The sequence below is a fragment of the Schistocerca serialis genome, chromosome 10 (assembly GCF_023864345.2).
Source record: "Schistocerca serialis cubense isolate TAMUIC-IGC-003099 chromosome 10, iqSchSeri2.2, whole genome shotgun sequence".
Lineage (NCBI taxonomy): Eukaryota > Metazoa > Arthropoda > Insecta > Orthoptera > Acrididae > Schistocerca > Schistocerca serialis.
Window position 1 is genome coordinate 11,935,804 of NC_064647.1, and position 288,358 is coordinate 12,224,161.

Consider the following 288,358-nt stretch of genomic DNA (forward strand, 5'->3'; position numbering starts at 1 on the left):
CCATTCCTGTGACACTAGTTATAGATTCCGAAACTTCACTACTGGTTTACTGTATCCCTCTGACCGTCGTATTGATGATGAAACACAGAATTTGCGTCGGAATTAAATACAAAAGGCACAACGCCGACTTAAGTACAAGAAGACTAACTCTTCTTACTGTCTATGTTTTGAGCCATTCCTGTGACTCTAGTTATACATTCCGATGCTTCACTTCAGGTTTACTGTATCCGTCTGACCTTCTTATTGACGATGAAACACAGAAATTGCATCGGAATTAAATACAAAAGGCACAATGCCGACTCAAGTACAAGAAGACTGGCTCTTCTTACTGTCTATATTTTTAACCACTTCTGTGACACTAGTTATAGATTCCGATGCTTCACTTCAGGTTTACTGTATCCCTCTGACCTTCTTATTGAGGACGAAACACAGATATTGCATCGGAATTGTATAAAAAGGCACAATGCCAACTTAAGTACAAGAAGACTGTCTCTTGTTACTGGCAATGTTTGAAGATTCCTGTGACACTATTTATAGATTACGATGCATCACTTCGGGTTTACTGTATCCCTCTGACCTCCTTATTGACGATGAAACACAGAAATTGCATCGGAATTAAATACAAAAGCACAATGCCGACTTAAGTACAAGAAAACTGACTCTTCTTACTGTCTATGTTTTGAACCATTCCTGTGACACTAGTTATAGATTCCGATGCTTCACTTCAGGTTTACTGTATCCCTCTGACCTTCTTTTTGACGATGAAAGACAGAAATTGCTTCGGAATTAAATACAAAAGGCACAATGCCGACTTAAGTACAAGAAGACTGACTCTTCTTACTGTCTATGTTTTGAACCATTCCTGTGACACTAGTTATAGATTCCGATGCTTCACTTCACGTTTACTGTATCCCTCTGACCTTCTTATTGACGATGAAACACAGAAATTGCATCGCAATTAAATTCAAAATGCACAATGCCGACTGAAGTACAAGAAGACAGGGTCTTCTTACAGTCTATGTTTGAACAATTTCTGTGACACTAGTTATAGATTCCGATGCCTCACTTCTAGTTTACTGTATCCCTCTGACCTTCTTATTGACGAAGAAACACAGATATTGCTTCGGAATTAAATACAAAAGGCACAATGCCGACTCAACTACAAGAAGCCTGCTCTTCTTCCTGTCTATGTTTTGAACCATTTCTGTGACACTAGTTATAGATTCCGATGCTTCACTTCAGTTTTACTGTATCCCTCTGACCTTCTTATTGACGATGAAACACAGAAATTGCATCGGAATTAAATACAAAGGGCACAATGATGACTCAAGTACAAGAAGACTGACTCTTCTTACTGTCTATGTTTTGAACCATTCCTGTGACACTAGTTATAGATTCCGAAACTTCACTACAGGTTTACTGTATCCCTCTGACCATCGTATTGATGATGAAACACAGAATTTGCGTCGGAATTAAATACAAAAGGCACAATGCCGACTTAAGTACAAGAAGACTAACTCTTCTTACTGTCTATGTTTTGAGCCATTCCTGTGACTCTAGTTATACATTCCGATGCTTCACTTCAGGTTTACTGTATCCGTCTGACCTTCTTATTGACGATGAAACACAGAAATTGCATCGGAATTAAATACAAAAGGCACAATGCCGACTCAAGTACAAGAAGACTGGCTCTTCTTACTGTCTATATTTTGAACCACTTCTGTGACACTAGTTATAGATTCCGATGCTTCACTTCAGGTTTACTGTATCCCTCTGTCCTTCTTATTGAGGACGAAACACAGATATTGCATCGGAATTATATACAAAAGGCACAATGCCAACTTAAGTACAAGAAGACTGTCTCTTGTTACTGGCAATGTTTGAAGATTCCTGTGACACTATTTATAGATTACGATGCATCACTTCGGGTTTACTGTATCCCTCTGACCTCCTTATTGACGATGAAACACAGAAATTGCATCGGAATTAAATACAAAAGCACAATGCCGACTTAAGTACAAGAAAACTGACTCTTCTTACTGTCTATGTTTTGAACCATTCCTGTGACACTAGTTATAGATTCCGATGCTTCACTTCAGGTTTACTGTATCCCTCTGACCTTCTTATTGACGATGAAAGACAGAAATTGCATCGGAATTAAATACAAAAGGCACAATGCCGACTTAAGTACAAGAAGACTGACTCTTCTTACTGTCTATGTTTTGAACCATTCCTGTGACACTAGTTATAGATTCCGATGCTTCACTTCACGTTTACTGTATCCCTCTGACCTCCTTATTGACGATGAAACACAGAAATTGCATCGGAATTACATTCAAAATGCACAATGCCGACTGAAGTACAAGAAGACTGGGTCTTCTTACAGTCTATGTTTTGAACAATTTCTGTGACGCTAGTTATAGATTCCGATGCCTCACTGCAGGTTTACTGTATCCCTGTGACCCTCTTATTGACGATCAAACACATAAATTGCATCGGAATTAAATACAAAAGGCACAATGCCGACTCAAGTACAAGAAGACTGGCTCTTCTTACTGTCTATGTTTTGAACCATTCCTGTGACAGTTGATATAGATTCCGATGCTTCACTTCAGGTTTACTGTATACCTTGTCCTTCTCATTGACGATCTTCATCGGAACTAAATTCAAAATGCTCAATGCCGACTTAAGTACAAGAAGACTGACTGTTCTTACTGTCTATGTTTTGAACCATTCCTGTGACACTAGTTATAGCTTCCGATGCTTCACTTCAGGTTTACTGTATCCCTCTGACCTTCTTATTGTCGTGGAAACACAGACATTGCATCGGAATTAAATAAGAAAGGCACAATGCCGACTTAAGTACAAGAAGACTGACTCTTCCTACTGTCTATGTTTGGAACCATTCCTGTGACACTAGTTATAGTTTCCGATGGTTCACTTCAGGTTTACTGTATCCCTCTGACCGTCTTATTGACGATGAAACACAGAAATTGCATCGGAATTAAATACAGAAGGCACAATGCCGGCTCAGGTACAAGAACTCAGGCTCTTCTTACTGTCTATGTTTTGAACCATTCCTGTGACACTAGATATAGATTCCGAAGCTTCACTTCAGTTTTACTGTATCACTCTGACCGTCTTATTGTCGATGAAACACAGAAATTGCATCGGAATTAAATACAAAAGGCACAATGCCGACTCAAGTACAAGTAGTCTGGCTCCTCCTACTGTCTATGTTTTGAATCTTTCCTGTAAGACCGGTTTTAGATTGCGATGTTTCACTTCAGGTTTACTGTATCCCTTGGACCTTCTTATTGACGACGAACACAGAAATTGCATCGGAATTAAATACAAAAGGCACAATGCCGACTTAAGTACAAGAAGACTGACTCTTCCGACTTTCTATGATTTGAACCAATTTCTGTGACACTAGTTATAGATTCCGATGCTTCACGTAAGGTTTACTGTGTCCCTCTGACCGTCTTATTGACAATGAAACACAGAAATTGCATCGGAATTAAATAAGAAAGGCACAATGCCGACTTAATTACAAGAAGACTGACTCTTCCTACTGTCTATGTTTTGAACTGTTCCTGTGACACTAGTTACAGATTCCGATGCTTCACTTCAATTTTACTGTATCCCTTTGACCTTCTTATTGACGATCAAACACAGAAATTGCATCGGAATTAAATACAAAAGGCACAATGCCGACTCAAGAACAAGAAGCCGGACTCTTCTTACTGTCTATGTTTTGAATCATTCCTGTGACACTACTTAAAGATTCCGAAGCTTCACTTCAGGTTTACTGTATCCCTCTTACAGTCGTATTGACGATGAAACACAGAAAGTGCATTGGAATTAAATACAAAAGGCACAATGCCAACTCAAGTACAATAAGACTGGGTCTTCTTACTGTCTATGTTTTGAACCTTTCCTGTGAGACTGGTTTTAGATTCCGATGTTTCACTTCAGGTTTACTGTATCCCTTGGACCTTCTTATTGACGACGAAACACAGAAATTGTATCGGAAATAAATCGAAAAGGAACAATGCCGACTAAAGTACAAGAAAACAGACTCTTCTTAATATCTATTTTTTGAACCATTCCTGTGACACTAGTTACAGATTCCGATGCATCACTTCAGGTTTACTGTATCCCTCTGACCATCTCATTGACGACGAAACACAGAAAATGCATCGGAATTAAATACAAAAGGCACAATGCCGACTTAAGTACAAGAAAACAAACTCTTCTTACTGTCTATGATTTGAACCATTCCTGTGACACTAGTGATAGATTCCGATGCTTCACTTGAGGTTTACTGTATCCATCTGACCTCCTTATTGACGATGAAACACAGAAATTGCATCGGAATTAAATACAAAAGGCACAATGCCGACTTAAGTACAAGAAGACTGACTCTTCTTACTGTCTATGTTTTGAACCATTCCTGTGACACTAGTTATAGATTCCAATGCTTCACTTCAAGTTTACTGTATGTCTCTGACCTTCGTATTGACGATGAAACACAGAATCTGCATCGGAATTAAATACAAAAGGCACAATGCCGACTCAAGTACAAGAAGACTGGCTCTTCTTACTTTCTATGTTTTGAACCATTCCTGTGACACTAGTTATATATTCCGATGCTTCACTTCAGTTTTACTGTATCCCTCTGACCTTCTTATTGACGATGAAACACAGAAATTGCATCGGAGTTAAATACAAAGGGCACAATGATGACTCAAGTACAAGAAGACTGACTCTTCTTACTGTCTATGTTTTGAACCATTCCTGTGACACTAGTTATAGATTCCGAAACTTCACTACAGGTTTACTGTATCCCTCTGACCGTCGTATTGATGATGAAACACAGAATTTGCGTCGGAATTAAATACAAAAGGCACAATGCCGACTTAAGTACAAGAAGACTAACTCTTCTTACTGTCTATGTTTTGAGCCATTCCTGTGACTCTAGTTATACATTCCGATGCTTCACTTCAGGTTTACTGTATCCGTCTGACCTTCTTATTGACGATGAAACACAGAAATTGCATCGGAATTAAATACAAAAGGCACAATGCCGACTCAAGTACAAGAAGACTGGCTCTTCTTACTGTCTATATTTTGAACCACTTCTGTGACACTAGTTATAGATTCCGATGCTTCACTTCAGGTTTACTGTATCCCTCTGACCTTCTTATTGAGGACGAAACACAGATATTGCATCGGAATCATATATAAAAGGCACAATGCCAACTTAAGTACAAGAAGACTGTCTCTTGTTACTGGCAATGTTTGAAGATTCCTGTGACACTATTTATAGATTACGATGCATCACTTCGGGTTTACTGTATCCCTCTGACCTCCTTATTGACGATGAAACACAGAAATTGCATCGGAATCAAATACAAAAGCACAATGCCGACTTAAGTACAAGAAAACTGACTCTTCTTACTGTCTATGTTTTGAACCATTCCTGTGACACTAGTTATAGATTCCGATGCTTCACTTCAGGTTTACTGTATCCCTCTGACCTTCTTATTGACACTGAAAGACAGAAATTGCATCGGAATTAAATACAAAAGGCACAATGCCGACTTAAGTACAAGAAGACTGACTCTTCTTACTGTCTATGTTTTGAACCATTCCTGTGACACTAGTTATAGATTCCGATGCTTCACTTCACGTTTACTGTATCCCTCTGACCTTCTTATTGACGATGAAACACAGAAATTGCATCGGAATTAAATTCAAAATGCACAATGCCGATGAAGTACAAGAAGACTGGGTCTTCTTACAGTCTATGTTTTGAACAATTTCTGTGACACTAGTTATAGATTCCGATGCCTCACTTCAAGTTTACTGTATCCCTCTGACCTTCTTATTGACGAAGAAACACAGATATTGCTTCGGAATTAAATACAAAAGGCACAATGCCGACTCAACTACAAGAAGACTGGCTCTTCTTCCTGTCTATGTTTTGAACCATTTCTGTGACACTAGTTATAGATTCCGATGCTTCACTTCATGTTTACTGTATCCCTCTGACCTTCATATTGACGATGAAACACAGAAATTGCATCGGAATTAAGTATAAATGGCACAATGCCGACTTAAGTACAAGAAAACTGACCCTTCTTACTGTCTATGTTTTGAACCATTCCTGTGACACTAGTTATAGATTCCGATGCTTCACCTCAGGTTTACTGTATCCCTCTGACATTCGTATTGACGATGAAACACGTAAATTGCATCGGAATAAAATACAAAAGGCACAATGCCGACTTAAGTACAAGAAGACTGACTCTTCTTACTGTCTATGTTTTGAACCATTCCTGTGACACTGGTTATAGATTCCGATGCTTGACTTCAGGTTTACTGTATCCCTCTGACCTTCATATTGACGATGAAACACAGAAATTGCATCGGAATGAAATACAAAAGACACAATGCCGACTCAAGTACAAGAAGACTGGCTCTTCGTAGTGTCTATGTTTTGAACCATTTCTGTGACACTAGTTATAGATTCAAATGCTTCACATCAGGTTTACTGTATCCCTCTGACCTTCTTATTGACGAAGAAACACAGATATTGCATCGGAATTAAATACAAAAGGCACAATGCCGACTTAAGTACAAGAAGACTGACACTTCTTACTGTGTATGTTTCGAACCACTCCTGTGACACTAGTTATAGATTCCGATGCTTTACTTCAGTTTTACTGTATCCCTCTGACCTTCTTATTGACAATGAAACACAGAAATTGCATCGGAATTAATTGCAAAAGGCACAATGCCGACTCAAGTACAAGAAGACTGGCTCTTCTTACTGTCTATGTTTTAAACTATTTCTGTGACACTAGTTAAAGATTCAAATGCTTCACTTCAGGTTTACTGTATCCCTCTGACCTTCTTATTGACGAAGAAACACAGATATTGCATCGGCATTAAATAAAAAGGCACAATGCCGACTTAAGTACAAGAAGACTGACTCTTCTTACTGTCTATGTTTTGTACCATTCCTGTGACACTAGTTATACAATCTGATGCTTCACTTCAGATTTACTGTATCCCCCTGATCTTCGTATTGTCGATGAAACACAGAAACTGCATCGGAAATAAATACAAAAGGCACAATGCCGACTCAAGTACAAGAAGACTGGCTCTTCTTCCTGTCTATGTTTTGAACCATTCTTGTGACACTAGTTATGGATTCCGATGCTTCACTTCAGGTTTACTGTATCGAGTTAACCTTCTTATTGACGATGAAACACAGAAATTGCATCGCAATTAAATACAAAAGGCACAATGCCGACTTAAGTACAAGAAAACGGACTCTTCTTTCTGTCTATGTTTTGAACCAATCCTGTGACACTAGTTATAGATTCCGATGCTTCACTTCAGGTTTACTGTATCCCTCTGACCTTCTTATTGACGATGAAACACAGAAATTGCATCGGAATTAAATACAAAAGGCACAATGCCGACTTATGTACAAGAAAACTGACTCTTCTTACTGTCTATGTTTTGAACCATTCCTGTGAGACTAGTTATAAATTCCGATGCTTCAGTTCAGGTTTATTGTATACCTCTGACCTTGTATTAACGATGAAGCACAGAAATTGCATTGGAATTAAATACAAATGGCTCAATGCCGACTTAAGTACAAGAAGACTGTATCATCTTACTCTCTATGTTATGAACCATTCCTGTGACACTAGTCATAGATTGCGATGCTTCACTTCAGCTTTACTGTATCCCCCTGACCGTCTTATTCACTATGTAACACGGAAATTGCATCGGAATTAAATATACAAGGCACAATTCCGATTCAAGAACATGAAGACTGCCTCTTCTTACTGTCTATGTTTTGAACCATTCCTGTGACACTAGTTATAGATTCCGATGCTTCACTTCAGGTTTACTGTATCCCTCTGACCTCCTTATTCTCGATGAAACACAGAAATTGCATCGGAATTAAATACAAAAGGCACAATGCCGACTCAAGTACAAGAAGACTAGCACTTCTTACTGTCTATGTTTTGAACCATTCCTGTGTCACTAGTTATAGATTCCGATGCTTACCTTCAGGTTTACTGTATCCCTCTGACCTTCTAATTGACGATGAAACACAGAAATAGCATCGGAATTAAATACAAAAGGCACAATGCCGACTTAAGTACAAGGAAACTGACTCTTCTTACTGTCTATGTTTGAACCATTCCTGTGACGCTAGTTATATATTCCAATGCTTCACTTCAGGTTTACTGTATACCTCTGACCTTCTTATTGACGATGAAACACTGAAATTGCATCGGAATTAAAGACAAAAGGCAAAAAGCCGACTTAAGTACAAGATAACTGACTCTTCTTACTGTCTATGTTTTGAACCATTCCTGTGACACAAGTCATTGATTCCGATGCTTCACTTCAGCTGTACTGTACCCATTGAATTTCTTATTGACGATGAAACACAGAAATTGCATCGGAATTAAATACAAATGGCACAATGCCGACTGAAGTACAAGAAAACTGACTCTACAGACTGTCTATGATTTGAACCATTCCTGTGACACTAGTTATTGATTCCGATGCTTCACTTCAGCTTTATTGTATCCCTTTGAATTTCTTATTGACGATTAATCACAGAAATTGCATCGGAATTTAATACAAAATGCACAATGCCGACTTAAGTACAAGAAGACTGACTTTTCTTAATGTCTATGTTTTGAACCATTCCTGTGACACTAGTTATGGATCCCGATGCTTCACTTCAGGTTTACTGTATTCCTCTGACCTTGTTAATGACGATGAAACACAGAAATTGCATCTGAATTAAATACAAAAGGCACACTGCCGACTCAAGTACAAGAAGGCTGGCTCTTCCTACTGTCTATGTTTTCAACCATTCCTGTGACACTAGTTATAGATTCCGAAGCTTCACTTCAGGTTTACTGTATCACTCTGACCTTCGTATTGACGATGAAACACAGAAATTGCATCGGAATTATATACAAAAGGCGCAATGCCGACTTAAGTATAAGAAAACTGACTCTTCTTACTGCCTATGATTTTAACCATTCCTGTGACACTAGTTACAGATTCCGATGCTTCACTTCAGGTTTACTGTATCCCTCTGACCTTCTTATTGACGATGAAACACAGAAATTGCATCGGAATTAAATACAAAAGGCACAATGCCGACTTAAGTACAAGATAACTGACTCCCCTTACTGTCTATGTTTTGAACCAATCCTGTGACACTAGTTATATATTCCAATGCTTCACTTCCAGCTTACTGTGTCCCTCTGACCTTGTTATTGACGATGAAACACAGAAATTGAATCGGAATTAAATACAAAAGGCACAATGCCGACTCAAGTACAAGAATACTGGCTCTTCTTACTGTCTATGTTTTGAACCATTCCTGTGAGACAGGTTTTAGATTCCGTTGCTGCACTTCAGGATTACTGCAACCCATGGTCCTTCTTATTTACGACGTAACACAGACATTGCATCGGAATTAAATACAAAAGGCACAATACCGACTTAAGTACAAGAAAACAGACACTTCCTACTGTCTATGTTTTGAACCACTCCTGTGACACTAGTTATAGATTTCGATGCTTCACTTCAGGTTTACTGTATCCCTCTGACATTCTTATTGACGATGAAACACAGAAATTGCATCGGAATTAAATAAAAAAGGCACAATGCCGACCTAAGTACTAGAAAACTGACTCTTCTTACTGACTTTTTTTGAACCAATCCTGTAACACTAGTTATAGATTCCGTCGCTCCACTTCAGGTTTACTGTATCCCTCTGACCTTCTTATTGTCGATGAAACACAGAAATTGCATCGGAATTAAATACAAAATGCACAATGCTGCCTCAAGTAAAAGAAAACTGACTCTTCATACTGTCTATGCTTTGAACCATTCCTGTGACGCTAGTTATAGATTCCAATGCTTCACTTCAGATTTACTGTAACACTCTGACCTTCGTATTGATGATGAAACACAGAATTTAGATCGGAATTATATACAAAAGGCACAATGTCGACTTAAGTATAAGAAAACTGACTCTTCTTACTGCCTATGGTTTTAACCATTCCGGTGACACTAGTTACAGATTCCGATGCTTCACTTCAGGTTTACTGTATCCCTCTGACCTTCTTATTGACGAAGAAACACAGATATTGCATCGGCATTAAATAAAAAGGCACAATGCCGACTTAAGTACAAGAAGACTGACTCTTCTTACTGTCTATGTTTTGTACCATTCCTGTGACACTAGTTATACAATCTGATGCTTCACTTCAGATTTACTGTATCCCCCTGACCTTCGTATTGACGATGAAACACAGAAACTGCATCGGAAATAAATACCAAAGGCCCAATGCCGACTCAAGTACAAGAAGACTGGCTCTTCTTCCTGTCTATGTTTTGAACCATTCTTGTGACACTAGTTATGGATTCCGATGCTTCACTTCAGGTTTACTGTATCGAGTTGACCTTCTTATTGACGATGAAACACAGAAATTGCATCGCAATTAAATACAAAAGGCACAATGCCGACTTAAGTACAAGAAGACTGACTCTTCTTACTGTCTATGTTTTGAACAATTCCTGTGACACTAGTTATAGATTCCGGTGCTTCACTTCAGGTTTACTGTATCCCTCTGACCTTCTTATCGACGATGAAACACAGCAATTGCATCGGAATTAAATACAAAAGGCACAATGCCGACTTAAGTACAAGAAAACGGACTCTTCTTTCTGTCTAAGTTTTGAACCAATCCTGTGACACTAGTTATAGATTCCGATGCTTCACTTCAGGTTTACTGTATCCCTCTGACCTTCTTATTGACGATGAAACACAGAAATTGCATCGGAATTAAATACAAAAGGCACAATGCCGACTTATGTACAAGAAAACTGACTCTTCTTACTGTCTATGTTTTGAACCATCCCTGTGACACTAGTTATAAATTCCGATGCTTCAGTTCAGGTTTATTGTATACCTCTGACCTTGTATTAACGATGAAGCACAGAAATTGCATTGGAATTAATTACAAATGGCTCAATGCCGACTTAAGTACAAGAAGACTGTATCATCTTACTCTCTATGTTATGAACCATTCCTGTGACACTAGTCATAGATTGCGATGCTTCACTTCAGCTTTACTGTGTCCCCCTGACCTTCTTATTCACTATGTAACACGGAAATTGCATCGGAATTAAATATACAAGGCACAATTCCGATTCAAGAACATGAAGACTGCCTCTTCTTACTGTCTATGTTTTGAACCATTCCTGTGACACTAGTTATAGATTCCGATGCTTCACTTCAGGTTTACTGTATCCCTCTGACCTCCTTATTCTCGATGAAACACAGTAATTGCATCGGAATTAAATACAAAAGGCACAATGCCGACTCAAGTACAAGAAGACTAGCACTTCTTACTGTCTATGTTTTGAACCATTCCTGTGTCACTAGTTATAGATTCCGATGCTTACCTTCAGGTTTACTGTATCCCTCTGACCTTCTTATTGATGATGAAACACAGATATTGTATCGAAATAAAATACAAAAGGCACAATGCCGACTTAAGTACTAGAAAACTGACTCTTCTTACTGACTTTGTTTTGAACCATTCCTGTGACACTAGTTATAGATTTCGATGTTTCACTTCAGGTTTACTGTATCCCTCAGACATTCTTATTGACGATGAAACACAGAAATTGCATCGGAATTAAATAAAAAAGGCACAATGCCGACCTAAGTTCTAGAAAACTGACTCTTCTTACTGACTGTGTTTTGAACATTTCCTGTAACACTACTTATAGATTCCGATGCTCCACTTCAGGTTTACTGTATCCCTCTGACCTTCTTATTGTCGATGAAACACAGAAATTGCATCGGAATTAAATACAAATTGCACAATGCTGACTCAAGTACAAGAAAACTGACTCTTCTTACTGTCTATGTTTGAACCATTCCTGTGACACTAGTTATAGATTCCGATGCTTCACTTCAGGTTTACTGTATCCCTCTGACCTTCTAATTGACGACGAAACGCAGAAATCGCATCGGAATTGAATACAAAAGGCACAATGCCGACTTAAGTACAAGAAATCTGACACTTCTTACTGTCTATGTTTGAACCAATCCTGTGTCACTAGTTATATATTCCAATGCTTCACTTCCAGCTTACTGTATCCCTCTGACCTTCTTATTGACGATGAAACACAGAAATTGAATCGGAATTAAATACAAAAGGCACAATGCCGACTCAAGTACAAGAATACTGGCTCTTCTTACTGTCTATGCTTTGAACCATTCCTGTGACACTAGTTATAGATTCCGATTCTTCACTTCAGGTTTACTGAGTCCCGCTGACCTTCTTATTGACGATGAAACACAGAAATTGCATCGGAATTAAATACAAAAGGCACAATGCCGTCTTAAGTACAAGAAATCTGACTCCTCTTACCGTCTATGTTTTGAGCCATTCCTGTGTCACTAGTTATAGATTCCGATGCTTCACTTCAGGTTTACTGTATCCCTCTGACCTTCTTACTGACGATGAAACACAGAAATTGCATCGGAATTAAATACAAAAGGCACAATGCCGTCTCAAGTACAAGAAGACTGGCTCTTCTTACTGTCTATGTTTTGAACATTTCCTGTAAGACCGGTTTTAGATTCCGATGCTTCACTTCAGGTTTACCGTGTCCGGTGGACCTTCTTATTGACGACGAAACGCAGAAATCGCATCGGAATTGAATACAAAAGGCACAATGCCGATTTAAGTACAAGAAATCTGACACTTCTTACTGTCTATGTTTTGAACCATTCCTGTGAAACTAGTTACAGATTCCGATGCTTCACTTCAGGTTTACTGTATCCCTCTGACCTTCTAATTGACGATGAAACACAGAAATTGCATCGGAATTAAATACAAAAGGCACAATGCCGACTTAAGTACAAGGAAACTGACTCTTCTTACTGTCTATGTTTGAACCATTCCTGTGACGCTAGTTATATATTCCAATGCTTCACTTCAGGTTTACTGTATACCTCTGACCTTCTTATTGACGATGAAACACTGAAATTGCATCGCAATTAAAGACAAAAGGCAAAAAGCCGACTTAAGTACAACATAACTGACTCTTCTTACTGTCTATGTTTTGAACCATTCCTGTGACACTAGTTATTGATTCCGATGCTTCACTTCAGCATTACTGTACCCTTTGAATTTCTTATTGACGATGAAACACAGAAATTGCATCGGAATTAAATACAAATCGCACAATGCCGACTGAAGTACAAGAAAACTGACCCTACTGACTGTCTATGATTTGAACCATTCCTGTGACACTAGTTATGGATCCCGATGCTTCACTTCAGGTTTACTGTATCCCTCTGACCTTGTTATTGACGATGAAACACAGAAATTGCATCGGAATTAAATACAAAAGGCACACAGCCGACTCAAGTACAAGAAGGCTGGCTCTTCCTACTGTCTATGTTTTCAACCACTCCTGTGACACTAGTTATAGATTCCGATGCTTCACTTCAGGTTTACTGTATCCCTCTGACCTTCTTATTGACGATGAAACACAGAAATTGCATTGGAATTAAATACAAAAAGCTCAATGCCGGCTTAAGTACAAGAATACTTCCTCTTCTTACTGTTTATGTTTTGAACCATTCCTGTGACACTAGTTATAGATTCCGTTGCTTCATTTCAGGTTTACTGTATCCCTCTGACCTTCTTCTTGACGATGAAACACAGAAATTGCATCGGAAATATATACAAAAACCACAATGCCGACTCAAGTACAAGAAGACTGGCTCTTCTTACTGTCTACGTTTTGAACGTTTCCTGTGAGCCCAGTTATAGATTCCGATGCTTCATTTCAGGTTTACTGTATCCCTTAGACATTCTTATTGACAATGAAACACAGAAATAGCATCGGAATTAAATACAATAGGCACAATGACAGCTTAACCACAACAAAACTTACTCTTCTTACTGTCTATGTTTGAACCATTCCTGTGACACTAGTTATAGATTCAGATGCTGCACTTCAGGTATACTGTATCCAGCTGACCTTCTTATTGATGATGAAGCACAGAAATTGCAACGGAATTTCATACAAAAGGCACAATGCCGACTCAAGTTCAAGAAGACTGGCTCTTCTTACTGTCTATGTTTTGAACCTTTCCTGTGAGACCGGTTTTAGATTCCGATGCTTCACTTCAGGATTACTGTATCCCTCTGACCCTCTTAATGTCGCTGAGACATAGAAATTGCATCCGGATAAAATACAAAAGGCACAACGCCAACTTATGTACAAGAAAACGGACTCTTCTTACTGTCTATGTTTTGAACCATTCGTGTGACACTAGTTATAGATTCCGATGCGTCACTTCAGGTTTACTGTATCCCTCTGACCTTCTTATTGTCGGTGAAACACAGATATTGCATCGGAAATAAATACAAAAGTCACAATGAAGACTCAAGTATAAGTAGACTGGCTCTTCTTACTGTATATGATTTGAACCTTTCCTGTGAGACCGGTTATAGATTCCGATGCTTCACTTCAGGTTTACTGTATCCGGTGGACTTTCTTATTGACGACGAAACGCAGAAATTGCATCGGAATTAAATGCAAAATGCACAATGCCGACTTAAGTACAAGAAAACTGACTCTTCTTACTGTCTATGTTTGAACCATTCCTGTTACACTAGTTATAGATTCCGATGCTTCACTTCAGGTTTACTGTATCCCTCTGACCACCTTATTGACGATGAAACACAGAAATTGCATCGGAATTAAATACAAAAGGCACAATGCCGAATTAAGTACAAGAAAACTGACTCTTCTTACTGTCTATGTTTGAACCATTCCTGTTACACTAGTTATAGATTCCGATGCTTCACTTCAGGTTTTCTGTATCCCTCTGACCTTGTTATTGACGATGAAACACAGAAATTGCATCGAAATTAAATACAAAAGGCACAATGCCGACTCAAGTACAAGGAGACTGGCTCTTCTTACTGTCTATGCTTTGAACCATTCCTGTGAGACAGGTTTTAAATTCCGTTGCTGCACTTCAGGATTACTGCAACCCATGGACCTTCTTATTTACGACGAAACACAGAAATTGCATCGGAATTAAATACAAAAGGCACAGTACCTACTTAAGTACAAGAAAACAGACACTTCCTACTGTCTACGTTTTTGAACCACTCCTGTGACACTAGTTATAGATTTCGATGCTTCACTTCAGGTTTACTGTACCCCACTGACATTCTTATTGACGATGAAACACAGAAATTGCATCGGAATTGAATACAAAAGGCACAATGCCGATTTAAGTACAAGAAATCTGGCTCTTCTTACTGTCTATGCTTTGAACCATTCCTGTGACACTAGTTATAGATTTCGATTCTTCACTTCAGGTTTACTGAGTCCCGCTGACCTTCTTATTGACGATGAAACACAGAAATTGCATCGGAATTAAATACAAAAGGCACAATGCCGTCTTAAGTACAAGAAATCTGACTCCTCTTACCGTCAATGTTTTGAGCCATTCCTGTGTCACTAGTTATAGATTCCGATGCTTCACTTCAGGTTTACTGTATCCCTCTGACCTTCTTACTGACGATGAAACACAGAAATTGCATCGGAATTAAATACAAAAGGCACAATGCCGTCTCAAGTACAAGAAGACTGGCTCTTCTTACTGTCTATGTTTTGAACATTTCCTGTAAGACCGGTTTTAGATTCCGATGCTTCACTTCAGGTTTACCGTGTCCGGTGGACCTTCTTATTGACGACGAAACGCAGAAATCGCATCGGAATTGAATACAAAAGGCACAATGCCGATTTAAGTACAAGAAATCTGACACTTCTTACTGTCTATGTTTTGAACCATTCCTGTGAAACTAGTTACAGATTCCGATGCTTCACTTCAGGTTTACTGTATCCCTCTGACCTTCTAATTGACGATGAAACACAGAAATTGCATCGGAATTAAATACAAAAGGCACAATGCCGACTTAAGTACAAGGAAACTGACTCTTCTTACTGTCTATGTTTGAACCATTCCTGTGACGCTAGTTATATATTCCAATGCTTCACTTCAGGTTTACTGTATACCTCTGACCTTCTTATTGACGATGAAACACTGAAATTGCATCGGAATTAAAGACAAAAGGCAAAAAGCCGACTTAAGTACAACATAACTGACTCTTCTTACTGTCTATGTTTTGAACCATTCCTGTGACACTAGTTATTGATTCCGATGCTTCACTTCAGCATTACTGTACCCTTTGAATTTCTTATTGACGATGAAACACAGAAATTGCATCGGAATTAAATACAAATCGCACAATGCCGACTGAAGTACAAGAAAACTGACCCTACTGACTGTCTATGATTTGAACCATTCCTGTGACACTAGTTATGGATCCCGATGCTTCACTTCAGGTTTACTGTATCCCTCTGACCTTGTTATTGACGATGAAACACAGAAATTGCATCGGAATTAAATACAAAAGGCACACAGCCGACTCAAGTACAAGAAGGCTGGCTCTTCCTACTGTCTATGTTTTCAACCACTCCTGTGACACTAGTTATAGATTCCGATGCTTCACTTCAGGTTTACTGTATCCCTCTGACCTTCTTATTGACGATGAAACACAGAAATTGCATTGGAATTAAATACAAAAAGCTCAATGCCGGCTTAAGTACAAGAATACTTCCTCTTCTTACTGTTTATGTTTTGAACCATTCCTGTGACACTAGTTATAGATTCCGTTGCTTCATTTCAGGTTTACTGTATCCCTCTGACCTTCTTCTTGACGATGAAACACAGAAATTGCATCGGAAATATATACAAAAACCACAATGCCGACTCAAGTACAAGAAGACTGGCTCTTCTTACTGTCTACGTTTTGAACGTTTCCTGTGAGCCCAGTTATAGATTCCGATGCTTCATTTCAGGTTTACTGTATCCCTTAGACATTCTTATTGACAATGAAACACAGAAATAGCATCGGAATTAAATACAATAGGCACAATGACAGCTTAACCACAACAAAACTTACTCTTCTTACTGTCTATGTTTGAACCATTCCTGTGACACTAGTTATAGATTCAGATGCTGCACTTCAGGTATACTGTATCCAGCTGACCTTCTTATTGATGATGAAGCACAGAAATTGCAACGGAATTTCATACAAAAGGCACAATGCCGACTCAAGTTCAAGAAGACTGGCTCTTCTTACTGTCTATGTTTTGAACCTTTCCTGTGAGACCGGTTTTAGATTCCGATGCTTCACTTCAGGATTACTGTATCCCTCTGACCCTCTTAATGTCGCTGAGACATAGAAATTGCATCCGGATAAAATACAAAAGGCACAACGCCAACTTATGTACAAGAAAACGGACTCTTCTTACTGTCTATGTTTTGAACCATTCGTGTGACACTAGTTATAGATTCCGATGCGTCACTTCAGGTTTACTGTATCCCTCTGACCTTCTTATTGTCGGTGAAACACAGATATTGCATCGGAAATAAATACAAAAGTCACAATGAAGACTCAAGTATAAGTAGACTGGCTCTTCTTACTGTATATGATTTGAACCTTTCCTGTGAGACCGGTTATAGATTCCGATGCTTCACTTCAGGTTTACTGTATCCGGTGGACTTTCTTATTGACGACGAAACGCAGAAATTGCATCGGAATTAAATGCAAAATGCACAATGCCGACTTAAGTACAAGAAAACTGACTCTTCTTACTGTCTATGTTTGAACCATTCCTGTTACACTAGTTATAGATTCCGATGCTTCACTTCAGGTTTACTGTATCCCTCTGACCACCTTATTGACGATGAAACACAGAAATTGCATCGGAATTAAATACAAAAGGCACAATGCCGAATTAAGTACAAGAAAACTGACTCTTCTTACTGTCTATGTTTGAACCATTCCTGTTACACTAGTTATAGATTCCGATGCTTCACTTCAGGTTTTCTGTATCCCTCTGACCTTGTTATTGACGATGAAACACAGAAATTGCATCGAAATTAAATACAAAAGGCACAATGCCGACTCAAGTACAAGGAGACTGGCTCTTCTTACTGTCTATGCTTTGAACCATTCCTGTGAGACAGGTTTTAAATTCCGTTGCTGCACTTCAGGATTACTGCAACCCATGGACCTTCTTATTTACGACGAAACACAGAAATTGCATCGGAATTAAATACAAAAGGCACAGTACCTACTTAAGTACAAGAAAACAGACACTTCCTACTGTCTACGTTTTTGAACCACTCCTGTGACACTAGTTATAGATTTCGATGCTTCACTTCAGGTTTACTGTACCCCACTGACATTCTTATTGACGATGAAACACAGAAATTGCATCGGAATTAAATAAAAAAGGCACAATGCCGACCTAAGTAATAGAAAACTGACTCTTCTTACTGACTGTGTTTTGAACCAATCCTGTAACACTAGTTATAGTATCCGATGCTCCACTTCAGGTTTACTGTATCCCTCTGACCTTCTTATTGTCGATGAAACACAGAAATTGCATCGGAATTAAATACAAAATGCACAATGCTGCCGCAAGTACAAGAAAACTGACTCTTCTTACTGTCTATGTTTGAACCATTCCTGTGAAACTAGTTATAGATTCCGATGCTTCACTTCAGGTTTACTGTATCCCTCTGACCTTCTAATTGACGATGAAACACAGAAATTGCATCGGAATTAAATACAAAAGGCAAAATGCAGACTTAAGTACAAGGAAACTGACTCTTCTTACTGTCTATGCTTTGAACCATTCCTGTGACGCTAGTTATAGATTCCAATGCTTCACTTCAGGTTTACTGTATCACTCTTACATTCGTATTGACGATGTAACACAGAAATTGCATCGGAATTATATACAAAAGGCACAATGCCGACTTAAGTATAAGAAAACTGACTCTTCTTACTGCCTATGGTTTTAACCATTCCTGTGACACTAGTTACAGATTCCGATGCTTCACTTCAGGTTTACTGTATCCCTCTGATCTTCTTATTGACGATGAAACACAGAAATAGCATCGGAATTAAATACAAAAGGCACAATGCCGACATAAGTACAAGATAACTGACTCTCCTTACTGTCTATGTTTTGAACCAATCCTGTGACACTAGTTATATATTCCGATGCTTCACTTCCTGCTTACTGTATCCCTCTGACCTTCTTATTGACGATGAAACACAGAATTTGCATCGGAATTAAATACAAAAGGCACAATGCCGACTCAAGTACAAGAAGACTGGCTCTTCTTAATGTCTATGTTTTGAACCATTCCTGTGACACTAGTTATAGATTCCGATTCTTCACTTCAGGTTTACTGAGTCCCGCTGACCTTCTTATTGAAATGAAACACAGAAATTGCATCGGAATTAAATACTAAAGGCACAATGCCGTCTTAAGTACAAGAAATGTGACTCCTCTTACCGTCTATGATTTGAACCATTCCTGTGTCACTAGTTATAGATTCCGATGCTTCACTTCAGGTTTACTGTATCCCTCTGACCTTCTTATTGACGATGAAACACAGAAATTGCATTGGAATTAAATACAAAAGGCTCAATGCCGGCTTAAGTACAAGAATACTTACTCTTCTTAATGTTTATGGTTTGAACCATTCCTGTGACACTAGTTATCCATTCCGATGCTTCACTTAAGGTTTACTGTATCCCTCTGACCTTCTTATTGAAGATGAAACACAGAAATTGCATTGGAATTAAATACAAAAGGCTCAATGCCGGCTTAAGTACAAGAATACTTACTCTTCTTACTGTTTATGTTTTGAACCATTCCTATGACACTAGTTATAGATTCCGTTGCTTCATTTCAGGTTTACTGTATCCCTCTGACCTTCTTATTGACGATGAAACACAGAAATTGCATCGGAATTATATACAAAAAGCACAATGCCGACTCAAGCACAAGAAGACTGGCTCTTCTTACTGTCTACGTTTTGAACGTTTCCTGTGAGCCCGGTTTTAGATTCCGATGCTTCACTTCAGGTTTACTGTATCCCTTGGACATTCTTATTGACAACGAAACACAGAAATAGCATCGGAATTAAATACAATAGGCACAATGACGGCTTAACCACAACAAAACTGACTCTTCTTACTGTCTATGTTTGAACCATTCCTGTGACACTAGTTATAGATTCAGATGCTGCACTTCAGGTATACTGTATCCAGCTGACCTTCTTATTGATGATGAAGCACAGAAATTGCAACGGAATTTCATACAAAAGGCACAATGCCGACTCAAGTACAAGAAGACTGGCTCTTCTTACTGTCTATGTTTTGAACCTTTCCTGTGAGACCGGTTTTAGATTCCGATGCTTCACTTCAGGTTTACTGTATCCCTCTGACCCTCTTAATGACGATGAGACATAGAAATTGCATCCGGATAAAATACAAAAGGCACAATGCCGACTTAAGTACAAGAAAACGGACTCTTCTTACCGTCTATGTTTTGAACCTTTCCTGTGACACTAGTTAGAGATAACGATGCTTCACTTCAGGTTTACTGTATCACTCTGACCTTCTTATTGACGATGAAACACAGAAAGTGCATCGGAATTAAACTCAAAAGGCACAATGCCGACATAAGTACAAGATAACGGACTCTTCTTACTGTCTATGTTTTGAACCATTTGTGTGACACTATTTATAGATTCCGATGCTTCACTTCAGGTTTACTGTATCCCTCTGACCTTCTTATTGACGATGAAACACAGAATTTGCATCGGAATTAAATACAAAAGGCACAATGCCGACTCAAGTACAAGAAGACTGGCTCTTCTTAATGTCTATGTTTTGAACCATTCCTGTGACACTAGTTATAGATTCCGAGGCATCACTTCAGGTTTACTGTATCCCTCTGACCCTCTTAATGACGATGAGACATAGAAATTGCATCCGGATAAAATACAAAAGGCACAATGCCGACTTAAGTACAAGAAAACGGACTCTTCTTACCGTCTATGTTTTGAACCTTTCCTGTGACACTAGTTAGAGATAACGATGCTTCACTTCAGGTTTACTGTATCCCTCTGACCTTCTTATTGACAATGAAACACAGAAAGTGCATCGGAATTAAACTACAAATGCACATTGCCGACTTAAGTAGAAGAAAACGGAATCTTCTTACTGTCTATGTTTTGAACCATTCCTGTGACACTAGTTACAGATTCAGATGCTGCACTTCAGGTATACTGTATCCAGCTGACCTTCTTATTGATGATGAAGCACAGAATTTGCATCGGAGTTAAATACAAAAGGCACAATGCCGACATTAGTCCAAGAAGACGGACTCTTCTTACTGTCAATGCTTTGAACCATACCTGTGACACTAGCTATGGATTCCGATGCTTCATTTCAGGTTTACTGTATCCCTCTGACTTTCTTATAGGCGATGAAACACAGAAATTGCATCGGAATTATATAAAAAGGCACAATGCCGATATAAGTACAAGAAGACTGACTCTTCTTACTGTCTATGTTTTGAACCATTCTTGTGACACTAGTTATAGATTCCGATGCTTCACTTCAGGTTTACTGAATCCCTCTGACCTTATTGGCGATGAAATATAGAAATTGCATCTTAATTAAATACAAAAGGCACAAAGCTGACTTAAGTACAAGAAGACTGACTTTTCTTACTGTCGATGGTTTGAACCATTCCTGTGGCACTAGTTATAGATTCAGATGCTGCACTTCTGGTATACTGCATCCAGCTGACCTTCTTATTGACGATGAAACACAGAAATTGCATCGGAACTAAGTACAAATGGCACAATGCCAACTCAAGTACAAGAAGCCCGGCTCTTCTTGCTGTCTATGTTTTGAACCATTCCTGTGACACTAGTTATAGATTCCGATGCTTCACTTCAGTTTTACTGTATCCCTCTGAGCTTCTTATTGACGATGAAACACAGAAATTGCATCGGAATTAAATACAAAAGGCACATTGCCGACTTAAGTACAAGAAAACTGACTCTTCTTACTTTCTATGTTTTGAACCATTTCTATGACACTAGTTATAGATTCCGATGCTTCACTTCAGGTTTACTGTATCCCTCTGACCTCCTTATTGACGACGAAACACAGAAATTGCATCGGAATTAAATACAAAAGCACAATGCCGACTCAAGTACAAGATGATTGGCTCTTCTTACTGTCTATGTTTTAAACCATTCCTGTGACACTAGTTATAGATTCCGATGCTTCAATTCAGATTTACTGTATCCCTCTGACCTTCTTATTGACGATGGAACATAGAACTTGCATCGGAATTAAATACAAAAGGCACAATGTCGTCATAAGTACAGGAAAACTGACTCTTCTAGCTGTCTACGTTTTGAACCATTCTTGTGACAGTAGTTATAGATTCCGATGCTTCACTTCAGGTTTACTGTAAACCCTCGGACTTTCTTAATGACGATGAAACACAGAAATTGCATCGGAATTAAATACAAAAGGCACAATGCCGACTTAAGTACAAGAAAACATACTTTTCTTACTGTCTTTGTTGTGAATCATTCCTGTGACACTAGTTATAGATTCCGATCCTTCCCTTCGAGCTTACTGTATCCCTCTGACCCTGTTATTGACGATGAAACACAGAAATTGCATCGGAATGAAATACAAAAGGCACAATGCCGACTTAAGTACAACAAGACTGACTCTTCTTACTGTCTATGTTTTGAACCATTCCTGTGTCACTAGTTATAGATTCCGATTCTTCACTTCAGGTTTACTGAATCCCGCAGACAATTTTATTGACAATGAAACACAGAAATTGCATCGGAATTTAATACAAAACGCACAACGCCGACTCAAATACAAGAAGACTGGCTCTTCTTACTGTCTCTGGTATGAACCTTTCCTGTGAGACAGGTTTAAGATTCCGATGCTTCACTTCAGGTTTACTGTATCCGGTGGACTTTCTTATTGACGATGAAACGCAGAAATTGCATCGGAATTGAATACAAAAGGCACAATGCCGACTTAAGTACAAGAAATATGACACTTCTTACTGTCCATGCTTTGAACCATTCTTGTGACCCTAGATATACATTCCGATGCTTCACTTCAGGTTTACTGTATCCCTCTGACCTTTTTATTGACGATGAAACACAGAAATTGCATCGGCATTAAATACAAAAGGCACAATGCCGACTTAAGTACAAGGAAACTGACTCTTCTTACTGTCTATGTTTGAACCATTTCTGTGACACTAGTTATAGATTCCGATGCTTCACATCAGATTTACTGTATCCCTCTGACCTTCTTATTGACGATGAAACACAGAAATAGAATCGGAATTATATACCAAAGGCACAATGCCGACTCAAGTACAAGAAGACTGGCTCTTTTTGCTGTCTATGTTTGAACCTTTCCTGTGAGACCGGTTTTAGATTCCGATGCTTCACTTCAGGTATACTGTATCCCTTGGACCTTCTTATCGACGCCGAAACACAGAAATTGCATCGGAATTAAATAGAATAGGCACAATGCCGACTTAATTAGAAGAAAACTGACTCTTCTTACTGTCTATGATTTGAACCATTCCTGTGACACTGGTTATTGATTCCGATGCTTCTCTTCAGGTTTACTGAATCCCTCTGTCCTTCTTATTGACGATGAAACATAGAAATTGCATGTTAATTAAATACAAAAGGCACAAAGCTGACTTAAGTACAAGAAGACTGACTTTTCTTACTGTCTATGGTTTGAACCATTCCTGTGACACTCGTTATATATTCCAATGCTTTACTTCAAGCTTACTGTATCCCTCTGAGATTCTTATTGACGATGAAACACAGAAATTGCATCGGAATTAAATACAAAAGGCACATTGCCGACTTAAGTACAAGAAAACTGACTCTTCTTACTTTCTATGTTTTGAACCATTTCTATGACACTAGTTATAGATTCCGATGCTACACTTCAGGTTTACTGTATCCCTCTGACCTACTTATTGACGATGAAACACAGAAATTGCATCGGAATTAAATACAAAAGCACAATGCCGACTCAAGTACAAGAAGACTGGCTCTTCTTACTCTCTATGTTTTAAACCATTCCTGTGACACTAGTTATAGATTCCGATGCTTCAATTCAGATTTACTGTATAGCTCTGACCTTCTTATTGACGATGAAACACAGAAATTGCATCGGAATTAAATACAAAAGGCACAATGCCGACTTAAGTACAAGGAAACTGACTCTTCTTACTATCTATGTTTGAACCATTTCTGTGACACTAGCTATAGATTCCGATGCTTCACTTCAGGTTAACTGTATCCCTCTGACCTTCTTATTGACGATGATACACAGAAATTGCTTCTTAATTAAATACAAAAGGCACAATGCCGACTTAGGCACAAGAAGACTGACTCTTCTTACTGTCTATGGTTTGAACCGTTCCTGTGACACTAGTTATAGATTCAGATGCTGCACTTCAGGTATACTGTATCCCTCTGACCTTTTTATTGACGATGAAACACTGAAATTGCGCCGGAATTAAATACAAAAGGCACAATGCCGACTTAAGTACAAGGAAACTGACTCTTCTTATTTTCTATGTTTTGAACCATTTCATTGACACTAATTATAGATTCCGATGCTTCACTTCAGGTTTACTGTATCCCTTGTACCTTCTTATGGACGCCGAAACACAGAAATTGCATCGGAATTAAATAGAATAGGCACAATGCCGACTTAAGTACAAGAAAACTGATTCTTCTTACTGTCTATGATTTGAACCATTCCTGTGTCACTAGTTATAGATTCCGATGCTTCTCTTCAGGATTATTGTATCCCTCTGACATTTTATTATTGACGATGTAACACAGAAATTACATCGGTATTAAATACAAAAGGCACAATGCCAACTCAAGTACAAGAAGACTGGCTCTTCTTACTGTCTATGTTTTGAAACATTCCTGTGACACTATCTATAGATTCCGATGCTTCACTTCAGGTTTACTGTATCACTCTGACCTTCTTATTGACTATGAAACACAGAAATTGCTTCTTAATTAAATACAAAAGGCACAATGCTGACTTGAGTACAAGAAGACTGACTCTTCTTACTGTCTATGGTTTGAACCATTCTTGTGACACTAGTTATAGATTCAGATGCTGCACTTCACGTATACTGTATTCAGCTGACCTTCTTATTGATGATGAAGCACAGAATTTATATCGGAGTTAAATACAAAAGGCACAATGCCGACATAAGTCAAGAAGACTGACTCTTCTTACTGCCTATGTTTTGAACCGTTCCTGTGACACTAGTTATAGATTCCGATGCTTCACTTCAGTTTTACTGTTTCCCTCTGACATTCTTATTGACGATGAAACACAGAAATTGCATCGGAATTAAATACAAAAGGCACAATGCCAACTCATGTACAAGAAGACTGGCTCTTCTTATTGTCTATGTTTTGAACCATTCCTGTGACACTAGTTATAGATTCCGATGCTTCACTTTAGGTTTACTGTATCCCTCAGACCTTCTTATTGACGATGATACACAGAAATTGCATCGGAATTAAATACAAAAGACACAATGCCCACTTAAGTACAAGAAAACTGACTCTTCTTACTATCTATATTTCGAACCATTCCTGTGACACTAGTTAAATATTCCAATGCTTCACTTCAAGCTTACTGTATCCCTCTGACCTTCTTATTGACGATGAAACACAGAAATTGCATCGGAATTAAATACAAAAGGCACATTGCCGACCTAAGTACAAGAAAACTGACTCTTCTTACTTTCTATGTTTTGAACCATTTCTATGACACTAGTTATAGATTCCGATGCTTCACTTCAGGTTTACTGTATCCCTCTGACCTCCTTATTGACGATGAAACACAGAAATTGCATCGGAATTAAATACAAAAGGCACAATGCCGACTCAAGTACAAGAAGACTGGCTCTTCTTACTGTCTATGTTTTAAACCATTCCTGTGACACTAGTTATAGATTCCGATGCTTCAATTCAGATTCACTGTATCCCTCTCACCTTCTTATTGACGAAGAAACATAGAAATTGCATCGGATTAAATGCAAAAGGCACAATGCCGTCGTAAGTACAGGAAAACTGACTCTTCTTACAGTCTATGTTTTGAACCATTCTTGTGACACTAGTTATAGATTCTGATGCTTCACTTCAGGTTTACTGTATCCCTCTGACTTTCTTATTAACGATGAAACTCAGAAATTGCATCGGAATTAAATACAAAAGGCACAATGCCGACTTAAGTACAAGAAAACTTACTTTTCTTACTGTCTTTGCTGTGAACCATTCCTGTGACACTAGTTATAGATTCCGATGCTTCCCTTCAAGCTTACTGTATCCCTCTGACCTTCTTATTGACGATGAAACACAGAAATTACGTCGGAATTAAATACAAAAGGCACAATGCCGACTTAAGTACAAGAAGACTGACTCTTCTTACTGTCTATGTTTTGAACCATTCCTGTGACACTAGTTATAGATTCCGATTCTTCACGTCAAGTTTACTGAATCCCGCTGACATTCTTATTGACGACGAAACGCAGAAATAGCATCGGAATTGAATACAAAAGGCACAATACCGACTTAAGTACAAGACGTATAACACTTCTTACTGTCCATGTTTTGAACCATTCCTGTGACCCTAGTTATACATTCCGATGCTTCAGTTCAGGTTTGCTGTATCCCTCTGACCTTTTTATTGTCGATGAAACACAGAAATTGCATCGGAATTAAATGGAAAAGACACAATGCCGAACTAAGTACAAGAAAACTGACTCTTCTTACTGTCTATGTTTTGCACCTTTCCTGTGAAACCGGTTTTAGATTCCGATGCTTCACTTCAGGTTCACTGTACCCTCTGACCTTCTTATTGACGATGAAACATAGAAATTGCATCGGGATTAAATACAAATGACACAATGCCGACTTAAGTACAAGAAAACGGACTCTTCTTTCTGTCTATTTATTGAACCATTCCTGTGACACTAGTTATAGATTCCGATGCTTCAATTCAGATTTACTGTATCCCTCTGACCTTATTGACGATGAAACACAGAAAGTGCGTCGGAATTAAACTCAAAAGGCACAATGCCGACTTAAGTGCAAGAAATCGGACTCTTCTTACTGTCAATGTTTTGAACCATTCCTGTGACAACAGTTATAGATACCGATGCTTCACTTCAAGTTTACTGTATCCCTCTGACCTTCTTATTGACGATGAAACACAAAAATTGCATCTTAATTAAATACAAAAGGCACAATGCCAACTTAAGTACAAGAAGACTGACTCTTCTTACTGTCTATGGTTTGAACCATTCCTGTGACACTAGTTCTAGATTCAGATGCTGCACTTCAGGTATAGTGTATCCAAATGACCTTCTTATTGATGATGAAGCACAGAAATTGCATCGGAGTTAAATACAAAAGGCACATTTCCGACTTTAGTACAAGAAGATTGACTCTTCTTACTGTCTGTGTTTTGACCATTCCTGTGACACTAGTTATAGATTCCGATGCGTCACTACAGTTTTACTGTATCCCTCTGACCTTCTTATTGACGATGAAACACAGAAATTGCATCGGAATTAAATAAAGAAGGCACAATACCGACTGAAGTACAAGAAGACTGCCTCTTCCTACTGTCTATGTTTTGAACCATTCCTGTGACACTAGTTTTAGATTCCGATGCTTCACTTCAGGTTTACTGTACCCCTCTGACCTCCTTATTGACGATGAAACTCAGAAATTGCTTCTTAATTAAATACAAAAGGCACAATGCCGACTTAAGTACAGGAAGACTGACTCTGCTAATTGGCTATGTTTTGAACCATTTCTGTGACACTAGTTTTAGATTCCGATGCTTCACTTCAGGTTTACTGTATCCCTTTGACCTTCTTATTGACGATCAAACACAGAAATTTCATCGGAATTAAATACAAAAGGCACAATGCAGACTCAAGTACAAGAAGACCGGCTCTTCTTACTGCCAATGTTTCGAACCATTCCTGTGACACTAGTTATAGATTCCGATGCTTCACTTCAGGTTTACTGTATCCAGCTGGCTTTCTTATTGACGATGAAACACAGAAATTGCATCGGAATTATATACAAAAGGCACAATGCCGACTTAAGTACAAGAAGACTGACTCTTCTTACTGTCTATATTTTGAACCATTCCTGTGACACTAGTTATAGATTCCGATGCTTCACTTCAGGTTTACTGTATCCCTTTGACCTTCTTATTGACGATGAAACACAGAAATTGCATCGGAATTAAATACAAAAGGCACAATGACGACTTAAGTACAAGAAGACTGACTCTTCCTACTGTCTATGATTTGAACCACTCCTGTGACACTAGTGTTAGATTCCGATGCTTCACTTCAGGTTTACTGTATCCTTCTGACCGTCTTATTGACGATGAAACACATAAATTGCATCTGAATTAAATAGAAATGGCACAATGCCGACTTAAGTACAAGAAGACTGACTCTACCTACTGTCTATGCTTTGAACCAATCCTGTGACACTAGTTATAGATTCCGATGCTTCACTTCAGGTTTACTGTATCCCTCAGAACTTCTTATTGACGATGAAACACAGAAATTGAATCGGAATTAAATACAAATGACACAATGCCCACTTATGTACAAGAAAACTGACTCTTCCTACTGTCTATGTTTCGAACCATTCCTGTGACACTATTTATATATTCCAATGCTTCACTTCAAGCTTACTGTATCCCTCTGACCTTCTTATTGACGATGAAACACAGAAATTGCATCGGAATTAAATACAAAAGGCACAATGCCGACTCAAGTACAAGAAGACTAGCTCTTCTTACTGTCTATGTTTTAAACCATTCCTGTCACACTAGTTATAGATTCCGATGCTTCAATTCAGATTTACTGTATCCCTCTGACCTTCTTATTGACGATGAAACATAGAAATTGCATCGGAATTAAATGCAAAATGTACAATGCCGTCTTAAGTACAGGAAAACTGACTCTTCTTACTGTTTATGTTTTGAACCATTCCTGTGACAACAGTTATAGATACCGATGCTTCACTTCAAGTTTACTGTATCCCTCTGACCTTCTTATTGACGATGAAACACAAAAATTGCATCTTAATTAAATACAAAAGGCACAATGCCAACTTAAGTACAAGAAGACTGACTCTTCTTACTGTCTATGGTTTGAACCATTCCTGTGACACTAGTTCTAGATTCAGATGCTGCACTTCAGGTATAGTGTATCCAAATGACCTTCTTATTGATGATGAAGCACAGAAATTGCATCGGAGTTAAATACAAAAGGCACATTTCCGACTTTAGTACAAGAAGATTGACTCTTCTTACTGTCTGTGTTTTGACCATTCCTGTGACACTAGTTATAGATTCCGATGCGTCACTACAGTTTTACTGTATCCCTCTGACCTTCTTATTGACGATGAAACACAGAAATTGCATCGGAATTAAATAAAGAAGGCACAATACCGACTGAAGTACAAGAAGACTGCCTCTTCCTACTGTCTATGTTTTGAACCATTCCAGTGACACTAGTTTTAGATTCCGATGCTTCACTTCAGGTTTACTGTACCCCTCTGACCTCCTTATTGACGATGAAACTCAGAAATTGCTTCTTAATTAAATACAAAAGGCACAATGCCGACTTAAGTACAGGAAGACTGACTCTGCTAATTGGCTATGTTTTGAACCATTTCTGTGACACTAGTTTTAGATTCCGATGCTTCACTTCAGGTTTACTGTATCCCTTTGACCTTCTTATTGACGATCAAACACAGAAATTTCATCGGAATTAAATACAAAAGGCACAATGCAGACTCAAGTACAAGAAGACCGGCTCTTCTTACTGCCAATGTTTCGAACCATTCCTGTGACACTAGTTATAGATTCCGATGCTTCACTTCAGGTTTACTGTATCCAGCTGGCTTTCTTATTGACGATGAAACACAGAAATTGCATCGGAATTATATACAAAAGGCACAATGCCGACTTAAGTACAAGAAGACTGACTCTTCTTACTGTCTATATTTTGAACCATTCCTGTGACACTAGTTATAGATTCCGATGCTTCACTTCAGGTTTACTGTATCCCTTTGACCTTCTTATTGACGATGAAACACAGAAATTGCATCGGAATTAAATACAAAAGGCACAATGACGACTTAAGTACAAGAAGACTGACTCTTCCTACTGTCTATGATTTGAACCACTCCTGTGACACTAGTGTTAGATTCCGATGCTTCACTTCAGGTTTACTGTATCCTTCTGACCGTCGTATTGACGATGAAACACATAAATTGCATCTGAATTAAATAGAAATGGCACAATGCCGACTTAAGTACAAGAAGACTGACTCTACCTACTGTCTATGCTTTGAACCATTCCTGTGACACTAGTTATAGATTCCGATGCTTCACTTCAGGTTTACTGTATCCCTCAGAACTTCTTATTGACGATGAAACACAGAAATTGAATCGGAATTAAATACAAATGACACAATGCCCACTTATGTACAAGAAAACTGACTCTTCCTACTGTCTATGTTTCGAACCATTCCTGTGACACTATTTATATATTCCAATGCTTCACTTCAAGCTTACTGTATCCCTCTGACCTTCTTATTGACGATGAAACACAGAAATTGCATCGGAATTAAATACAAAAGGCACAATGCCGACTCAAGTACAAGAAGACTAGCTCTTCTTACTGTCTATGTTTTAAACCATTCCTGTCACACTAGTTATAGATTCCGATGCTTCAATTCAGATTTACTGTATCCCTCTGACCTTCTTATTGACGATGAAACATAGAAATTGCATCGGAATTAAATGCAAAATGTACAATGCCGTCTTAAGTACAGGAAAACTGACTCTTCTTACTGTTTATGTTTTGAACCATTCCTGTGACACTAGTTATAGATTCCGATGCTTCACTTCAGGTTTACTCTATCCCTCTGACCTTCTTACTGACGATGAAACACAGATATTGCATCGGCATTAAATACAAAAGGCACAATGCCGACTTAAGTACAAGAAAACTGACTCTTTTCACTGTCTATGTTTTGAACCATTCCTGTGACACTAGTTATAGATTCCGATGCTTCACTTCAGGTTTACTGTATCACTCTGATCTTCTTATTGACGATGAAACACAGAAATTGCATCGGAATTAAATACAAAAGGCACAATGCCGACTTAAGTACAAGCAAACTGACTCATCTTACTGTCTATGTTTGACCCATTCCTGTGACACTAGTTATAGATTCCGATGCTTCACTTCAGGTTTACTGCATCCCTCTGACCTTCTTATTGACGATGAAACACAGAAATAGCATCGGAATTATATACCAAAGGCACAATGCCGACTCAAGTACAAGAAGACTGCCTCTTTCTACTGTCTATGTTTGAACCTTTAATGTGAGACCGTTTTTAGATTCCGATGCTTCACTTCAGGTTTACTGTAACCCTTGCACCTTCTTATGGACGCCGAAACACAGAAATTGCATCGGAATTAAATAGAATAGGCACAATGCCCCATGAACCATGGACCTTGCCGTTGGTGGGGAGGCTTGCGTGCCTCAGCGATACAGATAGCCGTACCGTAGGTGCAACCACAACGGAGGGGTATCTGTTGAGAGGCCAGACAAACGTGTGGTTCCTGAAGAGGGGCAGCAGCCTTTTCAGTAGTTGCAAGGGCAACAGTCTGGATGATTGACTGATCTGGCCTTGTAACAATAACCAAAACGGCCTTGCTGCGCTGGTACTGCGAACGGCTGAAAGCAAGGGGAAACTACAGCCGTAATTTTTCCCGAGGGCATGCAGCTTTACTGTATGATTACATGATGATGGCGTCCTCTTGGGTAAAATATTCCGGAGGTAAAATAGTCCCCCATTCGGATCTCCGGGCGGGGACTACTCAAGAGGATGTCGTTATCAGGAGAAAGAAAACTGGCGTTCTACGGATCGGAGCGTGGAATGTCAGATCCCTTAATCGGGCAGGTAGGTTAGAAAATTTAAAAAGGGAAATGGATAGGTTGAAGTTAGATATAGTGGGAATTAGTGAAGTTCGGTGGCAGGAGGAACAAGACTTCTGGTCAGGTGACTACAGGGTTATAAACACAAAATCAAATAGGGGTAATGCAGGAGTAGGTTTAATAATGAATAGGAAAATAGGAATGCGGGTAAGCTACTACAAACAGCATAGTGAACGCATTATTGTGGCCAAGATAGATACGAAGCCCACGCCTACTACAGTAGTACAAGTTTATATGCCAACTAGCTCTGCAGATGACGAAGAAATTGAAGAAATGTATGATGAAATAAAAGAAATTATTCAGATTGTGAAGGGAGACGAAAATTTAATAGTCATGGGTGACTGGAATTCGAGTGTAGGAAAAGGGAGAGAAGGAAACATAGTAGGTGAATATGGATTGGGGGACAGAAATGAAAGAGGAAGCCGCCTGGTCGAATTTTGCACAGAGCACAACATAATCATAACTAACACTTGGTTTAAGAATCATGAAAGAAGGTTGTATACATGGAAGAACCCTGGAGATACTAAAAGGTATCAGATAGATTATATAATGGTAAGACAGAGATTTAGGAACCAGGTTTTAAATTGTAAGACATTTCCAGGGGCAGATGTGGACTCTGACCACAATCTATTGGTTATGACCTGTAGATTAAAACTGAAGAAACTGCAAAAAGGTGGAAATTTAAGGAGATGGGACCTGGATAAACTAAAAGAACCAGAGTTGGTACAGAGATTCAGGGAGAGCATAAGGGAGCAATTGACAGGAATGGGGGAAATAAATACAGTAGAAGAAGAATGGGTAGCTTTGAGGGATGAAGTAGTGAAGGCAGCAGATGATCAAGTAGGTAAAAAGACGAGGGCTAGTAGAAATCCTTGGGTAACAGAAGAAATATTGAATTTAATTGATGAAAGGAGAAAATATAAAAATGCAGTAAGTGAAACAGGCAAAAAGGAATACAAACGTCTCAAAAATGAGATCGACAGGAAGTGCAAAATGGCTAAGCAGGGATGGCTAGAGGACAAATGTAAGGATGTAGAGGCCTATCTCACTAGGGGTAAGATAGATACCGCCTACAGGAAAATTAAAGAGACCTTTGGAGATAAGAGAACGACTGGTATGAATATCAAGAGCTCTGATGGAAACCCAGTTCTAAGCAAAGAAGGGAAAGCAGAAAGGTGGAAGGAGTATATAGAGGGTCTATACAAGGGCGATGTACTTGAGGACAATATTATGGAAATGGAAGAGGATGTAGATGAAGATGAAATGGGAGATATGATACTGCGTGAAGAGTTTGACAGAGCACTGAAAGACCTGAGTCGAAACAAGGCCCCCGGAGTAGACAATATTCCATTGGAACTACTGATGGCCGTGGGAGAGCCAGTCCTGACAAAACTCTACCATCTGGTGAGCAAGATGTATGAAACAGGCGAAATACCCTCAGACTTCAAGAAGAATATAATAATTGCAATCCCAAAGAAAGCAGGTGTTGACAGATGTGAAAATTACCGAACTATCAGCTTAATAAGTCACAGCTGCAAAATACTAACACGAATTCTTTACAGACGAATGGAAAAACTAGTAGAAGCCAACCTCGGGGAAGATCAGTTTGGATTCCGTAGAAACACTGGAACACGTGAGGCAATACTGACCTTACGACTTATCTTAGAAGAAAGATTAAGGAAAGGCAAACCTACGTTTCTAGCATTTGTAGACTTAGAGAAAGCTTTTGACAATGTTGACTGGAATACTCTCTTTCAAATTCTAAACGTGGCAGGGGTAAAATACAGGGAGCGAAAGGCTATTTACAATTTGTACAGAAACCAGATGGCAGTTATAAGAGTCGAGGGACATGAAAGGGAAGCAGTGGTTGGGAAGGGAGTAAGACAGGGTTGTAGCCTCTCCCCGATGTTGTTCAATCTGTATATTGAGCAAGCAGTAAAGGAAACAAAAGAAAAATTCGGAGTAGGTATTAAAATTCATGGAGAAAAAATAAAAACTTTGAGGTTCGCCGATGACATTGTAATTCTGTCAGAGACAGCAAAGGACTTGGAAGAGCAGTTGAATGGAATGGACAGTGTCTTGAAAGGAGGATATAAGATGAACATCAACAAAAGCAAAACAAGGATAATGGAATGTAGTCTAATTAAGTCGGGTGATGCTGAGGGAATTAGATTAGGAAATGAGGCACTTAAAGAAGTAAAGGAGTTTTGCTATTTGGGGAGCAAAATAACTGATGATGGTCGAAGTAGAGAGGATATAAAATGTAGGCTGGCAATGGCAAGGAAAGCGTTTCTGAAGAAGAGAAATTTGTTAACATCCAGTATTGATTTAAGTGTCAGGAAGTCATTTCTGAAGGTATTCGTATGGAGTGTAGCCATGTATGGAAGTGAAACATGGACGATAAATAGTTTGGACAAGAAGAGAATAGAAGCTTTCGAAATGTGGTGCTACAGAAAAATGCTGAAGATTAGATGGGTAGATCACATAACTAATGAGGAAGTATTGAATAGGATTGGGGAGAAGAGAAGTTTGTGGCACAACTTGACCAGAAGAAGGGATCGGTTGGTAGGACATGTTCTGAGGCATCAAGGGATCACCAATTTAGTATTGGAGGGCAGCGTGGAGGGTAAAAATCGTAGAGGGAGACCAAGAGATGAATACACTAAGCAGATTCAGAAGGATGTGGGTTGCAGTAGGTACTGGGAGATGAAAAGGCTTGCACAGGATAGGGTAGCATGGAGAGCTGCATCAAACCAGTCTCAGGACTGAAGACCACAACAACAACAACAGGCACAATGCCGACTTAAGTACAAGAAAACTGACTCTTCTTACTGTCTATGATTTGAACCATTCCTGTGTCACTAGGTATAGATTCCGATGCTTCTCTTCAGGATTATTGTATCGCTCTGACATTTTCTTATTGACGATGAAACACAGAAATTGCATCGGCATTAAATACAAAAGGCACAATGCCGACTCAAGTACAAGAAGACTGGCTCTTCTTACTGTCTATGTTTTGAACCATTCCTGTGACACTGTCTATAGATTCCGATGCTTCACTTCAGGTTTACTGTATCACTCTGACCTTCTTATTGACGATGAAACACAGAAATTGCTTCTTAATTAAATACAAAAGGCACAATGCTGACTTGAGTACAAGAAGACTGACTCTTCTTACTGTCTATGGTTTGAACCATTCGTGTGACACTAGTTATAGCTTCAGATGCTACACTTCAGGTATACTGTATCCAGCTGACCTTCTTATTGATGATGAAGCACAGAAATTGCATCGGAGTTAAATACAAAAGGCACAATGCCGACATAAGTCAAGAAGACTGACTCTTCTTACTGCCTATGTTTTGAACCGTTCCTGTGACACTAGTTATAGATTCCGATGCTTCACTTCAGTTTTACTGTTTCCCTCTGACCTTCTTATTGACGATGAAACACAGAAATTGCATCGGAATTAAATACAAAAGGCACAATGCCAACTCAAGTACAAGAAAATGGACTCTTCTTACTGTCTATTTATTGAACCATTCCTGTGACACTAGTTATAGATTCCGATGCTTCACTTCAGGTTTACTGTATCCCTCTGACCTTCTTATTGACGATCAAACACAGAAATTTCATCGGAATTAAATACAAAAGGCACAATGCAGACTCAAGTACAAGAAGACCGGCTCTTCTTACTGCCAATGTTTCGAACCATTCCTGTGACACTAGTTATAGATTCCGATGCTTCACTTCAGGTTTACTGTATCCAGCTGGCTTTCTTATTGACGATGAAACACAGAAATTGCATCGGAATTATATACAAAAGGCACAATGCCGACTTAAGTACAAGAAGACTGACTCTTCTTACTGTCTATATTTTGAACCATTCCTGTGACACTAGTTATAGATTCCGATGCTTCACTTCAGATTTACTGTATCCCTTTGACCTTCTTATTGACGATGAAACACAGAATTTGCATCGGAATTAAATACAAAAGGCACAATGACGACTTAAGTACAAGAAGACTGACTCTTCCTACTGTCTATGATTTGAACCACTCCTGTGACACTAGTGTTAGATTCCGATGCTTCACTTCAGGTTTACTGTATCCTTCTGACCGTCTTATTGACGATGAAACACAGAAATTGCATCTGAATTAAATAGAAATGGCACAATGCCGACTTAAGTACAAGAAGACTGACTCTACCTACTGTCTATGCTTTGAACCATTCCTGTGACACTAGTTATAGATTCCGATGCTTCACTTCAGGTTTACTGTATCCCTCAGAACTTCTTATTGACGATGAAACACAGAAATTGCATCGGAATTAAATACAAATGACACAATGCCCACTTATGTACAAGAAAACTGACTCTTCTTACTGTCTATGTTTCGAACCATTCCTGTGACACTAGTTATATATTCCAATGCTTCACTTCAAGCTTACTGTATCCCTCTGACCTTCTTATTGACGATGAAACACAGAAATTGCATCGGAATTAAATACAAAAGGCACATTGCCGACTAAAGTACAAGAAAACTGACTCTTCTTACTTTCTATGTTTTGAACCATTTCTTTGACACTAGTTATAGATTCCGATGCTTCACTTCAGGTTTACTGTATCCCTCTGACCTTCTTATTGACGATGAAACATAGAAATTGCATCGGAATTAAATGCAAAATGTACAATGCCGTCTTAAGTACAGGAAAACTGACTCTTCTTACTGTTTATGTTTTGAACCATTCCTGTGACACTAGTTATAGATTCCGATGCTTCACTTCAGGTTTACTCTATCCCTCTGACCTTCTTACTGACGATGAAACACAGATATTGCATCGGCATTAAATACAAAAGGCACAATGCCGACTTAAGTACAAGAAAACTGACTCTTTTCACTGTCTATGTTTTGAACCATTCCTGTGACACTAGTTATAGATTCCGATGCTTCACTTCAGGTTTACTGTATCCCTCTGATCTTCTTATTGACGATGAAACACAGAAATTGCATCGGAATTAAATACAAAAGGCACAATGCCCACTTAAGTACAAGCAAACTGACTCATCTTACTGTCTATGTTTGACCCATTCCTGTGACACTAGTTATAGATTCCGATGCTTCACTTCAGGTTTACTGCATCCCTCTGACCTTCTTATTGACGATGAAACACAGAAATAGCATCGGAATTATATACCAAAGGCACAATGCCGACTCAAGTACAAGAAGACTGGCTCTTTTTACTGTCTATGTTTGAACCTTTAATGTGAGACCGTTTTTAGATTCCGATGCTTCACTTCAGGTTTACTGTATCCCTTGCACCTTCTTATGGACGCCGAAACACAGAAATTGCATCGGAATTAAATAGAATAGGCACAATGCCGACTTACGTACAAGAAAACTGACTCTTCTTACTGTCTATGATTTGAACCATTCCTGTGTCACTAGTTATAGATTCCGATGCTTCTCTTCAGGATTATTGTATCCCTCTGACATTTTCTTATTGACGATGAAACACAGAAATTACATCGGTATTAAATACAAAAGGCACAATGCCAACTCAAGTACAAGAAGACTGGCTCTTCTTACTGTCTATGTTTTGAACCATTCCTGTGACACTACTTATAGATTCCGATGCTTCACTTCAGTTTTACTGTTTCCCTCTGACCTTCTTATTGACGATGATACACAGAAATTGCATCGGAATTAAATACAAAAGACACAATGCCCACTTAAGTACAAGAAAACTGACTCTTCTTACTGTCTATGTTTTAAACCATTCCTGTGACACTAGTTATACATTCCGATGCTTCAATTCAGATTTACTGTATCCCTCTGACCTTCTTATTGACGATGAAACATAGAAATTGCATCGGATTAAATGCAAAAGGCACAATGCCGTCGTAAGTACAGGAAAACTGACTCTTCTTACATTATATGTTTTGAACCATTCTTGTGACACTAGTTATAGATTCTGATGCTTCACTTCAGGTTTACTGTATCCCTCTGACTTTCTTAATAACGATGAAACTCAGAAATTGCATCGGAATTAAATACAAAAGCACAATGCCGACTTAAGTACAAGAAAACTTAATTTTCTTACTGTCTTTGCTGTGAACCATTCCTGTGACACTAGTTATAGATTCCGATGCTTCCCTTCAAGCTTACTGTATCCCTCTGACCTTCTTATTGACGATGAAACACAGAAATTACATCGGTATTAAATACAAAAGGCACAATGCTGACTTGAGTACAAGAGGACTGACTCTTCTTACTGTCTATGGTTTGAACCATTCGTGTGACACTAGTTATAGATTCCGATGCTTCACTTCAGGTTTACTGTATCCCTCTGACCACCTTATTGACGATGAAACTCGGAAATAGCATCGGAATTAAATACAAAAGGCACAATGCCGACTCAAGTACAAGAAGACTGGCTCTTCTTACTGTCTTTGTTTTAAACCATTCCTGTGACACTAGTTATAGATTCCGATGCTTCAATTCAGATTTACTGTATCCCTCTGACCTTCTTATTGACGATGAAACATAGAAATTGCATCGGATTAAATGCAAAAGGCACAATGCCGACTTAAGTACGAGAAGACTGACACTTCTTACTGTCTATGTTTTGAACCATTCCTGTGACACTAGTTATAGATTCCGATTCCTCACGTCAAGTTTACTGAATGCCGCTGACATTCTTATTGACGACGAAACGCAGAAATAGCATCGGAATTGAATACAAAAGGCACAATACCGACTTAAGTACAAGACGTATAACACTTCTTACTGTCCATGTTTTGAACCATTCCTGTGGCCCTAGTTATACATTCCGATGCTTCAGTTCAGGTTTGCTGTATCCCTCTGACCTTTTTATTGTCGATGAAACACAGAAATTGCATCGGAATTAAATGGAAAAGGCACAATGCCGAACTAAGTACAAGAAAACTGACTCTTCTTACTGTCTATGTTTTGAACCTTTCCTGTGAAACCGGTTTTAGATTCCGATGCTTCACTTCAGGTTCACTGTATCCCTCTGACCTTCTTATTGACGATGAAACATAGAAATTGCATCGGGATTAAATACAAATGGCACAATGCCGACTTAAGTACAAGAAAATGGACTCTTCTTACTGTCTATTTATTGAACCATTCCTGTGACACTAGTTATAGATTCCGATGCTTCACCTCAGGTTTACTGTATCCCTCTGACCTTCTTATTGACGATGAAACACAGAAAGTGCGTCGGAATTAAACTCAAAAGGCACAATGCCGACTTAAGTGCAAGAAATCGGACTCTTCTTACTGTCAATGTTTTGAACCATTCCTGTGACACTAGTTAAGATTCCGATGCTTCACTTCAGGTTCACTGTATCCCTCTGACCTTCTTATTGGCGATGAATCACAGAAATTGCATCGGAATTAAACGCAAAAGGTACAATGCCGACTCAAGTACAAGAAGTCTGGCTCTTCTTACTGTCCATGTTTTGAACCTTTTCTGTGAGCCCGGTTTTAGATTCAGATGCTTCACTCCAGGTTTACTGTATCCCTTGGGCATTCCTATTGACGACGAAACACAGAATTTGCCTCGGAATTAAATACAAAAGGCACAATGACCCCCTAAGTACAAGAAATTTGACACTTCTTACTGTCTATGTTTGAACCATTCCTGTGACCCTAGTTATATATTCCGATGCTTCACTTCAGGTTGACTGTATCCCTCTGACTTCCTTATTGACGATGAAACACAAAAATTGCATAGGAATTACATAAAAAAGGCACAATGCCGACTCAAGTACAAGAAGACTGGCTCTTCTTAATGTCTATGATTTGAACCATTCCTGTGACACTAGTTTTAGATTCCGATGCTTCACTTCAGGTTTACTGTATCCCTCTGACCTTCTTATTGACGATGAAACACAAAAATTGCATCGTAATTAAATACAAAAGGCACAATGCCAACTTAAGTACAAGAAGACTGACTCTTCTTACTGTCTATGGTTTGAACCATTCCTGTGACACTAATTATAGATTCAGATGCTGCACTTCAGGTATAGTGTATCCAAATGACCTTCTTATTGATGATGAAGCACAGAAATTGCATCGGAGTTAAATACAAAAGGCACAATTCCGACTTTAGTACAAGAAGACTGACTCTTCTTACTGTCTGTGTTTTGACCATTCCTGTGACACTAGTTATAGATTCCGATGCGTCACTACAGTTTTACTGTATTCCTCTGACCTTCTTATTGACGATGAAACACAGAAATTGCATCGGAATTAAATAAAGAAGGCACAATGCCGACTGAAGTACAAGAAGACTGCCTCTTCCTACTGTCTATGTTTTGAACCATTCCTGTGACACTACTTTTAGATTCCGATGCTTCACTTCAGGTTTACTGTATCCCTCTGACCTCCTTATTGACGACGAAACACAGAAATTGCATCATAATTAAATACAAAAGGCACAATGCCGACTTAAGTACAGGAGGACTGACTCTGCTAATTGTCTATGTTTTGAACCATTTCTGTGACACTAGTTTTAGATTCCGATGCTTCACTTCAGGTTTACTGTATCCCTCTGACCTTCTTATTGACGATCAAACACAGAAATTTCATCTGAATTAAATACAAAAGGCACAATGCAGACTCAAGTACAAGAAGACTGGGTCTTCTTACTGCCAATGTTTCGAACCATTCCTGTGACACTAGTTATAGATTCCGATGCTTCACTTCAGGTTTACTGTATCCAGCTGGCATTCTTATTGACGATGAAACACAGAAATTGCATCGGAATTATATACAAAAGGCACAATGCCGACTTAAGTACAAGAAGACTGATTCTTCTTACTGTCTATGTTTTGAACCATCCCTGTGACACTATTTATAGATTCCGATGCTTCACTTCAGTTTTACTGTATCCCTCTGACCTTCTTATTGACGATGAAACACAGAAATTGCATCGGAATTAAATACAAAAGGCACAATGCCGACTTGAGTACAAGAAGACTGACTTTTCTTACTGTCTATGGTTTGAACCATTCCTGTGACACTAGTTATTGATTCAGATGCTGCACTTCAGGTATACTGTATCCAGCTGACCTTCTTATTGATGATGAAGCACAGAAATTGCATCGGAGTTAAATACAAAAGGCACAATACCGACATAAGTCAAGAAGACTGACTCTTCTTACTGCCTATGTTTTGAACCGTTCCTGTGACACTAGTTATAGATTCCGATGCTTCACTTCAGTTTTACTGTTTCCATCTGACCTTCTTATTGACGATGAAACACAGAAATTGCATCGGAATTAACTACAAAAGGCACAATGCTAACTCAAGTACAAGAAGACTGGCTCTTCTTATTGTCTATGTTTTGAACCATTCCTGTGACACTAGTTATAGATTCCGATGCTTCACTTCAGGTTTACTGTATCCCTCTGACATTCTTGTGGACGATGAAAAACAGAAATTGCATCGGAATTATATACAAAAGGCACAATGCCGACTTAAGTACAAGAAGACTGACTCTTCTTACTGTCTACGTTTTGAACCATTCCTGTGACACTAGTTATAGATTCCGATGCTTCACTTTAGGTTTACTGTATCCCTCAGACCTTCTTATTGACGATGATACACAGAAATTGCTTCGGAATTAAATACAAATCACAATGCCCACTAAAGTACAAGAAAACTGACTCTTCTTACTGTCTATATTTCGAACCATTCCTGTGACACTAGTTATATATTCCAATGCTTCACTTCAAGCTTTCTGTATCCCTCTGACCTTCTTATTGACGATGAAACACAGAAATTGCATCGGAATTAAATACAAAAGGCACATTGCCGACCTAAGTACAAGAAAACTGACTCTTCTTACTTTCTATGTTTTGAACCATTTCTATGACACTAGTTATAGATTTCGATGCTTCACTTCAGGTTTACTGTATCGCTTGGACCTCCTTATTGACGACGAACACAGAAATTGCATCGGAATTAAATACAAAAGGCACAATGCCAACTTAAGTACAAAAAGACTGACTCTTCTTACTGTCTATGTTTTGAACCATTCCTGTGACACAAGTTATAGATTCCGATGCTTCACTTCAAGTTTACTGTATCCCTCTGACCGTCGTATTGAAGATGAAACGCAGAAATTGCATAGGAATTAAATACAAAAGGCACAATGCCGACTCAAGTACAAGAAGACTGGCTCTTCTACTGTCTATGTTTTGAACTATTTCTGTGACACTAATTATAGATTCCGATGCTTCACTTCAGGTTTACTGTATCCCTCTGACCTTCTTATTGACGAAGAAACACAGATATTGCATCGGAATTACATACAAAAGTCACAATGCCGACTTCAGTACAAGATGACTGACCCATCTTACTGTCTATGTTTTGAACCTTTCCTGTGACACTTGTTATAGATTCCGATGTTTAACTTCAGGTTTACTGTATCCCTCTGACCTTCGTATTGACGATGAAACACAGAAATTGCATCGGAATTAAATACAAAAGGCCCAACGCCGACTTAAGTACAAAAAGACTGACTCTTCTTACTGTCTATGTTTTGAACCATTCCTGTGACACTAGTTATAGATTCCGATGTTTCACTTCATGTTTACTGTATCCCTCTGACCGTCGTATTGAAGATGAAACGCAGAAATTGCATAGGAATTAAATACAAAAGGCACAATGCCGACTCAAGTACAAGAAGACTGGCTCTTCTACTGTCTATGTTTTGAACCATTTCTGTGACACTAATTATAGATTCCGATGTTTCACTTCAGGTTTACTGTATACCTCTGACTGTCTTATTGACGATGAAACACAGAATTTGCATCGGAATTAAATACAAAAGTCTCAGTGCCGACTGAAGTACAAGAAGAATGGATCTTCTTACTGTCTATGTTTTGAACCATTTCTGTGACACTAGTTATAGATTCCGATGCTTCACTTCAGGTTTAACGTATCCCTCTGACCTTCTTATTGACGAAGAAACACAGATATTGCATCGGAATTAAATACAAAAGGCACAATGCCGACTTAAGTACAAGAAGACTGACCCTTCTTACTGTCTATGCTTTTAACCATTCCTGTGACACTAGTTATAAATTCCGATGCTTCAATTCAGGTTTACTGTATGCCTCTGACCTTCGTATTGCCGATGAAACACAGAAATTGCATCGGAATTAAATACAAAAGGCACAATGCCGACTTAAGTACAAAAAGACTGACTCTTCTTACTGTCTATGTTTTGAACCATTCCTGTGACACAAGTTATAGATTCCGATGATTCACTTAAGGTTCACTGTATCCCTCTGACCTTCTAATTGACGATGAAACACAGAAATAGCATCGGAATTAAATACAAAAGGAAAAATTCCGACTCAAGTACAAGAAGACTGGCTCTTCATACTGTCTATGTTTTGAACCATTCCTGTGACACAAGTTATAGATTCCAATGCTTCACTTCTGGTTTACTGTATCCCTCTGACCGTCGTATTGAAGCTGAAACACAGAAATTGCATAGGAATTAAATACAAAAGGCACAATGCCGACTGAAGTACAAGATGACTGGCTCTTCTTACTGTCTATGTTTTGAACCATTTCTGTGACACTAATTATAGATTCCGATGCTTCACTTCAGGTTTACTGTATCCCTCTGACCTTCTTATTGACGAAGAAACACAGATATTGCATCGGAATTACATACAAAAGTCACAAGGCCGACTTAAGTACAAGAAGACTGACCCTTCTTACTGTCTACGTTTTGAACCATTCCTGTGACACTTGTTATAGATTCCGATGTTTCACTTCAGGTTTACTGTATCCCTTTGAGCTTCTTATTGACGATGAAACACAGAAATTGCATCGGAATTATATACTTAAGTACAAGAAGACTGACCCTTCTTACTGTCTACGATTTGAAGCATTCCTGTGACACTAGTAATAGATTCCGATGCTTCACTTCAGGTTTACTGTATCCCTCTGACCGTCATACTGACGATGAAACACAGAAATTGCATCAGAATTATATACAAAAGTCACAATGCCGAATTAAGTACAAGAAAACTGACTCTTCTTACTGTTTATGTTTTGAACCACTCCTGTGACACTAGTTATAGATTCCGATGCTTCACTACAGGTTTACTGTATCCCTCTGACCTTCTTATTGACGATGAAACGCAGAAATTGCATCGGAATTAAATACAAAAGGCACAATGCCGACTTAAGTACAAGAAAACTGACTCCTCTTTCTGTCTCTGTTTTGAACCATTCCTGTGACACTAGTTATAGATTCCGATGCTTCACTTCAGTTTTACTGTATCCCTCTGACCGTCTTATTGACGATGAAACACAGAAATTGCATAGGAATTAAATACAAAAGGCATAATGCCGACTTAAGTAGAAGTAGTCTGGCTCTTCTTACTGTCTATGTTTTGAACCTTTCCTGTGAGACCGGTTTTAATATTCCGATGCTTCACTTCAGGTTTACTGTATCCCTTGGACCTTCTTATTGACGACGAACACAGAAATTGCATCGGAATTAAATAGAAAATGCACAATGCAGACTTCAGTACAGGATAACCTACTCTTATTCCTGTCTATGTTTTGAACCATTCCTGTGACACTAGTTATAGATTCCGATGCATCACTTCAGGTTTGCTATATCCCACTGACCTTCTTATTGACGATGAAACACAGAAAATGCATCGGAATTAAATACAAAAGGCACCATGCCGACTTAAGTACAAGAAGACTGACCCTTCTTACTGTCTATGTTTTGAACCATTCCTGTGACACATGTTATAGATTCCGATGCTTCACTTCAGGTTTACTGTATCCCTCTGATCGTCGTATTGACGATGAAACACAGAAATTGCATCGGAATTAAATACAAAAGGCACAATGCCAACTTAAGTACAAGAAGACTGACCCTTCTTACTGTCTATGTTTTGAACCATTCCTGTGACACTAGTTATAGATTCCGATGCTTCACTTCAGATTTACTGTATCCCTCTGATCGTCGTATTGACGATGAAACACAGAAATTGCATCGGAATTAAATACAAAAGGCACAATGCCAACTTAAGTACAAAAAGACTGACTCTTCTTACTGTCTACGTTTTGAACCATTCCTGTGACACAAGTTATAGATTCCGATGCTTCACTTCAAGTTTACTGTATCCCTCTGACCGTCGTATTGAAGATGAAACACAGAAATTGCATAGGAATTAAATACAAAACGCACAATGCCGACTCAAGTACAAGAAGACTGGCTCTTCTTACTGTCTATGTTTTGAACCATTTCTGTGACACTAATTATGGATTCCGATGCTTCACTTCAGGTTTACTGTATCCCTTTGACCTTCTTATTGACGAAGAAACACAGATATTGCATCGGAATTACATACAAAAGTCACAATGCCGACTAAAGTACAAGAAGACTGACCCTTCTTACTGTCGATGTTTTGAACCTTTCCTGTGACACTTGTTATAGATTCCGATGTTTCACTTCAGGTTTACTGTATCCCTCTCACCTTCGTATTGACGATGAAATACAGAAATTGCATCGGAATTAAATACAAAAGGCACAACGCCGACTTAAGTACAAAAAGACTGACTCTTCTTACTGTCTATGTTTTGAACCATTCCTGTGACCCTAGTTATAGATTCCGATGCTTCACTTCAGGTTTACTGTATCCCTCTGACCTTCTTATTGACGATGAAACACAGAAATTGCATCGGAATTAAATACAAAAGGCGCAATGCCGACTTAAGTACAAGAAGAGTGACTCTCCTTACTGTCTATGATTTGAACCATTCCTGTGACACTAGTTACAGATTCCGATGTTTCACTTCAGGTTTATTGTATACCTCTGACCTTCTTATTGACGATGAAACACAGAATTTGCATCGGAATTAAATACAAAAGGCTCAGTGCCGACTGAAGTACAAGAAGAATGGATCTTCTTACTGTCTATGTTTTGAACAATTTCTGTGACACTAGTTATAGATTCCGATGATTCACTTCAGGTTTACTGTATCCCACTGACCTTCTTATTGACGATGCAACACAGAAAATGTATCGGAATTAAATACAAAAGGCACAATGCCGGCTTAAGTACAAGAAGACTGACCCTTCTTACTGTCTATGTTTTGAACCATTCCTGTGACACTAGTTATAGATTCCGATGCTTCACTTCAGGTTTACTATATCCCTCTGACCGTCGTATTGACGATGAAACACAGAAATTGCATCGGAATTTAATACAAAAGGCACAATGCCAACTTAAGTACAAAAAGACTGACTCTTCTTACTGTCTAAGTTTTGAACCATTCCTGTGACACAAGTTATAGATTCCAATGCTTCACTTCTGGTTTACTGTATCCCTCTGACCGTCGTATTGAAAATGAAACACAGAAATTGCATAGGAATTAAATACAAAAGGCACAATGCCGACTGAAGTACAAGAAGACTGGCACATCTTACTGTCTATGTTTTGAACCATTTCTGTGACACTAATTATAGATTCCGATGCTTCACTTCAGGTTTACTGTATCCCTCTGACCTTCTTATTGACGAAGAAACACAGATATTGCATCGGAATTACATACAAAAGTCACAAGGCCGACTTAAGTGCAAGAAGACTGACCCTTCTTACTGTCTACGTTTTGAACCATTCCTGTGACACTTGTTATAGATTCCGATGTTTCACTTCAGGTTTACTGTATCCCTCTGAGCTTCTTATTGGCGATGAAACACAGAAATTGCATCGGAATTATATACTTAAGTACAAGAAGACTGACCCTTCTTACTGTCTACGATTTGAACCATTCCTGTGACACTAGTAATAGATTCCGATGCTTCACTTCAGGTTTACTGTATCCCTCTGACCGTCTTATTGACGATGAAACACAGAAATAGCATAGGAATTAAATACAAAAGGCATAATGCCGACTCAAGTAGAAGTAGTCTGGCTCTTCTTACTGTCTATGTTTTGAACCTTTCCTGTGAGACCGGTTTTAATATTCCGATGCTTCACTTCAGGTTTACTGTATCCCTTGGACCTTCTTATTGACGACGAACACAGAAATTGCATCGGAATTAAATAGAAAATGCACAATGCAGACTTCAGTACAGGATAACTGACTCTTATTCCTGTCTATGTTTGGACCATTCGTGTGACACTAGTTACGGATTCCGAAGCTTCACTTCAGGTTTACTGTATCCAGCTGACCTTCTTATTGACGACGAAACACAGGAATTGCATCGGAATAAATACAAAAGGCACATTGCCGACTTAGGAACAAGAAGACTGACTCTTGCGACAGTCTATGTTTTGAACCATTCCTGTGACACAAGTTATAGATTCCGATGCTTCACTTCAAGTTTACTGTATCCCTCTGACCGTCGTATTGACGATGAAACACAGAAATTGCATAGGAATTAAATACAAAACGCACAATGCCGACTCAAGTACAAGAAGACTGGCTCTTCTTACTGTCTATGTTTTGAACCATTTCTGTGACACTAATTATAGATTCCGATGCTTCACTTCAGGTTTACTGTATCCCATTGACCTTCTTATTGACGAAGAAACACAGATATTGCATCGGAATTACATACAAAAGTCACAATGCCGACTTAAGTACAAGAAGACTGACCCTTCTTACTGTCTATGTTTTGAACCTTTCCTGTGACACTTGTTATAGATTCCGATGTTTCACTTCAGGTTTACTGTATCCCTCTCACCTTCGTATTGACGATGAAATACAGAAATTGCATCGGAATTAAATACAAAAGGTACAACGCCGACTTAGGTACAAAAAGACTGACTCTTCTTACTGTCTATGTTTTGAACCATTCCTGTGACACTAGTTATAGATTCCGATGCTTCACTTCAGGTTTACTGTATCCCTCTGACCTTCTTATTGACGATGAAACACAGAAATTGCATCGAAATTAAATACAAAAGGCGCAATGCCGACTTAAGTACAAGAAGAGTGACTCTCCTTACTGTCTATGATTTGAACCATTCCTGTGAGACTAGTTACAGATTCCGATGTTTCACTTCAGGTTTACTGTATACCTCTGACCTTCTTATTGACAATGAAACACAGAATTTGCATCGGAATTAAATACAAAAGGCACAGTGCCGACTGAAGTACAAGAAGACTGGCTCTTCTTACTGTCTATGTTTTGAACCATTTCTGTGACACTAGTTATAGATTCCGATGCTTCACTTCAGGTTTGCTGTATCCCTCTGACCTTCTTATTGACGAAGAAACACAGATATTGCATCGGAATTAAATACATAAGGCACAATGCCGACTTAAGTACAAGAAGACTGACCCTTCTTACTGTCTATGTTTTTAACCATTCGTGTGACACTAGTTATAGATTCCGATGCTTCACTTCAGGTTTACTGTATGCCTCTGACCTTCGTATTGCCGATGAAGCACAGAAATAGCATCGGAATTAAATACAAAATGCACAATGCCGACTTAAGTACAAAAAGACTGACTCTTCTTACTGTCTATGTTTTGAACCATTCCTGTGACACAAGTTATAGATTCTGATGGTTCACGTAAGGTTTACTGTATCCCTCTGACATTCTTATTGACGATAAAACACAGAAATTGCATCGGAATTACATACAAAAGTCACAATGCCGACTTAAGTACAAGAAGACTGACCCTTCTTACTGTCTATGTTTTGAACCATTCCTGTGACACTTGTTATAGATCCCGATGTTTCACTTCAGGTTTACTGTATCCCTCTGAGCTTCTTATTGACGATGAAACACAGAAATTGCATCGGAATTATATACTTAAGTACAAGAAGACTGACTCTTCTTACTGTCTATGTTTTGAACCATTCCTGTGACACTAGTAATAGATTCCGATGCTTCACTTCAGTTTTACTGTACCCTCTGACCGTCTTATTGACGATGAAACACAGAAATTGCATCGGAATTAAATACAAAAAGCATAATGCCGACTCAAGTACAAGGAGTCTGACTCTTCTTACTGTATATGTTTTGAACCTTTCCTGTGAGACCGGTTTTAGATTCCGATGCTTCACTTCAGGTTTACTGTATCCCTTGGACCTTCTTATTGACGACGAACACAGAAATTGCATCGGAATTAAATAGAAAATGCACAATGCCGACTTCAGTACGAGATAACTGACTCTTTTTCCTTTCTATGTTTTGAACCATTCCTGTGACACTAGTTATGGATTCCAAAGCTTCACTTCTGGTTTACTGTATCCCTCTGACCGTCGTATTGACGATGAAACACAGAAATGGCATAGGAATTAAATACAAAAGGCACAATGCCGACTCAAGTACAAGAAGACTGGCCCTTCTTACTGTCTATGTTTTGAACCATTCCTGTGACACTTAGTTATAGATTCCGATGCTTCACTTCAGGTTTACTGTATCCCTCTGACCTTCTTATTGACGATGAAACACAGAAATTTCATCGGAATTAAATACAAAAGGCACAATGCAGACTTAAGTACAAGTAAACTGACCCTTCTTAGGGTCTATGTTTTGAACCATTCCTGTGACACTAGTTATAGATTCCGATGCTTCACTTCAGGTTTACTGTATCCCTCTGAGCTATGAAACACAGAAATTGCATCGTAATTATATACAAAAAGCACAATGCCGACATAAGTACAAGAAGACTGACTCTTCTTACTGTCTATGTTTTGAACCATTCCTGTGACACTAGTTATAGATTCAGATGCTTCACTTCAGGTTTACTGTATCCCTCTGACCTTCTTATTGACGATGAAACACAGAAATTGCATCGGAATTAAATACAAAAGGCACAATGCCGACTTAAGTACAAGAAGAGTGACTCCTCTTACTGTCTATGATTTGAACCATTCGTGTGACACTAGTTACAGATTCCGATGTTTCACGTCAGGTTTACTGTATCCCTCTGACCTTCTTATTGACGATGAAACACAGAAATTGCATCGGAATTAAATACAAAAAGCATAATGCCGACTCAAGTACAAGGAGTCTGGCTCTTCTTACTGTATATGTTTTGAACCTTTCCTGTGAGACCGGTTTTAGATTCCGATGCTTCACTTCAGGTTTACTGTATCCCTTGGACCTTCTTATTGACGACGAACACAGAAATTGCATCGGAATTAAATAGAAAATGCACAATGCCGACTTCAGTACGAGATAACTGACTCTTTTTCCTATCTATGTTTTGAACCATTCCTGTGACACTAGTTATGGATTCCAAAGCTTCACTTCTGGTTTACTGTATCCCTCTGACCGTCGTATTGACGATGAAACACAGAAATGGCATAGGAATTAAATACAAAAGGCACAATGCCGACTCAAGTACAAGAAGACTGGCCCTTCTTACTGTCTATGTTTTGAACCATTCCTGTGACACTTAGTTATAGATTCCGATGCTTCACTTCAGGTTTACTGTATCCCTCTGACCTTCTTATTGACGATGAAACACAGAAATTTCATCGGAATTAAATACAAAAGGCACAATGCAGACTTAAGTACAAGTAAACTGACCCTTCTTAGGGTCTATGTTTTGAACCATTCCTGTGACACTAGTTATAGATTCCGATGCTTCACTTCAGGTTTACTGTATCCCTCTGAGCTATGAAACACAGAAATTGCATCGTAATTATATACAAAAAGCACAATGCCGACATAAGTACAAGAAGACTGACTCTTCTTACTGTCTATGTTTTGAACCATTCCTGTGACACTAGTTATAGATTCAGATGCTTCACTTCAGGTTTACTGTATCCCTCTGACCTTCTTATTGACGATGAAACACAGAAATTGCATCGGAATTAAATACAAAAGGCACAATGCCGACTTAAGTACAAGAAGAGTGACTCCTCTTACTGTCTATGATTTGAACCATTCCTGTGACACTAGTTACAGATTCCGATGTTTCACGTCAGGTTTACTGTATCCCTCTGACCTTCTTATTGACGATGAAACACAGAATTTGCATCGGAATTAAATACAAAAAGCACAATGCCGACTGAAGTACAAGAAGACTGGCTCTTCTTACTGTCTATGTTTTGAACCATTTTTGTGACACTAGTTATAGATTCCGATGCTTCACTTCAGGTTTACTGTATCCCTCTGAGCTTCTTATTGACGATGAAACACAGAAATTGCATCGGAATTATATACTTAAGTACAAGAAGACAGACCCTTCTTACTGTCTATGTTTTTAACCATTCCTAAGACACTAGTTATAGATTCCGAAGCTTCACTTCAGGTTTACTGTATGCCTCTGACCTTCGTGTTGCCGATGAAACACAGAAATTGCATCGGAATTAAATACAAAAGGCACAATGCCGACTTAAGTACAAAAAGACTGACTCTTCTTACTGTCTATGTTTTGAAACATTCCTGTGACACAAGTTATAGATTCCGATGCTTCACTTCAGGTTTACTGTATGCCTCTGACCTTCGTATTGCCGATGAAACACAGAAATTGCATCGGAATTAAATAGAAAATGCACAATGCCGACTTCAGTACAAGATAACTGACTCTTTTTCCTGTCTATGTTTTGAACCATTCCTGTGACACTAGTTATGGATTCCGATACTTCACTTCAGGTTTACTGTATCCCTCTGACCGTCTTATTGACGATGAAACACAGAAACTGGATCGGAATTAAATACAAAAGGCACAATGCTGACTCAAGTACAAGAAGACTGACTCTTCTTACTGTCTATGTTTTGAACCGTTCCTGTGACACTAGTTATAGATTCCGATGCTACACTTCAGGTTTACTGTATCCCTCTCAGCTTCTTATTGACTATGAAACACAGAAATTGCATCGAAATTATATACAAAAGGCACAGTGCCGACATAAGTACAAGAAGACTCACTCTTCTTACCGTCTATGTTTTGAACCGTTCCTGTGACACTAGTTATAGATTCCGATGCTACACTTCAGGTTTACTGTATCCCTCTCAGCTTCTTATTGACTATGAAACACAGAAATTGCATCGAAATTATATACAAAAGGCACAGTGCCGACATAAGTACAAGAAGACTCACTCTTCTTACCGTCTATGTTTTGAACCGTTCCTGTGACACTAGTTATAGATTCCGATGCTACACTTCAGGTTTACTGTATCCCTCTCAGCTTCTTATTGACTATGAAACACAGAAATTGCATCGAAATTATATACAAAAGGCACAGTGCCGACATAAGTACAAGAAGACTCACTCTTCTTACCGTCTATGTTTTGAACCATTCCTGTGACACTAGTTATAGATTCCGATGCTTCACTTCAGGTTTACTGTATCCCTTTGACCTTCTTATTGACGATGAAACACAGAAATTGCATCTTATTTAAATACAAAAGGCACAATGCCGACTTAAGTTCAAGATGAGTGACTCTTCTTACTGTCTATGATTTGAACCATTCCTAAGACACTAGTTATAGATTCCGATGCTTCACTTCAGGTTTACTGTATCCCTCTGACCTTCTTATTGACGAAGAAACACAGATATTGCATCGGAATTACATACAAAAGTCACAATGCCGACTTAAGTATAAGAAGACTGACCCTTCTTACTGTCTATGTTTTGAACCATTCCTGTGACACTTGTTATAGATCCCGATGTTTCACTTCAGGTTTACTGTATCCCTCTGAGCTTCTTATTGACGATGAAACACAGAAATTGCATCGGAATTATATACTTAAGTACAAGAAGACTGACTCTTCTTACTGTCTATGTTTTGAACCATTCCTGTGACACTAGTAATAGATTCCGATGCTTCACTTCAGTTTTACTGTACCCTCTGACCGTCTTATTGACGATGAAACACAGAAATTGCATCGGAATTAAATACAAAAAGCATAATGCCGACTCAAGTACAAGTAGTCTGGCTCTTCTTACTATATATGTTTTGAACCTTTCCTGTGAGACCGGTTTTAGATTCCGATGCTTCACTTCAGGTTTACTGTATCCCTTGGTCCTTCTTATTGACGACGAACACAGAAATTGCATCGTAATTAAATAGAAAATGCACAATGCCGACTTCAGTACAAGATAACTGACTCTTTTTCATATCTATGTTTTGAACCATTCCTGTGACACTAGTTATGGATTCCAAAGCTTCACTTCTGGTTTACTGTATCCCTCTGACCGTCGTATTGACGATGAAACACAGAAATGGCATAGGAATTAAATACAAAAGGCACAATGCCGACTCAAGTACAAGAAGACTGGCTCTTCTTACTGTCTATGTTTTGAACCATTCCTGTGACAGTAGTTATAGATTCCGATTCTTCACGTCAGGTTTACTGTAGTCCTCTGATCTTCTTATTGACGAAGAAACACAGAAATTGCATCGGAATTAAATACAAAAGGCACAATGCCGACTTAAGTACAAGAAAACTGACTTTTCTTACTGTCTGTGTTTTGAACCATTCCTGTGACACTAGTTATAGATTCCGATGCTTCACTTCAGGTTTACTATATCCGTCTGACCTTCTTAATGACGATGAAACACAGATATTGCATCGGAATTAAATACAAAATGCACAATGCTGACTGAAGTACAAAAAGACTGACTCATCTTACAGTCTGTTTTGAACCATTCCTGTGACAGTAGTTATAGATTCCGATTCTTCACGTCAGGATTACTGTATCCCTCTGACCTTCTTATTGATGAAGAAACACAGAAATTGAATCGGAATTAAATACAAAAGGCACAATGCCGACTTAAGTACAAGAAAACGGACTCTTCTTACTGTCTATGTTTTGAACCATTCATGTGACACTAGTTATAGATTCCGATGCTTCACTTCAGGTTTACTGTATCCCTCTGAGCTTCTTATTGTCGATGAAACACAGAGATTGCATCGGAATTAAATACAAAAGGCACAATGCCGACTAAAGTACAAGAAGACTGACTCTTCTTACTGTCTATGTTTTAAACCATTCCTGTGACACAAGTTATAGATTCCGATGCTTCACTTCAGGTTTACTGTATCGCTGTGATCTTCTTATTGACGATGAAACACAGAAATTGCATCGGACTTAAATACAAAAGGAACAATGCCGACTTAAGTACAAGAAAACTGACTCTTCCTACTGTCTATGTTTTGAACCATTCCTCTGACACTAGTTATAGATTCCGATGTTTCACTTCAGGTTTACTGTATCCCTCTGAGCTTCTTATTATCGATGAAACATAGAAATTGCATAGGAATTATATACAAAAGCACAATGCCAACTTAAGTATAAGAAGACTGACTCTTCTTATTGTCTATGTTTTGAACCATTCCTGTGACACTAGTAATAGATTCCGATGCTACACTTCAGGTTTACTGTATCCCTCTCAGCTTCTTATTGACTATGAAACACAGAAATTGCATCGAAATTATATACAAAAGGCACAGTGCCGACATAAGTACAAGAAGACTCACTCTTCTTACCGTCTATGTTTTGAACCGTTCCTGTGACACTAGTTATAGATTCCGATGCTACACTTCAGGTTTACTGTATCCCTCTCAGCTTCTTATTGACTATGAAACACAGAAATTGCATCGAAATTATATACAAAAGGCACAGTGCCGACATAAGTACAAGAAGACTCACTCTTCTTACCGTCTATGTTTTGAACCATTCCTGTGACACTAGTTATAGATTCCGATGCTTCACTTCAGGTTTACTGTATCCCTTTGACCTTCTTATTGACGATGAAACACAGAAATTGCATCTTATTTAAATACAAAAGGCACAATGCCGACTTAAGTTCAAGATGAGTGACTCTTCTTACTGTCTATGATTTGAACCATTCCTAAGACACTAGTTATAGATTCCGATGCTTCACTTCAGGTTTACTGTATCCCTCTGACCTTCTTATTGACGAAGAAACACAGATATTGCATCGGAATTACATACAAAAGTCACAATGCCGACTTAAGTATAAGAAGACTGACCCTTCTTACTGTCTATGTTTTGAACCATTCCTGTGACACTTGTTATAGATCCCGATGTTTCACTTCAGGTTTACTGTATCCCTCTGAGCTTCATATTGACGATGAAACACAGAAATTGCATCGGAATTATATACTTAAGTACAAGAAGACTGACTCTTCTTACTGTCTATGTTTTGAACCATTCCTGTGACACTAGTAATAGATTCCGATGCTTCACTTCAGTTTTACTGTACCCTCTGACCGTCTTATTGACGATGAAACACAGAAATTGCATCGGAATTAAATACAAAAAGCATAATGCCGACTCAAGTACAAGTAGTCTGGCTCTTCTTACTATATATGTTTTGAACCTTTCCTGTGAGACCGGTTTTAGATTCCGATGCTTCACTTCAGGTTTACTGTATCCCTTGGTCCTTCTTATTGACGACGAACACAGAAATTGCATCGTAATTAAATAGAAAATGCACAATGCCGACTTCAGTACATGATAACTGACTCTTTTTCATATCTATGTTTTGAACCATTCCTGTGACACTAGTTATGGATTCCAAAGCTTCACTTCTGGTTTACTGTATCCCTCTGACCGTCGTATTGACGATGAAACACAGAAATGGCATAGGAATTAAATACAAAAGGCACAATGCCGACTCAAGTACAAGAAGACTGGCTCTTCTTACTGTCTATGTTTTGAACCATTCCTGTGACAGTAGTTATAGATTCCGATTCTTCACGTCAGGTTTACTGTAGTCCTCTGACCTTCTTATTGACGAAGAAACACAGAAATTGCATCGGAATTAAATACAAAAGGCACAATGCCGACTTAAGTACAAGAAAACTGACTTTTCTTACTGTCTGTGTTTTGAACCATTCCTGTGACACTAGTTATAGATTCCGATGCTTCACTTCAGGTTTACTATATCCGTCTGACCTTCTTAATGACGATGAAACACAGATATTGCATCGGAATTAAATACAAAATGCACAATGCTGACTGAAGTACAAAAAGACTGACTCATCTTACAGTCTGTTTTGAACCATTCCTGTGACAGTAGTTATAGATTCCGATTCTTCACGTCAGGATTACTGTATCCCTCTGACCTTCTTATTGATGAAGAAGCACAGAAATTGAATCGGAATTAAATACAAAAGGCACAATGCCGACTTAAGTACAAGAAAACGGACTCTTCTTACTGTCTATGTTTTGAACCATTCATGTGACACTAGTTATAGATTCCGATGCTTCACTTCAGGTTTACTGTATCCCTCTGAGCTTCTTATTGTCGATTTTACACAGAGATTGCATCGGAATTAAATACAAAAGGCACAATGCCGACTAAAGTACAAGAAGACTGACTCTTCTTACTGTCTATGTTTTAAACCATTCCTGTGACACAAGTTATAGATTCCGATGCTTCACTTCAGGTTTACTGTATCGCTGTGATCTTCTTATTGACGATGAAACACAGAAATTGCATCGGACTTAAATACAAAAGGAACAATGCCGACTTAAGTACAAGAAAACTGACTCTTCCTACTGTCTATGTTTTGAACCATTCCTCTGACACTAGTTATAGATTCCGATGTTTCACTTCAGGTTTACTGTATCCCTCTGAGCTTCTTATTATCGATGAAACATAGAAATTGCATAGGAATTATATACAAAAGCACAATGCCGACTTAAGAATAAGAAGACTGACTCTTCTTATTGTCTATGTTTTGAACCATTCCTGTGACACTAGTTATAGATTCCGATGCTTCACTTCAGGTTTACTGTATCCCTCTGACCGTCGTACTGACGATGAAGCACAGAAATTGCATCGGAAATATATACAAAAGGCACAATGCCGACTCAAGTACAAGAAGACTCGCTATACTTCCTGTCTATGTTTTGAACCTTTCCTGTGACACTAGTTATAGATTCCGATGCTTCACCTCAGGTTTACTGTATCCAGTTGACCATCTTATTGACGATGAAACACAGAAATTGCATCGGAATTAAATACAAAAGGCACAATGCCGACTTAAGTACACAAAGGCTGGCTCTTCTTACTGTCTATGTTTTGAACCATTCCTGTGACACTAGTTATAGATTCCGATGCTTCACTTCAGGTTTACTGTATCCCTGTGACCTTCTTATTGACGATGAAACTCGGAAATTGCATCGGAATTAAATACAAAAGGCACAATGCCGACTTAAGTACAAGAAAACTGACTCTTCCTACTGCCTATGTTTTGAACCATTCCTGTGACACTAGTTATAGATGCCGATGCCTCACTTCATGTTTACTGTATCCCTCTGACCTTCTTATTGACGATGAAACACGTAAATTGCATTGGAATTAAATACAAAAGGCACAATGCCGACTTAAGTACAAGAAGACTGACTTTTCTTACTGTCTATGTTTTGAACCATTCCTGTGACACTAGTTATAGTTTCCGAAGCTTCACTTCAGGTTTACTGTATTCCTCTGACCTTCTTAATGACGATGAATCACAGAAATTGCATCGGAATTAAATACAAAATGCACAATGCCGACTTAAGTACAAAAAGACTGACTCTTCTTACTGTCTGTTTTGAACCATTTCTGTGACACTAGTTATAGATTCCGATGCTTCACTTGAGGTTTACTGTATCCCTCTGACCTTCTTTTTGACGATGAAACACAGAAATTGCATCAGAATTACATACAAAAGACACAATGCCGAATTAAGTACAAGAAAACTGACTCTTCTTACTGTCTATGTTTGAACCATTCCTGTGACACTAGTTATAGATTCCGATGCTTCACTTCGGGTTTACTGTAACCCTCTGACCTTCTTATTGACGATGAAACACAGAAATTGCATCGGAATTAAATACAACAGGCACAATGCCGACCTAAGTACAAGAAAACTGACTCTTCTTACTGTTTATGTTTTGAACCACTCCTGTGACACTAGTTATAGATTCCGATGCTTCACTTCAGGTTTACTGTATCCCTCTGAGCTTCTTATTGTCGATGAAACACAGAGATTGCATCGGAATTATATACAAAAGGCACAATGCCGACTAAAGTACAAGAAGACTGACTCTTCTTACTGTCTATGTTTTAAACCATTCCTGTGACACAAGTTATAGATTCCGATGCTTCACTTCAGGTTTACTGTATCGCTGTGATCTTCTTATTGACGATGAAACACAGAAATTGCATCGGACTTAAATACAAAAGGAACAATGCTGACTTAAGTACAAGAAAACTGACTCTTCCTACTGTCTATGTTTTGAACCAATCCTCTGACACTAGTTATAGATTCCGATGCTTCACCTCAGGTTTACTGTATCCAGTTGACCATCTTATTGACGATGAAACCCAGAAATTGCATCGGAATTAAATACAAAAGGCACAATGCCGACTTAAGTACACAAAGACTGGCTCTTCCTACTGTCTATGTTTTGAACCATTCCTGTGACACTAGTTATAGATTCCGATGCTTCACATCAGGTTTACTGTATCCCTGTGACCTTCTTATTGACGATGAAACTCGGAAATTGCATCGGAATTAAATACAAAAGGCACAATGCCGACTTAAGTACAAGAAAACTGACTCTTCCTACTGCCTATGTTTTGAACCATTCCTGTGACACTAGTTAAAGATGCCGATGCTTCACTTCATGTTTACTGTATCCCTCTGACCTTCTTATTGACGATGAAACACGTAAATTGCATTGGAATTAAATACAAAAGGCACAATGCCGACTTAAGTACAAGAAGACTGACTTTTCTTACTGTCTATGTTTTGAACCATTCCTGTGACACTAGTTATAGTTTCCGAAGCTTCACTTCAGGTTTACTGTATCCCTCTGACCTTCTTAATGACGATGAATCAGAGAAATTGCATCGGAATTAAATACAAAATGCACAATGCCGACTTAAGTACAAAAAGACTGACTCTTCTTACTGTCTGTTTTGAACCATTTCTGTGACACTAGTTATAGATTCCGATGCTTCACTTGAGGTTTACTGTATCCCTCTGACCTTCTTTTTGACGATGAAACACAGAAATTGCATCAGAATTACATACAAAAGACACAATGCCGAATTAAGTACAAGAAAACTGACTCTTCTTACTGTCTATGTTTGAACCATTCCTGTGACACTAGTTATAGATTCCGATGCTTCACTTCGGGTGTACTGTAACCCTCTGACCTTCTTATTGACGATGAAACACAGAAATTGCATCGGAATTAAATACAACAGGCACAATGCCGACCTAAGTACAAGAAAACTGACTCTTCTTACTGTTTATGTTTTGAACCACTCCTGTGACACTAGTTATAGATTCCGATGTTTCACTTCAGGTTTACTGTATCCCTCTGACCTTCTTATTGACGATGAAACACAGAAATTGCATCGGAATTAAATACAAAAGGCACAATGCCGACTTAAGTACAAGAAAACTGACTTTTCTTACTGTCTATGTTTTGAACCATTCCTGTGACACTAGTTATAGATTCCGATGCTTCACTTCAGGTTTACTGTATCCCTGTGACCTTCTTAATGACGATGAAACACAGAAATTGCATCGGAATTAAATACAAAATGCACAATGCCGACTTAAGTACAAAAAGACTGACTCTTCTTACAGTCTGTTTTGAACCATTCCTGAGACAGTAGTTATAGATTCCGATTCTTCACGTCAGGTTTACTGTATCCCCCTGACATTCATATTGACGAAGAAACACAGAAATTGCATCGAAATTAAATACAAAAGGCACAATGCCGACTTAAGTACAAGAAAACTGACTCTTCTTACTGTCTATGTTTTGAACCATTCCTGTGACACTAGTTATAGATTCCGATGCTTCACTTCATGTTTACTGTATCCCTCTGAGCTTCTTATTGTCGATGAAACACAGAGATTGCATCGGAAATATATACAAAAGGCACAATGCCGACTAAAGTAAAAGAAGGCTGTCTCTTCTTACTGTCTATGTTTTAAACAATTCCTGTGACACAAGTTATAGATTCCGATGCTTCACTTTAGGTTTACTGTATCCCTCAGATCTTCTTATTGACGATGAAACACAGAAATTGCATCGGAATTAAATACAAAAGGCACAATGCCGACTCAAGTACAAGAAGACTGGCTCTTCTTACTGTCTATGTTTTGAACCTTTCCTGTGAGACCGGTTTTAGATTCCGATGCTTCACTTCCAGTTTTCTGTACCCCTTGGACCTTCTTATTGACGCCGAAACAAAGATATTGCATCGGAATTAAATAGAAAAAGCACAATGCCTACGTAAGTACAAGATATTTGACTCTTCTTACTGTCTATGTTTTGAACCAATCCTGTGACTCTAGTTATAGATACAGATGCTTCACTTCAGGTTTACTGTATCCCTCTGACCTTCTTATTGACGATGAAACACAGAAATTGCATCGGAATTACATACAAAAGGCACAATGCCGACTTAAGTACAAGAAAACTGACTCTTCTTACTGTCTATGTTTTGAACCATTCCTGTGACACTAGTTATAGATTCCGATGCTTCACTTCAGGTTCACTGTATCCCTCTAAACTTCTTATTGACGATGAAACACAGAAATTGCATCGGAATTAAATACAAAAGGCACAATGCCGACTTAAGTACAAGAAAACTGATTTTTCTTACTGTCTATGTTTTGAACCATTCCTGTGACACTAGTTATAGTTTCCGATGCTTCACTTCAGGTTTACTGTATCCCTCTGACCTTCTTAATGACGATGAAACACAGAAATTGCATCGGAATTAAATACTAAATGCACAATGCCGACTTAAGTACAAGAAGGCTGGCTCTTCTTACTGTCTATGTTTTGAACCAATCCTGTGACACTAGTTATAGATACAGATGCTTCACTTCAGGTATACTGTATCCCTCTGACCTTCTTATTGACGATGAAACACAGAAATTGCATCGGAATTACATACAAAAGGCAAAATGCCGACTTAAGTACAAGAAAACGGACTCTTCTTACTGTCTATGTTTTGAACCATTCCTGTTACACTAGTTATAGATTCCGATGATTCACTTCAGGTTTACTGTATCCCTCTGACCTTCTTATTGACGATGAAACACAGAAATTGCATCGGAATTAAATACAAAAGGCACAATGCCGACTTAAGTACAAGAAAACTGACTTTTCTTACTGTCTATGTTTTGAACCATTCCTGTGACACTAGTTATAGTTTCCGATGCTTCAATTCAGGTTTACTGTATCCCTCTGACTGTCGTACTGACGATGAAGCACAGAAATTGCATCGGAAGTATATACAAAAGGCACAATGCCGACTCAAGTACAAGAAGACTTGCTATACTTCCTGTCTATGTTTTGAACCATTCCTGTGACACTAGTTATAGATTCCGATGCTTCACTTCAGGTTTACTGTATCCCTCTGACCTTCTTATTGACGATGAAACACAGAAATTGCATCGGAATTAAATACAAAAGGCACAATGCCGACTTAAGTACAAGAAAACTGACTTTTCTTACTGTCTATGTTTTGAACCATTCCTGTGACACTAGTTATAGATTCTGATGCTTCACTTCAGGTTTACTGTATCCCTGTGACCTTCTTAATGACGATGAAACACAGAAATTGCATCGGAATTAAATACAAAATGCACAATGCCGACTTAAGTACAAAAAGACTGACTCTTCTTACAGTCTGTTTTGAACCATTCCTGTGACAGTAGTTATAGATTCCGATTCTTCACGTCAGGTTTACTGTATCCCCCTGACATTCTTATTGACGAAGAAACACAGAAATTGCATCGAAATTAAATACAAAAGGCACAATGCCGACTTAAGTACAAGAAAACTGACTCTTCTTACTGTCTATGTTTTGAACCATTCCTGTGACACTAGTTATAGATTCCGATGCTTCACTTCATGTTTACTGTATCCCTCTGAGCTTCTTATTGTCGATGAAACACAGAGATTGCATCGGAATTATATACAAAAGGCACAATGCCGACTAAAGTACAAGAAGGCTGTCTCTTCTTACTGTCTATGTTTTAAACAATTCCTGTGACACAAGTTATAGATTCCGATGCTTCACTTTAGGTTTACTGTATCCCTCTGATCTTCTTATTGACGATGAAACACAGAAATTGCATCGGAATTAAATACAAAAGGCACAATGCCGACTCAAGTACAAGAAGACTGGCTCTTCTTACTGTCTATGTTTTGAACCTTTCCTGTGAGACCGGTTTTAGATTCCGATGCTTCACTTCCAGTTTTCTGTACCCCTTGGACCTTCTTATTGACGCCGAAACAAAGATATTGCATCGGAATTAAATAGAAAAAGCACAATGCCTACGTAAGTACAAGATATTTGACTCTTCTTACTGTCTATGTTTTGAACCAATCCTGTGACTCTAGTTATAGATACAGATGCTTCACTTCAGGTTTACTGTATCCCTCTGACCTTCTTATTGACGATGAAACACAGAAATTGCATCGGAATTACATACAAAAGGCACAATGCCGACTTAAGTACAAGAAAACTGACTCTTCTTACTGTCTATGTTTTGAACCATTCCTGTGACACTAGTTATAGATTCCGATGCTTCACATCAGGTTCACTGTATCCCTCTAAACTTCTTATTGACGATGAAACACAGAAATTGCATCGGAATTAAATACAAAAGGCACAGTGCCGACTTAAGTACAAGAAAACTGATTTTTCTTACTGTCTATGTTTTGAACCATTCCTGTGACACTAGTTATAGTTTCCGATGCTTCACTTCAGGTTTACTGTATCCCTCTGACCTTCTTAATGACGATGAAACACAGAAATTGCATCGGAATTAAATACTAAATGCACAATGCCGACTTAAGTACAAGAAGGCTGGCTCTTCTTACTGTCTATGTTTTGAACCATTCCTGTGACACTAGTTATAGAATCCGATGCTTCACTTCAGGTTTACTGTATCCCTCTGACCTTCTTATTGAAGATGAAACACAGAAATTCCATCGGAATTAAATAGAAAAGGCACAATTCCGACTTAAGTACAAGAAAACTGACTCTTCTTACTGTCTATGCTTTGAACCATTCCTGTGACACTAGTTATAGTTTCCGATGCTTCACTTCAGGTTTACTGTATCCCTCTGACTGTCGTACTGACGATGAAGCACAGAAATTGCATCGGAATTACATACAAAAGGCAAAATGCCGACTTAAGTACAAGAAAACGGACTCTTCTTACTGTCTATGTTTTGAACCATTCCTGTTACACTAGTTATAGATTCCGATGATTCACTTCAGGTTTACTGTATCCCTCTGACCTTCTTATTGACGATGAAACACAGAAATTGCATCGGAATTAAATACAAAAGGCACAATGCCGACTTAAGTACAAGAAAACTGACTTTTCTTACTGTCTATGTTTTGAACCATTCCTGTGACACTAGTTATAGTTTCCGATGCTTCACTTCAGGTTTACTGTATCCCTCTGACTGTCGTACTGACGATGAAGCACAGAAATTGCATCGGAAGTATATACAAAAGGCACAATGCCGACTCAAGTACAAGTAGACTTGCTATACTTCCTGTCTATGTTTTGAACCATTCCTGTGACACTAGTTATAGATTCCGATGCTTCACTTCAGGTTTACTGTATCCCTCTAAGCTTCTTATTGACGATGAAACACAGAAATTGCATAGCAATTATATACAAAAGGCACAATGCCGACTCAAGTACAAGAAGACTGGCTCTTCTTACTGCCTATGATTTGAACCTTTCCTGTGAGACCGGTTTTAGATTCCGATGCTTCACTTCAAGTTTACTGTACCCCTTGGACCTTCTTATTGACGCCGAAACAAATATACTGCATCGGAATTAAATAGAAAAGGCACAATGCCGACGTAAGTACAAGAAAATTGACTCTTCTTACTGTCTATGTTTGAACCATTCCTGTGGCACTAGTTATAGATTCCGATGCTTCACTTCAGGTTTACTGTATCCCTCTGACCTTCGTATTGACGATGAAACACAGAAATTGAATCGAAATTAAATACAAAAGGCACAATGCCGACTTAAGTACACAAAGACTGGCTCTTCTTACTGTCTATGTTTGAACCATTCCAGTGACACTAGTTAAAGATTCCGATGCTTCACTTCAGGTTTACTGTATCCCTGTGACCTACTTATTGACGATGAAACTCAGAAATTACATCGGAATTAAATACAAAAGGCACAATGCCGACTTAAGTACAAGATAACTGACTCTTCCTACTGTCTATGTTTTGAACCATTCCTGTGACACTAGTTATAGATTCCGATGCTTCACTTCATGTTTACTGTATCCCTCTGACCTTCTTATTGACGATGAAACACGAAAATTGCATTGGAATTAAATACAAAAGGCACAATGCCGACTTACGTACAAGAAGACTGACTTTTCTTACTGTCTATGTTTTGAACCATTCCTGTGACACTAGTTATAGTTTCCGATGCTTCTCTTCAGGTTAACTGTATCCCTCTGACCTTCTTAATGACGATGAAACACAGAAATTGCATCGGAATTAAATACAAAATACACAATGCCGACTTAAGTACAAAAAGACTGACTCTTCTTACTGTCTGTTTTGAACCATTCCTGTGACTGTAGGTATAGATTCCGTTGCTTCACGTCAGGTTTACTGTATCCCTCTGACCCTCCTATTGACGAAGAAACACAGAAATTGCATCGGAATTAAATACAAAATGCACAATGCCGACTTAAGTACAAGAAGGCTGGCTCTTCTTACTGTCTATGTTTTAAACCATTCCTGTGACACAAGTTATAGATTCCGATGCTTCACTTCAGGTTTACTGTATCCCTCTGTTCTTCTTATTGACGATAAAACACAGAAATTGCATCGGACTTAAATACAAAAGGAGCAATGCCGACTTAAGTACAAGGAAACTGACTCTTCCTACTGTCTATGTTTTAAACCAATCCTGTGACACTAGTTATGGATTCCTATGCTTCACTTCAGGTTTACTGTATCCAGCTGACCGTCTTAATGACGACGAAACACAGAAATTGCATCGGAATTAAATACAAAAGGCACAATGCCAACTCAAGTACAAGAAGACTGGCTCTTCTTACTGTCTATGTTTTGAACCTTTCCTGTGAGACCGGTTTTGGATTCCGATGCTTCACTTCAAGTTTACTGTACCCCTTGGACCTTCTTATTGACGCCGAAACAAAGATATTGCATCGGAATTAAATAGAAAAGGCACAATGCCGACCTAAGTACGAGAAAATTGACTCTTCTTACTGTCTATGTATTGAACCATTCCTGTGACACTAGTTATAGATACCGATGCTTCACTTCAGGTTTACTGTATCCCTCTGACGTTCTTAATGACGATGAAACACAGAAATTGCATCGGAATTACATACAAAAGGCACAATGCCGACTTAAGTACAAGAAAACTGACTCTTCTTACTGTCTATGTTTTGAACCATTCCTGTGACACTAGCTATAGATTCCGATGCTTCACTTCAGGTTTACTGTATCCCTCGGACCTTCTTATTGACGATGAAGCACAGAAATTGCATCGGAATTAATTACAAAAGGCAGAATGCCGACGCAAGTACAAGAAGACTGGCTCTTCTTACTGTCTATGTTTTGAACCATTTCTGTGACACTAGTTATAGATTCCGATGCTTCACTTCAGGTTTACTGTATCCCTCTGACTTTCTTATTGACGAAGAAACACAGATATTGCATCGGAATTAAATACAAATGTCACAATCCCCACTTAAGTTCAAGAAAACTGACCCTTCTTTCTGTTTATGTTTTGAACCACTCCTGTGACACTAGTTGTAGATTCCGATGCTTCACTTCAGGTTAACTGTATCCCTCTGACCTTCTTATTGACGATGAAAGACAGAAATTGCATCGGAATTAAATACAAAAGGCACAATGCCGACTCAAGTACAAGAAGACTGGCTCTTCTTACTGTCTATGTTTTGAACCTTTCCTGTGAGACCGGTTTTAGATTCCGATGCTTCACTTCAAGTTTACTGTACCGCTTGGACCTTCTTATTGACGCCGAAACAAAGATATTGCATCGGAATTAAATAGAAAAGGCACAATGCTGACGTAAGTACAATAAAATTGACTCTTCTTACTGTCTATGTTTTGAACCAATCCTGTGACACTAGTTATAGATACAGATGCTTCACTTCAGGTTTACTGTATCCCTCTGACCTTCTTATTGACGATGAAACACAGAAATTGCATAGGAATTACATACAAAAGGCACAATGCCGACTTAAGTACAAGAAAACTGACTCTTCTTACTGTCTATGTTTTGAACCATTCCTGTGACACTAGTTATAGATTCCGATGCTTCATTTCAGGTTACTGTATCCCTCTGACCTTCTTATTGACGATGAAACACAGAAATTGCATCGGAATTAAATACAAAAGGCACAATGCCGACTTAAGTACAAGAAAACTGACTTTTCTTACTGTCTATGTTTTGAACCATTCCTGTGACACTAGTTATAGTTTCCGATGCTTCACTTCAGGTTTACTGTATCCCTCTGACCTGCTGAAAGTCGATGAATAACAGAAATTGCATCGGAATTAAATACAAAATGCACAATGCCGATTTAAGTACAAGAAGGCTGGCTCTTCTTACTGTCTATGTTTTAAACCATTACTGTGACATAAGTTATAGATTCCTATGCTTCACTTCAGGTTTACTGTATCCCTCTGATCTTCTTATTTACGATGAAACACAGAAATTGCATCGGACTTAAATACAAAAGGAGCAATGCTGACTTAAGTACAAGGAAACTGACTCTTCCTACTGTCTATGTTTGAACCATTCCTGTGACATTAGTTATAGATTCCGATGCTTAACTTCAGGTTTACTGTATCCCTCTAAGCTTCTTATTGACGATGAAACACAGAAATTGCATAGGAATTTTATACAAAAGCACAAAGCCAACTTCAGTATAAGTAGACTGACTCTTCTTATTGTCTATGTTTTGGACCATTCCTGTGACACTAGTTATAGATTCCGATGCTTCACTTCAGGTTTACTGTATCCCTCTGACTGTCGTACTGACGATGAAGCACAGAAATTGCATCGGAAGTATATACAAAAGGCACAATGCCGACTCAAGTACAAGAAGACTGGCTATACTTCCTGTCTATGTTTTGAACCATTCCTGTGACACTAGTTATAGATTCCGATGCTTCACTTCAGGTTTACTGTATCCAGCTGACTGTCTTATTGACGATGAAACACAGAAATTGCATCGGAATTAAATACAAAAGGCACAAGGCCGACTCAAGTACAAGAAGACTGGCTCTTCTTACTGTCTATGTTTTGAACCTTTCCTGTGAGACCGGTTTTAGATTCCGATGCTTCACTTCAAGTTTACTGTACCCCTTGGACCTTCTTATTGACGCCGAAACAAATATATTGCATCGGAATTAAATAGAAAAGGCACAATGCCGACGTAAGTACAAGAAAATTGACTCTTCTTACTGTATATGTTTTGAACCATTCCTGTGACACTAGTTATAGATACCGATGCTTCACTTCAGGTTTACTGAATCCCTCTGACCTTCGTATTGACGATGAAACACAGAAATTGCATCGGAATTACATACAAAAGACACAATGCTGACTTAAGTACAAGAAAATTGACTCTTCTTACTGTCTATGTTTTGAACCATTCCTGTGACACTAGTTATAGATTCCGATGCTTCACTTCAGGTTTACTGTATCCCTGTGACCTTCTTATTGACGAAGAATCACAGAAATTGCATCGGAATTAAGTACAAGAGGCACAATGCAGACTTAAGTACAAGAAAACTGACTCTTCTTACTGTCTATGCTTTGAACCATTCCTGTGAAACTAGTTATAGATTCCGATGCTTCACTTCAGGTTTACTGTATCCCTCTGACCTTCTTATTGACGAAGAAAGACAGATATTCCTTCGGAATTAAATACAAAAGTCACAATCCCCACTTAAGTACAAGAAGACTGACACTGCTTACTGTCTATGTTTTGAACCATACCTGTAACACTAGTTATAGATTCCGATGCTTTACTTCAGATTTACTGTATCCCTCTGACCTTCGTATTGACGATGAAACACAGAAATTGCATCGGAATTAAATACAAAACTCACAATGCCGACTTAAGTACACAAAGACTGGCTCTTTTTACTGTCTATGTTTGAACCATTCCTGTGACACTAGTTATAGATTCCGATGCTTCACTTCAGGTTTACTGTATCCCTGTGACCTTCTTATTGACGATGAGACTCAGAAATTGCATCTGAATTAAATACAAAAGGCACAATGCCGACTTAAGTACAAGAAAACTGACTCTTCCTACTGTCTATGTTTTGAATCATTCCTGTGACACTAGTTATTGATTCCGATGCTTCACTTCATGTTTACTGTATCCCTCTGACCTTCTTATTGACGATGAAACCCGTAAATTGCATTGGAATTAAATACAAAAGGAACAATGCCGACTTAAGTACAAGAAGACTGACTTTTCTTACTGTCTATGTTTTGAACCATTCCTGTGACACTAGTTATAGTTTCCGATGCTTCTCTTCAGGTTTACTGTATCCCTCTGACCTTCTAAATGATGATGAAACACAGAAATTGCATTTGAATTAAATACAAAATGCACAATGCCGACTTAAGTACAAAAAGACTGACTCTTCTTACTGTCTGTTTTGAACCATTCCTGTGACAGTAGTTATAGATTCCGATGCTTCACGTCAGGTTTACTGTATCCCTCTGACCCTCCTATTGACGAAGAAACACAGAAATTGCATCGGAATTAAATACAAAATGCACAATGCCGACTTAAGTACAAGAAGACTGGCTCTTCTTACTGTCTATGTTTTAAACCATTCCTGTGACACAAGTTATAGATTCCGATGCTCACTTCAGGTTTACTGTATCCCTCTGATCTTCTTATTGACGATGAAACACAGAAATTGCATCGGACTTAAATACAATAGGAGCAATGCCGACTTAAGTACAAGAAACTGACTCTTCCTACTGTCTATGTTTTGAACCATTCCTGTGACACTAGTTATAGATTCCGATGCTTCACTTCAGGTTTACTGTATCCCTCTGAGCTTCTTATTGACGATGAAACACAGAAATTGCATAGAAATTATATACAAAAGCACAATGCCGACTTAAGTATAAGTAGACTGACTCTTCTTATTGTCTTTGTTTTGAACCATTCCTGTGACACTAGTTATAGATTCCGATGCTTCACTTCAGGTTTACAGTATCCCTCTGACCGTCGTACTGACGATGAAGCACAGAAATTGCATCGGAAGTATGTACAAAAGGCACAATTCCGACTCAAGTACAAGAAGACTGGCTATAGTTCCTGTCTATGTTTTGAACCATTCCTGTGACACTAGTTATAGATTCCGATGCTTCACTTCAGGTTTACTGTATCCAGCTGACCGTCTTATTGACGATGAAACACAGAAATCTCATCGGAATTAAATACAAATGGCACAATGCCGACTCAAGTACAAGATGACTGGCTCTTCTTACTGTCTATGTTTTGAACCTTTCCTGTGAGACCGGTTTTAGATTCCGATGCTTCACTTCAAGTTTACTGTACCCCTTGGACCTTCTTATTGACGCCGAAACAAAGATATTGCATCGGAATTATAGAGAAAAGGCACAATGCCGACGTAAGTACAAGAAAATTGACTCTTCTTACTGTCAATGTTTTGAACCATTCCTGTGACACTAGGTATAGATACCGATGCTTCACTTCAGGTTTACTGTATCCCTGTGAACTTCTTATTGACGATGAAACTCAGAAATTGCATCGGAATTAAATACAAAAGGCACAATGCCGACTTAAGTACAAGAAAACTGACTCTTCCAACTGCCTATGTTTTGAACCATTCCGGTGACACTAGTTATAGATTCCGATGCTTCACTTCATGTTTACTGTATCCCTCTGACCTTCTTATTGACGATAAAACACGTAAATTGCATTGGAATCAAATACAAAAGGCACAATGCCGACTTAAGTACAAGAAGACTGACTTTTCTTACTGTCTATGTTTTGAACCATTCCAGTGACACTAGTTATAATTTCCGATGCTTCACTTCAGGCTTACTGTATCCCTCTCACCTTCTTAATGACGATGAAACACAGAAATTGCATCGGAATTAAATAAAAAATGCACAATGCCGACTTAGGTACAAAAAGACTGACACTTCTTACTGTCTGTTTTGAACCATTCCTGTGACAGTAGTTATAGATTCCGATGCTTCACGTCAGGTTTACTGTATCCCTCTGACCCTCCTATTGACGAAGAAACACAGAAATTGCATCGGAATTAAATACAAATGCACAATGCCGACTTAAGTACAAGAAAACTGACTCTTCTTACTGTCTATGATTTGAACCATTCCTGTGACACTAGTTATACATTCCGATGCTTCACTTCAGGTTTACTGTATCCCTCTGAGCTTCTTATCGTCGATGAAACACAGAGATTGCATCGGAATTATATACAAAAGGCACAATGTCGACTAAAGTACAAGAAAGCTGGCTCTTCTTACTGTCTATGATTTAAACCATTCCTGTGACACAAGTTACAGATTCCGATGCTTCACTTCAGGTTTACTGTATCCCTCTGATCTTCTTATTGACGATGAAGCACAGAAATTGCATCGGAATTAAATACAAAAGGCACAATGCCGACTCAATTACAAGAGGACTGGCTCTTCTTACTGTCTATGTTTTGAACCAATTCTGTGACACTAGTTATAGATTCCGATGCTTCACTTCAGGTTTACTGTATCCCTCTGACCTTCTTATTGACGAAGAAACGCAGATATTGCATCGCAATTAAATACAAAAGGCACAGTGCCGACTCAAGTACAAGAAGACTGGCTCTTTTTAGTGTCTATGCTGAACCTTTCCTGTGAGACCGGTTTTAGATTCCGATGCTTCACTTCAAGTTTACTGTATGCCTTGGACCTTCGTATTGACGCCGAAACAAAGATATTGCATCGGAATTAAGTAGAAAAGGCACAATGCTGACGTAAGTAAAAGAAAATTGACTCTTCTTACTGTCTATGTTTTGAACCATTCCTGTGACACTAGTTATAGATTCCGATGCTTCACTTCAGGTTTACTGTATCCCTCTGACCTTCTTTTTGACGATGAAACACAGAAATTGCATCGGAATTACATACAAAAGGCACAATGCCGAATTAAGTACAAGAAAACTGACTTTTCTTACTGTCCATGATTGAACCATTCCTGTGACTCTAGTTATAGATTCCGATGCTTCACTTCGGGTTTACTGTAACCCTCTGACCTTCTTATTGACGATGAAACACAGAAATTGCATCGGAATTAAATTCAAAATGCACAATGCCGACTTAAGTACAAGAAAACTGACTTTTCTTACTGTCTATGTTTTGAACCATTCTTGTGACACTAGTTATAGGTTCCGATGCTTCACTTCAGGTTTACTGTATCCCTCTGACCTTCTTAATGACGATGAAACACAGAAATTGCATCGGAATTAAATACAAAATGCACATTGCCGACTTAAGTACAAAAAGACTGACTCTTCTTACAGTCTGTTTTGAACCATTCCAGTGACAGTAGTTATAGATTCCGATTATTCACGTCAGGTTTACTGTATCCCTGTGACCTTCTTATTGACGATGAAGCACATAAATTGCATCGGAATTAAATACAAAAGGCACAATGCCGACTTAAGTACAAGAAAACTGACTCTTCTTACTGTCTATGTTTTGAACCATTCCTGTGACACTAGTTATAGATTCCGATGCTTCACTTCAGGTTTACTGTATCCCTCTGAGCTTCTTATTGTCGATGAAACACAGAGATTGCATCGGAATTATATACAAAAGGCACAATGCCGACTAAAGTACAAGAAGGCTGGCTCTTCTTACTGTCTATGTTTTAAACCATTCCTGTGACACTTGTTATAGATTCCGATGCTTCACTTCAGGTTTACTGTATCCCTCTGATCTTCTTGTCGACGATGAAACACAGAAATTGCATCGCACTTTAATACAAAAGGAACAATGCCGACTTAAGTACAAGAAGGCTGGCTCTTATTACTGTCTATGTTTTAAACCATTCCTGTGACACAAGTTATAGTTTCCGATGCTTCACTTCAGGTTTATTGTATACCTCTGATCTTCTTATTGACGATGAAACACAGAAATTGCATCGGAATTAAATACAAAAGGCACAATGCCGACTCAAGTACAAGAAGACTGGCTCTTCTTACTGCCTATGTTTTGAACCTTTCCTGTGAGACCGGTTTTAGATTCCGATGCTTCACTTCAAGTTTACTGTACCCCTTGGATCTTCTTATTGACGCCGAAACAAAGATATTGCATCGGAATCAAATAGAAAAGGCACAATGCCGACGTAAGTACAAGAAAATTGACTCTTCTTACTGTCTATGTTTTAAACCATTCCTGTGACACAAGTTATAGATTCCGATGCTTCACTTCAAGTTTACTGTATCCCTCTGATCTTCTTATTGACGATGAAACACAGAAATTGCATCGGACTTAAATACAAAAGGAACAATGCCGACATAAGTACAAGAAGGCTGGCTCTTATTACTGTCTATGATTTAAACCATTCCTGTGACACTAGTTATAGATTCCGATGCTTCACTTCCGGTTTACTGTATCCCTCTGACCTTCTTATTGACGATGAAACACAGAAATTGCATCGGAATTAAATACAAAATGCACAATGCCGACTTAAGTTCAAGAAAACTGACTCTTCTTACTGTCTATTTATTGAACCATTCCTGTGACACTAGTTATAGATTCCGATGCTTCACTTCAGGTTTACTGAATCCCTCTGACCTTCTTATTGACGATGAAACACAGATATAATATCGGAATGAAATACAAAAGGCACAATGCCGACTCAAGTACAAGAAGACTGGCTCTTCTTACTGTCTATGTTTTAAACCATTCCTGTGACACTAGTTATAGATTCCGATGGTTCACTTCAGGTTTACTGTATCCCTCTGACCTTCTTATTGACGATCAAACACAGAAAATTCATCGGAATTAAATAGAAAAGGCACAATACCGACTCAAGTACAAGAAGACTGACTCTTCTTACTGTCTATATTTTGAACCATTCCTGTGACTCTAGTTATAAATTCCGATGCTTCACTTCAGGTTTACTGTATCCAGCTGACTTTCTTATTGACGATGAAGCACATAAATTGCATCGGAATTAAATACAAAAGGCACAATGCCGACTTAAGTACAAGAAGACTGACTCTATTTACTGTTTAGGTTTTGAACCATTCCTGTGACACTAGTTATAGATTCCGATGCTTCACTTCAGGTTTACTGTATCCAACTGCCTTCTTATTGACGATGAAACACAGAAATTGTATCGGATTTAAATACATAAGGCACAATGCCGACTTAAGTAAAAGGAAACAGACTCTTCTTACTGTCTATGTTTTGAACCATTCCTGTGACACTAGTTATTGATTCCGATGCTTCACTTCAGGTTTACTGAATCCCTCTGACCTTCTTATTGACGATGAAACACAGATATAATATCGGAATGAAATACAAAAGGCACAATGCCGACTCAAGTACAAGAAGACTGGCTCATCTTACTGTCTATGTTTTGTTTCATTCCTCTGACACTAGTTATAGATTCCGATGCTTCACTTCAGGTTTACTGTATCACTCTGACCTTCTTATTGACGAAGAAACACAGATATTGCATCGGAATTAAATACAAAAGGCAATATGCCGACTTAAGTACAAGGAGACTGATCCTTATTACTGTCTATGCTTTGAACCATTCCTGTGACACTAGTTATAGATTCCGATGCTTCACTTCAGGTTTACTGTATCCCTTCGACCTTCGTATTGACGATGAAACACAGAAATTGCATCGGAAATTAAATACATAAGGCACAATGCCGACTTAAGTACTAAAAGACTGACTCTTCTTACTGTCTATGTTTTGAACCATTCCTGTGACACTAGTTAATATTCCGATGCTTTACTTCAGGTTTACGTATCCCTCTGACCTTCTTATTGACGTTGAAACACAGAAATTGCATTGGAATTAAATACAAAAGGCACAATGCCGACTTGAGTACAAAAAAACTGATTCTTCTTACTGTCAATGTTTTGAACCTTTCCTGTGACACTAGTTATAGATTCCTATGATTCACTTCAGGTTTACTGTATCCCTCTGACCCTCTTATTGACGTTGAAACACGTAAATTGCATCGGAATTAATACAAAAGGCACAATGTCGACATAAGTACAAGAAGACTGACTCTTCTTACTGTCTACGTTTTGAACCATTCCTGTGACACTTGTTATAGATTCCGATGCTTCACTTCAGGTTTACTGAATCCCTCTGACCTACTTATTGACGATGAAACACAGAAATAACATCGGAATTAAATACAAAGGGCACAATGCCGACTCAAGTACAAGAAGACTGGCTCTTCTTACTGTCTATGTTTAGAACCATTCCTGTGACACTAGTTATAGATTCCGATGCTTCGCTTCAGGTTTACTGTATGTTTCTGACCTTCTTATTGAGGCAGGAACACAGATATTGCATTGGAATTAAATACAAAAGGCAATATGCCGACTTAAGTACAAGAAGACTGACCCTTCTTACTGTCTATGTTTTGAACCATTCCTGTCACACTAGTTATGGATTCCGATGCTTCACTTCAGGTTTACTGTATCCCTCTGACGTTCTTATTGACGATGAAACACAGAAATTGCATCGGAATTAAATACAAAAGGCACAATGCCGACTTAAGTACCAGAAAACTGACTGTTCTTACTCTCTATGTTATGAACCATTCCTGTAACACCAGTTATAGATTCCGATGCTTCACTTCAGGTTTACTGAATCCCTCTGACCTTCTTATTGACGATGAAACACAGAAATTGCATCGGAATTAAATACAAAATGCACAATGCCGTCTTAAGTTCAAGAAAACTGACTCTTCTTACTGTCTATGTATTGAACCATTCCTGTGACACTAGTTATAGATTCCGATGCTTCACTTCAGGTTTACTGAATCCCTCTGACTTTCTAATTTACGATGAAACACAGATATAATATCGGAATGAAATACAAAAGGCACAATGCCGACTCAAGTACAAGAAGACTGGCTCTTCTTACTGTCTATGCTTTGAACCATTCCTGTGACACTAGTTATAGATTCCGATGCTTCACTTCAGGTTTACTGTATCCCTCTGACCTTCTTATTGACGATCAAACACAGAAAATTCATCGGAATTAAATAGAAAAGGCACAATGCCGACTCAAGTACAAGAAGACTGACTCTTCTTACTGTCTATATTTTGAACCATTCCTGTGACTCTAGTCATAAATTCCGATGCTTCACTTCAGGTTTACTGTATCCAGCTGACTTTCTTATTGACGATGAAGCACATAAATTGCATCGGAATTAAATACAAAAGGCACAATGCCGACTTAAGTACAAGAAGACTGACTCTACTTACTGTTTAGGTTTTTAACCATTCCTGTGACACTAGTTATAGATTCCGATGCTTCACATCAGGTTTACTGTATCCAGCTGCCTTCTTATTGACGATGAAACACAGAAATTGTATCGGATTTAAATACATAAGGCACAATGCCGACTTAAGTAAAAGGAAACAGACTCTTCTTACTGTCTATGTTTTGTACCATTCCTGTGACACTAGTTATAGATTCCGATGCTTCACTTCAGGTTTACTGAATCCCTCTGACCTTCTTATTGACGATGAAACACAGATATAATATCGGAATGAAATACAAAAGGCACAATGCCGACTCAAGTACAAGAAGACTGGCTCATCTTACTGTCTATGTTTTGATTCATTCCTCTGACACTAGTTATAGATTCCGATGCTTCACTTCAGGATTACTGTATCCCTCTGACCTTCGTATTGACGATGAAACACAGAAATTGCATCGGAAATTAAATACAAAAGGCACAATGCTGACTTAAGTACTAGAAGACTGACTCTTCTTACTGTCTATGTTTTGAACCATTCCTGTGTCACTAGTTAGAGATTCCGATGCTTTACTTCAGGTTTACGTATCCCTCTGATCTTCTTATTGACGATGAAACACAGAAATTGCATTGGAATTAAATACAAAAGCCACAATGCCGAATTAAGTACCAGAAAACTGACTGTTCATACTCTCTATGTTATGAACCATTCCTGTGACACTAGTTACAGATTCCGATGCTTCACTTCAGGTTTACTGTATCCCTCTGTCTTCTTATTTGACGATAAAACACAGAAATTGCATCGAAATTATATACAAAAGGCTCAATGCCCACCTAAGTACAAGAGGACTTACTCTTCTTACTTTCTATGTTTTGAACCATTCCTGTGATACTAGTTATAGATTCCGATGCTTCACTTCAGGTTTACTGTATCCCTTTGACCTTCTTATTGACGATGAAACACAGAAATAGCATCTTAATTAAATACAAATGGCACAATGACGACTCCAGTACAAGACGAGTGACTCTTCTTACTGTCTACGATTTGAACCATTCCGGTGACACTAGTTATAGATTCCGATGCTTCACTTCAGGTTTACTGTATCCCTCTGACCTTCTTATTGACGATGAAACACAAAATTTCATCAGAATTAAATACAAAAGGCACAATGGCGACTCAAGTACAAGAAGACGGGCTCTTCTTACTGCCTATGTTTTAATCCATTCCTGTGTCACTACTTATAGATTCCAATGCTTCACTTCAGGTTTACTGTATCCGGCTGACCTTCTTATTGACGATGAAACACAGAAATTGCATCGGAAGTATATACAAAATGCACAATGCTGACTTAAGTACAAGAAGACTGACTCTTCTTACTGACTATGTTTCGAACCATTCCTATGACACTAGTTATAGATTCCGATACTTCACTTCAGGTATACTGTATCCCTCTGACCTTATTATTGACGATGAAACACAGAAATTGCATCTTAATTAAATACAAAAGGTACAATGCCGACTTCAGTACAAAAACACTGAGACGTCTTACTGTCTATCGTTTGAACCATTCCTGTGTCACTAGTTATAGATTCCGATGCTTCACTTCAGGTTTACTGTATCCCTCTGACCTTCTTATTGACGTTAAACACAGAAAATTCATCGGAATTAAATACAAATGGCACAATGCCGACTCAAGAACAAGAAGACTAACTCTTCTTACTGTCTATATTTTGAACCATTCCTGTGACACTAGTTATAGATTCCGATGCTTCACTTCAGGTTTACTTTATCCCTCTGAGTTTCTTATTGACGATGAAACACAGAAATTGCATCGGAATTATATACAAAAGGCACAATGCCGACTTAAGTACAAGAAGAGTGACTCTTCTTACTGTCTATGTTTTGAACCATTCCTGTGACACTAGTTATAGATTCCGATGCTTCACTTCAGGTTTACTGCATCCCTGTGACCTTCTTATTGACGATGAAATACAGAAAGAGCATCGGAATTAAACTCAAAAGGCACAATGCCGACTTAATTACAAGAAAACTGACTCTTCTTACTGTCTATGTTTTGAACCATTCCTGTGACACTAGTTATAGATTCCGATGCTTCACTTCAGGTTTACTGTATCCCTCTGACGTTCTTATTGACGATGAAACACAGAAATTGCATCGGAATTAAATACAAAATGGACAATGCCGACTTAAGTTCAAGAAAACTGACTCTTCTTACTGTCTATGTATTGAACCATTCCTGTGACACTGGTAATAGATTCCGATGCTTCACTTCAGGTTTACTGAATCCCTCTGACCTTCTTATTGACGATGAAACACAGATATAACAAAGGAATGAAATGCAAAAGGCACAATGCCGACTCAAGTACAAGAAGACTGGCTCTTCTTACTGTCTATATTTTGAACCATTTCTGTGACACTAGTTATAGATTCCGATGCTTCACTTCAGGTTTACTGTATCACTCTGACCTTCTTATTGACGAAGAAACACACATATTGGATCGGAATTAAATACAATAGGCAATATGCCGACTTAAGTACAAGAGCACTGACCCTTCTTACTGTCTATCCTTTGATCCATTCCTGTGACACATGTTATAGATTCCGATGCTTCACTTCAGGTTTAATGTATCCCTCTGACCTTCTTATTGACGATGAAACACAGAAATTGCATCGGAATTAAATACAATAGTCACAATGCCGACATAAGTACAAGAGATCTCATTCTTCTTACTTTCTATGGTTTGAACCATTCCTGTGACACTAGTTATAAATTCCTATGCATCACTTCAGGTTTACTGTATCCCTCTGACCTTCTTATTGACGATGAAACACGTAAATTGCATCGGAAATAAATACAAAAGGCACAATGCCGACCCAAGTAAAAGAAGACTGGCTCTTCTTACAGTCTATGTTTTGAACCATTTCTGTGACACTAGTTATAGATTCCGATGCTTCACTTCAGGTTTAGTGTATCACTCTGACCTTCTTACTGACGAAGATACACAGATATTGCATCGGAATTAAATACAAAAGGCACAATGCCGACTTAAGTACAAGAAAACTGACTCTTCTTACTGTCTATTTTTGAACCATTCCTGTGACACGAGTTATAGATTCCGATGCTTCACTTCAGGTTTACTGTATCCCTCTGACCTTCTTATTGACGATGAAACACAGAAATTGCATCGGAATTAAATACAAAAGGCACAATGCCGACTTATGTACAAGAAAACTGACTCTTCTTACTGTCTATGTTTGAACCATTCGTGTGACACTAGTTACAGATTCCGATGCTTCACTTCAGGTTTACGGTATCCCTCTGACCTTCTTAATGACGATGAAACACAGAAATTGCATCGGAGTTAAATCCTAAAGGCACAATGCCGACTTAAGTACAAGAAAACTGACTCTTCTTACTGTCTATGTTTGAACTATTCCTGTGACACTAGTTATAGATTCCGAAGTTACACATCAGGTTTACTGTACCCCTCTGACCTTATTATTGACGATGAAACACAGAAATTGCATCTTAATTAAATACAAAAGGCACAATGCCGACTTATGTACAAGAAAACTGACTCTTCTTACTGTCTATGTTTGAACCATTCGTGTGACACTAGTTACAGATTCCGATGCTTCACTTCAGGTTTACGGTATCCCTCTGACCTTCTTATTGACGATAAAACACAGAAATTGCATCGGAATTATATACAAAAGGCTCAATGCCCACTTAAGTACAAGAGGACTTACTCTTCTTACTGTCTATGCTTTGAACCATTCCTGTGACACTAGTTATAGATTCCGATGTTTCACTTCAGGTTTACTGTATCCCTCTGACCTTCTTATTGACGATGAAACACAGAAATTGCATCTTAATTAAATACAAAAGGCACAATGCCGACTCCAGTTCGAGAAGAGTGACTCTTCTTACTGTCTATGATTTGAACCATTCCTGTGACACTATTTATAGATTCCGATGCTTCACTTCAGGGTTACTGTATCCCTCTTACCTTCTTATTGACGATCAAACACAGAAATTTCATCAGAATGAAATACAAAAGGCACAATGGCGACTCAAGTACAAGACGACGGGCTCTTCTTTCTGTCTATGTTTTGAACTATTCCTGTGACACTAGTTATAGATTCCGAAGTTTCACATCAGGTTTACTGTATCCCTCTGACCTTATTATTGACGAAGAAACACAGAAATTGCATCTTAATTAATTTCAAAAGGCACAATGCCGACTTAAGTACAAGAACACTGAGTCGTCTTACTGTCTATGGTTTGAACCATTCCTGTGACACTAGTTATAGATTCCGATGCTTCACTTCAGGTTTACTGTATCCCTCTGACCTTCTTATTGACGATCAAACACAGAAAATTCATCGGAATTAAATACAAAAGGCACAATGCCGACTCAAGTACAAGAAAACTGGCTCTTCTTACTGTCTATGTTTTGAACCATTCCTGTGACACTAGTTATAGATTCCTATACTTCACTTCAGGTTTACTATATCCCTCCGAGCTTCTTATTGACGATGAAACACAGTAATTACATCGGAAGTATATACAAAAGGCACATTGCCGACTTAAGTGCAAGAAGACTGACTCTTCTTACTGTCTATATTTTGAACAATTGGTGTGACACTAGTTACAAATTCCGATGCTTCACCTCAGGTTTACTGTATCCCTCTGACATTTTTATTGACGATGAAACACAGAAATTGCAACGGACTTAAATACAAAAGGCACAATGCCGACTTATGTACAAGAAAACTGACTCTTCTTACTGTCTATGTTTGAACCATTCATGTGACACTAGTTATAGATTCCGATGCTTCACTTCAGTTTTACTGTATCCCTCTGACCTTCTTATTGACGATGAAACACAGAAATTGCATCGGAATTATATACAAAAGGCACAATGCCGACTTAAGTGCAAGAAAACTGACTCTTCTTACTGTCTGTGTTTGAACCATTCCTGTGACACTAGTTATAGATTCCGATGCTTCACTTCAGGTTTACTGTATCCCTCTGACCATCTTATTGACGATGAAACACAGAAATTGCATCGGAATTGAATACAAAAGGCACAATGCCGACTTAAGTAGAAGAAAACTGACTCTTCTTACTGTCTATGTTTTGAACCATTCCTGTGACACTAGTTATAGATTCCGATGCTTCACTTCAAGTTTACTGTATCCCTCCGACCTTCTTATAGACGATGAAACACAGAAATTGCATCGGAAATAAATACAAAACGCACAATGTCGACTTAAGTACAAGAAAACTGACTCTTCTTACTCTCTATGTTTTGAACCATTCATGTGACACTAATTATAGATTCCGATGCTTCACTTCAGGATTACTGTGTCCCTCTGACCTTCTTATTGACGATGAAACATAGAAATTGCAACGGACTTAAATACAAAAGGCAATATGCCGACTTAAGTACAAGAAGACTGACCCTTCTTACTGTCTATGTTTTGATCGATTCCTGTGACACATGTTATAGATTCCGATGCTTCACTTCAGGTTTACTGTATTCCCCTGACCTTCTTATTGACGATGAAACACAGAAATTGCATCGGAATTAAATACAAAAGTCACAATGCCGACCTAAGTATAAGAGATGTCATTCTTCTTACTGTCTATGATTTGAACCATTCCTGTGACACTAGTTATAAATTCCTATGCATCACTTCAGGTTTACTGTATCCCTCTGACCTTCTTATTGACGATGAAACACGTAAATTGCATCGGAATTAAATACAAAAGGCACAATGCCGACTCAAGTGCAAGAAATCTGACTCTTCTTACTGTCTATGTTTTGAACCATTCCTGTGACACTAGTTATAGATTCCTATACTTCACTTAGGGGTTACTATATCCCTCCGAGCTTCTTATTGACGATGAAACACAGTAATTACATCGGAAGTATATACAAAAGGCACATTGCCGACTTAACTGCAAGAAGACTGACTCTTCTTACTGTCTATATTTTGAACAAATGATGTGACACTAGTTACAGATTCCGATGCTTCACCTCAGGTTTACTGTATGCGTCTGACATTTTTATTGACGCTGAAACACAGAAATTGCATCGGAATTAAATACAAAAGGCACAATGCAGACTTAAGTACAAGAAAACTGACTCTTCTTACTGTCTATGCTTTGATCCGCTCCTGTGCCACTAGTTATAGATTCTGATGCTTCACTTCAGGTTTACTGTATCCCTCTGACGTTCTTATCGACGATGAAACATAGAAATTGCATCGGAATTAAATAGAAAAGTAACAATGCCGACTTAAGTACAAGAAAACTGACTCTTCTTACTGTCTATGTTTTGAACTATTCCTGTGACACTAGTTATAGATTCCGATGCTTCACTTCAGGTTTACTGTATGCCTCTGACCTTCTTATTGACGATGAATCACATAAACTGCATCGGAATTAAATACAAAAGGCACAATGCCGACTTAAGTACAAGATAACTGACTCTTCTTACTGTCTATGTTTTGAACTATTCCTGTGACACTAGTTATAGATTCCGAAGTTTTAATTCAGGTTTACTGTATCCCTCTGACCTTCTTATTGACGATAAAACACAGAAATTGCATCGGAATTATATACAAAAGGCTCAATGCCCACTTAAGTACAAGAGGACTTACTCTTCTTACTGTCTATGCTTTGAACCATTCCTGTGACACTAGTTATAGATTCCAATGCTTCGCTTCAGGGTTACTGTATCCCTCTTACCTTCTTATTGACGATCAAACACAGAAAATTCATCGGAATTAAATACAAAAGGCACAATACCGACTCAAGTACAAGAAGACTGACTCTTCTTACTGTCTATATTTTGAACCATTTCTGTGACACTAGGTATAGATTCCGATGCTTCACTACAGGTTTACTGTATCCAGCTGACTTTCTTATTGACGATGAAGCACATAAATTGCATCGGAATTAAATACAAAAGGCACAATGCCGACTTAAGTACAAGAAGACTGACTCTACTTACTGTTTATGTTTGAACTATTCCTGTGACAATAGTTATAGATTCCTATGCATCACTTTAGGTTTACTGTATCCCTCTGACCTTCTTATTGACGGTGAAACACGTAAATTGCATCGGAATTAAATACAAAAGGCACAATGCCGACTCAAGTACAAGAAGACTGGCTCTTCTTACTCTCTATGTTTTGAACCATTTCAGTGACACTAGTTATAGATTCCGACGCTTCACTTCAGGTTTACTGTATCACTCTGACCATCTAATTGACGAAGAAACACAGATATTGGATCGGAATTAAATACTAAAGCCAATATGCCGACTTAAGTACAAGAAGACTGACCCTTCTTACTGTCTATGTTTTGATCCATTCCTGTGACACATGTTATAGATTCCGATGCTTCACTTCAGGTCTACTGTATTCCTCTGACCTTCTTATTGACGATGAAACACAGAAATTGCATCGGAATTAAATACAAAAGTCACAATGCCGACTTAAGTACAAGAGATCTCATACTTCTTACTGTCTATGTTTTGAACCATTCCTGTGACACTAGTTATAAATTCCTATGCATCACTTCAGGTTTACTGTATCCCTCTGACCTTCTTATTGACGATGAAACACGTAAATTGCATCGGAATTAAATACAAAAGGCACAATGCCGACTCAAGTACAAGAAATCTGACTCTTCTTACTGTCTATGTTTTGAACCATTCCTGTGACACTAGTTATAGATTCCTATACTTCACTTCAGGTTTACTATATCCCTCCGAGCTTCTTATTGACGAGGAAACACAGTAATTACATCGGAAGTATATACAAAAGGCACATTGCCGACTTAAGTGCAAGAAGACTGACTCTTCTTACCATCTATATTTTGAACAATTGATGTGACACTAGTTACAGATTCCGATGATTCACCTCAGGTTTACTGTTTCCCTCTGACATTTTTATTGACGATGAAACACAGAAATTGCATCGGAATTAAATACAAAAGGCACAATGCAGACTTAAGTACAAGAAAACTGACTCTTCTTACTGTCTATGTTTTGAACCATTCCTGTGACACTAGTTATAGATTCCGATGCTTCACTTCAGGTTCACTATATCCCTCTCACCTTCTTATTGACGATGAAACACAGAAATTGCATCGGAATTAAATACAAAACGCACAATGTCGACTTAAGTACAAGAAGACTGACTCTTCTTACTCTCTATGTTTTGAACCATTCATGTGACACTAATTATAGATTCCGATGCTTCACTTCAGAATTACTGTATCCCTCTGACCTTCTTATTGACGATGAAACACAGAAATTGCAACGGAATGAAATACAAAAGGCACAATGCCGACTTATGTACAAGAAAACTGACTCTTCTTACTGTCTATGTTTGAACCATTCATGTGACACTGGTTATAGATTCCGATGCTTCACTTCAGTTTTACTGTATCCCTCTGACCTTCTTATTGACGATGAAACACAGAAATTGCATCGGAATTATATACAAAAGGCACAATGCCGACTTAAGTACAAGAAAACTGACTCTTCTTACTGTCTATGTTTGAACCATTCCTGTGACAATAGTTATAGATTCCGATGCTTCACTTTAGGTTTACTGTATCCCTCTGACCTTCTTATTGACGATGAAACACAGAAATTGCATCGGAATTGAATACAAAAGTCACAATGCCGACTTAAGTAGAAGAAAACTGACTCTTCTTAGTGTCTATGTTTGAACCATTCATGTGACACTAGTTATAGATTCCGATGCTTCACTTCAGGTTTACTGTATCCCTCTGACCATCTTAATGACGATGAAACACAGAAATTGCATCGGAGTTAAATCCAAAAGGCACAATGCCGACTTAAGTACAAGAAAGCTGACTCTTCTTACTGTCTATACTTTGATCCGCTCCTGTGCCACTAGTTATAGATTCTGATGCTTCACTTCAGGTTTACTGTATCCCTCTGACGTTCGTATTGACGATGAAACATAGAAATTGCATCGGAATTAAATAGAAAAGTAACAATGTCGACTTAAGTACAAGAAAACTGACACTTCTTACTGTCTATGTTTTGAACTGTTCCTGTGACACTAGTTATAGATTCCGATGCTTCACTTCAGGTTTACTGTATCCCTCTGACCTTCTTATTGACGATGAAACACAGAAATTGCATCGGAACTAAATACAAAAGGCACAATGCCGACTTAAGTACAAGAAAACTGACTCTTCTTACTGTCTATGTTTGAACCATTCATGTGACACTAGTTATAGATTCCGATGCTTCACTTCAGGTTTACTGTGTCCGGCTGACCTTCTTATTGACGATGAAACACAGAAATTACATCGGAAGTATATACAAAATGCACAATGCGGACTTAAGTAAAAGAAGACTGAATCTACTTACTGTTTATGTTTGAACCATTCCTGTGACACTAGTTATAGATTCCGATGCTTCACTTCAGGTTTACTGTATCCAGCTGACCTTCTTATTGACGATGAAACACAGAAATTGTATCGGAATTAAATACATAAGGCACAATGCCGACTTAAGTAAAAGAAAACTAACTCTTCTTACTGTCTATGTTTTGAACCATTCCTGTGACACTAGTTATAGATTCCGATGCTTCACTTCAGGTTTACTGTATCCCTCTGACCTTCTTATTGACGATGAAACACAGAAATTGCATCGGAATTAAATATAAAAGGCACAATGCCGACTTAAGTACAAGATGACTGACTCTTCCTACTGTCTATGTTTTGAACCATTCCTGTGACACTAGTTATAGATTCCGATGCTTCACTTCAGGTTTACTGTATCCCTCTGACCTTCTTATTGACGATGAAACATAGAAATTGAATCCGAATTAAATACAAAAGGCACAATGCCGACTCAGGTACAAGAAGACTGGCTCTTCTTACTGTCTATGTTTTGAACCATTCCAGCGACACTAGTTATAGATTCCGATGCTTCACATCAGCTATACTGTATCGCTCTGACCTTCTTATTGACGAAGAAACACAGAAATTGCATCGGAATTAAATACAAAAGGCAAATGCCGACTCAAGTACAAGAAGACTGGCTCTTCTTACTGTCTATGTTTTGAACCATCTCTGTGACACTAGTTATAGATTCCGATGCTTCACTTCAGGTTTACTGTATCCCTCTGACCTTCCTATTGACGATGAAACACAGAAATTGCATCGGAATTAAATATAAAATGCACAATGCCGACTTAAGTACAAGAAGACTGACCCTTCTTACCGTCTATGTTTTGAACCATTCCTCTGACACTAGCTATAGATTCCGATGCTTCACTTCGGGTTTACTGTATCCCTCTGAGTTTGTTATTGACGATGAAACACAGAAATTGCATCGGAATTATATACAAAAGGCACAATGCCGACTTAAGTACAAGAAGAGTGACTCTTCTTACTGTCTATGTTTTGAACCATTCCTGTGACACTAGTTATAGATTCCGATGCTTCACTTCAGCTTTACTGCATCCCTCTGACCTTCGTATTGTCGATGAAACACGTAAATTGCAACGGAATTAAATACAAAAGGCACAATGCCGACTTAAGTACAGGAAGACTGACTCTTCTTACTGTCTATGTTTTGCACCATTCCTGTGACACTAGTTATAGATTCAGATGCTTCCCTTTAGGTTTACTGAATCCCTCTGACCTTCTTATTGTCGATGAAACACAGATATAACATCGGAATTCAATACAAAAGGCACAATGCAGACTCAAGTGCAAGACGACTGGCTCTTCTTACTGTCTATGTTTTGAACCATTTCTGTGACACTAGTTATAGATTCCGATGCTTCACTTCAGGTTTAGTGTAGCACTCTGACCTTCTTATTGACGAAGAAGCACAAATATTGCATCGGAATTAAATACAAAAGGCACAATGCCGACTTAAGTACAAGATAACTGACTCTTCTTACTGTCTATGTTTGAACCATTCCTGTGACACTAGTTATAGATTCCTATACTTCACTTCAGGTTTACTGTATCCCTCCGAGCTTCTTATTGACGATGAAACACAGTAATTACATCGGAAGTATATACAAAAGGCACATTGCCGACTTAAGTGCAAGAAGACTGACTCTTCTTACTGTCTATATTTTGAACAATTGATGTGACACTAGTTATAGATTCCGATGCTTCACCTCAGGTTTACTGTATCCCTCTGACATTTTTATTGACGATGAAACACAGAAATTGCATCGGAATTAAATACAAAAGGCGCAATGCAGACTTAAGTACAAGAAAACTGACTCTTCTTACTGTCATTGATTTGAACCAATCCTGTGACACTAGTTATAGATTCCGATGCTTCACTTCAGGTTTACTGTATCCCTCTGACCTTCTTATTGACGATGAAACACAGAAATTACATCGGAATTAAATACAAAACGCACAATGTCGACTTAAGTACAAGAAAACTGACTCTTATTACTCTCTATGTTTTGAACCATTCATGTGACACTAATTATAGATTCCGATGCTTCACTTAAGGATTACTGTATCCCTCTGACATTTTTATTGACGATGAAACACAGAAATTGCATCGGAATTAAATACAAAAGGCGCAATGCAGACTTAAGTACAAGAAAACTGACTCTTCTTACTGTCATTGTTTTGAACCATTCCTGTGACACTAGTTATAGATTCCGATGCTTCACTTCAGGTTTAGTGTAGCACTCTGACCTTCTTATTGACGAAGAAGCACAGATATTGCATCGGAATTAAATACAAAAGGCACAATTCCGACTTAAGTACAAGATAACTGACTCTTCTTACTGTCTATGTTTTGAACCATTCCTGTGACACTAGTTATAGATTCTTATACTTCACTTCAGGTTTACTGTATTCCTCCGAGCTTCTTACTGACGATGAAACACAGTAATTACATCGGAAGTATATACAAAAGGCACATTGCCGACTTAAGTGCAAGAAGACTGACTCTTCTTACTGTCTAAATTTTGAACAATTGATGTGACACTAGTTATAGATTCCGATGCTTCACTTCAGTTTTACTGTATCCCTCTGACCTTCTTATTGACGATGAAACACAGAAATTGCATCGGAATTAAATACAACAGGCAAATTGCCGACTTAAGTAAAAGAAAACCCATTCTTCTTACTGTCTATGTTTTGAACCATTCCTGTGACACTAGTTATAAATTCCTATGCATCACCTCAGGTTTACTGTATCCCTCTGACCTTCTAATAGACGATGAAACACGTAAATTGCATCGGAATTAAATACAAAAGGCACAATGCCGACTTAAGTACAGGAAGACTGACTCTTCTTACTGTCTATGTTTTGCACCATTCCTGTGACACTAGTTATAGATTCAGATGCTTCCCTTCAGGTTTACTGAATCCCTCTGACCTTCTTATTGACGATGAAACACAGATATAACATCGGAATTAAATACAAAAGGCACAATGCCGACTCAAGTACAAGAAGACTGGCTCTTCTTACTGTCTATGTATTGAACCATTTCTGTGACACTAGTTATAGATTCCGATGCTTCACTTCAGGTTTAGTGTATCACTCTGACCCTCTTATTGCCGAAGAAGTACAGATATTGCATCGGAATTAAATACAAAAGGCACAATGCCGACTTAAGTACAAGATAACTGACTCTTCTTAATGTCTATGTTTTGAACCATTCCTGTAACACTAGTTATAGATTCCTATACTTCACTTCAGGTTTGCTGTATCCCTCCGAGCTTCTTATTGACGATGAAACACAGTAATTACATCGGAAGTATATACAAAAGGCACATTGCCGACTTAAGTGCAAGAAGACTGACTCTTCTTACTGTCTATATTTTGAACAATTGATGTGACACTAGTTATAGAATCCGATGCTTCACCTCAGGTTTACTGTATCCCTCTGACATTTTTATTGACGATGAAAGACAGAAATTGCATCGGAATTAAATACAAAAGGCGCAATGCAGACTTAAGTACAAGAAAACTGACTCTTCTTACTGTCATTGCTTTGAACCATTCCTGTGACACTAGTTATAGATACCGATGCTTCACTTCAGGTTTACTGTATCCCTCTGACCTTCTTATTGACGATGAAACACAGAAATTGCATCGGAATTAAATACGAAACGCACAATGTCGACTTAAGTACAAGAAAACTGACTCTTCTTACTCTCTATGTTTTGAACCATTCATGTGACACTAGTTTTAGATACCGATGCTTCACTTCAGGATTACTGTATCCCTCTGACCTTCTTATTGACGATGAAACACAGAAAGTGCAACGGAATTAAATACAAAAGGCACAATGCCGACTTATGTACAAGAAAACTGACTCTTCTTACTGTCTATGTTTGAACCATTCATGTGACACTAGTTATGGATTCCGATGCTTCACTTCAGTTTTACTGTATCCCTCTGACCTTCTTATTGACGATGAAACACAGAAATTGCATCGGAATTAAATACAAAAGGCACAATGCCGACTTAAGTAAAAGAAAACCCATTCTTCTTAAGTCTATGTTTTGAACCATTCCTGTGACACTAGTTATAAATTCCTATGCATCACCTCAGGTTTACTGTATTCCTCTGTCCTTCTTATTGACGATGAAACACGTAAAATGCATCGGAATTAAATACAAAAGGCACAATGCCGACTTAAGTACAGGAAGACTGACTCTTCTTACTGTCTATGCTTTGCACCGTTCCTGTGACACTAGTTATAGATTCAGATGCTTCCCTTCAGGTTTACTGAATCCCTCTGACCTTCTTATTGACGATGAAACACAGATATAACATCGGAATTAAATACAAAAGGCACAATGCCGACTCAAGTACAAGAAGACTGGCTCTTCTTACTGTCTATGTATAGAACCATTTCTGTGACACTAGTTATAGACTCCGATGCTTCACTTCAGGTTTAGTGTATCACTCTGATCTTCTTATTGACGAAGAAGTACAGATATTGCATCGGAATTAAATACAAAAGGCACAATGCCCACTTAAGTACAAGATAACGGACTCTTCTTACTGTCTATGTTTTGAACCATTCCTGTGACACTAGTTATAGATTCCTATACTTCACTTCAGGTTTACGGTATCCCTCCGAGCTTCTTATTGACGATGAAACACAGTAATTACATCGGAAGTATATACAAAAGGCACATTGCCGACCTAATTGCAAGAAGACTGACTCTTCTTACTGTCTATATTTTGAACAATTGATGTGACACTAGTTATAGATTCCGATGCTTCACCTCAGGTTTACTGTATCCCTCTGACATTTTTATTGACGATGAAACACAGAAATTGCATCGGAATTAAATACACAAGGCGCAATGCAGACTTAAGTACAAGAAAACTGACTCTTCTTACTGTCATTGTTTTGATCCATTCCTGTGACACTAGTTATAGATTCCGATGCTTCACTTCAGGTTTACTGTATCCCTCTGACCTTCTTATTGACGATGAAACACAGAAATTGCATCGGAATTAAATACAAAACGCACAATGTCGACTTAAGTACAAGAAAACTGACTCTTCTTACTCTCTATGCTTTGAACCATTCATGTGACACTAATTATAGATTCCGATGCTTCACTTCAGCATTACTGTATCCCTCTGACCTTCTTATTGCCGATGAAACACAGAAATTGCAACGGAATTAAAAACAAAAGGCACAATGCCGACTTATGTACAAGAAAACTGACTCTTCGTACTGTCTATGTTTGAACCATTCATGTGACACTAGTTATAGATTCCGATGCTTCACTTCAGTTTTACTGTATCCCTCTGACTTTATTGTTGACGATGAAACACAGAAATTGCATCTTAATTAAATACAAATGGCACAATGCCGACTCAAGTACAAGAAGACTGAGTCTTCTTACTGTCTACATTTTGAACCATTTCTGTGACACTAGTTATAGATTCCGATGCTTCACTACAAGTTTACTGTATCCAGCTGACTTTCTTATTGACGATGAAGCACATAAATTGCATCGGAATTAAATACAAAAGGCACAATGCCGACTTAAGTACAAGAAGAATGACTCTCCTTACTGTTTATGTTTGAACCATTCCTGTGACACTAGTTATAGATTCCGATGCTTCACTTCAGGTTTACTGTATCCAGCCGACCTTCTTATTGACGATGAAACACAGAAATTGTATCGGAATTAAATACATAAGGCACAATGCCGACTTAAGTAAAAGAAAACTGACTCCTCTTACTGTCTATGTTTTGAACCATTCCTGTGACACTAGTTATAGATTCCGATGCTTCACTTCAGGTTTACTGTATCCCTCTGATCTTCTTATTGACGATGAAACACAGAAATTGCATCGGAATTAAATATAAAAGGCACAATGCCGACTTAAGTACAAGATGACTAACTCTTTCTACTGTCTATGTTTGAACCATTCCTGTGACACTGGTTATAGATTCCGATGCTTCACTTCAGGTTTACTGTATCCCTCTGACCTTCTTATTGACGATGAAACACAGAAATTGAATCCGAATTAAATACAAAAGGCACAATGCCGACTCAGGTACAAGAGGACTGGCTCTTCTTACTGTCTATGTTTTGAACCATTCCTGCGACACTAGTTATAGATTCCGATGCTTCACATCAGGTATACTGTATCCCTCTGACCTTCTTATTGACGAAGAAACACAGAAATTGCATCGGAATGAAATACAAAAGGCAAATGCCGACTCAAGTACAAGAAGACTGGCTCTTCTTACTGTCTATGTTTTGAACCATCTCTGTGACACTAGTTATAGATTCCGATGCTTCACTTCAGGTTTACTGTATCCCTCTGACCTTCCTATTGACGATGAAACACAGAAATTGCATCGGAATTAAATACAAATTGCAAAATGCCGACTTAAGTACAAGAAGACTGACCCTTCTTACTGTCTATGTTTTGAACCATTCCTGTGACACTAGCTATAGATTCCGATGCTTCACTTCGGGTTTACTGTATCCCTCTGAGTTTCTTATTGACGATGAAATACAGAAATTGCATCGGAATTATATACAAAAGGCACAATGCCGACTTAAGTACAAGAAGAGTGACTCTTCTTACTGTCTATGTTTTGAACCATTCCTGTGACACTAGTTATGGATTCCGATGCTTCACTTCAGGTTTACTGCATCTCTCTGACCTTCGTATTGACGATGAAACACAGAAATTGCATCGGAATTAAATACAAAAGGCACAATGCCGACTTAAGTAAAAGAAAACCCATTCTTCTTACTGTCTATGTTTTGAACCATTCCTGTGACACTAGTTATAAATTCCTTTGCATCACCTCAGGTTTACTGTATCCCTCTGACCTTCTTATTGACGATGAAACACGTAAATTGCATCGGAATTAAATACAAAAGGCACAATGCCGACTTAAGTACAGGAAGACTGACTCTTCTTACTGTCTATGTTTTGCACCATTCCTGTGACACTAGTTATAGATTCAGATGCTTCCCTTCAGGTTTACTGAATCCCTCTGACCTTCTTATTGACGATGAAACACAGATATAACATCGGAATTAAATACAAAAGGCACAATGCCGACTCAAGTACAAGAAGACTGGCTCTTCTTACTCTCTATGTTTTGAACCATTTCTGTGACACTAGTTATAGATTCCGATGCTTCACTTCAGGTTTAATGTATCACTCTGACCTACTTATTTACGAAGAAACACAGATATTGCATCGGAATTAAATACAAAAGGCACAATGCCGACTTAAGTACAAGATAACTGACTCTTCTTACTGGCTATGTTTTGAACCATTCCTGTGACACTAGTAATAGATTCCTATACTTCACTTCAGGTTTACTGTATCCCTCCGAGCTTCGTATTGACTATGAAACACAGTAATTACATCGGAAGTATATACAAAAGGCACATTGCCGACTTAAGTGCAAGATGACTGACTCTTCTTACTGTCTATTTTTTGAACAATTGATCTGACACTAGTTATACATTCCGATGCTTCACCTCAGGTTTACTGTATCCCTCTGACATTTTTATTGACGATGAAACACAGAAATTGCATCGGAATTAAATACACAAGGCGCAATGCAGACTTAAGTACAAGAAAACTGACTCTTCTTACTGTCATTGTTTTGATCCATTCCTGTGACACTAGTTATAGATTCCGATGCTTCACTTCAGGTTTACTGTATCCCTCTGACCTTCTTATTGACGATGAAACACAGAAATTGCATCGGAATTAAATACAAAACGCACAATGTCGACTTAAGTACAAGAAAACTGACTCTTCTTACTCTCTATGTTTTGAACCTTTCATGTGACACTAATTATAGATTCCGATGCTTCACTTCAGGATTACTGTATTCCTCTGACCTTCTTATTGACGATGAAACACAGAAATTGCAACGGAATTAAATACAAAAGGCACAATGCCGACTTATGTACAAGAAAACTGACTCTTCGTACTGTCTATGTTTGAACCATTCATGTGACACTAGTTATAGATTCCGATGCTTCACTTCAGTTTTACTGTATCCCTCTGACCTTCTTATTGACGATGAAACGCAGAAATTGCATCGGAATTATATACAAAAGGCTCAATGCCCACTTAAGTACAAGAGGACTTACTCTACTCACTGTCTATGCTTTGAACAATTCCTGTGACACTAGTTATAGATTCCGATGCTTCACTTCAGGGTTACTGTATCCCTCTGACTTTATTATTGACGATGAAACGCAGACATTGCATCTTAATTAAATACAAATGGCACAATGCCGACTTAAGTACAAGAACACTGAGTCGTCTTACTGTCTATGGTTTGAACCACTCCTGTGACACTAGTTATAGATTCCGATGCTTCACTTCAGGTTTACTGTATCCCTCTGACCTTCTTATTGACGATCAAACACAGAAAATTCATCGGAATTAACTACAAAAGGCACAATGCCGACTCAAGTACAAGAAGACTGACTCTTCTTACTGTCTACATTTTGAACCATTTCTGTGACACTAGTTATAGATTCCGATGCTTCACTACAAGTTTACTGTATCCAGCTGACTTTCTTATTGACGATGAAGCACATAAATTGCATCGGAATTAAATACAAAAGGCACAATGCCGACTTAAGTACAAGAAGACTGACTCTACTTACTGTTTATGTTTGAACCATTCCTGTGACACTAGTTATAGATTCCGATGCTTCACTTCAGGTTTACTGTATCCAGCCGACCTTCTTATTGACGATGAAACACAGAAATTGTATCGGAATTAAATACATAAGGCACAATGCCGACTTAAGTAAAAGAAAACTGACTCCTCTTACTGTCTATGTTTTGAACCATTCCTGTGACACTAGTTATAGATTCCGATGCTTCACTTCAGGTTTACTGTATCCCTCTGATCTTCTTATTGACGATGAAACACAGAAATTGCATCGGAATTAAATATAAAAGGCACAATGCCGACTTAAGTACAAGATGACTAACTCTTTCTACTGTCTATGTTTTGAACCATTCCTGTGACACTAGCTATAGATTCCGATGCTTCACTTCAGGTTTACTGTATCCCTCTGACCTTCTTATTGACGATGAAACACAGAAATTGAATCCGAATTAAATACAAAAGGCACAATGCCGACTCAGGTACAAGAGGACTGGCTCTTCTTACTGTCTATGTTTTGAACCATTCCTGCGACACTAGTTATAGATTCCGATGCTTCACATCAGGTATACTGTATCCCTCTGACCTTCTTATTGACGAAGAAACACAGAAATTGCATCGGAATTAAATACAAAAGGCAAATGCCGACTCAAGTACAAGAAGACTGGCTCTTCTTACTGTCTATGTTTTGAACCATCTCTGTGACACAAGTTATAGATTCCGATGCTTCACTTCAGGTTTACTGTATCCCTCTGACCTTCCTATTGACGATGAAACACAGAAATTGCATCGGAATTAAATACAAATTACAAAATGCCGACTTAAGTACAAGAAGACTGACCCTTCTTACTGTCTATGTTTTGAACCATTCCTGTGACACTAGCTATAGATTCCGATGCTTCACTTCGGGTTTCCTGTATCCCTCTGAGTTTCTTATTGACGATGAAATACAGAAATTGCATCGGAATTATATACAAAAATCACAATGCCGACTTAAGTACAAGAAGAGTGACTCTTCTTACTGTCTATGTTTTGAACCATTCCTGTGACACTACTTATAGATTCCGATGCTTCACTTCAGGTTTACTGCATCTCTCTGACCTTCGTATTGACGATGAAACACAGAAATTGCATCGGAATTAAATACAAAAGGCACAATGCCGACTTAAGTAAAAGAAAACCCATTCTACTTACTGTCTATGTTTTGAACCATTCCTGTGACACTAGTTATAAATTTCTTTGCATCACCTCAGGTTTACTGTATCCCTCTGACCTTCTTATTGACGATGAAACACGTAAATTGCATCGGAATTAAATACAAAAGGCACAATGCCGACTTAAGTACAGGAAGACTGACTCTTCTTACTGTCTATGTTTTGCACCATTCCTGTGACACTAGTTATAGGTTCCGATGCTTCACTTCAGGTTTACTGTATCCCTCTGACCTTCTTAATGACGATGAAACACAGAAATTGCATCGGAATTAAATACAACATGCACATTGCCGACTTAAGTACAAAAAGACTGACTCTTCTTACAGTCTGTTTTGAACCATTCCAGTGACGGTACTTATAGATTCCGATTATTCACGTCAGGTTTACTGTATCCCTCTGACCTTCTTATTGACGAAGAAACACAGAAATTGCATCGGAATGAAATACAAAAGGCGCAATGCCGACTTAAGTACAAGATAACTGACTCTTCTTACTGTCTATGTTTTGAACCATTCCTGTGACACTAGTTATAGATTCCTGTACTTCACTTCAGGTTTACTGTATCCCTCCGAGCTTCGTATTGACTATGAAACACAGTAATTACATCGGAAGTATATACAAAAGGCACATTGCCGACTTAAGTGCAAGAAGACTGACTCTTCTTACTGTCTATATTTTGAACAATTGATGTGACACTAGTTATAGATTCCGATGCTTCACCTCAGGTTTACTGTATCCCTCTGACATTTTCATTGACGATGAAACACTGAAATTGCTTCGAAAATGAAATACAAAAGGCGCAATGCAGACTTAAGTACAAGAAAACTGACTCTTCTTACTGTCATTGTTTTGAACCATTCCTGTGACACTAGTTATAGATTCCGATGCTTCACTTCAGGTTTACTGTATCCCTCTGACCTTCTTATTGACGATGAAACACTGAAATTGCATCGGAATTAAATACAAAACGCACAATGTCGACTTAAGTACAAGAAAACTGACTCGTCTTACTCTCTATGTTTTGAACCATTCATGTGACCCTAATTATAGATTCCGATGCTTCACTTCAGGATTACTGTATCCCTCTGACCTTCTTATTGACGATGAAACACAGAAATTGCAACGGAATTAAATACAAAAGGCACAATGCCGACTTATGTACAAGAAAACTGACTCTTCTTACTGTCTATGCTTTGATCCGCTCCTGTGCCACTAGTTATAGATTCCGATGCTTCACTTCAGGTTTACTATATCCCTCTGACGTTCTTATTGACGATGAAACATAGAAATTGCATCGGAATTAAATAGAAAAGTATCAATGCCGACTTAAGTACAAGAAAACTGACTGTTCTTACTGTCTATGTTTTGAACTATTCCTGTGACACTAGCTATAGATTCCGATGCCTCACTTCAGGTTTACTGTATCCCTCTGACCTTCTTATTGACGATGAAACACAGAAATTGTATCGGAATTAAATACATAAGGCACAATGCCGACTTAAGTAAAAGAAAACTGACTCCTCTTACTGTCTATGTTTTGAACCATTCCTGTGACACTAGTTATAGATTCCGATGCTTCACTTCAGGTTTACTGTATCCCTCTGATCTTCTTATTGACGATGAAACACAGAAATTGCATCGGAATTAAATATAAAAGGCACAATGCCGACTTAAGTACAAGATGACTAACTCTTTCTACTGTCTATGTTTGAACAATTCCTGTGACACTAGTTATAGATTCCGATGCTTCACTTCAGGTTTACTGTATCCCTCTGACCTTCGTATTGACGATGAAACACAGAAATTGCATCGGAATTAAATACAAAACGCACAATGCCGACTTAAGTAGAAGAAAACTGACTCTTCTTACTGTCTATGTTTGAACCATTCATGTGACACTAGTTATAGATTCCGATGCTTCACTTCTGGTTTTCTGTATCCCTCTGACCATCTTATTGACGATGAAACACAGAAATTGCATCGGAGTTAAATCCAAAAGGCACAATGCCGACATAAGTACAAGAAAACTGACTCTTCTTACTGTCTATGCTTTGATCCGCTCCTGTGCCACTAGTTATAGATTCCGATGCTTCACTTCAGGTTTACTATATCCCTCTGACGTTCTTATTGACGATGAAACATAGAAATTGCATCGGAATTAAATAGAAAAGTATCAATGCCGACTTAAGTACAAGAAAACTGACTGTTCTTACTGTCTATGTTTTGAACTATTCCTGTGACACTAGCTATAGATTCCGATGCCTCACTTCAGGTTTACTGTATCCCTCTGACCTTCTTATTGACGATGAAACACAGAAATTGTATCGGAATTAAATACATAAGGCACAATGCCGACTTAAGTAAAAGAAAACTGACTCCTCTTACTGTCTATGTTTTGAACCATTCCTGTGACACTAGTTATAGATTCCGATGCTTCACTTCAGGTTTACTGTATCCCTCTGATCTTCTTATTGACGATGAAACACAGAAATTGCATCGGAATTAAATATAAAAGGCACAATGCCGACTTAAGTACAAGATGACTAACTCTTTCTACTGTCTATGTTTTGAACCATTCCTGTGACACTAGTTATAGATTCCGATGCTTCACTTCAGGTTTACTGTATCCCTCTGACCTTCTTATTGACGATGAAACACAGAAATTGAATCCGAATTAAATACAAAAGGCACAATGCCGACTCAGGTACAAGAGGACTGGCTCTTCTTACTGTCTATGTTTTGAACCATTCCTGCGACACTAGTTATAGATTCCGATGCTTCACATCAGGTATACTGTATCCCTCTGACCTTCTTATTGACGAAGAAACACAGAAATTGCATCGGAATTAAATACAAAAGGCAAATGCCGACTCAAGTACAAGAAGACTGGCTCTTCTTACTGTCTATGTTTTGAACCATCTCTGTGACACTAGTTATAGATTCCGATGCTTCACTTCAGGTTTACTGTATCCCTCTGACCTTCCTATTGACGATGAAACACAGAAATTGCATCGGAATTAAATACAATATGCAAAATGCCGACTTAGGTACAAGAAGACTGACCCTTCTTACTGTCTATGTTTTGAACCATTCCTGTGACACTAGCTATAGATTCCGATGCTTCACTTCGGGTTTCCTGTATCCCTCTGAGTTTCTTATTGACGATGAAATACAGAAATTGCATCGGAATTATATACAAAAGGCACAATGCCGACTTAAGTACAAGAAGAGTGACTCTTCTTACTGTCTATGTTTTGAACCATTCCTGTGACACTAGTTATAGATTCCGATGCTTCACTTCAGGTTTACTGCATCTCTCTGACCTTCGTATTGACGATGAAACACAGAAATTGCATCGGAATTAAATACAAAAGGCACAATGCCGACTTAAGTAAAAGAAAACCCATTCTACTTACTGTCTATGTTTTGAACCATTCCTGTGACACTAGTTATAAATTCGTTTGCATCACCTCAGGTTTACTGTATCCCTCTGACCTTCTTATTGACGATGAAACACGTAAATTGCATCGGAATTAAATACAAAAGGCACAATGCCGACTTAAGTACAGGAAGACTGACTCTTCTAACTGTCTATGTTTTGCACCATTCCTGTGACACTAGTTATAGGTTCCGATGCTTCACTTCAGGTTTACTGTATCCCTTTGACCTTCTTAATGACGATGAAACACAGAAATTGCATCGGAATTAAATACAAAATGCACATTGCCGACTTAAGTACAAAAAGACTGACTCTTCTTACAGTCTGTTTTGAACCATTCCAGTGACGGTAGTTATAGATTCCGATTATTCACGTCAGGTTTACTGTATCCCTCTGACCTTCTTATTGACGAAGAAACACAGAAGGCGCAATGCCGACTTAAGTACAAGATAACTGACTCTTCTTACTGTCTATGTTTTGAACCATTCCTGTGACACTAGTTATAGATTCCTATACTTCACTTCAGGTTTACTGTATCCCTCCGAGCTTCGTATTGACTATGAAACACAGTAATTACATCGGAAGTATATACAAAAGGCACATTGCCGACTTAAGTGCAAGAAGACTGACTCTTCTTACTGTCTATATTTTGAACAATTGATGTGACACTAGTTATAGATTCCGATGCTTCACCTCAGGTTTACTGTATCCCTCTGACATTTTTATTGACGATGAAACACTGAAATTGCTTCGGAATTAAATACAAAAGGCGCAATGCAGACTTAAGTACAAGAAAACTGACTCTTCTTACTGTCATTGTTTTGAACCATTCCTGTGACACTAGTTATAGATTCCGATGCTTCACTTCAGGTTTACTGTATCCCTCTGACCTTCTTATTGACGATGAAACACTGAAATTGCATCGGAATTAAATACAAAACGCACAATGTCGACTTAAGTACAAGAAAACTGACTCGTCTTACTCTCTATGTTTTGAACCATTCATGTGACCCTAATTATAGATTCCGATGCTTCACTTCAGGATTACTGTATCCCTCTGACCTTCTTATTGACGATGAAACACAGAAATTGCAACGGAATTAAATACAAAAGGCACAATGCCGACTTATGTACAAGAAAACTGACTCTTCTTACTGTCTATGTTTGAACCATTCATGTGACACTAGTTATAGATTCCGATGCTTCACTTCAGTTTTACTGTATCTCTCTGACCTTCTTATTGACAATGAAATACAGAAATTGCATCGGAATTATATACAAAAGGCACAATGCCGACTTAAGTACAAGAAAACTGACTCTTCTTACTGTCTATGTTTGAACTATTCCTGTGACACTAGTTATAGATTCCGATGCTTCACTTCAGGTTTACTGTATCCCTCTGACCTTCGTATTGACGATGAAACACAGAAATTGCATCGGAATTAAATACAAAACGCACAATGCCGACTTAAGTAGAAGAAAACTGACTCTTCTTACTGTCTATATTTGAACCATTCATGTGACACTAGTTATAGATTCCGATGCTTCACTTCTGGTTTTCTGTATCCCTCTGACCATCTTATTGACGATGAAACACAGAAATTGCATCGGAGTTAAATCCAAAAGGCACAATGCCGACATAAGTACAAGAAAACTGACTCTTCTTACTGTCTATGCTTTGATCCGCTCCTGTGCCACTAGTTATAGATTCCGATGCTTCATTTCAGGTTTACTATATCCCTCTGACGTTATTATTGACGATGAAACATAGAAATTGCATCGGAATTAAATAGAAAAGTATCAATGCCGACTTAAGTACAAGAAAACTGACTGTTCTTACTGTCTATGTTTTGAACTATTCCTGTGACACTAGCTATAGATTCCGATGCCTCACTTCAGGTTTACTGTATCCCTCTGACCTTCTTATTGACGATGAAACATAGAAATTGCATCGGAATTAAATAGAAAAGGAACAATGCCGACTTAAGTACAAGAAGACTGACTCTTCTTACTGTCTATTTTTTGAACTATTCCTGTGACACTAGTTATAGATTCCGATGCTTCACTTCAGGTTTACTGTATGCCTCTGACCTTCTTATTGACGATGAATCACAGAAATTGCATCGGAATTAAATACAAAAGGCACAATGCCGACTTAAGTACAAGATAACTGACTCTTCTTACTGTCTATGTTTTGAACTATTCCTGTGACACTAGAAATAGATTCCGATGTTTCACTTCAGGTTTACTGTATTCCTCTGACCTTTTTATTGTCGATAAAACACAGAAATTGCATCGGAATTATATACAAAAAGCTCAATGCCCACTTAAGTACAAGAGGACTTACTCTTTTTACTGTCTATGTTTTGAACAATTCCTGTGACACTAGTTATAGATTCCGATGCTTCACTTCAGGTTTACTGTATCCCTTTAACCATCTTATTGACGATGAAACACAGAAATTGCATCTTAATTAAATACAAAAGGCACAATGCCGACTCCAGTACAAGAAGAGTGACTCTTCTTACTGTCTATGATTTGAACCATTCCTGTGACACAAGTTATAGATTCCGATGCTTCACTTCAGGGTTACTGTATCCCTCTGACCTTGTTATTGACGATGAAACACAGAAATTGCATCATAATTAAATACAAAAGGCACAATGCCGACTTAAGTACAAGAACACTGAGTCGTCTTACTGTCTATGGTTTGAACCATTCCTGTGACACTAGTTATAGATTCCGATGCTTCACTTCAGGTTTACTGTATCCCTCTGACCTTGTTATTGACGATCAAACACAGAAAATTCATCGGAATTAAATACAAAAGGCACAATGCCGACTTAAGTACAAGAAGACTGACTCTACTTACTGTTTATGTTTGAACCATTCCTGTGACACTAGTTATAGATTCCGATGCTTCACTTCAGGTTTACTGTATCCAGCTGACCTTCTTATTGACGATGAAACACAGAAATTGTATCGGAATTAAATACATAAGGCACAATGCCGACTTAAGTAAAAGAAAACGGACTCTTCTTACTGTCTATGTTTTGAACCATTCCTGTGACACTAGTTATAGATTCCGATGCTTCACTTCAGGATTACTGTATCCCTCTGACCTTCTTATTGACGATGAAACACAGAAATTGCATCGGAATTAAATATAAAAGGCACAATGCCGACCTAAGTACAAGATGACTGACTCTTCCTACTGTCTATGTTTTGAACCATTCCTGGGAGACTAGTTATAGATTCCGATGCTTCACTTCAGGTTTACTGTATCCCTCTTACCTTCTTATTGACGATGAAACACAGAAATTCAATCCGAATTAAATACAAAAGGCACAATGCCGACTCAGGTACAAGAAGACTGGCTCTTCTTTCTGTCTATGGTGTGAACCATTCCTGCGACACAACTTATAGACTCCGATGCTTCACATCAGGTATACTGTATCCCTCTGACGTTCTTATTGACGAAGAAACACAGAAATTGCATCGGAATTAAATACAAAAGGCACAATGCCGACTTAAGTACAAGAAGACTGACCCTTCTTACTGTCTATGTTTTGAACCATTCCTGTGACACTAGCTATAGATTCCGATGCTTCACTTCGGGTTTACTGTATCCCTCTGAGTTTCTTATTGACGATGAAATACAGAAATTGCATCGGAATTATATACAAAAGGCACAATGCCGACTTAAGTACAAGAAGAGTGACTCTTCTTACTGTCTATGTTTTGAACCATTCCTGTGACACTAGTTATAGATTCCGATGCTTCACTTCAGGTTTACTGCATCCCTCTGACCTTCGTATTGACGATGAAACACAGAAATTGAATCGGAATTAAATACAAAAGGCACATTGTCGACTTAAGTAAAAGATAACCCATTCTTCTTACTGTCTATGTTTTGAACCATTCCTGTGACACTAGTTATAAATTCCTTTGCATCACCTCAGGTTTACTGTATCCCTCTGACCTTCTTATTGACGATGAAACACGTAAATAGCATCGGAATTAAATACAAAAGTCACAATGCCGACTTAAGTACAGGAAGACTGACTCTTCCTACTGTCTATGTTTTGCACCATTCCTGTGACACTAGTTATAGATTCAGATGCTTCCCTTCAGGTTTACTGAATCCCTCTGACCTTCTTATTGACGATGAAACACAGATATAACATCGGAATTAAATACAAAAGGCACAATGCCGACTCAAGTACAAGAAGACTGGCTCTTCTTACTGTCTATGTTTTGAACCATTTCTGTGACACTAGTTATAGATTCCGATGCTTCACTTCAGGTTTAGTGTATCACTCTGACCTTCCTATTGACGAAGAAGCACAGATATTACATCGGAATTAAATACAAAAGGCACAATGCCGACTTAAGTACAAGATAACTGACTCTTCTTACTGTCTATGTTTTGAACCATACCTGTGACACAAGTTATAGATTCCTATACTTCATTTCAGGTTTACTGTATCCCTCCGAGCTTCGTATTGACGATGAAACACAGTAATTACATCGGAAGTATATACAAAAGGCACATTGCCGACTTAAGTGCAAGAAGACTGACTCTTCTTACTGTCTATATTTTGAACAATTGATGTGACACTAGTTATAGATTCCGATGCTTCACCTCAGGTTTACTGTATCCCTCTGACATTTTTATTGACGATGAAACACTGAAATTGCATCGGAATTAAATAGAAAAGGCACAATGCAGACTTAAGTACAAGAAAACTGACTCTTCTTATTGTCATTGTTTTGAACCATTCCTGTGACACTAGTTATAGATTCCGATGCTTCACTTCAGGTTTACTGTATCCCTCTGACCTTCTTATTGACGATGAAACACTGAAATTGCATCGGAAATAATTCAAAACGCACAATGTCGACTTAAGTACAAGCAAACTGACTCTTCTTACTCTCTATGTTTTGAACCATTCATGTGACACTAATTATAGATTCCGATGCTTCACTTCAGGATTACTGTATCTCTCTGACCTTCTTATTGACGATGAAACACAGAAATTGCAACGGAATTAAATACAAAAGGCACAATGCCGACTTATGTACAAGAAAACTGACTCTTCTTACTGTCTATGTTTGAACCATTCATGTGACACTAGTTATAGATTCCGATGCTTCACTTCAGTTTTACTGTATCTCTCTGACCTTCTGATTGACGATGAAATACAGAAATTGCATCGGAATTATATACAAAAGGCACAATGCCGACTTAAGTACAAGAAAACTGACTCTTCTTACTCTCTATGTATGAACCATTCCTGTGACACTAGTTACAGATTCCGATGCTTCACTTCAGGTTTAATGTATACCTCTGACCTTCTTATTGACGATGAAACACAGAAATTGCATCGGAGTTAAATCCAAAAGGCACAATGCCGACATAAGTACAAGAAAACTGACTCTTCTTAGTGTCTATGCTTTGATCCGCTCCTGTGCCACTAGTTATAGATTCCGATGCTTCACTTCAGGTTTACTGTATCCCTCTGACGTTCTTATTGACGATGAAACATAGAAATTGCATCGGAATTAAATAGAAAAGTATCAATGCCGACTTAAGTACAAGAAAACTGACTGTTCTTACTGTCTATGTTTTGAACTATTCCTGTGACAATAGCTATAGATTCCGATGCTTCACTTCAGGTTTACTGTATGCCTCTGACCTTCTTATTGACGATGAATCACAGAAATTGCATCGGAATTATATACAAAAGGCACAATGCCGACTTAAGTACAAGATAACTGACTCTTCTTACTATCTATGTTTTGAACTATTCCTGTGACACTAGTTATAGACTCCGATGTTTCACTTCAGGTTTACTGTATTGCTCTGACCTTCTTATTGACGAAAAAAAACACAGAAATTGCATCGGAATTATATACAAAAAGCTCAATGCGCACTTAAGTACAAGAGGACTTACTCTTCTTACTGTCTATGCTTTGAACAATTCCTGTGACACTAGTTATAGATTCCGATGCTTCACTTCACGTTTACTGTATCCCTTTGACCTTCTTATTGACAATGAAACACAGAAATTGCATCTTAATTAAATACAAAGGCACAATGCCGACTCCAGTACAAGAAGAATGACTCTTCTTACTGTCTATGATTTGAACCATTCCTGTGACACAAGTAATAGATTCCGATGCTTCACTTCAGGGTTACTGTATCCCTCTGACCTTCTTATTGACGATCAAACACAGAAATTTCATCAGAATTAAATACAAAAGGCACAATGGCGACTCAAGTACACGAAGACGGGCTCTTCTTACTGCCTATGTTTTGAACCATTCCTGTGACACTAGTTATGGATTCCGATACTTCACTTCAGGTCTACTGTATCCCTCTGACCTGACTATTGACGATGAAACACAGAAATTGCATCTTAATTAAATACAAAAGGCACAATGCCGACTTACGTACAAGAACACTGAGTCGACTTACTGACTATGGTTTGAACCATTCCTGTGACACTAGTTATAGATTCCGATGCTTCACTTCAGGTTTACTGTATCCCTCTGACCTTGTTATTGACGATCAAACACAGAAAATTCATCGGAATTAAATACAAAAGGCACAATGCCGACTCAAGTTCAAGAAGACTGACTCTTCTTACTGTCTATATTTTGAACCATTTCTGTGACACTAGTTATAGATTCCGATGCTTCACTACAGGTTTACTGTATCCAGCTGACTTTCTTATTGACGATGAAACACAGAAATTGCATCGGAAGTATATACAAAATGCACAATGCCGACTTAAGTACAAGAAGATTGACTCTTCTTACTGACTAAGTTTTGAACCATACCTATGACACTAGTTATAGATTCCGATACTTCACTTCAGGTTTACTGTATCCCTCTGACCTTCTTATTGACGATGAAACACATAAATTTTATCGGAATTAAATACATAAGGCACAATGCCGACTCAGGTACAAGAAGACTGGCTCTTCCTACTGTCTATGTTTTTAACCATTCCTGCGACACTAGTTATAGATTCCGATGCTTCACATCAGGTATACTGTATCCCTCTGACCTTCTTATTGACAAAGAAACACAGAAATTGCATCGGAATTATATACAAAAGGCAAATGCCGACTCAAGTACAAGAAGACTGGCGCTTCTTACTGTCTATGTTTTGAACCATTGCTGTGACACTAATAATAGATTCCGATGCTTCACTTCATTTTTACTGTATCCCTCTGAACTTCGTATTGACGATGAAACACAGAAATTGCATCGGAATTAAATACAAAATGCAAAATGCCGACTTAATTACAAGAAGACTGACCCTTCTAACTGTCTATGTTTGAACCATTCCTGTGTCAGTAGTTATAGATTCCGATGCTTCACTTCGGGTTTACTGTATCCCTCTGACCGTCTTATTGACGATGAAACACAGAAATTGCATCGGAATTAAATACAAAATGAACAATGCCGACTTAAGTTCAAGAAAACTGACTCTTCTTAGTGTCTATGTATTGAACCATTCCTGTGACACTAGTTATAGTTTCCGATGCTTCACTTCAGGTTTACTGAATCCCTCTGACCTTCTTATTGACGATGAAACACAGATATAACATCGGAATTAAATACAAAAGGCATAATGCCGACTCAAGTACAAGGAGACTGGCTCTTCTTACTGTCTATGTTTTGAACCATTTCTGTGACACTAGTTATAGATTCCGATGCTTCACTTCAGGTTTACTGTATCCCTCTGACCTTCGTGTTGACGATTATACACAGAAATTGCATAGGAATTTAATACAAAAGGCACAATGACGACTTAAGTACAAGAAAACTGTCTCTTCTTAATGTCTAAGATTTGAACCATTCATGTGACACTAGTTATAGATTCCGATGCTTCACTTCAGGTTTACTGTATCTCTCTGACCTTCTTATTGACAATGAAACACAGAAATTGCATCGGAATTAAATGCAAAACGCACAATGTCGACTTAAGTACAAGAAAACTGACTCTTCTTACTCTCTATGTTTTGAACCATTCATATGACACTAATTGCAGATTCCGATGCTTCACTTCAGGTTTACTGTAACTCTCTGACCTTCTTATTGACGATGAAAAACAGAAATTGCAACGGAATTAAATTCAAAAGGCACAATGCCGACTTATGTACAAGAAAACAGACTCTTCTTACTGTCTATGTTTGAACCATTCCTGTGACACTACTTATAGATTCCAATGCTTCACTTCAGGTTTACTGTATCCAGCTGACCTTCTTATTGACGAAGAAACACAGAAATGGCATCGAAATTAGATACAAAAGGCAAATGCCGACTCAAGTACAAGAAGACTGGGTCTTCTTACTGTCTATGTTTTGAACCATTTCTGTGACACTAGTTATAGATTCCGATGCTTCACTTCAGGTTTACTGTATTCCTCTGAACTTCGTATTGACGATGAAAAACAGAAACTGCATCGGAATTAAATACAAAATGCAAAATGCCGACTTAAGTACAAGAAGACTGACCTTTCTTACTGTCTATGATTTGAAGCATTCCTGTAACACTAGTTATAGATTCCGATGCTTCACTTCGGGTATACTGTATCCCTCTGAGCTTCTTATTGACGATGAAACACAGAAATTGCATCCGAATTATATACAAAAGGCACAATGCCGACTTAAGTACAAGAAGAGTGACTATTCTTACTGTCTATGTTTTGAACCATTCCTGTGACACTAGTTATAGATTCCGATGCTTCACTTCAGGTTTACTGTATTACTTTGACCTTCTTATTGTCGATGAAACACACAAATTGCGTCTTAATTAAATACAAAAGGCACAATGCCGACTTAAGTACAAGAAGACTGACTCTTCTTACTGTCTATGATTTGAACCATTCCTGTGACACTAGTTACAGATTCCGTTGCTTCACTTCAGGTTTTCTGTATCCCTCTGACCTTCTTATTGACGATGAAACACAGATATTGCATCGGAATTAAATACAAAATGAACAATGCCGACTTAAGTTCAAGAAAACTGACTCTTCTTACTGTCTATGTATTGAACCATTCCTGTGACACTAGTAATAGATTCCGAAGCTTCACTTCAGGTTTACTGAATCCCTCTCACCTTCTTATTGACGATGTAACACAGATATACCATCGGAATTAAATACAAAAGGCACAATGCCGACTCAAGTACAAGAAGACTGGGTCTTCTTACTGTCTATGTTTTGAACCATTTCTGTGACACTAGTTATAGATTCCGATGCTTCACTTCAGGTTTACTGTATCCCTCTGACCTTATTATTGTCGATGAAACACAGAAAATGCATCTTAATTAAATACAAAAGGCACAATGCCAACTTCAGTACAAGAACACGGAGTCTTCTTACTGTCTATGGGTTCAACCATTCCTGTGACATTAGTTATAGATTCCGATGCTTCACATCAGGTATACTGTATCCCTCTGACCTTCTTATTGACGAAGAAACACAGAAATTGCATTGGAATTAAATACAAAAGGCAAATGCCGACTCAAGTACAAGAACACTGGCGCTTCTTACTGTCTATGTTTTGAACCATTTCTGTGACACTAGTTATAGATTCCGATGCTTCACTTCGGGTTTACTGTATCCCTCTGAGCTTCTTATTGACGATGAAACACAGAAATTGCATCGGAATTATATACAAAAAGGACAATGCCGACTTATGTACAAGAAAACTGACTGTTCTTACTGTCTATGTTTAGAACCATTCCTGTGACACTAGTTATAGATTCCGATACTTCACTTCTGGTTTACTGTAAACCTCTGACCTTCTTATTGACGATGAAACACAGAAATTGCATCGGAGTTAAATCCAAAAGGCACAATGCCGACTTAAGTACAAGAAAACTGACTCTTCTTACGGTCTATGCATTGATCCGCTCCTGTGACACCAGTTATAGATTCCGATGCTTCTCCTCAGGTTTACTGTATCCCTCTGACCTTCTTATTGACGATGAAACACAGAAATTGCATCGGAATTAAATACTAAAGGCACAATGCCGACTTAAGTACAAGATAACTGACTCTTCTTACTGTCTATGTTTTGAACTATTCATGTGACAGTAGTTATAGATTCCGATGCTTCACTTCAGGTTTACTGTATCCCTCTGACCTTCGTATTGACGATGAAACACAGAAATTGCATCGGAATTAAATACAAAAGCAAAATGCCGACTTAAGTACAAGAAAACTCATTCTTCTTCCTGTCTATGTTTTACACCATTCATGTGACACTAGTTATAAATTCCTATGCATCACTTCAGGTTTACTGTATCCCTCTGACCTTCTTATTGACGATGAAACACGTAAATTGCATCGGAATTAAATACAAAAGGCACAATGCCGACTTAAGTACAGAGACTGACTCTTTTTACTGTCTATGTTTTGCACCATTCCTGTGACACTACTTATAGATTCAGATGCTTCACTTCAAGTTTACTGAATCCCTCCGACCTTCTTATTGACGATGAAACACAGATATAACATCGGAATTAAATACAAAAGGCACAATGCCGACTGAGGTACAAGAAGACTGGCTCTTCTTACTGTCTATGTTTTGAACCATTCCTGCGGCACTAGTTTTAGATTCCGATGCTTCACATCAGGTATACTGTATCCCTCTGACCTTCTTATTGACGAAGAAACACAGAAATTGCATCGGAATTAAATACATAAGGCAAATGCCGACTCAAGTACAAGAAGACTGGCTCTTCTTACTATCTATGTTTTGAACCATTCCTGTAACACTAGTTATAGATTCCGATGCTTCACCTCGGGTTTACTGTATCCCTCTGAGCTTCTTATTGACGATGAAACACAGAAATTGCATCGGAATTATATACAAAGGGCACAATGCCGACTTAAATACAAGAAGTGACTCTTCTTACAATCTATGTTTTGAACTATTCCTGAGACACTACTTATATATTCCAATGCTACACTTCAGGTTTACAGTATTCGGCTGACCTTCTTATTGACGATGAAACACAGAAATTGCATCTTAATTAAATACAAAAGGCACAATGCCGACTTAAGTACAAGAAGACTGACTCTTCTTACTGTCTATGTTTTGAACCATTCCTGTGACACTAGTTATAGATTCCGATGCTTCACTTCAGGTTTACTGTATCCCTCTGACCTTCTTATTGACGATGAAACACAGAAATTGCATCGGAATTAAATACAAAATGAACAATGCCGACTTAAGTTCAAGAAAACTGACTTTTCTTACTGTCTATGAATTGAACCATTCCTGTGACACTAGTAATAGATTTCGATGCTTCACTTCAGGTTTACTGAATCCCTCTCACCTTCTTATTGACGATGAAACACAGATATAACATCGGAATTAAATACAAAATGCACAATGCCGACTCAAGTACAAGAAGACTGGCTCTTCTTACTGTCTATGTTTTGAACCATTTCTGTGACACTAGTTATAGATTCCGATGCTTCACTTCAGGTTTACTGTATCCCTCTGACCTTCTTATTGACGATGAAACACAGAAATTGCATCGGAATTAAATACAAAACGCACAATGTCGACTTAAGTACAAGAAAACTAAGTCTTCTTACTCTCTATGTTTTGAACCATTCATGTGACACTAATTATAGATTCCGATGCTTCACTTCAGGTTTACTGTATCCCTCTGACCTTCTTATTGACGATGAAACACAGAAATTGCAACGGAATTAAATTCAAAAGGCACAATGCCGACTTAAGTACAACAAAACAGACTCTTCTTACTGTCTATGTTTTGAACCATTCCTGTGACACTACTTATATATTCCAATGCTTCACTTCAGGTTTACAGTATTCGGCTGACCTTCTTATTGACGATGAAACACAGAAATTGCATCGGAAGTATATACAAAATGCACAATGCCGACTTAAGTACAAGAAGACTGACTCTTCTTACTGACTAAGTTTTGAACCATTCCTATGACACTAGTTATAGATTCCGATACTTCACTTCAGGTTTACTGTATCCCTCTGACCTTATTATTGACGACGAAACACAGAAAATGCATCTTAATTAAATACAAAAGGCACAATGCCGACTTCAGTACAAGAACACTGCGTCTTCTTACTGTCTATGGTTTCAACCATTCCTGTGACACTAGTTATAGATTCCGATGCTTCACTTCTGGTTTACTGCATCCCTCTGACCTTCGTATTGACGATGAAACACAGAAATTGAATCCGAATTAAATAGAAAAGGCACAATGCCGACTCAGGTTCAAGAAGACTGGCTCTTCTTACTGTCTATGTTTTGAACCATTCCTGCGACACTAGTTATAGATTCCGATGCTTCACATCAGGTATACTTTATCCCTCTGACCTTCTTATTGACGAAGAAACACAGAAATTGCATCGGAATTAAATACAAAAGGCAAATGCCGACTCAAGTACAAGAAGACTGGCGCTTCTTACTGTCTATGTTTTGAACCATTTCTGTGACACTAGTTATAGATTCCGATGCTTCACTTCAGGTTTACTGTATCCCTTGAACTTCGTATTGACGATGAAACACAGAAATTGCATCGGAATTAAATACAAAATGCAAAATGCCGACTTAATTTCAAGAAGACTGACCCTTCTTACTGTCTATGTTTTGAACCATTCCTGTGTCACTAGTTATAGATTCCGATGCTTCACTTCAGGTTTACTGTATTACTTTGACCTTCATATTGACGATGAAACACAGAAATTGCATCTGAATAAAATACAAAATGAACAATGCCAACTTAAGTACATGAAAACTGACTCTTCTTACTGTCTATGTTTTGAACCATTCCTGTGACACTAGTTATAGATTCCGAAGCTTCACTTCAGGTTTACTGTATTACTTTGACCTTCATATTGACGATGAAACACAGAAATTGCATCTGAATTAAATACAGAATGAACAATGCCGACTTAAGTACAAGAAGACTGACTCTTCTTACTCTTTTTTTTTTGAACCATTCCTGAGACACTAGTTATAGATTCCGATGCTTCACTTCAGGTTTACTGTATCCCTCTGACCGTCTTATTGACGATGAAACACAGAAATTGCATCGGAATTAAATACAAAATGAACAATGCCGACTTAAGTTCAAGAAAACTGACTCTTCTTACTGTCTATGTATTGAACCATTCCTGTGACACTAGTTATGGATTCCGATGCTTCACTTCAGGTATACTGAATCCCTCTGGCCTTCTTATTGACGATGAAACACAGATATAACATCGGAATTAAATACAAAAGGCACAATGCCGACTCAAGGACAAGGAGACTGGCTCTTCTTACTGTCTATGTTTTGAACCATTTCTGTGACACTAGTTATAGATTCCGATGCTTCACTTCAGGTTTACTGTATCCCTCTGACCTTCGTATTGACGATTATACACAGAAATTGCATAGGAATTTAATACAAAAGGCACAATGCCGACTTAAGTACAAGAAAATTGTCTCTTCTTAATGTCTATGATTTGAACCATTCCTTTGACACTACTTATATATTCCAATGCTTCACTTCAGGTTTACAGTATCCATCTGACCTTCTAATTGACGATGAAATACAGAAATTGCATCGGAAGTATATACAAAATGCACAATGCCGGCTTAAGTACAAGAAGACTGACTCTTCTTACTGACTAAGTTTTGAACCATTCCTATGACACTAGTTATAGATTCCGATACTTCACTTCAGGCTTACTGTATCCCTCTGACCTTATTATTGACGATAAAACACAGAAAATGCATCTTAATTAAATACAAAAGGCACAATGCCAATATCAGTACAAGAACACTGAGTCTTCTTACTGTCTATGGGTTCAACCATTCCTGTGACACTAGTTATAGATTCCGATGCTTCACATCAGGTATACTGTATCCCTCTGACCTTCTTATTGACGAAGAAACACAGAAATTGCATCGGAAATAAATACAAAAGGCAAATGCCGCCTCAAGTACAAGAACACTGGCGCTTCTTACTGTCTATGTTTTGAACCATTTCTCCGACACTAGTTATAGATTCCGATGCTTCACTTCAGGTTTACTGTATCCCTCTGAACTTCGTATTGACGATGAAACACAGAAATTGCATCGGAATTAAATACAAAATACAAAATGCCGACTTAAGTACAAGAAGACTGACCCTTCTTACTGTCTATGTTTTGAACCATTCCTGTGACACTAGTTATAGATTCCGATGCTTCACTTCGGGTTTACTGTATCCCTCTGAGCTTCTTATTGAAGATGAAACACAGATATAACATCTGAATGATATACAAAAGGCACAATGCCGACTTAAGTACATGAAAACTGACTCTTCTTACTGTCTATGTTTTGAACCATTCCTGTGACACTAGTTATAGATTCCGATGCTTCACTTCAGGTTTACTGTATTACTTTGACCTTCATATTGACGATGAAACACAGAAATTGCATCTGAATTAAATACAAAATGAACAATGCCGACTTAAGTACAAGAAGACTGACTCTTCTTACTCTTTTTTTTTGAACCACTCCTGAGACACTAGTTATAGATTCCGATGCTTCACTTCAGGTTTACTGTATCCCTCTGACCTTATTATTGACGATGAAACACAGAAAATGCATCTTAATTAAATACAAAAGGCACAATGCCGACTTCAGTACAAGAACACTGAGTCTTCTTACTGTCTATGGTTTCAACCATTCCTGTGACACTAGTTATAGATTCCGATGCTTCACTTCAGGTTTACTGTATCCCTCTGACCTTCGTATTGACGATGAAACACAGAAATTGAATCCGAATTAAATAGAAAAGGAACAATGCTGACTCAGGTACAAGGAGACTGGCTCTTCTTACTGTCTATGTTTTGAACCATTCCTGCGACACTAGTTATAGTTTCCGATGCTTCACATCAGGTATACTGTATCCCTCTGACCTTCTTATTGACGTAGAAACTCAGAAATTGCATCGGAATCAAATACAAAAGGCAAATGCCGACTCAAGTACAAGAAGACTGGCGCTTCTTACTGTCTATGTTTTGAACCATTTCTGTGACACTAGTTATAGATTCCGATGCTTCACTTCAGGTTTACTGTATCCCTCTGAACTTCGTATTGACGATGAATCACAGAAATTGCATCGGAATTAAATACGAAATGCAAAATGCCGACTTAATTACAAGAAGACTGACCCTTCTTACTGTCTATGTTTTGAACCATTCCTGCGTCACTAGTTATAGATTCCGATGCTTCACTTCGGGTTTACTGTATCCCTCTGAGCTTCCTATTGACGATGAAACACAGATATTGCATCGGAATTATATACAAAAGGCACAATGCCGACTTAAGTACAAGAAAACTGACTATTCTTACTGTCTATGTTTTGAACCATTCCTGTGACACTAGTTATAGATTCCGATGCTTCACTTCAGGTTTACTGTATTACTTTGACCTTCATATTGACGATGAAACACAGAAATCGCATCTGAATTAAATACAAAATGAACAATGCCGACTTAAGTACAAGAAGACTGACTCTTCTTACTCTTTTTTTTTGAACCATTCCTGAGACACTAGTTATAGTTTCCGATGCTTCACTTCAGGTTTACTGTATCCCTCTGACCTTCGTATTGACGATTATACACAGAAATTGCATCGGAATTAAATACAAAAGGCAAATACCGCCTCAAGTACAAGAACACTGGCGCTTCTTACTGTCTATGTTTTGAACCATTTCTCTGACACTAGTTATAGATTCCGATGCTTCACTTCAGGTTTTCTGTATCCCTCTGAACTTCGTATTGACGATGGAACACAGAAATTGCATCGGAATTAAATACAAAATACAAAACGCCGACTTAAGTACAAGAAGACTGACCCCTCTTACTGTCTATGTTATGAACCATTCCTGTGACACTAGTTATAGATTCCGATGCTTCCCTTTGGGTTTACTGTATCCCTCTGAGCTTCTCATTGACGAAGAAACACAGAAATTGCATCGGAAGTATATACAAAATGCACAATGCCGACTTAAGTACAAGAAGACTGACTCCTCTTACTGTCTATGTTTTGCACCATTCCTGTGACACTACTTATAGATTCAGATGCTTCACTTCAGGTTTACTGAATCCCTCTGACCTTCTTATTGACGATGAAACACAGATATAACATCGGAATTAAATACAAAAGGCACAATGCCGACTGAGGCACAAGAAGACTGGCTCTTCTTACTTTCTATGCTTTGAACCATTCCTGCGGCACTAGTTTTAGATTCCGATGCTTCACATCAGGTATACTGTATCCCTCTGACCTTCTTATTGACGAAGAACCACAGAAATTGCATTGGAATTAAATACAAAAGGCTAATGCCGACTGAAGTACAAGAAGACTGGCACTTCTTACTGTCTATGTTATGAACCATTTCTGTGACACTAGTTATAGATTCCGATGCTTCACTTCAGGTTTACTGAATCCCTCTGACCTTCTTATTGACGATGAAACACAGATATAACATCGGAATTAAATACAAAAGGCACAATGCCGACTGAGGTACAAGAAGACTGGCTCTTCTTACTGTCTATGTTTTGAACCATTCCTGCGGCACTAGTTTTAGATTCCGATGCTTCACATCAGGTATACTGTATCCCTCTGACCTTCTTATTGACGAAGAAACACAGAAATTGCATCGGAATTAAATACATAAGGCAAATGCCGACTCAAGTACAAGAAGACTGGCTCTTCTTACTGTCTATGTTTTGAACCATTCCTGTAACACTAGTTATAGATTCCGATGCTTCATCTCGGGTTTACTGTATCCCTCTGAGCTTCTTATTGACGATGAAACACAGAAATTGCATCGGAATTATATACAAAGGGCACAATGCCGACTTAAATACAAGAAGTGACTCTTCTTACAATCTATGTTTTGAACTATTCCTGAGACACTACTTATATATTCCAATGCTACACTTCAGGTTTACAGTATTCGGCTGACCTTCTTATTGACGATGAAACACAGAAATTGCATCTTAATTAAATACAAAAGGCACAATGCCGACTTAAGTACAAGAAGACTGACTCTTCTTACTGTCTATGTTTTGAACCATTCCTGTGACACTAGTTATAGATTCCGATGCTTCACTTCAGGTTTACTGTATCCCTCTGACCTTCTTATTGACGATGAAACACAGAAATTGCATCGGAATTAAATACAAAATGAACAATGCCGACTTAAGTTCAAGAAAACTGACTTTTCTTACTGTCTATGAATTGAACCATTCCTGTGACACTAGTAATAGATTTCGATGCTTCACTTCAGGTTTACTGAATCCCTCTCACCTTCTTATTGACGATGAAACACAGATATAACATCGGAATTAAATACAAAATGCACAATGCCGACTCAAGTACAAGAAGACTGGCTCTTCTTACTGTCTATGTTTTGAACCATTTCTGTGACACTAGTTATAGATTCCGATGCTTCACTTCAGGTTTACTGTATCCCTCTGACCTTCTTATTGACGATGAAACACAGAAATTGCATCGGAATTAAATACAAAACGCACAATGTCGACTTAAGTACAAGAAAACTAAGTCTTCTTACTCTCTATGTTTTGAACCATTCATGTGACACTAATTATAGATTCCGATGCTTCACTTCAGGTTTACTGTATCCCTCTGACCTTCTTATTGACGATGAAACACAGAAATTGCAACGGAATTAAATTCAAAAGGCACAATGCCGACTTAAGTACAACAAAACAGACTCTTCTTACTGTCTATGTTTTGAACCATTCCTGTGACACTACTTATATATTCCAATGCTTCACTTCAGGTTTACAGTATTCGGCTGACCTTCTTATTGACGATGAAACACAGAAATTGCATCGGAAGTATATACAAAATGCACAATGCCGACTTAAGTACAAGAAGACTGACTCTTCTTACTGACTAAGTTTTGAACCATTCCTATGACACTAGTTATAGATTCCGATACTTCACTTCAGGTTTACTGTATCCCTCTGACCTTATTATTGACGATGAAACACAGAAAATGCATCTTAATTAAATACAAAAGGCACAATGCCGACTTCAGTACAAGAACACTGCGTCTTCTTACTGTCTATGGTTTCAACCATTCCTGTGACACTAGTTATAGATTCCGATGCTTCACTTCAGGTTTACTGCATCCCTCTGACCTTCGTATTGACGATGAAACACAGAAATTGAATCCGAATTAAATAGAAAAGGCACAATGCCGACTCAGGTTCAAGAAGACTGGCTCTTCTTACTGTCTATGTTTTGAACCATTCCTGCGACACTAGTTATAGATTCCGATGCTTCACATCAGGTATACTTTATCCCTCTGACCTTCTTATTGACGAAGAAACACAGAAATTGCATCGGAATTAAATACAAAAGGCAAATGCCGACTCAAGTACAAGAAGACTGGCGCTTCTTACTGTCTATGTTTTGAACCATTTCTGTGACACTAGTTATAGATTCCGATGCTTCACTTCAGGTTTACTGTATCCCTTGAACTTCGTATTGACGATGAAACACAGAAATTGCATCGGAATTAAATACAAAATGCAAAATGCCGACTTAATTTCAAGAAGACTGACCCTTCTTACTGTCTATGTTTTGAACCATTCCTGTGTCACTAGTTATAGATTCCGATGCTTCACTTCAGGTTTACTGTATTACTTTGACCTTCATATTGACGATGAAACACAGAAATTGCATCTGAATAAAATACAAAATGAACAATGCCAACTTAAGTACATGAAAACTGACTCTTCTTACTGTCTATGTTTTGAACCATTCCTGTGACACTAGTTATAGATTCCGAAGCTTCACTTCAGGTTTACTGTATTACTTTGACCTTCATATTGACGATGAAACACAGAAATTGCATCTGAATTAAATACAGAATGAACAATGCCGACTTAAGTACAAGAAGACTGACTCTTCTTACTCTTTTTTTTTTGAACCATTCCTGAGACACTAGTTATAGATTCCGATGCTTCACTTCAGGTTTACTGTATCCCTCTGACCGTCTTATTGACGATGAAACACAGAAATTGCATCGGAATTAAATACAAAATGAACAATGCCGACTTAAGTTCAAGAAAACTGACTCTTCTTACTGTCTATGTATTGAACCATTCCTGTGACACTAGTTATGGATTCCGATGCTTCACTTCAGGTATACTGAATCCCTCTGGCCTTCTTATTGACGATGAAACACAGATATAACATCGGAATTAAATACAAAAGGCACAATGCCGACTCAAGGACAAGGAGACTGGCTCTTCTTACTGTCTATGTTTTGAACCATTTCTGTGACACTAGTTATAGATTCCGATGCTTCACTTCAGGTTTACTGTATCCCTCTGACCTTCGTATTGACGATTATACACAGAAATTGCATAGGAATTTAATACAAAAGGCACAATGCCGACTTAAGTACAAGAAAATTGTCTCTTCTTAATGTCTATGATTTGAACCATTCCTTTGACACTACTTATATATTCCAATGCTTCACTTCAGGTTTACAGTATCCATCTGACCTTCTTATTGACGATGAAATACAGAAATTGCATCGGAAGTATATACAAAATGCACAATGCCGGCTTAAGTACAAGAAGACTGACTCTTCTTACTGACTAAGTTTTGAACCATTCCTATGACACTAGTTATAGATTCCGATACTTCACTTCAGGCTTACTGTATCCCTCTGACCTTATTATTGACGATAAAACACAGAAAATGCATCTTAATTAAATACAAAAGGCACAATGCCAATATCAGTACAAGAACACTGAGTCTTCTTACTGTCTATGGGTTCAACCATTCCTGTGACACTAGTTATAGATTTCGATGCTTCACATCAGGTATACTGTATCCCTCTGACCTTCTTATTGACGAAGAAACACAGAAATTGCATCGGAAATAAATACAAAAGGCAAATGCCGCCTCAAGTACAAGAACACTGGCGCTTCTTACTGTCTATGTTTTGAACCATTTCTCCGACACTAGTTATAGATTCCGATGCTTCACTTCAGGTTTACTGTATCCCTCTGAACTTCGTATTGACGATGAAACACAGAAATTGCATCGGAATTAAATACAAAATACAAAATGCCGACTTAAGTACAAGAAGACTGACCCTTCTTACTGTCTATGTTTTGAACCATTCCTGTGACACTAGTTATAGATTCCGATGCTTCACTTCGGGTTTACTGTATCCCTCTGAGCTTCTTATTGAAGATGAAACACAGATATAACATCTGAATGATATACAAAAGGCACAATGCCGACTTAAGTACATGAAAACTGACTCTTCTTACTGTCTATGTTTTGAACCATTCCTGTGACACTAGTTATAGATTCCGATGCTTCACTTCAGGTTTACTGTATTACTTTGACCTTCATATTGACGATGAAACACAGAAATTGCATCTGAATTAAATACAAAATGAACAATGCCGACTTAAGTACAAGAAGACTGACTCTTCTTACTCTTTTTTTTTGAACCACTCCTGAGACACTAGTTATAGATTCCGATGCTTCACTTCAGGTTTACTGTATCCCTCTGACCTTATTATTGACGATGAAACACAGAAAATGCATCTTAATTAAATACAAAAGGCACAATGCCGACTTCAGTACAAGAACACTGAGTCTTCTTACTGTCTATGGTTTCAACCATTCCTGTGACACTAGTTATAGATTCCGATGCTTCACTTCAGGTTTACTGTATCCCTCTGACCTTCGTATTGACGATGAAACACAGAAATTGAATCCGAATTAAATAGAAAAGGAACAATGCCGACTCAGGTACAAGGAGACTGGCTCTTCTTACTGTCTATGTTTTGAACCATTCCTGCGACACTAGTTATAGTTTCCGATGCTTCACATCAGGTATACTGTATCCCTCTGACCTTCTTATTGACGTAGAAACTCAGAAATTGCATCGGAATCAAATACAAAAGGCAAATGCCGACTCAAGTACAAGAAGACTGGCGCTTCTTACTGTCTATGTTTTGAACCATTTCTGTGACACTAGTTATAGATTCCGATGCTTCACTTCAGGTTTACTGTATCCCTCTGAACTTCGTATTGACGATGAATCACAGAAATTGCATCGGAATTAAATACGAAATGCAAAATGCCGACTTAATTACAAGAAGACTGACCCTTCTTACTGTCTATGTTTTGAACCATTCCTGCGTCACTAGTTATAGATTCCGATGCTTCACTTCGGGTTTACTGTATCCCTCTGAGCTTCCTATTGACGATGAAACACAGATATTGCATCGGAATTATATACAAAAGGCACAATGCCGACTTAAGTACAAGAAAACTGACTATTCTTACTGTCTATGTTTTGAACCATTCCTGTGACACTAGTTATAGATTCCGATGCTTCACTTCAGGTTTACTGTATTACTTTGACCTTCATATTGACGATGAAACACAGAAATCGCATCTGAATTAAATACAAAATGAACAATGCCGACTTAAGTACAAGAAGACTGACTCTTCTTACTCTTTTTTTTTGAACCATTCCTGAGACACTAGTTATAGTTTCCGATGCTTCACTTCAGGTTTACTGTATCCCTCTGACCTTCGTATTGACGATTATACACAGAAATTGCATCGGAATTAAATACAAAAGGCAAATACCGCCTCAAGTACAAGAACACTGGCGCTTCTTACTGTCTATGTTTTGAACCATTTCTCTGACACTAGTTATAGATTCCGATGCTTCACTTCAGGTTTTCTGTATCCCTCTGAACTTCGTATTGACGATGGAACACAGAAATTGCATCGGAATTAAATACAAAATACAAAACGCCGACTTAAGTACAAGAAGACTGACCCCTCTTACTGTCTATGTTATGAACCATTCCTGTGACACTAGTTATAGATTCCGATGCTTCACTTTGGGTTTACTGTATCCCTCTGAGCTTCTCATTGACGAAGAAACACAGAAATTGCATCTGAATTAAATACAGAATGAACAATGCCGACTTAAGTACAAGAAGACTGACTCTTCTTACTCTTTTTTTTTTGAACCATTCCTGAGACACTAGTTATAGATTCCGATGCTTCACTTCAGGTTTACTGTATCCCTCTGACCGTCTTATTGACGATGAAACACAGAAATTGCATCGGAATTAAATACAAAATGAACAATGCCGACTTAAGTTCAAGAAAACTGACTCTTCTTACTGTCTATGTATTGAACCATTCCTGTGACACTAGTTATGGATTCCGATGCTTCACTTCAGGTATACTGAATCCCTCTGGCCTTCTTATTGACGATGAAACACAGATATAACATCGGAATTAAATACAAAAGGCACAATGCCGACTCAAGGACAAGGAGACTGGCTCTTCTTACTGTCTATGTTTTGAACCATTTCTGTGACACTAGTTATAGATTCCGATGCTTCACTTCAGGTTTACTGTATCCCTCTGACCTTCGTATTGACGATTATACACAGAAATTGCATAGGAATTTAATACAAAAGCACAATGCCGACTTAAGTACAAGAAAATTGTCTCTTCTTAATGTCTATGATTTGAACCATTCCTTTGACACTACTTATATATTCCAATGCTTCACTTCAGGTTTACAGTATCCATCTGACCTTCTTATTGACGATGAAATACAGAAATTGCATCGGAAGTATATACAAAATGCACAATGCCGGCTTAAGTACAAGAAGACTGACTCTTCTTACTGACTAAGTTTTGAACCATTCCTATGACACTAGTTATAGATTCCGATACTTCACTTCAGGCTTACTGTATCCCTCTGACCTTATTATTGACGATAAAACACAGAAAATGCATCTTAATTAAATACAAAAGGCACAATGCCAATATCAGTACAAGAACACTGAGTCTTCTTACTGTCTATGGGTTCAACCATTCCTGTGACACTAGTTATAGATTTCGATGCTTCACATCAGGTATACTGTATCCCTCTGACCTTCTTATTGACGAAGAAACACAGAAATTGCATCGGAAATAAATACAAAAGGCAAATGCCGCCTCAAGTACAAGAACACTGGCGCTTCTTACTGTCTATGTTTTGAACCATTTCTCCGACACTAGTTATAGATTCCGATGCTTCACTTCAGGTTTACTGTATCCCTCTGAACTTCGTATTGACGATGAAACACAGAAATTGCATCGGAATTAAATACAAAATACAAAATGCCGACTTAAGTACAAGAAGACTGACCCTTCTTACTGTCTATGTTTTGAACCATTCCTGTGACACTAGTTATAGATTCCGATGCTTCACTTCGGGTTTACTGTATCCCTCTGAGCTTCTTATTGAAGATGAAACACAGATATAACATCTGAATGATATACAAAAGGCACAATGCCGACTTAAGTACATGAAAACTGACTCTTCTTACTGTCTATGTTTTGAACCATTCCTGTGACACTAGTTATAGATTCCGATGCTTCACTTCAGGTTTACTGTATTACTTTGACCTTCATATTGACGATGAAACACAGAAATTGCATCTGAATTAAATACAAAATGAACAATGCCGACTTAAGTACAAGAAGACTGACTCTTCTTACTCTTTTTTTTTGAACCACTCCTGAGACACTAGTTATAGATTCCGATGCTTCACTTCAGGTTTACTGTATCCCTCTGACCTTATTATTGACGATGAAACACAGAAAATGCATCTTAATTAAATACAAAAGGCACAATGCCGACTTCAGTACAAGAACACTGAGTCTTCTTACTGTCTATGGTTTCAACCATTCCTGTGACACTAGTTATAGATTCCGATGCTTCACTTCAGGTTTACTGTATCCCTCTGACCTTCGTATTGACGATGAAACACAGAAATTGAATCCGAATTAAATAGAAAAGGAACAATGCCGACTCAGGTACAAGGAGACTGGCTCTTCTTACTGTCTATGTTTTGAACCATTCCTGCGACACTAGTTATAGTTTCCGATGCTTCACATCAGGTATACTGTATCCCTCTGACCTTCTTATTGACGTAGAAACTCAGAAATTGCATCGGAATCAAATACAAAAGGCAAATGCCGACTCAAGTACAAGAAGACTGGCGCTTCTTACTGTCTATGTTTTGAACCATTTCTGTGACACTAGTTATAGATTCCGATGCTTCACTTCAGGTTTACTGTATCCCTCTGAACTTCGTATTGACGATGAATCACAGAAATTGCATCGGAATTAAATACGAAATGCAAAATGCCGACTTAATTACAAGAAGACTGACCCTTCTTACTGTCTATGTTTTGAACCATTCCTGCGTCACTAGTTATAGATTCCGATGCTTCACTTCGGGTTTACTGTATCCCTCTGAGCTTCCTATTGACGATGAAACACAGATATTGCATCGGAATTATATACAAAAGGCACAATGCCGACTTAAGTACAAGAAAACTGACTATTCTTACTGTCTATGTTTTGAACCATTCCTGTGACACTAGTTATAGATTCCGATGCTTCACTTCAGGTTTACTGTATTACTTTGACCTTCATATTGACGATGAAACACAGAAATCGCATCTGAATTAAATACAAAATGAACAATGCCGACTTAAGTACAAGAAGACTGACTCTTCTTACTCTTTTTTTTTGAACCATTCCTGAGACACTAGTTATAGTTTACGATGCTTCACTTCAGGTTTACTGTATCCCTCTGACCTTCGTATTGACGATTATACACAGAAATTGCATCGGAATTAAATACAAAAGGCAAATACCGCCTCAAGTACAAGAACACTGGCGCTTCTTACTGTCTATGTTTTGAACCATTTCTCTGACACTAGTTATAGATTCCGATGCTTCACTTCAGGTTTTCTGTATCCCTCTGAACTTCGTATTGACGATGGAACACAGAAATTGCATCGGAATTAAATACAAAATACAAAACGCCGACTTAAGTACAAGAAGACTGACCCCTCTTACTGTCTATGTTATGAACCATTCCTGTGACACTAGTTATAGATTCCGATGCTTCACTTTGGGTTTACTGTATCCCTCTGAGCTTCTCATTGACGAAGAAACACAGAAATTGCATCGGAAGTATATACAAAATGCACAATGCCGACTTAAGTACAAGAAGACTGACTCCTCTTACTGTCTATGTTTTGCACCATTCCTGTGACACTACTTATAGATTCAGATGCTTCACTTCAGGTTTACTGAATCCCTCTGACCTTCTTATTGACGATGAAACACAGATATAACATCGGAATTAAATACAAAAGGCACAATGCCGACTGAGGCACAAGAAGACTGGCTCTTCTTACTTTCTATGCTTTGAACCATTCCTGCGGCACTAGTTTTAGATTCCGATGCTTCACATCAGGTATACTGTATCCCTCTGACCTTCTTATTGACGAAGAACCACAGAAATTGCATTGGAATTAAATACAAAAGGCTAATGCCGACTGAAGTACAAGAAGACTGGCACTTCTTACTGTCTATGTTATGAACCATTTCTGTGACACTAGTTATAGATTCCGATGCTTCACTTCAGGTTTACTGAATCCCTCTGACCTTCTTATTGACGATGAAACACAGATATAACATCGGAATTAAATACAAAAGGCACAATGCCGACTGAGGTACAAGAAGACTGGCACTTCTTACTGTCTATGTTTTGAACCATTCCTGCGGCACTAGTATCAGATTCCGATGCATCACATCAGGTATACTGTATCCCTCTGACCTTCTTATTGACGAAGAAACACAGAAATTGCATCGGAATTAAATACAAAAGGCAAATGCCGACTCAAGTACAAGAAGACTGCCTCTTCTTACTGTCTATGTTTCGAACCATTTCTGTTACACTAGTTATAGATTCCGATGCTTCACTTCAGATTTACTGTATTCCTCTGAACTTTGTATTGACGATGAAAAACAGAAACTGCATCGGAATTAAATACAAAATGCAAAATGCCGACTTAAGTACAAGAAGACTGACCCTTCTTACTGTCTATGTTTTGAACCATTCCTGTAACACTAGTTATAGATTATGATGCTTCACCTCGGGTTTACTGTATCCCTCTGAGCTTCTTATTGACGATGAAACACAGAAATTGCATCGGAATTATATACAAAAGGCACAATGCCGACTTAAGTACAAGAAAAGTGAGTCTTCTTACTGTCTATGTTTTGAACCATTCCTGTGACACTAGTTATAGATTCCGATGCTTCACTTCAGGTTTACTGTATTACTTTGACCTTCTTATTGACGATGAAACACAGAAATTGCATCTTAATTAAATACAAAAGGCACAATGCCGACTTAAGTACAAGAAGACTGACTCTTCTCACTGTCTATGTTTTGAACCATTCCTGTGACACTAGTTATAGATTCCGAAGCTTCACTTCAGGTTTACAGTATCCCTCTGACCTTCTTATTGACGATGAAACACAGAAATTGCATCGGAATTAAATACAAAATTAACAATGCCGACTTAAGTTCAAGAAAACTGACTTTTCTTACTGTCTATGTATTGAACCATTCCTGTGACACTATTAATAGATTCCGATGCTTCACTTCAGGTTTACTGAATCCCTCTCACCTTCTTATTGACGATGAAACACAGATATAACATCGGAATTAAATACAAAAGGCACAATGCCGACTCAAGTACAAGAAGACTGGCTCTTCTTACTGTCTATGTTTTGAACCATTTCTGTGACACTAGTTATAGATTCCGATGCTTCACTTCAGGTTTACTGTATCCCTCTGACCTTCTTATTGACGATGAAACACAGAAATTGCAACGGAATTAAATACAAAAGGCACAATGCCGACTTATGTACAAGAAAACTGACTCTTCTTACTGTCTACGTTTGAACCATTCATGTGACACTAGTTATAGATTCCGATGCTTCACTTCAGTTTTACTGTATCTCTCTGACCTTCTGATTGACGATGAAATACAGAAATTGCATCGGAATTATATACAAAAGGCACAATGCCGACTTAAGTACAAGAAAACTGACTCTTCTTACTCTCTATGTTTGAACCATTCCTGTGACACTAGTTACAGATTCCGATGCTTCACTTCAGGTTTACTGTATCCCTCTGACCTTCTTATTGACGATGAAACATAGAAATTGCATCGGAATTAAATAGAAAAGTATCAATGCCGACTTAAGTACAAGAAAACTGACTGTTCTTACTGTCTATGTTTTGAACTATTCCTGTGACAATAGCTATAGATTCCGATGCTTCACTTCAGGTTTACTGTATGCCTCTGACCTTCTTATTGACGATGAATCACAGAAATTGCATCGGAATTAAATACAAAAGGCACAATGCCGACTTAAGTACAAGATAACTGACTCTTCTTACTGTCTATGTTTTGAACTATTCCTGTGACACTAGTTATAGATTCCGATGTTTCACTTCAGGTTTACTGTATTGCTCTGACCTTCTTATTGACGAAAAAAAACACAGAAATTGCATCGGAATTATATACAAAAAGCTCAATGCGCACTTAAGTACAAGAGGACTTACTCTTCTTACTGTCTATGCTTTGAACAATTCCTGTGACACTAGTTATAGATTCCGATGCTTCACTTCACGTTTACTGTATACCTTTGACCTTCTTATTGACAATGAAACACAGAAATTGCATCTTAATTAAATACAAAGGCACAATGCCGACTCCAGTACAAGAAGAGTGACTCTTCTTACTGTCTATGATTTGAACCATTCCTGTGACACAAGTAATAGATTCCGATGCTTCACTTCAGGGTTACTGTATCCCTCTGACCTTCTTATTGACGATCAAACACAGAAATTTCATCAGAATTAAATACAAAAGGCACAATGGCGACTCAAGTACACGAAGACGGGCTCTTCTTACTGCCTATGTTTTGAACCATTCCTGTGACACTAGTTATGGATTCCGATACTTCACTTCAGGTCTACTGTATCCCTCTGACCTTACTATTGACGATGAAACACAGAAATTGCATCTTAATTAAATACAAAATGCACAATGCCGACTTACGTACAAGAACACTGAGTCGACTTACTGACTATGGTTTGAACCATTCCTGTGACACTAGTTATAGATTCCGATGCTTCACTTCAGGTTTACTGTATCCCTCTGACCTTGTTATTGACGATCAAACACAGAAAATTCATCGGAATTAAATACAAAAGGCACAATGCCGACTCAAGTTCAAGAAGACTGACTCTTCTAACTGTCTATATTTTGAACCATTTCTGTGACACTAGTTATAGATTCCGATGCTTCACTACAGGTTTACTGTATCCAGCTGACTTTCTTATTGACGATGAAGCACATAAATTGCATCGGAATTAAATACAAAAGGCACAATGCCGACTTAAGTACAAGAAGACTGACTCTACTTACTGTTTATGTTTGAACCATTCCTGTGACACTAGTTATAGATTCCGATGCTTCACTTCAGGTTTACTGTATCCAGCTGACCTTCTTATTGACGATGAAACACAGAAATTTTATCGGAATTAAATACATAAGGCACAATGCCGACTTAAGTAAAAGAAAACGGACTCTTCTTACTGTCTATGTTTGAACCATTCCTGTTACACTAGTTATAGATTCCGATGCTTCACTTCAGGTTTACTGTATCCCTCTGACCTTCTTATTGACGATGAAACACAGAAATTGCATCGGAATTAAATATAAAAGGCACAATGCCGACTTAAGTACAAGATGACTGACTCTTCCTACTGTCTATGTTTTGAACCATTCCTGTGAGACTAGTTATAGATTCCGATGCTTCACTTCAGGTTTACTGTATCCCTCTGACCTTCTTATTGACGATGAAACACAGAAATTGAATCCGAATTAAATACAAAAGGCACTATGCCGACTCAGGTACAAGTAGACTGGGTCTTCTTACTGTCTATGTTTTGAACCATTCCTGCGACACTAGTTATAGATTCCGATGCTTCACTTCAGGTTTAGTGTATCCCTCTGACCTTCTTATTGACGATGAAACACAGAAATTGCAACGGAATTAAATACAAAATGAACAACGCCGACTTAAGTTCAAGAAAACTGACTTTTCTTACTGTCTATGTAATGAACCATTCCTGTGACACTAGTAATAGATTCCGATGCTTCACTTCAGGTTTACTGAATCCCTCTCACCTTCTTATTGACGATGAAACACAGATATAACATCGGAATTAAATACAAAAGGCACAATGCCGTCTCAAGTACAAGAAGACTGGCTCTTCTTACTGTCTATGTTTTGAACCGTTTCTGTGACACTAGTTATAGATTCCGACGCTTCACTTCAGGTTTACTGTATCCCTCTGACCTTCTTATTGACGATGAAACACAGAAATTGCATCGGAATTAAATACAAAACGCACAATGTCGACTTAAGTACAACAAAACTAAGTCTTCTTACTGTCTATGTTTTGAACCATTCATGTGACACGAATTATAGATTCCGATGCTTCACTTCAGGTTTAGTGTATCCCTCTGACCTTCTTATTGACGATGAAACACAGAAATTGCAACGGAATTAAATTCAAAAGGCACAATGCCGACTTATGTACAAGAAAACAGACTCTTCTTACTGTCTATGTTTGAACCATTCCTGTGACGCTACTTATATATTCCAATGCTTCACTTCAGGTTTACAGTATTCGGCTGACCTTCTTATTGACGATGAAACACAGAAATTGCATCGGAAGTATATACAAAATGCACAATGCCGACTTAAGTACAAGAAGATTGACTCTTCTTACTGACTAAGTTTTGAACCATACCTATGACACTAGTTATAGATTCCGAAACTTCACTTCAGGTTTACTGTATCCCTCTGACCTTCTTATTGACGATGAAACACAGAAAATGCGTCTTAATTAAATACAAAAGGCACAATGCCGACTTCAGTACAAGAACACTGAGTCCTCTTACTGTCTATGGTTTCAACCATTCCTGTGACACTAGTTATAGATTCCGATGCTTCACTCCAGGTTTACTGTATCCCTCTGACCTTCGTATTGACGATGAAACACAGAAATTGAATCCGAATTAAATAGAAAGGCACAATGCCGACTCAGGTACAAGAAGACTGGCTCTTCCTACTGTCTATGTTTTTAACCATTCCTGCGACACTAGTTATAGATTCCGATGCTTCACATCAGGTATACTGTATCCCTCTGACCTTCTTATTGACAAAGAAACACAGAAATTGCATCGGAATTATATACAAAAGGCAAATGCCGACTCAAGTACAAGAAGCCTGGCGCTTCTTACTGTCTATGTTTTGAACCATTGCTGTGACACTAGTAATAGATTCCGATGCTTCACTTCATTTTTACTGTATCCCTCTGAACTTCGTATTGACGATGAAACACAGAAATTGCATCGGAATTAAATACAAAATGCAAAATGCCGACTTAATTACAAGAAGACTGACCCTTCTAACTGTCTATGTTTGAACCATTCCTGTGTCAGTAGTTATAGATTCCGATGCTTCACTTCGTTTTTACTGTATCCCTCTGAGCTTCTTATTGACGATGAAACACAGAAATTGCTTCGGAATTATATACAAAAGGCACAATGTCGACTTAAGTACAAGAAGACTGACTCTTCTTACTCTCTATGTTTGAACCATTCCTGAGACACTAGTTATAGATTCCGATGCTTCACTTCAGGTTTACTGTATCCCTCTGACCGTCTTATTGACGATGAAACACAGAAATTGCATCGGAATTAAATACAAAATGAACAATGCCGACTTAAGTTCAAGAAAACTGACTCTTCTTACTGTCTATGTATTGAACCATTCCTGTGACACTAGTTATAGTTTCCGATGCTTCACTTCAGGTTTACTGAATCCCTCTGACCTTCTTATTGACGATGAAACACAGATATAACATCGGAATTAAATACAAAAGGCATAATGCCGACTCAAGTACAAGGAGACTGGCTCTTCTTACTGTCTATGTTTTGAACCATTTCTGTGACACTAGTTATGGATTCCGATGCTTCACTTCAGGTTTACTGTATCCCTCTGACCTTCGTGTTGACGATTATACACAGAAATTGCATAGGAATTTAATACAAAAGGCACAATGACGACTTAAGTACAAGAAAACTGTCTCTTCTTAATGTCTAAGATTTGAACCATTCATGTGACACTAGTTATAGATTCCGATGCTTCACTTCAGGTTTACTGTATCTCTCTGACCTTCCTATTGACAATGAAACACAGAAATTGCATCGGAATTAAATGCAAAACGCACAATGTCGACTTAAGTACAAGAAAACTGACTCTTCTTACTCTCTATGTTTTGAACCATTCATATGACACTAATTGCAGATTCCGATGCTTCACTTCAGGTTTACTGTATCCAGCTGACCTTCTTATTGACGAAGAAACACAGAAATGGCATCGAAATTAGATACAAAAGGCAAATGCCGACTCAAGTACAAGAAGACTGGCTCTTCTTACTGTCTATGTTTTGAACCATTTCTGTGACACTAGTTATAGATTCCGATGCTTCACTTCAGGTTTACTGTATTCCTCTGAACTTCGTATTGACGATGAAAAACAGAAACTGCATCGGAATTAAATACAAAATGCAAAATGCCGACTTAAGTACTGTCTATGATTTGAACCATTCCTGTAACACTAGTTATAGATTCCGATGCTTCACTTCGGGTATACTGTATCCCTCTGAGCTTCTTATTGACGATGAAACACAGAAATTGCATCCGAATTATATACAAAAGGCACAATGCCGACTTAAGTACAAGAAGAGTGACTCTTCTTACTGTCTATGTTTTGAACCATTCCTGTGACACTAGTTATAGATTCCGATGCTTCACTTCAGGTTTACTGTATTACTTTGACCTTCTTATTGTCGATGAAACACACAAATTGCATCTTAATTAAATACAAAAGGCACAATGCCGACTTAAGTACAAGAAGACTGACTCTTCTTACTGTCTATGATTTGAACCATTCCTGTGACACTAGTTACAGATTCCGATGCTTCACTTCAGGTTTTCTGTATCCCTCTGACCTTCTTATTGACGATGAAACACAGATATTGCATCGGAATTAAATACAAAATGAACAATGCCGACTTAAGTTCAAGAAAACTGACTCTTCTTACTGTCTATGTATTGAACCATTCCTGTGACACTAGTAATAGATTCCGAAGCTTCACTTCAGGTTTACTGAATCCCTCTCACCTTCTTATTGACGATGTAACACAGATATACCATCGGAATTAAATACAAAAGGCACAATGCCGACTCAAGTACAAGAAGACTGGGTTTTCTTACTGTCTATGTTTTGAACCATTTCTGTGACACTAGTTATAGATTCCGATGCTTCACTTCAGGTTTACTGTATCCCTCTGACCTTATTATTGTCGATGAAACACAGAAAATGCATCTTAATTAAATACAAAAGGCACAATGCCAACTTCAGTACAAGAACACGGAGTCTTCTTACTGTCTATGGGTTCAACCATTCCTGTGACATTAGTTATAGATTCCGATGCTTCACATCAGGTATACTGTATCCCTCTGACCTTCTTATTGACGAAGAAACACAGAAATTGCATTGGAATTAAATACAAAAGGCAAATGCCGACTCAAGTACAAGAACACTGGCGCTTCTTACTGTCTATGTTTTGAACCATTTCTGTGACACTAGTTATAGATTCCGATGCTTCACTTCGGGTTTACTGTATCCCTCTGAGCTTCTTATTGACGATGAAACACAGAAATTGCATCGGAATTATATACAAAAGGCACAATGCCGACATATGTACAAGAAAACTGACTGTTCTTACTGTCTATGTTTAGAACCATTCCTGTGACACTAGTTATAGATTCCGATACTTCACTTCTGGTTTACTGTAAACCTCTGACCTTCTTATTGACGATGAAACACAGAAATTGCATCGGAGTTAAATCCAAAAGGCACAATGCCGACTTAAGTACAAGAAAACTGACTCTTCTTACGGTCTATGCTTTGATCCGCTCCTGTGACACCAGTTATAGATTCCGATGCTTCTCCTCAGGTTTACTGTATCCCTCTGACCTTCTTATTGACGATGAAACACAGAAATTGCATCGGAATTAAATACAAAAGGCACAATGCCGACTTAAGTACAAGATAACTGACTCTTCTTACTGTCTATGTTTTGAACTATTCATGTGACACTAGTTATAGATTCCGATGCTTCACTTCAGGTTTACTGTATCCCTCTGACCTTCGTATTGACGATGATACATAGAAATTGCATAGGAATTTAATACAAAAGGCACAATGCCGACTTAAGTACAAGAAAACTGTCTCTTCTTACTGTCTATGATTTGAATCATTCATGTGACACTAGTTATAGATTCCGATGCTTCACTTCAGGTTTCCTGTATCCCTCTGACCTTCGTATTGACGATGAAACACAGAAATTGCATCGGAATTAAATACAAAAGCAAAATGCCGACTTAAGTACAAGAAAACTCATTCTTCTTCCTGTCTATGTTTTACACCATTCCTGTGACACTAGTTATAAATTCCTATGCATCACTTCAGGTTTACTGTATCCCTCTGACCTTCTTATTGACGATGAAACACGTAAATTGCATCGGAATTAAATACAAAAGGCACAATGCCGACTTAAGTACAGAGACTGACTCTTTTTACTGTCTATGTTTTGCACCATTCCTGTGACACTACTTATAGATTCAGATGCTTCACTTCAAGTTTACTGAATCCCTCCGACCTTCTTATTGACGATGAAACACAGATATAACATCGGAATTAAATACAAAAGGCACAATGCCGACTGAGGTACAAGAAGACTGGCTCTTCTTACTGTCTATGTTTTGAACCATTCCTGCGGCACTAGTTTTAGATTCCGATGCTTCACATCAGGTATACTGTATCCCTCTGACCTTCTTATTGACGAAGAAACACAGAAATTGCATCGGAATTAAATACATAAGGCAAATGCCGACTCAAGTCCAAGAAGACTGGCTCTTCTTACTGACTATGTTTTGAACCATTCCTGTAACACTAGTTATAGATTCCGATGCTTCACCTCGGGTTTACTGTATCCCTCTGAGCTTCTTATTGACGATGAAACACAGAAATTGCATCGGAATTATATACAAAGGGCACAATGCCGACTTAAATACAAGAAGTGACTCTTCTTACAATCTATGTTTTGAACTATTCCTGAGACACTACTTATATATTCCAATGCTTCACTTCAGGTTTACAGTATTCGGCTGACCTTCTTATTGACGATGAAACACAGAAATTGCATCTTAATTAAATACAAAAGGCACAATGCCGACTTAAGTACAAGAAGACTGACTCTTCTTACTGTCTATGTTTTGAACCATTCCTGTGACACTAGTTATGGATTCCGATGCTTCACTTCAGGTTTACTGTATCCCTCTGACCTTCTTATTGACGATGAAACACAGAAATTGCATCGGAATTAAATACAAAATGAACAATGCCGACTTAAGTTCAAGAAAACTGACTTTTCTTACTGTCTATGAATTGAACCATTCCTGTGACACTAGTAATAGATTTCGATGCTTCACTTCAGGTTTACTGAATCCCTCTCACCTTCTTATTGACGATGAAACACAGATATAACATCGGAATTAAATACAAAATGCACAATGCCGACTCAAGTACAAGAAGACTGGCTCTTCTTACTGTCTATGTTTTGAACCATTTCTGTGACACTAGTTATAGATTCCGATGCTTCACTTCAGGTTTACTGTATCCCTCTGACCTTCTTATTGACGATGAAACACAGAAATTGCAACGGAATTAAATTCAAAAGGCACAATGCCGACTTAAGTACAACAAAACAGACTCTTCTTACTGTCTATGTTTGAACCATTCCTGTGACACTACTTATATATTCCAATGCTTCACTTCAGGTTTACAGTATTCGGCTGACCTTCTTATTGACGATGAAACACAGAAATTGCATCGGAAGTATATACAAAATGCACAATGCCGACTTAAGTACAAGAAGACTGACTCTTCTTACTGACTAAGTTTTGAACCATTCCTATGACACTAGTTATAGATTCCGATACTTCACTTCAGGTTTACTGTATCCCTCTGACCTTATTATTGACGATGAAACACAGAAAATGCATCTTAATTAAATACAAAAGGCACAATGCCGACTTCAGTACAAGAACACTGCGTCTTCTTACTGTCTATGGTTTCAACCATTCCTGTGACACTAGTTATAGATTCCGATGCTTCACTTCAGGTTTACTGCATCCCTCTGACCTTCGTATTGACGATGAAACACAGAAATTGAATCCGAATTAAATAGAAAAGGCACAATGCCGACTCAGGTTCAAGAAGACTGGCTCTTCTTACTGTCTATGTTTTGAACCATTCCTGCGACACTAGTTATAGATTCCGATGCTTCACATCAGGTATACTTTATCCCTCTGACCTTCTTATTGACGAAGAAACACAGAAATTGCATCGGAATTAAATACAAAAGGCAAATGCCGACTCAAGTACGAGAAGACTGGCGCTTCTTACTGTCTATGTTTTGAACCATTTCTGTGACACTAGTTATAGATTCCGATGCTTCACTTCAGGTTTACTGTATCCCTCTGAACTTCGTATTGACGATGAAACACAGAAATTGCATCGGAATTAAATACAAAATGCAAAATGCCGACTTAATTTCAAGAAGACTGACCCTTCTTACTGTCTATGTTTTGAACCATTCCTGTGTCACTAGTTATAGATTCCGATGCTTCACTTCAGGTTTACTGTATTACTTTGACCTTCATATTGACGATGAAACACAGAAATTGCATCTGAATAAAATACAAAATGAACAATGCCGACTTAAGTACATGAAAACTGACTCTTCTTACTGTCTATGTTTTGAACCATTCCTGTGACACTAGTTATAGATTCCGAAGCTTCACTTCAGGTTTAATGTATTACTTTGACCTTTATATTGACGATGAAACACAGAAATTGCATCTGTATTAAATACAGAATGAACAATGCCGACTTAAGTACAAGAAGACTGACTCTTCTTACTCTTTTTTTTTGAACCATTCCTGAGACACTAGTTATAGATTCCGATGCTTCACTTCAGGTTTACTGTATCCCTCTGACCGTCTTATTGACGATGAAACACAGAAATTGCATCGGAATTAAATACAAAATGAACAATGCCGACTTAAGTTCAAGAAAACTGACTCTTCTTACTGTCTATGTATTGAACCATTCCTGTGACACTAGTTATGGATTCCGATGCTTCACTTCAGGTATACTGAATCCCTCTGGCCTTCTTATTGACGATGAAACACAGATATAACATCGGAATTAAATACAAAAGGCACAATGCCGACTCAAGTACAAGGAGACTGGCTCTTCTTACTGTCTATGTTTTGAACCATTTCTGTGACACTAGTTATAGATTCCGATGCTTCACTTCAGGTTTACTGTATCCCTCTGACCTTCGTATTGACGATTATACACAGAAATTGCATAGGAATTTAATACAAAAGGCACAATGCCGACTTAAGTACAAGAAAATTGTCTCTTCTTAATGTCTATGATTTGAACCATTCCTTTGACACTACTTATATATTCCAATGCTTCACTTCAGGTTTACAGTATCCATCTGACCTTCTTATTGACGATGAAATACAGAAATTGCATCGGAAGTATATACAAAATGCACAATGCCGGCTTAAGTACAAGAAGACTGACTCTTCTTACTGACTAAGTTTTGAACCATTCCTATGACACTAGTTATAGATTCCGATACTTCACTTCAGGTTTACTGTATCCCTCTGACCTTATTATTGACGATAAAACACAGAAAATGCATCTTAATTAAATACAAAAGGCACAATGCCAATTTCAGTACAAGAACACTGAGTCTTCTTACTGTCTATGGGTTCAACCATTCCTGTGACACTAGTTATAGATTCCGATGCTTCACATCAGGTATACTGTATCCCTCTGACCTTCTTATTGACGAAGAAACACAGAAATTGCATCGGAAATAAATACAAAAGGCAAATGCCGCCTCAAGTACAAGAACACTGGCGCTTCTTACTGTCTATGTTTTGAACCATTTCTCCGACACTAGTTATAGATTCCGATGCTTCACTTCAGGTTTACTGTATCCCTCTGAACTTCGTATTGACGATGAAACACAGAAATTGCATCGGAATTAAATACAAAATACAAAATGCCGACTTAAGTACAAGAAGACTGACCCTTCTTACTGTCTATGTTTTGAACCATTCCTGTGACACTAGTTATAGATTCCGATGCTTCACTTCGGGTTTACTGTATCCCTCTGAGCTTCTTATTGAAGATGAAACACATATATAACATCTGAATGATATACAAAAGGCACAATGCCGACTTAAGTACATGAAAACTGACTCTTCTTACTGTATATGTTTTGAACCATTCCTGTGACACTAGTTATAGATTCCGATGCTTCACTTCAGGTTTACTGTATTACTTTGACCTTCATATTCACGATGAAACACAGAAATTGCATCTGAATTAAATACAAAATGAACAATGCCGACTTAAGTACAAGAAGACTGACTCTTCTTACTCTTTTTTTTTTAACCACTCCTGAGACACTAGTTATAGATTCCGATGCTTCACTTCAGGTTTACTGTATCCCTCTGAAATTATTATTGACGATGAAACACAGAAAATGCATCTTAATTAAATACAAAAGGCACAATGCCGACTTCAGTACAAGAACACTGAGTCTTCTTACTGTCTATGGTTTCAACCATTCCTGTGACACTAGTTATAGATTCCGATGCTTCACTTCAGGTTTACTGTATCCCTCTGACCTTCGTATTGACGATGAAACACAGAAATTGAATCCGAATTAAATAGAAAAGGCACAATGCCGACTCAGGTACAAGGAGACTGGCTCTTCTTACTGTCTATGTTTTGAACCATTTCTGTGACACTAGTTATAGATTCCGATGCTTCACTTCAGGTTTACTGTATCCCTCTGACCTTCGTATTGACGATTATACACAGAAATTGCATAGGAATTTAATACAAAAGGCACAATGCCGACTTAAGTACAAGAAAATTGTCTCTTCTTAATGTCTATGATTTGAACCATTCCTTTGACACTACTTATATATTCCAATGCTTCACTTCAGGTTTACAGTATCCATCTGACCTTCTTATTGACGATGAAATACAGAAATTGCATCGGAAGTATATACAAAATGCACAATGCCGGCTTAAGTACAAGAAGACTGACTCTTCTTACTGACTAAGTTTTGAACCATTCCTATGACACTAGTTATAGATTCCGATACTTCACTTCAGGTTTACTGTATCCCTCTGACCTTATTATTGACGATAAAACACAGAAAATGCATCTTAATTAAATACAAAAGGCACAATGCCAATTTCAGTACAAGAACACTGAGTCTTCTTACTGTCTATGGGTTCAACCATTCCTGTGACACTAGTTATAGATTCCGATGCTTCACATCAGGTATACTGTATCCCTCTGACCTTCTTATTGACGAAGAAACACAGAAATTGCATCGGAAATAAATACAAAAGGCAAATGCCGCCTCAAGTACAAGAACACTGGCGCTTCTTACTGTCTATGTTTTGAACCATTTCTCCGACACTAGTTATAGATTCCGATGCTTCACTTCAGGTTTACTGTATCCCTCTGAACTTCGTATTGACGATGAAACACAGAAATTGCATCGGAATTAAATACAAAATACAAAATGCCGACTTAAGTACAAGAAGACTGACCCTTCTTACTGTCTATGTTTTGAACCATTCCTGTGACACTAGTTATAGATTCCGATGCTTCACTTCGGGTTTACTGTATCCCTCTGAGCTTCTTATTGAAGATGAAACACATATATAACATCTGAATGATATACAAAAGGCACAATGCCGACTTAAGTACATGAAAACTGACTCTTCTTACTGTATATGTTTTGAACCATTCCTGTGACACTAGTTATAGATTCCGATGCTTCACTTCAGGTTTACTGTATTACTTTGACCTTCATATTCACGATGAAACACAGAAATTGCATCTGAATTAAATACAAAATGAACAATGCCGACTTAAGTACAAGAAGACTGACTCTTCTTACTCTTTTTTTTTTAACCACTCCTGAGACACTAGTTATAGATTCCGATGCTTCACTTCAGGTTTACTGTATCCCTCTGAAATTATTATTGACGATGAAACACAGAAAATGCATCTTAATTAAATACAAAAGGCACAATGCCGACTTCAGTACAAGAACACTGAGTCTTCTTACTGTCTATGGTTTCAACCATTCCTGTGACACTAGTTATAGATTCCGATGCTTCACTTCAGGTTTACTGTATCCCTCTGACCTTCGTATTGACGATGAAACACAGAAATTGAATCCGAATTAAATAGAAAAGGCACAATGCCGACTCAGGTACAAGGAGACTGGCTCTTCTTACTGTCTATGTTTTGAACCATTCCTGCGACACTAGTTATAGTTTCCGATGCTTCACATCAGGTATACTGTATCCCTCTGACCTTCTTATTGACGTAGAAACTCAGAAATTGCATCGGAATCAAATACAAAAGGCAAATGCCGACTCAAGTACAAGAAGACTGGCGCTTCTTACTGTCTATGTTTTGAACCATTTCTGTGACACTAGTTATAGATTCCGATGCTTCACTTCAGGTTTACTGTATCCCTCTGAACTTCGTATTGACGATGAAACACAGAAATTGCATCGGAATTAAATACGAAATGCAAAATGCCGACTTAATTACAAGAAGACTGACCCTTTTTACTGTCTATGTTTTGAACCATTCCTGCGTCACTAGTTATAGATTCCGATGCTTCACTTCGGGTTTACTGTATCCCTCTGAGCTTCCTATTGACGATGAAACACAGATATTGCATCGGAATTATATACAAAAGGCACAATGCCGACTTAAGTACAAGAAAACTGACTATTCTTACTGTCTATGTTTTGAACCATTCCTGTGACACTAGTTATAGATTCCGATGCTTCACTTCAGGTTTACTGTATTACTTTGACCTTCATATTGACGATGAAACACAGAAATCGCATCTGAATTAAATACAAAATGAACAATGCCGACTTAAGTACAAGAAGACTGACTCTTCTTACTCTTTTTTTTTGAACCATTCCTGAGACACTAGTTATAGTTTCCGATGCTTCACTTCAGGTTTACTGTATCCCTCTGACCTTCGTATTGACGATTATACACAGAAATTGCATCGGAATTAAATACAAAAGGCAAATGCCGCCTCAAGTACAAGAACACTGGCGCTTCTTACTGTCTATGTTTTGAACCATTTCTCTGACACTAGTTATAGATTCCGATGCTTCACTTCAGGTTTTCTGTATCCCTCTGAACTTCGTATTGACGATGGAACACAGAAATTGCATCGGAATTAAATACAAAATACAAAACGCCGACTTAAGTACAAGTAGACTGACCCCTCTTACTGTCTATGTTTTGAACCATTCCTGTGACACTAGTTATAGATTCCGATGCTTCACTTTGGGTTTACTGTATCCCTCTGAGCTTCTCATTGACGAAGAAACACAGAAATTGCATCGGAAGTATATACAAACTGCACAATGCCGACTTAAGTACAAGAAGACTGACTCCTCTTACTGTCTATGTTTTGCACCATTCCTGTGACACTACTTATAGATTCAGATGCTTCACTTCAGGTTTACTGAATCCCTCTGACCTTCTTATTGACGATGAAACACAGATATAACATCGGAATTAAATACAAAAGGCACAATGCCGACTGAGGCACAAGAAGACTGGCTCTTCTTACTTTCTATGCTTTGAACCATTCCTGCGGCACTAGTTTTAGATTCCGATGCTTCACATCAGGTATACTGTATCCCTCTGACCTTCTTATTGACGAAGAACCACAGAAATTGCATTGGAATTAAATACAAAAGGCTAATGCCGACTGAAGTACAAGAAGACTGGCACTTCTTACTGTCTATGTTATGAACCATTTCTGTGACACTAGTTATAGATTCCGATGCTTCACTTCAGGTTTACTGAATCCCTCTGACCTTCTTATTGACGATGAAACACAGATATAACATCGGAATTAAATACAAAAGGCACAATGCCGACTGAGGTACAAGAAGACTGGCACTTCTTACTGTCTATGTTTTGAACCATTCCTGCGGCACTAGTATCAGATTCCGATGCATCACATCAGGTATACTGTATCCCTCTGACCTTCTTATTGACGAAGAAACACAGAAATTGCATCGGAATTAAATACAAAAGGCAAATGCCGACTCAAGTACAAGAAGACTGCCTCTTCTTACTGTCTATGTTTCGAACCATTTCTGTTACACTAGTTATAGATTCCGATGCTTCACTTCAGATTTACTGTATTCCTCTGAACTTTGTATTGACGATGAAAAACAGAAACTGCATCGGAATTAAATACAAAATGCAAAATGCCGACTTAAGTACAAGAAGACTGACCCTTCTTACTGTCTATGTTTTGAACCATTCCTGTAACACTAGTTATAGATTATGATGCTTCACCTCGGGTTTACTGTATCCCTCTGAGCTTCTTATTGACGATGAAACACAGAAATTGCATCGGAATTATATACAAAAGGCACAATGCCGACTTAAGTACAAGAAAAGTGAGTCTTCTTACTGTCTATGTTTTGAACCATTCCTGTGACACTAGTTATAGATTCCGATGCTTCACTTCAGGTTTACTGTATTACTTTGACCTTCTTATTGACGATGAAACACAGAAATTGCATCTTAATTAAATACAAAAGGCACAATGCCGACTTAAGTACAAGAAGACTGACTCCTCTCACTGTCTATGTTTTGAACCATTCCTGTGACACTAGTTATAGATTCCGATGCTTCACTTCAGGTTTACTGTATCCCTCTGACCTTCTTATTGACGATGAAGCACAGAAATTGTATCGGAATTAAATACAAAATTAACAATGCCGACTTAAGTTCAAGAAAACTGACTTTTCTTACTGTCTATGTATTGAACCATTCCTGTGACACTATTAATAGATTCCGATGCTTCACTTCAGGTTTACTGAATCCCTCTCAGCTTCTTATTGACGATGAAACACAGATATAACATCGGAATTAAATACAAAAGGCACAATGCCGACTCAAGTACAAGAAGACTGGCTCTTCTTACTGTCTATGTTTTGAACCATTTCTGTGACACTAGTTATAGATTCCGATGCTTCACTTCAGGTTTACTGTATCCCTCTGACCTTCTTATTGACGATGAAACACAGAAATTGCATCGGAATTAAATACAAAACGCACAATGTCGACTTAAGTACAGGAAAACTAAGTCTTCTTACTCTCTATGTTTTGAACCATTCATGTGACACTAATTATAGCTTCCGATGATTCACTTCAGGTTTACTGTATCCCTCTGACCTTCTTATTGACTATGTAACACAGAAATTGCAACGGAATTAAATTCAAAAGGCACAATGCCGACTTATGTACAAGAAAACAGACTCTTCTTACTGTCTATGTTTGAAACATTCCTGTGACACTACTTATATATTCCAATGCTTCACTTCAGGTGTACAGTATTCGGCTGACGTTCTTATTGACGATGAAACACAGAAATTGCATCGGAAGTATATACAAAATGCACAATGCCGACTTAAGTACAAGAAGACTGACTCTTCTTACTGACTAAGTTTTGAACCATTCCTATGACACTAGTTATAGATTCCGATACTTCACTTCAGGATTACTGTATCCCTCTGACCTTATTATTGACGATGAAACACAGAAAATGCATCTTAATTAAATACAAAAGGCACAATGCCGACTTCAGTACAAGGACACTGAGTCTTCTTACTGTCTATGGTTTCAGCCATTCCTGTGACACTAGTTATAGATTCAGATGCTTCACTTCAGGTTTACTGTATCCCTCTGACCTTCGTATTGACGATGAAACACAGAAATTGAATCCGAATTAAATAGAAAAGGCACAATGCCAACTCAGGTACAGGAAGACTGGCTCTTCTTACTGTCTATGTTTTGAACCATTCCTGCGACAACACTAGTTATAGATTCCGATGCTTCACATCAGGTATACTGTATCCCTCTGACCTTCTTATTGACGAAGAAACACAGAAATTGCATCGGAATTAAATACAAAAGGCAAATGGCGACTCAAGTACAAGAAGACTGGCGCTTCTTACTGTCTATGTTCTGAACCATTTCTGTGACACTAGTTATAGATTCCGATGCTTCACTTCAGGTTTACTGTATCCCTCTGAACTTCGTATTGACGATGAAACACAGAAATTGCATCGGAATTAAATACAAAATGCAAAATGGCGACTTAATTACAAGAAGGCTGACCCTACTTACTGTCTATGTTTTGAACCATTCCTGTGTCACTAGTTATAGATTCCGATGCTTCACTTCGGGTTTACTGTATCCCTCTCAGCTTCTTATTGACGATGAAACACAGAAATTGCATCTGAATTAAATACAAAATGAACAATGCCGACTTAAGTACAAGAAGACTGACTCTTCTTACTCTCTATGTTTGAACCATTCCTGAGACACTAGTTAAAGATTCCGATGCTTCACTTCAGGTTTACTGTATCCCTCTGGCCGTCTTATTGACGATGAAACACAGAAATTGCATCGGAATTAAATACAAAATGAACAATTCCGACTTAAGTTCAAGTAAACTGACTCTTCTTACTGTCTATGTATTGAACCACTCCTGTGACACTAGTTATAGATTACGATGCTTCACTTCAGGTTCACTGAATCCCTCTGACCTTCTTATTGACGATGAAACACAGATATAACATCGGAATCATATACAAAAGGCACAATGCCGACTCAGGTACAAGAAGACTGGCTCTTCTTACTGTCTATGTTTTGAACCATTCCTGCGACACTAGTTATAGATTCCGATGCTTCACATCAGGTATACTGTATCCCTCTGACCTTCTTATTGACGAAGAAACACAGAAATTGCATCGGAATTAAATACAAAAGGCAAATGGCGACTCAAGTAGAAGAAGACTGGCGCTTCTTACTGTCTATGTTCTGAACCATTTCTGTGTCACTAGTTATAGATTCCGATGCTTCACTTCAGGTATACTGTATCCCTCTGAACTTCGTATTGACGATGAAACACAGAAATTGCATCGGAATTAAATTCAAAATGCAAAATGCCGACTTAATTACAAGAAGGCTGACCCTTCTTACTGTCTATGTTTTGAACCATTCCTGTGTCACTAGTTATAGATTCCGATGCTTCACTTCGGGTTTACTGTATCCCTCTGAGCTTCTTATTGACGATGAAACACAGAAATAGCATCGGAATCATATACAAAAGGCACAATGCCGACTTAAGTACAAGAAAACTGACTCTTCTTACTGTCTATGTTTTGAACCATTCCTGTGACACTAGTTATAGATTCCGATGCTTCACTTCAGGTTTACTGTATTACTTTGACCTTCATATTGACGATGAAACACAGAAATTGCATCTGAATTAAATACAAAATGAACAATGCCGACTTAAGTACAAGAAGACTGACTCTTCCTACTCTCTATGTTTGAACCATTCCTGAGACACTAGTTAAAGATTCCGATGCTTCACTTCAGGTTTACTGTATCCCTCTGACCGTCTTATTAACGATGAATCACAGAAATTGCATCGGAATTAAATACAAAATGAACAATTCCGACTTAAGTTCAAGTAAACTGACTCTTCTTACTGTCTATGTATTGAACCACTCCCGTGACACTAGTTATAGATTGCGATGCTTCACTTCAGGTTCACTGAATCCCTCTGACCTTCTTATTGACGATGAAACACAGATATAACATCGGAATTAAATACAAAAGGCACAATACCGACTCAAGTACAAGGAGACTGGCTCTTCTTACTGTCTATGTTTTGAACCATTTCTGTGACACTAGTTATAGATTCCGATGCTTCACTTCAGGTTTACTGTATCCCTCTGACCTTCGTATTGACGATTATACACAGAAATTGCATTGGAATTTAATACAAAAGGCACAATGCCGACTTAAGTACAAGAAAACTGTCTCTTCTTAATGTCTATGATTTGAACCATTCCTGTAACACTACTTATATATTCCAATGCTTCACTTCAGGTTTACAGTATCCGGCTGACCTTCTTATTGACGATGAAACACAGAAATTGCATCGGAAGTATATACAAAATGCACAATGCCGACTTAAGTACAAGAAGACTGACTCTTCTTACTGACTAAGTTTTGAACCATTCCTATGACACTACTTATAGATTCCGATACCTCACTTCAGGTTTACTGTATCCCTCTGACCTTATTATTGACGATGAAACACAGAAAATGCATCTTAATTAAATACAAAAGGCACAATGCCAACTTCAGTACAAGAACACTGTGTCTTCTTACTGTCTATGGGTTCAAACATTCCTGTGACACTAGTTATAGATTCCGATGCTTCACATCAGGTATACTGTATCCCTCTGACCTTCTTATTGACGAAGAAACACAGAAATTGCATCGGAATTAAATACAAAAGGCACAATGCCGACTCAGGTACAAGAAGACTGGCTCTTCTTACTGTCTATGTTTTGAACCATTCCTGCGACACTAGTTATAGATTCCGATGCTTCACATCAGGTATACTGTATCCCTCTGACCTTCTTATTGACGAAGAAACACAGAAATTGCATCGGAATTAAATACAAAAGGCAAATGGCGACTCAAGTAGAAGAAGACTGGCGCTTCTTACTGTCTATGTTCTGAACCATTTCTGTGACACTAGTTATAGATTCCGATGCTTCACTTCAGGTATACTGTATCCCTCTGAACTTCGTATTGACGATGAAACACAGAAATTGCATCGGAATTAAATTCAAAATGCAAAATGCCGACTTAATTACAAGAAGGCTGACCCTTCTTACTGTCTATGTTTTGAACCATTCCTGTGTCACTAGTTATAGATTCCGATGCTTCACTTCGGGTTTACTGTATCCCTCTGAGCTTCTTATTGACGATGAAACACAGAAATAGCATCGGAATCATATACAAAAGGCACAATGCCGACTTAAGTACAAGAAAACTGACTCTTCTTACTGTCTATGTTTTGAACCATTCATGTGACACTAGTTATAGATTCCGATGCTTCACTTCAGGTTTACTGTATCCCTCTGAACTTCGTATTGACGATGATACACAGAAATTGAATAGGAATTTAATACAAAAGGCACAATGCCGACTTAAGTACAAGAAAACTGTCTCTTCTTACTGTCTATGATTTGAACCATTCATATGACACTAGTTATAGATTTCGATGCTTCACTTCAGGTTTACTGTATCCCTCTGACCTTCGTATTGACGATGAAACACAGAAATTGCATCGGAATTAAATACAAAAAGCACAATGCCGACTTAAGTACAAGAAAACTCATTCTTCTTACTGTCTATGTTTTGAACCATTCCTGTGACACTAATTATAAATTCCTATGCATCACTTCAGGTTTACTGTATCCCTCTGACCTTCTTATTGACGATGAAACACGTAAATTGCATCGGAATTAAATACAAAAGGCACAATGCCGACTTAAGTACAGGAAGACTGACTCTTCTTACTGTCTATGTTTTGCACCATTCCTGTGACACTACTTATAGATTCAGATGCTTCACTTCACGTTTACTGAATCCCTCTGACCTTCTTATTGACGATGAAACACAGATATAACATCGGAATTAAATACAAAAGGCACAATGCCGACTGAGGTACAAGAAGACTGGCTCTTCTTACTGTCTACGTTTTGAACCATTCCTGAGGCACTAGTTTTAGATTCCGATGCTTCACATCAGGTATACTGTATCCCTCTGACCTTCTTATTGACGAAGAAACACAGAAATTGCATCGGAATTAAATACAAAAGGCAAATGCCGACTCAAGTACAAGAAGACTGGCTCTTCTTACTGTCTATGTTTTGAACCATTTCTGTGACACTAGTTATAGATTCCGATGCTTCACTTCAGGTTTACTGTATTCCTCTGAACTTCGTATTGACGATGAAAAACAGAAACAGCATCGGAATTAAATACAAAATGCAAAATGCCGACTTAAGTACAAGAACACTGACCCTTCTTACTGTCTATGTTTTGAACCATTCCTGTAACACTAGTTATAGATTCCGAAGCTCCACCTCGGGTTTACTGCATCCCTCTGAGCTTCTTATTGACGATGAAACACAGAAATTGCATCGGAATTATATACAAAAGGCACAATGCCGACTTAAGTACAAGAAAAGTGACTCTTCTTTCTGTCTATGTTTTGAACCATTCCTGTGAGACTAGTTATAGATTCCGATGCTTCACTTCAGGTTTACTGTATTACTTTGACCTTCTTATTGACGATGAAACACAGAAATTGCATCTTAATTAAATACAAAAGGCACAATGCCGACTTAAGTACATGAAGACTGACTCTTCTTACTGTCTATGTTTTGAACCTTACCTGTGACACTAGTTATAGATTCCGATACTTCACTTCAGGTTTACTGTATCCCTCTGACCTTATTATTGACGATGAAACACAGAAAATGCATCTTCATTAAATACAAAAGGCACCATGCCGACTTCAGTACAAGAACACTGAGTCTTCTTACTGTCTATCGTTTCAACCATTCCTGTGACACTAGTTATAGATTCCGATGCTTCACTTCAGGTTTACTGTATCCCTCTGACCTTCGTATCGACGATGAAACACAGAAATTGAATCCGAATTAAATAGAAAAGGCACAATGCCGACTCAGGTACAAGAAGACTGGATCTTCTTACTGTCTATGTTTTGAACCATTCCTGCGACACTAGTTATAGATTCCGATGCTTCGCATCAGGTATACTGTATCCCTCTGACCTTCTTATTGACGAAGAAACACAGAAATTGCATCGGAATTAAATACAAAAGGCAAATGCCGACTCAAGTACAAGAAGACTGGCGCTTCTTACTGTCTATGTTTAGAACCATTTCTGTGACACTAGTTATAGATTCCGATGCCTCACTTCAGGTTTACTGTATCCCACTGAACTTCGTATTGACGATGAAACACAGAAATTGCATCGGAATTAAATTCAAAATGCAAAATGCCGACTTAATTACAAGAAGACTGACCCTTCTTACTGTCTATGTTTTGAACCATTCCTGTGTCACTAGTTATAGGTTCCGATGCTTCACTTCGGGTTTACTGTATCCCTCTGAGCTTCTTATTGACGATGAAACACAGAAATTGCATCGGAATTATATACAAAAGGCACAATGCCGACTTAATTACAAGAAAACTGACACTTCTTACTGTCTATGTTTTGAACCATTCCTGTGACACTAGTTATAGATTCCGATGCTTCACTTCAGGTTTACTGTATTACTTTGACCTTCATATTGACGATGAAACACAGAAATTGCATCTGAATTAAATACAAAAGGCACAATGCCGCTTAAGTACAAGAAGACTGACTCTTCTTTCTCTCTATGTTTGAACCATTCCTGAGACACTAGTTATAGATTCCGATGCTTCACTTCAGGTTTACTGTATCCCTCTGACCGTCTTATTGACGATGAAACACAGAAATTGCATCGGAATGAAATACAAAATGAACAATGCCGACTTAAGTTCAAGAAAACTGACTCTTCTTTCTGTCTATGTATTGAAGCATTCCTGTGACACTAGTTATAGATTCCGATGCTTCACTTCAGGTTTACTGAATCCCTCTGACCTTCTTATTGACGATGAAACACAGATATAACATCGGAATTAAATACAAAAGGCACAATGCCGACTCACGTACAAGGAGACTGGCTCCTCTTACTGTCTATGTTTTGAACCATTTCTGTGACACTAGTTATAGATTCCGATGCTTCACTTTAGGTTTACTGTATCCCTCTGACCTTCGTATTGACGATTTTACACAGAAATTGCATAGGAATTTAATACAAAAGTCACAATGCCGACTTAAGTACAAGAAAACTGTTTCTTCTTAATGTCTATGATTTGAACCATTCATGTGACACTAGTTATAGATTCCGATGCTTCACTTCAGGTTTACTGTATCCCTCTGACATTCTTATTGACGATGAAACACAGAAATTGCATCGGAATTAAATGCAAAACGCACAATGTCGACTTAAGTACAAGAAAACTGACTCTTCTTACTCTCTATGTTTTGAACCAGTCATGTGACACTAATTACAGATTCCGATGCTTCACTTCAGGTTTACTGTATCCCTCGGACCTTATTATTGACGATGAAACACAGAAAATGCATCTTAATTAAATACAAAAGGCACAATGCCAACTTCAGTACAAGAACACTGAGTCTTCTTACTGTCTATGGTTTCAACCATTCCTGTGACACTAGTTATAGATTCCGGTGCTTCACATCAGGTATACTGTATCCCTCTGACCTTCTTATTGACGAAGAAACACAGAAATTGCATCGGAATTAAATACAAAATGCAAATGCCGACTCAAGTACAAGAACACTGGCGCTTCTTACTGTCTATGTTTTGAACCATTCCTGTGACACTAGTTATAGATTCCGATGCTTCACTTCGGGTTTTCTGTATCCCTCTGAGCTTCTTATTGACGATGAAACACAGAAATTGCATCGGAATTATATACAAAATGCACAATGCCGACTTATGTACAAGAAAACTGACTCTTCTTACTGTCTATGTTTTGAACCATTTCTGTGACACTAGTTATAGATTCCGATGCTTCACTTCAGGTTTACTGTATCACTCTGACCTTCTTATTGACAAAGAAACACAGATATTGCATCGGAATTAAATACAAAAAGCACAATGCCGACTTAAGTTCAAGAAGACTGACCCTTCTTACTGTCTATGTTTTGATCCATTCCTGTGACACCTGATATAGATTCCGATGCTTCACTTCAGGTTTACTGTATCCCTCTAACCTTCTTATTGACGATGAAACACAGATATAACATCGGAATTAAATACAAAAGGCACAATTCCGACTTAAGTACAAGAAAACTTACTCTTCTTACTGTCTATGTTTTGAACAATTCCTGTGACACTAGTTATAGATTCCTATACCTCACTTCAGGTTTACTGTATCCCTCTGAGCTTCTTATTGACGATGAAACACAGTAATTACATCGGAAGCATATACAAAAGGCACATGGCCGACTTAAGTACAAGAAGACTGATTCTACTTACAGTCTATATTTTGAACAATTGATGTGACACTAGTTATAGATTCCGATGCTTCACCTCAGGTTTACTGTATCCCTCTGACCTTTGTATTGACGATGAAACACAGAAATTCCATCTGAATTAAATACAAAAGGCACAATGCAGACTGAAGTAAAAGAAAACTGACTCTTCTTACTGTCTATGATTTGAACCATTCCTGTGACACTAGTTATAGATTCCGATGCTTCACTTCAGGTTTACTGAATCCCTCTGACCTTCTTATTGACGATGAAACACAGATATAACATCGGAATTAAATACAAAAGCCACAATGCCGACTTAAGTACAAGAAAACCGACTCTTCTTACTCTCTATGCTTTAAACCATTCATGTGACACTAATTATAGATTCCGATGCTTCACTTCAGGTTTACTGTAATCCTCTGACCTTCGTATTGACGATGAAACAAAGAAATTGCATCGGAGTTAAATCCAAAAGGCACAATGCCGACTTAAGTACAAGAAAACTGATTCTTCTTACTGTCTATGTTTTGAACCATTCCTGTGACACTAGTTATAAATTCCTATGCATCACTTCAGGTTTAATGTATCCCTCTGACCTTCTTATTGACGATGAAACACAGAAATTGCATCGGAATTAAATACAAAAGGCACAATAAGGACTTAAGTAAAGGAAGACTGTCTATTCTTGCTTTCTATGTTTTGCACCATTCCTGTGACACTAGTTATAGATTCAGATGCTTCACTTCAGGTTTACTGAATCCCTCTGACCTTCTTATTGACGATGAAACACAGATATAACATCGGAATTAAATACAAAAGGCACAATGCCGACTTAAGTACAAGAAAACTGACTCTTCTTACTGTCTATGTTTTGAACAATTCCTGTGACACTAGTTATAGATTCCTATACTTCACTTCAGGTTTCCTGTATCCCTCTGAGCTTCTTATTGACGATGAAAAACAATAATTACATCGGAAGTATATACAAAAGGCACATTGCCGACTTAAGTACAAGATGACTGATTCTTCTTACCGTGTATATTTTGAACAATTGATGTGACACTAGTTATAGATTCCGATGCTTCACCTCAGGTTTACTGTATCCCTCTGACCTTTGTATTGACGATGAAACACAGAAATTGCGTCGGAATTAAATACAAAAGGCACAACGCCGACTTAAGTACAAGAAAACAGACTCTTCTTACTGTCTATGTTTTGAACCATTCCTGTGACACTAGTTATAGATTCCGATTCTTCACTTCAAGTTTACTGTATCCCTCTGACGTTCTTATTGACGATGAAATACAGAAATTGCATCGGTATTATATACAAAAGGCACAAGGCCGACTTAAGTACAAGAAAACTGACTCTTCTTACTGTCTTTGTTTTAAACCATTCATGTGACACTAGTTATAGATTCCGATGCTTTACTCCAGGTGTACTGTATCCCTCACACCTTGTTATTGACGATGAATCACAGAAATTGCTTCGGAGCGAAATACAAAAGGCACAATGCCGACTTAAGTACAAGATAACTCACTCTTCTTTCAGTCTATGCTTTGATCCATTCCTGTGACAGTAGTTATAGATTCCGATGCTTCACTCAGGTTTACTGTATCCCTCTGACCTTCTTATTGACGATGAAACACAGAAATTGCATCGTAATTAAATACAAAGGCACAATGCCGACTTAAGTACAAGATAACTGACACTTCTTACTGTCTATGCTTTGAACCATTCCTGTGACACTAGTTATAGATTCCGATGCTTCACTTCAGGTTTACTGTATCCCTCTGACCTTCTTAATGACGATGAAACATAGAAATTGCATCGGAATTAAATAGTAAAGGAACAATGCCGACTTAAGTACAAGAAAACTGACTCTTCTTACTGTCTATGTTTTGAACTATTCCTGTGACACTAGTTATAGATTCCGATGCTTCACTTCAGGTTTACTGTATCCCTCTTACCTTCTTATTGACGTTGAAACACAGAAATTGCATCGGAATTATATACAAAAGGCACAATACCGACTTCAGTACAAGATAACTGACTCTTCTTACTGTCTATGTTTTGAACCAGTCATGTGACACTAGTTATAGATTCCGATGCTTCACTTCAGGTTTACTGTATCCCTCTGACCTTCTTATTGACGATGAAACACAGAAATTGCATCGGAATTAAATACAAAAGGCAGAATGCCGACTTAAGTACAAGAATACTGACTCTTCTTACTGTCTATGTTTTGAACCATTCCTGTGACACTAGTTATAGATTTCGATGCTTCACTTCAGGTTTACTGTATCTCTCTGACCTTCATATTGACGATGAAACACAGGAATTGCATCTTAATTAAATACAAAAGGCACAATGCCGACTTAAGTACAAGTAGACTGACTCTTCTTACTGTCTATGTTTTGAACCATTCCTGTGACACTAGTTATAGATTCCGATGCTTCACTTCAGGTTTACTGTATCCCTCTGACCTTCTTATTGACCATGAAACACAGAAATTGCATCGGAATTAAATACAAAATGAACAATGCCGACTTAAGTTCCAGAAAACTGAATCTTCTTACTGTCTATGTATTGAACCATTCCTGTGACACTAGTTATAGATTCCGATGCTTCACTTCAGGTTTACTGAGTCCCTCTGACCTTCTTATTGACGATGAATCACAGATATAACATGTTAATTAAATACAAAAGGCACAATGCCGACTCAAGTACAAGAGGACTGGCTCTTCTTACTGTCTATGTTTTGAACCATTTCTGTGACACTAGTTATAGATTCCGATGCTTCACTTCAGGTTTACTGTATCACTCTGACCTTCGTATTGACGAAGAAACACAGATATTGCATCGGAATTAAATATAAAAGGCACAATGCCGACTTAAGTTCAAGAAGACTGCCCCTTCTTACTGTCTATGTTTTGATCCATACCTGTGACACCTGTTATAGATTCCGATGCTTCACTTCAGGTTTACTGTATCCCTCTGACCTTCTTGTTGACGATGAAACACAGAAATAGCATCGGAAGTAAATAGAAAAGGCACAATGCCTACTTAACTACAAGAAAACTGATTCTTCTTACGCTCCATGTTTTGAACCATTCCTGTGACACTAGTTATAAATTCCTATGCATCACTTCAGGTTTACTGTATCCCTCTGACCTTAGTATTGGTGATGAAACACAGATATTGCATCGGAATTAAATACAAAAGGCACAATGCCGACTTAAGTACAAAAAGACTGACTCTTCTTACTGTCTATGTTTTGAACCATTCCTGTGACAGTAGTTATGGTTTCCGATGCTTCACTTCAGGTTTACTGTATCCCTGTGACCTTCTTATTGACGATGAAACACAGAAATTGCATCGGAATTAAATACAAAACGCAGAATGTCGACTTAAGTACAAGAAAACTGACTCTTCTTACTCTCTATGTTTTGAACCATTCATGTGACACTAATTATAGATTCCGATGCTTCACTTCAGGTTTACTGTATCCCTCTGACCTTCTTATTGACGATGAAGCAAAGAAATTGCATCGGAGTTAAATCCAAAAGGCACAATGCCGACTTAAGTACAAGAAAACTGACTCTTCTTACTGTCTATGATTTAAACCATTCATGTGACACTAGTTATAGATTCCGATGCTTCACCTCAGGTTTACTGTATCCCTCTGACATTTGTATTGACGATGAATCACAGAGATTGTTTCGGAATTAAATACAAAAGGCACAATGCCGACTTAAGTACAAGAAAACTGACTCTTCTTACTGTCAATGCTTTGATCCGCTCCTGTGACACTAGTTATAGATTCCGATGATTCACTTCAGGTTTACAGTATCCCTCTGACCTTCGTATTGACGATGAAACATAGGAATTGCATCGGAATGAAATAGTAAAGGAACAATGCCGACTTAAGTACAAGAAAACTGACTCTTCTTACTGTCTATGTTTTGAACTATTCCTGTGACACTAGTTATAGATTCCGATGCTTCACTTCAGGTTTACTGTATCCCTCTGACCTTCTTATTGACAATGAAACACAGAAATTGCATCGGAATTATATACAAAAGGCACAATACCGACTTAAGTACAAGATAACTGACTCTTCTTACTGTCTATGTTTTGAACCATTCATGTGACACTAGTTATAGATTCCGATGCTTCACTTCAGGTTTACTGTATCCCTCTGACCTTCTTATTGACGATGAAACACAGAAATTGAATCGTAATTAAATACAAAAGGCACAATGCCGACTTAAGTACAAGAAATCTGACTCTTCTTACTGTCTATAATTTGAACCATTCATGTGACACTAGTTATAGATTCCGATGCTTCACTTCAGGTTTACTGTATCCCTCTGACCTTCTTATTGACGATGAAACACAGAAATTGCATCGGAATTAAATACAAAAGGCACAAAGCCGACTTAAGTGCAAGAAAACTGACTCTTCCTACTGCCTATGTTTTGAACCATTCCTGTGACACTAGTTATAGATTCCGATGCTACACTTCAGGTTTACTGTATCCCTCTGACGTTCTTATTGACGATGAAACACAGATATTACATCGGAATTAAATACAAAAGGCACAATGCCGACTGAAGTACTAGAGGACTGGCTCTTCTTACTGTCTATGTTTTGAACCATTTCTGTGACACTAGTTATAGATTCCGATGCTTCACTTCAGGTTAACTGTATCACTCTGACCGTCGTATTGACGAAGAAACACAGATATTGCATCGGAATTAAATATAAAAGGCACAATGCCGACTTAAGTTCAAGAAGACTGACCCTTCTTACTGTCTACGTTTTGAACCATTTCTGTGACACTAGTTATAGATTCCGATGCTTCACTTCAGGTTTACTGTATCCCTCTGACCTTCTTATTGACGATGAAACACAGAAATTGCATCGGAAGTAAATACAAAAGGCACAATGCCTACTTAAGTACAAGAAAACTGTTTCTTCTTACTGTCAATGTTTTGAACCATACCTGTGACACTAGTTATAAATTCCTATGCATCACTTCAGGTTTACTGTATCCCTCTGACCGTCTTATTGACGAAGAAACACAGATATTGCATCGGAATTAAATACAAAAGGCACAATGCCGACTTAAGTACAAGAAAACTGACTCTTCTAACTGTCTTTGTTTTAAACCATTCATGTGACACTAGTAATAGATTCCGATGCTTTACTCCAGGTGTACTGTATCCCTCTGACCTTCTTATTGACGATGAATCACAGAAATTGCTTCGGAACTAAATACAACAGGCACAATGCGGACTTAAGTACAAGATAACTCACTCTTCTTTCAGTCTATGCTTTGATCCATTCCTGTGACACTAGTTATAGATTCCGATGCTTCACTTAAGGTTTACTGTATCCCTCTGACCTTCTTATTGACGATGAAACACAGAAATTGCATCGTAATTAAATACAAAGGCACAATGCCGACTTAAGTACATGATAACTGACTCTTCTTACTGTCTATGCTTTGAACCAATCCTGTGACACTAGTTATAGATTCCGATGCTTCACTTCAGGTTTACTGTATGCCTCTGACCTTCTTATTGACGATGAAACACAGAAATTGCATCGGAATTAAATACAAAAGGCACAATGCCGACCTAAGTACAAGAAAACAGACTCTTCTTACTGTCTATGTTTTGAACCATTCCTGTGACACTAGTTATAGATTTCGATGCTTCACTTAAGGTTTACTGTATCCCTCTCACCTTCATATTGACGATGAAACACAGAAATTGCATCTTAATTAAATACAAAAGGCACAATGTCGTCTTAAGTACTAGTAGACTGACTCTTCTTACTGTCTATGTTTTGAACCATTCCTGTGACACTAGTTATAGATTCCGATGCTTCACTTCAGGTTTACTGTATCCCTCTGACCTTCTTATTGACGATGAAGCACAGAAATTGCATCGGAATTAAATACAAAATTAACAATGCCGACTTAATTTCAAGAAAACTGACTCTTCTTACTGTCTATGTATTGAACCATTCCTGTGACACTAGTTATAGATTCCGATGCTTCACTTCAGGTTTACTGAATCCCTCTGACCTTCTTATTGACAATGTAACACAGATATAACATCGGAATTAAATACAAAAGGCACAATGCCGACTCAAGTACAAGAGGACTGGCTCTTCTTACTGTCTATGTTTTGAACCATTTCTGTGACACTAGTTATAGATTCCGATGCTTCACTTCAGGTTTACTGTATCACTCTGACCTTCGTATTGACGAAGAAACACAGATATTGCATCGGAATTAAATATAAAAGGCACAATGCCGACTTAAGTTCAAGAAGACTGACCCTTCTTACTGTCTATGTTTTGAACCATTCCTGTGACACCTGTTATTGATTCCGATGCTTCACTTCAGGTTTACTGTATCCCTCTTACCTTCTTATTGACGATGAAACACAGAAATTGCATCGGAATTATATGCAAAAGGCACAATGCCGACTTAAGTACAAGAAAACTGACTCTTCATACTGTCTATGTTTGAACCATTCCTGTGACACTAGTTATAGATTCCGATGCTTCACTTCAGGTTTACTGTATCCCTCTGACCTTCTTATTGACGATGAAACAATGTAATTGCATCGCAATTAAATACAAAAGGCACAATGCGCACTTAAGTACAAGAAAACTGACTCTTCTTACGGTCTATGTCTTTGAACCATTCCTGTGACACTTATTATAGAGTCCTATACTTCACTTCAGGTTTACTGTATCCCTCTGAGCTTCTTATTGACGATGAAACACAGTAATTACATCGGAAGTATATACAAAAGGCACATTGCCGACTTAAGTACAAGAAGACTGACTCTTCTTACTGTCTATATTTTGAACAATTGATGTGACACTAGTTATAGATTCCGATGCTTCACCTCAGGTTCACTGTATCCCTCTGACCTTTGTATTGACGATGAAAGACAGAAATTGCATCGGAATTAAATACAAAAGGCACAATGCAGACTTTAGTACAAGAAAACTGACTCTTCTTACGGGCTATGATTTGAACCATTCCTGTGACACTAGTTATAGATTCCGATGCTTCACTTCAGGTTTACTGTATCCCTCTGTCCTTCTTATTGACGATGAAACACAGAAATTGCAACGGAATTAAATACAAAAGGCACAATGCCGACTTATGTACAAGAAAACTGACTCTTCTTACTGTCTACGTTTGAACCATTCATGTGACACTAGTTATAGATTCCGATGCTTCACTTCAGTTTTACTGTATCCTTCCTACCTTCTTATTGACGATGAAACACAGAAATTGCATCGGAATTATATACAAAAGGCACAATGCCGACTTAAGTACAAGAAAACTGACTCTTCTTACTGTCTATGTTTGAACCATTCCTGTGACACTAGTTATAGATTCCGATGCTTCACTTCAGGTTTACTGTATCCCTCTGACCTTCTTATTGACGATGAAACACAGAAATTGCATCGGAATTAAATCCAAAAGGCACAATGCCGACTTAAGTACAAGAAAACTGACTCTTCTTACTGTCTATGATTTAAACCATTCATCTGACACTAGTTATAGATTCCGATGCTTTACTTCAGGTTTACTGTATCCCTCTGACCTTCTTATTGACGATGAATCACAGAAATTGCTTCGGAATTAAATACAAAAGGCACAATGCCGACATAAGTACAAGAAATCTGACTCTTCTTACTGTCAATGCTTTGATCCGCTCCTGTGAAACTAGTTATAGATTCTGATGCTTCACTTCAGTTTACTGTATCCCTCTGACCTTCTTATTGACGATGAAACACAGAAATTTCATCGGTATTATATACAAAAGGCATAATGCCGACTTAAGTACAAGAAAACTGACTCTTCTTACTGTCTATGTTTTAGACCATTCATGTGACACTAGTTACAGATTCCGATGCTTTACTCCAGGTGTACTGTATCCCTCTGACCTTCTCATTGACGATGAATCACAGAAATTGCTTCGGAAATAAATACAAAAGGCACAATGCCGACTTAAGTACAAGATAACTCACTCTTCTTTCAGTCTATGCTTTGATCCATTCCTGTGACACTAGTTATAGATTCTGATGCTTCACTTCAGGTTTACTGTATCCCTCTGCCCTTGTTATTGACGATGAAACACAGAAATTCCATCGTAATTAAATACATAGGCACAATGCCGACTTAAGTACAAGAAGAGTGACTCTTCTCACTGTCTAAACTTTGAACCATTCATGTGACACTAGTTATAGATTCCGATGCTTCACTTCAGGTTTACTGAATCCCACTGACCTTCTTATTGACGATGAAACACAGAAATTGCATCGGAATTAAATACAAAAGGCACAATGCCGACTTAAGTACAAGAAAACTGACTCTTCTTACTGTCTATGATTTGAACCATTCATGTGACACTAGTTATAGATTCCGATGCTTCACCTCAGGTTTACTGTATCCCTCAGACTTTCTTATTGACGATGAAACACAGAAATTGCATGGGAATTAAATACAAAAGGCACATTGGCGACTTAAGTACAAGAAAACTAACTCTTCCTACTGTCTATGTTTTGAACCATTCCTGTGACACTAGTTATAGATTCCAATGCTTTACTTCAGGTTAACTGTATCCCTCTGACCTTCTTATTGACGATGAAACACAGAAATTGCATCGGAATTAAATACAAAACGCACAATGCCGACTTAAGTACCAGAAAACTGACACTTCTTACTCTCTATGTTTGAACCATTCATGTGACACTAATTACAGATTCCGATTCTTCACTTCAGGTTTACTGTTTCACTCTGACCTTCTTATTGACGATGAAACACAGAAATTGCAACGGAATAAAATACAAAAGTCACAATGCCGACTTATGTACAGGAAAACTGACTCTTCATACTGTCTATGTTTGAACCATTCATGTGACACTAGTTATAGATTCCGATGCTTTACTCCTGGTGTACTGTATCCCTCTGACCTTGCTCATTGACGATGAATCACAGAAATCGCTTCGGAACTAAATACAAAAGGCACAATGCCCACTTAAGTACAAGATAACTCACTCTTCTTTCAGTCTATGCTTTGATCCATTCCTGTGACACTAGTTATAGATTCCGATACTTCACTTCATTTTTACGGTATCCCTCTGACCTTCTTATTGATGATGAAACACAGAAATTGCATCGTAATTAAATACAAAGGCACAATGCCGACATAAGTACAAGTAGACTGACTCTTCTTACTGTCTATGATTTGAACCATTCCTGTGACACTAGTTATAGATTCCGATGGTTCACTTCGGGTTTACTGTATCCCTCTGACCTTCTTATTGACGATGAAACACAGAAATTGCATCGGAATTAAATACAAAATGAACAATGCCGACTTAAGTTCAAGAAAACTAACTCTTCTTACTGTCTATGTATTGAACCATTCCTGTGTCACTAGTTAAAGATTCCGATGCTTCGCTTGAGGTTTACTGAATCCCTCTGACCTTCTTATTGACGATGAAACACAGATATAATATCGGAATTAAATACAAAAGGCACAATGCCGACTCAAGTACAAGTGGACTGGCTCTTCTTACTGTCTATGTTTTGAACCATTTCTGTGTCACTAATTATAGATTCCAATGCTTCACTTCAGGTTTACTGTATCCCTCTGACCTTCTTATTGACGATGAAACACAGAAATTGCATCGGAAGTAAATACAAAAGGCACAATGCCTACTTAAGTACAAGAAAACTGATTCTTCTTACTGTCAATGTTTTGAACCATTCCTGTGACCCTAGTTATAGATTCCAATGCTTCACTTTAGGTTTAATGTATCCCTCTGACGTTCTTATTGACGATGAAACACAGAAATTGCATCGGTATTATATGCAAAAGGCACAATCCGACTTAAGTACAAGAAAACTGACTCTTATTACTGTCTATGTTTTAAACCATTCATGTGACACTAGTTATAGATTCCGATGCTTTACTCCAGGTGTACTGTATCCCTCTGACCTTCTTATTGACGATGAATCACAGAAATCGCTTCGGAACTAAATACAAAAGGCACAATGCCCACTTAAGTACAAGATAACTCACTCTTCTTTCAGTCTATGCTTTGATCCATTCCTGTGACACTAGTTATAGATTCCGATGCTTCACTTCAGGTTTACTGTATCCCTCTGACCTTCTTATTGACGATGAAACACAGAAATTGGATCGTAATTAAATACAAAGGCACAATGCCGACTTAAGTACAAGATAACTGACTCTTCTTACAGTCTATGTTTTGAACCATTCCTGTGACACTAGTTATAGATTCCGATGCTTCACTTCAGGTTTACTGTATGCCTCTGACCTTCTTATTGACGATGAAACACAGAATATGCATCGGAATTAAATACACAAGGCACAATGCCGACTTAAGTACAAGAAAACTGACTCTTCTTACTGTCTATGTTTTGAACCATTCCTGTGACACTAGTTATAGATTTCGATGCTTCACTTCAGGTTTACTGTATCCCTCTGACCTTCATATTGACGATGAAACACAGAAATTGCATCTTAATTAAATACAAAAGGCACAATGCCGACTTAAGTACAAGTAGAGTGACTCTTCTTACTGTCTATGTTTTGAACCATTCCTGTGACACTAGTTATAGATTCCGATGCTTCACTTCAGGTTTACGGTGTCCCTCTGACCTTCTTATTGACGATGAAACACAGAAATTGCATCGTAATTAAGTACAAAGGCACAATGCCGACTTAAGTACAAGATAACTGACTCTTCTTACTCTCTATGCTTTGAACCATTCATGTGACACTAGTTATAGATTCCGATGCTTTACTTCAGGTTACTGTATCCCTCTGACCTTCTTATTGACGATGAAACACAGAAATTGCATCGGAATTAAATACAAAAGGCACAATGCCGACTTAAGTACAAGTAGACTGACTCTTCTCACTGTCTATGATTTGAACCATTCCTGTGACACTAGTTATAGATTCCGATGGTTCACTTCGGGTTTACTGTATCCCTCTGACCTTCTTATTGACGATGAAACACAGAAATTGCATCGGAATTAAATACAAAATGAACAATGCCGACTTAAGTTCAAGAAAACTGACTCTTCTTACTGTCTATGTATTGAACCATTCCTGTGTCACTAGTTAAAGATTCCGATGCTTCGCTTGAGGTTTACTGAATCCCTCTGACCTTCTTATTGACGATGAAACACAGATATAACATCGGAATTAAATACAAAAGGCACAATGCCGACTCAAGTACAAGAGGACTGGCTCTTCTTACTGTCTATGTTTTGAACCATTTCTGTGACACTAATTATAGATTCCGATGCTTCACTTCAGGTTTACTGTATCACTCTGACCTTCGTGTTGACGAAGAAACACAGATATTGCATCGGAATTAAATACAAAAGGCACAATGCCGACTTAAGTACAAGAAAACTATCTCTTCTTACTGTCTTTGTTTTGAACCATTCCTGTGACACTAGTTATAGATTCCGATCCTTCACCTCAGGTTTACTGTATCCCTCTGACCTTCTTATTGAAGATGAAACACAGATATTGCATCGGAATTAAATACAAAGGGCACAATGCCGACTTAAGTTCAAGAAGACTGACCCTTCTTACTGTCTATATTTTGAACCATTCCTGTGACACCTGTTATAGATTCCGATGCTTCACTTCAGGTTTACTGTATCCCTCTGACCTTCTTATTGACGATGAAACACAGAAATTGCATCGGAAATAAATACAAAAGGCACAATGCCTACTTAAGTACAAGAAAACTGATTCTTCTTACTGTCAATGTTTTGAACCATTCCTGTGACACTAGTTATAAATTCCTATGCATCACTTCAGGTTTACTGTATCCCTCTGATCTTCTTATTGAAGAAGAAACACAGATATTGCATCGGAATTAAATGCAAAAGGCACAATGCCGACTTAAGTACAAGAAGACTGACCCTTCTTACTGTCTATGTTTTGAACTATTCCTGTGACACCAGTTATAGATTCCGATGCTTCACTTTAGGTTACTGTATCCCTGTGACCTTCGTATTGACGATGAAACACAGATATTGCATCGGAATTAAATACAAAAGACACAATGCCGACTTAAGTACAATAAGACTGACTCTTCTTACTGTCTATGTTTTGAACCATTCCTGTGACCCTAGTTATAGATTCCAATGCTTCACTTCAGGTTTAATGTATCCCTCTGACGTTCTTATTGACGATGAAACACAGAAATTGCATCGGTATTATATGCAAAAGGCACAATGCTGACTTAAGTACAAGAAAACTGACTCTTCTTACTGTCTTTGTTTTAAACCATTCATGTGACACTAGTTATAGATTCCGATGCTTTACTCCAGGTGTACTGTATCCCTCTGACCTTCTTATTGACGATGAATCACAGAAATCGCTTCGGAGCTAAATACAAAAGGCACAATGCCCACTTAAGTACAAGATAACTCACTCTTCTTTCAGTCTATGCTTTGATCCATTCCTGTGACACTAGTTATAGATTCCGATGCAACACTTCTGGTTTACTGTATCCCGCTGACCTTCTTATTGACGATGAAACACAGAAATTGGATCGTAATTAAATACAAAGGCACAATGCCGACTTAAGTACTAGATAACTGACTTTTCTTACTGTCTATGTATTGAACCATTCCTGTGACACTAGTTATAGATTCCGATGCTTCACTTCAGGTTTACTGAATCCCTCTGACCATCCTATTGACAATGAAACACAGATATAACATCGGAATTAAATACAAAAGGCACAATGCCGACTCAAGTACAAGAGGACTGGCTCTTCTTACTGTCTATGTTTTGAACCATTTCTGTGACACTAGTTATAGATTCCGATGCTTCACTTCAGGTTTACTGTATCACTGTGACCTTCGTATTGACGAAGAAACACAAATCTTGCATCGGAATTAAATATAAAACTCACAATGCAGACCTAAGTTCAAGAAGACTGACTCTTCTTACTGTCTATGATTTGAACCATTCCTGTGACACTAGTTATAGATCTCGATGCTTCACTTCAGGTTTACTGTATCCCTCTGACGTTCTTTTTGACGATGAAACACAGAAATTGCATCGGAATTAAATACAAAAGGCACAATGCCGAATTAAGTACAAGAAAACTGACTCTTCTTACTGTCTATGTTTCGAACCATTCCTGTGACCCTAATTATAGAGTCCTATACTTCACTTCAGGTTTACTGTATCCCTATGAGCTTCTTATTGACGATGAAACACAGTAATTACATCGGAAGTATATACAAAAGGCACATTGCCGACTTAAGTACAAGAAGACTGACTCTTCTTACTGTCTATATTTTGAACAATTGATGTGACACTAGTTATAGATTCCGATGCTTCACCTCAGGTTTACTGTACCCCTCTGACCTTTGTATTGACGATGAAAGACAGAAATGGCATCGGAATTAAATACAAAAGGCACAATGCAGACTTAAGTACAAGAAAACTGACTCTTCTTACTGTCTATGTTTGAACCATTCCTGTGACACTAGTTATAGATTCCGATGCTTCACTTCAGGTTTACTGTACCCCTCTGACCTTCTCATTGACGATGAAACAAAGAAATTGCATCGCAATTAAATACAAAAGGCACAATGCGCACTTAAGTACAAGAAAACTGACTCTTCTTACTGTCTATGTTTGAACCATTCATGTGACACTAGTTTTAGATTCCGATGCTTCACTTCAGGTTTACTGTAAACCTCTGACCTTCTTATTGACGATGAAACACAGAAATTGCATCGGTGTTAATTCCAAAATGCACAATGCCGACTTAAGTACAAGAAAACTGACTCTTCTTACTGTCTATGATTTAAACCATTCATGTGGCACTAGTTATAGATTCCGATGCTTTACTTCAGGTTTACTGTATCCCTCTGACCTTCTTATTGACGATGAATCACAGAAATTGCTTCGGAATTAAATACAAAAGGCACAATGCCAACTTAAGTACAAGAAAACTGACTCTTCTTACTGTCTATGCTTTGATCCGCTCCTGTGACACTAGCTATAGATTCCGATGCTTCACTTCAGTTTACTGTATCCCTCTGACCTTCTTATTGACGATGAAACACAGAAATTTCATCGGTATTATATACAAAAGGCATAATGCCGACTTAAGTACAAGAAAACTGACTCTTTTTACTGTCTATGTTTTAGACCATTCATGTGACACTAGTTATAGATTCCGATGCTTTACTCCAGGTTAACTGTATTCCTCTGACCTTCTTATATACGATGAAACACAGAAATTGCTTCGGAATTAAATACAAAAGGCACAATGCCGACTAAAGTACAAGATAACTCACCTCTTCTTTCAGTCTATGCTTTGATCCATTCCTGTGACACTAATTATAGATTCCGATCCTTCACTTGAGGTTTACTGTATCCCTTTGACCTTCTTATTGACGATGAAACACAGAAATAGCATCGTAAATAAATACAAAGGCACAATGCCGACTTAAGTACAAGATAACTGACTCATCTTACTGTCTATGCTTTGAACCATTCATGTGACACTAGTTATAGATTCCGATGCTTCACTTCAGGTTACTGTATCCCTCTGACCTCCTTATTGACGATGAAACACAGAAATTGCAACGGAATAAAATACAAAAGTCACAATGCCGACTTATGTACAAGAAAACTGACTCTTCTTACTGTCTATGTTTGAACCATTCATGTGACACTAGTTATAGATTCCGATGCTTCACGTCAGGTATACTGTATCCCTCTGACCTTCTTGTTGACGATGAATCACAGATATTGCATCGGAATTAAATACAAATGGCACAATGACGACTTAAGTACAAGAAAACGGACTCTTCTTATTGTCTATGTTTTGAACCATTCGTGTGACACTAGTTATAGATTACGATGCTTCACTTCAGGTTAACTGTATTCCTCTGACCTTCTTATTGACGATGAAACACAGAATTTGCGTCGGAATTAAATACAAAGGGCACAATGCCGACTTAAGTACAAGTAAACTGACTCTTCTTACTCTCTATGTTTTTAACCATTCATGTGACACTAATTATAGATTCCGATGCTTCACTTCAGGTTTACTGTATCACTCTGACCATCTTATTGACGATGAAACACAGAAATTGCAACGGAATAAAATACAAAAGTCACAATGCCGACCTATGTCCAAGAAAACTGACTCTTCTTACTGTCTATGTTTGAACCATTCATGTGACATTAGATATAGATTCCGATGCTTCACTTCAGGTTTACTGTTTCCCTCTGACCTTCGTATTGACGATGAAACACAGAAATTGCATCGGAACTAAATACAAAAGGCACAATGCCGACTTAAGGAGAAGGAAACTGACTCTTCTTACTGCTTATGCTTTGAACCATTCCTGTGACACTAGTTATAGATTCCGGTGCTTCACTTCAGGTTTACTGTATCCCTCTGACCTTCTTATTGACGATGAAACACAGAAATCGCATCGGAATTAAATACAAAAGGCACAATGCCGACATAAGTACAAGAAAACGGACTCGTCTTACTGTCTATGTTTGAACCATTCCTGTGACACTATTTATAGATTCCGATGCTTCACTTCAGGATTATTGTATCCCTCTGACCTTCTTATTGACAATGAAACACAAAAATTGCATCGGAATTAAATACAAAATGCACAATGACGAATTATGTACAAGAAAACTGACTCTTCTTACTGTCTATGTTTTGAACCATTCCTGTGACACTAGTTATAGATTCCGATGCTTCACTTCAGGTTTACTGTATCCCTCTGACCTTCTTAGTGACGTTGTAACACAGAAATTGCATCAGAGTTAAATACAAAAGGCACAATGCCGACTTAAGTACAAGAAAACTTACTCTTCTTACAGTCTATGTTTTGAACCATTCCTGTGACACTAGTTATAGATTCTGATGCTTCACTTCAGGTTTACTGTATCCCTCTGACCTTCTTATTGACGATGAAATACAGATATTGCATCGGAATGAAATACAAATGGAACAATGACGACTTAAGTACAAGAAAACTGACTCTTCTTACTGTCTATGTTTTGATCCATTGCTGTGACACTAGTTACAGATTCTGATGCTTCACTTCAGGTTCACTGTTTCCCTCTGACCTTCTTATTGACGCTGAAACACTGAAATTGCATCGGAATTAAATACAAGGGGCACAATGCCGACTTAAGTACAAGAAAACTGACTCTTATTACTGTCTATGTTTTGAACCATTCCTGTGACACTAGTTATAGATTCCGATGCTTCACTGCAGGTTTACTGTATCCCTCTGACCTTCCTATTGCCGATGAAACACAGAAATTGCATCGGAATTAAATACAAAAGGACAACGTCGTCTTAAGTACAAGAAAACTGACTCTTCTTACTGTCTATGATTTGAAAGATTCCTGTGACTCTAGTTATAGATTCCGATGCCTCACTGCAGGTTCACTGTTTCCCTCTGACCTTCTTATTGACGATGAAACACAGAAATTGCATCGGAATTAAATACAAAAGGCACAATGACGACTTAAGTACAAGATAACTCACTCTTCTTTCAGTCTATGCTTTGATCCATTCCTGTGACACTAGTTATAGATTCCGATGCTTCACTTCAGGTTTACTGTATCCCTCTGACCTTCTTGTTGACGATGAAACACAGATATTGCATCGGAATTAAATACAAATGGCACAATGACGACTTAAGTACAAGAAAACGGACTCTTCTTACTGTCTATGTTTTGAACCATTCGTGTGACACTAGTTATAGATTACGATGCTTCACTTCAGGTTAACTGTATTCCTCTGACCTTCTTATCGACGATGAAACACAGAAATTGCGTCGGAATTAAATACAAAAGGCACAATGCCGACTTATGTACAAGAAAACTGACTCCTCTTACTGTCTATGTTTGAACCATTCATGTGACACTAATTATTGATTCCGATGCTTTACTCCAGGTTTACTGTATGCCTCTGACCTTCTTTTTGACGATGAATGACAGAAATTGCTTCGGAATTAAATACAAAAGGCACAATGCCGACTTAAGTACAAGAAAACTGACTCTTCTTACTGTCTATGCTTTGATCCATTCCTGTGACACTCGTTATAGTTTCCGATACTTCACTTCAGGTTGTCTGTATCCCTCTGACCTTCTTATTGACGATGAAACATAGAAATTGCATCGGAATTAAATGGAAAAGATACAATGCCGACTTAAGTACAAGAAAACTGACTCTTCTTATTGTCTATGATTTGAACCATTCCTGTGACACTAGTTATAGATTCCGATGCTTCACTTATGGTTTTCTGTATCCATCTGACGGTCTTATTGACGATGAAACACAGAAATGGCATCGGAATTAAATAGAAAATGCACAATGCCAACTTAAGTACAAGAAAACTGACTCTTCTTACTGTCTATGAATTGAACCATTCCTGTGACACTAAATATAGATTCCGACGCTTCACTTCAGGTTTGCTGTATCCCTCTGACCTTCTTATTGATGATGAACCACAGAAATTGCATCGGAATTAAATACAAAAGGCACAATGACGACTTAAGTACAAGATAACTCACTCTTCTTTCAGTCTATGCTTTGATCCATTCCTGTGACACTAGTTATAGATTCCGATGCTTCACTTCAGTTTTACTGTATCCCTCTGACCTTCTTGTTGACGATGAAACACAGATATTGCATCGGAATTAAATACAAATGGCACAATGACGACTTAAGTACAAGAAAACGGACTCTTCTTACTGTCTATGTTTTGAACCATTCGTGTGACACTAGTTATAGATTACGATGCTTCACTTCAGGTTAACTGTATTCCTCTGACCTTCTTATCGACGATGAAACACAGAAATTGCATCGGAATTAAATACAAAAGGCACAATGACGACTTAAGTACAAGATAACTCACTCTTCTTTCAGTCTATGCTTTGATCCATTCCTGTGACACTAAATATAGATTCCGACGCTTCACTTCAGGTTTGCTGTATCCCTCTGACCTTCTTATTGATGATGAACCACAGAAATTGCATCGGAATTAAATACAAAAGGCACAATGACGACTTAAGTACAAGATAACTCACTCTTCTTTCAGTCTATGCTTTGATCCATTCCTGTGACACTAGTTATAGATTCCGATGCTTCACTTCAGGTTTACTGTATCCCTCTGACCTTCTTGTTGACGATGAAACACAGATATTGCATCGGAATTAAATACAAAAGGACAACGTCGTCTTAAGTACAAGAAAACTGACTCTTCTTACTGTCTATGATTTGAAAGATTCCTGTGACTCTAGTTATAGATTCCGATGCCTCACTGCAGGTTCACTGTTTCCCTCTGACCTTCTTATTGACGATGAAACACAGAAATTGCATCGGAATTAAATACAAAAGGCACAATGACGACTTAAGTACAAGATAACTCACTCTTCTTTCAGTCTATGCTTTGATCCATTCCTGTGACACTAGTTATAGATTCCGATGCTTCACTTCAGGTTTACTGTATCCCTCTGACCTTCTAGTTGACGATGAAACACAGATATTGCATCGGAATTAAATACAAATGGCACAATGACGACTTAAGTACAAGAAAACGGACTCTTCTTACTGTCTATGTTTTGAACCATTCGTGTGACACTAGTTATAGATTACGATGCTTCACTTCAGGTTAACTGTATTCCTCTGACCTTCTTATCGACGATGAAACACAGAAATTGCGTCGGAATTAAATACAAAAGGCACAATGCCGACTTATGTACAAGAAAACTGACTCCTCTTACTGTCTATGTTTGAACCATTCATGTGACACAAATTATTGATTCCGATGCTTTACTCCAGGTTTACTGTATGCCTCTGACCTTCTTTTTGACGATGAATGACAGAAATTGCTTCGGAATTAAATACAAAAGGCACAATGCCGACTTAAGTACAAGAAAACTGACTCTTCTTACTGTCTATGTTTTGAACCATTCGTGTGACACTAGTTATAGATTACGATGCTTCACTTCAGGTTAACTGTATTCCTCTGACCTTCTTATCGACGATGAAACACAGAAATTGCGTCGGAATTAAATACAAAAGGCACAATGCCGACTTATGTACAAGAAAACTGACTCCTCTTACTGTCTATGTTTGAACCATTCATGTGACACAAATTATTGATTCCGATGCTTTACTCCAGGTTTACTGTATGCCTCTGACCTTCTTTTTGACGATGAATGACAGAAATTGCTTCGGAATTAAATACAAAATGCACAATGCCAACTTAAGTACAAGAAAACTGACTCTTCTTACTGTCTATGAATTGAACCATTTCTGTGACACTAAACATAGATTCCGACGCTTCACTTCAGGTTTGCTGTATCCCTCTGACCTTCTTATTGACGATGGAACACAGAAATTGCATCGGAATCAAATACAAAAGGCACAATGCCGACTTAAGTACAAGAAAACTGACTCTTCTTACTGTCTAAGTTTTGACCCATTCCTGTGACACTAGTCATAGATTCCGTAGCTTCACTTCAGGTTTACTGTATCCCTCTGACCTTCTTATTGTTGATGAAACACAGAAATTGCTTCGGAATTAAATACAAAAGGCACAATACCGACTTAAGTACAGGAAAACTGACTCCTCTTACTGTCTATGATTTGAACCATTCCTGTGACACTTGTTATAGATTCCGATGCTTCCCTTCAGTTTTACTGTATCCCTGTAACCTTCTTATTGACGATGAAACATAGAAATTGCATCGGAATTAAATAGAAAAGGAACAATGCCGATTTAAGTACAAGAAAACTGACTCTTCTTACTGTCTATGTTTTGAACCACTCCTGTGACACTAGTTATAGATGCCGGTGCTTCACTTCAGGTTTACTGTATCCCTCTGACCTTCTTATTGACGAAGAAACACAAAAATTGCGTCGGAATTAAATAGAAAAGGCACAATGCCGAATTAAGTACAAGAAAACTGACTCTTCTTACTGTCTATATTTTGAACCATTCCTGTGACACTAAATATTGATTCCGATGCTTCACTTCAGGTTTATTGTATCCCTTTGACCTTATTATTGACGTTGTAACACAGAAATTGCATCGGAGTTAAATACAAAAGGCACAATGCCGACTTAAGTACAAGAAAACTTACTCTTCTTACAGTCTATGCTTTGAACCATTCCTGTGGCACTAGTTATAGATTCCGATGCTTCACTTCATGTTCACTGTTTCCCTCTGACCTCCTTATTGACGATGAAACACTGAAATTGCATCGGAATTAAATTCAAGAGGCACAATGCCGACTTAAGTACAAGAAAACTGACTCCTCTTACTGTCTTTGCTTTGAAACATTCCTGTGACATTAGTTATAGATTCCGATGCTTCACTTCAGGTTTACTGTATCCCTCTGACCTTCTTATTGACGATGAAACACAGAAATTGCATCGTAATTAAATACAAAAGGCAAAACGTCGTCTTAAGTACAAGAAAACTGACTCTTCTTACTGTCTATGTTTTGAAAGATTCCTGTGACTCTAGTTATAGATTCCGATGCTTCACTTCAGGTTTACTGTATTCCTCAGTCCTTCTTATTGGCGATGAAACACAGAAATTGCATTGGAATTAAAAACAAAAGGCACAATGCCGACTTAAGTACAAGTAAACTGACACTTACTACTGTCAATGTTTTAAACCATTCATGTGACACTAGTTATAGATTCCGATGCTTTACTGTAGGTTTACTGTATCCCTCTGACCTTCTTATTGACGATCAATCACAGAAATTGTTTCGGAATGAAATACAAAAGGAACAATGCCGACTTAAGTACAAGAAAACTGACTCTTTTTACTGTCTATGTTTTGATCCATTCCTGTGACACTAGTTATAGATTCCGATGCTTCACTTCAGATTTACTGTATCCCTCTGACCTTCTTAATGACGATGAATGACAGAAATTGCTTCGGAATTAAATACAAAAGGCACAATGCCGACTTAAGTACAAGAAAACTGACTCTTCTTACTGTCTATGCTTTGATCCATTCCTGTGACACTCGTTATAGTTTCCGATACTTCACTTCAGGTTGTCTGTATCCCTCTGACCTTCTTATTGACGATGAAACATAGAAATTGCATCGGAATTAAATGGAAAAGGAACAATGCCGACTTAAGTACAAGAAAACTGACTCTTCTTACTGTCTATGATTTGAACCATTCCTGTGACACTAGTTATAGATTCCGATGCTTCACTTATGGTTTTCTGTATCCATCTGACGGTCTTATTGACGATGAAACACAGAAATGGCATCGGAATTAAATAGAAAATGCACAATGCCGACTTAAGTACAAGAAAACTGACTCTTCTTACTGTCTATGAATTGAACCATTCCTGTGACACTAAATATAGATTCCGACGCTTCACTTCAGGTTTGCTTTATCCCTCTGACCTTCTTATTGATGATGAACCACAGAAATTGCATCGGAATTAAATACAAAAAGCACAATGCCGACTTAAGTACAAGAAAACTGACTCTTCTTACTGTCTAAGTTTTGAACCATTCATGTGACACTAGTTATTGATTCCGATGCTTCACTTCAGGTTTACTGTATCCCTCTGACCTTCTTATTGACGATGGGTCACTGATATTGCATCGGAATCAAATACAAAAGGCACAATGCCGACTTAAGTACAAGAAAACTGACTCTTCTTACTGTCTAAGTTTTGACCCATTCCTGTGACACTAGTTATAGATTCCGATGCTTCACTTCAGGTTTACTGTATCCCTCTGACCTTCTTATTGTTGATGAAACACAGAAATTGCTTCGGAATTAAATACAAAAGGCACAATACCAACTTAAGTACAAGAAAACTGACTCTTCTTACTGTCTATGTTTTGAACCATTCCTGTGACACTTGTTATAGATTCCGATGCTTCCCTTCAGGTTTGCTGTATCCCTGTAACCTTCTTATTGACGATGAAACATAGAAATTGCATCGGAATTAAATAGAAAAGGAACAATGTCGACTTAAGTACAAGAAAACTGACTCTTCTTACTGTCTATAATTTGAACCATTCCTGTGACACTAAATATTGATTCCGATGCTTCACTTCAGGTTTATTGTATCCCTTTGACCTTCTTATTGACGTTGTAACACAGAAATTGCATCGGAGTTAAATACAAAAGGCACAATGCCGACTTAAGTACAAGAAAACTTACTCTTCTTACAGTCTATGCTTTGAACCATTCCTGTGACACTAGTTATAGATTCCGATGCTTCACTTCAGGTTCACTGTTTCCCTCTGACCTTCTTATTGACGATGAAACACTGAAATGGCATCGGAATTAAATACAAAAGGTACAATGCCGACTTATGTACAAGAAAACTGACTCTTCTTACTGTCTATGTTTTGAACCATTCCTGTGACACTAGTTATAGATTCCGATGCTTCACTTCAGGTTTACTGTATCCCTCTGACCTTCTTATTGGCGTTGTAACACAGAAATGGCATCGGAGTTAAATACAAAAGGCACAATCCCGACTTAAGTACAAGAAAACTTACCCTTCTTACAGTCTATGTTTTGAACCATTCCTGTGACACTAGTTATAGATTCTGGTGCTTCACTTCAGGTTTACTGTATCCCTCTGACCTTCTTATTGACGATGAAATACAGATATTGCATCGGAATGTAATACAAATGGAACAATGACGACTTAAGTACAAGTAAACTGACTCTTCTTACTGTCTATGTTTTGAACCATTCCTGTGACACTAGTTACAGATTCCGATGCTTCACTTCAGGTTTACTGTATTCCTCTGACCTTCTTATTGACGATGAAACACAGAAATTGCATCGGAATTAAATACAAAAGGCACAATGCCGACTTAAGTACAACAAAACTGACTCTTCTAACTGTCTTTGTTTGAACCATTACTGTGACAGTAGTTATAGATTCCGATGCTTCACTTCAGGTTTACTGTATCCCTCTGACCTTCTTATTGCCGATGAAACACAGAAATTGCATCGGAATTAAATACAAAAGGACAACGTCGTCTTAAGTACAAGAAAACTGACTCTTCTTACTGTCTATGTTTTGAAAGATTCCTGTGACTCTAGTTATAGATTCCGATGCTTCACTTCAGGTTCACTGTTTCCCTCTGACCTTCTTATTGACGATGAAACACAGAAATTGCATCGAAATTAAATACAAAATGCACAATGCCGACCTAAGTACAAGTAAACTGACACTTCTTACTTTCAATGTTTTAAACCATTCGTGTGACACTAGTTATAGATTCCGATGTTTTACTCTAGGTTTACTGTATCCCTCTGACCTTCTTATTGAAGATGAATCACAGAAATTCTTTCGGAATGAAATACAAAAGGCACAGTGCCGACTTAAGTACAAGAAAACTGACTCTTCTTACTATCTATGTCTGAACCATTCATGTGACACTAATTATAGATTCCGATGCTTCACTACAGGTTTACTGTATTCTTCTGACCTTCTTATTGACGATGAAACACAGAAATTGCGTCGGAATTAAATACAAAAGGCACAATGCCGACTTAAGTACAAGTAAACTGACTCTTCTTTCTGTCTATGTTTTGAACCATTCCTGTAAAACTAGTTATGGATTCCGATGCTTTACTCCAGGTGTACTGTATCCCTCAGACCTTCTCATTGACGATGAATCACAGAAATTGCTTCGGAACTAAATACAAAAGGCACAATGCCGACTTAAGTACAAGATAACTCACTCTTCTTTCAGTCTATGCTTTGATCCATTCCTATGACACTAGTTATAGATTCCGATGCTTCACTTCAGGTTTACTGTATCCCTCTGACCTTCTTATTGACGATGAAAGGCAGAAATTGCATCGTAATTAAATACAAATGCACAATGCCGACTTAAGTACAAAATAACTGACTCTTCTTACTGTCTATGCTTTGAACCATTCAAGTGACACTAGTTATAGATTCCGATGCTTCACTTCAGGTTACTGTATCCCTCTGACATTCTTATTGACGATGAAACACAGAAATTGCATCGGAATTAAATACAAAAGGCACAATGCCGACTTAAGTACAAGAAAACTGACCCTTCTTACTGTCTATGATTTGAACCATTCATGTGACACTAGTTATAGATTCCGATGCTTCACCTCAGGTTTACTGTATCCCTCAGACCTTCTTATTGACGATGAAACACAGAAATTGCATGGGAATTAAATACAAAAGGCACAATGCCGACTTAAGTACAAGACAACTAACTCTTTCTACTGTCTATGTTTTGAACCATTCATGTGACACTAGTTATAGATTCCGATGCTTCACTTCAGGTTACTGTATCCCTCTGACCTTCTTATTGACGATGAAACACAGAAATTGCATCGGAATTAAATACAAAAGGCACAATGCCGACTTAAGTACAAGAAAACTGACTCTTCTTACCTTCTATGATTTGAACCATTCATGTGACACTAGTTATAGATTCCGATGCTTCACCTCATGTTTACTGTATCCCTCAGACCTTCTTATTGACGATGAAACACAGAAATTGCATGGGAATTAAATACAAAAGGCACAATGCCGACTTAAGTACAAGAAAACTAACTCTTCTTACTCTCTATGTTTTGAACCATTCATGTGACACTAATTATAGATTCCGATGCTTCACTTCAGGTTTACTGTATCACTCTGACCTTCTTATTGACGATGAAACACAGAAATTGCAACGAAATAAAATACAAAAGTCACAATGCCGACCTATGTCCAAGAAAACTGACTCTTCTTACTGTCTATGTTTGAACCATTCATGTGACACTAGATATAGATTCCGATGCTTCACTTCAGCTTTACTGTATCCCTCTGACCTTCTTGTTGACGATGAAACACAGATATTGCATCGGAATTAAATACAAATGGCACAATGACGACTTAAGTACAAGAAAACGGGCTCTTCTTACTGTCTATGTTTTGAACCATTCGTGTGACACTAGTTATAGATTCCGATGCTTCACTCCAGATTTACTGTATCCCTCTGACCTTCGTATTGACGATGAAACACAGAAATTGCATCGGAACTAAATACAAAAGGCACAATGCCGACTTAAGTAGAAGGAAACTGACTCTTCTTACTGCCTATGTTTTGAACCATTCCTGTGACACTAGTTATAGATTCCGATGCTTCACTTCAGGTTTACTGTATCCCTCTGACCTTCTTATTGACGATGAAACACAGAAATTGGATAGGAATTAAATACAAAAGGCACAATCCCGACTTAAGTACAAGATAACTGACCCTTCTTACTGTCTATGCTTTGAACCATTCCTGTGACACTAGTTATAGATTCCGATGCTTCACTTATGGTTTTCTGTATCCCTCTGACCGTCTTATTGACGATGAAACACAGAAATGGCATCGGAATTAAATAGAAAATGCACAATGCCGACTTAAGTACAAGAATACTGACTCTTCTTACTGTCTATGAATTGAACCATTCCTGTGACACTAAATATAGATTCCGATGCTTCACTTCATGTTTGCTGTACTCCTCTGACCTTCTTATTGATGATGAACCACAGAAATTGCATCGGAATTAAATACAAAAAGCACAATGCCGACTTAAGTACAAGAAAACTGACTCTTCTTACTGTCTAAGATTTGAACCATTCATGTGACACTAGTTATAAATTCCGATGCTTCACTTCAGGTTTACTGTATCCCTCTGACCTTCTTATTGACGATGGAACACAGAAATTGCATCGGAATCAAATACAAAAGGCACAATGCCGACTTAAGTACAAGAAAACTGACTCATCTTACTGTCTAAGTTTCGACCCATTCCTGTGACACTAGTTATAGATTCCGATGCTTCACTTCAGGTTTACTGTATCCCTCTGACCTTCTTATTGTTGATGAAACACAGAAATTGCATCGGAATTAAATACAAAAGGCACAATACCGACTTAAGTACAAGAAAACTGACTCTTCTACTGTCTATGTTTTGAACCATTCCTGTGACACTTGTTATACATTCCGATGCTTCACTTCAGGTTTACTGCATCCCTGTGACTTTCTTATTGACGATGAAACATAGAAATTGAATCGGAATTAAATAGAAAAGGAACAATGCCGACTTAAGTACAAGAAAACTGACTCTTCTTACTGTCTATGTTTTGAACCATTCCTCTGACACTAGTTATAGATGCCGGTGCTTCACTTCAGGTTTACTGCATCCCTCTGATCTTCTTATTGACGATGAAACACAAAAATTGCGTCCGAATTAAATAGAAAAGTCACAATGCCGAATTAAGTACAAGAAAACTGACTCTTCTTACTGTCTACATTTTGAACCATTCCTGTGACACTAAATATTGATTCCGATGCTTCACTTCAGGTTTACTGTATCCCTCTGACCTTCTTATTGACGATGAAACACAGAAATTGCATCGGAATTAAATACAAAAGGCACAATGCCGACATAAGTACAAGAAAACGGACTCGTCTTACTGTCTATGTTTGAACCATTCCTGTGACACTAGTTATAGATTCCGATGCTTCACTTCAGGTTTACTGTATCCCTCTGACCTTCTTATTGCCGATGAAACACAGAAATTGCATCGGAATTAAATACAAGAGGGACAATGCCGACTTAAGTACAAGAAAACTGACTCTTCTTACTGTCTTTGATTTCAACCATTCCTGTGACAGTAGTTATAGATTCCGATGCTTCACTTCAGGTTTACTGTATCCCTCTGACCTTCTTATTGCCGTTGAAACACAGAAATTGCATCGGAATTAAATACAAAAGGCACAACGTCGTCTTAAGTACAAGAAAACTGACTCTTCTTACTGTCTATGTTTTGAAAGATTCCTGTGACTCTAGTTATAGATTCCGATGCTTCACTTCAGGTTCACTGTTTCCCTCTGACCTTCTTATTGACGATGAAACACAGAAATTGCATCGGAATTAAATACAAGAGGCACAATGCCGACTTAAGTACAAGAAAACTGACTCTTCTTACTGTCTTTGTTTTGAACCATTCCTGTGACAGTAGTTATAGATTCCGATGCTACACTTCAGGTTTACTGTATCCCTCTGACCTTCTTATTGCCGATGAAACACAGAAATTGCATCGGAATTAAATACAAAAGGACAACGTCGTCTTAAGTACAAGAAATCTGACTCTTCTTACCGTCTATGTTTTGAAAGATTCCTGTGACTCTAGTTATAGATTCCGATGCTTCACTTCAGGTTCACTGTTTCCCTCTGACCTTCTTATTGACGATGAAACACAGAAATTGCATCGGAATTAAATACAAAAGGCACAATGCCGACCTAAGTACAAGTAAACTGACACTTCTTACTGTCAATGTTTTAAACCATTCATGTGACACTACTTATAGATTCCGATGCTTTACTCTAGGTTTACTGTATCCCTCTGACCTTCTTATTGACGATTAATCACAGAAATTGTTTCGGAATGAAATACAAAAGGCACAGTGCCGACTTAAGTACAAGAAAACTGACTCTTCTTACTATCTATGTTTGAACCATTCATGTGACACTAATTATAGATTCCGATGCTTCACTTCAGGTTTACTGTATTCCTCTGACCTTCTTATTGACGATGAAACACAGAAATTGCGTCGGAATTAAATACAAAAGGCACAATGCCGACTTAAGTATAAGTAAACTGACTCTTCTTTCTGTCTATGATTTGAACCATTCCTGTGACACTAGTTATGGATTCCGATGCTTCACTTCAGGTTTACTGTATCCCTCTGACCTTCTCATTGACGTTGAATCACAGAAATTGCTTCGGAACTAAATACAAAAGGCACACTGCCGATTTAAGTACAAGATAAATCACTCTTCTTTCAGTCTATGCTTTGATCCATTCCTGTGACACTAGTTATAGATTATGATGCTTCACTTCAGGTTAACTGTATTCCTCTGACCTTCTTATCGACGATGATACACAGAAATTGCGTCGGAATTAAATACAAAAGGCACAATGCCGACTTATGTACAAGTAAACTGACTCTTCTTTCTATCTATGTTTTGAACCATTCCTGTGACACTACTTATAGATTCCGATGCTTCACTCCAGATTTACTGTATCCCTCTGACCTTCGTATTGACGATAAAACACAGAAATTGCATCGGAACTAAATACAAAAGGCACAATGCCGACTTAAGGAGAAGGAAACTGACTCTTCTTACTGCCTATGCTTTGAACCATTCCTGTGACACTAGTTATAGATTCCGATGCTTCACTTCAGGTTTACGGTATGCCTCTGACCTTCTTATTGACGATGAAACACAGAAATTGCATCGGAATTAAATACAAAAGGCACAATGCCGACATAAGTACAAGAAAACGGTCTCGTCTTACTGTCTATGTTTGAACCATTCCTGTGACACTATTTATAGATTCCGATGCTTCACTTCAGGATTACTGTATCCCTCTGACCTTCTTATTGACAATGAAGCACAGAAATTGCATCAGAATTAAATACAAAAGGCACAATGCCGACTTATGTACAAGAAAACTTACTCTTCTTACTGTCTATGTTTTGAACCATTCCTGTGACACTAGTTATAGATTCCGATGCTTCACTTCAGGTTTATTGTATCCCTCTGACCTTCTTATTGACGTTGTAACACAGAAATTGCGTCGGAGTTAAATACAAAAGGCACAATGCAGACTTAAGTACAAGAAAACTTACTCTTCTTACAGTCTATGTTTTGTACCATTCCTGTGACACTCGTTATAGATTCTGATGCTTCACTTCAGGTTTACTGTATCCCTCTGACCTTCTTATTGACGATGAAATACAGATATTGCATCGGAATGAAATACAAATGGAACAATGACGACTTAAGTACAAGAAAACTGACTCTTCTTACTGTCTATGTTTTGATCCATTGCTGTGACACTAGTTACAGATTCCGATGCTTCACTTCAGGTTTACTGTATTCCTCTGACCTTCTTATTGACGATGAAACACAGAAATTGCATCGGAATTAAATACAAAAGGCACAATGCCGACTTAAGTACAACAAATCTGACTCTTCTTACTGTCTATGTTTTGAACCATTCCTGTGACACTTGTTCTAGATTCCGATGCTTCCCTTCAGGTTTACTGTATCCCTGTAACCTTCTTATTGACGATGAAACATAGAAATTGCATCGGAATTAAATAGAAAAGGAACAATGCCGACTTAAGTACAAGAAAACTGACTCTTCTTACTGTCTGTGTTTTGAACCATTCCTGTGACAGTAGTTATTGATTCCGATGCTTCACTTCAGGTTTACTGTATCCCTCTGACCTTCATATTGCCGATGAAACACAGAAACTGCATCGGAATTAAATACAAAAGGCACAACGTCGTCTTAAGTACAAGAAAACTGACTCTTCTTAATGTCTATGTTTTGAAAGATTCCTGTGACTCTAGTTATAGATTCTGATGCTTCACTTCAGGTTCACTGTTTCCCTCTGACCTTCTTATTGACGCTGAAACACTGAAATTGCATCGGAATTAAATACAAGGGGCACAATGCCGACTTAAGTACAAGAAAACTGACTCTTATAACTGTCTTTGTTTTGAACCATTCCTGTGACACTAGTTATAGATTCCGATGCTTCACTTCAGGTTTACTGTATCCCTCTGACCTTCTTATTGCCGATGAAACACAGAAATTGCATCGGAATTAAATACAAAAGGACAACGTCGTCTTAAGTACAAGAAAACTGACTCTTCTTACTGTCTATGATTTGAAAGATTCCTGTGACTCTAGTTATAGATTCCGATGCTTCACTGCAGGTTCACTGTTTCCCTCTGACCTTCTTATTGACGATGAAACACAGAAATTGCATCGGAATTAAATACAAAAGGCACAATGTCGACCTAAGTACAAGTAAACTGACACTTCTTACTGTCAATGACTTTAACTATTCATGTGACACTAGTTATAGATTCCGATGCTTTACTCTAGGTTTACTGTATCCCTCTGACCTTCTTATTGACGATGAATCACAGAAATTGTTTCGGAATCAAATACAAAAGGCACAGTACCGACTTAAGTACAAGAAAACTGACTTTTCTTACTATCTATGTTTGAACCATTCATGTGACACTAATTATAGATTCCGATGCTTCACTTCAGGTTTACTGTATTCCTCTGACTTTCTTATTGACGATGAAACACAGAAATTGCGTCGGAATTAAATACAAAAGGCACAATTCCGACTTAAGTACAAGTAAACTCACTCTTCTTTCTGTCTATGTATTGAACCATTCCTGTGACACTAGTTATGGAATCCGATGCTTTACTCCAGGTGTACTGTATCCCTCCGACCTTCTCACTGACGATGAATCACAGAAATTGCTTCGGAACTAAATACAAAAGGCACAATGCCGACTTAAGTACAAGATAACTCACTCTTCTCTCAGTCTATGCTTTGATCCATTCCTGTGACACTAGTTATAGATTCCGATGCTTCACTTCAGGTTTACTGTATCCCTCTGACCTTCTTGTTGACGATGAAACACAGATATTGCATCGGAATTAAATACAAATGGCACAATGACGACTTAAGTACAAGAAAACAGACTCTTCTTACTGTCTATGTTTTGAACCATTCGTGTGACACTAGTTATAGATTACGATGCTTCACTTCAGGTTAACTGTATTCCTCTGACCTTCTTATCGACGATGAAACACAGAAATTGCGTCGGAATTAAATACAAAAGGCACAATGCCGACTTATGTACTAGAAAACTGACTCCTCTTACTGTCTATGTTTGAACCATTCATGTGACACTAATTATAGATTCCGATGCTTTACTGCAGGTTTACTGTATGCCTCTGACCTTCTTATTGACGATGAATGACAGAAATTGCTTCGGAAGTAAATACAAAAGGCACAATGCCGACTTAAGTACAAGAAAACTGACTCTTCTTACTGTCTATGCTTTGATCCATTCCTGTGACACTCGTTATAGTTTCCGATACTTCACTTCAGGTTGTCTGTATCCCTCTGACCTTCTTATTGACGATGAAACATAGAAATTGCATCGGAATTAAATGGAAAAGCAACAATGCCGACTTAAGTACAAGAAAACTGACTCTTCTTATTGTCTATGATTTGAACCATTCCTGTGACACTAGTTATAGATTCCGATGCTTCACTTATGGTTTTCTGTATCCATCTGACGGTCTTATTGACGATGAAACACAGAAATGGCATCGGAATTAAATAGAAAATGCACAATGCCGACTTAAGTACAAGAAAACTGACTCTTCTTATTGTCTATGAATTGAACCATTCCTGTGACACTAAATATAGATTCCGACGCTTCACTTCAGGTTTGCTGTATCCCTCTGACCTTCTTATTGATGTTGAACCACAGAAATTGCATCGGAATTAAATACAAAAAGCACAATGCCGACTTAAGTACAAGAAAACTGACTCTTCTTACTCTCTAAGTTTTGAACCATTCATGTGACACTAGTTATAGATTCCGATGCTTCACTTCAGGTTTACTGGATCCCTCTGACCTTCTTATTGACGATGGAACACAGAAATTGCATCGGAATCAAATACAAAAGGCACAATGCCGACTTAAGTACAAGAAAACTGACTCTTCTTACTGTCTAAGTTTTGACCCATTCCTGTGACACTAGTTATAGATTCCGATGCTTCACTTCAGGTTTACTGTATCCCTCTGACCTTCTTATTGTTGATGAAACACAGACATTGCTTCGGAATTAAATACAAAAGGCACAATACCGACTTAAGTACAAGAAAACTGACTCCTCTTACTGTCTTTGTTTTGAAACATTCCTGTGACATTAGTTATAGATTCCGATGCTTCACTTCAGGTTTACTGTATGCCTCTGACCTTCTTATTGACGATGAAACACAGAAATTGCATCGTAATGAAATACAAAAGGCACAACGTCGTCTTAAGTACAAGAAAACTGACTCTTCTTACTCTCTATGTTTTGAAAGATTCCTGTGACTCTAGTTATAGATTCCGATGCTTCACTTCAGGTTTACTGTATTCCTCAGTCCTTCTTATTGGCGATGAAACACAGAAATTGCATTGGAATTAAAAACAAAAGGCACAATGCCGACTTAAGTACAAGTAAACTGACACTTCTTACTGTCAATGTTTTAAACCATTCATGTGACACTAGTTATAGATTCCGATGCTTTACTCTAGGTTTACTGTATCCCTCTGACCTTCTTATTGACGATGAATCACAGAAATTGTTTCGGAATGAAATACAAAAGGAACAATGCCGACTTAAGTACAAGAAAACTGACTCTTCTTACTGTCTATGCTTTGATCCATTCCTGTGACACTCGTTATAGTTTCCGATACTTCACTTCAGGTTGTCTGTATCCCTCTGACCTTCTTACTGACGATGAAACATAGAAATTGCATCGGAATTAAATGGAAAAGCAACAATGCCGACTTAAGTACAAGAAAACTGACTCTTCTTATTGTCTATGGTTTGAACCATTCCTGTGACACTAGTTATAGATTCCGATGCTAAACTTATGGTTTTCTGTATACATCTGACGGTCTTATTGACGATGAAACACAGAAATGGCATCGGAATTAAATAGAAAATGCACAATGCCGACTTAAGTACAAGAAAACTGACTCTTCTTACTGTCTATGAATTGAACCATTCCTGTGACACTAAATATAGATTCCGACGCTTCACTTCAGGTTTGCTGTATCCCTCTGACCTTCTTATTGATGATGAACCACAGAAATTGCATCGGAATTAAATACAAAAAGCACAATGCCGACTTAAGTACAAGAAAACTGACTCTTCTTACTCTCTAAGTTTTGAACCATTCATGTGACACTAGTTATAGATTCCGATGCTTCACTTCAGTTTTACTGTATCCCTCTGACCTTCTTATTGACGATGGAACACAGAAATTGCATCGGAATCAAATACAAAAGGCACAATGCCGACTTAAGTACAAGAAAACTGACTCTTCTTACTGTCTAAGTTTTGACCCATTCCTGTGACACTAGTTATAGATTCCGATGCATCACTTCAGGTTTACTGTATCCCTCTGACCTTCTTATTGTTGATGAAACACAGAAATTGCTTCGGAATTAAATACAAAAGGCACAATACCGACTTAAGTACAAGAAAACTGACTCCTCTTACTGTCTATGTTTTGATCCATTCCTGTGACACTAGTTATAGATTCCGATGCTTCACTTCAGATTTACTGTATCCCTCTGACCTTCTTATTGACGATGAATGACAGAAATTGCTTCGGAATTAAATACAAAAGGCACAATGCCGACTTAAGTACAAGAAAACTGACTCTTCTTACTGTCTATGCTTTGATCCATTCCTGTGACACTCGTTATAGTTTCCGATACTTCACTTCAGGTTGTCTGTATCCCTCTGACCATCTTATTGACGATGAAACATAGAAATTGCAACGGAATTAAATGGAAAAGGAACAATGCCGACTTAAGAACAAGAAAACAGACTCTTCTTACTGTCTATGATTTGAACCATTCCTGTGACACTAGTTATAGATTCCGATGCTTCACTTATGGTTTTCTGTATCCATCGTACGGTCTTATTGACGATGAAACACAGAAATGGCATCGGAATTAAATAGAAAATGCACAATGCCGACTTAAGTACAAGAAAACTGACTCTTCTTACTGTCTATGAATTGAACCATTCCTGTGACACTAAATATAGATTCCGACGCTTCACTTCAGGTTTGCTTTATCCCTCTGACCTTCTTATTGATGATGAACCACAGAAATTGCATCGGAATTAAATACAAAAAGCTCAATGCCGACTTAAGTACAAGAAAACTGACTCTTCTTACTGTCTAAGTTTTGAACCATTCATGTGACACTAGTTATAGATTCCGATGCTTCACTTCAGGTTTACTGTATCCCTCTGACCTTCTTATTGACGATGGAACACAGAAATTGCATCGGAATCAAATACAAAAGGCACAATGCCGACTTAAGTACAAGAAAACTGACTCTTCTTACTGTCTAAGTTTTGACCCATTCCTGTGACACTAGTTATAGATTCCGATGCTTCACTTCAGGTTTACTGTATCCCTCTGACCTTCTTATTGTTGATGAAACACAGAAATTGCTTCGGAATTAAACACAAAAGGCACAGTACCGACTTAAGTACAAGAAAACTGACTCTTCTTACTGTCTATGTTTTGAACCATACCTGTGACACTTGTTATAGATTCCGATGCTTCCCTTCAGGTTTACTGTATCCCTGTAACCTTCTTATTGACGATGAAACATAGAAATTGCATCGGAATTAAATAGAAGAGGAACAATGCCGACTTAAGTACAAGAAAACTGACTCTTCTTACTGTCTATATTTTGAACCATTCCTGTGACACTAAATATTGATTCCGATGCTTCACTTCAGGTTTATTGTATCCCTTTGACCTTCTTATTGACGTTGTAGCACAGAAATTGCATCGGAGTTAAATACAAAAGGCACAATGCCGACTTAAGTACAAGAAAACTTACTCTTCTTACAGTCTATGCTTTGAACCATTCCTGTGACACTAGTTATAGATTCCGATGCTTCACTTCAGGTACACTGTTTCCCTCTGACCTTCTTATTGACGATGAAACACTGAAATTGCATCGGAATTAAATTCAAGAGGCACAATGCCGACTTAAGTACAAGAAAACTGACTCTTCTTACTGTCTTTGTTTTGAAACATTCCTGTGACATTAGTTATAGATTCCGATGCTTCACTTCAGGTTTACTGTATCCCTCTGACCTTCTTATTGACGATGAAACACAGAAATTGCATCGTAATTAAATACAAAAGGCACAACGTCGTCTTAACTACAAGAAAACTGACTCTTCTTACTGTCTATGTTTTGAAAGATTCCTGTACTCTAGTTATAGAGTCCGATGCTTCACTTCAGGTTTACTGTATTCCTCTGTCCTTCTTATTGGCGATGAAACACAGAAATTGCATTGGAATTAAAAACAAAAGGCACAATGCCGACATAAGTACAAGTAAACTGACACTTCTTACTGTCAATGTTTTAAACCATTCATGTGACACTAGTTATAGATTCCGATGCTTTACTCTAGGTTTACTGTATCCCTCTGACCTTCTTATTGACGATGAATCACAGAAATTGTTTCGGAATGAAATACAAAAGGAACAATGCCGACTTAAGTACAAGAAAACTGACTCTTTTTACTGTCTATGTTTTGATCCATTCCTGTGACACTAGTTATAGATTCCGATGCTTCACTTCGGATTTACTGTATCCCTCTGACCTTCTTATTGACGATGAGTGACAGAAATTGCTTCGGAATGAAATTCAATAGGCACAATGCCGACTTAAGTACAAGAAAACTGACTCTTCTTACTGTCTATGCTTTGATCCATTCCTGTGACACTCGTTATAGTTTCCGATACTTCACTTCAGGTTGTCTGTATCCCTCTGACCTTCTTATTGACGATGAAACATAGAAATTGCATCGGAATTAAATGGAAAAGGAACAATGCCGACTTAAGTACATGAAAACTGACTCTTCTTACTGTCTATGATTTGAACAATTCCTGTGACACTAGTTATAGATTCCGATGCTTCACTTATGGTTTTCTGTATCCATCTGACGGTCTTATTGACGATGAAACACAGAATTGGCATCGGAATTAAATAGAAAATGCACAATGCCGACTTAAGTACAAGAAAACTGACTCTTCTTACTGTCTATGAATTGAACCATTCCTGTGACACTAAATATAGATTCCGACGCTTCACTTCAGGTTTGCTGTATCCCTCTGACCTTCTTATTGATGATGAACCACAGAAATTGCATCGGAATTAAATACAAAAAGCACAATGCCGACTTAAGTACAAGAAAACTGACTCTTCTTACTGTCTATGTTTTGAACCATTCATGTGACACTAGTTATAGATTCCGATGCTTCACTTCAGGTTTACTGTATCCCTCTGACCTTCTTATTGACGATGGAACACAGAAATTGCATCGGAATCAAATACAAAAGGCACAATGCCGACTTAAGTACAAGAAAACTGACTCTTCTTACTGTCTAAGTTTTGACCCATTCCTGTGACACTAGTTATAGATTCCGATGCTTCACTTCAGGTTTACTGTATCCCTCTGACCTTCTTATTGTTGATGAAACACAGAAATTGCTTCGGAATTAAATACAAAAGGCACAATACCGACTTAAGTACAACAAAACTGACTCTTCTTACTGTCTATGTTTTGAACCATTCCTGTGACACTTGTTATAGATTCCGATGCTTCCCTTCAGGGTTATTATATCCCTGTAACCTTCTTATTGACGATGAAACATAGAAATTGCATCGGAATTAAATAGAAAAGGAACAATGCCGACTTAAGTACAAGAAAACTGACTCTTCTTACTGTCTATGTTATGAACCATTCCTGTGACACTAGTTATAGATGCCGGTGCTTCACTTCAGGTTTACTGTATCCCTCTGACCTTCTTATTGACGATGAAACACAAAAATTGCGTCGGAATTAAATAGAAAAGGCACAATGCAGAATTAAGTACAAGAAAACTGACTCTTCTTACTGTCTATATTTTGAACCATTCCTGTGACACTAAATATTGATTCCGATGCTTCACTTCAGGTTTATTGTATCCCTTTGACCTTCTTTTTGACGTTGTAACACAGAAATTGCATCGGAGTTAAATACAAAAGGCACAATGCCGACTTAAGTACAAGAAAACTTACTCTTCTTACAGTCTATGCTTGAACCATTCCTGTGACACTAGTTATAGATTCCGATGCTTCACTTCAGGTTCACTGTTTCCCTCTGACCTTCTTATTGACGATGAAACACTGTAATTGCATCGGAATTGAATTCAAGAGGCACAATGCCGACTTAAGTACAAGAAATCTGACTCTTCTTACTGTCTTTGTTTTGAAACATTCCTGTGACATTAGTTATAGATTCCGATGCTTCACTTCAGGTTTACTGTATCCCTCAGACCTTCTTATTGACGATGAAACACAGAAATTGCATCGTAATTAAATACAAAAGGCACAACGTCGTCTTAAGTACAAGAAAACTGACTCTTCTTACTGTCTATATTTTGAAAGATTCCTGTGACTCTAGTTATAGATTCCGATGCTTCACTTCAGGTTTACTGTATTCCTCTGTCCTTCTTATTGGCGATGAAACACAGAAATTGCATTGGAATTAAAAAATAAAAGGCACAATAACGACTTAAGTACAAGTAAACTGACACTTCTTACTGTCAATGCTTTAAACCAGTCATGTGACACTAGTTATAGATTCCGATGCTTTACTCTAGGTTTACTGTATCCCTCTGACCTTCTTATTGACGATGAATCCCAGAAATTGTTTCGGAATGAAATACAATAGGAACAATGCCGACTTAAGTACAAGAAAACTGACTCTTTTTACTGTCTATGTTTTGATCCATTCCTGTGACACTAGTTATAGATTCCGATGCTTCACATCAGATTTACTGTACCCTCTGACCTTCTTATTGACGATGAAACATGGAAATTGCATCGGAATTAAATGGAAAAGGCACCTTGCCGACTTAAGTACAAGAAAACTGACTCTTCTTACTGTCTATGTTTTGAACCATTCCTGTGACACAAAATATAGATTCTGATGCTTCACTTCAGGTTTACTGTATCCCTCTGACATTCGTATTGACGATGAAACACAGAAATTGCATCGGAATTAAATACAAAAAGCACAATGCCGACTTACGTACAAGAAAACTGACTATTTTCACTGTCTATGTTTTGAACCATTCATGTGACACTAGTTATAGATTCCGATGCTTCACTTCAGGTTTACTGTATCCCTCTGACCTTCTTATTGACGATGAAACACAGAAATTGCATCGGAAATAAATACAAAAGGCACAATGCCGACTTAAGTACAAGAAAACTGACTCTTTTACTGTCTAAGGTCAGAACCATTCGTTTGACACTAGTTATAGATTCCCATGCTTCACTTCAGGTTTACTGTATCCCTCTGACCTTCTTATTGTTGATGAAACACAGAAATTGCATCGGAATTAAATACAAAAGGCACAATGCCGACTTAAGTACAAGAAAACTGTCTCTTCTTACTGTCCATGTTTTGAACCATTCCTGTGACACTAGTTATAGATTCCGATGCTTCACTTCAGGTTTACTGTATCCCTCTGACCTTCTTATTGACGATGAAATACAGATATTGCATCGGAATGAAATACAATTGGAACAATGACGACTTAAGTACAAGAAAACTGACTCTTCCTACTGTCTATGTTTTGAACCATTCCTGTGACACTAGTTACAGATTCCGATGCTTCACTTCAGGTTTACTGTATTCCTCTGACCATCTTATTGACGATGAAACGCAGAAATTGCATCGGAATTAAATACAAAAAGCACAATGCAGACTTAAGTACAACAAAACTGACTCTTCTTACTGTTATGTTTTGAACCATTCCTGTGACACTAGTTATAGATTCCGATGCTTCACTTCGGGTTCACTGTTTCCCTCTGACCTCCCTAATGGCGATGAAACACTGAAATTGCATCGGAATTAAATACAAGAGGCACAATGCCGACTTAAGTACAAGAAAACTGACTCTTCTTACTGTCTTTGTTTTGAACCATTCCTGTGACAGTAGTTGTAGATTCCGATGCTTCACTTCAGGTTTACTGTATCCCTCTGACCTTCTTATTGACGATGAAACACAGAAATTGCAACGGAATTAAATACAAAAGGCACAATGCCGTCTTTCGTAGAAGAAAACTGACTCTTCTTACTGTCAATGTTTTAAACCATGCATGTCACACTAGTTATAGATTCCGATGCTTTACTCTAGGTTTACTGTATCCCTCTGACCTTCTTATTGACGATGAATCACAGAAATTGTTTCGGAATGAAATACAAAAGGCACAATGCCGACTTAAGTACAAGAAAACTGACTCTTTTTACTGTCTATGTTTTGATCCATTCCTGTGACACAAGTTATAGATTCCGATGCTTCACTTCAGTTTTACTGTATCCCTCTGACCTTCTTATTGACGATGAAACATAGAAATTGCATCGGAATTAAATAGAAAAGGAACAATGCCGACTTAAGTACAAGAAAACTGACTCTTCTTTCTGTCTATGTTTTGAACCATTCCTGTGACACTAGTTATAGATTCCGATGCTTCACTTCAGGTTTACTGTATCCCTCTGACCTTCGTATTGACGATGATACACAGAAATTGCATAGGAATTTAATACAAAAGGCACAATGCCGACTTAAGTACAAGAAAACTTACTCTTCTTACTGTCTATGTTTTGAACCATTCCAGTGACACTAAATATAGATTCTGATGCTTCACTTCAGGTTTACTGTATCCCTCTGACCTTCTTATTGACGAAGAAACACAGAAATTGCATCGGAATTAAATACAAAAAGCACAATGCCGACTTAAGTACTGTCTTTGTTTTGAACCATTCCTATGACACTAGTTATAGATTCCGATGCTTCACTTCAGGTTTACTGTATACCTCTGACCTTCTTATTGACGATGAAACACAGAAATTGCATCGGAATTAAATACAAAAAGCACAATGCCGACTTAAGTACTGTCTTTGTTTTGAACCATTCCTATGACACTAGTTATAGATTCCGATGCTTCACTTCAGGTTTACTGTATGCCTCTGACCTTCTTATTGACGATGAAACACAGAAATTGCATCGGAAATAAATACAAAAGGCACAATGCCGACTTAAGTACAAGAAAACTGACTCTTATGCTGTCTAAGTTCTGAACCATTCCTTTGACACTACTTATAGATTCCGATGCTTCACTTCAGGTTTACTGTATCCCTCTGACCTTCTTATTGTTGATGAAGCACAGAAATTGCATCGGAATTAAATACAAAAGGCACGATGCCGACTTAAGTACAAGAAAACTGACTCTTCTTACTGTCTATGTTTTGAACCATTCCTGTGACACTAGTTATAGATTCCGATGCTTCACTTCAGGTTTACTGTATCCCTCTGAACTTCATATTGTCGATGAAACATAGAAATTGCATCGGAATTAAATAAAAAAGGAACAATGCCGACTTAAGTACAAGAAAACTGACTCTTCATACTGTCTATGTTTTGAACCATTCCTGTGACACTAGTTATAGATGCCGATACTTCACTTCAGGTTAAATGTATCCCTCAGACCTCCTTATTGACTATGAAACACAGACATTGCGTCGGAATTCAATAGAAAAGGCATAATGCTGAATTAGGTACAAGAAAACTGACTCTCCGTACTGTCTATGCTTTGAACCATTCCTGTAACACTAAATATTGATTCCGAAGCTTCACTTCAGGTTTACTGTATCCCTCTGACCTTCTTATTGACGATGAAACACAGATATTGCATCGGAGTTAAATACAAAAGGCACAATGCCAAATTAAGTACAAGAAAACTGACTCTTCGTACTGTCTATGTTTTGAACCATTCCTGTGACACTAAATATTGATTCCGAAGCTTCACTTCAGGTTTACTGTATCCCTCTGACCTTCTTATTGACGATGAAACACAGAAATTGCATCGGAATTAAATACAAAAAGCACAATGCCGACTTTAGTTCAAGAAAACTGACTCTTCTTACTGTCTATGTTTTGAACCATTCATGTGACACTAGTTATAGATTCCGATGCTTCACTTCAGGTTTACTGTATGCCTCTGACCTTCTTATTGTTGATGAAACACAGAAATTGCATCGGAATTGAATACTAAAGGCACAATGCCGACTTAAGTACAAGAAAACTGACCCTCCTTACTGTCTATGTTTTGAACCATTCCTGTGACACTAGTTATAGATTCCGATGCTTCACTTCAGGTTTACTGCATCTCTCTGACCTTCTTTTTGACAATGAAACACAGAAATTGCATCGGAATTAAATACAAAATGCACAATGCCAACTTAAGTACAAGAAAACTGACTCTTTTTACTGTCTATATTTTCAACCATTCATTTGACACTAGTTATACATTCCGATGCCTCACTTCAGGTTTACTGTATCCCACTGACCTTCTTATTGACAATGAAACACAGAAATTGCATCGGAATTAAATACAAAAGGCATAATGCCGACTTAAGTACAAGAAAACTGACTCTTCTTACTGTCTATGATTTGGACCATTCCTGTGACACTAGTTATAGATTCCGATGCTTCACTTCCGGTTTACTGTATCCCTCTGACCTTCTTTTTGACGATGAAGCACAGAGATAGCATCGGAATTAAATACAAAAGGCACAATGAAGACTTAAGTACAAGATAACTAACTCTTCTTACTGTCTATGTGTTGAACCATTCATGTGACATTAGTTATAGATTCCGATGCTTCACTTCAGGTTTACTGGATCCCTCTGACCTTCTTATTGACGATGAATCACAGAAATCGCATCGGAATTAAATACAGAAGGCACAATGCCGACTTAAGTACAAGAAAACTGACTCTTCTTACTGTTTATGTTTTGAACCATTCCGGTGACACTAGTTATAGATTCCGACGCTACACTTCAGATTTACTGTATCCCTCTGACCTTCTTATTGACGATGAAACACAGAAATTGCATCGGAATTAAATACAAAAGGCACAATGCCGACTTATGTACAAGAAAACTGACTCTTCTTACTGTCTATGTTTGAACCATTCATGTGACACTAATTATAGATTCCGATGCTTTACTCCAGGTTTACTGTATCCCTCTGACCTTCTTATTGACGATGAATCACAGAAATTGCTTCGGAGTTAAATACAAAAGGCACTATGCCGACTTAAGTAAAAGAAAACTGACTCTTCTTACTGTCTATGCTTTGATCCATTCCTGTGACACTCGTTATAGATTCCGATGCTTCACTTCAGGTTCTCTGTATCCCTCTGACCATCTTGTTGACGATGAAACATAGAAATTGCATCGGAATTAAATGGAAAAGGAACAATGCCGACTTAAGTACAAGAAAACTGACTCTTCATACTGTCTATGTTTTGAACCACTCCTGTGACACTAGTTATAGATTCCGATGCTTCACTTCAGGTTTACTGTATCCCTCTGACCTTCTTATTGTTGATGAAACACAGAAATTGCTTCGGAATTAAATACAAAAGGCACAATACCGACTTAAGTACAACAAAACTGACTCTTCTTACTGTCTATGTTTTGAACCATTCCTGTGACACTTGTTATAGATTCCGATGCTTCCCTTCAGGGTTATTATATCCCTGTAACCTTCTTATTGACGATGAAACATAGAAATTGCATCGGAATTAAATAGAAAAGGAACAATGCCGACTTAAGTACAAGAAAACTGACTCTTCTTACTGTCTATGTTATGAACCATTCCTGTGACACTAGTTATAGATGCCGGTGCTTCACTTCAGGTTTACTGTATCCCTCTGACCTTCTTATTGACGATGAAACACAAAAATTGCGCCGGAATTAAATAGAAAAGGCACAATGCCGAATTAAGTACAAGAAAACTGACTCTTCTTACTGTCTATATTTTGAACCATTCCTGTGACACTAAATATTGATTCCGATGCTTCACTTCAGGTTTATTGTATCCCTTTGACCTTCTTTTTGACGTTGTAACACAGAAATTGCATCGGAGTTAAATACAAAAGGCACAATGCCGACTTAAGTACAAGAAAACTTACTCTTCTTACAGTCTATGCTTGAACCATTCCTGTGACACTAGTTATAGATTCCGATGCTTCACTTCAGGTTCACTGTTTCCCTCTGACCTTCTTGTTGACGATGAAACACTGTAATTGCATCGGAATTGAATTCAAGAGGCACAATGCCGACTTAAGTACAAGAAATCTGACTCTTCTTACTGTCTTTGTTTTGAAACATTCCTGTGACATTAGTTATAGATTCCGATGCTTCACTTCAGGTTTACTGTATCCCTCAGACCTTCTTATTGACGATGAAACACAGAAATTGCATCGTAATTAAATACAAAAGGCACAACGTCGTCTTAAGTACAAGAAAACTGACTCTTCTTACTGTCTATATTTTGAAAGATTCCTGTGACTCTAGTTATAGATTCCGATGCTTCACTTCAGGTTTACTGTATTCCTCTGTCCTTCTTATTGGCGATGAAACACAGAAATTGCATTGGAATTAAAAAACAAAAGGCACAATAACGACTTAAGTACAAGTAAACTGACACTTCTTACTGTCAATGCTTTAAACCAGTCATGTGACACTAGTTATAGATTCCGATGCTTTACTCTAGGTTTACTGTATCCCTCTGACCTTCTTATTGACGATGAATCTCAGAAATTGTTTTGGAATGAAATACAAAAGGAACAATGCCGACTTAAGTACAAGAAAACTGACTCTTTTTACTGTCTATGTTTTGATCCATTCCTGTGACACTAGTTATAGATTCCGATGCTTCACATCAGATTTACTGTACCCTCTGACCTTCTTATTGACGATGAAACATGGAAATTGCATCGGAATTAAATGGAAAAGGCACCTTGCCGACTTAAGTACAAGAAAACTGACTCTTCTTACTGTCTATGTTTTGAACCATTCCTGTGACACAAAATATAGATTCTGATGCTTCACTTCAGGTTTACTGTATCCCTCTGACATTCGTATTGACGATGAAACACAGAAATTGCATCGGAATTAAATACAAAAAGCACAATGCCGACTTACGTACAAGAAAACTGACTATTTTCACTGTCTATGTTTTGAACCATTCATGTGACACTAGTTATAGATTCCGATGCTTCACTTCAGGTTTACTGTATCCCTCTGACCTTCTTATTGACGATGAAACACAGAAATTGCATCGGAAATAAATACAAAAGGCACAATGCCGACTTAAGTACAAGAAAACTGACTCTTTTACTGTCTAAGGTCAGAACCATTCGTTTGACACTAGTTATAGATTCCCATGCTTCACTTCAGGTTTACTGTATCCCTCTGACCTTCTTATTGTTGATGAAACACAGAAATTGCATCGGAATTAAATACAAAAGGCACAATGCCGACTTAAGTACAAGAAAACTGTCTCTTCTTACTGTCCATGTTTTGAACCATTCCTGTGACACTAGTTATAGATTCCGATGCTTCACTTCAGGTTTACTGTATCCCTCTGACCTTCTTATTGACGATGAAATACAGATATTGCATCGGAATGAAATACAATTGGAACAATGACGACTTAAGTACAAGAAAACTGACTCTTCCTACTGTCTATGTTTTGAACCATTCCTGTGACACTAGTTACAGATTCCGATGCTTCACTTCAGGTTTACTGTATTCCTCTGACCATCTTATTGACGATGAAACGCAGAAATTGCATCGGAATTAAATACAAAATGCACAATGCAGACTTAAGTACAACAAAACTGACTCTTCTTACTGTTATGTTTTGAACCATTCCTGTGACACTAGTTATAGATTCCGATGCTTCACTTCGGGTTCACTGTTTCCCTCTGACCTCCCTAATGGCGATGAAACACTGAAATTGCATCGGAATTAAATACAAGAGGCACAATGCCGACTTAAGTACAAGAAAACTGACTCTTCTTACTGTCTTTGTTTTGAACCATTCCTGTGACAGTAGTTGTAGATTCCGATGCTTCACTTCAGGTTTACTGTATCCCTCTGACCTTCTTATTGACGATGAAACACAGAAATTGCAACGGAATTAAATACAAAAGGCACAATGCCGTCTTTCGTAGAAGAAAACTGACTCTTCTTACTGTCAATGTTTTAAACCATGCATGTCACACTAGTTATAGATTCCGATGCTTTACTCTAGGTTTACTGTATCCCTCTGACCTTCTTATTGACGATGAATCACAGAAATTGTTTCGGAATGAAATACAAAAGGCACAATGCCGACTTAAGTACAAGAAAACTGACTCTTTTTACTGTCTATGTTTTGATCCATTCCTGTGACACAAGTTATAGATTCCGATGCTTCACTTCAGATTTACTGTATCCCTCTGACCTTCTTATTGACGATGAAACATAGAAATTGCATCGGAATTAAATAGAAAAGGAACAATGCCGACTTAAGTACAAGAAAACTGACTCTTCTTTCTGTCTATGTTTTGAACCATTCCTGTGACACTAGTTATAGATTCCGATGCTTCACTTCAGGTTTACTGTATCCCTCTGACCTTCGTATTGACGATGATACACAGAAATTGCATAGGAATTTAATACAAAAGGCACAATGCCGACTTAAGTACAAGAAAACTTACTCTTCATACTGTCTATGTTTTGAACCATTCCAGTGACACTAAATATAGATTCTGATGCTTCACTTCAGGTTTACTGTATCCCTCTGACCTTCTTATTGACGAAGAAACACAGAAATTGCATCGGAATTAAATACAAAAAGCACAATGCCGACTTAAGTACTGTCTTTGTTTTGAACCATTCCTATGACACTAGTTATAGATTCCGATGCTTCACTTCAGGTTTACTGTATACCTCTGACCTTCTTATTGACGATGAAACATAGAAATTGCATCGGAATTAAATAGAAAAGGAACAATGCCGACTTAAGTACAAGAAAACTGACTCTTCTTACTGTCTATGTTTTGAACCATTCCTGTGACACTAGTTATAGATTCCGATGCTTCACTTCAGGTTTACTGTATCCCTCTGAACTTCATATTGTCGATGAAACATAGAAATTGCATCGGAATTAAATAAAAAAGGAACAATGCCGACTTAAGTACAAGAAAACTGACTCTTCATACTGTCTATGTTTTGAACCATTCCTGTGACACTAGTTATAGATGCCGATACTTCACTTCAGGTTAAATGTATCCCTCAGACCTCCTTATTGACTATGAAACACAGACATTGCGTCGGAATTCAATAGAAAAGGCATAATGCTGAATTAGGTACAAGAAAACTGACTCTCCGTACTGTCTATGCTTTGAACCATTCCTGTAACACTAAATATTGATTCCGAAGCTTCACTTCAGGTTTACTGTATCCCTCTGACCTTCTTATTGACGATGAAACACAGATATTGCATCGGAGTTAAATACAAAAGGCACAATGCCAAATTAAGTACAAGAAAACTGACTCTTCGTACTGTCTATGTTTTGAACCATTCCTGTGACACTAAATATTGATTCCGAAGCTTCACTTCAGGTTTACTGTATCCCTCTGACCTTCTTATTGACGATGAAACACAGAAATTGCATCGGAATTAAATACAAAAAGCACAATGCCGACTTTAGTTCAAGAAAACTGACTCTTCTTACTGTCTATGTTTTGAACCATTCATGTGACACTAGTTATAGATTCCGATGCTTCACTTCAGGTTTACTGTATGCCTCTGACCTTCTTATTGTTGATGAAACACAGAAATTGCATCGGAATTGAATACTAAAGGCACAATGCCGACTTAAGTACAAGAAAACTGACCCTCCTTACTGTCTATGTTTTGAACCATTCCTGTGACACTAGTTATAGATTCCGATGCTTCACTTCAGGTTTACTGCATCTCTCTGACCTTCTTTTTGACAATGAAACACAGAAATTGCATCGGAATTAAATACAAAATGCACAATGCCAACTTAAGTACAAGAAAACTGACTCTTTTTACTGTCTATATTTTCAACCATTCATTTGACACTAGTTATACATTCCGATGCCTCACTTCAGGTTTACTGTATCCCACTGACCTTCTTATTGACAATGAAACACAGAAATTGCATCGGAATTAAATACAAAAGGCATAATGCCGACTTAAGTACAAGAAAACTGACTCTTCTTACTGTCTATGATTTGGACCATTCCTGTGACACTAGTTATAGATTCCGATGCTTCACTTCCGGTTTACTGTATCCCTCTGACCTTCTTATTGACGATGAAGCACAGAAATAGCATCGGAATTAAATACAAAAGGCACAATGAAGACTTAAGTACAAGATAACTAACTCTTCTTACTGTCTATGTGTTGAACCATTCATGTGACATTAGTTATAGATTCCGATGCTTCACTTCAGGTTTACTGGATCCCTCTGACCTTCTTATTGACGATGAATCACAGAAATCGCATCGGAATTAAATACAGAAGGCACAATGCCGACTTAAGTACAAGAAAACTGACTCTTCTTACTGTTTATGTTTTGAACCATTCCGGTGACACTAGTTATAGATTCCGACGCTACACTTCAGATTTACTGTATCCCTCTGACCTTCTTATTGACGATGAAACACAGAAATTGCATCGGAATTAAATACAAAAGGCACAATGCCGACTTATGTACAAGAAAACTGACTCTTCTTACTGTCTATGTTTGAACCATTCATGTGACACTAATTATAGATTCCGATGCTTTACTCCAGGTTTACTGTATCCCTCTGACCTTCTTATTGACGATGAATCACAGAAATTGCTTCGGAGTTAAATACAAAAGGCACTATGCCGACTTAAGTAAAAGAAAACTGACTCTTCTTACTGTCTATGCTTTGATCCATTCCTGTGACACTCGTTATAGATTCCGATGCTTCACTTCAGGTTCTCTGTATCCCTCTGACCATCTTGTTGACGATGAAACATAGAAATTGCATCGGAATTAAATGGAAAAGGAACAATGCCGACTTAAGTACAAGAAAACTGACTCTTCATACTGTCTATGTTTTGAACCACTCCTGTGACACTAGTTATAGATTCCGATGCTTCACTTCAGGTTTACTGTATCCCTCTGACCGCCTTATTGACGATGAAACACTGAAATGGCATCGGAATTAAATAGAAAATGCACAATGCCGACTTAGGTACAAGATAACTGACTCTTCTTACTGTCTATGAGTTGAACCATTCCTGTGACACTAAATATAGATTCCGATGCTTCACTTCAGGTTTGCTGTATCCCACTGACCTTCTTATTGATGATGAACCACAGAAATTGCATCGGAATTAAATACAATAAGCACAATGCCGACTTAAGTACAAGAAAACTGACTCTTCTTACTGTCTATGTTTTGAACCATTCATGTGACACTTGTTATACATTCCGATGCTTCACTTCAGGTTTACTGTATCCCTGTGACCTTCTTATTGACGATGAAACATAGAAATTGCATCGGATTTAAATAGAAAAGGAACAATGCCGACTTAAGTACAAGAAAACAGACTCTTCTTACTGTCTATGTTTTGAACCATTCCTGTGACACTAGTTATAGATGCCGATGCTTCACTTCAGGTTTACTGTATCCCTCTGACCTTCTTATTGACGATGAAACACAGAAATTGCGTCGGAATTAAATAGAAAAGGCACATTGCCGAACTAAGTACAAGAAAACTGACTCTTCTTACTGTCTATATTTTGAACCATTCCTGTGACACTAAATAATGATTCCGATGCTTCCCTTTAGGTTTACTGTATCCCTCTGACCTTCTTATTGACGATGAAACACAGAAATTGCAACGGAATTAAATACAAAAGGCACAATGCCGACTTAAGTACAAGAAAACTGACTCTTCTTACAGTCTATGTTTGAACCTTTCCTGTGACACTAGTTATAGATTCCGATGCTTCACTTCAGGTTTAGTGTATCCCTCGGACCTTCTTATTGACGATGAAACACAGAAATTGCAACGGAATTAAATACAAAAGGCGGAATGCCGACTTAAGTAGAAGAAAACTGACTCTTCTTACTGTCTATGTTTTGAACCATTCCTGTGACACTAGTTATAGATTCCGACGCTTCACTTCAGGTTTACTGTATCCCCCTGACCTTCTTATGGACGATGAAACACAGAAATTGCATCGGAATTAAATACAAATGGCACAATGCCGACTTAAGTACAAGAAAACTGACTCTTCTTATTGTCTAAGTTTTGAACCATTCCTGTGACACTAGTTATAGATTCCGATGCTTCACTTCAGGTTTACTGTATCCCTCTGACCTTCTTATTGACGATGAAACACAGAAATTGCCTCAGAATTAAATACAAAAGGCACAATGCCTACTTAAGTACAAGAAAACTTACTCTTCTTAGTGTGTAAGTTTTGAACCATCCCTGTGACACTAGTAATAGATTCCGATGCTTCACTTCAGGTTTACTGTATCCCTCTGACCTTCTTATTGTTGATGAAACACAGAAATTGCATCGGAATTGAATACTAAAGGCACAATGCCGACTTAAGTACAAGAAAACTGACTCTTCTTACTGTCTATGTTTTGAACCATTCCTGTGACACTAGTCATAGATTCCGATGCTTCACTTCAGGTTTACTGCATCTCTCTGACCTTCTTTTTGACGATAAAACACAGAAATTGCATCGGAATTAAATACAAAAGGCACAATGCCAACTTAAGTACAAGAAAACTGACTCTTTTTACTGTCTATATTTTCAACCATTCATTTGACACTAGTTATACATTCCGATGGCTCACTTCAGGTTTACTGTATCCCACTGACCTTCTTATTGACGATGAAACACAGAAATTGCATCGGAATTAAATACAAAAGGCATAATGCCGACTTAAGTACAAGAAAACTGACTCTTCTTACTGTCTATGATTTGGACCATTCCTGTGACACTAGTTATAGATTCCGATGCTTCACTTCCGGTTTACTGTATTCCTCTGACCTTCTTATTGACGATGAAGCACAGAAATAGCATCGGAATTAAATACAAAAGGCACAATGAAGACTTAAGTACAAGATAACTAACTCTTCTTACTGTCTATGTGTTGAACCATTCATGTGAAATTAGTTATAGATTCCGATGCTTCACTTCAGGTTTACTGGATCCCTCTGACCTTCTTATTGACGATGAATCACAGAAATTGCATCGGAAATAAATACAGAAGGCACAATGCCGACTTAAGTACAAGAAAACTGACTCTTCTTACTGTTTATGTTTTGAACCATTCCGGTGACACTAGTTATAGATTCCGACGCTACACTTCAGATTTACTGTATCCCTCTGACCTTCTTATTGACGATGAAACACAGAAATTGCATCGGAATTAAAATCAAAAGGCACAATGCCGACTTATGTACAAGAAAACTGACTCTTCTTACTGTCTATGTTTTAACCATTCATGGGACACTAATTATAGATTCCGATGCTTTACTCCAGGTTTACTGTATCCCTCTGACCTTCTTATTGACGATGAATCACAGAAATTGCTTCGGAATTAAATACAAAAGGCACTATGCCGACTTAAGTAAAAGAAAACTGACTCTTCATACTGTCTATGCTTTGATCCATTCCTGTGACATTCGTTATAGATTCCGATGCTTCACTTCAGGTTCTCTGTATCCCTCTGACCATCTTGTTGACGATGAAACATAGAAATTGCATCGGAATTAAATGGAAAAGGAACAATGCCGACTTAAGTACAAGAAAACTGACTCTTCATACTGTCTATGTTTTGAACCATTCCTGTGACACTAGTTATAGATTCCGATGCTTCACTTCAGGTTTACTGTATCCCTCTGACCTTCTTATTGACGATGAAAGACAGAAATTGCTTCGGAATTAAATAGAAAAGGCACATTGCCGAACTAAGTACAAGAAAACTGACTCTACTTACTGTCTAAATTTTGAACCATTCCTGTGACACTAAATAATGATTCCGATGCTCCCCTTCAGGTTTACTGTATCCCTCTGACCTTCTTATTGACGATGAAACACAGAAATTGCAACGGAATTAAATACAAAAGTCGGAATGCCGACTTAAGTAGAAGAAAACTGACTCTTCTTACTGTATATGTTTTGAACCATTCCTGTGACACTAGTTATAGATTCCGACGCTTCACTTCAGGTTTACTGTATCCCTCTGACCTTCTTATTGACGATGAAACACAGAAATTGCATAGGAATTTAAAACAAATGGCACACTGCCGACTTAAGTACAAGAAAACTGACTCTTCTTACTGTCTATGTTTTGAACCATTCATGTGACACTTGTTATACATTCCGATGCTTCACTTCAGGTTTACTGTATCCCTGTGACCTTCTTATTGACGATGAAACATAGAAATTGCATCGGATTTAAATAGAAAAGGAACAATGCCGACTTAAGTACAAGAAAACAGACTCTTCTTACTGTCTATGTTTTGAACCATTCCTGTGACACTAGTTATAGATGCCGATGCTTCACTTCAGGTTTACTGTATCCCTCTGACCTTCTTATTGACGATGAAACACAGAAATTGCGTCGGAATTAAATAGAAAAGGCACATTGCCGAACTAAGTACAAGAAAACTGACTCTTCTTACTGTCTATATTTTGAACCATTCCTGTGACACTAAATAATGATTCCGATGCTTCCCTTTAGGTTTACTGTATCCCTCTGACCTTCTTATTGACGATGAAACACAGAAATTGCAACGGAATTAAATACAAAAGGCACAATGCCGACTTAAGTACAAGAAAACTGACTCTTCTTACAGTCTATGTTTGAACCTTTCCTGTGACACTAGTTATAGATTCCGATGCTTCACTTCAGGTTTAGTGTATCCCTCGGACCTTCTTATTGACGATGAAACACAGAAATTGCAACGGAATTAAATACAAAAGGCGGAATGCCGACTTAAGTAGAAGAAAACTGACTCTTCTTACTGTCTATGTTTTGAACCATTCCTGTGACACTAGTTATAGATTCCGACGCTTCACTTCAGGTTTACTGTATCCCCCTGACCTTCTTATGGACGATGAAACACAGAAATTGCATCGGAATTAAATACAAATGGCACAATGCCGACTTAAGTACAAGAAAACTGACTCTTCTTATTGTCTAAGTTTTGAACCATTCCTGTGACACTAGTTATAGATTCCGATGCTTCACTTCAGGTTTACTGTATCCCTCTGACCTTCTTATTGACGATGAAACACAGAAATTGCCTCGGAATTAAATACAAAAGGCACAATGCCTACTTAAGTACAAGAAAACTTACTCTTCTTAGTGTGTAAGTTTTGAACCATCCCTGTGACACTAGTAATAGATTCCGATGCTTCACTTCAGGTTTACTGTATCCCTCTGACCTTCTTATTGTTGATGAAACACAGAAATTGCATCGGAATTGAATACTAAAGGCACAATGCCGACTTAAGTACAAGAAAACTGACTCTTCTTACTGTCTATGTTTTGAACCATTCCTGTGACACTAGTCATAGATTCCGATGCTTCACTTCAGGTTTACTGCATCTCTCTGACCTTCTTTTTGACGATAAAACACAGAAATTGCATCGGAATTAAATACAAAAGGCACAATGCCAACTTAAGTACAAGAAAACTGACTCTTTTTACTGTCTATATTTTCAACCATTCATTTGACACTAGTTATACATTCCGATGGCTCACTTCAGGTTTACTGTATCCCACTGACCTTCTTATTGACGATGAAACACAGAAATTGCATCGGAATTAAATACAAAAGGCATAATGCCGACTTAAGTACAAGAAAACTGACTCTTCCTACTGTCTATGATTTGGACCATTCCTGTGACACTAGTTATAGATTCCGATGCTTCACTTCCGGTTTACTGTATTCCTCTGACCTTCTTATTGACGATGAAGCACAGAAATAGCATCGGAATTAAATACAAAAGGCACAATGAAGACTTAAGTACAAGATAACTAACTCTTCTTACTGTCTATGTGTTGAACCATTCATGTGAAATTAGTTATAGATTCCGATGCTTCACTTCAGGTTTACTGGATCCCTCTGACCTTCTTATTGACGATGAATCACAGAAATTGCATCGGAAATAAATACAGAAGGCACAATGCCGACTTAAGTACAAGAAAACTGACTCTTCTTACTGTTTATGTTTTGAACCATTCCGGTGACACTAGTTATAGATTCCGACGCTACACTTCAGATTTACTGTATCCCTCTGACCTTCTTATTGACGATGAAACACAGAAATTGCATCGGAATTAAAATCAAAAGGCACAATGCCGACTTATGTACAAGAAAACTGACTCTTCTTACTGTCTATGTTTTAACCATTCATGGGACACTAATTATAGATTCCGATGCTTTACTCCAGGTTTACTGTATCCCTCTGACCTTCTTATTGACGATGAATCACAGAAATTGCTTCGGAATTAAATACAAAAGGCACTATGCCGACTTAAGTAAAAGAAAACTGACTCTTCATACTGTCTATGCTTTGATCCATTCCTGTGACATTCGTTATAGATTCCGATGCTTCACTTCAGGTTCTCTGTATCCCTCTGACCATCTTGTTGACGATGAAACATAGAAATTGCATCGGAATTAAATGGAAAAGGAACAATGCCGACTTAAGTACAAGAAAACTGACTCTTCATACTGTCTATGTTTTGAACCATTCCTGTGACACTAGTTATAGATTCCGATGCTTCACTTCAGGTTTACTGTATCCCTCTGACCTTCTTATTGACGATGAAAGACAGAAATTGCTTCGGAATTAAATAGAAAAGGCACATTGCCGAACTAAGTACAAGAAAACTGACTCTACTTACTGTCTAAATTTTGAACCATTCCTGTGACACTAAATAATGATTCCGATGCTCCCCTTCAGGTTTACTGTATCCCTCTGACCTTCTTATTGACGATGAAACACAGAAATTGCAACGGAATTAAATACAAAAGTCGGAATGCCGACTTAAGTAGAAGAAAACTGACTCTTCTTACTGTATATGTTTTGAACCATTCCTGTGACACTAGTTATAGATTCCGACGCTTCACTTCAGGTTTACTGTATCCCTCTGACCTTCTTATTGACGATGAAACACAGAAATTGCATAGGAATTTAAAACAAATGGCACAATGCCGACTTAAGTACAAGAAAACTGACTCTTCTTATTGTCTAAGTTTTGAACCATTCCTGTGACACTAGTTATAGATTCCGATGCTTCACTTCAGGTTTACTGTATCTCTCTGACCTTCTTATTGACGATGAAACACAGAAATTGCCTCGGAATTAAATACAAAAGGCACAATGCCGACTTAAGTACAAGAAAACTGACTCTTCTTACTGTCTATATTTTCAACCATTCATGTGACACTACTTATACATTCCGATGCCTCACTTCAGGTTTACTGTATCCCTCTGACCTTCTTATTGACGATGAAACACAGAAATTGCATCGGAATTAATTACAAAAGGCATAATGCCGACTTAAGTACAAGAAAACTGACTCTTCTTACTGTCTATGATTTGAACCATTTCTGTGACACTAGTTATAGATTCCGATGGTTCACTTCCAGTTTACTGTATCCCTCTGACCTTCTTATTGACGATGAAACACAGATATAGCATCGGAATTTAATACAAAAGGCACAATGAAGACTTAAGTATAAGATAACTAACTCTTCTTACTGTCTATGTGTTGAACCATTCATGTGACATTAGTTATAGATTCCGATGCTTCACTTCAGGTTTACTGGATCCCTTTGACCTTCTTATTGACGATGAATAACAGAAATTGCATCGGAATTAAATACAGAAGGCACAATGCCGACTTAAGTACAAGAAAACTGTCTCTTCTTACTGTTTATGTTTTGAACCATTCCTGTGACACTAGTTATAGATTCCGATGAATCACTTCAGGTTTACTGTATCCCTCTGACCTTCTTATTGACGATGAAACACAGAAATTTCATCGGAATTAAATACAAAAGTCACAATTCCGACTTAAGTACAAGAAAACTGACTCTCCTCACTGTCTATGTTTTGAACCATTCCTGTGACACTAGTTATAGATTCCGATGCTTCACCTCAGGTTTACTGTATCCCTCTGACCTTCTTATTGACGATGAAACACAGAAATAGCAACGGAATTAAATACAAAAGGCACAATGCCGACTTAAGTAGAAGAAAACTGACTCTTCTTACTGTCTATGTTTTGAACCATTCCTGTGACACTAGTTATAGATTCCGACGCTTCACTTCAGGTTTACTGTATCCCTCTGACCTTCTTATTGACGATGAAACACAGAAATTGCATCGGAATTAAATATAAAATGCACAATGCCGACTTAAGTTCAAGAAAACTGAATCTTCTTACTGTCTACGTTTGAAACCATTCCTGTGACACTAGTTATAGATTCCGATGCTTCACTTCAGGTTTACTGTATCCCTCTGACCTTCTTATTGACGATGAAACACAGAAATTGCATCAGAATTAAATACAAAAGGCACAATGCCGACTTAAGTACAAGAAAACTGACTCTTCTTACAGTCTATGTTTGAACCGTTCCTGTGACACTAGTTATAGATTCCGATGCTTCACTTCAGGTTTAGTGTATCCCTCTGACCTTCTTATTGACGATGAAACACAGAAATTGAAACGGAATTAAATACAAAAAGCGGAATGCCGACTTAAATAGAAGAAAACTGACTCTTCTTACTGACTATGTTTTGAACCATTCCTGTGACACTAGTTATAGATTCCGACGCTTCACTTCAGGTTTACTGTATCCCTCTGACCTTCTTATTGACGATGAAACACAGAAATTGCATCGGAATTAAATACAAATGGCACAATGCCGACTTAAGTACAAGAGAACTGACTCTTCTTATTGTCTAAGTTTTGAACCATTCCTGTGACACTAGTTATAGATTCCGATGCTTCACTTCAGGTTTACTGTATCCCTCTGACCTTCTTATTGACGATGAAACACAGAAATTGCCTCGGAATTAAATACAAAAGGCACAATGCCTACTTAAGTACAAGAAAACTTACTCTTCTTAGTGTGTAAGTTTTGAACCATCCCTGTGACACTAGTAATAGATTCCGATGCTTCACTTCAGGTTTACTGTATCCCTCTGACCTTCTTATTGTTGATGAAACACAGAAATTGCATCGGAATTGAATACTAAAGGCACAATGCCGACTTAAGTACAAGAAAACTGACTCTTCTTACTGTCTATGTTTTGAACCATTCCTGTGACACTAGTTATAGATTCCGATGCTTCACTTTAGGTTTACTGCATCTCTCTGACCTTCTTTTTGACGATGAAACACAGAAATTGCATCGGAATTAAATACAAAAGGCACAATGCCAACTTAGGTACAAGAAAACTGACTCTTTTTACTGTCTATATTTTCAACCATTCATTTGACACTAGTTATACATTCCGATGCCTCACTTCAGGTTTACTGTATCCCTCTGACCTTCTTATTGACGATGAAATACAGAAATTGCATAGGAATTTAAAACAAATGGCACAATGCTGACTTAAGTACAAGAAAACTGACTCTTCTTATTGTCTAAGTTTTGAACCATTCCTGTAACACTAGTTATAGATTCCGATGCTTCACTTCAGGTTTACTGTATCTCTCTGACCTTCTTATTGACGATGAAACACAGAAATTGCCTCGGAATTAAATACAAAAGGCACAATGCCTACTTAAGTACAAGAAAACTTACTCTTCTTAGTGTCTAAGTTTTGAACCATCCCTGTGACACTAGTAATAGATTCCGATGCTTCACTTCAGGTTTACTGTATCCCTCTGACCTTCTTATTGTTGACGAAACACAGAAATTGCATCGGAATTGAATACTAAAGGTACAATGCCGACTTAAGTACAAGAAAACTGACTCTTCTTACTGTCTATGTTTTGAACCATTCCTGTGACACTCGTTATAGATTCCGATGCTTCACTTCAGGTTTACTGCATCTCTCTGACCTTCTTTTTGACGATGAAACACTGAAATTGCATCGGAATTAAATACAAAATGCACAATGCCGACTTAAGTTCAAGAAAACTGAATCTTCTTACTGTCTACGTTTGGAACCATTCCTGTGACACTAGTTATAGATTCCGATGCTTCACTTCAGGTTAACTGTATTCCTCTCACCTTCTTGTTGACGATGAAACACAGAAATTGCATCGGAATTAAATACAAAAGGCACAATGCCGATATAAGTACAAGATAACTGACTCTTCTTACTGTCTATGTTTTAAACCATTCCTGTAACACTAGTTATAGATTCCGATGCTTCACTTCAGGATTACTGTACCCTCTGACGATCTTATTGACGATGAAACACGGAAATTGCATCCGAATTAAATACAAATGGACAATGCCGATTTAAGTACAAGAAAACTGACTCTTCTTACTGTCTATGTTTTGAACCTTTCCTGTGACACTAGTTATAGATTCCGATGCTTCACTTCAGGTTTACTGTATCCCTCTGACCTTCTTATTGACGATGAAACACAGAAATTGCATCGGAGTTAAATACAAAAGGCACAATGCTGACTTAAGTACAAGAAGACTGACTCTTCTTACACTCTATGTTTTGAACCATTCCTGTGACACTAGTTATAGATTCCGATGCTTCACTTCAGGTTAACTGTATTCCTCTGACCTTTTTATTGACGATGAAACACAGAAATTGCGTCGGAATTAAATACAAAAGGCACAATGCCGACTTAAGTACAAGTAAACTGACTGTTCTTTCTGTCTATGTTTTGAACCATTCATGTGACACTAGTTATAGATTCCGATGCTTCACTTCAGATTTACTGTATCCCTCTGACCTTCGTATTGACGATGAAACACAGAAATTGCATCGGAATTAAATACAAAAGTCACAATGCCGACTTAAGTAGAAGGAAACTGACTCTTCTTAATGCCTATGTTATGAACCATTCCTGTGACACTAGTTATTGATTCCGATGCTTCACTTCAGGTTAACTGTATCCCTCTGACCTTATTGACGATGAAACACAGAAATTGCATCGGAATTAAATACAAAAGGCACAATGCCGACTTAAGTAAATGAAAACTGACTCTTCTTACTGTCTATGTTTTGAAACATTCATGTGACACTAATTATAGATTCCGATGCTTCACTTCAGGTTTACTTTATCCCTCTGATCTTCTTATTGACGATGAAACACAGAAATTGCATCGGAATTAAATACAAAAGGCACAATGCCGACTTATGTACAAGAAAACTGACTCTTCTTACTGTCTATGTTTGAACCATTCATGTGACACTAATTATAGATTCCGATGTTTTACTCCAGGTTTACTGTATCCCTCTGACCTTCTTATTGACGATGAATCACAGAAATTGCTTCCGAATTAAATACAAAAGGCACTATGCCGAATTAAGTAAAAGAAAACTGACTCTTCTTACTGTCTATGCTTTGATCCATTCCTGTAACACTCGTTATAGATTCCGATGCTTCACTTCAGGTTTACTGTATCCCTCTGACCGCTTTATTGACGATGAAACTCAGAAATGGCATCGGAATTAAATAGAAAATGCACAATGCCGACTTAAGTACAAGAAAACTGACTCTTCTTACTGTCTATGAATTGAACCATTCCTGTGACACTAAATATAGATTCCGATGCTTCACTTCAGGTTTGCTGTATCCCTCTGACCTTCTTATTGATGCTGAAACACAGAAATTGCATCGGAATTAAATACAAAAAGCACAATGCCGACTTAAGTACAAGAAAACTGACTCTGCTTACTGTCTATGTTTTGAACCATTCCTGTGACACTTGTTATACATTCCGATGCTTCACTTCAGGTTTACTGTATCCCTCTGACCTTCTTGTTGACGATGAAACATAGATATTGCATCGGAATTAAAAGGAAAAGGAACAATGCCGACTTAAGTACAAGAAAACTGACTCTTATTACTGTCTATGTTTTGAACCATTCCTGTGACACTAGTTATAGATTCCGATGCTTCACTTCAGGTTTACTGTATCCCTCTGACCGCCTTATAGACGATGAAACACGGAAATGGCATCGGAATTAAATAGAAAATGCACAATGCCGACTTAAGTACAAGAAAACTGACTCTTCTTACTGTCTATGAATTGAACCATTCCTGTGACACTAAATATAGATTCCGATGCTTCACTTCAGGTTTGCTGTATCCCTCTGACCTTCTTATTGATGATGAACCACAGAAATTGCATCGGAATTAAATACAAATGGCACAATGCCGACTTATGTACAAGAAAACTGACTCTTCTTACTGTCTATGTTTGAACCATTCCTGTGACACTAGTTATAGATTCCCATGCTTCACTTCAGGTTTAGTGTATCCCTCTGACCTTCTTATTGACGATGAAACACAGAAATTGCAACGGAATTAAATACAAAAGGCGGAATGCCGACTTAAGTAGAAGAAAACTGACTCTTCTTACTGTCTATGTTTTGAACCATTCCTGTGACACTAGTTATAGATTCCGACGCTTCACTTCAGGTTTACTGTATCCCTCTGACCTTCTTATTGACGATGAAACACAGAAATTGCATCGGAATTAAATACAAATGGCACAATGCCGACTTAAGTACAAGAAAACTGACTCTTCTTATTGTCTAAGTTTTGAACCATTCCTGTGACACTGGTTATAGATTCCGATGCTTCACTTCAGGTTTACTGTATCCCTCTGACCTTCTTATTGACGATGAAACACAGAAATTGCCTCTTAATTAAATACAAAAGGCACAACGCCGTCTTAAGTACAAGAAAACTGACTCTTATTACTTTCTATGTTTTGAAAGATTCCTGTGACTCTAGTTATTGATTCCGATGCTTCAGTTCAGGTTTACTGTATTCCTCTGACCTTCTTATTGACGATGAAACACAGAAATTGCATCGGAATTATATACAAAAGGCACAATGCCGACGTAAGTACAAGTAAACTGACTCTTCTTACTGTCAATGTTTTCAACCATTCATGTGACACTAGTTATAGATTCCGATGCTTTACTCTAGGTTTACTGTATCCCTCTGACCTTCTTATTGACGATGAATCACAGAAATTGTTTCGGAATGAAATACAAAAGGCACAATGCCGACTTAAGTACAAGAAAACTGACTCTTTTTACTGTCTATGTTTTGATCCATTCCTGTGACACTAGTTATTGATTCCGATGCTTCACTTCAGGTTTACTGTATCTCTCTGACTTTCTTATTGACGATGAAACACAGAAATTGCATAGGAATTAAATACAAAAGGCACAATGCCGACTTAAGTACAAGAAAACTGACTCTTCTTACTGTCTATATTTTCAACCATTCATGTGACACTAGTTATACATTCCGATGCCTCACTTCAGGTTTACTGTATCCCTCAGACCTTCTTATTGACGATGAATCACAGAAATTGCTTCGGAATTAAATACAAAAGGCACTATGCCGACTTAAGTAAAAGAAAACTGACTCTCCTTACTATTTATGCTTTGATCCATTCCTGTGACACTCGTTATAGATTCCGATGCTTCACTTCAGGTTTTGTGTATCCCTCTGACCTTCCTGTTGACGATGAAACATAGAAATTGCATCGGAATTAAATGGAAAAGGAACAATGCCGACTTAAGTACAAGAAAACTGACTCTTCTCTCTGTCTATATTTTCAACCATTCATGTGACACTAGTTATACATTCCGATGCCTCACTTCAGGTTTACTGTATCCCTCAGACCTTCTTATTGACGATGAATCACAGAAATTGCTTCGGAATTGAATACTAAAGGCACAATGCCGACTTAAGTACAAGAAAACTGACTCTTCTTACTGTGTATGTTTTGAACCATTCCTGTGACACTAGTTATAGATTCCGATGCTTCACTTCAGGTTTACTGCATCTCTCTGACCTTCTTTTTGCCGATGAAACACTGAAATTGCATCGGAATTAAATACAAAAGTCACAATGCCGACTTAAGTACAAGAAAACTGTCTCTTCTTACTGTCTATATTTTCAACCATTCATGTGACACTAGTTATACATTCCGATGCCACACTTCAGGTTTACTGTATCCCTCTGACCTTCTTATTGACGATGGATCACAGAAATTATATCGGAATTAAATACCAAAAGCATAATGCCGACTTAAGTAAAAGAAAACTGACTCTTCTTACTGTCTATGATTTGAACCATTTCTGTGAAACTAGTTATAGATTCCGATGCTTCACTTCCGGTTTACTGTATCCCTCTGACCTTGTTATTGACGATGAAACACAGAAATAGCATCGGAATTTAATACAAAAGGCACAATGAAGACTTAAGTACAAGATAACTAACTCTTCTTACTGTCTATGTGTTGAAACATTCATGTGACATTAGTTATAGATTCCGATGCTTCACTTCAGGTTTACTGGATCCCTTTGACCTTCTTATTTACGATGAATCACAGAAATTGCATCGGAATTAAATACAGAAGGCACAGTGCCGACTTAAGTACAAGAAAACTGCCTCTTCTTACTGTTTATGTTTTGAACCATTCCTGTGACACTAGTTATAGATTCCGATGCTTCACTTCAGGTTTACTGTATCCCTCTGACCTTCTTATTGGCGATTAAACACAAAAATTTCATCGGAATTAAATACAAAAGGCACAATTCCGACTTTAGTACAAGAAAACTGAATCTCCTCACTGTCTATGTTTTGAACCATTCCTGTGACACTAGTTATAGATTCCGATGCTTCACCTCAGGTTTACTGTATCCCTCTGACCTTCTTATTGACGCTGAAACACAGAAATTGCAACGGAATTAAATACAAAAGGCACAATGCCGACTTAAGTAGGAGTAAACTGACTCTTCTTACTGTCTATGTTTTGAACCATTCCTGTGACACTAGTTATAGATTCCGACGCTTCACTTCAGGTTTACTGTATCCCCCTGACCTTCTTATTGACGATGAAACACAGAAATTGCATCGGTATTAAATATAAAATGCACAATGCCGACTTAAGTTCAAGAAAACTGAATCTTCTTACTGTCTACGTTTGGAACCATTCCTGTGACACTAGTTATAGATTCCGATGCTTCACTTCAGGTTTACTGTATCCCTCTCACCTTCTTGTTGACGATGAAACACAGAAATTGCATCGGAATTAAATACAAAAGGCACAATGCCGATTTAAGTACAAGATAACTGACTCTTCTTACTGTCTATGTTTTAAACCATTCCTGTAACACTAGTTATAGATTCCGATGCTTCACTTCAGGATTACTGTACCCTCTGACGATCTTATTGACGATGAAATACGGAAATTGCATCCGAATTAAATACAAAAGGGACAATGCCGATTTAAGTACAAGTAAACTGTCTCTTCTTACTGTCTATGTTTTGAACCATTCCTGTGACACTAGTTATAGATTCCGATGCTTCACTTCAGGTTTACTGTATCCCTCTGACCTTCTTATTGACGATGAAACACAGAAATTGCATCGGAGTTAAATACAAAAGGCACAATGCTGACTTAAGTACAAGAAGACTGACTCTTCTTACAGTCTATGTTTTGAACCATTCCTGTGACACTAGTTATAGATTCCGATGCTTCACTTCATGTTTACTGTATCCCTCTGACCTTCTTGTTGACGATGAAACACAGATATTGCATAGGAATTAAATACAAATGGCACAATGACGACTTAAGTACAAGAAAACGGACTCTTCTTACTGTCTATGTTTTGAACCATTCGTGTGACACTAGTTATAGATTCCGATGCTTCACTTCAGGTTTACTGTATCCCTCTGACCTTCTTATTGACGATGAAACACAGAAATTGCCTCTTAATTAAATACAAAAGGCACAACGCCGTCTTAAGTACAAGAAAACTGACTCTTATTACTTTCTATGTTTTGAAAGATTCCTGTGACTCTAGTAATTGATTCCGATGCTTCACTTCAGGTTTACTGTATTCCTCTGACCTTCTTATTGACGATGAAACACAGAAATTGCATCGGAATTAAATACAAAAGGCACAATGCCGACTTAAGTACAAGTAAACTGACTCTTCTTACTGTCAATGTTTTCAACCATTCATGTGACACTAGTTATAGATTCCGATGCTTTACTCTAGGTTTACTGTATCCCTCTGACCTTGTTATTGACGATGAATCACAGAAATTGTTTCGGAATGAAATACAAAAGGCACAATGCCGACTTAAGTACAAGAAAACTGACTCTTTTTACTGTCTATGTTTTGATCCATTCCTGTGACACTAGTTATAGATTCCGATGCTTCACTTCAGGTTTACTGTATCTCTCTGACTTTCTTATTGACGATGAAACACAGACATTGCATAGGAATTAAATACAAAAGGCACAATGCCGACTTAAGTACAAGAAAACTGACTCTTCTTACTGTCTATATTTTCAACCATTCATGTGACACTAGTTATACATTCCGATGCCTCACTTCAGGTTTACTGTATCCCTCTGACCTTCTTATTGACGATGAATCACAGAAATTGCTTCGGAATTAAATACAAAAGGCACTATGCCGACTTAAGTAAAAGAAAACTGACTCTCCTTACTATTTATGCTTTGATCCATTCCTGTGACACTCGTTATAGATTCCGATGCTTCACTTCAGGTTTTGTGTATCCCTCTGACCTTCCTGTTGACGATGAAACATAGAAATTGCATCGGAATTAAATGGAAAAGGAACAATGCCGACTTAAGTACAAGAAAACTGACTCTTCTCTCTGTCTATATTTTCAACCATTCATGTGACACTAGTTATACATTCCGATGCCTCACTTCAGGTTTACTGTATCCCTCAGACCTTCTTATTGACGATGAATCACAGAAATTGCTTCGGAATTGAATACTAAAGGCACAATGCCGACTTAAGTACAAGAAAACTGACTCTTCTTACTGTCTATGTTTTGAACCATTCCTGTGACACTAGTTATAGATTCCGATGCTTCACTTCAGGTTTACTGCATCTCTCTGACCTTCTTTTTGACGATGAAACACTGAAATTGCATCGGAATTAAATACAAAAGGCACAATGCCGACTTAAGTACAAGAAAACTGACTCTTCCTACTGTCTATATTTTCAACCATTCATGTGACACTAGTTATACATTCCGATGCCTCACTTCAGGTTTACTGTATCCCTCTGACCTTCTTATTGACGATGAAACACAGAAATTATATCGGAATTAAATACCAAAAGCATAATGCCGACTTAAGTACAAGAAAACTGACTCTTCTTACTGTCTATGATTTGAACCATTTCTGTGAAACTAGTTATAGATTCCGATGCTTCACTTCCGGTTTACTATATCCCTCTGACCTTGTTATTGACGATGAAACACAGAAATAGCATCGGAATTTAATACAAAAGGCACAATGAAGACTTAAGTACAAGATAACTAACTCTTCTTACTGTCTATGTGTTGAAACATTCATGTGACATTAGTTATAGATTCCGATGCTTCACTTCAGGTTTACTGGATCCCTTTGACCTTCTTATTTACGATGAATCACAGAAATTGCATCGGAATTAAATACAGAGGGCACAATGCCGACTTAAGTACAAGAAAACTGCCTCTTCTTACTGTTTATGTTTTGAACCATTCCTGTGACACTAGTTACAGATTCCGATGCTTCACTTCAGGTTTACTGTATCGCTCTGACCTTCTTATTGGCGATGAAACACAGAAATTGCATCGGAATTAAATACAAAAGGCACAATTCCGACTTTAGTACAAGAAAACTGAATCTCCTCACTGTCTATGTTTTGAACCATTCCTGTGACACTAGTTATTGATTCCGATGCTTCACCTCAGGTTTACTGTATCCCTCTGACCTTCTTATTGACGATGAAACACAGAAATTGCAACGGAATTAAATACAAAAGGCACAATGCCGACTTAAGTAGAAGAAAACTGACTCTTCTTACTGTCTATGTTTTGAACCATTCCTGTGACACTAGTTATAAATTCCGACGCTTCACTTCAGGTTTACTGTATCCCCCTGACCTTCTTATTGACGATGAAACACAGAAATTGCATCGGTATTAAATATAAAATGCACAATGCCGACTTAAGTTCAAGAAAACTGAATCTTCTTACTGTCTACGTTTGGAACCATTCCTGTGACACTAGTTATAGATTCCGATGCTTCACTTCAGGTTTACTGTATCCCTCTCACCTTCTTGTTGACGATGAAACACAGAAATTGCATCGGAATTAAATACAAAAGGCACAATGCCGATTTAAGTACAAGATAACTGACTCTTCTTACTGTCTATGTTTTAAACCATTCCTGTAACACTAGTTATAGATTCCGATGCTTCACTTCAGGATTACTGTACCCTCTGACGATCTTATTGACGATGAAACACGGAAATTGCATCCGAATTAAATACAAAAGGGACAATGCCGATTTAAGTACAAGTAAACTGACTCTTCTTACTGTCTATGTTTTGAACCATTCCTGTGACACTAGTTATAGATTCCGATGCTTCACTTCAGGTTTACTGTATCCCTCTGACCTTCTTATTGACGATGAAACACAGAAATTGCATCGGAGTTAAATACAAAAGGCACAATGCTGACTTAAGTACAAGAAGACTGACTCTTCTTACAGTCTATGTTTTGAACCATTCCTGTGACACTAGTTATAGATTCCGATGCTTCACTTCATGTTTACTGTATCCCTCTGACCTTCTTGTTGACGATGAAACACAGATATTGCATCGGAATTAAATACAAAAGGCACAATGACGACTTAAGTACAAGGAAACTGACTCTTCTTTCTGTCTATGTTTTGAACCATTCCTGTGACACTAGTTATAGATTCCGATGCTTCACTTCAGATTTACTGTATCCCTCTGACCTTCGTATTGACGATGAAACACAGAAATTGCATCGGAATTAAATACAAAAGTCACAATGCCGACTTAAGTAGAAGGAAATTGACTCTTCTTAATGCCTATGTTTTGAACCATTCCTGTGACACTAGTTATTGATTCCGATGCTTCACTTCAGGTTTACTGTATCCCTCTGACCTGATTGACGATGAAACACAGAAATTGCATCGGAATTAAATACAAAAGGCACAATGCCGACTTAAGTAAATGAAAACTGACTCTTCTTACTGTCTATGTTTTGAAACATTCATGTGACACTAATTATAGATTCCGATGCTTCACTTCAGGTATACTTTATCTCTCTGATCTTCTTATTGACGATGAAACACAGAAATTGCATCGGAATTAAATACAAAAGGCACAATGCCGACTTGAGTACAAGAAAACTGACTCTTCTTACTGTCTATGTTTGAACCATTCATGTGACACTAATTATAGATTCCGATGTTTTACTCCAGGTTTACTGTATCCCTCTGACCTTCTTATTGACGATGAATCACAGAAATTGCTTTCGAATTAAATACAAAAGGCACTATGCCGAATTAAGTAAAAGAAAACTGACTCTTCATACTGTCTATGCTTTGATCCAATCCTGTGACACTCGTTATAGATTCCGATGCTTCACTTCAGGTTTACTGTATCCCTCTGACCGCCTTATTGACGATGAAACACAGAAATGGCATCGGAATTAAATAGAAAATGCACAATGCCGACTTAAGTACAAGAAAACTGACTCTTCTTACTGTCTATGAATTGAACCATTCCTGTGACACTAAATATAGATTCCGATGCTTCACTTCAGGTTTGCTGTATCCCTCTGACCTTCTTATTGATGCTGAAACACAGAAATTGCATCGGAATTAAATACAAAAAGCACAATGCCGACTTAAGTACAAGAAAACTGACTCTTCTTACTGTCTATGTTTTGAACCATTCCTGTGACACTTGTTATACATTCCGATGCTTCACTTCAGGTTTACTGTATCCCTCTGACCTGCTTGTTGACGATGAAACATAGAAATTGCATCGGAATTAAAAGGAAAAGGAACAATACCGACTTAAGTACAAGAAAACTGACTCTTCTTACAGTCTACGTTTTGAACCATTCCTGTGACACTAGTTATAGATTCCGATGCTTCACTTCAGGTTTACTGTATCCCTCTGACCTTCTTATTGACGATGAAACACAGAAATGGCATCGGAATTAAATAGAAAATACACAATGCCGACTTAAGTACAAGAAAACTGACTCTTCTTACTGTCTATGAATTGAACCATTCCTGTGACACTAAAAATAGATTCCGATGCTTCACTTCAGGTTTGCTGTATCCCTCTGACCTTCTTATTGATGATGGACCACAGAAATTGCATCGGAATTAAATACAAAAGGCACAATGCCGACTTAAGTACAAGAAAACTGACTCTTCTTACAGTCTATGTTTGAACCATTCCTGTGACACTAGTTATAGATTCCCATACTTCACTTCAGGTTTAGTGTATCCCTCTGACCTTCTTATTGACGATGAAACACAGAAATTGCAACGGAATTAAATACAAAAGGCGGAATGCCGACTTAAGTAGAAGAAAACTGACTCTTCTTACTGTCTATGTTTTGAACCATTCCTGTGACACTAGTTATAGATTCCGACGCTTCACTTCAGGTTTACTGTATCCCTCTGACCTTCTTATTGACGATGAAACACAGAAATTGCCTCTTAATTAAATACAAAAGGCACAACGCCGTCTTAAGTACAAGAAAACTGACTCTTCTTACTTTCTATGTTTTGAAAGATTCCTGTGACTCTAGTTATAGATTCCGATGCTTCACTTCAGGTTTACTGTATTCCGCTGACCTTCTTATTGACGATGAAACACAGAAATTGCATCGGAATTATATGCAAAAGGCACAATGCCGACTTAAGTACAAGTAAACTGACTCTTCTTACTGTCAATGTTTTCAACCATTCATGTGACACTAGTTATAGATTCCGATGCTTTACTCTAGGTTTACTGTATCCCTCTGACCTTCTTATTGACGATGAATCACAGAAATTGTTTCGGAATGAAATACAAAAGGCACAATGCCGACTTAAGTACAAGAAAACTGACTCTTTTTACTGTCTATGTTTTGATCCATTCCTGTGACACTAGTTATAGATTCCGATGCTTCACTTCAGGTTTACTGTATCTCTCTGACTTTCTTATTGACGATGAAACACAGAAATTGCATAGGAATTAAATACAAAAGCCACAATGCCGACTTAAGTACAAGAAAACTGACTCTTCTTACTGTCTATATTTTCAACCATTCATGTGACACTAGTTATACATTCCGATGCCTCACTTCAGGTTTACTGTATCCCTCAGACCTTCTTATTGACGATGAATAACAGAAATTGATTCGGAATTAAATACAAAAGGCACTATGCCGACTTAAGTAAAAGAAAACTGACTGTCCTTACTATTTATGCTTTGATCCATTCCTGTGACACTCGTTATAGATTCCGATGCTTCACTTCAGGTTTTTTGTATCCCTCTGACCTTCCTGTTGACGATGAAACATAGAAATTGCATCGGAATTAAATGGAAAAGGAACAATGCCGACTTAAGTACAAGAAAACTGACTCTTCTTACTGTCTATGTTTTGAACCATTCCTGTGACACTAGTTATAGATTCTGATGCTTCACTTCAGGTTTACTGTATCCCTCTGACCTTCTTATTGACGATGAAACACAGAAATAGCATCGGAATAAAATAGAGAATGCACAATGCCGCCTTAAGTACAAGAAAACTGACTCTTCTTACTGTCTATGAATTTAACCATTCCTGTGACACTAAATATAGATTCCGATGCTTCACTTCAGGTTTGCTGTATGCCTCTGACCTTCTTATTGTTGATGAACCACAGAAATTGCATCGGAATTAAATACAAAAAGCACAATGCCGACTTAAGTATAAGAAAACTGACTCTTCTTACTGTCTATGTTTTGAACCATTCCTGTGACAGTTGTTATACATTCCGATGCTTCACTCAGGTTTACTGTATCCCTGTGACCTTCGTATTGACGATGAAACACAGATATTGCATCGGAGTTAAATACAAAAGGCACAATGCCAAATTAAGTACAAGAAAACTGACTCTTCGTACTGTCTATGTCTTGAACCATTCCTGTGACACTAAATATTGATTCCGAAGCTTCACTTCAGGTTTACTGTATCCCTCTGACCTTTTTATTGACGATGAAACACAGATATTGCATCGGAGTTAAATACAAAAGGCACAATGCCAAATTAAGTACAAGAAAACTGACTCTTCGTACTGTCTATGTTTTGAACCATTCCTGTGACACTAAAAATTGATACCGGAGCTTCACTTCAGGTTTACTGTATCCCTCTGACCTTCTTATTGACGATGAAACACAGAAATTGCATCGGAATTAAACACAAAAAGCACAATGCCGACTTAAGTACACGAAAACTGACTCTTCTTACTGTCTATGTTTTGAACCATTTATGTGACACTAGTTATAGATTCCGATGCTTCACTTCAGGTTTACTGCATCCCTCTGGCCTTCCTATTGACGATGAAAAACAGAAATTGCAACGGAATTAAATAAAAAAGCACAATGCCTACTTAAGTACAAGAAAACTGACTCTTCTTAGTGCCTATGTTTTGAACCATTCCTGTGACACTAGTTATAGATTCCGATGCTTCACTTCAGGTTAACTGTATCTCTCTGACCTTCTTACTAACGATGAAACTCAGAAATTGCATAGGAATTAAATACAAAAGGCTCAATGCCGACTTAAGTACAAGAAAACTGACTCTTCTTACAGTCTATATTTTCAACCATTCATGTGACACTAGTTATACATTCCGATGCCTCACTTCAGGTTTACTGTATCCCTCTGACCTTCTTATTGACGATGAAACACAGAAATTGCATCGGAATTAAATACAAAAGGCACAATGACGACTTAAGTACAAGATAATTAACTCTTCTTTCTGTCTATGTTTTGAACCATTCCTGTGACACTAGTTATAGATTCCGATGCTTCACTTCCGGTTTACTGTATCCCTCTGACCTGCTTATTGACGATGAAACACAGATATAGCATCGGAATTAAACACAAAAGGCACAATGAAGACTTAAGTACAGGATAACTGATTCTTCTTACTGTATATGTGTTAAACCATTCATGTGACATTAGTTATAGATTCCGATGCTTCACTTCAGGTTTACTGGATCCCTCTGACCTTCTTATTGACGATGAATCACAGAAATTGCATCGGAATTAAATACAGAAGGCACAATGCCGACTGAAGTACAAGAAAACTGACTCTTCTCACTGTCTATGTTTTGAACCATTCCTGTGACACTGGTTATAGATTCCGATGCTTCACCTCAGGTATAATGTATCCCTCTGACCTTCTTATTGACGATGAAACACAGATATTGCAACGGAATTAAATACTAAAGGCACAATGCCGACTTAAGTAGAAGAAAACTGACTCTTCTTACTGTCTATGTTTTGAACCATTCCTGTGACACTAGTTATAGATTCCGACGCTTCACTTCTGGTTTACTGTATCCCTCTGACCTTCTTATTGACGATGAAACACAGAAATTGCAATGGAATTAAATACAAATGGCACAATGCCGACTTAAGTACAAGAAAACTGACTCTTTTTACTGTCTATGTTTGATCCATTCCTGTGACACTAGTTATAGATTCCGATGCTTTACTTCAGGTTTACTGTATCTCTCTGACCTTCTTATTGACGATGAAACACAGAAATTGCATAGGAATTAAATACAAAAGGCACAATGCCGACTTAAGTACATGAAAACTGACTCTTCTTACTGTCTATATTTTCAACCATTCATGTGACACTAGTTATACATTCCGATGCCTCACTTCAGATTTACTGTATCCCTCAGACCTTCTTATTGACGATGAATCACAGAAATTGCTTCGGAATTAAATACAAAAGGCAAAATGCCGAATTAAGTAAAAGAAAACTGACTCTTCTTACAGTTTATGATTTGATCCATTCCTGTGACAATCGTTATAGATTCCGATGCTTCACTTCAGGTTTTCTGTATCCCTCTGACCTTCTTGTTGACGATGAAACATAGATATTGCATCGGAATTAAATGGAAAAGGAACAATGCCGCCTTAAGTAAAAGAGAACTGACTCTCCTTACTATTTATGCTTTGATCCATTCCTGTGACACTCGTTATAGATTCCGATGCTTCACTTCAGGTTTTGTGTATCCCTCTGACCTTCCTGTTGACGATGAAACATAGAAATTGCATCGGAATTAAATGGAAAAGGAACAATGCCGACTTTAGTACAATAAAAGTGACTCTTCATACTGTCTATGTTTTGAACCTTTCCTGTGACACTAGTTATAGATTCTGATGCTTCACTTCAGGTTTACTGTATCCCTCTGACCTTCTTATTGACGATGAAACACAGAAATTGCATCGGAATTAAATAGAAAATGCACAATGCCGCCTTAAGTACAAGAAAACTGACTCTTCTTACTGTCTATGAATTTAACCATTCCTGTGACACTAAAAATAGATTCCGATGCTTCACTTCAGGTTTGCTGTATGCCTGTGACCTTCTTATTGACGATGAAACACAGATATTGCATCGGAGTAAAATACAAAAGGCACAATGCCAAATTAAGTACAAGAAAACTGACTCTTCGTAATGTCTATGTTTTGAACCATTCCTGTGACACTAAAAATTGATTCCGAAGCTTCACTTCAGGTTTACTGTATCCCTCTGACCTTCTTATTGACGATGAAACACAGAAATTGCATCGGAATTAAACACAAAAAGCACAATGCCGACTTAAGTACAAGAAAACTGACTCTTCTTACTGTCTATGTTTTGAAACATTCATGTGACACTAGTTATAGATTCCGATGCTTCACTTCAGGTTTACTGCATCCCTCTGGCCTTCCTATTGACGATGAAAAACAGAAATTGCAACGGAATTAAATACAAAAAGCACAATGCCTACTTAAGTACAAGAAAACTGACTCTTCTTAGTGTCTATGTTTTGAACCATTCCTGTGACACTAGTTATAGATTCCGATGCTTCACTTCAGGTTAACTGTATCTCTCTGACCTTCTTATTGAAGATGAAACACAGAAATTGCATAGGAATTAAATACAAATGGCACAATGCCGACTTAAGTACAAGAAAACTGACTCTTTTTACTGTCTATGTTTTGATCCATTCCTGTGACACTAGTTATAGATTCCGATGATTTACTTCAGGTTTACTGTATCTCTCTGACCTTATTATTGACGATGAAACACAGAAATTGCATAGGAATTAAATACAAAAGGCACAATGCCGACTTAAGTACAAGAAAACTGACCCTTCTTACTGTCTATATTTTCAACCATTCATGTGACACTAGTTATACATTCCGATGCCTCACTTCAGGTTTACTGTATCCCTCTGACCTTCTTATTGACGATGAAAAACAGAAATTGCATCAGAATTAAATACAAAACGCACAATGACGACTTAAGTACAAGATAATTAACTCTTCTTTCTGTCTATGTTTTGAACCATTCCTGTGACACTAGTTATAGATTCCGATGCTTCACTTCCGGTTTACTGTATCCCTCTGACCTTCTTATTGACGATGAAACACAGAAATAGCATCGGAATTAAACACAAAAGGCACAATGAAGACTTAAGTACAGGATAACTGACTCTTCTTACTGTCTATGTGTTAAACCATTCATGTGACATTAGTTATAGATTCCGATGCTTCACTTCAGGTTTACTGGATCCCTCTGACCTTCTTATTGACGATGAATCACAGAAATTGCGTCGGAATTAAATACAGAAGGCACAATGACGACTTAAGTACAAGAAAACTGACTCTTCTTACTGTCTATGTTTTGAACCATTCATGTGACACTAGTTATAGATTCCGATGCTTCACTTGAGGTTTACTGTATCCCTTGGACCTTCTTATTGAGGAGGAATCACAGAAATTGCATCGAAATTAAATACAAAAGGCACAATGCCGACTTAAGTACAAGAAGATTGACTCTTCTTACTGTTTATGTTTTGAACCATTCCTGTGTTACTAGTTATAGATTCCGATGCTTCACTTCAGGTTTACTGTATCACTCTGACCTTCTTATTGACGATGAAACACAGAAATTGCATCGGAATTAAATACAAAAGGCACAATTCCGACTTAAGTACAAGAAAACTGACTCTTCTCACTGTCTATGTTTTGAACCATTCCTGTGACACTGATTATAGATTCCGATGCTTCACCTCAGGTATACTGTATCCCTCTGACCTTCTTATTGACGATGAAACACAGAAATTGCAACGGAATTAAATACTAAAGGCACAATGCCGACTTAAGTAGAAGAAAACTGACTCTTCTTACTGTCTATGTTTTGAACCATTCCTGTGACACTAGTTATAGATTCCGACGCTTCACTTCAGGTTTACTGTATCCCTCTGTCCTTCTTATTGACGATGAAACACAGAAACTGCATCGGAATTAAATACAAATGGCACAATGCCGACTTAAGTACAAGAAAACTGACTCTTTTTACTGTCTATGTTTTGATCCATTCCTGTGACACTAGTTATAGATTCCGATGCTTTACTTCAGGTTTACTGTATCTCTCTGACCTTCTTATTGACGATGAAACACAGAAATTGCATAGGAATTAAATACAAAATGCACAATGCCGACTTAAGTACAAGAAAACTGACTCTTCTTACTGTCTATATTTTCAACCATTCATGTGACACTAATTATACATTCCGATGCCTCACTTCAGATTTACTGTATCCCTCAGACCTTCTTATTGACGATGAATCACAGAAATTGCTTCGGAAATAAATACAAAAGGCACTATGCCGAATTAAGTAAAAGAAAACTGACTCTTCTTACAGTTTATGCTTTGATCCATTCCTGTGACAATCGTTATAGATTCCGATGCTTCACTTCAGGTTTTATGTATCCCTCTGACCTTCTTGTTGACGATGAAACATAGATATTGCATCGGAATTAAATGGAAAAGGAACAATGCCGACTTAAGTACAAGAAAATTGACTCATCTTACTGTCTATGAATTGAACCATTCCTGTGACACTGAATATAGATTCCGATGCATCACTTCAGGTTTGCTGTATCCCTCTGACCTTCTTATTGATGATTAACCACAGAAATTGCATCGGAATTAAATACAAAAAGCACAATGCTGACTTAAGTACAAGAAAACTGACTCTTCTTACTGTCTATGTTTTGAACCACTCATGTGACACTTGTTATACATTCCGATGCTTCACTTCAGGTTTACTGTATCCCTGTGACCTTCTTATTGACGATGAAACACAGAAATTGCATCGGAATTAAATAGAAAAGGAACAATGCCGACTTAAGTACAAGAAAACAGACTCTTCTTACTGTCTATGTTTTGAACCATTCCTGTGACACTAAATATTGATTCCGATGCTTCACTTCAGGTTTACTGTATCCCTCTGACCTTATTATTGACGATGAAACACAGATATTGCATCGGAGTTAAATACAAAAGGCACAATGCCAAATTTAGTACAAGAAAACTGACTCTTCTTAGTGTCTATGTTTTGAACCATTCCTGTGACACTAGTTACAGATTCCGATGCTTCACTTCAGGTTTACTGTATCTCTCTGACCTTCTTATTGACGATGAAACACAGAAATTGCATAGGAATAAAATACAAAAGGCACAATGCCGACTTAAGTACAAGAAAACTGACTCTTCTTACTGTCTATATTTTCAACCATTCATGTGACACTAGTTATACATTCCGATGCTTCACTTCAGGTTTACTGTATCCCTCTGACATTCTTATTGACGATGAAACACAGAAATTGCATCGGAATTAAATACAAAAGGCACAATGACGACTTAAGTACAAGATAATTAACTCTTTTTTCTGTCTATGTTTTGAACCATTCCGGTGACACTAGTTATAGATTCCGATGCTTCACTTCCGGTTTCCTGTATCCCTCTGACCTTCTTATTGACGATGAAACACAGAAATAGCATCGGAATTAAATACAAAAGGCACAATGAAGACTTAAGTACAGGATAACTGACTCTTCTTACTGTCTATGTGTTGAACCATTCATGTGACATTAGTTATAGATTCCGATGATTCACTTCAGGTTTACTGGATCCCTCTGACCTTCTTATTGACGCTGAATCACAGAAATTGCATCGGAATTAAATACAGAAGGCACAATGCCGACTTCAGGACAAGAAAATTGACTCTTCTTACTGTCTATGTTTTAACCATTCCTATGACACTAGTTATAGATTCCGATGCTTCACTTGAGGTTTCCTGTATCCCTTGGACCTTCTTATTGAGGAGGAAACACAGAAATTGCATCGAAATTAAATACAAAAGGTACAATGCCGACTTAAGTACAAGAAAACTGACTCTTCTTACTGTTTATGTTTTGAACCATTCCTGTGACACTAGTTATAGATTCCGATGCTTCACTTCAGGCTTACTGTATCCCTCTGACCTTCTTATTGACGATGAAACACAGAAATTTCATCGGAATTAAATACAAAAGGCACAATTCCGACTTAAGTACAAGAAAACTGACTCTTCTCACTGTCTGTGCCTTGAACCATTCCTGTGACACTGGCTATAGATTCCGATCCTTCACCTCAGGTATACTGTATCCCTCTGACCTTCTTATTGACGATGAAACACAGAAATTGCAACGGAATTAAATACTAAAGGCACAATGCCGACTTAAGTAGAAGAAAACTGACTCTTCTTACTGTCTATGTGTTGAACCATTCCTGTGACACTAGTTATAGATTCCGACGCTTCACTTCAGGTTTACTGTACCCTCTGACCTTCTTATTGACGATGAAACACAGAAATTGCATCGGAATTAAATACAAATGGCACAATGCCGACTTAAGTACAAGAAAACTGACTCTTCTTACTGTCTATGTTTTAAACCATTCCTGTAACACTAGTTATAGATTCCGATGCTTCACTTCAGGTTTACTGTTCCCTCTGACGATCTTATTGACGATGAAACACGGAAATTGCATCGGAATTAAATACAAAAGGGACAATGCCGACTTAAGTACAAGAAAACTGACTCTTCTTACTGTCTATGTTTTGAACCATTCCTGTGACACTAGTAATAGATTCCGATGCTTCACTTCAGGTTTACTGTATCCCTCTGACCTTCTTATTGACGATGAATCACAGAAATTGCTTCGGAATTAAATACAAAAGGCACTATGCCGACTTAAGTAAAAGAAAACTGACTCTTCTTACTGTCTATGCTTTGATCCATTCCTGTTACACTCGTTATAGATTCCTATGCATCACTTCAGGTTTTCTGTATCCCTCTGGCCTTCTTATTGACGATGAAAAACAGAAATTGCAACGGAATTAAATACATAAAGCACAATGCCTACTTAAGTACAAGAAAACTGACTCTTCTTAGTGTCCATGTTTTGAACCGTTCCTGTGACACTTTTACAGATTCCGATGCATCACTTCAGGTTTACTGTATCTCTCTGACCTTCTTATTGACGATGAAACACAGAAATTGCATAGGAATAAAATACAAAAGGCACAATGCCGACTTAAGTACAAGAAAACTGACTCTTCTTACTGTCTATATTTTCAACCATTCATGTGACACTAGTTATACATTCCGATGCCTCACTTCAGGTTTACTGTATCCCTCTGACCTTCTTATTGACGATGAAACACAGAAATTGCATCGGAATTAAATACAAAAGGCACAATGACGACTTAAGTACAAGATACTTAACTCTTTTTTCTGTCTATGTTTTGAACCATTCCGGTGACACTAGTTATAGATTCCGATGCATCACTTCCGGTTTCCTGTATCCCTCTGACCTTCTTATTGTCGATGAAACACAGAAATAGCATCGGAATTAAATACGAAAGGCACAATGAAGACTTAAGTACAGGATAACTGACTCTTCTTACTGTCTATGTGTTGAACCATTCATGTGACATTAGTTATAGATTCCGATGCTTCACTTCAGGTTTACTGCATCCCTCTGACCTTCTTATTGACGATGAATCACAGAAATTGCATCGGAATTAAATACAGAAGGCACAATACCGACTAAAGTACAAGAAAACTGACTCTTCTTACTGTATATGTTTTAACCATTCCTATGACACTAGTTATAGATTCCGATGCTTCACTTGAGGTTTACTGTATCCCTTGGACCTTCTTATTGAGGAGGAAACACAGAAATTGCATCGAAATTAATTACAAAAGGCACAATGCCGACTTAAGTACAAGAGAACTGACTCTTCTTACTGTTTATGTTTTGAACCATTCCTGTGACACTAGTTATAGATTCCGATGCTTCACTTCAGGTTTACTGTATCCCTCTGACCTTCTTATTGACGATGAATCACAGATATTGCTTCGGAATTAAATACAAAAGGCACTATGCCGACTTAAGTATAAGAAAACTGACTCTTCTTACTGTCTATGCTTTGATCCATTCCTGTTACACTCGTTATAGATTCCTATGCATCACTTCAGGTATTCTGTAACCCTCTGGCCTTCTTATTGACGATGAAAAACAGAAATTGCAACGGAATTAAATACAAAAAGCACAATGCCTACTTAAGTACAAGAAAACTGACTCTTCTTAGTGTCTATGTTTTGAACCATTCCTGTGACACTAGTTACAGATTCCGATGCTTCACTTCAGGTTTACTGTATCTCTCTGACCTTCTTATTGACGATGAAACACAGAAATTGCATAGAAATAAAATACAAAAGGCACAATGCCGACTTAAGTACAAGAAAACTGACTCTTCTTACTGTCTATATTTTCAACCATTCATGTGACACTAGTTATACATTCCGATGCCTCACTTCAGGTTTACTGTATCCCTCTGACTTCTTATTGACGATGAAACACAGAAATTGCATCGGAATTAAATACAAAAGGCACAATGACGACTTAAGTACAAGATACTTAACTCTTTTTTCTATCTATGTTTTGAACCATTCCGGTGACACTAGTTATAGATTCCGATGCTTCACTTCAGGTTTACTGGATCCCTCTGACCTTCTTATTGACGATGAATCGCAGAAATTGCATCGGAATTAAATACAGAAGGCACAATACCGACTAAAGTACAAGAAAACTGACTCTTCTTACTGTCTATGTTTTAACCATTCCTATGACACTAGTTATAGATTCCGATGCTTCACTTGAGGTTTACTGTATCCCTCTGACCTTCTTATTGACGCTGAATCACAGAAATTGCATCGGAATTAAATACAGAAGGCACAATGCCGACTTCAGGACAAGAAAATTGACTCTTCTTACTGTCTATGTTTTAACCATTCCTATGACACTAGTTATAGATTCCGATGCTTCACTTGAGGTTTCCTGTATCCCTTGGACCTTCTTATTGAGGAGGAAACACAGAAATTGCATCAAAATTAAATACAAAAGGCACAATGCCGACTTAAGTACAAGAAAACTGACTCTTCTTACTGTTTATGTTTTGAACCATTCCTGTGACACTAGTTATAGATTCCGATGCTTCACTTCAGGCTTACTGTATCCCTCTGACCTTCTTATTGACGATGAAACACAGAAATTTCATCGGAATTAAATACAAAAGGCACATTTCCGACTTAAGTACAAGAAAACTGACTCTTCTCACTGTCTCTGTTTTGAACCATTCCTGTGACACTGGTTATAGATTCCGATGCTTCACCTCAGGTATACTGTATCCCTCTGACCTTCTTATTGACGATGAAACACAGAAATTGCAACGGAATTAAATACTAAAGGCACAATGCCGACTTAAGTAGAAGAAAACTGACTCTTCTTACTGTCTATGTTTTAAACCATTCCTGTAACACTAGTTATAGATTCCGATGCTTCACTTCAGGTTTACTGTACCCTCTGACGATCTTATTGACGATGAAACACGGAAATTGCATCGGAATTAAATACAAAAGGGACAATGCCGACTTAGGTACAAGAAAACTGACTCTTCTTACTGTCTATGTTTTTAACCATTCCTGTGACACTAGTAATAGATTCCGATGCTTCACTTCAGGTTTACTGTATCCCTCTGACCTTCTTTTTGACGATGAATCACAGAAATTGCTTCGGAATTAAATACAAAAGGCACTATGCCGACTTAAGTAAAAGAAAACTGACTCTTCTTACTGTCTATGCTTTGATCCAATCCTGTTACACTCGTTATAGATTCCTATGCATCACTTCAGGTTTTCTGTATCCCTCTGGCCTTCTTATTGACGATGAAATACAGGAATTGCAACGGAATTAAATACAAAAAGCACAATGCCTACTTAAGTACAAGAAAACTGACTCTTCTTAGTGTCTATGTTTTGTACCGTTCCTGTGACACTTTTACAGATTCCGATGCTTCACTTCAGGTTTACTGTATCTCTCTGACCTTCTTATTGACGATGAAACACAGAAATTGCATAGGAATAAAATACAAAAGGCACAATGCCGACTTAAGTACAAGAAAACTGACTCTTCTTACTGTCTAAATTTTCAACCATTCATGTGACACTAGTTATACATTCCGATGCCTCACTTCAGGTTTACTGTATCCCTCTGACCTTCTTATTGACGATGAAACACAGAAATTGCATCGGAATTAAATACAAAAGGCACAATGACGACTTAAGTACAAGATACTTAACTCTTTTTTCTGTCTATGTTTTGAACCATTCCGGTGACACTAGTTATAGATTCCGATGCTTCACTTCCGGTTTCCTGTATCCCTCTGACCTTCTTATTGACGATGAAACACAGAAATAGCATCCTAATTAAATACAAAAGGCACAATGAAGACTTAAGTACATGATAACTGACTCTTCTTAATGTCTATGTGTTGAACCATTCATGTGACATTAGTTATAGATTCCGGTGCTTCACTTCAGGTTTACTGGATCCCTCTGACCTTCTTATTGACGATGAATCACAGAAATTGCATCGGAATGAAATACAGAAGGCACAATACCGACTAAAGTACAAGAAAACTGACTCTTCTTACTGTCTATGTTTTAACCATTCCTATGACACTAGTTATAGATTCCGATACTTCACTTGAGGTTTACTGTATCCCTTGGACCTTCTTATTGAGGAGGAAACACAGAAATTGCATCGAAATTAAAGACAAAAGGCACAATGCCGACTTAAGTACAAGAAAACTGACTCTTCTCACTGTCTGTGTTTTGAACCATTCCTGTGACACTGGTTATAGATTCCGATGCTTCACCTCAGGTATACTGTATCCCTCTGACCTTCTTGTTGACGATGAAACACAGAAATTGCAACGGAATTAAATACTAAAGGCACAATGCCGACTTAAGTAGAAGAAAACTGACTCTTCTAACTGTCTATGTTTTGAACCATTCCTGTGACACTAGTTATAGGTTCCGACGCTTCACTTCAGGTTTACTGTATCCCTCTGACCTTCTTATTGACAATGAAACACAGAAATTGCATCGGAATTAAATACAAATGTCACAATGTGACTTAAGTACAAGAAAACTGACTCTTCTTACTGTCTATGTTTTAAACCATTCCTGTAACACTAGTTATAGATTCCGATGCTTCACTTCAGGTTTACTGAACCCTCTGACGATCTTATTACGATGAAACACGGAAATTGCACCGGAATTAAATACAAAAGGGACAATGCCGACTTAAGTACAAGAAAACTGACTCTTCTTACTGTCTATGTTTTGAACCATTCCTGTGACACTAGTTATAGATTCCGATGCTTCACTTCAGGTTTACTGAATCCCTCTGACCTTCTTATTGACGATGAATCACAGAAATTGCTTCGGAATTAAATACAAAAGGCACTATGCCGACTTAAGTAAAAGAAAACTGACTCTTCTTACTGTCAATGCTTTGATCCATTCCTGTGACACTCGTTATAGATTCCGATGCTTCACTTCAGGTTTTCTGTATCCCTCTGACCATCTTGTTGACGATGAAACATAGATATTGCATCGGAATTAAATGGAAAAGGAACAATGCCGACTTAAGTACAAGAAAACTGACTCTTCTTACTGTCTATGTTTTGAACCATTCCTGTGACACTAGTTATAGATTCTGATGCTTCACTTCAGGTTTACTGTATCCCTCTGACCTTCATATTGACGATGAAACACAGAAATGGCATCGGAATTAATTAGAAAATGCACAATGCCGACTTAAGTACAAGAAAACTGACTCTTCTTACTGTCTATGAATTGAACTATTCCTGTGACACTAAATATAGATTCCGATGCTTCAGTTCAGGTTTGCTGTATCCCTCTGACCTTCTTATTGATGATGAACCACAGAAATTGCATCGGAATTAAATACAAAAAGCACAATGCCGACTTAAGTACAAGAAAACTGACTCTTCTTACTGTCTATGTTTTGAACCATTCCTGTGACACTTGTTATACATTCCGATGCTTCACTTCAGGTTTACTGTATCCCTGTGAGCTTCTTATTGACGATGAAACATAGAAATTGCATCGGAATTAAATAGAAAAGGAACAATGCCGACTTAAGTACAAGAAAAGAGACTCTTCGTACTGTCTATGTTTTGAACCATTCCTGTGACACTAGTTATAGATGCCAATGCTTCACATCAGGTTTACTGTATCCCTCTGACCTTCTTATTGACGATGAAACACAGAAATTGCGTCGGAATTAAATAGAAAAGGCACATTGCCGAAATAAGTACAAGAAACTGACTCTACTTACTGTCTATATTTTGAACCATTCCTGTGACACTAAATATTGATTCCGATGCTTCACTTCAGGTTTACTGTATCCCTCTGACCTTCTTATTGACGATGAAACACAGAAATTGCTTCGGAATTAAATACAAAAGGCACTATGCCGACTTAAGTTAAAGAAAACTGACTCTTCTTACTGTCTATGCTTTGATCCATTCCTGTGTCACTCGTTATAGATTCCGATGCTTCACTTCAGGTTTTCTGTATCCCTCTGACCATCTTGTTGACGATGAAACATAGATATTGCATCGGAATTAAATGGAAAAGGAACAATGCCGACTTAAGTACAAGAAAACTGACTCTTCTTACTGTCTATGTTTTGAACCATTCCTGTGATACTAGTTATAGATTCTGATGCTTCACTTCAGGTTTACTGTATCCCTCTGACCTTCTTATTGACGATGAAACAAAGAAATGGCATCGGAATTAAATAGAAAATGCACAATGTCGACTTAAGTACAAGAAAACTGACTCTTCTTACTGTCTATGAATTGAACCATTCCTGTGACACTAAATATAGATTCCGAAGCTTTAGTTCAGGTTTGCTGTATCCCACTGACCTTCTTATTGATGATGAACCACAGAAATTGCATCGGAATTAAATACAAAAAGCACAATGCCGACTTAAGTACAAGAAAACTGACTCTTCTTACTGTCTATGTTTTGAACCATTCCTGTGACACTTGTTATACATTCCGATGCTTCACTTCGGGTTTACTGTATCCCTGTGAGCTTCTTATTGACGATGAAACATAGAAATTGCATCGGAATTAAATAGAAAAAGAACAATGCCGACTTAAGTACAGGAAAAGAGACTCTTCTTACTGTCTATGCTTTGAACCATTCCTGTGACACTAGTTATAGATGCCGATGCTTCACTTCAGGTTTACTGTATCCCTCTGACCTTCTTATTGACGATGAAACACAGAAATTGCGTCGGAATTAAATAGAAAAGGCACATTGCCGAAATAAGTACAAGAAACTGACTCTACTTACTGTCTATATTTTGAACCATACCTGTGACATTAAATATTGATTCCGATGCTTCACTTCAGGTTTACTGTATCCCTCTGACTTTCTTATTGACGATGAAATACAGATATTGCATCGGAATGAGATACAAATGGAACAATGACGACTTAAGTACAAGAAAACTGACTCTTCTTACTGTCTATGTTTTGAACCATTCGAGTGACACTAGTTACAGTTTCCGATGCTTCACTTCAGGTTTACTGTATTCCTCTGACATTCTTACTGACGATGAAACACAGAAATTGCATCGGAATGAAATACAAAAGGCACAATGCCGACAAAAGTACAAGAAAACTGACTCCTCTTACTATCTATGTTTTGAACCATTCCTGTGACACTAGTTATAGATTCCGATGCTTCACTTCAGGTTTACTGTATTCCTCTGACCTTCTTATTGACGATGAAACACAGAAATTGCATCGGAATTAAATACAATAGGCACAATGCCAACTTAAGTACAAGAAAACTGACTCTTCTTACTGTCTATGTTCTGAACCATTCCTTTGACACTAGTTATAGATTCCGATGCTTCACTTCAGGTTTACTGTATCCCTCTGACCTTCTTATTGTTGATGAAACACAGAAATTGCATCGGAATTAAATACAAAAGGAACAATGCCGACTTAAGTACAAGAAAACTGACTCATCTTAATGTCTATGTTTTGAACCATTCCTGTGACACTAGTTATAGATTCCGAAGCTTCACTTCAGGTTTACTGTATCCCTCTGACCTTCTTATTGACGATGAAACACAGAAATTGCATCGGAGTTAAATACAAAAGGCACAAGGCTGACTTAAGTACAAGAAGACTGACTCTTATTACAGTCTATGTTTTGAACCATTCCTGTGACACTAGTTATAGGTTCCGACGCTTCACTTCAGGTTTACTGTATCCCTCTGACCTTCTTATTGACAATGAAACACAGAAATTGCATCGGAATTAAATACAAATGTCACAATGCCGACTTAAGTACAAGAAAACTGACTCTTCTTACTGTCTATGTTTTAAACCATTCCTGTAACACTAGTTATAGATTCCGATGCTTCACTTCAGGTTTACTGAACCCTCTGACGATCTTATTACGATGAAACACGGAAATTGCACCGGAATTAAATACAAAAGGGACAATGCCGACTTAAGTACAAGAAAACTGACTCTTCTGACTGTCTATGTTTTGAACCATTCCTGTGACACTAGTTATAGATTCCGATGCTTCACTTCAGGTTTACTGAATCCCTCTGACCTTCTTATTGACGATGAATCACAGAAATTGCTTCGGAATTAAATTCAAAAGGCACTATGCCGACTTAAGTAAAAGAAAACTGACTCTTCTTACTGTCTATGCTTTGATCCATTCCTGTGACACTCGTTATAGATTCCGATGCTTCACTTCAGGTTTTCTGTATCCCTCTGACCATCTTGTTGACGATGAAACATAGATATTGCATCGGAATTAAATGGAAAAGGAACAATGCCGACTTAAGTACAAGAAAACTGACTCTTCTTACTGTCTATGTTTTGAACCATTCCTGTGACACTAGTTATAGATTCTGATGCTTCACTTCAGGTTTACTGTATCCCTCTGACCTTCTTATTGACGATGAAACACAGAAATGGCATCGGAATTAAATAGAAAATGCACAATGCCGACTTAAGTACAAGAAAACTGACTCTTCTTACTGTCTATGAATTGAACCATTCCTGTGACACTAAATATAGATTCCGATGCTTCAGTTCAGGTTTGCTGTATCCCTCTGACCTTCTTATTGATGATGAACCACAGAAATTGCATCGGAATTAAATACAAAAAGCACAATGCCGACTTAAGTACAAGAAAACTGACTCTTCTTACTGTCTATGTTTTGAACCATTCCTGTGACACTTGTTATACGTTCCGATGCTTCACTTCAGGTTTACTGTATGCCTGTGAGCTTCTTATTGACGATGAAACATAGAAATTGCATCGGAATTAAATAGAAAAGGAACAATGCCGACTTAAGTACAAGAAAAGAGACTCTTCTTACTGTCTATGTTTTGAACCATTCCTGTGACACTAGTTATAGATGCCGATGCTTCACTTCAGGTTTACTGTATCCCTCTGACCTTCTTATTGACGATGAAACACAGAAATTGGGTCGGAATTAAATAGAAAAGGCACATTGTCGAAATAAGTACAAGAAACTGACTCTACTTACTGTCTATATTTTGAACCATTCCTGTGACACTAAATATTGATTCCGATGCTTCACTTCAGGTTTACTGTATCCCTCTGACCTTCTTATTGACGATGAAACACAGAAATTCTTCGGAATTAAATACAAAAGGCACTATGCCGACTTAAGTTAAAGAAAACTGACTCTTCTTACTGTCTATGCTTTGATCCATTCCTGTGTCACTCGTTATAGATTCCGATGCTTCACTTCAGGTTTTCTGTATCCCTCTGACCATCTTGTTGACGATGAAACATAGATATTGCATCGGAATTAAATGGAAAAGGAACAATGCCGACTTAAGTACAAGAAAACTGACTCTTCTTACTGTCTATGTTTTGAACCATTCCTGTGACACTAGTTATAGATTCTGATGCTTCACTTCAGGTTTACTGTATCCCTCTGACCTTCTTATTGACGATGAAACAAAGAAATGGCATCGGAATTAATTAGAAAATGCACAATGTCGACTTAAGTACAAGAAAACTGACTCTTCTTACTGTCTATGAATTGAACCGCTCCTGTGACACTAAATATAGATTCCGAAGCTTTAGTTCAGGTTTGTTGTATCCCACTGACCTTCTTATTGATGATGAACCACAGAAATTGCATCGGAATTAAATACAAAAAGCACAATGCCGACTTAAGTACAAGAAAACTGACTTTTCTTACTGTCTATGTTTTGAACCATTCCTGTGACACTTGTTATACATTTCGATGCTTCACTTCGGGTTTACTGTATCCCTGTGAGCTTCTTATTGACGATGAAACATAGAAATTGCATCGGAATTAAATAGAAAATGAACAATGCCGACTTAAGTACAAGAAAAGAGACTCTTCTTACTGTCTATGCTTTGAACCATTCCTGTGACACTAGTTATAGATGCCGATGCTTCACTTCATGTTTACTGTATCCCTCTGACCTTCTTATTGACGATGAAACACAGAAATTGCGGCGGAATAAAATAGAAAAGGCACATTGCCGAAATAAGTACAAGAAACTGACTCTACTTACTGTCTATATTTTGAACCATTCCTGTGACACTAAATATTGATTCCGATGCTTCACTTCAGGTTACTGTATCCCTCTGACCTTCTTATTGACGATGAAATACAGATATTGCATCGGAATGAGATACAAATGGAACAATGACGACTTAAGTACAAGAAAACTGACTCTTCTTACTGTCTATGTTTTGAACCATTTTGTGACACTAGTTACAGATTCCGATGCTTCACTTCAGGTTTACTGTATTCCTCTGACATTCTTACTGACGATGAAACACAGAAATTGCATCGGAATTAAATACAAAAGGCACAATGCCGACTTAAGTACAAGAAAACTGACTCCTCTTACTATCTATGTTTTGAACCATTCCTGTGACACTAGTTATAGATTCCGATGCTACACTTCAGGTTCACTGTTTCCCTCTGACCTCCTTATTGACGATGAAACACTGAAATTGCATCGGAATTAAATACAAGAGGCACAATGTCGACTTAAGTACAAGAAAAATGACTCTTCTTACTGTCTTTGATTTGAACCATTCCTGTGACAGTAGTTACAGATTCCGATCCTCCACTTCAGGTTTACTGTAACCCTCTGACCTTCTTATTGACGATGAAACACAGAAATTGCATCGGAATTAAATACAAAAGGCACAACGCCGTCTTAAGTACAAGAAAACTGACTCTTCTTACTGTCTATGTTTTGAAAGATTCCTGTGACTCTAGTTATAGATTCCGATGCTTCACTTCAGGTTTACTGTATTCCTCTGACCTTCTTATTGACGATGAAACACAGAAATTGCATCGGAATTGAATACAATAGGCACAATGCCAACTTAAGTACAAGAAAACTGACTCTTCCTACTGTCTATGTTCTGAACCATTCCTTTGACACTAGTTATAGATTCCGATGCTTCACTTCAGGTTTACTGTATCCCTCTGACCTTCTTATTGTTGATGAAACACAGAAATTGCATCGGAATTAAATACAAAAGGAACAATGCCGACTTAAGTACAAGAAAACAGACTCATCTTAATGTCTATGTTTTGAACCATTCCTGTGACACTAGTTATAGATTCCGAAGCTTCACTTCAGGTTTACTGTATCCCTCTGACCTTCATATTGACGATGAAACACAGAAATTGCATCGGAGTTAAATACAAAAGGCACAAGGCTGACTTAAGTACAAGAAGACTGACTCTTCTTACAGTCTATGTTTTGAACCATTCCTGTGACACTAGTTATAGATTCCGATGCTTCACTTCAGGTATACTTAACCCCTCTGACCTTCATATTGACGATGAAACACAGAAATTGCATCGGAATTAAATACAAAAGCACTATGCCGACTTAAGTAAAAGAAAACTGACTCTTCTTACTGTCTATGCTTTGATCCATTCCTGTGGCACTCGTTATTGATTCCGATGCTTCACTTCAGGTTTACTGTATCCCTCTGCCCTTCTTATTGACGATGAAACACAGAAATTGCAACGGAATTAAATACAAAAGGCACAATGCCGTCTTACGTAGAAGAAAACTGACTCTTCTTACTGTCAATGTTTATAACCATTCATGTCACACTAGTTATAGATTCCGATGCTTTACTCTAGGTTTACTGTATCCCTCTGACCTTCTTATTGACGATGAATCACAGAAATTGTTTCGGAATGAAATACAAAAGGCACAATGCCGACTTAAGTACAAGAAAACTGACTCTTTTTACTGTCTATGTTTTGATCCATTCCTGTGACACAAGTTATAGATTCCGATGCTTCACTTCAGATTTACTGTATCCCTCTGACCTTCTTATTGACGATGAAACACAGAAATTGTTTCGGAATGAAATACAAATGGCACAATAACGACTTAAGTACAAGAAAACTGACTCTTTTTACTGTCTATGTTTTGATCCATTCCTGTGACACAAGTTATAGATTCCGATGCTTCACTTCAGATTTACTATATCCCTCTGACCTTCTTATTGGCGATGAAACACAGAAATGGCATCGGAATTAAATAGAAAATGCACAATGCCGACTTAAGTACAGGAAAACTGACTCTTCTTACTGTCTATGAATTGAATCATTCCTGTGACACTAAATATAGATTCCGATGCTTCACTTCAGGTTTGCTGTATTCCTCCGACCTTCCTATTGATGATGAACCACAGAAATTGCATCGGAATTAAAAACAAAAAGCACAATGCCGACTTAAGTACAAGAAAACTGACTCTTCTTACTGTCTATGTTTTGAACCATTCCTGTGACACTTGTTATACATTCCGATGCTTCACTTCAGGTTTACTGTATACCTGTGACCTTCTTATTGACGATGAAACATAGAAATTGCATCGGAATTAAATAGAAAAGGAACAATGCCGACTTAAGTACAAGAAAACAGACTCTTCTAACTGTCTATGTTTTGAACCATTCCTGTTACACTAGTTATAGATGCCGATGCTTCACTTCAGGTTTACTGTATCCCTATGACCTTCTTATTGACGAGGAAACACAGAAATTGCGTCGGAATTAAATAGAAAAGACACATTGCCGAATTAAGTACAAGAAAACTGACTCTACTTACTGTCTATATTTTGAACCATTCCTGTGACAATAAATATTGATTCCGATGCTTCACTTCAGGTTTACTGTATCCCTCTGACCTTCTTCTTGACGATGAAACACAGAAATTGCATCGGAATTAAATACAAAAGGCACAATGCCGACTTAAGTACAAGAAAACTGACTCTTCTTACTCTCTATGTTTGAACCATTCCTGCGACACTAGTTATAGATTCCGATGCTTCACTTCAGGTTTAGTGTATCCCTCTGACCTTCTTATTGACGATGAAACACAGAAATTGAATCGGAATTAAATACAAAAGACACAATGCCGACTTATGTACAAGAAAATTGACTCTTCTTACTGTCAATGTTATGAACCATTCCTGTGACACTAGTTATAGATTCCGATGCTTCACTTCAGATGTACTGTATCCCTCTGACCTTCTTATTGACGATGAAACACAGAAATTGCATCGGAGTTAAATACAAAAGGCACAATGCCGACTTAAGTACAAGAAAACTGACTCTTCTTACAGTCTATGTTTTGAACCATTCCGGTGACACTAGTTATAGATTCCGATGCTTCACTTTAGGTTTATTGTATCCCTCTGACCTTCTTATTGACGATGAAATACAGATATTGCATCGGAATGAAATATAAATGGAACAATGACGACTTAAGTACAAGAAAACTGACTCTTCTTACTGTCTATGTTTTGAACCATTCCTGTGACACTAGTTATAGATGCCGATGCTTCACTTCAGGTTTACTGTATCCCTATGACCTTCTTATTGACGATGAAACACAGAAATTGCGTCGGAATTAAATAGAAAAGGCACATTGCCGAATGAAGTACAAGAAAACTGACTCTACTTACTTTGTATATTTTGAACCATTCCTGTGACATTAAATATTGATTCCGATGCTTCACTTCAGGTTTACTGTATCCCTCTGATCTTCTTCTTGACGATGAAACACTGAAATTGCATCGGAATTAAATACAAAAGGCACAATGCCGACTTAAGTACAAGAAAACTGACTCTTCTTACTCTCTATGTTTGAACCATTCCTGTGACACTAGTTATAGATTCCGATGCTTCACTTCAGGTTAAGTGTATCCCTCTGACCTTCTTATTGACGATGAAACACAGAAATTGAATCGGAATTAAATACAAAAGACACAATGCCGACTTATGTACAAGAAAATTGACTCTTCTTACTGTCAATGTTATGAACCATTCCTGTGACACTAGTTATAGATTCCGATGCTTCACTTTAGGTTTACTGTATCCCTCTGACCTTCTTATTGACATTGAAATACAGATATTGCATCGGAATGAAATATAAATGGAACAATGACGACTTAAGTACAAGAAAACTGACTCTTCTTACTGTCTATGCTTTGAACCATTCCTGTGACACTAGTTACAGATTCCGATGCTTCACTTCAGGTTTACTGTATTCCTCTGACATTCTTATTGACGATGAAACACAGAAATTGCATCAGAATTAAATATAAAAGGCAAAATGCCGACTTAAGTACAAGAAAACTGACTCTTCTTACTGTCTATGTTTTGAACCATTCCTGTGACACTAGTTATAGATTCCGATGCTCCACTTCAGGTTTACTGTAACCCTCTGACCTTCTTATTGACGATGAAACACAGAAATTGCATCGGAATTAAATACAAAAGGCACAACGCCGTCTTAAGTACAAGAAAACTGACTCTTCTTACTGTCTATGTTTTGAAAGATTCCTGTGACTCTAGTTATAGATTCCGATGCTTCACTTCAGGTTTACTGTATCCCTCTGACCTTCTTATTGACGATGAAACACAGAAATTGCATCGGAGTAAAATACAAAATGCACAATGCCGACTTAAGTACAAGAAGACTGACTCCTCTTACTGCCTATGTTTTGAACCATTCATGTGACACTAATTATAGATTCCTATGCTTCACTTCAGGTATACTTTATCCCTCTGACCTTCTTATTGATGATGAAACCCAGAAATTGCATCGGAAGTAAATACAAAAGGCACAATGCCGACTTATGTACAAGAAAACTGGCTCTTCTTACTGTCTATGTTTGAACCATTTATGTGACACTAATTATAGATTCCGATGTTTTACTCCAGGTTTACTGTATCCCTCTGACCTTCTTATTGACGATGAATCACAGAAATTGCTTCGGAATTAAATACAAAAGGCACTATGCCGACTTAAGAAGAAGAAAACTGACTCTTCTTACTGTCTATGCTTTGATCCATTCCCGTGACACTCGTTATAGATTCCGATGCTTCACTTCAGGTTTTCTGTATCCCTCTGACCTTCTTGTTGACGATGAAACATAGAAATTGCATCGGAATTAAATGGAAAAGGAACAATGCCGACTTAAGTACAAGAAAACTGACTCTTCTTACTGTCTAAGTTTTCAACCATTCCTGTGACACTAGTTATAGATTCCGAAGCTTCACTTCAGGCTTACAGTATCCCTCTCACCTTCTTATTGACGATGAAACACAGAAATTGCATCGGAGTTAAATACAAAAGGCACAATGCTGACTTAAGTACAAGAAGACTGACTCTTCTTACAGTCTATGTTTTGAACCATTCCTGTGACACTAGTTATAGATTCCGATGCTTCACTTCAGGTTTAGTGTATCCCTCTGACCTTCTTATTGACGATGAAACACAGAAATTGTTCGGAATTAAATACAAAAGGCACAATGCCGTCTTATGTACCGGAAAACTGACTCTTCTTACTGTCTATGTTTTAACCATTCCTGTGACACTAGTTATAGATTCCGATGCTTCACTTCAGGTATACTTTATCCCTCTGACCTTCATAATGACGATGAAACACAGAAATTGCATCGGAATTAAATACAAAAGGCACTATGCCGACTTAAGTAAAAGAAAACTGACTCTTCTTACTGTCTATGCTTTGATCCATTCCTGTGACACTCGTTATTGATTCCGATGCTTCACTTCAGGTTTTCTGTATTCCTCTGACCTTCTTATTGACGATGAAACACAGAAATTGCATCGGAATTAAATACAATAGGCACAATGCCCACTTAAGTACAAGAAAACTGACTCTTCTTACTGTCTATGTTCTGAACCATTCCTTTGACACTAGTTATAGATTCCGATGCTTCACTTCAGGTTTACTGTATCCCTCTGACCTTCTTATTGTTGATGAAACACAGAAATTGCATCGGAATTAAATACAAAAGGAACAATGCCGACTTAAGTTTAAGAAAACTGACTCATCTTACTGTCTATGTTTTGAACCATTCCTGTGACACTAGTTATAGATTCCGAAGCTTCACTTCAGGCTTACAGTATCCCTCTCACCTTCTTATTGACGATGAAACACAGAAATTGCATCGGAGTTAAATACAAAAGGCACAATGCTGACTTAAGTACAAGAAGACTGACTCTTCTTACAGTCTATGTTTTGAACCATTCCTGTGACACTAGTTATAGATTCCGATGCTTCACTTCAGGTATACTTTATCCCTCTGACCTTCATATTGACGATGAAACACAGAAATTGCATCGGAATTAAATACAAAAGGCACTATGCCGACTTAAGTAAAAGAAAACTGACTCTTCTTACTGTCTATGCTTTGATCCATTCCTGTGACACTCGTTATTGATTCCGATGCTTCACTTCAGGTATTCTGTATCCCTCTGACCTTCTTGTTGACGATGAAACATAGTAATTGCATCGGAATTAAATGGAAAAGGAACAATGCCGACTTATGTACAAGAAAACTGACTCATCTTACTGTCTATGTTTTGAACCATTCCTGTGACACTAGTTATAGGTTCTGATGCTTCACTTCAGGTTTACTGTATCCCTCTGACCTTCTTATTGACGATGAAACACAGAAATGGCATCGGAATTAAATAGAAAATGCACAATGCCGACTTAAGTACAAGAAAACTGACTCTTCTTACTGTCTATGAATTGAATCATTCCTGTGACACTAAATATAGATTCCGATGCTTCACTTCAGGTTTGCTGTATTCCTCTGACCTTCCTATTGATGATGAACCACAGAAATTGCATCGGAATTAAAAACAAAAAGCACAATGCCGACTTAAGTACAAGAAAACTGACTCTTCTTACTGTCTATGTTTTGAACCATTCCTGTGACACTTGTTATACATTCCGATGCTTCACTTAAGGTTTACTGTATACCTGTCACCTTCTTATTGACGATGAAACATAGAAATTGCATCGGAATTAAATAGAAAAGGAACAATGCCGACTTAAGTACAAGAAAACAGACTCTTCTTACTGTCTATGTTTTGAACCATTCCTGTGACACTAGTTATAGATGCCGATGCTTCACTTCAGGTTTACTGTATCCCTATGACCTTCTTATTGACGATGAAACACAGAAATTGCGTCGGAATTAAATAGAAAAGGCACATTGCCGAATTAAGTACAAGAAAACTGACTCTACTTACTTTCTATACTTTGAACCATTCCTGTGACATTAAATATTGATTCCGATGCTTCACTTCAGGTTTACTGTATCCCTCTGACCTTCTTCTTGACGATGAAACACAGAAATTGCATCGGAATTAAATACAAAAGGCACAATGCCGACTTAAGTACAAGAAAACTGACTCTTCTTACAGTCTATGTTTGAACCATTCCGGTGACTCTAATTATAGATTCCGATTCTTCACTTCAGGTTTACTGTATCCCTCTGACCTTCTTATTGAGGATGAAATACAGATATTGCATCGGAATGAAATACAAATGGAACAATGACAACTTAAGAACAAGAAAACTGACTCTTCTTACTGTCTATGTTTTGAACCATTCCTGTGACACTAGTTACAGATTCCGATGCTTCTCTTCAGGTTCACTGTATTCCTCTGACGTTCTTATTGACGATGAAACACAGAAATTGCATCGGAATTAAATACAAAAGGCACAATACCGACTTAAGTACAAGAAAACTGACTCTTTTTACTGTCTATGTTTTGAACCATTCCTGTGACACTAGTTATAGATTCCGATGCTTCACTTCAGGTTCACTGTTTCCCTCTGACCTCCTTATTGACGATGATACACTGAAATTGCATCGGAATTAAATACAAGAGGCACAATGTCGACTTAAGTACAAGAAAACTGACTCTTCTTACTGTCTTTGTTTTGAACCATTCCTGTGACAGTAGTTATAGATTCCGATGCTCCACTTCAGGTTTACTGTAACCCTCTGACCTTCTTATTGACGATGAAACACAGAAATTGCATCGGAATTAAATACAAAAGGCACAACGCCGTCTTAAGTACAAGAAAACTGACTCTTCTTACTGTCTATGAATTGAACCATTCCTGTGACACTAAATATAGATTCCGATGCTTCACTTCAGGTTTGCTGTATCCCTCTGACCTTCTTATTGATGATGAACCACAGAAATTGCATCGGAATTAAATACAAAAAGCACAATGCCGACTTAAGTACAAGAAAACTGCATCTTCTTACTGTCTATGTTTTGAACCATTCCTGTGACACTTGTTATACATTCCGATGCTTCACTTCAGGTTTACTGTATCCCAGTGACCTTCTTATTGACGATGAAACACAGAAATTGCGTCGGAATTAAATAGAAAAGGCACATTGCCGAATTAAGTACAAGAAAACTGCCTATACTTACTGTCTATATTTTGAACCATTCCTGTGACACTAAATATTGATTCCGATGCTTCACTTCAGGTTTACTGTATCCCTCTGACCTTCTAATTGACGATGAAACACAGATATTGCATCGGAATGAAATACAAATGGAACAATGACGACTTAAAAACAAGAAAACTGACTCTTCTTACTGTCTATGTTTTGAACCATTCCTGTGACACTAGTTACAGATTCTGATGCTTCTCTTCAGGTTTACTGTATTCCTCTGACATTCTTATTGACGATGAAACACAGAAATTGCATCGGAATTAAATACAAAAGGCACAATGCCGACTTAAGTACAAGAAAACTGACTCTTCTTAATGTCTATGTTTTGAACCATTCCTGTGACACTAGTTATAGATTCCGATGCTTCACTTCAGGTTCACTGTTTCCCTCTGACCTCCTTATTGACGATGAAACACTGAAATTGCATCGGAATTAAATACAAAAGGCACAATGCCGACTTAAGTACAAGAAAACTGACTCTTCTTACTGTCTATGTTTTGAACCATTCATGTGACGCTAGTTATAGATTCCGAGGCTTCACTTCAGGTTTACTGTATCCCTCGCACCTTCTTGTTGACGATGAAACACAGAAATTGCATCGGAATTAAATACAAAAGGCACAATGCCGACTTAAGTACAAGAAAACTGACTCTTCTTACTGTCTATGTTTTGAACCATTCCTGTATCACTAGTTATAGATTCCAATGCTTCACTTCAGGTTTACTGTATCCCTCTGACCTTCATATTGACAATGAAACATAGAAATTGCATCGGAATTAAATGAAAAAGGAACAATGCCGACTTAAGTACAAGAAAACTGACTCTTCTTACTGTCTATGTTTTGAACCATTCCTGTGACACTAGTTATAGATGCCGATACTTCACTTCAGGTTAACTGTATCCCTCAGACCTCCTTATTGACTATGAAACACAGACATTGCGTCGGAATTAAATAGAAAAGGCACAATGCCGAATTAAGTACAAGAAAACTTACTCTTCGTACTGTCTATGTGTTGAACCATTCCTGTGACACTAAATATTGATTCCGAATCTTCACTTCAGGTTTACTGTATCCCTCTGACCTTCTTATTGACGATGAAACACAGATATTGCATCGGAGTTAAATACAAAAGGCATAATGCCGAATTAAGTACAAGAAAACTGACTCTTCGTACTGTCTATGTTTTGAACCATTCCTGTGACACTAAATATTGATTCCAAAGCTTCACTTCAGGTTTACTGTACTCTCTGACGATCTTATTGACGATGAAACACGAAAATTGCATCGAAATTAAATACAAAAGGCATAATGCCGACTTAAGTGCAAGAAAACTGACTCTTCTTACTGTCTATGTTTTGAACCATTCGTGTGACACTAGTTATAGATTCCGATGCTTCACTTCAGATTTACTGTATCCCTCTGACCTTCGTATTGACGATGAAACACAGAAATTGCATCGGAATTAAATACAAAAGGCACAATGCCGACTTAAGTACAAGAAAACAGACACTTCTTATAGTCTATGTATTGAACCATTCCTGTGACATTAGTTATAGATGCCGATGCTTCACTTCAGGTTTACTGTATCCCTCTGACCTTCTTGTTGATGATGAAACACAGATATTGCATCGGAATTAAATACAAAAGGCACAATGCCGACTTAAGTAGAAAGAAACTGACTCTTCTTACTGCCTATGTTTTGAACCATTCCTGTGACACTAGTTACAGATTCCGATGCTTCACTTCAGGTTTACTGTATCCCTCTGACCTTCTTATTGACGATGAAACACAGAAATTGCATCATAATTAAATACAAAAGGCACAATGCCGACTTAAGTAAAAGAAAATTGACTCTTCTTACTGTCTATGTTTTGAACCATTCATGTGACACTAATTATAGATTCCTATGCTTCACTTCAGGTATACTTTATCCCTCTGACCTTCTTATTGACGATGAAACACAGAAATTGCATCGGAATTAAATACAAAAGGCATAATGCCGAATTAAGTACAAGGAAACTGACTCTTCGTACTGTCTATGTTTTGAACCATTCCTGTGACACTAAATATTGATTCCAAAGCTTCACTTCAGGTGTACTGTATCCCTCTGACCTTCTTATTGACGATGAAACACAGAAATTCCATCGGAATTAAATACAAAAAGCACAATGCCGACTTAAGTACAAGAAAACTGACTCTTCTTACTGTCTATGCTTTGAACCATTCATGTGACGCTAGTTATAGATTCCGATGCTTCACTTCAGGTTTACTGTATCCCTCTCACCTTCTTGTTGACGATGAAACACAGAAATTGCATCGGAATTAAATACAAAAGGCACAATGCTGACTTATGTTCAAGATAACTGACTCTTCTTACTGTCTATGTTTTAAACCATTCCTGTAACACTAGTTATAGATTCCGATGCTTCACTTCAGGTTTACTGTACCCTCTGACGATCTTATTGACGATGAAACACGAAAATTGCATCGGAATTAAATACAAAAGGCATAATGCCGACTTAACTACAAGAAAACTGACTCTTCTTACTGTCTATGTTTTGAACCATTCCTGTGACACTAGTTATAGATTCCGATGCTTCACTTCAGGTTTACTGTATCCCTCTGACCTTCTTATTGACGATGAAACACAGAAATTGCATCGGAGTTAAATACAAAAGGCACAATGCTGACTTAAGTACAAGAAGACTGACTCTTCTTACAGTCTATGTTTTGAACCATTCCTGTGACACTAGTTATAGATTCCGATGCTTCACTTCAGGTTTACTGTATCCCTCTGACCTTCTTGTTGACGATGAAACACAGATATTGCATCGGAATTAAATACAAATGGCACAATGACGACTTAAGTACAAGAAAACGGACTCTTCTTACTGTCAATGTTTTGAACCATTCGTGTGACACTAGGTATAGATTCCGATGCTTCACTTCAGGCTAACTGTATTCCTCTGACCTTCTTATTGACGATGAAACACAGAAATTGCGTCGGAATTAAATACAAAAGGCACACTGCCGACTTAAGTACAAGTAAACTGACTCTTCTTTCTGTCTATGTTTTGAACCATTCCTGTGACACTAGTTATAGATTCCGATGCTTCACTTCAGATTTACTGTATCCCTCTGACCTTCGTATTGACGATGAAACATAGAAATTGCATCGGAATTAAATACAAAAGGGACAATGCCGACTTAAGTACAAGAAAACAGACTCTTCTTACTGTCTATGTTTTGAACCATTCCTGTGACACTAGTTATAGATGCCGATGCTTCACTTCAGGTTTACTGTATCCCTGTGACCTTCTTATTGACGATGAAACACAGAAATTGCACCGGAATTAAATACAAACGGCACAATGCCGACTTAAGTTCAAGAAAACTGACTCTTCTTACTCTCTATGTTTGAACCATTCCTGTGACACTAAATATAGATTCCGATGCTTCACTTCAGGTTTACTGTATCCCTCTGTCCTTCTTATTGATGATGAACCACAGAAATTGCATCGGAATTAAATACAAAAAGCACAATGCCGACTTAAGTACAAGAAAACTGACTCTTCTTACAGTCTATGTTTTGAACCATTCCTGTGACACTTGTTATACATTCCGATGCTTCACTTCAGGTTTAGTGTATCCCTCTGACCTTCTTATTGACGATGAAACACAGAAATTGTTCGGAATTAAATACAAAAGGCACAATGCCGACTTAAGTACAAGAAAACTGACTCTTCTTACTCTCTATGTTTGAACCATTCCTGTGACACTAGTTATAGATTCCGATGCTTCACTTCAGGTTTACTGTATCCCTCTGACCTTCTTATTGACGATGAAACACAGATATTGCATCGGAGTTATATACAAAGGCACAATGCTGACTTAAGTACAAGAAGACTGTCTCTTCTTACAGTCTATGTTTTGAACCATTCCTGTGACACTAGTTATAGATTCCGATGCTTCACTTCAGGTTTACTGTATCCCTCTGACCTTCTTGTTGACGATGAAACACAGATATTGCATCGGAATTAAATACAAATGGCACAATGACGACTTAAGTACAAGAAAACGGACTCTTCTTACTGTCAATGTTTTGAACCATTCGTGTGACACTAGGTATAGATTCCGATGCTTCACTTCAGGCTAACTGTATTCCTCTGACCTTCTTATTGACGATGAAACACAGAAATTGCATCGGAATTAAATACAAAAGGCACAATGCCGACTTAAGTACAAGAAAACAGACACTTCTTACAGTCTATGTTTTGAACCATTCCTGTGACATTAGTTATAGATGCCGATGCTTCACTTCAGGTTTAGTGTATCCCTCTGACCTTCTTATTGACGATGAAACACAGAAATTGTTCGGAATTAAATACAAAAGGCACAATGCCGACTTAAGTACAAGAAAACTGACTCTTCTTACTCTCTATGTTTGAACCATTCCTGTGACACTAGTTATAGATTCCGATGCTTCACTTCAGGTTTAGTGTATCCCTCTGACCTTCTTATTGACGACGAAACACAGAAATCGTTCGGAATTAAATACAAAAGGCACAATGCCGACTTATGTACCGGAAAACTGACTCTTCTTACTGTCTATGTTTTGAACCATTCCTGTGACACTAGTTATAGATTCCGATGCTTCACTTCAGGTGTACTGTATCCCTCTGACTTTCTTATTGACGATGAAACACAGAAATTGCATCGGAGTTAAATACAAAAGGCACAATGCCGACTTAAGTACAAGAAAACTGACTCTTCTTACAGTCTATGTTTGAACCATTCCGGTGACACTAGTTATAGATTCCGATGCTTCACTTCAGGTTTACTGTATCCCTCTGACCTTCTTATTGAGGATGAAATAAAGATATTGCATCGGAATAAAATACAAATGGAACAATGACGACTTAAGTACAAGAAAACTGACTCATCTTACTGTCTTTGTTTTGAACCATTCCTGTGACAGTAGTTATAGATTCCGATGCTCCACTTCAGTTTTACTGTAACCCTCTGACCTTCTTATTGACGATGAAACACAAAAATTGCATCGGAATTAAATACAAAAGGCACAACGCCGTCTTAAGTACAAGAAAACTGACTCTTCTTACTGTCTATGTTTTGAAAGATTCCTGTGACTCTAGTTATAGATTCTTATGCTTCACTTCAGGTTTACTGTATTCCTCTGACCTTCTTATTGACGATGAAACACAGAAATTGCATCGGAATTAAATACAAAAGGCACAATGCCGACTTAAGTACAAGAAAACAGACTCCTCTTTCTGTCTATGTTTTGAAAGATTCCTGTGACACTAGTTATAGATTCCGATGCTTCACTACAGATTTACTGTATCCCTCTGACCTTCGTATTGACGATGAAACACAGAAATTGCATCGGAATTAAATACAAAAGGCACAATGCCGACTTAAGTACAAGAAAACAGACTCTTCTTACTGTCTATGTTTTGAACCATTCCTGTGACACTAGTTATTGATGCCGATGCTTCACTTGAGGTTTACTGTATCCCTCTGACCTTCTTATTGACGATGAAACACAGAAATTGCGTCGCAATTAAATAGAAAAGGCACATTGCCGAATTAAGTACAAGAAAACTGACTATACTTACTTTCTATATTTTGAACCATTCCTGTGACACTAAATATTGATTCCGATGCTACACTTCAGGTTAACTGTATCCCTCTCACCTTCTTGTTGACGATGATACACAGAAATTGTATCAGAATTAAATACAAAAGGCACAATGCCGACTTAAGTACAAGAAAACTGACTCTTCTTACTGTCTATGTTTTGAACCATTCCTGTGACACTAGTTATAGATTCCGATGCTTCACTTCAGGTTTACTGTATCCCTCTGACCTTCATACTGACGATGAAACATAGAAATTGCATCAGAATTAAATAGAAAAGGAACAATGCCTACTTATGTACAAGAAAACTGACTCTTCTTACTGTCTATGTTTTGAACCATTCCTGTGACACTAGTTATAGATTCCGATGCTTCACTTCAGGTTTACTGTATCCCTCTGACCTTCTTATTGACGATGAACCACAGAAATTGCATCGGAGTTAAATGCAAAAGGCACAATGCTGACTTAAGTACAAGAAGACTGACTCTTCTTACAGTCTATGATTTGAACCATTCCTGTGACACTAGTTACAGATTCCGATGCCTGACTTCAGGTTTACTGTATCCCTCTGACCTTCTTGTTGACGATGAAACACAGATATTGCATCGGAAATAATTACAAATGGCACAATGACGACTTAAGTACAAGAAAACGGACTCTTCTTACTGTCTATGCTTTGATCCATTCCCGTGACACTCGTTATAGATTCCGATGCTTCACTTCAGGTTTTCTGTATCCCTCTGACCTTCTTGTTGACGATGAAACATAGAAATTGCATCGGAATTAAATGGAAAAGGAACAATGCCGACTTAAGGGCAAGAAAACTGACTCTTCTTACTGTCTATGTTTTGAACCTTTCCTGTGACACTAGTTATAGAATCTGATGCTTCACTTCAGGTTTACTGTATCCCTCCGACCTTCTTATTGACGATGAAACACAGAAATGGCATCGGATTTAAATAAAAAATGCACAATGCCGACTTAAGTACAAGAAAACTGACTCTTCTTACTGTCTATGAATTGAACCATTCCTGTGACACTAAATATAGATTCCGATGCTTCACTTCAGGTTTGCTGTATCCCACTGACCTTCTTATTGATGATGAACCACAGAAATTGCATCGGAATTAAATACAAAAAGCACAATGCCGACTTAAGTACAAGAAAACTGACTCTTCTTACAGTCTATGTTTTGAACCATTCCTGTGACACTTGTTATACATTCCGATGCTTCACTTCAGCTTTACTCTATCCCTGTGACCTTCTTATTGACGATGAAACACAGAAATTGCGTCGGACTAAAATAGAAAAGGCACATTGCCGAATTAAGTACAAGAAAACTGACTCTACTTACTGTCTATATTTTGAACCATTCCTGTGACACTAACTATTGATTCCGATGCTTCACTTCAGGTTTACTGTATCCCTCTGACCTTCTTATTGGCGATGAAACACAGATATTGCATCGGAATTAAATACAAAAGGCACTATGCCGACTTAAGTACAAGAAAACTGACTCTTCTTACTCTCTATGTTTGAACCATTCCTGTGACACTAGTTATAGATTCCGATGCTTCACTTCAGGTGTACTGTATCCCTCTGACCTTCTTATTAACGATGAAACTCAGAAATTGCATTGGAGTTAAATACAAAAGGCACAATGCCGACTTAAGTACAAGAAAACTGACTCTTCTTACAGTCTATGTTTGAACCATTCCGGAGACACTAGTTAAAGATTCCGATGCTTCACTTCAGGTTTACTGTATCCCTCTGACCTTCTTATTGAGGATGAAATACACATATTGCATCGGAATGAAATACAAATGGAACAATGACGACTTAAGTACAAGAAAACTGACCCTTCTTACTGTCTATGTTTGAACCATTCCTGTGACACTAGTTACAGATTCCGATGCTTCACTTCAGGTTCACTGTTTCCCTCTGACCTCCTTATTGACGATGAAACACTGAAATTGCATCGGAATTAAATACAAGAGGCACAATGTCGACTTAAGTACAAGAAAACTGACTCTTCTTACTGTCTTTGATTTGAACCATTCCTGTGACAGTAGTAATAGATACCGATGCTCCACTTCAGGTTTACTGTAACCCTCTGACCTTCTTATTGACGATGAAACACAGAAATTGCATCGGAATTAAATAAAAAGGCACAACGCCGTCTTAAGTACAAGAAAGCTGACTCTTCTTACTGTCTATGTTTTGAAAGATTAATGTGACTCTAGTTATAGATTCGGATGCTTCACTTCAGGTTTACTGTATTCCTCTGAACTTCTTTTTGACGATGAAACACAGAAATTGCATCGGAATTAAATACAAAAGGCACAATGCCGACTTAAGTACAAGTAACCTGACTCTTCTTTCTGTCTATGTTTTGAAAGATTCCTGTGACACTAGTTATAGATTCCGATGCTTCACGTCAGATTTACTGTATCCCTCTGACCGTCTTGTTGACGATAAAACACAGATATTGCATCGGAATTAAATACAAATGGCACAATGACGACTTAAGTACAAGAAAACGGACTCTTCTTACTGTCAATGTTTTGAACCATTCGTGTGACACTAGTTATAGATTCCGATGCTTCACTTCAGGTTAACTGTATTCCTCTGACCTTCTTATTGACGATGAAACACAGAAATTGCGTCGGAATTAAATACAAAAGGCACAATGCCGACTTAAGTACAAGTAAACTGACTCTTCTTTCTGTCTATGATTTGAAAGATTCCTGTGACACTAGTTATAGATTCCGATGCTTCACTTCAGATTTACTGTATCCCTCTGACCTTCGTATTGACGATGAAACACAGAAATTGCATCGGAATTAAATACAAAAGGCACAATGCCGACTTAAGTACATGAAAACAGACTCTTCTTACTATCTATGTTTTGAACCATTCCTGTGACACTAGTTATAGATTCCGATGCTTCACTTCAGGTTTACTGTATCCCTCTGACCTTCATACTGACGATGAAACATTGAAATTGCATCAGAATTAAATAGAAAAGGAACAATGCCGACTTAAGTACAAGAAAACTGACTCTTCTTACTGTCTATGTTTTGAACCATTCCTGTGACACTAGTTATAGATGCCGATACTTCACTTCAGGTTAACTGTATCCCTCAGACCTCCTTATTGACTATGAAACACAGACATTGCGTCGGAATTAAATAGAAAAGGCACAATGCCGACTTAAATACAAGAAAACTGACTTTTCTTACTGTCTATGCTTTGAACCATTCATGTGACGCTAGTTATAGATTCCGATGCTTCACTTCAGGTTTACTGTATCCCTCTCACCTTCTTGTTGACGATGAAACACAGAAATTGCATCGGAATTAAATACAAAAGGCACAATGCCGACTTATGTACAAGATAACTGACTCTTCTTACTGTCTATGTTTTAAACCATTCCTGTAACACTAGTTATAGATTCCGATGCTTCACTTCAGGTTTACTGTACCCTCTGACGATCTTATTGACGATGAAACACGAAAATTGCATCGGAATTAAATACAAAAGGCATAATGCCGACTTAAGTACAAGAAAACTGACTCTTCTTACTGTCTATGTTTTGAACCATTCCTGTGACACTAGTTATAGATTCCGATGCTTCCCTTCAGGTTTACTGTATCCCTCTGACCTTCTTATTGACGATGAAACACAGAAATTGCATCGGAGTTAAATACAAAAGGCACAATGCTGACTTAAGTACAAGAAGACTGACTCTTCTTACAGTCTATGATTTGAACCATTCCTGTGACACTAGTTATAGATTCCGATGCCTGACTTCAGGTTTACTGTATCCCTCTGACCTTCTCGTTGACGATGAAACACAGATATTGCATCGGAATTAAATACAAATGGCACAATGCCGACTTAAGTACAAGAAAACGGACTCTTCTTACTGTCTATGCTTTGATCCATTCCCGTGACACTCGTTATAGATTCCGATGCTTCACTTCAGGTTTTCTGTATCCCTCTGACCTTCTTGTTGACGATGAAACATAGAAATTGCATCGGAATTAAATGGAAAAGGAACAATGCCGACTTAAGGGCAAGAAAACTGACTCTTCTTACTGTGTATGCTTTGAACCTTTCCTGTGACACTAGTTATAGATTCTGATGCTTCACTTCAGGTTTACTGTATCCCTCCGACCTTCTTATTGACGATGAAACACAGAAATGGCATCGGATTTAAATAGAAAATGCACAATGCCGACTTAAGTACAAGAAAACTGACTCTTCTTACTGTCTATGAATTGAACCATTCCTGTGACACTAAATATAGATTCCGATGCTTCACTTCAGGTTTGCTGTATCCCACTGACCTTCTTATTGATGATGAACCACAGAAATTGCATCGGAATTAAATACAAAAAGCACAATGCCGACTTAAGTACAAGAAAACTGACTCTTCTTACAGTCTATGTTTTGAACCATTCCTGTGACACTTGTTATACTTTCCGATGCTTCACTTCAGCTTTACTGTATCCCTGTGACCTTCTTATTGACGATGAAATACAGAAATTGCGTCGGACTTAAATAGAAAAGGCACATTGCCGAATTAAGTACAAGAAAACTGACTCTACTTACTGTCTATATTTTGAACCATTCCTGTGACACTAAATATTGATTCCGATGCTTCACTTCAGGTTTACTGTATCCCTCTGACCTTCTTATTGACGATGAAAGACAGAAATTGCATCGGAATTAAATACAAAAGGCACAATGCCGACTTAAGTACAAGAAAACTGACTCTTCTTACTCTCTATGTTTGAACCATTCCTGTGACACTAGTTATAGATTCCGATGCTTCACTTCAGGTGTACTGTATCCCTCTGACCTTCTTATTGACGATGAAACACAGAAATTGCATTGGAGTTATATACAAAAGGCACAATGAGGACTTAAGTACAAGAAAACTGACTCTTCTTACAGTCTATGTTCGAACCATTCCGGAGACACTAGTTATGGATTCCGATGCTTCACTTCAGGTTTACTGTATCCCTCTGACCTTCTTATTGAGGATGAAATACACATATTGCATCGGAATGAAATACAAATGGAACAATGACGACTTAAGTACAAGAAAACTGACCCTTCTTACTGTCTATGTTTTGAACCATTCCTGTGAGACTAGTTACAGATTCCGATGCTTCACTTCAGGTTCACTGTTTCCCTCTGACCTCCTTATTGACGATGAAACACTGAAATTGCATCGGAATTAAATACAAGAGGCACAATGTCGACTTAAGTACAAGAAAACTGACTCTTCTTACTGTCTTTGATTTGAACCATTCCTGTGACAGTAGTTATAGATTCCGATGCTCCACTTCAGGTTTACTGTAACCCTCTGACGTTCTAATTGACGATGAAACACAGAAATTGCATCGGAATTAAATACAAAAGGCACAACGCCGTCTTAAGTACAAGAAAGCTGACTCTTCTTACTGTCTATGTTTTGAAAGATTAATGTGACTCTAGTTATAGATTCGGATGCTTCACTTCAGGTTTACTGTATTCCTCTGAACTTCTTTTTGACGATGAAACACAGAAATTGCATCGGAATTAAATACAAAAGGCACAATGCCGACTTAAGTACAAGTAAACTGACTCTTCTTTCTGTCTATGTTTTGAAAGATTCCTGTGACACTAGTTATAGATTCCGATGCTTCACTTCAGATTTACTGTATCCCTCTGACCGTCTTGTTGACGATAAAACACAGATATTGCATCGGAATTAAATACAAATGGCACAATGACGACTTAAGTACAAGAAAACGGACTCTTCTTACTGTCAATGTTTTGAACCATTCGTGTGGCACTAGTTATAGATTCCGATGCTTCACTTCAGGTTAACTGTATTCCTCTGACGTTCTTATTGACGATGAAACACAGAAATTGCGTCGGAATTAAATACAAAAGGCACAATGCCGACTTAAGTACAAGTAAACTGACTCTTCTTTCTGTCTATGTTTTGAAAGATTCCTGTGACACTAGTTATAGATTCCGATGCTTCACTTCAGATTTACTGTATCCCTCTGACCTTCGTATTGACGATGAAACACAGAAATTGCATCTAAATTAAATACAAAAGGCACAATGCCGACTTAAGTACAAGAAAACAGACTCTTCTTACTGTCTATGTTTTGAACCATTCCTGTGACACTAGTTATAGATGCCGATGCTTCACTTCAGGTTTACTGTATCCCTCTGACCTTCTTATTGACGATGAAACACAGAAATTGCGTCGGAATTAAATAGAAAAGGCACATTGCCGAATTAAGTACAAAAAAACTGACTCTACTTACTTTCTATATTTTGAACCATTCCTGTGACACTAAATATTGATTCCGATGCTACACTTCAGGTTTACTGTATCCCTCTCACCTTCTTGTTACGATGAAACACAGAAATTGCATCGAAATTCAATACAAAAGGCACAATGCCGACATAAGTACAAGAAAACTGACTCATCTTACTGTCTATGTTTTGAACCATTCCTGTGACACTAGTTATAGATTCCGATGCTTCACTTCAGGTTCACTGTATCCCTCTGACCTTCATATTGACGATGAAACATAGAAATTGCATCGGAATTAAATAGAAAAGGAACAATGCCGACTTAAGTAACAGAAAACTGACTCTTCTTACTGTCTATGTTTTGAACCATTCCTGTGACACTAGTTATAGATGCTGATACCTCACTCCAGGTTAACTGTATCCCTCAGACCTCCTTACTGACTATGAAACACAGACATTGCGTGGGAATTAAATAGAAAAGGCACAATGCCGAATTAAGTACAAGAAAACTGACTCTTCGTACTGTATATGTTTTGAACCAATACTGTGACACTAAATATTGATTCCGAATCTTCACTTCAGGTTTACTGTATCTCTCTGACCTTCTTATTGACGATGAAACACAGATATTGTATCGGAGTTAAATACAAAAGGCATAATGCCGAATTAAATACAAGAAAACTGACACTTCTTACTCTCTATGCTTTGAACCATTCATGTGACGCTAGTTATAGATTCCGATGCTTCACTTCAGGTTTACTGTATCCCTCTCACCTTCTTGTTGACGATGAAACACAGAAATTGCATCGGAATTAAATACAAAAGGCACAATGCCGACTTATGTACAAGATAACTTATTCTTCTTACCGTCTATGGTTTGAACCATTCCTGTGACACTAGTTATAGATTCCGATGCTTCACTTCAGGTTTACTGTATCCCTCTGACCTTCTTATTGACGATGAAACACAGAAATTGCATCGGAGTTAAATACAAAAGGCACAATGCTGACTTAAGTACAAGAAGACTGACTCTTCTTACAGTCTATGATTTGAACCATTCCTGTGACACTAGTTATAGATTCCGATGCCTGACTTCAGGTTTACTGTATCCCTCTGACCTTCTCGTTGACGATGAAACACAGATATTGCATCGGAATTAAATACAAATGGCACAATGACGACTTAAGTACAAGAAAACGGACTCTTCTTACTGTCTATACTTTGATCCATTCCCGTGACACTCGTTATAGATTCCGATGCTTCACTTCAGGTTTTCTGTATCCCTCTGACCTTCTTGTTGACGATGAAACATAGAAATTACATCGGAATTAAATGGAAAAGGAACAATGCCGACTTAAGGGCAAGAAAACTGACTCTTCTTACTGTCTATGTTTTGAACCTTTCCTGTGACACTAGTTATAGATTCTGATGCTTCACTTCAGGTTTACTGTATCCCTCCGACCTTCTTATTGACGATGAAACACAGAAATGGCATCGGATTTAAATAGAAAATGCACAATGCCGACTTAAGTACAAGAAAACTGACTCTTCTTACTGTCTATGAATTGAACCATTCCTGTGACACTAAATATAGATTCCGATGCTTCACTTCAGGTTTGCTGTATCCCACTGACCTTCTTATTGATGATGAACCACAGAAATTGCATCGGAATTAAATACAAAAAGCACAATGCCGACTTAAGTACAAGAAAACTGACTCTTCTTACAGTCTATGTTTTGAACCATTCCTGTGACACTTGTTATACATTCCGATGCTTCACTTCAGCTTTACTGTATCCCTGTGACCTTCTTATTGACGATGAAACACAGAAATTGCGTCGGACTTAAATAGAAAAGGCACATTGCCGAATTAAGTACAAGAAAACTGACTCTACTTACTGTCTATATTTTGAACCATGCCTGTGACACTAAATATTGATTCCGATGCTTCACTTCAGGTTTACTGTATCTCTCTGACCTTCTTATTGACGATGAAACACAGATATTGCATCGGAATTAAATACAAAAGGCACAATGCCGACTTAAGTACAAGAAAACTGACTCTTCTTACTCTCTATGTTTGAACCATTCCTGTGACACTAGTTATAGAATCCGATGCTTCACTTCAGGTGTACTGTATCCCTCTGACCTTCTTATTAACGATGAAACACAGAAATTGCATGGGAGTCAAATACAAAAGGCACAATGCCGACTTAAGTACAAGAAAACTGACTCTTCTTACAGTCTATGTTTGAACCACTCCGGAGACACTAGCTATAGATTCCGATGCTTCACTTCAGGTTTACTGTATCCCTCTGACCTTCTTATTGAGGATGAAATACACATATTGCATCGGAATGAAATACAAATGGGACAATGACGACTTAAGTACAAGAAAACTGACCCTTCTTACTGTCTATGTTTGAACCATTCCTATGACACTAGTTACAGATTCCGATGCTTCACTTCAGGTTCACTGTTTCCCTCTGACCTCCTTATTGACGATGAAACACTGAAATTGCATCGGAATTAAATACAAGAGGCACAATGTCGACTTAAGTACAAGAAAACTGACTCTTCTTACTGTCTTTGATTTGAACCATTCCTGTGACAGTAGTTATAGATTCCGATGCTCCACTTCATGTTTACTGTAACCCTCTGACCTTCTTATTGACGATGAAACACAGAAATTGCATCGGAATTAAATACAAAAGGCACAACGCCGTCTTAAGTACAAGAAAGCTGTCTCTTCTTACAGTCTATGTTTTGAAAGATTAATGTGACTCTAGTTATAGATTCGGATGCTTCACTTCAGGTTTACTGTATTCCTCTGAACTTCTTTTTGACGATGAAACACAGAAATTGCATCGGAATTAAATACAAAAGGCACAATGCCGACTTAAGTACAAGTAAACTGACTCTTCTTTCTGTCTATGTTTTGAAAGATTCCTGTGACACTAGTTATAGATTCCGATGCTTCACTTCAGATTTACTGTATCCCTCTGACCGTCATGTTGACGATAAAACACATATATTGCATCGGAATTAAATACAAATGGCACAATGACGACTTAAGTACAAGAAAACGGACTCTTCTTACTGTCAATGTTTTGAACCATTCGTGTGACACTAGTTATAGATTCCGATGCTTCACTTCAGGTTAACTGTATTCCTCTGACCTTCTTATTGACGATGAAACACAGAAATTGCGTGGGAATTAAATACAAAAGGCACAATGCCGACTTAAGAACAAGTAAACTGACTCTTCTTTCTGTCTATGTTTTGAAAGATTCCTGTGACACTAGTTATAGATTCCGATGCTTCACTTCAGATTTACTGTATCCCTCTGACCTTCGTATTGACGATGAAACATAGAAATTGCATCTAAATGAAGTACAAAGGCACAATGCCGACTTAAGTACAAGAAAACAGACTCTTCTTACTGTCTATGTTTTGAACCATTCCTGTGACACTAGTTATAGATGCCGATGCTTCACTTCAGGTTTACTGTATCCCTCTGACCTTCTTATTGACGATGAAACACAGAAAATGCGTCGGAACTAAATAGAAAAGGCACATTGCCGAATTAAGTACAAAAAAACTGACTCTACTTACTTTCTATATTTTGAACCATTCCTGTGACACTAAATATTGATTCCGATGCTACACTTCAGGTTTAATGTATCCCTCTCACCTTCTTGTTGACGATGAAACACAGAAATTGCATCGGAATTGAATACAAAAGGCACAATGCCGACATAAGGACAAGAAAACTTACTCTTCTTACTGTCTATGTTTTGAACCATTCCTGTGACACTAGTTATAGATTCCGGTGCTTCACTTCAGGTTTACTGTATCCCTCTGACCTTCATATTGACGATGAAACATAGAAATTGCATCGGAATTAAATAGAAAAGGAACAATGCCGACTTAAGTACAAGAAAACTGACTCTTCTTACTGTCTATGTTTTGAACCCTTCCTGTGACACTAGTTATAGATGCCGATACTTCACTCCAGGTTAACTGTATCCTTCAGACCTCCTTATTGACTATGAAACACAGACATTGCGTCGGAATTAAATAGAAAAGGCACAATGCCGAATTATGTACAAGAAAACTGACTCTTCGTACTGTATATGTTTTGAACCAATACTGTGACACTAAATATTGATTCCGAATCTTCACTTCAGGTTTACTGTATCTCTCTGACCTTCTTATTGACGATGAAACACAGATATTGCATCGGAGTTAAATACAAAAGGCATAATGCCGAATTAAGTACAAGAAAACTGACTCTTCTTACTCTCTATGCTTTGAACCATTCATCTGACGTTAGTTATAGATTCCGATGCTTCACTTCAGGTTTACTGTATCCCTCTCACCTTCTTGTTGACGATGAAACACAGAAATTGCATCGGAATTAAATACAAAAGGCACAATGCCGACTTATGTACAAGATAACTTATTCTTCTTACTGTCTATGTTTTGAACCATTCCTGTGACACTAGTTATAGATTCCGATGCTTCACTTCAGGTTTACTGTATCCCTCTGACCTTCTTATTGACGATGAAACACAGAAATTGCATCGGAGTTAAATACAAAAGGCACAATGCTGACTTAAGTACAAGAAGACTGACTCTTCTTACAGTCTATGATTTGAACCATTCCTTTGACACTAGTTATAGATTCCGATGCCTGACTTCAGGTTTACTGTATCCCTCTGACCTTCTCGTTGACGATGAAACACAGATATTGCATCGGAATTAAATACAAATGGCACAATGACGACTTAAGTACAAGAAAACGGACTCTTCTTACTGTCTATGTTTTGATCCATTCCCGTGACACTCGTTATAGATTCCAATGCTTCATTTCAGGTTTTCTGTATCCCTCTGACCTTCTTGTTGACGACGAAACATAGAAATTGCATCGGAATTAAATGGAAAAGGAACAATGCCGACTTAAGGGCAAGAAAACTGACTCTTCTTACTGTCTATGTTTTGAACCTTTCCTGTGACACTAGTTATAGATTCTGATGCTTCACTTCAGGGTTACTGTATCCCTCCGACCTTCTTATTGACGATGAAACACAGAAATGGCATCGGATTTAAATAGAAAATGCAAAATGCCGACTTAAGTACAAGAAAACTGACTCTTCTTACTGTCTATGAATTGAACCATTCCTGTGACACTAAATATAGATTCCGATGCTTCACTTCAGGTTTGCTGTATCCCACTGACCTTCTTATTGATGATAAACCACAGAAATAGCATCGGAATTAAATACAAAAAGCACAATGCCGACTTAAGTACAAGAAAACTGACTCTTCTTACAGTCTATGTTTTGAACCATTCCTGTGACACTTGTTATACATTCCGATGCTTCACTTCAGCTTTACTGTATCCCTGTGACCTTCTTATTGACGATGAAACACAGAAATTACGTCGGCCTTAAATAGAAAAGGCACATTGCCGAATTAAGTACAAGAAAACTGACTCTACTTACTGTCTATATTTTGAACCATTCCTGTGACACTAAATATTGATTCCGATGCTTCACTTCAGGTTTACTGTATCCCTCTGACCTTCTTATTGACGATGAAACACAGAAATTGCATCGGAATTAAATACAAAAGGCACAATGCCGACTTAAGTACAAGAAAACTGACTCTTCTTACTCTCTATGTTTGAACCATTCCTGTGACACTAGTTATAGATTCCGATGCTTTACTTCAGGTGTACTGTATCCCTCTGACCTTCTTATTAACGATGAAACACAGAAATTGCATTGGAGTTAAATACAAAAGGCACAATGCCGACTTAAGTACAAGAAAACTGACTCTTCTTACAGTCTATGTTTGAACCATTCCGGAGACACTAGTTATAGATTCCGATGCTTCACTTCAGGTTTACTGTATCCCTCTGACCTTCTTATTGAGGATGAAAAACACATATTGCATCGGAATGAAATACAAATGGAACAATGACGACTTAAGTACAAGAAAACTGACCCTTCTTACTGTCTATGTTTTGAACCATTCCTGTGACACTAGTTACAGATTCCGATGCTTCACTTCAGGTTCACTGTTCCCTCTGACCTCCTTATTGACGATGAAACACTGAAATTGCATCGGAATTAAATACAAGAGGCACAATGTCGACTTAAGTTTAAGAAAACTGACTCTTCTTACTGTCTTTGATTTGAACCATTCCTGTGACAGTAGTTATAGATTCCGATGCTCCACTTCATGTTTACTGTAACCCTCTGACCTTCTTATTGACGATGAAACACAGAAATTGCATCGGAATTAAATACAAAAGGCACAACGCCGTCTTAAGTACAAGAAAGCTGACTCTTCTTACTGTCTATGTTTTGAAAGATTAATGTGACTCTAGTTATAGATTCGGATGCTTCACTTCAGGTTTACTGTATTCCTCTGAACTTCTTTTTGACGATGAAACACAGAAATTGCATCGGAATTAAATACAAAAGGCACAATGCCGACTTAAGTACAGGTAAACTGACTCTTCTTTCTGTCTATGTTTTGAAAGATTCCTGTGACACTAGTTATAGATTCCGATGCTTCACTTCAGATTTACTGTATCCCTCTGACCGTGTTGTTGGCGATAAAACACAGATATTGCATCGGAATTAAATACAAATGGCACAATGACGACTTAAGTACAAGAAAACGGACTCTTCTTACTGTCAATGTTTTGAACCATTCGTGTGACACTAGTTATAGATTCCGATGCTTCACTTCAGGTTTACTGTATCCCTCTGACCTTCTTATTGACGATGAAACACAGAAATTGCGTCGGAATTAAATAGAAAAGGAACATTGCCGAATTAAGTACAAAAAAACTGACTCTACTTACTTTCTATATTTCGAACCATTAGTGTGACACTATATATTGATTCCGATGCTACACTTCAGGTTTACTGTATCCCTCTCACCTTCTTGTTGACGATGAAACACAGAAATTGCATCGGAATTAAATACAAAAGGCACAAGGCCGACATAAGTACAAGAAAACTGACTCTTCTTACTGTCTATGTTTTGAACCATTCCTGTGACACTAGTTATTGATTCCGATGCTTCACTTCAGGTTTACTGTATCCCTCTGACCTTCATATTGACGATGAAACATAGAAATTGCATCGGAATTAAATAGAAAAGGAACAATGCCGACTTAAGTACAAGAAAACTGACTCTTCTTACTGTCTATGTTTTGAACCATTCCTGTGACACTAGTTATAGATGCCGATACTTCACTCCAGGTTAACTGTATCCCTCAGACCTCCTTATTGACTATGAAACACAGACATTGCGTCGGAATTAAATAGAAAAGGCACAATGCCGAATTAAGTACAAGAAAACTGACTCTTCGTACTGTATATGTTTTGAACCAATACTGTGACACTAAATATTGATTCCGAATCTTCACTTCAGGTTTACTGTATCTCTCTGACCTTCTTATTGACGATGAAACACAGATATTGCATCGGAGTTAAATACAAAAGGCATAATGCCGAATTAAGTACAAGAAAACTGACTCTTCTTACTCTCTATGCTTTGAACCATTCATGTGACGCTAGTTATAGATTCCGATGCTTCACTTCAGGTTTACTATATCCCTCTCACCTTCTTGTTGACGATGAAACACAGAAATTGCATCGGAATTAAATACAAATGGCACAATGACGACTTAAGTACAAGAAAACGGACTCTTCTTACTGTCAATGTTTTGAACCATTCGTGTGACACTAGTTATAGATTCCGATGCTTCACTTCAGGTTAACTGTATTCCTCTGACCTTCTTATTGACGATGAAACACAGAAATTGCGTCGGAATTAAATAGAAAAGGCACATTGCCGAATTAAGTACAAGAAAACTGACTCCACTTACTTTCTATATTTTGAACCATTCCTGTGACACTAAATATTGATTCCGATGCTTCACTTCAGGTTTACTGTATCCCTCTGACCTTCTTCTTGACGATGAAACACAGAAATTGCATCGGAATTAAATACAAAAGGCACAATGCCGACTTAAGTACAAGAAAACTGACTCTTCTTAATCTCTATGTTTGAACCACTCCTGTGACACTACTTATAGATTCCGATGCTTCACTTCAGGTTTAGTGTATCCCTCTGACCTTCTTATTGACGATGAAACACAGAAATTGCATCGGAATTAAATACAAAAGGCACAATGCCGACTTATGTACAAGAAAACTGACTCTTCTTACTGTCTATGTTTTGAACCATTCCTGTGACACTAGTTATAGATTCCGATGCCTCACTTCAGGTGTACTGTATCCCTCTGACCTTCTTATTGGCGATGAAACACAGAAATTGCATCGGAGTGAAATACAAAAGGCACAATGCCGACTTAAGTACAAGAAAACTGACTCTTCTTACAGTCTATGTTTTGAACCATTCCGGTGACACTAGTTATAGATTCCGATGCTTCACTTTAGGTTTACTGTATCCCTCTGACCTTCTTATTGACGATGAAATACAGATATTGCATCGGAATGAAATACAAATGGAACAATGACGACTTAAGTACAAGAAAACTGACTCTTCTTACTGTCTATGTTTTGAACCATTCCTGTGACACTAGTTACAGATTCCGATGCTTCACTTCAGGTTTACTGTATTCCTCTGACATTCTTATTGACGATGAAACACAGAAATTCCATCGGAATTAAATACAAAAGGGAACAATGCCGACATAAGTACAACAAAACTGACTCTTCTTATGTCTATGTTTTGAACCACTCCTGTGACACTAGTTATAGATTCCGATGCTTCACTTAAGGTTCACTGTTTCCCTCTGACCTCCTTATGACGATGAAACACTGAAATTGCATCGGAAGTAAATACAAGAGGCACAATTTCGACTTAAGTACAAGAAAACTGACTCTTCTTACTGTCTTTGCTTTGAACCATTCCTGTGACAGTAGTTATAGATTTCGGTGCTCCACTTCAGGTTTACTGTAACCCTCTGACCTTCTTATTGACGATGAAACACAGAAATTGCATCGGAATTAAATACAAAAGGCACAATGCCGACTTAAGTACAAGAAAACTGACTCTTCTTACTGTCTATGTTTTGAACCATTCATGTGACGCTAGTTATAGACTCCGATGCTTCACATCAGGTTTACTGTATCCCTCTCACCTTCTTGTTGACGATGAAACACAGAAATTGCATCGGAATTAAATACAAAAGGCCCAATGCCGACTTAAGTACAAGAAAACTGACTCTTCTTACTGTCTATGTTTTGAACCATTCCTGTGACACTAGTTATAGATTCCGATGCTTCACTTCAGGTTTAATGTATCCCTCTGACCTTCTTGTTGACGATGAAACACAGATATTGCATCGGAATTAAATACAAATGGCACAATGACGACTTAAGTACAGGAAAACGGACTCTTCTTACTGTCAATGTTTTGAATCATTCGTGTGACACTAGTTTTATATTCCGATGCTTCACTTCAGGTTAACTGTATTCCTCTGACCTTCTTATTGACGATGAAACACAGAAATTGCGTCGGAATTAAATACAAAAGGCACAATGCCGACTTAAGTACAAGTAAACTGACTCTTCTTTCTGTCTATGTTTTGAACCATTCCTGTGACACTAGTTATAGATTCCGATGCTTCACTTCAGATTTACTGTATCCCTCTGACCTTCGTATTGACGATGAACCACAGAAATTGCATCGGAATTAAATACAAAAGGCACAATGCCGACTTAAGTACAAGAAAACAGACTCTTCTTACTGTCTATGTTTTGAACCATTCCTGTGACACTAGTTATAGATGCCGATGCTTCACTTCAGGTTTACTGTATCCCTCTGACCTTCTTATTGACGATAAAACACAGAAATTGCGTCGGAATTAAATAGAAAAGGCACATAGCCGAATTAAGTACAAGAAAACTGACTCTACTTACTTTCTATATTTTGAAGCATTCCTGTGACACTAAATATTGATTCCGATGCTTCATTTCATGTTTACTGTATCCCTCTGACCTTCTTCTTGACGATGAAACACAGAAATTGCATCGGAATTAAATACAAAAGGCACAATGCCGACTTCAGTACAAGAAAACTGACTCTTCTTACTCTCTATGTTTGAACCATTCCTGTGACAGTAGTTATAGATTCCGATGCTCCACTTCAGGTTTACTGTAACCCTCTGACCTTCTTATTGACGATGAAACACAGAAATTGCATCGGAATTAAATACAAAAGGCACAACGCCGTCTTAAGAACAAGAAAAATGACTCTTCTTATTGTCTATGTTTTGAAAGATTCCTGTGACTCTAGTTATAGATTCCGATGCTTCACTTCAGGTTTACTGTATCCCTCTGACCTTCTTATTGACGATGAAACACAGAAATTGCATCGGAGTTAAATACAAAAGGCACAATGCTCACTTAAGTAGAAGGAAACTGACTCTTCTTACTGCCTATGTTTTGAACCATTCCTGTGACACTAGTTACAGATTCCGATGCTTCACTTCAGGTTTACTGTATCGCTCTGACCTTCTTCTTGACGATGAAACACAGAAATTGCATCGGAATTAAATACAAAAGGCACAATGCCGACTTTAGTAAAAGAAACTTGACTCTTCTTACTGTCTATGTTTTGAACCATTCATGTGACACTAATTATAGATTCCTATGCTTCACTTCAGGTATACTTTATCCCTCTGACCTTCTTATTGACGATGAAACACAGAAATTGCATCGGAATTAAATACAAAAGGCACAATGCCGACTTATGTACAAGAAAACTTACTCTTCTTACTGTCTATGTTTGAACCATTGATGTGACACTAATTATGGATTCCGATGTTTTACTCCAGGTTTACTGTATCACTCTGACCTTCTTATTGACGATGAATCACAGAAATTGCTTTGGAATTAAATACAAAAGGCACTATGCCGACTTAAGTAAAGGAAAACTGACTCTTCCTACTGTCTATGCTTTGATCCATTCCCGTGACACTCGTTATAGATTCCGATGCTTCACTTCAGGTTTTCTGTATCCCTCTGACCTTCTTGTTGACGATGAAACATAGAAATTGCATCGGAATTAAATGGAAAAGGAACAATGCCGACTTAAGTACAAGAAAACTGACTCTTCTTGCTGTCTATGTTCTGAACCATTCCTGTGTCACTAAATATAGATTCCGATGCTTCACTTCAGGTTTACTGTATCCCTCTGACCTTCTTATTGATGATGAACCACAGAAATTGCATCGGAATTAAATAAAAAAGCACAATGCCGACTTAAGTACAAGAAGACTGACTCTTCTTACTGTCTATGTTTGGAACCATTCCTGTGACACTTGTTATACATTCCGATGCTTCACTTCAGGTTTACTGTATCCCTGTGACCTTCTTATTGACGATGAAACACAGAAATTGCGTCGGAATTAAATAGAAAAGGCACATTGCCGAATTAAGTACAAGAAAACTGACTCTACTTACTGTCTATATTTTGAACCATTCCTGTGAAGCTAAATAGTGATTCCGATGCTTCACTTCAGGTTTACTGTATCCCTCTGACCTTCTTATTGACGATGAAACACAGAAATTGCATCGGAATTAAATACAAAAGGCACAATGCCGACTTCAGTACATGAAAACTGACTCTTCTTACTCTCTATGTTTGAACCATTCCTGTGACACTAGTTATGGATTCCGATGCTTCACTTCAGGTTTAGCGTATCCCTCTGACCTTCTTATTGACGATGAAACACAGAAATTGTTCGGAATTAAATACAAAAGGCACAATGCCGGCTTATGTACCGGAAAACTGACTCTTCTTACTGTCTGTGTTTTGAACAATTCCTGTGACACTAGTTATAGATTCCGATGCTTCACTTCAGGTGTACTGTATCCCTCTGACCTTCTTATTGACGATGAAACACAGAAATTGCATCGGAATTAAATAGAAAAGGCACATTGCCGAATTAAGTACAAGAAAACTGACTCTACTTACTGTCTACACTTTGAACCATTCCTGTGACCCTAAATATTGATTCCGATGATTCTCTTCAGGTTTACTGTATCCCTCTGACCTTCTTATTGACGATGAAACACAGAAATTGCATCGGAATTAAATACAAAAGGCACAATGCCGACTTAAGTACAAGAAAACTGACTCTTCTTACAGTCTATGTTTTGAACCATTCCGGTGACACTAGTTATGGATTCCGATGCTTCACTTCGGGTTCACTGTTTCCCTCTAACCTCCTTATTGACGATGAAACACTGAAATTGCATCGGAATTAAATACAAGAGGCACAATGTCGACTTATGTACAAGAAAACTGACTCTTCTTACTGTCTACGTTTTGAACCATTCCTGTGACACTAATTATAGATTCCGATGCTTCACTTCAGGTTTACTGTATCCCTCTGACCTTCTTATTGACGATGAAAAACAGAAATGGCATCGGAATTAAATACAAAAGGCACAATGGCGACTTAAGTACAAGAAAACTGACTCTTCTTACAGTCAATGTTTTGAACCATTCCTATGACACTAGTTATAGATTCCGATGCTTCACTTCAGGTTTACTGTATTCCTCTGACCTTCTTATTGACGATGAAACACAGAAATTGCATCGGAATTAATTACAAAAGGCAGAGTGCCGACTTAAGTACAACTAAAGTGACTCTTCTTACCGTCAATGTTTTAAGCCATTCATGTGACACTAGTTATAGATTCCGATGCTTTACTCTAGATTTACTGTATCCCTCTGACCTTCTTATTGACGATGAATCATAGAAATTGTTTCGGAATTACATACAAAAGGCACAATGCCGACTTAAGTACAAGAAAACTGACTCTTCTTACTGTCTATGAATTGAACCATTCCTGTGACACTAAATATAGATTCCGATGCTTCACTTCAGGTTTGCTGTATCCCTCTGACCTTCTTATTGATGATGAACCACAGAAATTGCATCGGAATTAAATACAAAAGGCACAATGCCGACTTAAGTACAAGAAAACTGACTCTTCTTACTGTCTATGTTTGAACCATTCCTGTGACACTAGTTATAGATTCCGATGCTTCGCTTCAGGTTTAGTGTATCCCTCTGACCTTCTTATTGAAGATGAAACACAGAATTTGCATCGGAATTAAAGACAAAAGGCACAATGCCCTCTTAAGTACATGAAAACTGACTCTTCTTACTGTCTATGTTTTGATCCATTCCTGTGACACTAGTTATAGATTCCGATGCTTCACTTCAGGTTTACTGTATCCCTCTGACCTTCTTATAGACGATGAAACACAGAAATGGCATCGGAATTAAATAGAAAATGCACAATGCCGACTTAAGTACAAGAAAACTGACTCTTCTTACTGTCTATGACTTGAACCATTCCTGTGACACTAAATATAGATTCCGATGCTTCACTTCAGGTTTGCTGTATCCCTCTGACCTTCTTATTGATGATGAACCACAGAAATTGCATCGGAATTAAATACAAAAGGCATCATGCCGACTTAGGTACAAGAAAACTGACTCTTCTTACTGTCTATGTTTGAACCACTCCTGTGACACTAGTTATAGATTCCGATGCTTCACTTCAGGTTTAGTGTATCCCTCTGACCTTCTTATTGACGATGAAACACAGAAAGTGCATCGGAATTAAATACAAAAGGCACAATGCCGACTTATGTACAAGAAAACTGACTCTTCTTACTGTCTACGTTTTGAACCATTCCTGTGACACTAGTTATAGATTCCGATGCTTCACTTCAGGTTTACTGTATCCCTCTGACCTTCTTATTGAAGATGAAAAACAGAAATTGCATCGGAATTAAATACAAAGGGCACAATGCCGACTTAAGTACAAGAAAACTGACTCTTCTTACTGTCTATGTTTTGAACCATTCCTGTTACACTAGTTACAGATTCCGATGCTTCACTTCAGGTATACTGTATTCCTCTGACATTCTTATTGACGATGAAACACAGAAACTGCATCGGAATTAAATACAAAAGGCACAATGCCGACGTAAGTACAAGAAAACTGACTCTTCTTACTGTCTATATTTTGAACCATTTCTGTGACACTAGTTATCGATTCCGATGCTTCACTTCAGGTTTACTGTATCCCTCTGACCTTCTTATTGACGATGAATCACAGAAATTGTTTCGGAATTAAATTCAAAAGGCACAATGCCGACTTAAGTACAAGAAAAGTGACTCTTCTTACTGTCTATGTTCTGAACCATTCCTTTGACAATAGTTATAGATTCCGATGCTTCACTTCAGGTTTACTGTATCCCTCTGACCTTCTTATTGTTGATGAAACACAGAAATTTCATCGGAATTAAATACAAAAGACACAATGCCGACTTAAGAACAAGAAAACTGACTCTTCTTACTGTCTATGATTTGAACCATTCCTGTGACACTAGTTATAGATTCCGATGCTTCACTTCAGGTTTACTGTATCCCTCTGACCTTCATATTGACGATAAAACATAGAAATTGCATCGGAATTAAATAGAAAAGGAACAATGCCGACTTAAGTACAAGAAAACTGACTCTTCTTACTGCCTATGTTTTGAACCATTCCTGTGACACCAGTTACAGATTCCGATGCTTCACTTCAGGTATACTGTATTCCTCTGACATTCTTATTGACGATGAAACACAGAAACTGCATCGGAATTAAATACAAAAGGCACAATGCCGACGTAAGTACAAGAAAACTGACTCTTCTTACTGTCTATATTTTGAACCATTCCTGTGACACAAGTTATCGATTCCGATGCTTCACTTCAGGTTCACTGTTTCCCTCTGACCTCCTTATTGACGATGAAACACTGAAATTGCATCGGAATTAAATACAAGAGGCACAATGTCGACTAAAGTACAAGAAAACTGACTCTTCTTACTGTCTTTGCTTTAAACCATTCCTGTGACAGTAGTTATAGATTCCGATGCTCCACTTCAGGTTTACTGTATCCCTCTGACCTTCTTATTGACGATGAAACACAGAAATTGCATCGGAATTAAATACAAAAGGCACAACGCCGTCTTAAGTACAAGAAAACTGACTCTTCTTACTGTCTATGTTTTGAAAGATTCCTGTGACTCTAGTTATACATTCCGATGCTTCACTTCAGGTTTACTGTATTCCTCTGACCTTCTTATTGACGATGAAACACAGAAATTGCATCGGAATTAAATACAAAAGGCACAATGCCGACTTAAGTACAAGTAACCTGACTCTTCTTACTGTCAATATTTTAAGCCAATCATGTGACACTAGTTATAGATTCCGATGCTTTACTCTAGATTTATCTGTATCCCTCTGACCTTCTTATTGACGATGAATCACAGAAATTGTTTCGGAATTAAATACAAAAGGCACAATGCCGACTTAAGTACAAGAAAACTGACTCTTCTTACTGTCTATGTTTTGATCCATTCCTGTGACACTAGTTATAGATTCCGATGCTTTACTTCAGATTTACTGTATCCCTCTGACCCTCTTATTGACGATGAAACATAGAAATTGCATCGGAATTAAATAGAAAAGGAACAATGCCGACTTAAGTACAAGAAAACTGACTCTTATTTCTGTCTATGTTTTGAACCATTCCTGTGACACTAGTTTTAGATGCCAATACTTCACTTCAGGTTAACTGTATCCCTCGGACCTCCTTATTGACTATGAAACGCAGACATTGCGTCGAAATTAAATAGAAAAGGCACAATGCCGAATTAAGTACAAGAAAACTGACTGTTCGTACTGTCTATGTTTTGAACCATTCCTGTGACACTAAATATTGATTCCGAAACTTCACTTCAGGTTTACTGTATCCCTCTTACCTTCTTATTGACGATGAAACACAGATATTGCATCGGAGTTAAATACAAAAGGCACAATGCCGAATGAAGTACAAGAAAACTGACTCTTCGTACTGTCTATGTTTCGAACCATTCCTGTGACACTAAATATTGATTCCGAAGCTTCACTTCAGGTGTACTGTATCCGTCAGACCTTCTTATTGACGATGAAACACAGAAATTGCATCGTAATTAAATACAAAAGGCACAATGCCGACTTAAGTACAAGAAAACTGACTCTTCTTACTGTCTATATTTTGAACCATTCATGTGACACTAGTTATAGATTCCGATGCCTCACTTCAGGTTTACTGTATCCCTCTGACCTTCTTATTGACGATGAAACACAGAAATTGCATCGGGCTTAAATACAAAAGGCACAATGCCGACTTAAGTACAAGGAAACTGACTCTTCTTACTGTCTATGTGTTGAACCATTCATGTGACATTAGTTATAGATTCCGATGCTTCACTTCAGGTTTACTGTATCCCTCTGACCTTCTTATTGACGATGAAACACGGAAATTGCATCGGAATTAAATACAAAAGGGACAATACCAACTAAAGTACAAGAAAACTGACTCTTCTTACTGTCTATGTTTTGAACCATTCATGTGACACTAGTTATAGATTCCGATGCTTCACTTCAGGTTTAATGTATCCCTTGGACCTTCTTATTGACGACGAAACACGGAATTTGCATCGGAATGAAATTCAAAAGGCACAATGCCGACTTAAGTACAAGGAAACTGCCTCTTCTTAATGTCTATGTCTTGAACCATTCCTGTGACACTAGTTTTACATTCCGATGCTTCACTTCAGGTTTACTCTATCCCTCTGACCATATTATTTACGATCAAACACAGATACTGCATCGTAATTAAATACAAAAGGCACAATGCCGACTTAAGTACATGAGAACTGACTCTTCTTACTGTCTATGTATTGAACCATTCCTGTGACACTAGTAATAGATTCCGTTGCTTCACTTCAGGATTACTGTATCCCTCTGAACCTCTTATTGACGATGAAACACAGAAATTGCATCGGAATTAAATACAAAAGGCACAATGCCGACTTAAGTACAAGAAAACTGACTTTTCTTACTGTCTATATTTTGAACCATTCATGTGACACTAGTTATAGATTCCGATGCTTCACTTCAGGTTTACTGTATACCTCTGACCTTCTTATTGACGATGGAACACAGAAATTGCATCGGAATTAAATACAAAAGGCACAATGCCGACTTAAGTACAAGAAAACTGCCTCTTCTTACTGTCTACGTTTGAACCATTTCTGTGACACTAGTTATAGATTCCGATGCTTCACTTCAGGTTTGCTGTATCCCTCTGACCTTCTTATTGATGATGAACCACAGAAATTGCATCGGAATTAAATACAAAAAGCACAATGCCGACTTAAGTACAAGAAGAGTGACTCTTCTAACTGTCTATGTTTGGAACCATTCCTGTGACACTTGTTATACATTCCGATGCTTCACTTCAGGTTTACTGTATCCCTGTGACCTTCTTATTGACGATGAAACACAGAAATTGCGTCGGAATTAAATAGAAAAGGCACATTGCCGAATTAAGTACAAGAAAACTGACTCTACTTACTGTCTATATTTTGAACCATTCCTGTGACACTACATATTGATTCCGATGCTTCACTTCAGGTTTACTGTATCCCTCTGACCTTCTTATTGACGATGAAACACAGAAATTGCATCGGAATTAAATACAAAGGGCACAATGCCGACTTCAGTACAAGAAAACTGACTCATCTTACTCTCTATGTTTGAACCATTCCTGTGACACTAGTTATAGATTCCGATGCTTCACTTCAGGTTTAGTGTATCCCTCTGACCTTCTTATTGACGATGAAACACAGAAATTGTTCGGAATTAAATACAAAAGGCACAATGCCGGCTTATGTACCGGAAAACTGACTCTTCTTACAGTCTATGTTTTGAACCATTCCTGTGACACTAGTTATAGATTCCGATGCTTCACTTCAGGTGTACTGTATCCCTCTGACCTTCTTATTGACGATGAAACACAGAAATTGCATCGGAATTAAATAGAAAAGGCACATTGCCGAATTAAGTACAAGAAAACTGACTCCACTTACTGTCTACACTTTGAACCATTCCTGTGACCCTAAATATTGATTCCGATGCTTCTCTTCAGGTTTACTGTATCCCTCTGACCTTCTTATTGACGATGAAACACAGAAATTGCATCGGAATTAAATACAAAAGGCACAATGCCGACTTAAGTACAAGAAAACTGACTCTTCTTGCAGTCTATGTTTTGAACCATTCCGGTGACACTAGTTATAGATTCCGATGCTTCACTTCAGGTTCACTATTTCCCTCTAACCTCCTTATTGACGATGAAACACTGAAAATGCATCGGAATTAAAGACAAGAGGCACAATGTCGACTTATGTACAAGAAAACTGACTCTTCTTACTGTCTACGTTTTGAACCATTCCTGTGACACTAGTTATAGATTCCGATGCTTCACTTCGGGTTTACTGTATCCCTCTGACCTTCCTATTGACGATGAAAAACAGAAATGGCATCGGAATTAAATACAAAAGGCACAATGCCGACTTAAGTACAAGAAAACTGACTCTTCTTACAGTCAATGTTTTGAACCATTCCTGTGACACTAGTTATAGATTCCGATGCTTCACTTCAGGTTTACTGTATTCCTCTGACCTTCTTATTGACGATGAAACACAGAAATTGCATCGGAATTAATTACAAAAGGCAGAATGCCGACTTAAGTACAACTAAACTGACTCTTCTTACTGTCAATGTTTTAAGCCATTCATGTGACACTAGTTATAGATTCCGATGCTTTACTCTAGATTTGCTGTATCCCTCTGACCTTCTTATTGACGATGAATCATAGAAATTGTTTCGGAATTACATACAAAAGGCACAATGCCGACTTAAGTACAAGAAAACTGACTCTTCTTACTGTCTATGTTTTGATCCATTCCTGTGACACTAGTTATAGATTCCGATGCTTCACTTCAGATTTACTGTATACCTCTGACCTTCGTATTGACGATGAAACACAGAAATGGCATCGGAATTAAATAGAAAATGCACAATGCCGACTTAAGTACAAGAAAACTGACTCTTCTTAGTGTCTATGAATTGAACCATTCCTGTGACACTAAATATAGATTCCGATGCTTCACTTCAGGTTTGCTGTATCCCTCTGACCTTCTTATTGATGATGAACCACAGAAATTGCATCGGAATTAAATACAAAAGGCACAATGCCGACTTAAGTACAAGAAAACTGACTCTTCTTACTGTCCATGTTTGAACCATTCCTGTGACACTAGTTATAGATTCCGATGCTTCATTTCAGGTTTAGTGTATCCCTCTGACCTTCTTATTGACGATGAAACACAGAAATTGCATCGGAATAAAAGACAAAAGGCAGAATGCCCTCTTAAGTACATGAAAACTGACTCTTCTTACTGTCTATGTTTTGAATCATTCCTGTGACACTTGTTATACATTCCGAAGCATCACTTCAGGTTTACTGTATCCCTGTGACCTTCTTATTGACGATAAACATAGAAATTGCATCGGAATTAAATAGAAAAGGAACAATGCCGACTTAAGTACAAGAAAACAGACTCTTCTTACTGTCTATGTTTTGAACCATTCCTGTGACTCTAGTTATAGATTCCGATGCTTCACTTCAGGTTTACTGTATTCCTCTGACCTTCTTATTGACGATGAAACACAGATATTGCATCGGAATTAATTACAAAAGACACAACGCCGACTTAAGTACAAGTAAACTGACTCTTCTTACTGTCAATATTTTAAGCCATTCATGTGACACTAGTTATAGATTCCGATGCTTTACTCTAGATTTATCTGTAACCCTCTGACCTTCTTATTGACGATGAATCACAGAAATTTTTTCGGAATTAAATACAAAAGGCACAATGCCGACTTAAGTACAAGAAAACTGACTCTTCTTACTGTCTATGTTTTGATCCATTCCTGTGACACTAGTTATAGATTCCGATGGTTCACTTCAGGTTTACTGTATCACTCTGACCTTCTTATAGACGATGAAACACAGAAATGGCATCGGAATTAAATAGAAAATGCACAATGCCGACTTAAGTACAAGAAAACTGACTCTTCTTACTGTCTATGACTTGAACCATTCCTGTGACACTAAATATAGATTCCGATGCTTCACTTCAGGTTTGCTGTATCCCTCTGACCTTCTTATTGATGATGAACCACAGAAATTGCATCGGAATTAAATACAAAAGGCACAATGCCGACTTATGTACAAGAAAACTGACTCTTCTTACTGTCTACGTTTTGAACCATTCCTGTGACACTAGTTATAGATTCCGATGCTTCACTTCAGGTTTACTGTATCCCTCTGACCTTCTTATTGACGATGAAAAACAGAAATTGCATCGGAATTAAATACAAAAGGCACAATGCCGACTTAAGTACAAGAAAACTGACTCCTCTTACAGTCTATGTTTTGAAAGATTCCTGTGACTCTAGTTATACATTCCGATGCTTCACTTCAGGTTTACTGTATCCCTCTGACCCTCTTATTGACGATGAAACATAGAAATTGCATCGGAATTAAATAGAAAAGGAACAATGCCGACTTAAGTACAAGAAAACTGACTCTTCTTTCTGTCTATGTTTTGAACCATTCCTGTGACACTAGTTTTAGATGCCAATACTTCACTTCAGGTTAACTGTATCCCTCAGACCTCCTTATTGACTATGAAACGCAGACATTGCGTCGAAATTAAATAGAAAAGGCACAATGCCGAATTAAGTACAAGAAAACTGACTGTTCGTACTGTCTATGTTTTGAACCATTCCTGTGACACTAAATATTGATTCCGAAACTTCACTTCAGGTTTACTGTATCCCTCTTACCTTCTTATTGACGATGAAACACAGATATTGCATCGGAGTTAAATACAAAAGGCACAATGCCGAATGAAGTAGAAGAAAACTGACTCTTCGTACTGTCTATGTTTCGAACCATTCCTGTGACACTAAATATTGATTCCGAAGCTTCACTTCAGGTGTACTGTATCCCTCAGACCTTCTTATTGACGATGAAACACAGAAATTGCATCGTAATTAAATACAAAAGGCACAATGCCGACTTAAGTACAAGAAAACTGACTCTTCTTACTGTCTATATTTTGAACCATTCATGTGACACTAGTTATAGATTCCGATGCCTCACTTCAGGTTTAGTGTATCCCTCTGACCTTCTTATTGACGATGAAACACAGAAATTGCATCGGAATTAAATAGAAAAGGCACATTGCCGAATTAAGTACAAGAAAACTGACTCCACTTACTGTCTACACTTTGAACCATTCCTGTGACCCTAAATATTGATTCCGATGCTTCTCTTCAGGTATACTGTATACCTCTGACCTTCTTATTGACGATGAAACACAGAAATTGCATCGGAATTAAATACAAAAGGCACAATGCCGACTTAAGTACAAGAAAACTGACTCTTCCTACAGTCTATGTTTTGAACCATTCCGGTGACACTAGTTATAGATTCCGATGCTTCACTTCAGGTTCACTGTTTCCCTCTAACCTCCTTATTGACGATGAAACACTGAAAATGCATCGGAATTAAAGACAAGAGGCACAATGTCGACTTATGTACAAGAAAACTGACTCTTCTCACTGTCTACGTTTTGAACCATTCCTGTGACACTAGTTATAGATTCCGATGCTTCACTTCGGGTTTACTGTATCCCTCTGACCTTCCTATTGACGATGAAAAACAGAAATGGCATCGGAATTAAATACAAAAGGCACAATGCCGACTTAAGTACAAGAAAACTGACTCTTCTTACAGTCAATGTTTTGAACCATTCCTGTGACACTAGTTATAGATTCCGATGCTTCACTTCAGGTTTACTGTATTCCTCTGACCTTCTTATTGACGATGAAACACAGAAATTGCATCGGAATTAATTACAAAAGGCAGAATGCCGACTTAAGTACAACTAAACTGACTCTTCTTACTGTCAATGTTTTAAGCCATTCATGTGACACTAGTTATAGATTCCGATGCTTTACTCTAGATTTACTGTATCCCTCTGACCTTCTTATTGACGATGAATCATAGAAATTGTTTCGGAATTACATACAAAACGCACAATGCCGACTTAAGTACAAGAAAACTGACTCTTCTTACTGTCTATGTTTTGATCCATTCCTGTGACACTAGTTATAGATTCCGATGCTTCACTTCAGATTTACTGTATACCTCTGACCTTCGTATTGACGATGAAACACAGAAATGGCATCGGAATTAAATAGAAAATGCACAATGCCGACTTAAGTACAAGAAAACTGACTCTTCTTAGTGTCTATGAATTGAACCATTCCTGTGACACTAAATATAGATTCCGATGCTTCACTTCAGGTTTGCTGTATCCCTCTGACCTTCTTATTGATGATGAACCACAGAAATTGCATCGGAATTAAATACAAAAGGCACAATGCCGACTTAAGTACATGAAAACTGACTCTTCTTACTGTCCATGTTTGAACCATTCCTGTGACACTAGTTATAGATTCCGATGCTTCATTTCAGGTTTAGTGTATCCCTCTGACCTTCTTATTGACGATGAAACACAGAAATTGCATCGGAATAAAAGACAAAAGGCAGAATGCCCTCTTAAGTACATGAAAACTGACTCTTCTTACTGTCTATGTTTTGAATCATTCCTGTGACACTTGTTATACATTCCGATGCATCACTTCAGGTTTACTGTATCCCTGTGACCTTCTTATTGACGATGAAACATAGAAATTGCATCGGAATTAAATAGAAAAGGAACAATGCCGACTTAAGTACAAGAAAACAGACTCTTCTTACTGTCTATGTTTTGAACCATTCCTGTGACTCTAGTTATAGATTCCGATGCTTCACTTCAGGTTTACTGTATTCCTCTGACCTTCTTATTGACGATGAAACACAGAAATTGCATCGGAATTAATTACAAAAGGCACAACGCCGACTTAAGTACAAGTAAACTGACTCTTCTTACTGTCAATATTTTAAGCCATTCATGTGACACTAGTTATAGATTCCGATGCTTTACTCTAGATTTATCTGTAACCCTCTGACCTTCTTATTGACGATGAATCACAGAAATTTTTTCGGAATTAAATACAAAAGGCACAATGCCGACTTAAGTACAAGAAAACTGACTCTTCTTACTGTCTATGTTTTGATCCATTCCTGTGACACTAGTTATAGATTCCGATGGTTCACTTCAGGTTTACTGTATCCCTCTGACCTTCTTATAGACAATGAAACACAGAAATGGCATCGGAATTAAATAGAAAATGCACAATGCCGACTTAAGTACAAGAAAACTGTCTCTTCTTACTGTCTATGACTTGAACCATTCCTGTGACACTAAATATAGATTCCGATGCTTCACTTCAGGTTTGCTGTATCCCTCTGACCTTCTTATTGATGATGAACCACAGAAATTGCATCGGAATTAAATACAAAAGGCACAATGCCGACTTATGTACAAGAAAACTGACTCTTCTTACTGTCTACGTTTTGAACCATTCCTGTGACACTAGTTATAGATTCCGATGCTTTACTTCAGGTTTACTGTATCCCTCTGACCTTCTTATTGACGATGAAAAACAGAAATTGCATCGGAATTAAATACAAAAGGCACAATGCCGACTTAAGTACAAGAAAACTGACTCCTCTTACAGTCTATGTTTTGAAAGATTCCTGTGACTCTAGTTATACATTCCGATGCTTCACTTCAGGTTTACTGTATCCCTCTGACCCTCTTATTGACGATGAAACATAGAAATTGCATCGGAATTAAATAGAAAAGGAACAATGCCGACTTAAGTACAAGAAAACTGACTCTTCTTTCTGTCTATGTTTTGAACCATTCCTGTGACACTAGTTTTAGATGCCAATACTTCACTTCAGGTTAACTGTATCCCTCAGACCTCCTTATTGACTATGAAACGCAGACATTGCGTCGAAATTAAATAGAAAAGGCACAATGCCGAATTAAGTACAAGAAAACTGACTGTTCGTACTGTCTATGTTTTGAACCATTCCTGTGACACTAAATATTGATTCCGAAACTTCACTTCAGGTTTACTGTATCCCTCTTACCTTCTTATTGACGATGAAACACAGATATTGCATCGGAGTTAAATACAAAAGGCACAATGCCGAATGAAGTAGAAGAAAACTGACTCTTCGTACTGTCTATGTTTCGAACCATTCCTGTGATACTAAATATTGATTCCGAAGCTTCACTTCAGGTGTACTGTATCCCTCAGACCTTCTTATTGACGATGAAACACAGAAATTGCATCGTAATTAAATACAAAAGGCACAATGCCGACTTAAGTACAAGAAAACTGACTCTTCTTACTGTCTATATTTTGAACCATTCATGTGACACTAGTTATAGATTCCGATGCCTCACTTCAGGTTTGGTGTATCCCTCTGACCTTCTTATTGACGATGAAACACAGAAATTGCATCGGACTTAAATACAAAAGGCACAATGCCGACTTAAGTACAAGGAAACTGACTCTTCTTACTGTCTATGTGTTGAACCATTCATGTGACATTAGTTATAGATTCCGATGCTTCACTTCAGGTTTACTGTATCCCTCTGACCTTCTTATTGACGATGAAACACGGAAATTGCATCGGAATTAAATACAAAAGGGACAATACCAACTTAAGTACAAGAAAACTGACTCTTCTTACTGTCTATGTTTTGAACCATTCATGTGACACTAGTTATAGATTCCGATCCTTCACTTCAGGTTTAATGTATCCCTTGGACCTTCTTATTGACGACGAAACACGGAATTTGCATCGGAATGAAATTCAAAAGGCACAATGCCGACTTAAGTACAAGGAAACTGCCTCTTCTTAATGTCTATGTTTTGAACCATTCCTGTGACATTAGTTATAGATTCCGATGCTTCACTTCAGGTTTACTCTATCCCTCTGACCTTATTATTTACGATCAAACACAGATACTGCATCGTAATTAAATACAAAAGGCACAATGCCGACTTAAGTACATGAAAACTGACTCTTCTTACTGTCTATGTTTTGAACCATTCCTGTGACACTAGTAATAGATTCCGTTGCTTCACTTCAGGATTACTGTATCCCTCTGAACCTCTTATTGACGATGAAACACAGAAATTGCATCGGAATTAAATACAAAAGCACAATGCCGACTTAAGTACAAGAAAACTGACTCTTCTTACTGTCTATATTTTGAACCATTCATGTGACACTAGTTATAGATTCCGATGCTTCACTTCAGGTTTACTGTATCCCTCTGACCTTCTTATTGACGATGAAACACAGAAATTGCATCGGAATTAAATACAAAAGGCACAATGCCGACTTAAGTACAAGAAAACTGCCTCTTCTTACTGTCTACGTTTGAACCATTTCTGTGACACTAGTTATAGATTCCGATGCTTCACTTCAGGTTTGCTGTATCCCTCTGACCTTCTTATTGATGATGAACCACAGAAATTGCATCGGAATTAAATACAAAAAGCACAATGCCGGCTTAAGTACAAGAAGACTGACTCTTCTTACTGTCTATGTTTGGAACCATTCCTGTGACACTTGTTATACATTCCGATGCTTCACTTCAGGTTTACTGTATCCCTGTGACCTTCTTATTGACGATGAAACACAGAAATTGCGTCGGAATTAAATAGAAAAGGCACATTGCCGAATTAAGTACAAGAAAACAGACTCTACTTACTGTCTATATTTTGAACCATTCCTGTGACACTAAATATTGATTCCGATGCTTCACTTCAGGTTTACTGTATCCCTCTGACCTTCTTATTGACGATGAAACACAGAAATTGCATCGGAATTAAATACAAAGGGCACAATGCCGACTTCAGTACAAGAAAACTGACTCTTCTTACTCTCTATGTTTGAACCATTCCTGTGACACTAGTTATAGATTCCGATGCTTCACTTCAGGTTTAGTGTATCCCTCTGACCTTCTTATTGACGATGAAACACAGAAATTGTTCGGAATTAAATACAAAAGGCACAATGCCGGCTTATGTACCGGAAAACTGACTCTTCTTACAGTCTATGTTTTGAACCATTCCTGTGACACTAGTTATAGATTCCGATGTGTCACTTCAGGTGTACTGTATCACTCTGACCTTCTTATTGACGATGAAACACAGAAATTGCATCGGAATTATATACAAAAGGCACATTGCCGAATTAAGTACAAGAAAACTGACTCTACTTACTGTCTACACTTTGAACCATTCCTGTGACCCTAAATATTGATTCCGATGCTTCTCTTCAGGTTTACTGTATCCCTCTGACCTTCTGATTGACGATGAAACACTGAAAATGCATCGGAATTAAAGACAAGAGGCACAATGCCGACTTAAGTACAAGAAAACTGACTCTTCTTACAGTCAATGCTTTGAACCATTCCTGTGACACTAGTTATAGATTCCGATGCTTCACTTCAGGTTTACTGTATTCCTCTGACCTTCTTATTGACGATGAAACACAGAAATTGCATCGGAATTAATTACAAAAGGCAGAATGCCGACTTAAGTACAACTAAACTGACTCTTCTTACTGTCAATGTTTTAAGCCATTCATGTGACACTAGTTATAGATTCCGATGCTTTACTCTAGATTTACTGTATCCCTCTGACCTTCTTATTGACGATGAATCATAGAAATTGTTTCGGAATTACATACAAAAGGCACAATGCCGACTTAAGTACAAGAAAACTGACTCTTCTTACTGTCTATGTTTTGATCCATTCCTGTGACACTAGTTATAGATTCCGATGCTTCCCTTCAGATTTACTGTATACCTCTGACCTTCTTATTGACGATGAAACACAGAAATGGCATCGAAATTAAATAGAAAATGCACAATGCCGACTTAAGTACAAGAAAACTGACTCTTCTTACTGTCTATGAATTGAACCATTCCTGTGACACTAAATATAGATTCCGATGCTTCACTTCAGGTTTGCTGTATCCCTCTGACCTTGTTATTGATGATGAACCACAGAAATTGCATCGGAATTAAATACAAAAGGCAGAATGCCGACTTAAGTACAAGAAAACTGACTCTTCTTACTGTCTATGTTTGAACCATTCCTGTGACACTAGTTATAGATTCCGATGCTTCATTTCAGGTTTAGTGTATCCCTATGACCTTCTTATTGACGATGAAACACAGAAATTGCATCGGAATTAAAGACAAAAGGCAGAATGCCCTCTTAAGTACATGAAAACTGACTCTTCTTACTGTCTATGTTTTGAATCATTCCTGTGACACTTGTTATACATTCCGATGCCTCACTTCAGGTTTACTGTATCCCTGTGACCTTCTTATTGACGATGAAACATAGAAATTGCATCGGAATTAAATAGAAAAGGAACAATGCCGACTTAAGTACAAGAAAACAGACTCTTCTTACTGTCTATGTTTTGAACCATTCCTGTGACTCTAGTTATAGATTCCGATGCTTCACTTCAGGTTTACTGTATTCCTCTGACCTTCTTATTGACGATGAAACACAGAAATTGCATCGGAATTAATTACAAAAGGCACAATGCCGACTTAAGTACAAGTAAACTGACTCTTCTTACTGTCAATGTTTTAAGCCATTCATGTGACACTAGTTATAGATTCCGATGCTTCACTTCAGGTTTAGTGTATCCCTCTGACCTTCTTATTGACGATGAAACACAGAAAGTGCATCGGAATTAAATACAAAAGGCACAATGCCGACATATGTACAAGAAAACTGACTCTTCTTACTGTCTACGTTTTCAACCATTCCTGTGACACTAGTTATAGATTCCGATGCTTCACTTCAGGTTTACTGTATCCCTCTGACCTTCTTATTGACGATGAAAAACAGAAATTGCATCGGAATTAAATACAAAAGGCACAATGCCGACTTAAGTACAAGAAAACTGACTCTTCTTACAGTCTATGTTTTGAACCATTCCGCTGACACTAGTTATAGATTCCGATGCTTCACTTCAGGTTTACTGTATCCCTCTGACCTTCTTATTGACGATGAAATACAGATATTGCATCGGAATGAAATACAAATGGAACAATGACGACTTAAGTACAAGAAAACTGACTCTTCTTACTGTCTATGTTTTGAAAGATTCCTGTGACTCTAGTTATACATTCCGATGCTTCACTTCAGGTTTACTGTATTCCTCTGACCCTCTTATTGACGATGAAACACAGAAATTGCATCGGAATTAAATACAAAAGGCACAATGCCGACTTAAGTACAAGTAAAATGACTCTTCTTACTGTCAATATTTTAAGCCATTCATGTGACACTAGTTATAGATTCCGATGCTTTACTCTAGATTTATCTGTATCCCTCTGACCTTCTTATTGACGATGAATCACAGAAATTGTTTCGGAATTAAATACAAAAGGCACAATGCCGACTTAAGTACAAGATTTCTGACTCTTCTTACTGTCTATGTTTTGATCCATTCCTGTGACACTAGTTATAGATTCCGATGCTTTACTTCAGATTTACTGTATCCCTCTGACCCTCTTATTGACGATGAAACATAGAAATTGCATCGGAATTAAATAGAAAAGGAACAATGCCGACTTAAGTACAAGAAAACTGACTCTTCTTTCTGTCTATGTTTTGAACCATTCCTGTGACACTAGTTATAGATTCCGATGCTTCACTTCAGGTTTACTGTATCCCTCTGACCTTCTTATTGACGATGAAACACAGAAATTGCATCGGAATTAAAGACAAAAGGCACAATGCCCACTTAAGTACATGAAAACTGACTCTTCTTACTGTCTCTGTTCTGAACCATTCCTTTGACACTAGTTATAGATTCCGATGCTTCACTTCAGGTTTACTGTATCCCTCTGACCTTCTTATTGTTGATGAAACACTGAAATTTCATCGGAATTAAATACAAAAGGCACAATGCCGACTTAAGTACAAGAAAACTGACTCTTCTTACTGTCTATGATTTGAACCATTCCTGTGACACTAGTTATAGATTCCGATGCTTCACTTCAGGTTTACTGTATCCCTCTGACCTTCATATTGACGATGAAACATAGAAATTGCATCGGAATTAAATAGAAAAGGAACCATGCCGACTTAAGTACAAGACAACTGACTCTTCTTAATGTCTATGTTTTGAACCATTCCTGTGACACTAGTTATAGATGCCAATACTTCACTTCAGGTTAACTGTATCCCTCAGACCTCCTTATTGACTATGAAACACAGACATTGCGTCGAAATTAAATAGAAAAGGCACAATGCCGAATTAAGTACAAGAAAACTGACTGTTCGTACTGTCTATGTTTTGAACCATTCCTGTGACACTAAATATTGATTCCGAAACTTCTCTTCAGGTTTACTGTATCCCTCTTACCTTCTTATTGACGATGAAACACAGATATTGCATCGGAGTTAAATGCAAAAGGCACAATGCCGAATTAAGTACAAGAAAACTGACTCTTCGTACTGTCTATGATTTGAACCATTCCTGTGACACTAAATATTGATTCCGAAGCTTCACTTCAGGTGTACTGTATCCCTCAGACCTTCTTATTGACGATGAAACACAGAAATTGCATCGTAATTAAATACAAAAGGCACAATGCCGACTTAAGTACAAGAAAACTGACTCTTCTTACTGTCTATATTTTGAACCATTCATGTGACACTAGTTATAGATTCCGATGCCTCACTTCAGGTTTACTGTATCCCTCTCACCTTCTTATGGACGATGAAACACAGAAATTGCATCGGAATTAAATACAAAAGGCACAATGCCGACCTAAGTACAAGATAACTGACTCTTCTTACTGTCTACGTTTTAAACCATTCCTGTAACACTAGTTATAGATTCCGATGCTTCACTTCAGGTTTACTGTACCCTCTGACGACCTAATTGACGATGAAACACGGAAATTGCATCGGAATTAAATACAAAAGGGACAATACCAACTTACGTACAAGAAAACTGACTCTTCTTACTGTCTATGTTTTGAACCATTCCTGTGACACTAGTTATAGATTCCGATGTGTCACTTCAGGTGTACTGTATCACTCTGACCTTCTTATTGACGATGAAACACAGAAATTGCATCGGAATTAAATACAAAAGGCACATTGCCGAATTAAGTACAAGAAAACTGACTCTACTTACTGTCTACACTTTGAACCATTCCTGTGACCCTAAATATTGATTCCGATGCTTCTCTTCAGGTTTACTGTATCCCTCTGACCTTGTGATTGACGATGAAACACTGAAAATGCATCGGAATTAAAGACAAGAGGCACAATGTCGACTTATGTACAAGAAAACTGACTCTTCTTACTGTCTACGTTTTGAACCATTCCTGTGACACTAGTTATAGATTCCGATGCTTCACTTCAGGTTTACTGTATCCCTCTGACCTTCCTATTGACGATGAAAAACAGAAATGGCATCGGAATTAAATACAAAAGGCACAATGCCGACTTAAGTACAAGAAAACTGACTCTTCTTACAGTCAATGCTTTGAACCATTCCTGTGACACTAGTTATAGATTCCGATGCTTCACTTCAGGTTTACTGTATTCCTCTGACCTTCTTATTGACGATGAAACACAGAAATTGCATCGGAATTAATTACAAAAGGCAGAATGCCGACTTAAGTACAACTAAACTGACTCTTCTTACTGTCAATGTTTTAAGCCATTCATGTGACACTAGTTATAGATTCCGATGCTTTACTCTAGATTTATCTGTATCCCTCTGACCTTCTTATTGACGATGAATCACAGAAATTGTTTCGGAATTAAATACAAAAGGCACAATGCCGACTTAAGTACAAGATTTCTGACTCTTCTTACTGTCTATGTTTAGATCCATTCCTGTGACACTAGTTATAGATTCCGATGCTTTACTTCAGATTTACTGTATCCCTCTGACCCTCTTATTGACGATGAAACATAGAAATTGCATCGGAATTAAATAGAAAAGGAACAATGCCGACTTAAGTACAAGAAAACTGACTCTTCTTTCTGTCTATGTTTTGAACCATTCCTGTGACACTAGTTATAGATTCCGATGCTTCACTTCAGGTTTACTGTATCCCTCTGACCTTCTTATTGACGATGAGACACAGAAATTGCATCGGAATTAAAGACAAAAGGCACAATGCCCCCTTAAGTACATGAAAACTGACTCTTCTTACTGTCTATGTTCTGAACCATTCCTTTGACACTAGTTATAGATTCCGATGCTTCACTTCAGGTTTACTGTATCCCTCTGACCTTCTTATTGTTGATGAAACACTGAAATTTCATCGGAATTAAATACAAAAGGCACAATGCCGACTTAAGTACAAGAAAACTGACTCTTCTTACTGTCTATGATTTGAACCATTCCTGTGACACTAGTTATAGATTCCGATGCTTCACTTCAGGTTTACTGTATCCCTCCGACCTTCATATTGACGATGAAACATAGAAATTGCATCGGAATTAAATAGAAAAGGAACCATGCCGACTTAAGTACAAGACAACTGACTCTTCTTAATGTCTATGTTTTGAACCATTCCTGTGACACTAGTTATAGATGCCAATACTTCACTTCAGGTTAACTGTATCCCTCAGACCTCCTTATTGACTATGAAACACAGACATTGCGTCGAAATTAAATAGAAAAGGCACAATGCCGAATTAAGTACAAGAAAACTGACTGTTCGTACTGTCTATGTTTTGAACCATTCCTGTGACACTAAATATTGATTCCGAAACTTCTCTTCAGGTTTACTGTATCCCTCTTACCTTCTTATTGACGATGAAACACAGATATTGCATCGGAGTTAAATGCAAAAGGCACAATGCCGAATTAAGTACAAGAAAACTGACTCTTCGTACTGTCTATGATTTGAACCATTCCTGTGACACTAAATATTGATTCCGAAGCTTCACTTCAGGTGTACTGTATCCCTCAGACCTTCTTATTGACGATGAAACACAGAAATTGCATCGTAATTAAATACAAAAGGCACAATGCCGACTTAAGTACAAGAAAACTGACCCTTCTTACTGTCTATATTTTGAACCATTCATGTGACACTAGTTATAGATTCCGATGCCTCACTTCAGGTTTACTGTATCCCTCTGAACTTCTTATTGACGATGAAACACAGAAATTGCATCGGACTTAAATACAAAAGGCACAATGCCGACTTAAGTACAAGAAAACTGACTCTTCTTACTGTCTATGTGTTGAACCATTCATGTGACATTAGTTATAGATTCCGATGCTTCACTTCAGGTTTTCTGTATCCCTCTGACCTTCTTATTGACGATGAAACACAGAAATTGCATCGGAATTAAATCTAAAATGCACAATGCCGACTTAAGTTCAGGAAAACTGAATCTTCTTACTGTCTACGTTTTGAACCATTCCTGTGACACTAGTTATAGATTCCGATGCCTCACTTCAGGTTTACTGTATCCCTCTCACCTTCTTATGGACGATGAAACACAGAAATTGCATCGGAATTAAATACAAAAGGCACAATGCCGACCTAAGTACAAGATAACTGACTCTTCTTACTGTCTACGTTTTAAACCATTCCTGTAACACTAGTTATAGATTCCGATGCTTCACTTCAGGTTTACTGTACCCTCTGACGACCTAATTGACGATGAAACACGGAAATTGCATCGGAATTAAATACAAAAGGGACAATACCAACTTACGTACAAGAAAACTGACTCTTCTTACTGTCTATGTTTTGAACCATTCCTGTGACACTAGTTATAGATTCCGATGTGTCACTTCAGGTGTACTGTATCACTCTGACCTTCTTATTGACGATGAAACACAGAAATTGCATCGGAATTAAATACAAAAGGCACATTGCCGAATTAAGTACAAGAAAACTGACTCTAC